The 288,358-nt window shown below is 38.8% G+C and overlaps 2 protein-coding genes across 4 annotated transcripts; one reads left to right on the forward strand and one right to left on the reverse strand.

Annotated features, from left to right (window-relative positions):
* Window positions 1-34,577: 34,577 nt before the first annotated feature.
* SLC39A8 (solute carrier family 39 member 8) lies at window positions 34,578-58,862 on the forward strand. 3 transcript variants are annotated; one of them, XR_015772797.1, is made up of 9 exons: window positions 34,578-34,803; window positions 41,562-41,730; window positions 45,797-45,966; window positions 46,431-46,553; window positions 47,715-47,882; window positions 54,168-54,375; window positions 54,894-55,078; window positions 56,390-56,534; window positions 57,750-57,829. XR_015772797.1 is itself a non-coding variant. In XM_014263268.2 (9 exons), the coding sequence occupies exons 2-9, from the start codon at window positions 36,102-36,104 to the stop codon at window positions 57,894-57,896; spliced, it is 1,182 nt and encodes a 393-aa protein (XP_014118743.1). In that variant the 5' UTR covers window positions 34,720-34,803; window positions 35,137-36,101; the 3' UTR covers window positions 57,897-58,862. The 3 variants fall into 3 exon arrangements, 2 of the variants coding, with proteins under 2 accessions (XP_087913069.1, XP_014118743.1); XM_014263268.2 differs by lacking the exon at window positions 56,390-56,534 and adding an exon at window positions 35,137-36,113 and having other exon boundaries at window positions 34,720-34,803; window positions 57,750-58,862; XM_088056943.1 differs by lacking the exon at window positions 56,390-56,534 and having other exon boundaries at window positions 57,750-58,862.
* A 30,396-nt stretch (window positions 58,863-89,258) lies between these two features.
* Window positions 89,259-226,994, reverse strand: BANK1 (B cell scaffold protein with ankyrin repeats 1). The gene is made up of 16 exons (XM_088056989.1): window positions 226,769-226,994; window positions 207,592-207,990; window positions 199,972-200,037; window positions 184,384-184,532; window positions 183,047-183,185; window positions 180,369-180,511; window positions 173,853-173,976; window positions 165,797-165,993; window positions 113,965-114,061; window positions 112,170-112,466; window positions 109,092-109,400; window positions 99,421-99,489; window positions 98,111-98,295; window positions 96,449-96,512; window positions 91,923-91,972; window positions 89,259-90,033 (listed from the first exon to the last, which is right to left on the reverse strand). Exons 1-15 carry the CDS (start codon window positions 226,992-226,994, stop codon window positions 91,962-91,964), a joined length of 2,475 nt encoding a protein of 824 aa, XP_087913115.1. The 3' UTR covers window positions 89,259-90,033; window positions 91,923-91,961.
* Between the last annotated feature and the right edge of the window lie 61,364 nt (window positions 226,995-288,358).

Genomic DNA, 288,358 nt, shown 5'->3' on the forward strand with positions numbered 1-288,358 from the left:
TGTGCAGTGCAACGACAGAAAGAGCCCTGTGATAGACCAGGGTCTCAGGAGTGGAGAAGGACTTCAATCTGTTTTTTTATTCTACACAAGAAGTAGATGGAGGAAGCAGGGTGTTCTCCTTATTCTAGTTTCTTTCTCAGTTCCCTTTGTGATTTACTGTTTGGAAGCAGAAGCCTGACTGATAGCGGGACAGTCTTTGATTCTTTCTCTCCCCGGTGAAAGAGCACGGTATAGAAACTTTTAAGCTATAAGTAAAGATCCCAGCACCAAAGCTAGGAGTGGTATGACCATGTGATTCTGCTGTTGTTCCCAAGCCCATTGTCTAGGATGTTGTCATGCTTCCGTAGCCTGCCTTGCTTTCATGGCTAAGGAACCCCACACAATGCTTCAAACATTCAGCATGTGAACTGGTACGGGCTCAGGGTCTCTGCCCTGCTGAGACCCGATCTGAAAGTGCATGTGACTTTTCTCACCTGAGGGCAGGGAAATGGAATTGCAAAGTCTTCAAATGTTGCTGTTTACCTAGACGTCCAAATAAGAATATGAGACTACGGTTTAAGCCCTTGGGTGTATTTACAACAGCTCTTCCCAGCTTTAAGCATTGTGCTGCCAACAATTGGCTGCACCCAAGACACTCCCTTTGATAGCATAGTGAGAACTGTGCTGCTCGTGTTCAGATCAACAGCAAACTCTTGTTGACCTACCTGGGTGTAGGGCTGGCGGCTGAGGGAGGATCCCTGCCTTTTCTACAGACTTGGAATGCCTTCTGACAGTGGGCTCACCTGGTTGCAGGTAGTAAGGCATCTGCAAAACTGTAGCATTTTCTTGAAGCAGCATTTAGCTTTGCAACGTGTGTGTTGCTCTGCAAGAAAGTAATATGTGTGTCATGGTGACTTTAGGAGTCCTTTTGGGTAGATCCAGCTGGGTCTGCTGGAATTCTGACAGTGCTCTAGACAGGTTAGAATGATGTTCTTGTGACAAAGGTACTGTTCTTATTCTAAGGATAGGGAACAGAAGCCCAAAGAAATGAAGATTGAAAGGTAGGATGAATTTGAAACACAGAGACTCATTTTCCTCGGAGATTTTAATCACTACATAGATTAATATGTCTGCCCTATCTTGGTTTCTGTGTGCCACACTCAGACAGTTCACTTGGCTCTGAGGCTCACTGTGTCTTGTCCCATCCCATGGGAATACTTGGAGGAGGTGGTAGTGCCATTAGAAGAAAGTCATTTGTCATTGCATGATACTACAGGACCTGCCTGACTAGAAAGGTCAGACACACTGGTATAGTACTTGCTATTTTCAAAACAATTACCTCTGCTGACTTCATTTGCAGATGTGAGTGATTTTCGTACTTCTGTGCTCAGACTTAAGTCAAGCACTTAGAAAATAGGGTACACTGACTACCTGTAAAAGGTCTGGATTATGTGATGTGACAAGGAATTCTAGCACAGAAGAGGAGACCTTACAGCTCATTTGGTCAGGATTAAGGATCTGGTGCTTCTCTTCCAGCAATTACTTGCTTGTTTGTTATAATCCTCCCAATTTCTGCCAGGAAATTAATGAAGGCCCTATAGAAAGCAATCTTTTTAATGTGCAGCTTGTCTCTAGAGTAGCCCTATCCTAACAATTCAGCTTGATACAGGTGCCCTGGAGTAGCAACTTTCACACAGAGGAAAAAAGTTTTTCTAAAATTATAAATGGAAAATAATCTTCTCTTATTAAGAAGTTCCCATTGACGGTTTAGTGGTACTAGAAGAATAGTCAGCCTCATTCATAATATGAAGACAAACTTGTGGTTAGAGCAAAAGTCTCAGAATTAGGTTCTCTATGTTATCTTCGAGTGTAACTTCAGGGAAGAGCAATGTAACCATTTATGTTAAAGGCTGGAGGGAGAGGGAAGAGCTAAAATAAGGGTAATAGCCAGTGAGCAATTCTTATTTAGTATTGCATGTAACCCTTAAGTTATTTCCATTTTGCAAACAAATCTCCAAATCCTGATTTTGCTCACTTGGAAAGCAAAAACTTACTTTGATTCTCCACTAGCACGCAGTAGTGTGATTTTTCTGGTTGCATAAAACACCCATAGTGAATAGCTGTCACAGGTCTGTCTCCTGATCTCCCAATAGTTTCACTAAGCTGTGCCTTTAAGAAGAGCAGCTTTAAAACCTTGAAACAAGTCTTACCTAAACTTGAGCGTGGAAGGAAGAGACAGGGACAGTTTTAATTGAAGAAAAAACAAACTCATCTTTCAAACTTTATCAATGTTTTGTGTGACAAAGTCACATAAGAAGCATCTCTAGCTGAAAGAAAACAGTCTCCCTGAAAATGGAGCTATTGATTTCCTCTCTAGAACGTGCTCTGCTTAAGAACAGCACAAGCTGAAACAAAACTGTTGGGTGGGAAGGTAAATCTGAAAACTGGACTATTGAGCTGTAAACTCTTGATGCCTTTTATCACAATAACCTATATAAAAAGCCTACCCCCACTAGCTTTCATCCAATATAACCTGAAACTGTCAGGTAGTATTGCATCTCAGGCATTTATTAGGTCTTTGATGCCACTGAAAATGAAGAATTCTCCTCCTCTTCACCCTTTTTAGAACAGAAATATTTCTGAAGTCATTGATGATCTCTCCCCACATGTGTATATGAGGAATACACACATTTCCTTACTTGTCATAAAATACTGTAAAATCATGAAATAGTCAAGCAGCACAGCAAAAGAGGATACTGTCGTCTTAAACTCTTGTGAGCCTCCTGGTTTTCTGAGGATTCCTGCAATGTTTCTCAGACTGTGATTCATGTCTTTAACTGAACAGGTCAGAGATTCCAGTAGAGAAGCCTGATCACATGCAGTGCATGCCCAAACCTGTTACAGTTCTTTAACCAGGGGCCAAAACCAACCACAAGCGTTTCTATTTCGTCACCTGACCCCTTAACAGAAAAAACAGCTATTGCATTTTATTATGCTTGTTGTTAAGTTCTTCTAATAGCTATGCAAAGTGCCTCTTTTTCCATGTGTATATCAAAGCTGTATCAACATGAAAAAAAAAAATTTAAAAATCAGTTCTGACTCCTTTCAACTCCTGCAACTTCTGTGCCAGGACTGCTATAAGGGCCTGAACTAGACTCTGTGTAGAAAGAGTGTCATCAACAGAATACTTTGCCAGATTATCACTGGCCATTTCTAGAAAGTAAAGCTCCCATTGATTTTGAGTTTTAATCTTTTTTACTTTGATTTGCATGAAAGCGCTTGAAAGATGCATTAGAGGACTGACACAATGGAAATAAAATTAATGGAATGTAGATAAAAGTAGCATCTCATTAATGGAGACCACACAAAATGTAGTCCTGCCCTGAAACTGGCAGAAGAAATAGGCATACTGTGCTTTTAAGATCAACCTTAAAAAGTATTTGGCAATTTGAACAATCTCCAAAATTTCCAAATTTGGTAATATTCACATTAAGCATTAATTTGTTAGGTAAGTATTTCTGAGCTGTGAACAGCAGCTCTGGAATCTCCAGACTTGCTGAAGTAGATCTGAAAAAACCTAGGCAGCATGTCAGACTTCCTACATCTAAACTTGTTTAACAGAGATCAGAGGGAAAAATTAGAGAGGGAAATTCTGAGTAAGTGGAGTCAGTATCTATCAGTGTCTGTCTTGGACACACAAGAAAGAAGACAAACTTGACACAAAACAAACAAAAAAAATCCCCAGTGGATTTCCACCTAATCCATGGCATTAAACAGACACCTGGGTACAGTACTGTGCCTGTCACTGCATGGAAGTTTTCTATGGAAGAACTAGATGTCCAAGAATTGTGGTACCAGCAGAAGGTCATCGAGCTAAGGAAATTACTATTAAAATAATAGCTTTCTAAACTTTAAGTAGATTGGCACAGAGAGGAAACAGTATGTTTGGGGATATTAGTAAAGGCCTACTGGCACTCAAATCACCTAGTGAAGATCTATCTCATCACCTGGTAGGAGGCTACTTCAGTCATATGACAGAAAGCCTGAAGAGCTCTAAAAGGACTTGAAAATTTAGTGTTCTCTACAAGTAACAGTATGTGGTGTATCAGGAGGACAGTAATAAAAGAAAAATCTGGGGTTTTTTCTTCATTGTATGTGGAATGTCTGACAAGATTAACAACAGGGTGAGTCTGGATAAAGGTTCTTTCCTTTATGAGCTGTGCACCTTTTTTCCTTCTTTTATTTATTTATTTTTTTTTCCTGGAGAACTATAAATGTCAGTTTCTTTTCAGAGGAAAAAGTGTGCTGTGATGAGAAATCTTTTTCAGAGCCATTCTGTTTCTGAAGAATTCATGCACTTTGTGATTCTGTGGGAAGGAATGTGTTTAAGCTCCTGAGGGATTTAGGGCTATGCGCTGTGGAGAGAACACTAAATTGTGAGCCTGGCTCCTAGAAGACAACATCTGTACCCTGTGAGGGGTTTTAGGCTGTGTTTCAACAGGATTCACCAGAAGTGAAGAATGGATGACAAGCACAGCCAGCCTATGTCCAAGGAAATTCTATGCACAGAAAATGAGCACTAAGAGCAGCTGAACTAGTGAGCCTAGAGGATATTTAGTGATAGCAGGAGCAGTGTGAAGCAGGCTGAGGTGATAGTCTGCTTGTCAGGGCAAACAGACTCTCAGAATCTGGAAAAGACTGTAGTAGGAGTTATCTGTAGGATCAAAGGCAGGGGTCTTGTTTCCAGCTATATGGACAGGTTTTTGAGAAATGCTGGAGAGGAACTGATCCTTCTGGTAAAATGGGTTACAGTGGCACAGGGAGGATATGGCAACAAATCTAGACTCTGATGCAGAAAACCAGAAAGCAGAATTTGCATAGGTGATTTTCTGAAATGTGTCTGGTACGATATGTAGTGCTAATCAGATTTGCAGAGCTAGCTTCCACATCCAGCTGAGAAAATGACATCAGGAATGTTTGACGAAAATGATGAAGGAAAGTTTGAAAGGCTTTGGAAGTGGTCATGTGAAAATACAGTGTTGTAGCAAGTGAATGCTGTACAATGCATAAGGATCCCTGTCCTCCAGTTGCTTCAACAGGGGACTTGCCCAAGCCCTTCCTTGCCACAGAAACAAGTATGCCAGAAGCTGACAGATTTTGATGCTTCAATTGGTGTGGGATTAGGACACTATAGGATGTGATCCACCATCCACAAACTGGGCAGTGAATCACAGCTGTACCATTGTACATAATTATAAAGCTTATACTCCTAAAGCCTTACTTTAAGAAGATGAAGGCAACAGAGTTTTCCTTTAAAACTCTTGCAACCAAATTCACCTCATTTCACTGATATGTAAAAAATCAGTATTTTTTTCAAATGGACATAATATTGTTAAGAGACCTAAAATTACTCCATAACTTTAGTTAATTTTTACTTTTTAGTTACTACTTATTATGAGATGCCATAGGCTTATGACAATGCAATTCACTGATTTGACTTGTGTGTAATTTGTTGTACAGTTTCTACAATTTCTACAGGATTCATTACAATTTGGTGCAAACCACTTCATTTATGCCAGTATGGATACACCATTGCTGTTTTATGGCAAGGGCAGGTTATCTTTATTTGCTGCATTGCTTTTTCTTGTGTTTTAATAAAACTAGTTTTAACAGCAAAATGGTCCCCAAAACACTGCCCTCAAGATTAGTTCAAATTCTTAATAAATCGATGGTGTCTTCATAACAGACACTAATACCAAGCCTAACTAACACTTAAAAAGCATCTTCAAATATTTAGACAAGAGCAGAGTATATATGTGTGGGAGAAAGGGAGCCGTTTCACTTGTGTAGGATTAGAGGTTCATTTAGCTGGGCTGCAGCTTTCAACCTTTCTGTGCCTTGACCTCATACTCTGTTTGGCAGGGGAGAACCAACCCAAAAGGTGATTGCAGGGTTATATCTAATAATGTTAGTATTTGGGTTTATTTTATTTATTGTAGAGTTGAGGAACATAAATCAGAGAAAAAAAAAGAAAAAAAAAAAAAAAGAGAGGAGAGTGAGCTATGGACAAATCAATACTGCCTCCAGCCCAAATTCTTATACATTTCACTGAAAAAGGTATGGGAATACATAGAGGTAGAGCAAGGGAAATAGAACACTGTTTGATTGCTCATTTAATGAACAGTAGCTTGTAGTGGGAGCAATAAAAAAAATGGTATCATATAGATAAAGGTAGTTACAGAGTATTTGGATAAAGTACAAGTGTTGGTACAGACTACCTGAATGCTGACATTGTGGCTGTCCCTGATATCACAACCATAATGTTCTCCATAGAGCTACATGTAAAAAAGTGCACCACAACTGTATTAAACTCATTAAGTGAAATATAAAGGATTTCATATAAGTTTAGTTGTGTCTTACTAGCTCCAGCCTTGTGGCAACCGGGCTAAACCTGGGTAACTCAGCAGAGAAACAACCTCCTATTTCTAGTGTCTTTACCACCGATATGGGCTTCTCACTGTCTTTATCCTGCATGTGGAATCACAATCCATTAAAGTGACTCTAAAGGTTTTAAGCTATTTTTTGGGGGTAAAAAAAATGTCTATTTTAGCCCTTGCTACTTGGCAAATATTAAAAAAATTACGAAGTTGATGGTGATTACAAATTACAAAGGTGATTTAAAGGAAAATAGTGCAGTATTGCTTTTAGACATCAAAATAACTATTTTTTTTTGTATAACTATCAAAAATCCAACCATAAGTTATGTCCTGAAAAGATTATAACATATCTCCCTTACTTCCCTCCAACATGCCCTTTTAGACCAGGAACCAGATTTAATTTTTTGGGGGGGTGGGGGGAAGAGTAATCTTTGGAAATGAGCACATTTTTAATCCTAGAATTTTGACAACCAGAGGGGGAATGGGTTTTTTTTGGTATTGATTCTGACTGTCCTCCTACGACCTGTTTCACAAAAATGGAAGGAGGATTGTTTTTTTTTTTTAGCAGCCAGGAAAATAAATAAGTGTCTAGCTACTGCCACCTACAGTCTTACTGAAAAATGGCTTCGAGAGAAATAGCAGCAGTGTTAATTGGGTCTTAAACGTCCACCCAGAGGACATTACGATATAATGCAGAAGATTTAAAGTAGATTTAGGATTCACCTACTATCCCGAAATGTCTTTCTGAAGCAGATCTTAATCAGGTCCTGTTTGCCTAGCCTTCATCGTGTGATAGTTGATTTTTCTTGCAAATACTAATCACAGAATAATTGGATAGTTTGGGTTGGAAGGGGCCTTTACACGTCTAGTCCAAACCTCCTGTAATAAACAGGGACATCTTCAACTAAATCAGGTTGCTCAGAGCCCCAGCCAGCCTGGACTTGAATGCTTCCAGGGATGGAATCCACAATATCCTTGTTCCTATTTCTTTCTATCTCTCTCCCTCATAGTTCTTGTGAAATAAAATCTGGATATGGTCATCATATGGTCTCATTTGCACCTCAATTCAGTCACAGCCATCCCTCCCTAAGCCGACTGGAACACATTCTTTGCCCAGCCTGTCCTCATAGCACAGGTGCTCCAGCCCTCTGAGCGTCTCCATCGCTCTCCTCTGAACTCATTCTAGCAGGTCCACATCCTTCTTATGCTGGGGCCCACAGAATGTACTGCTCCAGGTAGGGTCTGAAAAAATGGACTAGAGGGCCACAATCCCCTCCCTAGACCTGCTGCTCTTTGCTCCTTTCCATGCAGCCCAGCACAGGGCTGGATTTCTGGGCTGGCAGAACAGATTGCCAGCTCACACTGAGCTTCTGCTCCATCCGCACCCCAAGTGCTTCTCCTCAGCCCCTGCCCCACTCAGCTTCCCTCACAGGGGCTCTGGGCACATCAGGTGTGTCAGAGACTGAAATGTTATGGTGATGGCTTAAACATTGCTAGGAAGGAGATTTGCCCATTAAAGCAAAACTGAATAAAGAGGCTGAGACCACCCAAGCCCACCCAAGCGCACCCGTCCTTCACCTGACTACAGCTTTGGGCTGGGACGTGAGCTGCCTAAGGGAACCTGAGATATGATAAAGGTGACACTATTGTTCCATTACCTCTGCTCTAGGGACAAGAAACAAGACTAAGAAAGTGGAGAATCCACAAGAAAAGCCAAACCCAGCAGCTGTCCTTAAAAGCAGCTTGGGCCAGGCTCAGGCTGGGGGAGGCTATTGCCCACAGGCTCATCTGCTGAGGCCATGTTTGCACACACTCCCCCAAAAATCAGGAAGGGAGGAGGAGAGTTCTGCAGCTGTGGTGTAACTTCTGGTCGCAGGCAATGAACATGCATCTTCCCTCACACAAACTGGCTCGGCTGTAAAAATCCCATCCTGGGAACGCCACATCCATGGGACATTCCTATGAGGGGCAGCTGAGGAAGTGCATAATCCATCAGAGACCCCCCAAAACACTCCCCAGACTCATTGCTGAGGCCTTGCAGCACTGCTTGTGATGCAAAGGGCTGCAGCAGATCCAGAGTCTGCTGCAAGGGACTGTGCCAAACTTGCCCCCACCAGGGGAGGTACCTGGGCCTTCCCACCCGGCCCAAGTGTGTATTGACCCACTGAACTCTGTGTGTGCAGGGAACCCTCAGCACCAAGAAGATCTGATGAAGAGCATCCACAGGACATCTTTGGGATCCACAGAGCAGTGAGGTTTTCTACTAAATCTCTCTGTCACTCCTGCTCTCCCCCCACCTCTTTCCTATTTCTTTTTCTCACTCATTTCTTGTTAAATAAAACCCATACTATTGACTTTGGCATATGGTCTCGTTCACACCCTAATTCGGGCAGACATATTTCTGGTAATTTTAATAACTGGATCACAACAAGGGGCCAGAAGCCCACCATTCTGGGGGCTGCTCCATGCCACTTCAGTGGGTTCGGCGGCTGAAGGGTTGCCGGGCGTGGCCCTTTGTGACACAGGCGCGTTGTGTCAGGGTCCAGGTGATGCGGGACACCGTGGTGCCCAGGGCCCCTTGTGACATGGCAGAGCCACACCCTGCAGGGGGTGTAGGGGGTGCAGGGCCCTGCGCTGCCCAGTCCCTGGAGAGCCGCTCACTCAGGCGGACGCAGCTCCCGGGATCCTGCTCTGTGTCGCAGGAGGTCAGGCGCAGAGGAGGACAAGGCAAACCCCCACTCCCAGGCACCCAGCCCCTTGCCCGGCCGGCTGCAAGACCCGGCCCTCAGCGGGCAGTGGCTGGCGGCAGGCGGCGGCTCAGGCCTGCCCCTGTTGGACACTGAGGAGGAGGGGGCCTTTGCCAACATGGAACAAGAGTGGGAATATTACATGGATCAAGAGCTTTCCCAGTGCGGAGACGTTACCAGGCAAGAGCTTTGCCTTTGGGAAGACATGACAGTTCGAGAATTTGACCAACAGCAAGAAGTAGTGACAGTCCAGGAAGTTTCACCACACGGAGGTGTGAGACACCCAGAGTGGCAGCAGCAGGAGGTAGGTGTGAGAGTCCAGTGGGGAGATGGGAAGAAAGTGTGATGGTCCAGGAGCTCTCCCAATGGGATGAAGAGGATGAGACATACCAAGAGCTGTCCCAGTGGGAAGGGGAAGAATATCAGGAACTCTCCTTTGGAAGAAGATGTGCGAGGCCTTCCACACATGCACCAATGGGAAGGAGACAGGAGAGAGACAGAGTTGTCCCAAGTGGGAGACAACAGGGAAAGGAGGTGTGCCAAGGAAAAGACTGTGGTGTTCAAAATCTGGCCCAATGGGAAAAAGACAGCAGTAACCAAAAGCTGTCCCAAAGGGAAGAAAGTGTCAGCAGACCGGGACTGTCCCAATGGGGAGAAAGCATCAGGTATGAGATCTATGAGAAACCCGTGCACCAGAGAAGGATGAGGATGCCCAGACTTCTGCCCAGCAGGGGCCCAGCTCTCCCAGTGGTGTGGGCATCCAGGTGGCAGGAGAGGCAGCCTGTGAGCTGCCCAGCACCTCTCCTGCCCCAGGGAGTCCCACAGAGGACAATCTGGAAGCAGCTGCTGCTGCTGCTCCGGCTGGAGCTGCTGAGAAGGTGGAGAAGACCCTGGAGCCTCTGGCTCCCAAGGTGGAAAAGGCACCAGGTTCTCCTGCCCGCAGTGAGAAGGAGCCATCAGCAGGGACAGAGAGCCCGGTCCCTGCCCCACGCAGCCCCCCAGCCAGGCTCTGCTGGACTTAGTGAGGTGCATCAGCTCTGATGTGGTGTTCAAGGCTGTGCTTAAGGTCCAGGCATTGGCCAGCAGCCAGAGGAACAGGGGGACCTGGAGGAAAGCGTGGCTGCAGAACTGGAAGCAGCAGCTCCAGGACACCCACCTCGGCTCCACACAGCCCCTGCTGCCCTCCCAGCCCCTCACCCAGCCCACTGGGAGCTCAGGTGATCAGTGAGCAGCAGAAGGAGACAGACAGGGGGTCAGTCCTGGCAGAGGAAGAGGGCAAGGAGGGGGCCTTGGCTAGGGAGGTTGAGCTTTCCCAGGGTGACAGTGAAGAAGACCCAGAGCTGTCCAAAGGAGAAATGGGAAAATACCGAGAAGGTGACTTGGTATTTCTTCATTCTTCATAACTTCAGGAGCTGTCCATAGAAGAAGTTGGTAGCCACCATGAGCTGTCTGATTGGGAAGAATACAGTGAGCATGAGCTATCCACTGGAGATGTTGGAAGCTACCAAGAAGTGTCAGATTGGGAAGAGTACATTGGTCAAGAGCTTTCACAAGAGGAAGACTCAGTTGGCCAGAACGTGTCTAAAGAGAATGAGAAGAGACCCTCCGTGGAGTCCAGATGGGGAAGTGATGGTGACCAAGACCTTGAGCAGGACAGCTGGAAACAGAACATTGGGGCCAAGTCCTTGCTGCCAAAGGAGGACAAGCGGGACGAGGTAACTGTCACTGAGCTCTGTGCAGACAAAGACAGACCGGCAGGTTTGGCAGGAAGTGGGTTCTTCATGGCTGTCCCTCGCGAGGCTTGCGTTGAGCATGGGGCATCCAAGCTGCACTTCGTAGGGCCGCTCCTCACCTCGTCTGCCCAAGTGGAAGGCCTGGCCCGCAGAGGACACAGGGCCTCTCCTGCCTTCCAGAAGCAGGTGCCAGAGGCCAGGACACCAAGCCCAGTGCGTGCCCTGCGCAGCTGCCCCAGGCCCTCAGCTCCCCAGGCAGAAGACGAGGTCCTCAGCCAGCAGCAGGAACCCCAGAAGAAACGTCCCTCCCGCTTCATGCAGGCGCTGTGCTGCCTGTTCCACTGGCTCTGCCTGGGGCCACAGCCCGAGGATTAGGGCCCACTGCTGGCACCAGCAAGATGAAGAAGCACTTAAGAAGAAATAGTTATAATAACAAGAAAATGAAGAAAAAATAATAAGAAGAAATAGTAGTAGCAGTAGTAGCAGTATAGGTAATAATTATAAGTAGAGGCATAGGAAGTAGAAGAAGAAGAAATAGTAGTAGTAGTAAATAATTATAATAAAAATATAAATAAAACGATGATGATAATAATATTAATGATGTCATGTTAAAATACACATGCACATGTCTTCTAGAGTCACAGTATAGTTTGGGTTGGGAAGGATCTCAAAAATCATCTAGTTCCATCTGACTCTCTTCTGCTCTCTTTCTCTCTCTCTGAGAATCTGCAGTTTCTCTGGGCATCTTGTTCAGAGTCCCACCACACTCACATTAATGATTTTCTTCCTAATATCCAACCTAAACCTACCCTCTGTCAGTTTAAAGCTGTTCCCCCCACATTACATGGTGAATGAATAGCTTTAATAGACACCAGGTATAAAGAGGAAGGAGTTACTGCTGATGCCACGGAGATGAATGCTGTTGTACAAGTGAGCAGCTGTGTGGTGTGTCCCAAGAAGACTGAGGGTTCCAAAAAGCTGGAAAAAGGATCATGATCAGCTCTGCAGTGGCTGTCCCTGATCTCCCTGACACTGGAGGAGCAAAAGGTTGAAGCAAGAGATGAACCAGAAGTACTCCTAAAAGATAATGAAAAAAAACCCTGCTAAGAGTGGGAATTTAAAACTGTGCTCTTTGTTTGAGTGCCCTGTTACTGCAGTAAAAGGCAGATTTTTTTTCTTCACTTTCTGCTCCATTACCTTCCAGAGGATGACAGCCAGATTTCAAAGGACTTACTCTAAAAAAGGGGCAGAAAATAGCATATCTTTTGGGAAACTCATCTTTATGGACAAGAAGAGAATGAAACCACTCAGACTGTTATCTATTTTCCCCCTCACCCTCATCTTTAACCAGCCAGCATGGTGCAGATGTGTTCAGTGGTGGTGTTTGTATCACCCTGTACTGGAAATAACACGTGATCTTGGACCTGTTCTTCACTGGTTATCAATAGCAAATGTAACTTCTTGCAAAACCTTTTTATTAAACATGTATTTAACCGTCTGAGAGGTTTTTTTCAGGCTTTAGGCTACAGTAATAAATAAATTTAATAGCAATGTATAGAAAGTACAGGCTAGTTTTCTATTAATTATAGGAGCTCCACCTTCAGTTTTTTTAAAAAAAGTTTATTGTCACACTATAGCTTTCATTTAAGTGTCTTAAAGATAGTAATCAATCAAATCCAAATCACATGAACTGATCTTTCAGGCTTGAATTTGTCACTGGGTTTGGCCAATGATTACTTGTATATATATATATTCTTTGCAAAATGAAGAAGGCCTTACACATAATCTGAGCATACAAGTTGGAAATCAAATGTCAGTCAACAGGACAATGTTGCCAGCAGCTGCTGTGGCCATCATCTAAAAACACGTGCTGCTGTTTTGTGACTGACTGTAGACTGAGGAAATTAGAGCCGCTAGAAATATTGGTAGCAAGAGGTGAGGCATGTGTAGCACTGAAATGTCTTGTGGCTCTGCATTTGTCAGGAAGTCAGAAACTTAGAAAATGCTGTGTTAGTTTTGGGGTGCTGCAGGAATGGATTCAACCTATGTCTCTGTCCTCCTTTTACGGCACTGAAATAATCATGGTTGTATAGAGAAACACAAGGAAGATTCTGCAAGGCTAATGTGCTACAGAAAGATTTGGACAGTTCAGCTCCTATCTCTGGGACAGTCTGTGTGATCTGGAGTATGCAGCCCAAGGCCAAAAGAAAAGGGTTTAGACACAGCTTGTGATAGAATTTAATGAGTATGAGACACTTCAATTTCATTGCAGATTTGTTTTTAACCTGTCTGTGCCCAATTATATAATCTGAGATGAAGTTGGTATTTCTCTCCCATGCTGCAGAATTGCCTTTTTTAATTGTGTAAGCTTTTAGTTTAGGGCTGTTTTTCACTAGTATGTGAAGAGACCAGTAGTAGCCCCATCTGAATGGACAGTAAGATAATGCAGAACAATCTGTAGGAGCAGTGATAGTAGCCACACCCAGACAGAGAAGAGAGTTAAGAGCTTTCTGTTCTTTGCTTGAAACATATTTATTTCATTGACAAGGAGTGAAGGGGGAACTAGACTGACATGCTTTTCTTGGAAAGGAAGGCATTACTGTTAAAAACCCATTACAGCTTTTGATGGTGTCTTAAGTGTCTAAGATCTCTTGTGTTTCTATCAATTGACAAATGATTTCTAGAAGAAGATGAAGCCAGGAATGCTTTATGAATTCTTATGTGCCAAATGAAACAAAAGTAATTTCAGGAGGCTGGATTTTGGTGTTTCATACTCTGCATAAGTTAGTGAAGATATTTTATTGCATCAGTTATATCTAAACAAAAAAGTCTTACCCTTGCCATATCACACTGTTTTCTCTGCTGAGATAAAAGTCAAATAGCTTAAAAAAAAGTCACAAAAAGCTTAAATCACAGGTATGTTTTTTTTTAAACATCCAACTGAGCCCTGCTTTTTTTTAATGGTGTCTTCAGCGTTAGAAAGCTTCTGTGAATGGTGGCAAGGCAGAGTGTGACTTGTTCCTGTAGCACTTTCTCAGACCCTGCAGCACTGAAACCTGCACATGGAAATTCCCCATTGTTTCCTTTCCTCTGTAGATCATCACTGTGTCCTTTGAGTGGCAGTAATTCCTGCCAAAATTGACAAATACAGTGTAATTTAATGATTTCATATTTTAACATTTGAAAAGAATCAAATAGAACCAGGCTTTTAATACCACTGCTTTTTATATTCTTCATTAGACATACACTGTAAAGAGATGCAAGCTGCAAAACATGTCTTTATGTTGATTGGTTGAATTCTGATTTCATGTCTGTGAATTTAAGGCATGTTTTTTAATGTGCTTTTTGTGATAGCAGAAAGATGCAATAAAGGGAAAAAAATCTCAGTGTTTGAATGTGATGTGTTTGTATTTGGGTTCAGAATGCAGCCTTGCCATAAACCTGTGAATGACAGACAAGGCATGATGAGTTTTGCTGAATGGGTTCTGAACCTGACCTGCTGTTCCATGGGAACATGGTGTGCTGTGTCTGCTATGAACCCCTTAAGAAGGAAGGAATGGGTCTCTGTTTCAAGTAGAATTGTTCAACACATGGAAATGGCACCTGCCACACCTTCCTTGTTACTGATACAGCAAATATTTCACACTCAGACTCCATTGCCTTTGATTTTAATGTATTATAATTTTAATGAAGGAGGCTCAGAAGAGACCTTATCCTTCTCTACAGCTTCCTGAAAGGAGGTTGTAGCCAGGTGGGCATCAGCCTCTTGTCCCTAATGAGAGGAAATGGCCTCACTCTGTGCCAGAGGAGGTTCAGGCTGGACATCAGGAAGAATTGTTTTCACTGAAAGGGTGGTTAGGCATTGGAACAGACTACCCAGGGAGGTGGTGGAATCACTGTCCCTGGAGGTGTGCTAGAAATCACTAGACATGGCACTTTGTGCAGTAGTCTGGTTGACAAGGTGGTGATTGGTCAAAGGTTGGACTCCATGACTGTGAAGGTTCTTTCCAACCATAATGTCACAGTTGTCTCACTGTGACCCCAAATCCAGTCTGGCCCGGTGAGCATGGCAAAAAAGAGGGATGGGAACGATGGAGTTGCCTGAAAAATAAAACTTTAATGATGGTAAAATAACAAACTGCAGAAACTGCGTGTTCTGGATGCAAGCTCCAAAGACCGAGGGGTGAACTTAGCAACATGTAGGGGTACCTGAGGGACAGGGGTCCAATTGCCAACGCGGACCAGGGACACGACCTTATGTGTGACAGGCCCCGAACCAACTGAGAGCCAGAACCAGCAACGTGGCCTATTATGGAATGATCCCAGTAGCATCCTAATTTCCACCCTTTCAGTATCCCGCCTCCCATGCTCTCAGGTATGCCTTCTGCACAAGCCAGCTGAGCTAAGCTGCTATGCATCCCAGCTGGTTCAGTTCCCCTACCTTAATGCTTCTATGGTTCTGTGATAATAAGTTACCTTTTACAGAGGAGTATACATTAATGCAATTCCCAGATCTACATTATAAAGAGGATTCTACTAAAAAGGAATTTTACTCCTTCGGCCCAGCTGAGTTACTTAGGAAAGAAAGTATGAGGTGTTTCCCCTCTTTTAGTGTACTGCAAAACCTGAATTTGCTGTACACCAGTGAAACTGATGTAGCTTTTCCATGATTAGTCACATTGACCTAAGTCAACTGCAGAATTCATAAAGAGTCTTCTCTCAGTGGCAAAGTTTTATGCAGAAAACTGGGCTAATGTCAGATCCTTGATCACTATTTAATCCACAATTGGCTAGAATACTTAAACCAGGGCAGGGCTGTGGGCTTGTGTTGGGGGGTTCCTGGATTTTCTTCATGTTCATTTTTAGGAGATAAATAACCGAATATAATTACTGTAAGTTTGATACAACAGGAGCTTTTTACTCTTTTAAGAAACTCCAGAAATGTTTGACTAAACTTTACTGTAAACAAGAATCTGCAAGAAGGGACCTTGCATTCATTTAGGAGACTCATGGTAGTCCACACGCTTTTCTTTCTGAGAAATTTTCTTGTATGTTCAGAAAACATGTGACACATAAATCAAATCTTTCTGTCTCAGGAGGGTGATTTTAAAAAAGGTCAAGCGTATGACAAAAGTAGAAATTTACAGCAGGACTTCAGCTCATATCTCATTTATTTTATTTCCTGAATGGGTGAAAGCCAAACACTTGAGGCATTCACTCACCCTCTGCAAGCTTTTACAGTAGTAGGTATTACTTGCAAACAATTCAGTAATGTCACAGTTCCAAGTGAATACTGGGAAATGAGCATGTACTGGCACTAAGTTGTTAGCTGTGTTCTCTCCTTACAAAGGAATGTTAGCAAGTGCTTGGACACAGGGGTCTTCTCTGAACTGCAGTCATCTGAATGTCTCCTAACTGAATGGCTGCAAGTGATAGTATTTCTTAGGAGTGTGTGTCCAATGGAGAAAAAAGACATGTTGTAAGTGCTCCTCTGGTATTGTGGAGTGATACAGGACTTGTGGGAAGTTAGCCCTGGACACAAATAAGGCAAACCAGAAATGGTGCTAATTTATTTTCACAAGCTGTCTGTAAGCTGCAGTAGCTCATATTGCTGTTTTGTGAGCAGCTCAGCACTCTGCATAAGGGTAGGGTGTTTGGGGGCAAGATAAAGAGTTGGGCCAGGGGACTGCTGCTGTTATCGTGCCTCCTTATCAGCCAGAGCCCTCTGTGCCTGCTCACAATTGCTGCCAGTGGCTCTAAACACTGAGACCAGAATCTGGAGTCTGTATGGGATGTCTCAGGCAAGAGTGTGCTGATGTTAGGGGGCATTTTGACATTGCAAGTGCAGCTGTGACTCAAATGTGATTTTTGGGGTGGGGGCTGGCTTGGGTCTGTCCAGCCTTTAGCACAACGGGGTTGTAGTCCGGGGTTTACATTTTGCTATCAGAGGACAGCTTTGAGCAACCTGGTCTAGTTAAAGGTGTTCCCACCCATGGCAGAGGGGTTGGAGTGAGATAAGCTTTAAGGACCCTCCCAACCCAAGCTATTCCGTGCTTCTTTGATGAATTTCTTATATTTGGTATAAAGAAAAAATGTGGGCATGCTGCCATGAGATGTGGACGGGAAAGCCGTTTCAGTCAGTAAAGTGATGGTAAAACAAAAATAGCCTAAGAACATCCTCAGCAGAAATTATAATTATCCAAAGTATTTCCTATCTCCTAAGTATTTTCCTTATTTCCAGCAATACATATATATATATATATAAAGAAATGTCTTTCACCTGAATTTTGCTAAAATCCCCAGCGTCCCAAGTGGTAAAAGCACTTGAGGATATTGCTAGGGTTACTGTAAGGGAGCTTTTGAGTGGTCTCTTCAACACTTAATATATCTTGGAACACATGGTCTTACAACAATTAAAACGTTGATCTTCAACATTGTTTCTAAAGCATTACATCTGACTTTAAGGACAATCAAGGTTTTGGATACTGAATTCTCAGTGTTAGTTACTTGTATAATACTTTCTCTGCAATATCTATTCAAATATCCCAAGCAATAAACTCTGAACCACAGTAATGACCATCAAAGGTTGGTGGGGATTTTTTGATAATGACTGAATTTTAAAACCTGAATATATATCTAAATGAAGCATGTGTTCTGCAGATATCTTTGCTTAATTGGTTTATAAAGTAGGAAGCTTGAAGAGTTTTTAAAATTTGCTAATATAGAAACTGGCTTAGGTGAAGTGATGACCTTCCATGTTTTTAGATAAAGTAATTTCTTGAAAACTGCCTTTTGAACAGAAACCAAGTTATATTGCTTACAGAAAGAAGGAGAAATTAGATACCTATGGCTGATTTGATTAAATTGTACTGTGCTTTGTAGGAAGTAGAAGGTAACACTGCTGCTATAAAAAAAAGAGCAAAAATTCCCAGAGGGTGAAAAAGGTGTTATGAACAAACAATTACAGAAATAGTATTGCTCATAGCAGTGATATTTTCAGAGAATATTGCATAGACTTGGATTTGCTCCCAGTTATGTTTGTAAACATCAGCAAAACTTCAGAAGTTGCTAAATAAAAATTTGCATGTGTTTGTTATTAAGAGCAAAGGTCTTACAGTCCAGTTTTCAATAGTTCTTAAAAATTGCATGTTTTTTTATGCTTCTATTACAAGTACATCAAAGTAATCTTCTAAATTAATTGACTGCATTTTTTTACTACTTATGTTGTGCATTCACAGTCTTTATTTTAAGTTCAAGGTGAACAAAAGAGACCTCTTCTTGCCAAGAACTGTCTATCCAGTTCACATTTCAGAAAACCTTTGATTACATGTCCTGTTGAAGGCCACTGCTGGACAAGACAACTAATTGGGTCATCAAACAGACTCATATTTGAACAGGTCGAACAGTTCTAGTGGAGGAAGCTGTTTTTCTGACATCTTCCTAGACAAACCATTGCTTTCACAACCAGGCATAAATTAGTACTGCTTATACCTTTCAGAGCTTTGAGAAGGAAAATGGGAATGAAGAGACACTGGTCATTCAAATACATGTCTAGGTAAAAATAATGTAATATAGTAGCACAAATTCTTTCCCCATGACCTCAGGTGTTCTTATCTCTGCTAATTGATTGGATTGTGAGGGTTTGCTGTTCTTGAGGGTCTTGTGCTAAAAACATTATTTATGTTTGCATGTCAACCAACAAACTTTAAATACTTTGTGGATTCTCAGTCTAAACATCTGAGCTATCTGATAGCTATTGAATTGTATGTCCCAGCTGGGAAGACACAACAAAATAGTCCAGTTATTTGAGAAAAAAATTTGCTGTTTACTGTTTCAGCTGTTAAAGGAGCCAGCTGTGTGCCTCACAGCACATTAGGTGGCTTTGTTACTGAATTTCCTGTTTATTTTCAAAACGAGATCAGGTTAGCTGCATCTGAAACTTGAAGTAAAAGGCTTGAGGGAGAGTATTGGTGGCAGCAAAGGAGAGATACAGGTCAAGACCTCTCTTACTAATTCTGCTACTTCATGGATGCTGCCTTCTAGGTTTAAATACATGCATTTCTTTCCTTCCACATGTTGAAGACTGGAAAGCTTTCCGGTCCTTCATAGCAGGACTAGAGGAAAATCAGACATTGGGATCCAGTATTTTAAATCTAGGGCACTTGCTTTAGCAGGATGATTTAAGGATCAGTCCTTGAACTGGGAGAGATAGGAAATAAAGAAGCCAGGCCTCTAAGCTTCAGTGACCCTCTTCAGTGAAGCAGTGAAATTGTTTGGAAGGCCTCTTACCAGTAATTGCAGCTGTTTTGTTGACTGCACAAAAGAACTGGTTTGTTCTTTCTGTCCTCTTGAGTTTTTACTGGTACTTAGCAGTTGATCTGATAATATTTACTTTTAAGTAGCCAATCTGTAGTTAAGAGCAATATTGCTTGCAATATCTAGATATTGGGAAGAGGGAAAACAATAAAGTTTTATTGTGTTTGCAGACAAGTCCATTGTGACCCTATGATATAAACTCATGAGCACAGCCTGACCCTTCAGGGCAGGAAGACTGCGCTGAGGTATGAAGAGTATGGATTTCTCTCTCTTGCTGTAAATCTAGAGAAGAAAGATCTGAAACCCAGTTTGGTGATTTGGTCCCTGCTGCCTATTTTCATACATGTTTTGTAGTTAGTTTTCTACTTCGTCAACAGCATGACATACAGAAAAGTACTGTTCCATATGCCTATATAATATATCATTCTAGCTAATTGTCATAATCACTTACAAAAAAGCCTAAAAACATCATTCCCCTCGTCCCTCCACCGGAAAGGTACTGCTCTGCAGCTAAATTTCTACCAAGGTTTAGTTTGAGTGCAGTTCTGTAGTGACAGAATGGCTGATGACAGCATAAGAATGAACTGCTAAATTCTTATGTAAGGCTGCAATGCTATGCTATATACCACTGTAAGTAAGTATCTCTGCTTGAAAATCCAGAAGCCAAATGTCAGGTTCATCTGCTTTAACCTAGAAGGAATGTTTTCTAAACTTAGGCATTCATAAAATGTGTCTGAAAGTTTTTATATTTATGCAACCTTTAAAGTATCTCTGAGTGATTGAGACATAATTGTGTCTTAGGTGAGGCAGTTGTGACTTGGAGCCCACATGCTTAAGTCCTGGCATATCTTTACTGGCTTCTGGAATGGGAAGCATAGCTTAAGGACACCTGAGAAATTGTAGACTGAATCAGCTTGGCTTGTCAGTTTGGTCTCAGTGCCCTCAGTAGGAGGTGGAGGACTGAAGCAGCAGCAGAAGAGAGGAGCTGGTGATGGTATGAATTAGAAACCCTGTTTAAGTTGGAAAAGGATGTAGAAGAGGTGCCAGGAGAAGGAGATGGGCTTAAAAAAAAGGATGTTGGGAACTAGACTTGAGGAACCACATCACACAGCCTAATTTTTCAAGTAAATCCTCACAACAAAACTGAAAAGCCTGATTTATAATGTGGAAATAATTTTCTTGTCCTCCAGATTTGCTGTTTGTGCAGAGAAGGCCACAATAGGGACAGCCAAGTTTTAAGTTGTGCAAATAAATAAAAAAGTTTCAACTTGTCCTTTTAACAGCATGTTTCTTATAAAACATCCAGCACAGTCAGATTATATTACTAAAACAAATATACAGTCAGGAACAAAGCCAGAGGATCAGTTACAGTTCTGGTTTATCAAGAACAACAGTTCTTGTTTCAGAGCAGAGGGAACTGAAATACTCTAGCACTTGGAGACATGGTAATTAATGGCTCCTTAATAAGTACTTGGTGAAAGGCTTATGTACTGGGTGTTCCCTGTAAGTGACTGAAAGACACACTGTTGGTGTGGCAGAAACTCAGATCTCAGAGGTTTGTAGCTGAATTCTTTCATTAGGTCCTTGGTTTCTTAGCCTTTGTACTTCTACTTTAATGCTAGAACTCATGTGCATTCTTAACTTTGTCTGATATGGAATAAAATGGAAATGCAAAGGCCTTGTCTGCCCTGACAGTCCTTGCCCAAGAGGTTTTAGAAGTACATATTTTTTCACTAACACACTGGCATGAGTAGTTCTTTGACACTGTACATTTGCTTTTAGAGTCTGAGTTGGGATGAACTCCTTAAAATGAGTCCTGTAGACTGCACTAAAAATAAACTAATGTTCCACTCACATTTGAAGGCTTTCAGATATTGGATTCTAATGTAACTTTGTAGTATGGTTACTCTCTAATTAAGGATAGCTTCTGTGGGTTAGAAAGTGTGCTGTCTAACCCCAATGAAAATGAGATGTATTAGCTGTTTGCCCAGCAAGTGTTGAGTAACTGTTTTCAGTGTATTTAAAAAAAAGAACCCTTAACTATATCTATTTGGTATCTATACTGTAAAAAAAGAACAACTTTGCCGGAATGTAGTTCATCTTTTCATTGTAAGGATAGATTTCATTAACTTCCATAACAAATTTTAAGTTTCATGAATGAATCCATTGGTGTTTGACAAACTCTGTCTTGAAAATACATCAAATATACATATATGTATACAAATATACATATAAAAGGCCTCCATGATTGCTATAAATCGTGACTTTAATTTTCATAGCTAAGGACAAGTATTTCAAATCCTCTCAGTTTGTCTCTGTTTACCCTGACTTCTTTTACAGTTCTGTCCTCTATGCAGTTCTGTGCCTATAAATTAACTGAAGAGTAACATACTCAGGTTGTACAAGTCATCAAGTCCCGTGTTTATACTATCCTAAACCTCGTGCAGTTTTAACATTTGTGCAAAGTACATGTACAATTTTGAAAGAAAATTATCCATGCTGATCTATATGAATTCTAAGGACAAAATTGTTCTGCTTTGATGAACCTTAGAATTTTCAAGTACCTGCAAATAATCCTGTCAATCAACCTAAGAAATATAAAATGTTTTTCCTGACAGCAGTGTGCCATGTCATTATAATGCCCATTTTATATGGTAAAACTCCACCCAAAAAGACAAAACTGCAGCTTGAGGTAGGATGACAGCATCATGATATTTTTTAAGCAGATTTTTGAATAGACTTTTATGGAGAATCAATCTCTGGTTTAGTAGGTTACATGCATAGGCAATGTAACTGTTTAGTGTAAGGTAAATAAGCAGGAATAGCATCAGTCCAGGGGAAGGTGGTGTGCTAAAAGTAGATGAAGTTGGCTGAGAAGACATAAAGTAAATTCCCATGACCTCTTTTCCTGATTATGGTAACCACACTGCTAATGTGTAATTAAGAACATTAGTTTAGTAAGCTGAGGTACAAAGCAATTTTAATTAACAATCCTTTCTTTCTAAGGTTTAGCTGAGACTTACTAATTGAAGACTGCTCTTGTGCTGATGTTTTGGAAATGTATGATCAGGGAGAAGGAGGGAAAAGGGAAAATAACTTGCCCTTCTGCTCTGTGTGCTGCTTGCAGAGGAATTCTTGGCATTTAACACAATGAATTGAAAACAAGCTCTGTGCAAGTGGAATGTCTTTAGCAGATTTAAGGGAGTCCTACCTGTTGGTATAGAACTAAAGCTGTAGGGTCGCAGTTATTAAACAGTGGAAGCAGAACAGCTCTTGCAATTCCAAAAAAAAGTGGAGGGATGGCATCTGATGTTGGGGGATGGACAGGCTAGACTTCATTTGGAGGAAAAAAGTAGGTATACTGCTTCAAGCCAGATCTGAAGCTGCAGCTAAACCAGACAGCATGTTTTGAGCACCTCAGATAATTTAGTGTGTTATTTGCCAGAAGATGATGAAGAGCTAAGGGACATCCTCTAAATTTTCTGGTAAATATTTGTCTATGCTGAATTTCAAATTATTTTTTCTTGTTGGTGTTCTAGTTTCTGAAAAATTGCCTGCAACTGCTGGCAGTCAGCATGGTTTAGAGCAGTCTTTGGCTGTTCAAGGACAGAAGGGATTTAACACCTTTGTATCCTCTGTATCGTTCCATGCTTTCCATGAGCTTGACTTTCTGACTTGCAGCCAAGTCTTCCTGTCTGATAACTGCCTGCTTGCTGGGAATGCTGCCAAATGCCAGCACCTGTCAGAGCAGGACACACTGCAGGGACACGACCCCCCTCTGTTGATCCACAAGGTGTTGGGATTCAGGGGTGGGGGCAGGCCAAGAGGACAGCTGTGAATCTCCTCCTATTGGCAGGAGCTGAGCCATGTATTCTCTGATACTGTGGGTTTGCTGTATCAGGACTAAAAGGTAAATGCCCTAAAGAAGTAAGTCAGTGATCTAATCATATAGATGAAAATAAAAATGCATTATAGCTGTGAGCCTTTACTGCATGAAAGGAATTTTATTTTGTATAGCTTTAGGATAACCTTAGTTCCCTGCTCAGCAGCACACTTGATTATCCCATCTCCTGTTGAGATTTGTCTCTGAGGTTCTTCTCCATCCTTTTGTCTTCTAACAGCCCTCTGTGACTGCTCTGTTGTCCAGATCCATGCCTGCTTGCTGTCTGTGCATCTGCAAGAAATGATGGAACTAATTTAGGTCTTACACAGCAGCTCTGCTGCTTTGTTATCTAAACAGTTTTATTTCTCCTTACAAACTTCAGAGGAGAGAGTGAGTACCTTATCCTTGTCCAGTCCTTTCCCTGTGAGATAAGCTACAAAATCCTGGCTCTTCATAAGATAGGAAGAGGGTTTTTTTGCTTTAGTAATGCAAAGCCTTAGTTCTGTTCAGTGTTAAACATAGTAGTACTTAGTCAAATTAAAATAATATTAATTCTGAAGTTTCAATTCAAGAATGTGAAATTACTTTAAAACCAAAGCAATTGTTCATTTTTAAGAGTTAAGATGAATAAGTATTTGTGGTAGCTTTCTTATGAAAGTTTATTTTGGACAAATCATTTGTGAATGTTTCAGTTGTTTAACACAATTTTTCTTGAGTGTTGACAGTTGTTTTCACATACTGGAGTATGGGAATGACTTCACAGGAAACATTAAATTATTTATTCCTTGAATCTTGCAGCAGATGAAGATGTTTCTCCTTTGGTATTGCATTATGATCACCCCCTATCAGTTTGTGCTATAGGACCTTATCCTTGCCAGTTATTTCATAAACCAAATCCTATTGCTTCAATAAAAAGACCAAAAGGAAGCTTGTGTATATGTACAGCTTTTGTCTGGCAACATTAAGTCACCATTTAATGTGGGTAATGTTAGGGCAGGTGTCAGTCATTGCATTTTTCCATTATTTTGAAAAAATAAAAACAGGGAAGCAATTTTCAGTTTAGAGTACACTTGCCAGAAAACGCCATAACAAAGTATGGAGAAGGAGCTGGAGACAAGTGACCCAGGAACAGTTGCCTGGGAATGGCCTCTTTAGTGTCCTGTCCTTTGGCTTTTATCAAAGGGGGTGGTGTAAGGCTCGAAGAACCACCTATTGCTCCAACCGCATCTTCCCCCGCCCCTTGTACTCCCAAGACAAGGAGGTTTTGTTCAAATTTCAAACATTCTCATATTACCAAGTCAAGCGAAGGACACAGAGGGGAGAGGTTTGCTTTATAAACAGTAAGAAAATAGTGAGTCTGAGAAGATGGAAGCATTGAGAAGTGTTTGACATAGTCACAATATGTATTGGCTGACACTGTGACAGAACCTCTTCTCCATAAACAAAGGTATGTATTACTTATTTTGCTGATATTATTTTCAGTCAACCAAATGGCTATTTATTGAATTTATGCTGTACATTTAATAAGTAAAAGATAAAGCAAACATTTTTATTCATCACAACAAAAATTTTAAACATTTCAGTAAAAATAACCCCTAGAATGCCATAAAATACTCAGGATGTAGCATGTGTGAAGTTACATGGCACTTGAAAGGTTTAGGCCTTGGAAATTCCTAAAATGTCACATTTCCTTAAGTGTTACTGTGCAAAACCTGTGTGTGTTGTTGGGTCTTGAGTGCTGTAATATGGGATACTTCAGCAATACTGTTCAAAGTGCTAGAAGATAGACCAATACACATAAATGATTTTGTTCTTAATAATGTTCTTTAGACATTGGAGCAGGGTAAGGTGACGCTGAGCTTACTAGGCCTGAGCTGTAATCACCTGCACTGAGCACTGCAGGAATAAATTAGCTGGCTCTGCTTTCTTAAACACTTCAGTGTCTGACAGCTTCTGATGTTATCAGTCTGTGTGAGATGGCTTCAGATTTCTCAAACACTGTGTAGATGGTTAAGTCAGGACTTGGGATCATTATGTTTCTTACTGTCATATGTATGTTGGCAATGACAAAAGCATGAGAAGATTAGAGTGCAGGAGCATATTTGCTATCCTTTATTTTATGTTGGATTCTTCTGCCAAAGTAGTTACAGATTCAGCACTCCTTTCCTGGCCCCTCCCTCTCCCAGTAGTTACTTGATGCTTTCCAAATATTCCCCTCCTATTCCTTCTGGGCTGTACAATAAAAAGATCACATTTAAATGCTCTACCTCAGCTGGTCTTTAGGAGAAAACTTGTCTGACCTCCTGGCAGTTGCCACTTGACCTGATGGCAGATATTTCAGTGACATAGCATAAAATCATTTGCCTGTCCTTTATCTCACAGGTGCTAGTGATTAATGCTTTTCTTATTAAAGAGATCAGCTAAAAATTTGGATCATTTAGGGGCCATTTCTTTCCACAATTAAGTAATGTGTTGCTGGAAATAGAAGTGCTTTTCCCATGTTATTTTGAACCAATGTTTAACTTTGCTTCTTCACTCACAAACAATTACACCATTTCCTTAAATACAGTTACTTTCTGTGCCCTGAGGTATATTTGCTTAAAAAAAAAATCATAAAATGTTGGTAAAATGCTTAACATGCCTCTCAAATTTGAAGTTAACAACTGCTTCTCTTGTTTAGGCATTTAATCCTATACACAGCCTTGCCCCTGTTGAAGTATTTGCAGAAGACCTGCTCTGTAGAGCATCAGGGGGTGATGTGCATTAAGAGTTAAGAGAATGGATTCCATGCACTTGTTTGCATTTAAGTCACTGAATGACACTATTTGTAAATTTGCCAGTCAGGACAAACTAATGCAGTGTTTCTTTCACTCAAAGGTTTGGGGAAGATGAGCTTATAAAATTCAATGATCTTGAGATTCTCAGATGGATGTCACACCTGAGGTGCTTAGTGCTATTAAACTATTGCTTTCCGGCTCTTTAGTGAGGACTGAACTGTGATTATTTACAGGGTGAATCTTTCTTTCCTAAGGGATCATAATTAACCACCAGCAACTATGCTAGGAATCTCAACAACTTGTGGTGTTGAGCACTAGACTGATAATTGCTTACTTATGAAGCTTTCTCACTGGTTGTGGTGTGCTTTTCTGTCCTGTCTGCATTCACACCCAAAAATGAATTCTATATTTCTAGGGCAGTTGCTTAAGGCCATTTTTTCAATTGGTTCTCTTACAGTTATAAGCATTTGCTCACAAAGCTTTTCAGTTCTGCTAAAATAAGAATTACTTTTGAATGACTTTATAATCTGGCCATGTTGACATACTCTGATAACTATAGAAATGGATATAGAGAGGTCACTTCTTAATCTCTACCAACTTATTATCTGTTTCTACAGTCTAGAGTTTAGAAAATTATGTCCACAGTCTAGCTTCACAAGCTCATAAAAAAGGGAATGAGCTGACCTGAATTCTTATGTTTCTTTTCTCATTTTTAGGCTTGCTTGAGGGAACTCCTTTTGTTGGCCAAGCAAATAGAGACTGGGACTCTTAATTTTTGACATAAATCGTGATTCTACTTCATCTGTTTCATCCTCTACTTCATCCTCTGTCCTTTGCCAGGAAGATTCTACTCTGATTTATACTCAGACAGCACAAATGGACACAAATGACTTCTTCTAGTGTATCTACTTTTGAAAGACCTTTCACAGTGTTAATTGTGTAAATCCTCTACAGCATTTAAGGGTTAGGATGTTTAGAATCCAGTGTGGGAATTGAGCTGTAAAGTAATTGAACATTTCTACAGCCAGCTTCCTTAAGTTAGTGTTATTGAACTAGTTCTCTGATTTTATTTTTTGGCAATTTTTTTATGGGACCTGCAGTTGTGAATCTGTAACTTTTTTAATCTGTAACTTATTCAGGGGGTATTCTTTGTCAAATGTTTGTACTGTGTTATCCTTTAGGCAATTTAACACTTTCCACAGTTTTCCACAGCTGGTAGTAAATACACATTGGAAGGTTGTGGTGTTTTTTGGTTTATTTGTAGTTTCTTCCTCACTTTTTAAATTACTTTTTGACGTTTCAAAACTTCCATGTTTGAGTTGTGGTAAACAAAGGTGGTGTCTCTTTAGAGGGTTTTTTTTAGTACTCTGACCTGATGATATGTTAATGTTCATCTTCCAAAATATTCTTCTATTTTTAGCATATTTTTTTAGTCATAGAACATTTTTGTTTCTGTAAACTCACAACTCTTCTAATATCAGTGCTCTGCTATATTCATGACTCCAGCCTTGGCCTTCTGTACACATTGTGTATAAAGACATCACAGCAAAGCTGGCTGTACTCCTGCCTCAGCAGGTTTTAATCGTGTTAAGCCGAAAAGAGAGTGCAAGGTTTTAAAGCCAAAACAGTTGAATATGATAATCTGCTATCACTTACAAATGGTTTTCCTCAACAACTCCCACTCCCAAAAATATCTGAAAGCACATAAACACACACACACACACACACACACACTCACACTGTAAAATCCAACTCCATCACTAAATAAAACTCTTAAAATACTAAATAAAACTCTTAAAATACTAAATAAAACTCTTAAAATGTGTGTGCCATACCAATTTAAAATTACATTAGGAATTCTTATATAAGCAGCAAGTGCTCAAATCTGAAAATTGTCTAGCTAGATGAAACACCTGCTTTACAGGTGCCTATACACAGAATAACTATTCTGTTAACATTTTATAACTTTGTGTACCAATGAAAGAAGGTTCAGACATTTATACTTTATTTTGCTTTTGCTGCTGCAGACAAATCAGTTGAACAGTGAAATGCCACTGTGCACATACACAATACTGCTAAGTCAGAGTGCCAAGGAAATATATGAATTTTGCATATCCTCTCTTACTCTGCTCAATAGTGTAACATATCTTGGAAAACAGGGCACTGTGAGTAGATGAAATAGCTGAAATATTCTACTTGCTAGGAAATTTGTTGGGGACAGAAAGGAAAAACTAGTGAATGAACATTGATGAACAGCTGCTTGCTAGAAGTATTGCTCCCTTCTGCAGGTGAGGGACCCTCACAGAGGGGCTCTTGCCCCTGTAAATTCTACTAAGCTGTAGAACATGCTGTTATGTAAGCTGAATTTATTTATGGATGTATACATACATATACATGTAACCAAACTATGTATTTGTCGGGTGCTTCAGTTCTAGTTGCTGAAGGAAGACATAGTGTTAGGATTACCCTTCTGGTAGGGCTTGTTTCACTCCATGATTTTTAGCACATATGCATCATCTCAGTTAAATCCCTGAAGTCGGATATATCCATGACCTTTGTGAAAGTGTAGAGAACATCAAAACAATAATAGCTCTGTTTTACTGTATTGTGTGAATTTACTTTAAGGGACGAATATTCTGAAAATCCTTGACATACGTAAGTTATTAATAGCTTTCAGATTCCTAAGATAACTTCTGGAAAATTTGCAGATTCCAATTATGATAACACTGAATGCAATGTTCTTTTCTTCTTTCTTTACTAGACCATTCAGAACCCAGGATTGAAGTGCAGAATGTAGCCTAGAGGTGTCCTTGTACCTCTGTCTGAATATGTTAAAGATTTTGCTATAAATTGCTTAGTGGTAGAATATGCTGAACACCTCCCTTATTTGTGTTTATGCATAGTCGTGTTTTGTGAAATGGCACTCCATTGTGATGATGTTGCTGGTCTTGCAGCAGAATGATACTAAATATCTTTGAAGTCGGGTTAACTTTGATTATTTGCAGATACCTGCGGTTAGACAAAAAATACACTCAGGATGGAATTAAAACTGACATGTTTTCTGTGTTTAAGTAATAGCTCCAAAATGACTGAACTAATACTTCATTAAAAGTCATATCTCAAATTTAGATACTTTGTCATTTGTGGGCTATTATTTTTATAGGTTAAAGCACCACAGTTCAGGTATATCCTGAAATAAAACTCAGCATGGTGACAGTACTTAAGAACTCATGCGGGCTTGGCATAGTGTCTGCTAATTAGAACTTCTAAAATGTCGGTGTTAATTGTGTCAAAGAAAAGTGACTGAAGGGCCTGATGCTCTATGCTAGCCACTGCATTCCAAAATAGGAAGGTTTGAGCTGCATTTGTGGTTTTCCTCTGAAGTAAAATGTCTTGTACCTTGCATCATCTTTTCTGCCCTCTCATTTTAGTGTTTATTGAAAACTTAAGTTGGGTTAAATGCACAGCTGCCAGTCCCAGGGACTGGTATAGCACCTATTTTGTAGATGTGCTAAGCATACTGACATGAACTCAGAGCTCTGTGTTCATGTTTTCAGTAAGAATTTTCTATTTTGAGCACATTTAGCAGCTGTATTTCCAAGGGAGGGACTGATGTATTGAAGGCCACTTATCTAGAAAAGTGTCCCAAACAATTGTTTTCCGCCTGGATGCTATGATAGAAGCTGAAAAGACTGCTCTGGGGCCTCCCCAGAAATTCTACTTACTCTTTCATCCTACTGGATTATGAGGGAAAAGCCTAGAGGAGTCCTGTAGCTGGTTTGCTGTCTCACAGGGGTCATCTTGATCCCTGCAAAATCCAGCCTGTGAAAGACAACTCTAGCATGTTATGTCTCAGACATCCTGCTGACACCACTGTGCTTATCTAATTGAACTAATATTGACAAATGGCTGCTTCTCCTTTATTCTGGGGTAACCCTTGTTCTTTAGATACATACAATTCAGTGCAGGTATGTGAATAGAATCTGAGCTTGTAGCTTTCAGTCATGTACCGACCATCCCCTGGGGTCCTCTGGTGGATTTAGAGGTCATCAGCAGGTAAGAGGTCACTTCTCAGTATGTTCCTACAAAACACGTATTGTTTCATCAGTGGTTTTGAGGCTTTCAAGTTGTTAAAGCTAATTTTAGAATAATAGAAAATTTAAATTTAAAAGTGTGTTTGCAAGACTTGGGGAGACTAGGCTGAAATCCTATTAAAATTCACTTTGAATTTTTAAATGTAAAAATTCTTTTCTGTGATGGTACGCTTTAAAATAATATTTGAAAAAGAACTCCGAAATGTTGAACTTCCCTTTTCCTACAAAATGAAGTTTAACTGATAAAAATGTGTAGTGTCTAGTTTGCTTTTTTCCCCAAAAAAATTGCTGAAGACCTGTATTTTTTTCTAGAAGATGACTCTTTGGTAAAGATTATTTGAGCAATGAGAAGCAAAATGAGCAGTGCTCATCTTCATGGTGAATGCTGCTATATTTTTAAGACAGTTTATTATTTCCTGTCTCTCTGCACACCTATCTAGGATGCTTTGAGGCTGGCTCAGCTCTCCAGGCACTATCTCACTTCATACCATTCAAAGATGTAGCCCAACAGCTTCTGGCTTTGGGAATGAGATGCCTGTTTACCAGCTGAAAATTAGAGATGGTCTTGGGCTAAAACTTCAGATTCCAAACACCTTTAAGCTTTGATGGTAGCAAGAGGGTCTAAATAATCTTGACCCTATGCCAGCAAGGTGAGTACAGATAATATTTCTAAAGTGTCAGTGGGGTTTTACAAGCCTAGCTTTCTAATGAGCAGCTATGAACTGAAGATGATTTCATCTGCATATCTCCATTAATGACAATTCTTATCCTTGTGGCTGAAGATCCTTAAATATCTCTATAACTGAAAATCTAAATCGGGAAGAATTTAAGAGAGTTATTTTATTACAGAGGTTTTGTTTTTAAAGATATTTTTGAACAATAATTAGTCCTAAGGAGTAAATGTATTGTGTTTCTCATCAGAAACTGTATTTCAGTTTCACAGGGAGAGCTAATGAACTGGCTAGTGTAGGTTGTAGAACAAGTAATACCTCTTGGTGGTTGAAATCTTGAATGAAGTTAACCTCTTGTGGGATCCAAGACTCTGATGGTAGTGAACAGCACAAAAATGGTACTGATGGTGCAGCCTAAGAAAAGAAGCAGTTTATGATTGATTTACCATACCAATGCCACTATAGCTCTCATACTTCAAGGTCCATATCCTGCCCCAGGCACTTGTAATTTGCTATTAAATTATTTGAATTACAGAGTCATACTATTTTGTGAAAGTTGAGATCCCACTTTTTCCTTTGGAAGTTGTACAGTACAAGGAGTTTTGTGCCTCAAAGTAAAGATCCCTTCTAATTTTCTAGCTTCAGAAACTTTTCTACTATGATCTATAAGGACACTTTTCCAGTGCCAGTCCATGTACCCAAGCTTTCAAATATTAGTCAAGATCTGCAGATTGATGCGATTCAGGCTTTTATATCTTAAGGATTTTAAGCCAAAGTGTTTTTTGTTTGGCTTTGGTGAGAATTTCTGTGAATTTTGAGAATTCACAGAACACTTTGGACTGTGTGTCTAGAGCTCTGATCTCAGAATTCCCTTTCGGTATTTGGAAGAGCATATAACTGAGGAGAACTGCAAGATCCCTGAGCTTGCAATATTGGAGTATCTATCTTAGCATACTGTTCATCTGTAATTAATGACAGTGAGTCTCTGGAAGTTAAAGTATAGTGGCTGTGAGAGTTTGATTCTCTTTGGTCAACTTAAAAATGAACAAATGGAACTGCTGGGAATTCAGCCACCCCAGCAAAGATAATTCTTTAGAGAAAGTATGTGAAAAATGGCTTCAGTCTCATCGACCTGGGTACTTCCCCAAAATATCCATTGCTATATGCTATTTCCTTCAAGGCTGTTTAGTTACAGGATATAAGTTTTTTATCTTATTTATATAGCTAATTCAAACAAGAGTTGAGAGAAAAAAGGTGAAAATCTTAGTACAAAGGATGGGTGTGTCTATTTTACCTGCCAAATGACAGCATTATAATATGATTTCTGTTTTCAAACAGATTTTTTTTTCAGTTGTTTGAAAGACAATAAACAATGTTCTTTTGACTTTGTGGTAAGTAAATAACAAATCATGCTAGCTTTGATGTAATTAGCTACAAAGTTAGTGAATTTCTTAAAAGAAACCCACACCAGAGAGGTTTTGGCCCTGTATAAGACTGGGGAAGCTGATTAATTTGTCATCTTGCCCACTGCCAGACACCATCTGGTGCCCTGGCACTTTGTGGTAGTTTAAGTGTAACAGCAACATTTCACAGGTGTAAGAAAAGCAGGAACAAAACAATAGTGAATCAGGACCGTGAAGTACTGTTGGGCAATACCTGGTTTGCTGTGTACAAACAGATTGTTCTTTCAGTTTTAGAAGGAAAATTTGGCTCTGTTAGTGTTTGCCTAAGATTTATCAGACTTGACATAACAAAGATCAAACTCTCTGGTTAGGTCTGTACATCACAAAAATATACATAAAAGCTGGAGTTATTCTTCAGGTGCTGTGCTTACAGTTTGAAAGGTACACGACCTCTTGTCTTGCTGTTAGTGTGCCCTTCTAGTACTTGCAGGCTTTCTCAGTGACAGATAGTTTCAAAACTTTGAACTTCTTTTAAACTAGAGTAGTATGAATGCATCACTCTGTGAGGAAAAATTTTGGCTGTGTCTCAGAACCAAAGCAGGATTTTCATTCTGTCAGGGATTGCCAACAGAGAATAAATTGTAATGGAATTATCCAGGAATTCCTTTTTCAGCATTATGCAAATATGGGCTTAAGAATGAATGCAAATATGAGTTTAATTGTACTAATTTAAATGATCTTTTATATTTCTGCTAAAAAGGGAAGCCTTAATCAATTTTGAGATTAACTCTTTGGCTTCGCACAACAGAGCACTGACAAATCTTGATGCAACCTGTTTTGATTTATCTGTTCCAGCCAGGTTGCAGTTACTTCCAATTTATCTGTTGGTCATAAGACACTTTTCAAATCTAGATGTTTGAAATTTCAGAAAGAATGCAATAATCAACTGTTACTAGAGCTGCATTTAGAAACAAATACGCTGAAGTAGAAACTGTAGGAGGTGCCAGTTTTGCTACTAACATAGCTGCTGCCCAATGAATGTTGCAATTCCCGTAGCAGCAAGAGAATGTTGTGTTGATTTCCCTGGAAGACAGCCAAGATGCGCATGCAAATAGAGAAGTGGGTAGGGTGGAGCATCTTCAGCCTCTGCTGGTGGTAGAACCAGTACAGATGGGGACACTGGGGACGTTTGGAACAACGCATAGCTGAGTTGTGCCTGGGCTGTTTTAGCTGCCACCAACCAAGCAAGATGGAAGTGTAAAAGTATATCAGTGTTTCTGGCTTTAATTCAGAAACAGTGACAGGCTTTTCAGTATTAGAATTAATATTATTGTCGCTCTCTAGAGTTTCTTCCCCCCTGCCCAGTAGTAGGTTAGGCTGCTAGAACAGCTAGGTTTTTTTGTTTTTGTTTTTGTTTTTCCTAGAGCTAGATGCTTTGTGCATTGTGGCATGGAAATTTTTAATGAAGGATTTATCTAAATCAGTTCTGCTGCTCATGAAGTATCTTTTTAACCATGCGTCCTTCATTGTGCTATTACCCGAACTGCTTGGCACAGCAGTACAAAATTCTGGTTTCAGAAAATTTGGAATCCGGAACTGTGCCTCAGCTCATGTCATTCAGCGTAGTTCCACAGTGATCTAAATGACAATCTTTAAAAACCCCCAAACTCTTTGAAAACATGCTTTCTCTGCCCACTACATGGCTATGTAAGAAATTTTGTAAAAGGCAATTACAGGATGACTTAATAGTACAGATGTTTGCTGAGTTGGGTTACTGTCGTGCAGCATGAGCATTTTTATCTAAACCACTTGAGCAATAGCCCCCAGGAAGACACCTGTGACCAGTCACAGTTTCCTCTGTTTGTTAAAAAGTGTGCATTAAATCACATGCTTTTTTCAGCATTAATCCTGCCCAAAAAGGTAGACTAGACACAAATCCGTGTCTCAGCCTGTGGGAGGGAGGGGGCCTGAGAGAAGCAGGTTGCCTAACTGGCTGCCAACCGAAGGACTCATTCCAAGGTCCAGGAGCCTCGGCTCTGGAGATAGTGTTGGTGAGGTGTGTACGGCGGGGCCGTACCCGTGTGCCTGGCTGGGCCTGGACCTTGGCCTCCGTCATCCCTCCTGCCATCCAGTGGGTCATCCCAGGGCAGCTGGGTGTGGGGCAGGGTGCTGCATGGCAGGTGGGGCAGGCGGGCAAGCTGGGGCTACGTCTGGGAACGGCAGTGACCCTGACGGCTGTGTGACCCTCGGGCCCTGGACCGGGAGTTTTGCATCCTCCCCGTTCGCCCGCGCGTGGGCCGATCTCGGACAGCCCCGCGCCGCCTTCTGTGGCGGCACGGGGCTGCCCTCAGCCCGCGGGCGGCGGGGCTCAGCCGGCGCTGGGCAAGCGGCCCGACGGCGCGGCGGGGCCCGAGCAGCGGCCCCGAGCTCCGCCGGGAGCTCCGCGGCGCTGCCGCGTCCCCACTACGCCCCCCGGGGAGGGGCCGAGCGGGCGGGTCCCGCTCCCGCCCCTCAGGGCCCGTGGGCAGGGGCGAGGGCGGCGCGGCGGGACCGCGCCATCCGCCACACTCGGCGTGTCCCGCCGGGATGGACGGGCAGCTCCCGGGCGCGGGCAACGCGACGAGCTTCGCCGACGATGTGCTGCGCGTCTTCGGGGCTAACCACAGCCTGTCGGCGGGGCAGCTCTCGGAGCTGCTGCAGCGCCTGGGCGCCGCGCCCACCCTGGGCTCGGCGCTGCCGCTCGCCCTCCTGCACCACAACCAGGTACCGGCACCTCGGGGTCTCCGCGGCCCGGCTGGAAACGTCCCGGAGCGAGGGCGCCGGGGCGGCTGGGAAGCTCCCTGGGGTTTTAAATCTCGTCGCCCTCGTGTTTCCTCACGGTGAAGCCGGGAAGGAGAGAGGGAGGAAGGGAGCAAACGCGTGCCGGGGCTCTGGGCTCGGGTGGCGGGCAGAGGTACCGGAGCGCCGGTGAGAGCAGCCTGCGGCACGGGAGAGGCTGCCGTGCCTCAGGGAGCTGCTGCGGCGCGGGCTGCCCCGGGATTGGCCCTCCGTCCTCCTTGCTCGGCTCTTAATCTGTCACTTTTCCCGGTTAAATAGCATCTGTCCAACAGCAAGGAGCGAATGAGAACCAGCTAGTGACTCCCTCCGAGAGCTGAATAAGCACATCTTCAGGACTTGTTAAAATAAGGTTGTCATGAGACAGCAAAAAACTCGAATATACAAACAGATCTGCTTCTGTAAAGAAACTTTTAAAGAAATTTTCACGTCTTTTATCTAAGTTGAGTGCAAGGTGTACACCCGTCGATGAATCTACCAAAAGCCATTTAAACTGATGCTTAATTTACTGACTGGGTATTGTTGGAATATTACTTCTTTCTAAACATTTGTATTCTGTTTCATGTCTCCATAAGGAACTCAGATCTCTTTGCTACTTTTAAAGTCTGTGTGATTTAACTTACCTGGACTGTCCTGGACTGAAATTGTCTCCTTGAAGGGAAATTTTGAGATTGGTGGCGATTTCCATATGCCCAGAAAATCAGAGACACAAAGTTGGTCGCAAAATTGAAAGGAAAGCAGGAATGACTGTTTTATCTGGTTTCATTCCACTTCCTAAGAAACAGAAGAGGAATGGCTCTAGGGACCTTGAGAATTGTGTTTTAATATGGAGTAGTAGCTCTTTTGCCTTTTCTGTGAAGGAGACAAACCTTGAATAAGCTCGCTTTGTTTTAGAAAGGTTTACTTGGCACTTAACTGCCCTGAAATCAACGCAGAATTCAATGTATTCAGAATTCATTTTGCAGGAGTCACCACTTTCAAGTCTCACAAATTGAACACTGTTCCAACTCAGTGTGTTACAAATATAAACAGCCACTCATGCTAAATACAAGTTTGCAGTGTTGAGTATGGCTATGAAAGGCAGCTTTCTTTAAAAGGGCATAGAAATGAGTAGATTCTTCAGTCCTTCAGGTTTTCCATCTACAAAAGCACGTAGCTCTCGTACACAGGCTTTGGCACAGGCTACAGAAGGGAAGAAAAAGTAATGCTCTTTCTTATTACTACAAATGCATGTTCTCGTAAGTAACTCAAAGTTTAACTGAAACAATTTTTTTTTAAAGGCTTGTTCTAATTGTGTTCATGTTGAATAATATCTAGGGTGTCATACTGAAATGTGTCTGCTCTTTTTTGATGAGTTACTTGTATTCTTTCTTAAAATTTGCCTTATGGCTGCTCCATCAGCTGGAACCATTAAAGCAAATGCATTTTGATCCCTCATAGATATCAAGTGTGTCCATGACTTTGGGCAGGTGGTGCATGCAAATGCATATTCACACCAGGTAAATCCTGTGTCACTGTTTTAAACACAGTGAGTCTTACAAGTTGATAATTCAGCATCTGCTGGTTATGAGAGAATTCATGAAGTGGCCTAATACAAGTTTGGGTGTTGGAAGGCATCAGAGGCCTAAGCTTCACTGACTCTTGACAGAGGAAAGTGAATACTTTCTGGAGAGTGATTCAGGTCTTCCTCAAGGTGGCTGAGTCCATTCAGGCTGCCTAAGTGTCTGACTGTAGGAGGGCACAAGGTTTATCTCAGACTTTCAGTTCTTAACTTCTGTGTCCAGAGCTAGTGGGTTGACTTCCAGGCCTTTCTTCGAATCAAGATAACATACCCCTGCACTTCAGAGATTCCCTCATCCCGAGCCTGAAGGAATTTTTAGTGGAGAGCTGATCTGTAAGGGACAGGTGATACAGTACCTAGCAGGAAGGAACAGTCTCTGGAATTTTATCCCTGTATTAGTGTTTAGTTTTAATGTCTCATTCACAACAATTTTGGTAAGTGTATTAATGTTATGAGAAGATCCATAAGAAGCTCATCCATTTTCTTACAGGTTGAAAGTATGGGTGTGTAAGCCAAAACAAAATGGATTGATTTCTGTTTTCCTTTGATACCAGCTTAACTTGAAAATAAAAGAGAGAATAAAAAATTATTTAATTTGTTGGTGATAGTGTTTGAGTGTGTACTTGTGTGGGTGTTTGTGGTAACTTGTGTCCTATGATGTCTGTAAAGATGCTGATTTTTTAATGTAGCAGAAAAAAACCTGGATTTTTTGAGCACCCTTTTGGGATTTTTGGATTGAACTGTCACCAATTTCTTGTGCTTTTGGTCTCTTTTTGCTTTCATCATGCACTTTTAGAATTATTTTTATTTTGAATTTATATTTTCTTTGCTCTTCAATTTTTCTGTTATCATCTTTTCTTAATATTTAAGCTAAGGCTCCTTGTCAGAGAAATTAATGGTAGTTGAACAAATACAAGTACTGATCAGTGCTGTTTTGTCACATTTTACTGTGGAATTGCCACACATTTTAGTCCTACTAATAGGGGTAAAATTAGCAATTTCAGTCTAATAGAGATGATGGATTGTTACTTGCTCTGTATATTACATTATTAGCAAGATGTAAAAAACTATGAAACCATACTTTATTTGTCACTGAATTCATTGCAGTTTGGCAGCCATACATGTGTGTGCCAAAGGACTAAAACATGCTCAAAATTTTTGGTCAAAAAAATACCTGAAAGGTAAATGGGCATTGGAAAGAAGGCTTGTTAACATCACCTCTTTTCATGCTTTGATGTAATTGGTAGGTGCTAAAATCATGCTCCTATTTCCTTCTTTGGCTTTTCTCAATCCATATTTATGCCAGTCTAGATTTTATACCTGAATACTGTGTTTTAATGTAATGCATTTTATTTTTTAAGCAAAAACATTTTGACAAAATTAATTTTTTTTTTAAATTAATATTTGTAATCAGGTATAATTACCTTTCATCTCAGGATGAGCCAAAATCTAGTAAGTTTAGTTGATAGACTAGAACCAGGCTAGTATATTCTTTGATTTGAGGATTTTTTTGGTAGTTTTTCACTAGTTACAACTTGTCCTTTTGAAAGAATGGAGACAGGAGTGACAGAGTGTGGCTTAGGGTCTTGATCCAGCACCACTACCTGATGTTGCCTGGCCAGTGAGATGCTAAATAGGCTTAGTTGTTTTACCTTCCAAGTGCCTTATTTCTACAATATTTTCAGCAAATTTCAGTATTTGTGGACAGTTCTCAGCTCCCAGCATGGACAGCTGCCTTGAACATGTCATGGGGCACACAAGTGCATTTGAGCAGCTTCATCTGACTCTTTCTCATGGACAGCTGCTTATTGAAGGAATCACCACTTGTATCATCCAGTTTTTACCTGTCCTAAGTGACAAAAAGTTGTTACCACATCAGCATTAGATGCTTTCATTTCTTACAAGTAAGTTGAGGAAGGCACAGCTGTATGTCTCTAGTTTGCCTTATCCATTCTCAGACTAAGTTAAAAATAATCTATAAAAAAGGATAAAAAAAAAAGCACTTGTTAAATATGCATTCACTGCATTTATTGTTTGTTGTTGCTACTGTGGGACCCACTGCTCAGCCCTAGGGTGGGCTGGTATTTAATCTGGCAACATCTAGAAACTGCAGTGCAGGATGCCCTTTCAGTATTTCAGTGCTTCATGTGTAGAATGCTACAGATAAAACATGTAAAGCAATGATAAGAACACAGCAGAAGATCACAGAAGGGACTGATGCATTTCAAAGGTGGTTGTTAACCGTAGCATTTTTTGTTAATTTCTCCAGTTAGAAGAATCCCATATTGTTTGATCATTTTTTGGGAGAGTAAAAGTAAGCATTTGCTTGAATTACCTAGTTGATAGTTTAATATTTTCTAAGTCTCATTATTCTGTAACTGTGTAAAATCTACAATTCTAACCCTCCCCAGTTTTGAGGAAAACATTTTAAAAATTGTTTTTTAACAGTTCAGAGATGTTGAGTTATGTTATATATTTTTGGCAATTGTTTACTAAACACTCGATAACAGTCACATTAGAGGAAATCCTCTCACCTTATCACTGTGATTAGGTCTTGCTGCACAGCAGGGGACAGAAATGACTGCAGACCTGGTGAGTCAGGACATCATTTTCAGTCCCCTCTTCCATGAGGCTAAATTTTCTCTGTGATGAGATGGTCCATCAGTCTTACAAAATAAATATCTTATGTTTTTACAGCAGTGTGGCTGTGTTAATGTATTTATTTATCCTGAAAAGATAAATGCAGAGTTTTGCAGTGTGCAAATATGCCTTGCTCCAGTCCAAGGCTTCTAATAGATTCAGTCCTTTAGTTAATCCTTTAATTGTGCTGGTGAACTCATGCAAGCTTGCTTTTGAGCTCTTGGATGTATGTAGGAGTTTACTGAGAGTATGAGGTGACTTAAAACAATGAATCATTTATAAGAATCATTATCCTCTGGGTTTGTCCCTGATCAAAATAATAATAGTAATTAAACAAAATGCTGTTTCTCAATTTTGCATGAAAGAGCTCTTCTCTGGTGGTATTTTCCACTTCCATATTTGTGTGTAGGCAAAGTTACAAGTGTCAGGTTTATTAATTTATGCTGCGTCTGATTTAGTTTCTCTCCATTATCTGTTTTCCTACCTACAACATTGTTTGAATTGTTGTGAATTAATGTTAATACTAATGTATTGGTATTTAAAAATGCTACTACAGTATCCTGTATTTTAGAAATTAAATAGTTAAAGGTGATTTCTTTCAGAGATAGCCATGGCGTAAATTCTCAGCTCTTACTAGCTTGTTTTTCTAACCACAGACATCCAGAAATGGCTTAGTGAGCTGGTAATAAGTACTATAAGGTCTATACTGTAGACCACAACTATCCTCCCTTTGTTTTGCTGTGGGCATATTAGCCATGTATTTTGTATTATTCCAAAACACAGAGTTAACAGTAAAATGATTAGACACATAACCAGTTTAGAAAGCTCCACTGGTTTGTGTATTGTCCTGTTAAAGACTGTATCTTCAGTGATGATTTCTTTATTCACTACTTTTGTGTAGGTTAAATGGAGTAGCATGTTTTAAAGCAAAAAAAACATCTTCTGTTATTAGCTCTATTTTATATGTGGTACTTCTTTGACATTAGAATTGAGATTGAAAGATGAAATTATATGCACTTTGCTTCTTTATATTTGGGTCTTCAGGGTCTCATGGCCTTAACGAAATTTGCACTTAAGTTCAAGCACATGCCTGAGCCCTCCACTAGCTTGTTAAAGAGGAAGGACAGAAACATTCTGGATATAATTTAGCTAAAGTCATTTGAATTGGCCTGCTTGTTCTCTTCCTCCTAGCAAATCAAAGAGAGTCACATTCAGGTGATAAGTGCATTCCTTTCACCTTTTGGACAGTAACAGAAATATTTATTAACAGGAGCAGAGGCAGCTCTGATGAAATATGTGACTTGCAATCGCTCTGGCTTATCTCTAGGAGTTAATTGCCTTATAAATAATAATGTTGAATTATTGGAGACGTGCTGTGGAGTCTGAAGGCTGGCAAAACTGAGAAGAGCAGGGACTGATTATTTGTGTTTATATTGCTAAGGCTTCCAGTGCTCTCTGCCTGCAACCACACTGAGATTTGCAACAGGGAGAGTTATGCTGTAATTGATGTCTCAAATAGATGAAAACATTTGATTTTTTTGGTCTTGAGACTCAACCCTGGTATGTGTTTGTTGTGCACAATAACTGCACAAAACTATTGATTACACCCAGAAAAAGAACACTTTCCCTTATCATTGTAGGAAATAAAGAATGCAAATGAACAGAAAGTGTTAGATGTAAGATTTCAGCAGTTTGAAACATTTCACATAAAAACACTCAATTTTTCTATAGATGTATCTTTTATGATATTTTGTGGTTTGTGTTTTATCTTTTTTCTTGAAAATAACAAATGGAGGAACCAGCCTTTCCTTGCCCCTGGCCTGGTTTAGCACTGCCAAATACATTTATTGTTAACCCATCAGACACTGTTGTGTCCTGAGCTAAAGGCAATGTTAAGATCCCAAGCAGGAGTTTATCTTGTGGTTTTAAAAGACAACATTTGCCCTTAAGAGATACTGCTATAAGATAAATGAAAAATGTTTAGCTTTAGACCATTTTTAAGGAATTAGTCTGGGGAGATAAATAAGAAGCATTGTTGTAAAGCAGAAGTGGTCACTTACATGAATAAGCTGTCGCTGAATTACCAATCATTTTCTGGCATACTCTGTTACTGAGATTTTAACTGTATCTAGTCTGCTATCAAGTTTAATTATTTTGTAATTACATTAGGTTTTAAGTACTTTGAAGCTATTTTTCCAAATATATTGTGAGGTTTAACTGTCCAAGTTCTCAGGGCAAAAGATCTGCAAATGTCTCTTTAAAAAGTGGTTTATTGATTTGTGATTTATCTAACTTAAAGTACTTTGAATCATTTCTGCTTCACATTAAGCAATCACAGTATTTTCATGCACAGTGTACATTGTGTAGACTTCCCTGAAAATGTATTACAGTACTTGAATGTTGTAATTCTTAGATTTCTCACTGTACATCTTATCTTTTGATTTGCATTAATGTATTAAGTTGTCAAAATCCCTTTTGGTTTCAGTGCTTGACTAGTGAAGAAATCTTTTCTTTGCATGGGATACCGAACGACAGTCACATATCAAATTCCAGCTTCTCTACAATATGTCCTGCAGTTTTGCAACAGCTAATTTTTCACCCGTGTGATCATCAGGAGAGCTTTGTGGACACATCTAAACCACATTCTTCGCAAGGTTAGTTACTATTACTTGCATTAATGCTGTGACTGGAGTGAGGTTTCCTTAGAAGAATAGTAAGCATTTATCTATAAATAACAGGGGTGTCTTGTTTGGGAAGATATGGTTCCAAAGTGGGAACATAAACTGCTGTTTTAGGTCAGCAGACTGGCCAAACAAAATTGGTATCTCTTGACAGTGATCTGTTTAAAATGCTGTAAGCAAGGTGAAAGAACTGACTAGAAAGTTATGGAATGTTTTGCCCACTTAGGGAAGAGCCTTTCTGACTTGTTTTGTTTGGATAATGGTTTGTGCCTTGAAGTGTGAGGACTTGTAGTTATAGCTGGTTAGCAGAAGAAAAGATGAGTGTAAAGAAGGGAAATTTGTGCAGGTGATTTTCAGTGGGAAATGAGACCTGGTGGAAGCTGCATATGTAGAGACAGGGTAAGTTAAAATTACATGGGCTGCATTTGAGTGGAATTATTTGCAGGTGGACTGTCAGGTGAACCAGTGACTGGTTTACTGAGGAAAAATACTCATATTATTTCCAAATTCTGACTCCTGCTTTCATGGCATCTTTTGTGATAACCTCTCCACGTGGAGGATTGTTACATGGTTAAGCAGCCTTAATATTCTTTCTTCCTCTTTTCCTCACTATTATTTCTATATTTGTGCACAGAACTGTACCATCCAGTAAAAAGCATTGGACAGGGAATATTCATCTGATTAAAGAAATCACTTGTTGCACTAATAAGGATCAAATATATAATGGCTTATTTATTTGACTCAGTATTCCAAATGAACTTACTGTTCCAAGGGAGTCAGCTGAATTAATGTTAAAAGCTAGGGTGTTGGATTAGTAGTGCCTAATGTCAGTATTCGTAAGAAGAGATACAGAAGTGCTTTTTGTAACTTTTGAAATACTGATTAATACTATAATACTATTAATACTATAATAATAAGGTGATCACCTTTAATAAGAATTAAAGATCATTCCCAAAACTGTGTTTTGCTTTGTCAGTGAAAGATTAGAATTCTAATTGAGTAATCACTGAAACCATGGCACCAAGATTGCTTGTTTCACACAGAGATACATATTACCAAGAAGACCATAAGATCTGCATTGGACAGTAGGATCTGATGTACTCTTTTTTCTATTTTTTTTTTTTTTGTGAGGGTGTGCTGGTTGAGTAGGTTGAACATGGAATCCTTGACCTACAGTTAACCTCCTAAAGTACTTAGACCATCTCTCATGTTTTCCTTCTATCTGTCCAGCTCAGAAGCAATGTCCAGTAGCCAGATAATCAGGGCAGACTTCTCCCTGCCCCTCCCTTGGCCACAGCACAAGAAATCTGCAAGGCCCATGGTTAGGGCACTTTAAACCACTGTGACACATCGTGGTACCTGTTTGAACAGAGATTCCTAGAAAGGCCCCCCAGTGCCCAATGCAGCTGTTGATTTATACACCCCCACCCTATCACAAAGTGAATCTCTATCACAGTGCCATAGAGTCCAGATGTTTTCAATTACTGCCCATGGAGCAAAATCCTCCATGCCTGTTTCCAGCTGTGCCTATGTGAAGTTTCTCCCCAGGGACCCCCACTCTCTTAACAATACACCGTCTTCCAAAATACTAATAGGCAAGATGTGCAGAAGAAACCACTTCAATAAGCTTTAGGAACAGCTACTGAATAAAAAATGAGTGATGCCAAAGCAGAGTAGAAGTTGGAAGGCAAAAAAGATGTTGCATCTTTTTTCCTGGGATTTGTAGAACTCCCACCCAACCTATCTGATCTTGGGGCTCACTCAAGTCCTCCCCTTGCTTCCTTCTCTGAAAGATAATAGGTAGGTGTATAGAGATGCATCAAACGAAACTGCCCAGTGGCATTCCTCATGTGTAAGACAAACACTTTCTGTGCTCTCTGCTTGACTTCTTCAGAAAGGTACTTATGCACTTACTTCCTCCTCATCCTAGGACAATGTTAAGGAAGAGCCTGAGTCTGCCTGTTCTTAAAAGGAGCAGTGCTGAGCAGCAGTGTTCTAAGGAGGGCATCTTACTTGCACTCCTGCAGTTTTATTTTCTGTATTTCTTGCACTGTTTGGTATCTTGGCTGTCTCTTTATTTGGGTTACAGTTTAGAGACAGAAAGAATAATAGTAGATAGCAAAAATTGACTGAGACATCAGTCTTGGGGAGGAATTAGCACTGGGTCTGAGTGCCCTGCTCTGGTACGTAAAGTCAGACTACCCAACTTTCTGAGATGTGTGGACTCATGAAAAAGCTAGTGTGGATGCAGTTCTAATGAATAAAACCATTTTAAGGCAGCATTGCATACATGATACTGTGAAATACAGTCGCTAATGGAGGAACTTTGGCAACATTGGTTGTCTTGGAATTTTTTCAACTCAGTTTAAAATGTACATTTTTGCACAGAACATGGGCAATGTCCATGCACTAAACAAAAAGATTCTTGTACTTCTGCAGTTATTCCAAACTTAGACAGTGTTTTCTGACTCACGATGGCACTGGAAACTCATTTATTATAAATTTGATTTCAAAAATATATTTACAGTCTTAATTGTCATTTAGTTTAATAAAAATAGATCTATGTAGCTTAGTGAATCTACCCATATCTGGTTGTGTGTTTTTCCCCTCTCTCTGTGTAGCTCTCTCAAAACTGGCAAATGAATGTTGTAATTGGCATTGATACATCTACAAATGCTTTGAATGTTTCTAATGCTTTCTGCTCTTGACATAATATAAAATTCATTTTATAAAAACATTGTGGAACTGTATGGAGTAGAGCTGTCCCAGCTGCAGGTGAAGAATCTAGCTCAGTGTGTTTGCCAGTCGTGTTCCAGAAAATAATATCAGACTGTAATCCGATCTGTTAGTTTCTGCTATGCAGAGAGGAATTTATGGTATCTTCCCTATATAAACATACAAACTTACAGTGATGCAACTTTCTGGATTATATGAAACTGTTCTCATCTAGGCAACATTGCATTGGCATTGATTATTTTTTGTGGTTAATTTTTAAAGACAAACCCTCTGTCTGTGTGGATTACTTTGTAGTTCTGTGGCATCACTTGTGGCACCTTTGTAGACCTCTTTAGTACAACTTTTTAAAGTTTTTCTCTGTACTCACAAGGATTTGAGATGTCACTGGGAAAAAAAGTTCTCCATAGAGGCACAACTTTGTAAATGTTTACGAGCAACAGCAACCACACCACACCTCTCCAACCTATAATTCAGGCTCCAGAATAATTGTGGTACAGATTTGTGCAAGTCCTGGTGTGTGAACACTAAATATCTGAGATTATGCTTATGGTGAAGGAAACAAAATTACGCTGAATCCTGTTGCATTTACTGATTCTTAGGAAAGGTTTTTCCCATTACATACATAAGTCACATGACCTTTTTGAACTTAGAACCTATTTTTTTATGTTCATTTCTCTGTTATAATTATGTCAACTATCAGTTAGCTATCACTTCACTTGTTGATAAACAGTGATGGGCAGCATTTTCAGCCAGCAGAATTTCTTTGAATGAAAGGAGGAGGAAGGAGAGTTAGGAACTGAGATATCACCTCAGGGTGATTTGAAGGAGTCATTCTTTATCAGGAAAGATTTTTATATCTAGTATAGGCAAGACAACAGTCTTTTTGTCATGGATTTTCCTAGAAGTAAATGTCATTTGGATCTGCCTCTAGGACCAGTAAGAAACTTTGTCTTTTTTTCTATGCTACAGCTTCTTCAGCTATTTGCCTAAGCCTTAATTTTTACTCTTCATTGATTGTAGAGAGATACATTTTCAGCAGATAGGCCAGCCCATGTATTCTACTTGCGTGGTTTCCAATTTTTAATATGGTTGTCCCAGAAAGTGTTTTCAGATATTTCCTTTCTGCAGATATAGATCTTAACTGCCTATGCATTTTAAGAATTTTATGTTTGTGAGTTTTAATTTCAACCAAGGAATTACTCTTTTACCAGTTCCATGCCAATTTAGCAATTAGAGAAATCACAAGCATACTGAAGTGGGTGTTATACTAATATATTTTGTATTTCTCTTTGTTTATCCACAGTTTGGGGATTTGGGTTCCTGGCTGTGTCTGTCATTAACTTGGCATCACTTCTGGGACTGATTTTAACTCCTCTCTTAAAGAAGTCATATTTCCCCAAGGTTTTAACTTACTTTGTGGGCTTGGCCATTGGTACTCTCTTTTCTAATGCAATTTTCCAGCTCATTCCAGAGGTAAGCAAGGGGAGTAATTATTTGGTTTGAATACTAGTTTCTAAAGTGTATTGATTTTAAAAGCATGATGCAGTGGGGTTCTGTGTGTGGGTTTCAATCTCCAAAGAGTTTTGTGTGGGTTTCAGTGCCATGAGTTATGATCCCTCTCTGAAATGTGTCAGAGCCATCAAGATCTGTCTTGTTCATTGTGAAGGACCAAGGGCTATTCTTCCACTAAACAAAAGGAGAAATCCATTGGATAAAGTTGTAGTGAACTTTTAATAGGCTATACTGTTAACATTTTGTCCAAGTTTAAAAAATGTAATGAGATCAGAATCTTCTACAATTTCTGCTCATGGAAACCCATGGTTGGTATAGAGAAAGTTTTTGTAATAGAGGGATATCTGTGGAGTGTGATGTTTGTTTTTCTGGAAATGTACTAAGATTGCAGAAAAATTTGCATTGCTTTTTTTCTTCACTATTAGGCATTTGGGTTTGACCCAAAAGTAGATAACTACGTTGAGAAAGCTGTTGCTGTGTTTGGTGGATTCTATATTCTCTTCTTTGTGGAAAGGATTCTTAAAGTGATACTAAAGCTCTACAACAAGGTAATGAAACCTATCACTAACTGAATGAGTCTTGCCTTAAAGTACCTGTCATATTTTGTGAGGTACTTGCTAGATGAATAAAATGTGTGTGGGGTTTTCTATTTTAAGTGACAAATTCAGCCTTATTGTGTGTTCTGATATATCTGTTTAAAGCCCATATGAATAGGAAAAGAAATCTCACTTTTTTAAGGGAGTTAAAAGCAGCTCTGGGAATGGAATCCAGATGTGAGTGTGGTCTGCTTTCTTTGGTAAATGCTCCAGTTTCTCTCAGCAACCAAGTAGTTGCTGTGGTAGCTAAACACACCAGAAAATCATGGAAATATGTAACAGGTGGAGAGAATGAAGTCTTCCCATGGAGATCCTCTTTGGGCAGGAGAAAGCAGTGTGACAAGTACACCTTCTTGGTCATCTGCAAAGTACAGGTGCACTGAAGGCCTGACTGACCTTTAGTAACTTCAGCTCTGTGTTTCCCAAGCTCTGGTACACAGGATTGCTTCAGTGAACACTGCAGTTGTCTCCTCTTGCCCAGGGCTCTGCTTTCTACCCCTGTGTCTGAGTACTTGTATTCTGTGTGCTCATTTGAGCAAGGCTTAATTTGTCTCAGAGAAGGGCACCTCAAAATTGTTGGTCCTCCCTGCCTATTACTGCCTTTTACTGGTGAAAGGAAACTGCCCTGTCTTCCTACTCTAACCTCTCTGTTTTCTCCTCCCAAAGTGTTGCTGATACTGAAAATTATGATGATCAACTGTCCCTCATTTGCAATAGCTAGAAATAGAAAAAAATAATTTGTTTTTCTTTATTTATGTAAACAGACAAAGGCTAATAAGCTGTATTTGACAAGCAACCATGAATAACCAGCAAATGTTGATCACTTTTGGTCAGATTGGCTTGGGAGGTTCTACATAAAGGTATAAAAATGAAAAGTTTCCCATGTTTTCTGATGAGCTTAAAGTAAGAGATAAGTTAGGAACTTAGATATGTTTGGAGTTATTAAAAAAAAAAAATGTTCACTGCTGCTCATTTCAGCAATTCACTTGGTGTTGAAAGCAAGACAGCATGAATATGATCTTCCCCCCACCTTTTCCTTTTTATCTTTATTTTCTTACATTGCTATTTTGCTTTTGTTTTAATTAGCTACCTGCTTGTTTATTTGTCACCTAGACTGGCCATAATTACTTTGAAAATGGAGAAGAGAATCATTCTCAGGATAAGACTAACTCACCCAAACCACCATCATCCAGCAATGGGGGAAAGTGTTATGCAAATTCAGCTGTCATAGAGAGCAATGGAAATCTTGGTTTTGACAGCATCAGTGTGGTCTCAGCACAGGTATGAAAATTGTATCAGTTTATTTATTTTATCCTTGCCAATTATATGAGCATATCTGAGGAAAGTTAATATGAATTTTTATTGCTTTTTTCAAGTTTTTATAGGCTTGCAGCTTATCATGTGGTTGAACCCTATGAAAAAATACAGGGTTTTGGGGCAAGCTTGAAAAAGCTGAATGATGCACTCAATTTGTAGCCAACAAAAAAGGCTGTTATATCAGGGTTGGACAGAGAGATGTATCTAATCAGATTTGAATTTGTATTTAATTTGGTTAATTTTGGCTTTGTTATTGTTACTGTTTTGCATAAAGAGTAATAGTGTGTTTTACTGTTGTGGTAATGTTGATCATACAAAATTACCCATATTTTGTTCCTGAATACATAAAGCCGTTAAGTGTGAGAATCTGATTCTTCTGAATCAATGATTAAAGAGAAAAACTAGTACAGTAACTTCCAGGCAGTATATGGTGAGCACTGCTTGTGATAATGCAAGGATACTGTGGAAATCATGGAACTCATATGTTGAGACAGAAGCCACTCTTCCTGATTTAAGTATTATTATCTTTCAGATTTATTCTTTGTGTTTGTTTTCATACTGCAAATACCACTTTCTTCTGTCTGAGAAGAAAATGGAAGTTGAAAGAGAAAGTTTTGTGCTTCTTCAGTATTTTTCCACATGTAGAGAGGAGCAGTACTATGCAGGGAGGAGCAGTACTGTCCCTTATTAAAAAAAATTAAAAGCACATAGAAAAAAATTCAGATGTCTTAAGACAGACTTTTATCATAGTAGAGATTTTTGGTTTGCTGTCCATTTTTATTAGCCAGTAAGTTAGTTGTGGGGAGCAGAGAGGAGCAAGCAGGACAGCAAGCCAGAGGCAGTCGCTAACAACTGGGAGAAAATCTGGGAGTTCTGCATTGACCCTACAGGCATTTTGATGCACAGTTTAAAACACCAAAATTGTACTTGTCCTTACCATAGAAATGTCATGAACTGTGGTGGATACTGTATATCTTAAAAATTAGAAGAAATATACTTAATTGCTAAAATTACATGGGCACCAGGAGGGAATTAGTATTATGAGTGTCCATAAGTTTTATTTTGTAGATGTATAAAACAAGTAAAAGAAGGCTCTGCTCTCTGCAGAGAGAGAAGCAGTGTGGCCAGCAGGACTAGGGAAGTGTTCATTCTCCTGTGGCACTGCTGAGGCTACACCTTGAATCCTTTGCTCAGTTTTGGATCCCTCACTACAAGAAAGACCTTGAGGTGCTGGAGTGTGTTCAAAGTAGGGCAACAAAGCTGATGAAAGAGCTGGAGCATGAACCCTATGAGGAGCAGCTGAGTGAGCTGGGATTGTTTAGGCTGGAGCAAAGAGGCTTGGGGGGACCTTATCACACTCTACAAGTGTCCGAAAGGAGGCTGTAGCCAGGTGGGGGATGGTATCTTCTTTCCAATATTAAGTGACTGAACAAGAAGAAGCAGCCTCAAGTTGTGCCAGGGGAGGTTTAGATTGGATATTAGGAAAAAGTTCTTCAAGGAAAGGGTTGTCAGGCATTGGAACAGATTGCCCAGGGAAGTGGTGGAATCACCATCTCTGGAGGTGTTTAAAAGGTGCACAGATGTGTTGCTTAAGGATATGGATGGTGGACTTGGTAGTGTTAAGTTAATGGTTGGACTCGATGATCTTTGAGGTCCAACCTAATGATTCTGTGATATTGTGTAGCAACAAAAAAACCCATCATTGCTCTTGTCCTCCAGTGAGGTTCAAAGGTTAGGGGAGGGCCAATGTTGCCGAGGTGCTTTGGGGCAGTTAGGGTAATGACAAGAAGGTAGGTATGCATTCAGCTTTACAAGAATGTAGTATTTAAGACAAAAACATTTGGCATAAGCTAATGTGTACCCAAGAGAATTTTAATGTGTCCTCATTATTGACAGCTTGTTAAAGAGGGCAAATACAGAGTAGTCAGAAATCAAAATGAAGGCTTTAAAGAGGAAGTTTGAAGCCTGATTGTGCCAAGATGTAGTAACTGTTTTCAGCCATGGGGATCCAGCTATATTCTCTCCTTTAATGCCAGAAGAGATTGACTGCCAGTGTAAATGTTTAATTAGTCACCTACTTTCTGTTTTCACTTGCAGCAGTAATTGCAACCTTGGAAACCTTTGTGCTGTACCCAGAGTTTGTATCTACTATGCACTGAAATATGGCTTGACAGCAGAAACTTTGAAGGAAAGTTATTTCAGAGACAAATTGCTGAAACATCTGTGTTCTTGAGTGTACATTGTTAGAGTTGTATAACAAAACTTTACAGTGCTTTTATTGATTGCCTTGAGGCAGTGTCAGGATTCCTTCTTGGTTCTGTGGTTTCTTCCAGAGGACATGTCTGGTTCATGTCTGAGGGAATCAGACATGTGTTGGAAACAGCAATAGTAATCTGAGATGTCACAGGATAAAATAAGAGAGTCTCTGTATAATTTCTTAAGTTTGGGAATGAACAAGAGAACATTACTTTTTAAAAATCCCTCTGTGTTTAGAAGAGCATAAATACCAAGGACGTGTTTGGTTTACCATAAACTGTGGAGATACAAATGATGTAGGACTGCACTAATAATTAATAAAAATTAAACCTGATAGTCCAGCTGGGTATTACAGAGCTCCTTAGCTGGCATATCTTTTGATGTCTGCTGAACTACCATGACAAAGTGGAAATAGTCCAGAGGAAACAGACATTGTTAATTTTTTGCTTTGGAATCCTATGTGTTTGTACGGTATTTTGTCAGTAGTCTGCCTTATCTTAAACATGAAGAATGTGTATTACTTGTTCATCTACTTCTACTGGATACATGACCTAGTAAAGTTCAGAATGCAGTTCCAGAAAAGCAATTTCATTGTACTTTATATAATTTAGAGAAGTTGTCAAGACATCATTTAAAATTGATTACACCTAAGTATTATGATACTTCAGAGCTATACAGTAAATGTAAGTGGCAGATAGCCAGACATATATATATATATGTATATGTAAAACAGAAGTGTCTCAGAAACTAATTCATAGTTTATAAACTGCAATTGCTTCTGCATTTTGAAAGTTTGGATCAAGAAATTAATTTTTAGAAGTAAATAAATACTAACACCCTAAATTAATTGCAATTACTTAAAATGTTCTTTTTGGTGGGAAAAATGGGTGAATTATTTAAAATGAAAACTTGCGCATTAGATCAAGCTTCCTTTCCTCAGTGAAGCTAGAAACCTGTGCAAAAAAGGTGATGTGCTTTAGGCAGAAATCAGGATGTCCTACAAAACAATGCTTCCTCCAGCTTGTAGTCAACTTGAAGGATTGTCTCCAGGGAACAGGAAGATGGATGAATTGTTGTAAGAGCTTTGCTAATTGTATTTTGGTTTTCTTATACTTGTGTATTTTGTGTGGCTTGCTTTGTAATATATTATTCTTAGAGTGATGTTCAGCTTGTCTTCATGGATTAAGAGAGAGATCTATTGCTTGTAAGTGATCCTATATCAAACAGAAATAGTACAGATACAAATTGTTAATCTCAAAAAAATGATTGGTGCTGCTTGTGTTAGAGGAAATGTTGAGAGGAAAGCCTTCAAAAACTAAAGGCAAGCATGTAGTACAAATTTAAAACCTATGTGTTTGAGTCAGCAAGGAAGCTCGACTTTTTGATACCATTGCTCATTTTTGCATCCTAGAAGTATAATTTCAGAATTTCCTGTAGGCTAAATAGGAGCCGCTTTGTGGAAGTTTTGGCACTACTCAACCAAGGCTTTATTATCTGTGAGTTCCAGGCAGTGCAATAGGCACCTGACTCAGAAATTCCTGACCTGAACTTTTGTCCTGTCCCAAGGCAGCTCCTACATACAAGAATGTAGTCAGATAAGAGTCCTGTGAGCAAATCACGTGATAGACCTTAGAGCTCTGTCCGTAAAGATTTAATTAATAAGTAAGAATTAATTAATAATTTCATTTCCTTGAAGTTCAAAATTCAGTTTGCCTGGAAGCATTTGCATATGGCGAAACTAAAGCAATTTTCTAAGAACTAAAACATTCTTTTTAACAGCTTAAGAAAATTTCTTGGAATAGTCTTTGCCTTCTCCTAAGGAGAAGGAGGTGTTCCTCTACATCCTTGTACTTCATGAAGTGGAGATGTGTGTGGATAAGAAGAGAGCAGGGGATATTGCCTTCCTTCACTTAAACAGTGACTTTGACAGTGTCTCTCACAACATCCAAATTCAGGAAGTGTGGAATGGATGAGTGGACAGTGAGGTGTACTGAGAGCTGGCTGAATGGCAGATGTCAGTGGGCCAGGATGTAATTGAAGGCCTGTCACTAGTGGTGTCCCCCAAGGTTCAGAACTGGGCTCTGTATTGTTTAACCTATTCATCAAAGACTTGGTGAAGGGGCAGATGCCTCCCAAGCAAGTTCACTGATGACACAAACCTGTGAGGAGTGGCCAATACCCTGCAGTGCTGTGCAGAGCTTCAGAAGGTCCTCGACAGGTTGGAGAGAGGGGCAGAACAGAACCTCCTGGAATCCAGCAAAGGCAGATGCAGCATCCTGCACTGGGAAGGAATAACTCCAGGCACCAGCACAGGCTGGGGGCTGACCTGCTGGAAGCAGCTCTGCAGAGAAAGACCTGGGTGTCCTGGTGGAGAACAAATTGTCCATGAGCCAGCAGTGTGTCCTTGTGGCCAAGAAGGCCATTGGTATCCTGGGGTTCATCAGGAAGATCAGTGCCACAGGTCAGGATGTGATCCTGCCCCTCTGCTCAGCCCTGGAGAGGCACATCTGGAGTGCTGAGCCCAGTTCTGGGCTCCTCAGCACAGGAGGGACATGGAGCTCCTGGAGCAGGTCCAGTGGAGAACACAAGGGCGATGAGGGGACTGGAGCATCTCTTACGAGGAAAGGCTGAGGGAACTGGGCCTGTTCAGCCTCGAGAGAAGACACCAGAGAGGGGAACTCAATGTTTATAAACACCTGGAGGGAGGGTGTCAAGGGGATGGAACCAGGCTCTGCTCAGTGATGCCCAGCAATAGGGCAAGAGGCAACAGGCAGAAACTGATGCACAGAAAGTTCCACCTGAACATGAGGAAGAACTTTACTTTGCAGGTGACTGAGCACTGGAACAGATTGCCCAGAGAGACTGTGGAGTCTTTCTTATTAGAAACATCCAAGAACTGCCTGGATGCTATCCTGTGCCATGTGCTTGAAGAGGGGTGTTGGACCAGATGAGCTACTTTGGTTTCTTCTAACATGAACTAATCTGTGATTCCGTGCTATGTATGTCTGTAGGCACACAGAGGCATGTGTTACTGCTTATATATTCCAGTAAGTACTAGTTAATGGTTTATAAGCAGTTTTATTTTAATGGGGGAAATATTGTAATGCTAGGAAATATTCTGTAAATACAGTGTATGTATACAGAAATTCATCAAATGGATCACCAGGAACTTCTAGGGGGGCTTAATTTGTGCTCCCAGTTAAAATGGCCGTTCCTTTTATGTGTGTTCAGGTTTTTCATTATTTCATGGCACCACATGTATAAATTACTTCCACTTCTGGGAAGAATTGGTGAGATCCCTGGAGTGTATGTGCATTGCAGTTTTATATTAGCCTGTTGATTTTGTGCTCTGAGCCTTTAATTCTGCAGTCAAAATTAGCCACCGCTGTTTTTATTAAACATTCACTTTTTAGAAACTAATTTGAGTAGCTGGACTATCATTGCCCAAAATTAGAAATAAACTTTATGGAGTATCTGGATGTGTCTATACTGTAAATACATTCTACAGTATAGATGCATCGTATGTATCATGTAGATAGAATTCTGTCACTGTGGTAGCTGAGTGTGTCTCTGAGACCATGATGTAGTTCCAGTTGTTTTAAATACAGATGCTGCCAGTCACTGAAATCAGATTCTTCTGACTGTACATGCTTATGTAGAGGTGTCAGAAGAGGCTTGGGGCTGTCTTTATCTGACAGAGACTCCACAGAGACATTCAGACCACTGCAGCCTGAATTTCTTCCTGTCTCAGTGAAGGGCATCCAGGTGACACTTTGCAGTCAGAAGGGTGACTGGGTCCTGCATGTTGCCTTGTTGAAACAGAAAATATTTGGTGCTACTGCTGTGCCATTTGCTTCTTGGACAAAGCAATTTGGTCTCCATATGCAGCAGTGCTTGAGTTTATACTTGGCATTCATTTAAAGACAGAAGCATGATTCATTTGCTTCTTTATTCATTGTTTTGTGTAATTGTTTTATTCTATATTTTTTTCAGGAAGAAGCCACCCAAAGCAGCTTATGCAAGTGTCTTAAGGGGCGCCCACTGTCGAAGATTGGCACCATTGCTTGGATGGTGACACTGAGTGATGCTGTGCATAATTTCATAGATGGCTTGGCTATTGGGGCTTCTTTTACTTTGTCTCTGCTGCAAGGGCTTAGTACCTCCATAGCTATCTTGTGTGAAGAGTTTCCTCATGAACTGGGTAAGGAACTTCATTGCACACATTGTTTCCTGTGGAAATCACTGTTGTAGGTGGTTGTGTTGGCATAAATTTGGCAGAGGGTGAAAGAAAGTTTAGACAAATTAATAGAAAAAATGTCAAAAAGTTACTGAGCACCAAAACACACATCTGGCACAGGAAGTTCCCAACTGCAGGTGGGTGGAAGCTAGGACCATATATTGGACAGGTACTAATTATCCTGTTTATATACGCTGCAGACAGTGTTGTATTAATTAATTTTAAAACCAAAAATCACCATAGGTATTTGTGTGTTCCTGTGCTCTTAGCTCAATCTTGCAATCAGTATTTGTTTAGAGTATCTCAGTTTCCTTAGTATTGAAGGGAAATCCGCATCACGTATTTGAACAAAGAAAAACAACACAGTGTTTACAATGTGTATACAAATAATGTTTTTTCTTCAGACTTACTTTGAAATCAGAAAATAACCACAATATCATTCTCTGAATATAGTTTTCTTTTTGTTGTTGTTGTTGTTTTAGGTGATTTTGTCATCTTGCTTAATGCAGGAATGAGTACTCGGCAGGCTTTGTTTTTCAATTTCCTATCTGCATGTTCTTGTTACATTGGGTTGGCCTTTGGAATATTAGTAGGCAACAACTTTGCTCCTAACATCATCTTTGCTATAGCCGGTGGAATGTTCCTGTACATCTCTCTGGCAGATATGGTGAGATATAATTTCATTTTCAGTTATTTATTTCTCTGCAAAAAAAAATAGACTCCACTAAGTCTCTCCAGTAGAATTTAGTATTTTCTCCTTCTTTTGCCAGTGACTAATAACAATAATATTATTATTAATAAAATATAGTAACTTAAACCCTTAATAGAGGTGCACAGATAGTTACTGTTACCGATAGGTAAGGCTTTATAAAGCCTTACCTACTGGTAACAAGTTATGTTTATTCATGAAACACAAAAGCCTTTCACCTCATCGTGTTATTGAAAAGCAGTTTTAGACAGAGACAAGCCCTTCATTAATTTGGCCTGATTTAATCAAAGAGTAAAAAGTGTATAAACACTTTGTTTCAGCATTTTAAAGTGTCACAATATTTCACCTTATTATTTTAAAAAGTTCATTTTTCTATTTAAACCACATTGTGAAAGAAAAGCAAAAAAAGAAAGGTAAACAGAAGGAAGTTAAATATTAAGTTTTTAGTTGAATGAAAGGTGTTGTGTAACCACAGTGATAATGAAAAACTTGTTTTAAATTCTATCCTGGTTTAAATTAAAGAGTGCCAACCTCATTTTCATGGTTCAGGCAAAAATTTTTGCTGAGTTCTATTCAAAATAGTCTGTTTCTCATTTATTTTTCAACATGTGCTAGAAGATACATGGAAAAAAAAATTGTGCTAAAATCCAGATTGTATTTAGACATTAGGAAAAAAAAAAATCTGGATTCACAGGCACTTAGCAATATTCCATAATTTCCTCTTATGATGATGTTTTGTCTCAAAATGAGAGAGATATTTCAAGAGTTTTAAGTTTCATTATGTTTCATTCAGTGTTGTAACAACAGATGTAACAGGTGCAAAGGTGTTTACATCTGCCGCATGGGAATCCATTTGTGCGCAGAACTGGAAGAGTGAGGCCTGAATCTGAAAAGATTTGAGACCCCAGTTTGGTTCCATGTGCATTTAGGAACTTTCATATATTTATAGTGACAATTTCATTAAATACTATTATATTTTAGGTGATAGTACAGGATTTAATAAGTTGTTATAAATAATATAAGTAGTTTATTTTATAACCTTGCAGTACTTTAATTGCTAATGCTTTTTGCTTACCTTCACTCATATAATGAATAGCAATGTACTGAACTCTGATGTGTAAAATTTGTGGCATAAATTTATAGTGACTCAAGTTTGTTATTAAATCCTTCTAAGTAGGTAACATTCTTTTCTTTGTATATGTTGTTCTGTTCTCTCTGTTCCTCTCTATCTGTCTCTCTCCCTGTACCATCCTCTCTCTCTTTTTATAGGTTTTTGGATTGTATCAGTTACCTATCTGAAATTTTCTTCCCCCTGAAAAGTCTGAAATAGGGTATTGAAGTGCTTTGTACAGAGATCTGGCTTTCCACTTTCTTATGATTTTCACACACTTCTGGTTTCCTTGTCCAAAAGCAGGTAGGATTAACTGGAATTTCATGCCTTCCTCCTTTTCTTTTTGCTGTTCTTTTTTCTTCCAGTATTGGCATAGTCCAACCTCTGCCAGTAGGATCACTGAGTGGGGAGGCTGTGGGCAGGTGGGAATGTACACTGAGGTGTGTGCACAGATGAGCCTCCCTGTATGGCATGAAGTTAATCTGGTTTTGCACTGTTGTGCAAGAGTGTGACAGAGCTCTGTGACGATTTCTGGGAAGCTTTGGGCTCTTCCCACTAACCATAGCCTGTTCTTCAAGAATTGCATTACTTTCAATGACTGTTTTTGTGTTGTGAGATCAAAGAAAGATACAGTTTCTGAGTCACCCAGCCTGAAGGCTTCCTAACTAGGGCTGACATAAACTGTCTTTGTTGTATTCTGGTTATGCTATTCTCAGCAGAACAGGTGACTCCTTTGAGGCTTATTTCTCAAAAGCCACTGTGGTTGACTTTACCTGCAGCAAACATGTACCCTTAATCATTCCATGCAGGGAACTTCATGCCTGTGCTCTTGTGCCATCACCTCCACTGCTCCAGAGGCAGTATCTTTGTTTCTGCAGTTAGTAGCATGCTGATCAGTCACCCTTTGCTCTTGTGTTAACCATTAAGATGTATATTACAGAACGAAGAATCCCATCATGGCACTGTAGTCATATTGCATCTGTTACCACCAATTTCACACCAGTCATCTTCCTCTTCCTTGCTTGACCTGATGAGCCCACCAGACCTTCCACATGTAAAATATTTCTGATAGGTTGTCTGTGTTTTCATCTTTGCTTCGTTTTCCTTCAGGTAAAGCAGAAGAATCCTAATCTTCTGTTTCCCAAACAAGGATTTCTCTTTATAGGAGTGAAGGAAGAAACAAAACATTTAGCAATAAATACAAGGGCAGCTGCTCCTGGCAACACACAGACCAACAACTGGAACCTAGGAGGCTGGTGGAATCAAAAAGGGAAAATTTGCATGAGACACAGCCAGATGAAGCCACTGTAGAGAGGAACAAAACACCATTTCATCTTATCATGCTTGGTGGAGTGGTTTTTCAGGATAATTGGGGTCATATTTTCTTGTGACTGCCTTCACCCTCTGTTAGTTCTAATATTCAGTCTAAAGTAGCAATAGGGTTCAGTTCTTAATGCCTTAAATTAAGCACGCTACCACAAGATGGCAATACTTACTTAAAAATATCCCCTTTTTCAGTTCCCAGAGATGAATGATATGCTGCGGGAGAAAGTGACAGGAAGAAAGACGGATCTTACGTTCTTCCTTATTCAGAATGCTGGTTTACTAACGGGATTCACTGCTATCCTGCTGATTACCTTGTATGCAGGAAATATCGAGCTGTGAAAACAGAATCAGGATTGGAGACATCAAGTAAATTGCAAATGGAAGACACTTGAAATCCATACAGGGACATTGATGTAATCTACTCGGTTTTGAAACGGTGGCAAGGCCCGTCCTGTCCCTCTTGCCCCAAATACAGGAAATTCTTCTTTAGGACTTGCAGTTGAATCAAATAGTAGGAGCTGTCAGCTTCTGTATGATGCCAAAAAAATTATGCTAATATTTGTATTTCTACTTAAAATTATCAGACATATCTGAACTGTCATAGAGGAAGGGTGTTACTTGGCCAGTAGAATTATGCAATACATGCAACTACATGCAACTCCAGACCAACTGAAAGCTGAGGTCTACAAGGAAGATGGGTATTTAAGAGTAAATAATATAGTTTCATACAATTTTTAACCGTGATGAAGGCAAGCAGTTTCAAAACTGGTTAATTTTTATGACTTTTGTTGCAGGATTTGTCTGTGTAACATCTTCATTCCCAACCAAAAAAAGAAAAAAAAAAAATCAAACCATTTCAGAGTAGGTACTAATGAAGCTAAGATTTTTAATTACTAATTAACACTGGAAGGAAAGATACCAGTTCCTGCTTTTGATCTTTTCTTTTTATAAATGCACTAGGGAATTGTTGATTTATTTTGAGAACCACTTTTTTTTAATTAGAGGGAACCTGTGTTAAATTTATGACTGTTTATCAACTCCATAATATTTTAGAAACATTGAGTATTTTTAAAATGTTCAAGTATTATCAGTTTATTCTATGAAAATAATAAAGTTTTATACTTAAGTTTCACATATATCCCCTTTAAAAATCAGTTTTTTAGTCTTACCAAGGAAAATTTAGGGAAAAAAAAAACTTGCTAAAATCGACATTCCAGTATGCTTTCTTCATTGAATTTGAATGATTTCTTTGTGTGCAGTTGGGTGGAATGAAATGATAATAAAATATACAAATTCTTACCACAATCTGTTGTGTGTGAACTTTCTAAAATCATGCTTATATGTATGAGTTCTTCTGAAATAAACAATTCATCTACTCATTACTAATCTGTTGTAAGATGAGCACAAGGAAATTCATAGGAAAATACATTCCATTTCAATCACCACTTTGCTTTGAAGGAAGCGTTATTATTCTCCTGTAAGTTACTTTTTTCATTGATTTTTAAGCAAGTTTTACAACTTCAAAGGAAATGCTGTTTTTTGATGTATTTCATTGCTGTAGGAAGGTACAACTATTTTATTTTTAATTCTTTATTAGAATATTTTTTTCTACCAGGTAAAGTATTTATTTTAATACTTTATTTGAATCTCATCCGTAATTACCCTAGGAAAAAATAAGTTCTTTAAGTGTCTGTTTAATAAAAGCTTTAAGGTAAACTGCACAGGAGTTGTAAATAATACTTTAAAATATGTTATAAGTATTAAAATGTAAATATAGTAGCAAATGATACTTGCTGTATGGAAAAAGCATTTATTAGTCATTTTGTGCCCTGTAAGTTTCTGTGAAGAAGAGTGCACCGTCTTTCCTTTAATTCTTTCATTGTTGATTTCTTGGATATAAGCTGTTTGTAAATGTTACTCTTGTGTATGACAATAATGTGTTATAGTAACTATGAATGTTCATAGACTTCCTAAAATAATATGACCATTCCTAGTTCATCAGATTATTTTAATAATATGCCTGTATGGTACTTTTCACCTTTAAATCCAAAAATTTGCAAAGCAGATTTGCTTTTTGTTAATTTCCTAAAGAGGAAAAACTGAGACAAGCGAATCATTGGAATAACCTACTTTTAGATCACAGAGCTGACCAGAGACGGAACAAAGTCTGATTTTGAGTGTAGTGCTTTAATCACAAAACAAATTGCCATTTCTGCTAGTGGGATATTTAGTACATAAGAAAGCTTTTTGATTTCTGTATGAGCAGGTTTGTTTGTATATCTTGGCTATTATCCTTGTCCAGTACATATAAAATATATCTATTCCAATTCTAGGACTCTCAGTGATGTTCAAGATTTGCAGAGCAGGGCATCGACTTGAATTTCCTTCTCCAGGCTCTGTGGATTAGTAGGTTCCAGCAAATAATTTCATATATACATACACACCAAATGCATATTGTAGTTCTTGACTTTTATTTTACTGTAATATCCCATCCTTTCCAGGAATGCTGTAAGTACCTTAACAGCTCTTACACTTGCTGCACAAGTTATGTGTGTACCATCTGAGAAGAAACTCATCTCCTTGTCTTGCAGTTCAATTCAAAATGCACAAGTGTGTCAAGCTGACAAAGGTTGCTGGAATGAAGACTAGAGAGAAAGCCATAAAACTAGTGGCAGTAAATGTAATGCAGCTGTCAAAGGCAAGGTTACATTCTATTTTGGGGGTTTAATCCATACTACACTTCTTTTGTACTCAATATATTGTCTCTCTCTTTTTTTTTTTTTTTTTCTTCTCCTTATTATGGTGCTTTTGAAGATGATGCAATTTCATGTGTTGTGGTTGATATTATGATCATAATGCTTTGTTGTAATTTAAATACCCTCCACAGTTTTCTGCATCTTCTTCCATTTAAAGGGTAAGTGCTACAGTAAGGTTTGAGGTACAAATAGGAGATACAGAATGTCACAGGAAGTGAACTGCAAGAAAGATAGATGTAGCTTGAATTTATGAATTTAGGCAATAATGTAATTCTCCATAATACAGCTTTAACAGTTGCTCTGAGTGAAAGCACAATTCATAAGATCCAAATTTGATTTACTTTAGAGAAATAATAGTTCCTGACACTGAGGACAAACAATGTAAACGTTCTCCCTTATCTTGACTATCTCCATGGATAGTTGTCAATTTCCTACTGTTTTCTGGCTTTCTTCACCTTTAAACCACAATCAGACCCATGAAGTTGCCAAAATTAGCCTCCTGGTGTTTTGTGGAGTTGGTATTGGCAAAGCCTGAGTTATCAAAATGAAAATAATAATAACTAGTAATCCTGTTCAATAAAAGCATTTAGCTATTATACCAGGTATTTTCTTATGTAGAACAGTAGTGGTATAGACAATCAAAGACAAGAAGAAAATTTATTTATATGCATCTAGCCTTAGTCAGTTGGAGAAACAGCAGCAGTTGTCTCTGGCTGTGCTGGTTCTTGAGAAGATGATGTGCAGCAGGCATTCCTCTAGTGCTGAAGAGTGAAAAAAACAATCTAATTAGAAGAAACATGAAACAAGATTATATGAGTCAAGCAGATTTAGTTAGCTAGAGAATACAAAATGGCTTTAATGGCACTGGCCTAAAGGATTCAGAAACTGCACTAAAATGCGCTTTTCCAGTTCATGGGTGAAAGCTAATGAAGAGCTTGTTTCACAGTAAATACAACAATAAAAAACTGACTGGAGAAAGGTAAATAATTTCCAAGTTGTTTCTGTAAGACAAAGAAAAATTATTGCTATGTCACTGATTTGAAATTTTTTTATGTTCTTGAAATGGCTTGCAAATGAGAACTTATTTTAGAACAATTCTTTTCTCTTTGACAGAACCCTATTTGTATGTGATGCTAAGAAGATTTTGAAATTATTTCTTAGGTTTTCATATACTGAAATTAGTTAGCTCTGGTAAGGTTTATCAGTGTCCCTTTTCCTCACTTATTTTCTATAGCTTCTATTTTACAAGAAGCTCTTGACCATTTAAATAAGCTATTAGTAAGATGCCCTTTTCCTTGAAAAAAATCTTAGTAGTGATTTCAAATAGGTAAGCATTCATTAGAAGTAAGTTATGATGTGATTTTAAAACTCCTTTTAAAAACAGCAGACCCAAGTGCAAAAAAACTCTTCAGTCATGATGAATGGTGATGTATTAAAGAACATATTTCTCTGTGGCAGCAGAGGAATGGTCCTCTTTCAGTAAAGTTTATTAACTTTTCATTTCATTGGTATATTATAGAAATCAAAGACACAGCTTTTATGAATTGGCAAGGAATTAGATGAGGTTTCCTGACCCTTTTTTATTTAAAAAAAAAATAAGTCCATAAAAATTACTCTTTTTCTAATTATTATTTTTATTGCTCTTCCAGTCATAGCTAAGTCTATGATTGCTTGTCTTACCATAAAGAAAAATCATGTAGCAGCTTAAATGAGTGACATCCTTTGATAACAACAAAAGGCCTTGTTCACTGAAGTATTTGTAACAGATTTCTTCTATACTTCAGTAAGAATCAGCAGCATAGAGCTGATTTCTAGGTATGACCATACATACAATATTTTATATTTGAATTGCCTTCTGCCAAGATTGTTTTGTGGACTTAGGAATCTGCATGGTACAGCTGGGCTTGCAGTGTGTATAACTTCTTCCTTGAGGTGTGGAATGGGTTGTTCATGTCACACAGTGAAGGGTTGTGTTGGGAGAGATCTGTACAAGCTCAGATGAACCCTGCAGTGTATGTTCATCCATTGTGTGTGCAGGAAGAAGGACAGCCATGTTAATAAGGCAGTCAATCCTAATAAGAAAGCTCTACTCTGTCACAAAATTGCAGTAGCTGACAAGGTGATGGTGTACTTCTATGAAGTGGTATTAGTATATGTTTGCATGGTGAATTTTAGGCACAGGATCTTCTGTCTTACGTGTGTATTTACAACTACAAACTTGTTCTATCATGAATGTGTTCTTACACCTTTGGAATATAAACTGCCTTAGATCAACATCCTCACTGTTCAGTTTTGCACGTTCATCTTTTTGGCTTTTCTTTTTTCTTTTTTTAAATCGTAGAACGTATAGAATGCAGCTACAAGGTAGTATGAAACAAATCCACAAAACAGTAAAAAAAATGGATGACATAAGGACTTTTTCCCAGTCACTGAAAGTAAAGCTTCTGACTTTTGAAAAGTTAACAATGGTCACAGCAAGCAGAACCTACATTTTACATTTCATCTGAAAAATGATAACCCATGGCACTTAGAACACCGTAATGTAATGCTGGTTCAATGTGCTCTCTACACTTTATATGTCATCAGTTCTTGAAGACTTTTTGATCATTTGCTGCTGGATTACAGCCTCACCTAACCTCCTGTTTCCAACTCTACTTAGCCATGCTAGGGAGAAAGCTCATAAAGTAAAACATAACAGAGAGGTATCAGGCAGATCTCAGCAGTGCACCTTCAGAGCATTTCTTAGCTGTCAACCACTGTCGGTGGGTGTCCAGATATGTCTTGATGCTGTGTTGAGATACCACCCACACAAGTAACATCCTTTCTCCACCCTCTCATCTTCTGTGTCCCCACTTATTTCCTCTGGAAGGAAAGTGGCTTCCTAGCAAGGGTAGATGTGTGACTGTTTGCTTCAGGCAACTGGTGTACTAGGGACTGTGATTTCCTCTCCAGAGCACATTTGCCTTGTCATTCAGACACAAACATAGGTACAAACATAGTTATAGAGCAATAATTGGAGCTGTAACCACATTTGACTGGTAATTACTTGTCCTGTGTGGGTGTGAAGTACCTGCAGAGTTCCCAGCCTGGAGGGTTCAGGAAACATTACTTTTCTGAATTTTCAAAGTGAAACTGCATCCCAGTTTGTGGTTTAGAAGAAACTTGAAAATACTGTTATTGGTAGAAAAATTTGATCCAAAAGTGCACGGTAGAAGGCACTCTGTGAGCTACAATTTCTGCTTTGTCCCCAGCCATATCTACTCCATTTGTCTTCTGAACAACTAAACCTAAGGTTAGTATATCTGTACTAGCAGGTCAGAACAGGATAGCTTGGTTAGATTGCTGGTAGGTGATGGAATGCTGTGTGTAAGGGAGGAAATGTCTTGGTGTTTCTCCCTTTGAACAGGAAGGGGGGAAGGGAGTATATAAAGACATAGCTGATACCAGAAATGCAAGTCAGGGTGATCAAAATTTGAGAGGGCACAATTAGTAATATAATTGCACCACAGTAGTAATAATTATTGTAATTACTTTTATTTACATTAATTGAATTCTACACTAAATGCTGCAATTAGTGTCATGGACACATTGTGATTTGTGGCTTGTGAAGTGAAAGATGGTTCAAACAGAGCTTTCCCCTTGTGTGGTGAACAGTGACTTCCTTTTTAAAGTTAAAAAATGTTGTGGTTTTATACTTTAAACAAAAATAATAGGTTTTTTCAAAAACTCAGTCAAGGATGGGAACATATGGAAGGCAATAGCTCCTCTGGACACTACTCAGTCTTCACTAAGGGCAAAGGAGGGAGGGGTCTGTTCATCTGATCATCTGAGGACTAACTGATCGCTGTATAAACAGGAGTCATGATGTGGCTCCTGGCAATAACAGGCTCAAGCCAGAGTCTGAAAGGTGAAGTCCCCAGCACTGGGTACAAGGATGGGAAGAAGATGAAATATCAATATGGGAAGAGAATGGCACAGCACCTACTGTTGCTGTTGTGAGAGGAATTGAGGAGGAGCTGCTCAGGGACATGGTTTAGTGGTGAACATGGCAGTCTTAGGTGAATGGTTGGAATTGACAATCTTAGAGGTCTTTTCCATCCTAAATGATCCTATGGCTGAAAACTGGAGACTGCCAGCCCTTGAGAAACTAAAAAATGAAGAGAAGGAAAAGCTTGGGCCTGGCAGTGTACTTCTGAGAGGGGGGAAGTACTCCTTAAGGAGAACCAGCTGGAGGATTTGGGGGCAGAAATACTGAGAAGGCAGGGCTGGGTAACGCGAGGAACAGATGAAGTCTTGGGAAAAGAAAAATGGGAAAACTTCTGATGCTTTGCATAGACTGGAAAAGGGCAAGGAGAATAGGTAGGTGACTATAGCTTGTCATGCCTACTGATTTCTGTTAGCCTCACCTGGATTTGAAGCACATGCTATAAAGAATTGAAAGATGGTAGCATAGGAGATCCCCTGTTGTGTGGGAAAGACTTGGGCTTGGGCACAGGAAAGACTTACCGTGTGGGGATATATCAGCAAGGTGAGGTAAGTACGTGTGTCTGTGCTGTAATGTGGGCTGCAGATGGGACCAACACCCTGGCAAAAGAGGCTCCCACTGCTGTGGAGGGCAGCATATGCCAGGCCATGCCCTGTCCCTGGTGGTGTACATGAAGCCATTAGCTGTGGTAATTGACTTCACAACTTCTCTAGCAGGGTTGAGTGAGGCTTTTTGCTTGCAAGGCCGCAAAACAGCCTGCTGTGAAACTTTAAAGGTTTGATGAAGATGCACAATAAATGGATTAAAGAAGCATTCTTTAGGATGCTTATAATAGAACAGATGGTTCCTCCTGGCCTTTACTGGCATCTTACTGCCACTCATGCTTCTGTTTGGCTTAAATGTGACCCAAAGATGGACTTTGCTACCTGAAGGCTTTTGAGAGAACGGAACACCTGAGTTTGAAAAGAAAGTGACTGGAAACAGCATCAATAGAAGACTTTGGAGAGGAGGTTGAACTGCTTTGTAGAACTTTGTGTAGATTTGAGCTGAGGAGGAGGTAAGAAGGTGGTGTTGCTGGAAACTGTGAGGTAGGGTACCTGGAGAGCCTCTGCCACTGTGGTTGGCGTGGAGCTGTGTTGCTCTTGTTTGACTTTTTGAACCTACATTGGGTGCTGCTGCATTTCTGAAATGCTGAGGATAATGGCTAGAGAGCTGTGCTCTAGGGAAGCAGGAGGCAAAGGGACTAGTGGCAGGTTTCTCCAGGGGCAAGTATAGTAGAGTAGTAGCTGCTGCATGTAGTGCTTCTAAAGGAATCCTGAAACAAAGCCTTTATACAACATTGCTCTGAACTGTTGCAAAAAGAGCTGGAAGCTACATCATTGCTGTGGGGTGTAATTTGTGAACACCATAAAAGTTATGGCAGGGGAAGTAGCTGCAGGTCACTTGTATTTCTCCAGGACTCCTCAGCTGTGTATCAGTGTACAGCTGAGTCCAAGATGAGGCTGAGTACATGAAGCCAAGTACGTTGCCCTGCTTGCCACGGTTGGTACCAGAGAGTTGCTCAGCAGAGTATGCAGGATGTAACACAACATGCCTGCCACTGAAGCTGTCTCAGAAGAGGGGTAAATGAAATAGGAGGGTTGCCATGCTTCTCTCTCTGGGCTAATTAAAAGCAATTTGTTTATAGCTTTAATTTTCTATCTTTGTTCTGTTCTGGGGTTTATTATTTTTAAGAGTGCGTGAACTGTGATTTCTGAGAATGGTTAATGAGTTTTTGGTTGTTGTAATTTGAGCATAACAAAATTTTATGATAATGTCATCGGTATGCTTTTATGTGCTTTTGTCCCTTTAGGTGTCCAGACTTCTTTTTTGTTTGTTTGGTTGGTTTGGTTTTGTTTTTGTTTCAAAGCTGCAGAGGATTGATTGGCTGCCAGTGGCAGGATGAAAGGACATCATCTCAAGCTATGCTAGAGGAGGCTTGGGCTGGACATCAGAAGGAATCCCTTCACAGAATGGTTGTTAAAGGTTGGAGTGGAGTGCCCAGAAAGATGGTGGAGTCACCATCCCTGGAGATGCTGAAGAAATGACTGAATGTGGCACTTACTGCTATGGTCTAGTTGACATTGTGGTGACTGGTCAGGAGTTGGACTTGATCATGGAGGTCTTTTCTACCTGGCTGTTTCTGTGAATCTGTCATGAGAGTGATAACCCTTGAGTTCCTGAGTGTTTACTATGGGGAATGAAACCACTGGAGTCTAGTGACATTTTAGGGTGCCTGCCAGCTTAAACTGTTGAATCTCTTTTAGATGTTAGTATATTCGCTCAACTTTAAAGGATATGAATATAATTTCCTGAAGGGAGGTTTAGGAAAAAACTTTTATCACTTCCTCTCTGATCACTGTTGGCTGGGGTGGGGGTGGGGGAAGAGAGCAGCAAATCGCTGAAAGCTAATTAACAAAAAGAATGAATGGTAAAGAAGATACTGTATTTAATATAGGATAAACAAGGACTCTTGATAGCTCTCTGCTTGTGTTTTTGATCTGTAAGCTGAAAATTTCCTAGCACTTCAGGAGTTATATGAGCAAAATTGCAAAATAGGTATATGTTACAGTGGCTGTAATGGAGAAAATAATGTGTAATGTTTAAATTTAATGATTTCAAATGTCTTCTGTTTTCACCTCTGGAAAATAAGACATCAAAGAGGAGTAAGACACTGTGACTTGCTGACACTTTGGATAAAGAAACATTCAGCTTGTTTTGTGGTAATTCTTTAGTGAAAGCCTGGGGAATATAGCACAGAGCTGCCCAAGTTTCCTGGGTCTGCAGCAGCATGTACCTATAACAAGGCTGATTGTATTCATGTGGTAATGCAACCACTATCTGGTTAAATAGGGTATACGTCAATAAAAACTTGGCTACAATCATCCCCAAATCACACTGGTGAGTCCTTGTGATGGTGTGTGATCCCACTTGCACATGTGCTGACTTTCAGACAAAGGTTTGCAAGCTGGGTCTGAGTTCAGGCACTGCTGTGGTTTTGTGTAGAACATTTAAGTCTGTCATCTCCCTTAATTTTCTCTGCCTCCCTGAAATGGCAATGATAGAATAATGGTCCACCTTGTTTATCAGTTTAGAGCATTGCAAACTGTTAATGTTTATAAAACACTTAGAAAATGGATAGCCATCTTGGGTGAGATCAAGTTGCCACTCTGCTATTGCCACAGAACTCAAAGCATGTCAGTGTCAACTTGCCTCAGATCTGCTTTTGAACCTAGGCCTGACAACATTGAGGACAGATCCTGGGGTGGCAATTTGAGACTCATAAGAGTGGCAGCAGACCTACTTGCTAGACAAGTAGTTTTTTTCTTCAAAAAAGACACAGATCAAGCCAAAGTGCTTCAAACCTTGGAGGCAAAACACTGCTTTGCTTCTGTCTTCTCGGCAGGCAAGCTTCAGGGAAGTTTTTCAGGTTATTAAAAAAGAGATAAACTTTTGAGCCCACTGTGTACAGACTTGAGAATGGCAAAACAACATCTGACATGCTGGAAGCCAACAGGAAGAAGAGGGTGAGCAGCGGTAAGAAAAGGTACTGTAAAGGATATTGAGCAGTCTCATAGTTCTGCCCTTCTGTGGTTCTACTAGTTGGTATCAAAACACTGTCTGTTGAAAACCATAAACCTAACTTCTCCCTCAGACAGGAAATTCTTCTCCACAGATATTGCACAGTTCTGAAGGTCAGAACTTAATGTTTGTTAATTTGGTGAATAGTTGTAGCCAGGTCCTGGGTCTTTCCCCCATGAGTAAGATTTAGCATGGCTGACTGCTGCCATTAACATTTATTTGTCTGACAATCTAACTAAAGAGTCTTTGTTCCAGACACTGAGATCCAAGATGACAAGGTGGCATCTATCTAGTCACAAAAGTAAACTGCTTAGCATAGGCTGAATTTTTAAATTATTTTTATTCTTTCAAAGAGATAAAGAACAAAGAACCTCTCGTAACCTGGACAGACAAATGCAGGAGTCCTAACTGACGCTGCAAAATTGGAAAGATGTCCTGTTTATCTAGACCCAAGTCCAGATCGATGATTTGGTTCACATCATGGTCAAGGTAAATGAGCTAATGTTCCTTTTTAACAAGACCATATATTTCACAGCTGAATACAGCCAAGTAAAAATCTCCTTTCATCAAAAATGAACAGACTTGAAGGCTGGGATCAATATAATTCCTGTAAGACTTTTAAGATTACATAGGGTATATCCTTTATGGCACTTTCTCTTTGCTTTCTTGAACACTTCCTTTTCACAGAGTAGATGAGACTTTGGTTGTGCCCTTTCTAGTTAAAGAAAGTTGGAAGCCACTCCAGGAGCAGCTGTTGGTGCCTGCAGACTGGGATAATGGGAGGGAGCCAGGCCCTTGACAGCACAACCTGCCTGTGTGGGCTGCAGGTCAGAACAGCTCCTAAGTACTGAGCCAAGGTACTAAAGGCTAGAGAGGGATTGCAGGTGTGGGGAAGCGATTGCTGAGTCACACAGCAGTGGAAAGGCGGGAACAGTTGAGCTATGGAATAAACCAGAAAGCTCAGATCCCAGCAAAGATGTACGCACTGGAATATTTGTGATAAAAGACATGCACAGGCAGTCTGGACTGAAATAAAGCAGATGACATTAGACCATACTGCTCCCAGCTGAGAACTCAAAGCTGTTTAAAGCCTACAGCAGGCGATTTCAGGGACAGCAAGCTGGAGAAAGAGTTTGGAGTCTGGAAGCTTAAAACAGCTAGATTTGATTGCCAGTTTACTGATGCTTGCTTAGGCTGTTTTCTGGGTAAGGAATGACAACTCCTCTGTCCTGCCTTAGCAGCAGGGTGCAGCTGTGCTTTCCTACAGAAGGGGCTGAGGATAGGTTCAAGCTCAGTGCTATTACATAAGTGCTGTGCTTAAGCCTGAAAAAATAAATACTGCAACCTCTCTTTCTTTTTCCTATTAAAAAATCCTTCCAGAGCTATACTGAACATTTGCAGAATAAATAGGAGCAAAGCAAATTGGAATGGCAAGTCTCTTGCTTGAAGACATAGATACTTTAACTTTACATTCGGATATCCGTCGAATGTCACTTGGCCCTTTGGTAAAATAACTTGGGGGGTTTTGACTATTTATTAGTCTGTTCCTTTTGTGGGAACTGCTTGATCTCAGTGCAAAAAGTGCAAAAGGTTTTGGTTAAGTCAATAGTGCCATTCTTACCCTGTTGACTCTTAAAATTGAATGGCATACTTTTTTTCCTGAAATTCAGATATAAAAACTTCATCCACCTTGGGAATATTTGCATCAGGAAATAGTACTGGAAGAGCTGTGAGTTCTTTGTGCTATCTGAAGCTACCAAAGTTCTTGTTTGTAGTATGGAAAGAGAAACTACTGGAGCATCTAGAAGATTTCTTCTATTTGAGATGTCTTTCCTAAAGCTGCTGCTGGATAGGATCACACACACACAAAAATCAAGGGGTGTTTTTTAAGGCAAGTCCTGACTTAGTGTTCCCTTTGACCTAGTAATAAGAAGGAAAGAAAGGAAATGTAAATTTTGTTTATTTTAGCAAACTTAGAAATAGAACTTTCATTATGGTTTTGAAAAACTTGGATGGATTCTATAAAGGTAAAAATTCCTTACTCATGAGATATCCTCCAGCTCAATAGTATAGGAAATAAAGAACAATATAGGGAATTTATTTTTCCTCCCACAGTTGGCTATTGTGGTTTTCAAGAGGAAGAGAGCTATTACGGACTATGAGTGAAGCCTTTCTGATCTTGCTGACTGATACAACAGCTGCAGAAACTCGTTTCCTAGCCTCAAACTCCATTTTCTTTGCAATTTTCTCATCTTTGTTGCGAACAAAGAGTAACGTTTGTCTGTGTTACAGATCAGTTGCTGCTTTTGTAATAGCTGTAGTGTTTTCATTGCCTTTAGTGCTGCTGGCAACTCAGCTGATGATTTCATGGGAGAATTGCCACTGAAATACCTGGTTCGTGTCTGTAATGTTTGCGCATTTTGGATTCCGTATGAGGTGGTTTTTCTTACAGAAAAGTAACATTGATTATGAAACTGCATAATTATGGGCTGAGGGGAGAGAGAGCTTCTCACTGGGCTTAAATCCACCTTGAGCTCAAAGCAGCTCTGAGGTTTCGTGCAGGATCCTTCCTATAAATACTGCCTGTATTGGAGAAGAGTAGCACTCTCAGTTGCATCACCCCAGTTCTTAGTGAGGTCACAGACAGGAAAAGACATTAATTAGCTTCAAATGTGTGATGAGTTCCTGTTAATACCTTATTGAAAATACTCTTTGGAAATAACTGGCAATGGATTCGTTGTCTTAATTTGCACCACCTTAGTTTTGACAGGGAATTTGCCAGCAATTGAAACAAGAGATGGTGAGATATTTCAGGGAAAATACTTCTGCATTTGGTAGACTGCAGATGTTTCGTGCATCCATGCTGCACAGTTTGTTATGAAGACTTGAGTTTGGTGTTGCTTGTGTATGTTCCCTGGAAACATCTCTGTGTTGTTTCCTTGGAGCATGTATTAGCTGATGAGGGAAAAATGATTGTGTTACAAGTTCTTTTTGCTAAAGAGCTCCCTTCAGTGGAGTCTTATAGGTCCCTGTCTATCTTGTGTGGTCATTTCCATGCTTGTCATGACATAGAAAGGTCTTTGTGCTAGGGTGAAAAGCTTAAAATCTTGCAAATTCGAAGTGGTTTTCTTCCAATTATATGAGAGGTCACAGTTGGAGGCTGAAACAAAGTCAAATCCCTTTGAAGTGCTGAATAAATAGCACCAGCCTTCAAAAGGATGAAATCTGACAATGCCTGAATCTTACTGACATGTAAAAGACACATTGTTAGCTACTGGAGAAAAGGTTGGGTTTGGTGGGGTTTTTTTATAATGTATTTCTGCTCTCATTCTTTTCTCCAGCCCCCATCCTGCCATGACCTGTTTCATATGATAACAAGCAGTTTTACTTTTTTTTGTTTAATTGGAGCCAAATAATTCCATGCAACAGTTTGAAAATTTAAGAGAAATACCTAATTGGACTTTGAGCTCAAGCCTATCAATAAATGAAAAAAGAAAGCTCAAATAAGTAAAGGTACCACTACCAGTGACTATTACTGCTGTGAATAATTTTAAGCTTTTGTGCAACTGCATTTATTCCCCCTATTCTAATTCCTGAAGCATCATGTAGAGTATAGAAATAAAGTCTTCTATATGTCAGGGCGCTACAATAAAGCATGGGGAAATTGAGCAACTAGAAAAAAATGAATTAGGTATGTGTGGGCAAACTTTAATTTTACCTAAAGAATGTAAATTTCTACTTTTTAATTTTGGGTGCAAATACAGCAAATGTGCAATTAAGCCTTCTAGTAGGTCTGTAGGACTGGTTCTGTAATCCTTCCTTGGAACACAATAAATACAAACAGTAATCACAGGTTTAATGAGTGTAATCTATCATAAAATACCTAACAAAACACTATGTGCAGTATTACCTTCTGATTCATGCTTCAAATATTCCAGCTGTATTAAAGGAGCACAGCAATTGCCGAGTACCTACTGAGGCAGGAAGGAGAGAACAGTCTTTTAAATAAGTGAACAGCGTGTATCTGTATGATAAACAAGAAGGTTTATTTGAAATTCATTTTGCTCTCATTGAGGTGAGTGGAAGCATCTTGCTGATTGCAGGTGCTTTCCTTGCTGCTGCACTAAGGCCTAATTTATCTAAAACCTTCTCCAGAGATCACACTGAATATCCAACAGGATATTTAGAAGAGGTTGCCGAATTATGAGCTGCGAGACCCAATATTTGTCTTAACTGCATCTCCATGGGATTCTTATCTCTGTCTTTGTTCTCTTATTCACTTCAGATTTCTCACCTGTGCATTTCCCTTTCAAAAAGCATGTGGAATACCCAGTTTGCATGAAGTCAGGAACTGAAGGGAGAGTTACTGCAGAGCCAGTTATACAGGCTGTAGTTCTACACTGCCATTACCCTAACTCCTTCATGGAACACACCAGGGACCAATCTGAAAACTCCAGGTCTGTGAGTCTTTTGGGGGAAGCTAATGAAACTGGATAACACTGAAATAGATTTAAACTGAAGTTTCTGGCCAGAGTTATTCTAACTCAAAGCTTGCAGACTCGGAGTTGGGAAGCTTTTTCATCCTAAGATTAAATCAAACCTGGCACTGCCTGTGACTTCAGGCAGAACTTGCTGACCTTTAGGTTACCTTAGCTCTGTTACTTAGCTTCTCACACCCTGGAAATGTTAGGAGACATTGTTGCTTGAAAAGCAGATAGTTGAAAAGATAGTGTAAATGTGATTCTCAAGGGATTAACACTTTCTGGTATGATGGATGCAAAAATTTAATTATTTTTCTAGTTTCTTCCTGAGCATACAGAATAGAATGCTAGAGGAGAAGTACTTTGCCTTGGTAGAAATCTGAATTTTGTCTACAAACGTGTTCTGCAGACCTAGTTACTGTGCCTTTTCTATAGGAAATGACACCTAGTTGAAACCCAAGTGCTGGAAGTGCCACAGACTGTCTCTTTGGCTTTCCTGTGGTTTGTGTTGGGTAAATCCACTATGGAATCAACTAAAGGAACTGACTACTGAAAAAGCTTATGAGAATTTCTCTTCAGCTGACTTGCAGTGCAGTGTTGTTTCCAGGTGATCTGCCAGTCTGACATCAGTATTAAATAGAATATCACACCTCATGGACTAACCATCTGATTCATTGTGACAGTTTTTTTCTCTAATGTTTGAAGTTGTAATTAAGGGAGGAACATGTGGGAGAGGGAATAAAAGTCAAGAGATAAAATAAGAAATTGGATTTCAAAGGCAAGGAAAGAACCTAGTAATTTATTACTCTTAAGAGAAATAAGGAACAATTGCTCTTAAAAGCAATACTAACTGTGCAAATGGTTGTATGTCCTGATTAAGTGACCCCAAACCATCTTGATTAATTGTATTTAAATCTGGTGCAGCCTGTACATTTTTTTCATATGCTTGTAGAATTTAAATAGTAAGTGCAAGGAGAGATGCTCATTATGATTTTAATGGATAAAATGGATTTTAATGGGTAAAAACTCCATTTTACGTGCCCCATGTGTGCGATACTAAGCTGAAACTGTAGAAAGGGCTGAGCATATCAGCAGTCTGAGCCTGCACATTCTGCATACTGATCTGAATATTCTTGAGTTGGCCACAATTAGAAGAGATTTTAAAGTAACATCTGTTGAAAGTTAGCTTGTGTTTTGTACTAAGAGGGCATTAGTCACTGCCTGTTATAGACAGATGAATTTTTGGAATAATTTGGCTCACTGAAGAGCAGTGTCAGTGAATTCAGTTTCATTAGACTGAAGGTTAATTAATCTCTGAAAAATTATACTGGTTTATCTGAAAACAGTGGCATTTTCAGTCACAGGTAGATTTTAAACACCAAAGTGAAGCCATTACCTGGAAAAATATAATGGAGCTGTTGAAGACTTTAGTTTACTATCAGTTATGGGTTTACTTTACAGCTGTTAAAATGGAGAAGTTCTGTTGTACAAGTCAGAGTGAAGAAGCGATGGACAGCTTCTGGCAGGCAATTGTCTTCCATCTTTTATGGAAGCTTTACATGAAGGCTGTTGAACAAAGCAATATGGCTTTTTTTTGGCAGCAGTGGCCTCTCTGTGGTTCATATCAGAGACATTTAAACATTTTGGCCAATGCAGGAATGGATTCAGGGGCCACCTTGCTATGTCAGCCTGGCATGACTTAGACCCTGTGGCAATAGGATCTCTTTAAATCCTAACTATGAAGTACCTGTCAATCCACCTCTCCAGTTTCTAAGTGATCTGAACACAATAATTTATCAAGTAGAGCATCTTTCTTGATAAGAAAGTCTGGCATGGGGATTCTGTCCTTGTTAAAAGCCAAATGTAGCTGTCTGTGTCCCATAACTTGTAGTTGGCTGTGTGGGGAGGGCTGGGGAGGAGCATCACCCCAGACTGGCCCATGTTGTTCCCTGGGATGGATGTGGACAGCAGTGAGCAAACCTGCTGAACCTATCCCAGGTGACATGCCACTGGGGAATTGGCTCTTTTCTCACAGTACTGGGGCCATCCATGTGTGTTTAGTTACTTTTTCCAAGCCCTGTCTTCTGCAGGATGGCCATATTTTTGAAAGGATACTAAATGCTGTGGCTCATATTGCTTAGAGCAGATTGTGGAATAAGGCTTATTCCATGACAATCTTGCAGCAGAGTTGTGTAGACAACAGGGTCCCAGTCTGCAGTCTAGTGGGATACTTCTGTTTCTGGTGGCCTTAGTGCAGTAAGCTCCCATGGAAGTGGAGACACTGGAAAAGGGGGCTTCCCACTGTGCCTACTGTTATTTCTTCCAGCTGTTTCCTACTCTTTTCTGGTGGCTTCTGTTGTCACTAGTGCAGACAGGCTTGGAAAACCATAAAGGGAGAGAAGGGAAAATTTGTTTGCTCAAGAACTCAACATTGTTCTTAAATGCCTTGGAGCTACTAAGAGCAGTAGGATTTAATATGATTGAAGACCATTCATTCCAACTTCCTATTCATCCGGGGTGCCTAGCAGGCAGGGAGAAGGCACATTCTTTGAGACCTGTGCTTGTACTATCATGTGGTCTCCTCCAAATTCAGACTAGTCTAGATCTCTGAAACAAAACCAGAAAATTTCCTGCCTCTGAGAGAGTGGCTCTGCAACAACTTTTGATTTACAGCACGTTGGCTGTTGCTCGGTAATTATTCTGTGTGGGTTTTACTGCTTGGCAAATGAAAGATCACTTGTTCCTCAGCTGCTGCTGGGTAAGAGCTGGCATAGATCAAGTGCCATGGCTTTGGCTGAGGGTCTGAGAATCTAAAAGAGGGATAGCTTGCACTCTGGTTTGCAGGCTGTAATCTTGAACAATATTCAGGCATATTCATACAGTATGGGCATTTTTCTGTTTTACAGACAGGGATTTTTATATTGAATAAAATTTATTCTTCCAACATGGAGATTTTGACATTTCTCCTTATGGGACATGAGGTGTGCTGGATTTTAAACCTGATGTGATCTTCCTCCTTACTGTGAGGTGAAAGAAAATAAGACAGCTAATAGTAAAATTAAATACATACTGAAAATGGACTTAAGCCTCTAACTAATGAAACTTGTAATATATTGTGAGAGGTTGCAGCTACATTTGCAGACACAGTCTGTGTTCTGGTTAATGTAAATAAATGCAGTGCTCTCATGTTACCTTTCCCTGAAGGCAGCTGTGTGACTACAGAGATAGCACTTCCCTTCTCCCTTGTAAACTGCTCTGAGCACTGCCAGTCACGACCTGGAAGTGCAGCTCTGTTTCGTGGAGTCTGATCCCAGCAATAACCTTGCATGGTATAAATGACTGGTTTTTATTGAGCACTAACGTCACTTGCTTAGGTAAAAAAGCAACCTGTAAACCAGATAAAATCAGGTGGGACCACGTCCTTACGCTTGTCCCTATGCTGAAATAGATAATTACCTACGTAATTAGGCAGATGCCTCCAACTTGCCATCCTCATTTAAAGAAATAAAAGAGACAGCAATACCTTCCTGTTCATATGCAACAGTAAAATTAAACAGCCACATTTTTATGCCTGTCTGCACAGCTACAAATGAGTATACCAAGTGTAAGGTGGGAACAATTGGTATTAAGACTCCAGTTTAACACTTCCATGTGTGCACTGGCTGGTGCTTGACAGACTCTTTTAAAAAAGAAATGTATGTTTGCAATATTCCGTTGCTGTAACATAGGAATAACAAATGTAACATCAGGTTGGAAATGAAAAAGCGGAGCTTGCAGGTATGCCAAGACTAATCTAGTTGGAAAAGTTCAATGAAAGAAACAAAAAATGAAGAGTTTGGGGATGGGATACTTAAATATTTTTACATTAAAGGAAATGGTACTAGCAGAGTGGCACTTTTGTGTATATATTGCATAATTAATAAAAAAAACTCCCCTTGTCAAAGGGTGCTAATATGGGTATGGATCACATCAACTCTTACTGAAAGCACTTTTACACAAGCAGTGCAGCATTTTTGTGCACAAGCAGCTAGATTCTCTACTTTAAAGAGGGTAGGTTTTACTAATCTGTCTTAACTTCCTGTTGAGGATTTTGTTGGCCTCTTGGCAAAGCAGGCATGATTTGGAGGTGTACAGTAAAACAGTTAGTTTCTTCAATGCCTCCCTATTGCAATAAATTACACAAACCAGGTGCTATCCTATGTGCAATGGATTATTTAGAAGATCAGCCAACTTCTTGTGTATGTATCTTTAAGCATGATCATTAAATACTCCAAATCATAGTAAAGCTCTAAAAGCAGTTGAAAGGGAGGAAAATGACAGTTTTTTTAAAATAAAGAACAGATATTTGGAGCTGTCTTTTTTCCTTGAGGTGAAAACAATACAATATTTCCTTCTGTTTTAGTGGAGGAAGAGGGATCTAGATGAAGCACTTCAAAACAAAAAGAACATCTGTCAACCACAACTACAGATTTTTTTTACCCTGCAGTAAATATTCCTTTTCCAGACTTGTGTAGCTCCAAGGGAGATGTGGCATGAGTACAGCCTCACGAGGTCTTACAGTGCTGGAGAACAGGTAGGAAGGGCTGAGTGTGAGTGTGTTGCTCAATAGATGCATGAAGTCAGAAGAAACAAAAGCCTCAATGCTTAACCAGTACTCCTTGTAACTTGTAATTAATTAATTTACTTTACTGCAATAATTTTCTGTTTTCTTCTGGGGCATGGCCCATAAAATTAAATGGCAAAGAAACTCCAACGTAGGCATATTCTGAACAATAAAGCATCCAGTGTAATGGGCAGGTAGCCTTGCAAATCGGCACTTATTTTGAATGGGATCTGCTCGTGCTGTTCTGCTAAACCTTTTCTTTGGCTTCCCTCGAGTCGCTTTGGTTATTGTTGAGAGATGAGTAGCTGATCCATTCTTTCCAAAGAGTGGAGCAGGGCATCCTGGAGCCCTCTGTGAATCACTGCCACCGCAGTGCTGGTTTCCTTTTGCTGATTCAGCAGGGGCAGGCGGAGAGCTTAAACTCCTGCTATTTTCAAGATGCCTCTCCCAGCACTGATACCTGGTAACAAAGCCACCTGCTATTCCTGACCTTCCAGTGGATTTCAAAACAGTATCTGAATGTTTTCATTTGGTACCAAGGCTTGTAGTGCTCATTTGTTCCTTTCTTTCATTCTTCCTTCCTTTTTTTTCTAGTTTTACTTTAATCTACAAATGCTGTTTCCCTTATCTTTAAGAAATTGGGCTGAAACATCATGTACATCATAAATAATCCCATGCCTGAATTTAAACAAGATTTGGAATTCCTTTCTTATAGCTGTTTTCTTGTATACATCTGGTTCCAGACTAAAGGAGAGCAGAGTACAGCAGCCCCTGTTACTGACATTAGTGGCTTTTTCCTACTGATAGCTGGAGATTAGCATTCTGTGAGGTGGGGTGAATAACCATAGGCTGATCCCATGGTTGCTCTTAAGAACAGACTGGAATAGAAGAATTGTGATACAAATAGGTATAAACATTCATTAGAGATTAATTTTTTTCCCCCATGACCAGTGGCTGAGGCATGTCCAGGGTTATGTTTATGAATGTGCAGTTCCTACTATGTATGCATGTCAAATATGCTTTCAAATTGATGAATTCCTGGAATCAGCTGTATTTTTAGCAGCACTTGCAGTGACTAATTTATACGTATTTGCTTTCCATCAAGCTTGCCTTTTCGGTTCATTCTTCTGTATTTTGAAGTTATGGGTGATAGGCATGTCAAGTTAATACTTTCTGTATCTTTAGATTTATTCTGGTGTTATTGTTTCTTACTTGACTTTCTGATTTTAAGGGTAGCAAACCCTTCCCAGTCTTTCACAACTGCCCATCATGCAAATCATTTGCACATGAAAGACATGGAAAAGAACAACAGATTTTTAAGACTCTGTATGTGGAGGTGGTTTCAACCATGTTGTCCAAATAGGAAACAACTATTTGTTTTTTTTATAAATAACAGTGTGCTTTCAGCTTTATCCTCCATCATTTTCTTACTTCAGTGTAAGTTTTTTGTTGATGTTTTAGCAAGAATTACAGATTCAGCAGACCCTCTCAATGATATACTTAAAATGATTGCCAAGTATTTCTTCCAAGTTACTCATCCAAGCTCCTGGAGAATGCATGATTTACTCATACTGGAAACAAAAATGCACCTGATTTCAGAAGTGAACTCAGCCTGGCATTTTTTTGCCTTGTCACCTCAGCCCTGGAGCTTGTCAGGATCTTTCTTCCAGGCTTTCTGTGTGCCTTGGTTTATCAACATGTCACAGCTCAGCGCTGGTCAGAAGTTAGATGAGCTTGTTTGGTCTCTGGAATTAGCACTCCTAGGCTGCCCCAAACAGCCTAGACAGCTGTGCCCATGTTTATGGGCTGAGGAGTTAAATGTGTGTTAGCCACACTCTCTGCAGGTGGGACCTGGACAGGCGGGCGACTCTTCATTTAACCTTCGAGGCAGGCATTACGAGCACTTTGTACAAGAGCTGTAACTGAAGGGGCTCTCCATCCCAAGCCTGACAAGAAGCTGAAGCTATGCTGCAATGCCAATTAAGAAGTGGGCTGTTAGCAAGAATGCCATTGATCAAAACCAATTTGCCAAAATTACAGAAGAATGTTGAGCAGATATATTATCTGGATGAATACTGAGACTAACAAAGAATGTATCAGCTGAAATGTTAATCATAAATTATGCTTTCACATCTAGTGTTGGGACTGACAAGTGCAGTTATATCTGCTGAGTTAAGCCTTCTCTATTTCTTTATGATTTAAGTATTTTGGGGGCTTTAGTTTACTGCCCTTAAGACTGGGAGAACTGCATCATCCATTGTTTGCTCCCACTGTTGACGCACTCCACTTCCTCATACATTAGTGCTTTAAAACTCCCAAACTATCAAACTCCCTCCTCTCCTCTCAAACTCCTGCCTCAGCCTTGCATATGTCTGAATTATCCTGATACAGCATGACTTTCAAAAGCACCGGCTCCTCTGATGAGGTAAGGCTCTGCTGGTTTTACTAAAATGCAGTTGTGTAAATGTAGGGGGGAGAAAGCAAAGGGTGCCTCTGACAAAATGATTTTTTATAAAATAATTTGCTAGCACAGCTGCTGATGTTTCTCTGTTAATTCACATTTTGCAGTGAGCACAATGAGAAGCTGTTTCATCTAATGCAAGGTACTAATTTAAAGCCCTCTCTCCTTAGGTTGTGGACATTTGAAAAAAAATTAATTTACAGGGATCCTCTAGAGGCTACTGCATCCCAAAGTATCTTATGAAATTCCAGTTTAAAAATTATGAACAATCTAGGTTAATGTTTCTTTGTTTGCCCATAGAGATTAACACCAGGCTGAGTTGCTACAACATGTTAATCACTGGCAAGGGTAGTTTCAAAATGAATGGCTTTTAAGCCTCATTTATTTAAATATCCTAAACCATCTGAAGAGTGCTCTCCTCATTACTAACTTCCCATGCTGCTTCTCAGAAACACCTTATATTTGCTAGAAGGCAGTGAAAAATTCAACTCCAGGAGGCTTGCAGTGGATGTGGGTAATATGAAGCACTTGAACAATGCTCTCAGACACGTGGTGTGACTCTTGGGGATGGTGCTGTGCAGGGTCAGGAGCAGGACTTGATGATCCTTGTGGGTCCCTTCCAACTCAGCTTATTCTGTGATCTTTGCAACACAGCCAGCTGATAAGCTGAAAAGGCGCCACACATTTAAGCAACTAGTAAACAATTAAAGGTAGAATAATCACAAAATGAAGATTTTAGCTTTTGGTTCAAGCTTTCAGGTATTCTCTGTCCTTGGCAAGACATCTAGCATAAGCTGTAATGCTCTGAAGTCTTAGCCTTGCAGATACAGGTTTTCTATTTGAGCAGCTCTGAAGTGCCTGTTCAAAAACTTAAAGTAGCTGCTTACTAAAGAGACCTGAGAGGCCTGGATTTCCAAATGACTGTAGGCCTGATGATGGTCAGCTTCTCAGTTCTGAGCTTGTAGTTGTTGCATCCCTGATTCCATACCAGTGGGTGTTTAGTCCTCCCTGCAGTACTGCCAGAGCTCAGTGCCTTAGAGGGTCTGAACTGCTGCTAGGCTGCCAAAGTGCTCCAGGTAGAGGGCAGACAATGGGCTTCAAGTGCAGTGCTTGCACTGGGGGCCCTGAGCTTACCATTCTCAGCCCTTGTGAGAGCACTGCTCCTGGGGACAAAATCTCCCGAGGCGTTCTACACATGCACCTGTGGCAGTGTGCTGGCAGCCACACTGACTGTGCCCCCCGTGGAAAAAAATCCAGGTGGCATCTTGCAGTCCCAGAATAGACTTAAGTTACTTGCAGTAGCTGCTGTGCTCAGATAACACATCCTGCTGCCCAAATCTCAGCTGGGGCTTGAACAACAACATCATCCTTCTCTTCCCTCCTCATTTCTTTAAAAGAGAGTAAATGTTGCAATATAGTCCTAGTAGGTGGTCACCATATTTGAAATTGGCATACTTATTTAATGCTCTGTCTAATTTAGAAACTTGGTTTCTTTCATTTGGGGTTGAAAGCCTTCATTTGATCATTATTTTTCCATTCTTTGCATATCATGTTGCTATACAATCTTTTGTGCTCACTGCTGGTTATCTAGCTGGGTTGTAACCCATCCCCTCTGCTACTCTGAGACATAATGATTCATCAGAAACCCATATCTACTGAGAAAATCGAATAGATTTAAAATGGCACTTTCAATCTGTCGCAGCAATGAGGGCTATTACGCTCTGGTTGCTGGAGAATTTAATGTAGTGTGTGTCACTGCAATCAGCTGAACACATCAGCTGATAAGATTGTGGGTTTCATCCTGAAGAGATTGTGAACTGTCAAATAATGAAGATAAAGTACAGGAATTATGCCGTTCCTGCTATTATGCTCCTTGTCTGTGCCCCATCATGTCTTTCCTTTGCTACTGCATACATCATGTTGTGCTGGTAATGCTCAGGTTCATCAGGAGGGTCTCTGAGAACTTGAAATACTCCTTGCAGGACCGTTTTTGTAGCTCACTGCTGGCTGGGCTGGATTCTTTGCTGTGTGAGGCACAACTGCACTGTACCCTGAGGAAAAAGGGGAAAAATGCTGCTAGAAAACCACGAGACAGAAAAGACCGGGCCTGATGTGACAGTGGGTGTCACAGTTCTAATGGTGTCTGTAGAAAACGAATAGTTTCTCTCCTAAATTTTTGTTGTATTGAACTTCTTCAGTAATGACTCTTTATTAGGATGTGAGGCATCCCATGACTGATTAGAATTTGAAGCATCATGTGACTGGGGCATCTCTTATGAGGAAAGGCTGAGGGAGCTGGGCTTGTTCAGCCTGGAGAACAGAAGACAGAGGGGATCTTCTCAATGCATACAAATATCTCAAGGATGGGTTTCAAGAGGGTGGGAAAATAATGTTTTCAGTAGTGTGCAGTGACAAGAATGAGCAGGGTTACCTCCAGCTGCAGGACTGTAACAGGGAGAGGCCTTTTTCATGGTTATTAAGGCTGAGCTCTTCAAGTTCGGGCTCTTATATTTCAGCTGCCTTCAGTTCCTTTGAAAACACCACTTTCCATGTTTGATGGTTACCAGTGCTGTCTCTGGATCTAAAATCAGCGACAATTTGATCTTTTAAATAGTCTCCTGGGGGCTGCTTCAGTAGCTTTGCAAGAGTGAGCTTGAAGGCTGGCATATTACTTGTGTGCTACAATTCTGGGACAGTCCATCTTGAGGCCTTTCAGTGCTTTCTGCTTCTCTTGCTCTGTCAGCACTGGAACACAGCAGCCGTTCCTGTAACTGAGAATGTGTGTGTGCAGCTGGGCTGTCAGCAAGGAATAGATGTGGGCGAGTGGCTGAGGGAGCATGAATGAATGATTGAACAGAGGCAAATGCAACAAAAGATGTGGTTGGAAAGAGAAGGCTTGGAATCAGCTCACCCGCCGCTTTAAAATATGTTCTTTACAATGAGGTATACAAGCAAGAAGAGGATGGAGGGGTCTTTACTCCCCCAGATGCTGGAATCCAATGTGGTTTTGTCTTGGATGTATTCTATGCTCCCTTTAGGCATGGGAAAAATGCCCTGGTTGCCAGTGCTCTTAAAAAGTTAGATTTCCTGAATAAATACACTGCAGCTTCTGTGGTGAGTGTGGGGAGTCTTGCTTAACTTAATGCTCCATGGAAAGCTGCTAGATAAGGAGAGCTTGGCTGTGTGAGACTGAGCAAGCAACTGACTATGAGATTTTCTGATATCCTAGAACCCAGTGTTTAGCAAAAGTGTTTAGCAAATAGATTAGGTCAGTGAAGCAAAACAGACATGTTTCATTAGTCTGTTCAGTTTGATGCTATCTGAGACTTATTCATGGGGAGAAAAAAAGTCTTTCCCACCATTGAGCTGGTTTCTCTCTGGGCTGTGTTGTGGTTTGGTTGTAGCTGGCTTGCAGAAGTTAAAGGAAGAATAAAAAAGGAAATATCTGTGTGACCACAGAAGGGTTGGCTGGCATGCCACGGGGAAAAAGCATGTCCTTTTTGGCCTTCTGGGAAGTAAACAAAGCAGAAGGGAGACGTAAGAAGTGTGTGGGTGGATACCTCTCAGCTTTTCTTCCTCAAGCCATATAGAAGCTGAGATGGGAGGGGATGGAGGGAGGGCGGTGTGCTAGGCTCAGCTGCTCCTGCAGATGCAGTAAATGCTTGAGTGAGGTTGAGCAGGAGAGAAACAAACATTATGATTGTGTGACTTCCTTTGAACTAGGGGGCTTACATGCTTTCCTGTAGTGCATAACTTGTTCCAGCCCTATCTAATCTCATTCTCTTTGATTTGGGTTTATGTTAATTTGGTATTCTGAGGAAAATGGTGCGATATCTCAAATGCCTTCTCTCAGCTGCCTGTTAAAACAGGTATCTTGAGCTCTTCATTGGGGGTTACTCTGTAACCTTAGAGTTAAAAACCTCCAAAATGAAAGGAACCATTCTCCTCCCGGTGGTAAAACAGTTTCTTTTCACCCTGTTGCTGGTGTCCCAGAATAAGCCCACATTCTTGCATGTGCGATTTGAGTCATGGGCTTCCTCAGGAACACTACTACAATTTTTTCCAACATTTTGCTGAAACATGCAGGAGCTGTTTAAATTAGTTTGGAGAAGTAGAACTTACTACAACAGTACAGAATTTGTTTGAACTTTGCTTTGACTTTGGTTGGACAATGATCAGAGAGGCTTGCAGGTTAAATTTCTGCTTTTCTTCAGCAGTATCATAAAAACTTTAAATTATGAGTTTTACAAGGCAAAATTGTGTTTTTCAGCACTGGGCTATAGGAAGTAATTCTGTTTCAAGCACTAGCAGAAGTGTAGCTTTCTCACAGACTCTTTTGGGAAGCTGACCCATGCTCTGGGGAGCTGATTTTGTTAGTATCCTGATCTCAGCTTAATTTTGCAAGCAGTTTGTTTTTCTACTCTGAAATGCCTCCAGAGTGCAGTTTTGTTTATCTTGCAAGGCATACAATTAGGCACAAATCTGACATCTAATATGTAAAACTGGTAAAAGAAATAAGAACTGTGTTCAGATCACCAGTCAGAAATAAAATGCAGGAGCTGGTTAACGACACTTGAGCAAAACAAACAAACCCATAAAAATTGAGGAAACACATACTGTGTGATGGCAGTTGTGTTCAGTGTTCAAGCTCACGTAGCAGGAAATATTAACAAAAAGTATCCAGAAAATAAATAATCCTGCTGAGAAGTGTTATAATGTATCTTTCCCTGAGACTTCTTTTACAGTGTGCTCACATCTTGTAAAGATCTATTTTAGCTAGGCAGGAGAAAATAAGAAATGATGTGACAATGCTCAAAAGGCAATGAAGTTATCAGAGCACAGGAATACTGCCACTCCTTTCTTTCTCTGGTTTCTGGAATTACCACAGGTGTCTGATACTGAGAGATAAAAATACCTTAGTCTTTTCCCACAGGAGTTAGGGTGATTTTAGTCTCTTAATAAACAAAGATGAGCCAGGTATGGTATAAAGGCAACTTAAAACAAATTTGATGGATTAAGGAGAATCCTCTGTAGAACTGAGTAGAATTTTCTCACTTGTTTTGGTCTCATCACTTTTTGGACACTCTTCCTTTCCAGAGCACTTGTATCACCGTTGGGCCTGATCCATAAAGTGAGACTGAAACTCTTGAACAGGAAGGAAGTGCACTGCAACTTCCTTCCTGCAACAATAAAATATTCACTGCAGTTTATGGTACTTATGTGCCATTTGTGTAATAATACCAATCCCAAAGTTTTTCATGTGTTAGGGCTTTTTTTTTTTTTTTTTTTTTTAGCGAGGAAGCTTGCTTCAAAGGTAATTGATCTGTAGAGAGAGCATCAGGAAGTTCATTTGTACCTTCCTGTGGTTATAGATTCACTGAATCCACCCTAAAATAGAAAACTAAAGTAAGTTCTTAACTGCATTGTCTTTGATGGAGTTTTTAACTTAAATGAAGCTTCCTTCTTGCGCTAAAGGTGCAATTAACCTCTTGCCTAATCCTTTCCCACTCTCCATCTCCTTTGTGTCTCTCCATACTTCCTTGTGTGCTGTGAACTAGAACTATGACTTGGGAGAATGGCAGCTGATGTGGGCTCTGTTCGGTGATTGGCAGCTGCTGGCATTTTCTTGTCAAGGATTTGATGTCCAGGTTTTTGTCTAGACTTTGATGCCTAGTCAGATACCAGATTTGGGTGGAAAAGGACAGATAGACCTACTAACGGTAAATTGAGAGGGATGAGGTCATCTGCCATATGTTCTGTTACTTACTGCTACCCTGTGGTGCCTGACTTGTGTTCTGAGCGTGACTGAAATCTAAGCTGTATATAATTTATAGATTTTATAATATTATAATTTATATAATTTATATTATGTCTGTGGGACCCTCATCTCCAGTCTGAGGCCATGTGGGTGTTCCTGTGATGTAATAAACAGCAATGGCATGTGCCAGCCCATGCCTTGCAGGTAGAACTGCTTATGACAACCTCAAAAACTACAATAAAATATAACAAGTCTTCTTTGTGATCTCCATTTAAGTTTGGGGTTTTTTTCTTTATAAATATCTTTGTATGTCAAGACTTCTGAAAACAGCACTTAATCTAGCAGAAGAAGGTATTGCAAGCACCAGAGAAGGGACTGAATTACCCAAATCCATGCTAGGAAAAAGTTCTTCAGATAGTTATTAGACCTGTGTGTCTTGCCTTGAAATGCACTGGATCCAGATTTACTTTCTGAAGAGTTGCTGTAACTCAACCAAGCCTCACAGGTTAGTGCCCTGAGGTGAAATATTTTGGCCTGTCTTCTGCCAGGACTGATACTACAGATTCATAATGAAGTATTTCAGCATTAAAACTGATGAACTTTAATGCTGACTGATTAAAAATGCTGCTTTTTGTGTTTCTTTTTTTAACCAGACTAGGTACATTCTCTGTATAGGTAGCAACAGTAAACTTTTTCTGGTGAGCATTTTAGTACTGCATGTCACTTGCATCTGCAAACAATTGCAACTTGTGTGTGTATTTTTCATGATGTTGGACAGCCTTAATGGATTCTTCACCTCTGTGGAACTCCTACTGTCTGTGTGTATGGAGGGTCCTTGCAGAAGCAAGCTGGGACCTCAGTACTTTATTCCTGGTTGTCTTGTTCTTTTTTTCCTGTAAAAAGAAGCTGATCCAAGCCTTTGAAATTATTGTTGAGAATTGACAGTGCCGTTGGTATAGGTCTTATTTCTTGTACTGGGAGTCTGGCATAAACTGACTGCTACTTCCCTGGGACCACTTTCTGCCTCCATAAATCTTTTCCCTGCTCTCTTGATGCAGTTCTTAATTTCAGCTACTGCATCCCAGTGTGTCTGGAGTAGCTGAGTAGGTCCCTCCACCTTGCTTGTTGATGGCTTGTCTTGGGGCCTATTTCTGGAATGACTCACTTCAGCATTACTGAATTATGACTCTCAAGTTTGTCAGGAAGAAAGTTGGTTACCATAAATGAAGGGGATGAGCAGTCAGTCTACGTGGTTCTGCCTCCTCTTTGTGATTCACACCCCCTCGAGCATTGCCAGGACAACTCTTGTCATTTTGCTCCTGCTCTTATCACAGTAAATGTTTCCTATGAAGACTGAAATCTATCTTCATCACATTTACATTCCTGCACGGATTATAACGTCTTTAATAAAATTAAGGTAGGACTTGACATTTATTCTCAGTCTGCTGTGTATTACACTGGTGTTGAAATGCCATGAGTATTTTTTCATAGGGTGAACATCCAGCTAGGCCATGACACCCCCTCATGGTTGACAGGTGAGTTACCTCAGCAAAAAGTGGACAATCTTTGAGTGCTGCTGACTCACTGAAACCTCTCCTGTAATGAGGCTCCTGGCAGATCAAACTTGCTGATAATGGCAGTCACCATAAATCTCTCAGCATTGTTTTTCTTTCTCTTGGATGTCATGGTGTTAAAAGTATTTATTTTTCAATGAGTTATTGGTCCAAGTTTCATAGGATATGTATTGCCAGCTGGAAGTGTGGAGTGGTGTTATTGCTACTGAATCCCCTAGCTTACAATGAAACTAATATTTTAGCTAATATTTTAGAGTGCCTACAACCAGGATCTTGCTTCATTTAGGCTCTCAGGCTCCTGTGATTTACTTAATCATTCGTGCACTGCCTAAGAGGCACTTGCTGATGTTCCCTGTTAGTGAAGCATGTTAGTTAGCAAAACTTCAGGACTTCATGCTGGAATGTTTTTTTAGGAACATGTCTGAAGTTCAGTGGCACACCTTGAGGAAATGTATGGAAATCCTGCAGTAGAAAACAGACTGTGAATACTGAACATGAGAGGGGTGGGGAACAGATGCTATTTTTTTTTTTTTTCCACAGAAGTATGATGATTTTACTTGTAGCTTGAGCGTAATTAACTACACTGGGATTAAGAAATTCCCTTTGGAGAAGGAAAAAAAAAAAGGCATCCATCCCTTCATTTCTCCTCTGGGGCCTTGGCTGGCTGCCTCAAAGTATGGGTGGGTGGGAATTCTGTGTGTGTAAACAAAACCCAAATGAACAAAAGTCCCATTTTCAACTTGTTGCTTAGCCATTGTGGAATTTAATACCATAAAAGTTGCACTGTTATGGATTACACACAGTTTTCCAGGAAGATTTTGTAGATTGGCAAAAATTGATCTGATTTTGTGGGGTGTATTTTATTTGGTTTTGGATTTTGATGTTCTACATTATAATATCAAGAGTCAGAGGAGACTAGAGTGATGAACAAACCAAATCTGTGGTGTAGCAGAAGTAGTTCTTCATTAAAGTGACACTGCATCTCTTCCCTAGTGCTATCTTGCATCCTTTCGAGACTGTTCTGCACTCTGTAATAGAGCTAAAAATACTCTTGCTTTTTGTAAAACAGGGCTGCCCAAACCTGTAACGCTGGTGCTGCTGTACTTGGAATGTCTAGAGCAGCAGAATGATGGAGGATGAAGCAACAGAAGCAGAGAAGAGGAGTTGCTTTGTTATGGGTAATCCTAAACTCTCCTGGCTGGAGACTGTGGAGTGTCACATTAAAGATTCACATAGAGCACACTTCTGTTTCCTGAGGGGAGCTACCCTCAGGCTTCTGCTTTGTGTGCTTGGCAGTGTTGCTGTGTTGTTACACTCTATTTTTCCCTAGGAAAAACCATACTGTTTCCTTGATGTAACTGTCTGTGCTTTATTGTTGCAATTTTCCAGTTTTGTAGTTTGTTACCATTGACCACAACTCTCTGCATTGCCCTGGAGTTCAGGAGCCACTGGGGCACAGCCTCTCGCTTGGCAGCATGGAGAGCATCCAGATCTCACCTGGAGGTTTGGGAGGACTGACCCCCTCCCAGGAAAGATCCCTTCAACTCCTCTGCTACAAAAACAAAAAACAAATGGCAGAAAAGACAGCAGGTACCAACATGAAGAACCTTTTAATTTTTTTGTATTCTTTTTCCATCTATATGTCAACTCCTCAGGAATGCTTGCCAGAGGATACACTGACTAGCTAGGTTTGTAAGAATATAAATATTATTGAGGGGAGAAAGAAGGCCCTCTTAAGAGGGAAATAACAGCTTATATTCATTTAGATTTGCATATAATTCTCCCCACTCCCATTTCCATGTAGCCAGGTAAGATTTAAAACATCCCAGCTTCTCTCCTATAAAACCTGACAATCTTGTGGCCCTCAGCTCACTGACTGTATTTCCAGCTCTGGATTACATTACACATTTCAGGGCTTTTGCTGTGGTTCAAATAGCTTTATATGGTACACTAAGCTATGTTGCCACACTAATACAGCAGCCACTGAATATTTATGACTTAATAGCAATACATCTGCAGTGTTTGTTGAGAGATTCTAACAAAAATGCAGGTTTCCCCCAGAGAATAAATAATTTACTGAAAATGTTTAATCAACCCATTTAAAATAGAAAACAGATTTTTAATTAGTCTAAATCTATATACTTTCAAGATCCTGTCATTTTTATTAAATCCCAACAGTGGCCTTTTGGCTTATTTTTTATTTCTAATAGTTCACTTGGCAAAAAAATTTATTGCGATTGGAAAAATAATGAACCTTGAGGGCTTGAACTTTAAATCCACTCCCCTCTTCCAAATTTGGGTGTCACTTTAACACTTGGTCAAAGAGAAAAACATATCTACACCAAGGAGATTTTTTTTCCCCTTGTTTTTGTATATGAAATAGGGCAAGTCATCTTGCATTCTCTTGTATCATCAAATGCTCAGTTAAATTTTGTAGAATAGTACTATAGGAATGAAGACCATTATACCCATTAACCATATTTATTACTTGACTGTGCTGTGTTAATACAGTAGAAAGTAATTTGGTTTAGTTCTGGTTATAATTTACCTTAGTCAACTTACTAAACAAAACACAATTTCCTTGTAAACCAAATTCTCAGAATCACTTTAATGCATTAGTAGATAATTAGTACTTGTTTACACAGTTTGGCTTAAAAAATCAGCTTTAATGTGACTGCAATTACTTAAACTGGTGATGAAATACAATTATTCCTCGGACCATTTTTATACAGATGATTTTTTATACAGAGTGAATATAAAAATGTTTCAACAAAAAGTAAAGGCTAAATTTTATTTACTTTCACTTAATAATCTTCATAACCTTTTACAATCTTCTTCTTTTGTGCATAAAATCTACTTTTAAACAACTTATCAAGCACAATGGAAAAACTGAAATGACTTGAAAAATTATTAACCAAATCAGGCAATACATCTTCATATAAATTGTCAGCTGTCATCTTGGAAAAAGTAAAGAAAGAGTGTAAAACTTGGTAATGACTTTACAGGAAACATTATTAATTTGCTTTAGTGATACTGGTCTTCTTCCAGAGCTGGTCCTGGTGACAGAATCCAAGGCACTGGAAGTGCAGCAATAATCCCGTGGCAGTGTCACAGCAGGATGGGCTGGAGCCTGAGGCTGCCAAGGCACAGCTGGAACATGTGTGGGATGCCAAGCAGAGGAAACTGATGTGCAGCTGGCTGGAGAGCCACCCTGCAGGTAATGCTGAGAAATGCTACCTGTTATGAAATGGATGGGGCAGGTTTGTTTAGAATAAGATCAAACTGTATTTATTGAAATGAGTATGAGAGAATCAAAATCATTCTGTTTGTTCAGGTCCCCCAGCTGAATATCAATTCCCTTATCCTCTTCCCACCTTCTGTAAGCAAAATGGGATTCTGAGCTAAGTTAGCCAAGAACTTTGCACTGGAGTGGAAAACAATTTTTGTGAGAGTCAAAACATGAGCAATACAAAGGCAGGTCTTGAATGTTTATCTGAAATTTTTTGAAACACTCAAAAATTTCCCTGAAATTAGTCTTTTTAAAAAAAGTGGTTTCTTTGAACCAATCTGAAGACAGAAAACAGCAGAAAAACTATGGAGAGGCCATACTTTGCAGAGGTGGAGAACCTTGCAGTTTTATGTGGATAATTCACAAACAGAATTTATTGAATATTCTTGATAAATTATGTTTGCAAGTTCTCCCACATCTAATTCAACTCTCTCCCACATCATTACTTTCTTAAAGTGACAGAAATCACCTGTACTGATCCCAGGGGTAATTCCCCCTCTCCCCTTGCATGATTCATCTCACTTTAGCAATCTGGAATTTATAAGCATCTCTGATATTACCCAGTTTTTTGTAATAGTTTTCTCCAGCCTCAGAGCTTTTAAAATTCAAAGCTTTTTTACTCATTTAGTGTAGGTGACTTCATCTCCACTCAAGGAGACAGCTCTGTTAGGAATGCCCATGTAGGAGGTTAAGCTGCCTCTTGAAGAAGGAGCAATAGGTTTTCATTTTTGGCTCAGGTCATAAGACTATTTTTTTTCTTTTTTTTTTGTTGTTGTTGTTGTTATGAGAACTTTTGAAGAGGGGAGATGTGAACAAGTGATTCAGAGGATAAGCAGCAGCAGAGGAGGTACCTATTATTTTGTGGTGTGGACACTGCACTCCAGTGAGCAGTGGCTCCAGAAATGAGACATGGACACACATTTCTTGCAAGGAACAACTTCCCTCTCCTTTACATGAGAGTAGGGTGGTAGAAGAGACCCTGCTGAAGTTAATCCATTTTCTGGTCCAAAGAAACAACAACAGTACCACACTGCACTCCCCTCACTTGGAAAAGTTGGAGAGGCAAATTGAATCACAGTAACTTAACTAACAAAGCCTTTAAAATTACAGTTGTCTTCAGGAATAAATTGCATCAATTTGCTACTGTGAACAATATTACTTCATAATATTAATAATATTGCATAATAATAACATTAATGCTATAACAATATCTTAATATAGTAGTAATATAATGAGATATCAATGGAAACACACAGGTAGCAGATAGTAATAATTAAGCTCCCCAGCTATTACAGAGGTCATTAGATGCCCCCAACCCCAAAAAAACTCACTAGCACAACCATTGGAAAATTCTGCTGTTTATGGAAACAGTATCACCACCTCTAAGCTTCCCAACACTTAAAAGACCATTGGTCTTGTGTTTAATCTGGACTCATCACTTTATCTATAGCTTTCAACTTTATTCAATAAGTTTGATACTGCTTGTGAAATCAGGATGTAGGACTGGACTCTGATACAGCTTTTAGGTGCATACCCTGCCTTAGTGACAATAACTGGCAGGAACTCTGTTCAGCTGCACCCACAAGTGAGCTCAGTGCCTCACTGCTCACTAATTTGCCCTGCACTACACAAAAATAGGTTGATAGCTGATAAAAAGCTTTAGTACAAACCAGACTGTGTGATGATAATGGTTTATCTTCTGAAATCAAGCCTATGTCTGAGATGCACCTCCATCCTTCTGTTACACAAATGCACTCTGATGGAAAGTACCTCCACAAGTGTCTGTTTCCATGACAAACATTTGTGTGTGCATGTGCATCCATATAGCTGGTCTTACCTTGGGTAATTAGGCATCTGTTCCTTGTCTCTTGGGCTCCTAGGTGTAGACTAAAAAGAAAAAGATGCAATCAATAATAATTTAAATAAGTAGGTTAGGCTTGTGCAAAATATCTTTTGAAATTGAATAATTCAGAGAACACATTCCTACAGTGAGTCACTTTTTATGTTCTTCACTTCAAATATGAAGACAACACATGTCCCTGGGAGCAGGGGAGCAAGAGACACAGAAATAAGCAGTTGTTGTGTGGGAGAATGACATGAGGTGGATTTTATACAATTCTTACTTCCAACAGCAAGACTAGTCTCTCTTGCTGGCAATTAGGGGAGGTGAGAGATACATGGATATTCATTGTCTTGGTGAACTACTGTCAGCAGTGGGACTGTGAGCTTGCCTCATGATGACATGACTTGGTGACAAATAGGCAGGAAAGTGATTTTTGTTATTTTCTAGATTTAAACTTTGAGCATCATGAAGCTCAAGAAATTTGAAATAAGTCAGGCTAAAGATGTTCCTTTATAACTCCAATGCACTACCAACAAGTACTTTCAAGACTAGAAGTCCTGACTGAAATACTGTTGAAGCCATGAAGGAAAAAAACAGCTTCTCTATGACTTCCTCACTGTCCAAACATACAAAAGCTTGTATGTGCTTCAGGATCCCATGTTATTTCAACTTTGCTAAGTTGACTAAAGAAGTTTCAGTGCCTGTGAATCCAAATGCCAAAATTAGGGTCTGTCTTTGTTCATCTCCCTGTTGACCTACAAGAGACAACAGAAACTGGTGGTTGTGCTCAAAATAAGGGGGTGCTTTTTCAGTTTTCAGGGAACTCTACTTAGACACAACCTGCAAGCTGGAGAGGCATCAACTGATGAATAAGCAATCTGTTAGCAACTTGGATGAAAAAAAAGGCACTGATGAGGGCTGGGGAATGAAGCCAGACATTTTGGATAGCAAATGTAATCAATAACCTGCCAGTTTGTGGAATGTGCATAGTGCTCTTCTGGGTGTTTTTTGGATGAAGATGGGAAAGAGATTTGGTCTTTGGCAGCAAGCTGGGCATGTACAAATTTGGAAATCAAAATGTGGAAGAAGAAATTCTATGGAGGATGCCTTTACTGCAGTGGATTAGCTGACTACTTACAGGTCAGCAGGTCAGTATCAAAATGTCTGCAACAACAGCTAGTAAAGTTGCCCTTCTTCATTGGAAGGCCATTTCCAGTGTCAGTACCTACTGATTTAACAGCTAAGGAAGAAATGCATGTGGTTGAGTAGCCTGTGGAAAAAGCTTTGACCTCCACAGCAGGCCACTTGCCAGTCTTGCCAGGGAGGCCAAGACAGAACAGATGCAAAGACTGAATTGCTCATTTCCCATGGGTTTATTTGTCATTGGAGGACTACTAAAACATGTAATATTTTTTTTTCCCAAGACCTACCTTCAACCATTATAGAAGTTGCTGGCATTGAAATAATAACAGTTGTAGTAACACCACCACCAATAATAATAAATCAAGCTTAACACTTGCTTAATGCAGTATTTGTCTCCTGAAGTCCAGCTGAGTTATAGATTGTCCTCTGGGGTTTCTGTCTTGCTCATTACCTAGCAATGAAGCAGGGACACTTAATACTCAGCTCTTGATGCTATGGCAAGCCTGGAGAACAGAGCATCAGTCATTCCCAGTTTTGATGAGGAACTTGGCACTTCCCTCCCTGGCAGGCTGAAGGTCCCACAGAGATTGGCTATGGGGGGACAGTTAACTAAAAGCAACTCAAACTGTCTTATGTAGTTTCTGCAAGCTTGTGCATATTTTTAGGGGTTGATGACTAAATCTGTGGGATGTGACAAACAAGGTGCTGTAATGTAACTGCAATAGTAGGCAGATTTTGAAATTCCATGTTCAGAAACAGCCAAATAAGATTCTTATAATTCAAATGCCCAGTGATGTAGGTAGGCATCACAGAGTTTCTTAAATATTCCCATGTGCTAGGAAGTAAGGATGTGGGATGCACGTGAAAGCTATCTTGTTTTTTAAGACTTTAAAGGAAGCTTGTCTAGTAATCCTTGCAAATGTTGTTTCAGCTGCTGTCATTTGTTCTATCAGTGGACATGCACAAACCCAAGACTCTCCAGCCTTACCTAAGCTAAAGAGCATTGCTCAAAGATAAAGTTTCCCATGGGCAATAGGCTACTTTAGTTCAGTTGTTTGGTGGTGCACCCCGAAAAATCTGGGCTACTCAGATGTAAAAGTGGAACTTCTGTCCACAAATCTTCTATATAATTCCCTGAAATTTTATTTAAGGTATTTGTTTTTGTTGATTTTTTTCTGTTGGCTAAGAGCTTGAAAAAAAGAAAAGGTTACTATCAATGTCCACATGTCAGACCAGTATTGAGTTAAAGCATTGTCCCTGCCTGTACGTTCTACAAATGAATGTTCTACAGGCCTAGGCATTATCCAGTTGTTCTTAAAACAGGGTTTTGTAGGTATTTAACTCCAAGAGTGGCAGAACCTTTTGCTTTGCAGTTGATTTTTTTTAGGGCATTATTCAGTTCTATACTAAACTGTTACAAAATGAGGCATGAACTTTGAGATAGCATCAAATGTTATAATGGAAGACTGAAGTAAGTGCCAGTCTCATTAATAACATCATTACAGTGGAAGCAAGATCAAACTTATCAAGAAACTAAAAATTATGTTCCATACTAATTTCTAGGAGATATTTTCCTTTCTCATTAAAATAAAATCAAATTCCTTTTCTAACAGACTTCAGATGTGATCTCTTTAAATCCTCAATCAAGACTTCAAAAACTCTACGAAAAAGACTATCCAAATCCTGATTTCAAGCATGGAGTCTAGAGAGGGAGTCCCCATGTTTTTAAAGGTACAGCAGGGAGAGTCTGTACATACATGTAAGAAGTAGAATTCTTTGAATAAATCTGAGGACTGCTGACATTCACACATACCACTTTGCTAAATAGAATGTGAAACAAAACGTCTCTCAAATGAATGCTCTCTGGTCTGCTCCCCATAGGAACTTCATAGGAGAAGAGAAAGTGATTATCATTTTTGTTTCAGGCAATTTATGTCTGGACCTAGAGATCCTCCTTCTGCAATCCTTGATTACTCTTGCCATTGATATGCCTTCAGTTCTAGAGGAAGTCCTGTTTTTTCAAGCATTGAAGGATTTGATTTCTGTTGTTTGACAGAGATCATGATGATTCTTCCCACTGTATTTCTGCAGTGCAAAGCTGCTGATTTATATTCATCGCAGGATATATGACAGTGTACCAGAGGGCAGTGAGGTTAGGATCAGAAGGGAATGTAGCAATCATTATCTGAGTCACTGGATAATTTCACAAAATTAACAATTCTGGTGTTGATACTCAGTTTCTGCTGGTATGATTCGATAGTGAACTCTGGAAAAGGAGGACAGCTACAGTGGCAGGACTGCTGCTGTGGCCTTAAAATTAAACCCTACAGACAAACACTTTCCAAGAGTCACCCTCCTGTTCTCATGAGTTGCAGGAATCCCAAGCCCTCAGGCTCTGAGCACTTTGTGAAGGCTTTTGCTCAGGACACTGCCCCCCTACCAGCCACAGAGAATATTAAAGCTGAAAGATCTGGACCGCAACGCTGCTACCAGTCCAGCAGGAATTTCCCTTAATTAATTACAGTACCTCACAAGTTCACACGAATACAATGCTGTCAAAGAGAATAATGAAAGCAGTAGTGTGCATTTTCTCCCTTGCAGTAAGGAAATGAGGCATTTAGGTGGTAATTTTGAATAGAGATATACAAATGGTACAAAATCCAATGTGAAAAAACCATCAATTTTCCTTTCAGCATTTGTACTGAAGTTCACAGAAATCAAAGGCCTAAAACCAATACCAACTAATAGATTATTTTGTAAGAAGAAGAGAAAATCATTTGCAGGAAAAGCAGGTGCTTTATATTATTGTGGATGACATTCAATCAGAATGAGTTATAGAACATTCTGAGTTGGAAGGCACCTGCAATCATCATAGAGTCCAGTTCCTGGCCCTGCATGGGAAAACCCCAAAATTCCCCTTTTTACCCCCAAAAGGGAAAAAAGCATCTTAAATCACCAATGGTTCAGTTTTAAATTATGACCACAATACTCACAAAAACTGCTGTAGCAGTATAAAGTTCATCAAGAATTTGAAAACTGATGGCTGATTTACAAATAAAATATTGAAGTCATCAAGCAAATTATTCTAAAGAAACCATCTACCCAAATTCTGATGATGCAGTAGGAAACAGGCTACAGAAAAGCTGAGCCACAGAAACTGAGTAAATTTTCTGCCCCATTAACTCGCAGTGAGTTCATCTTTGGGATGAAATCTTGACATTGCTGAAGCTTGATTATGCTAAAATAAATGTGGTCAGATACAAAAAATGTTCATTACAAATTCAATGCCCAATCCAAAAGGGTTTGGATCAGACCTCTGCACTATACTTATAGTTCAAGGCTACAGAGTCCTTAAAGGCAGAAAAAGTTCAACTTACCATTCAGGTTTTCATTTTCTTGTCTGTTTCTGACAGTGGTGTCTCTAAGGTGATGTACTTTTTCCTTTAAGTAAAAAAACAAGCATAAAACCTGCAGCAGCACTCAGTAATGGAAGTTTACTGTAGAAATAGTAAGACACTATAAAAAGCTGAATTCTTTAGCATTCTGAATACCAAGCATCACTTACATGGAAAATAATTTTAAAAGACTGAAAAATGTTTATGATGCTAATTCTAGCATTTTTACCTAAGACTTGTGGAGTTATCCCTGCCAGCAGTAACTTAGAATTATCCTGGCATTATAGTACAGAGGCTTTTGTGTTCTTTTCTGTTTGTTTGGGGTTTTTTATTTTTATTTTTTAAATTTTTTTTGAAAAGCGATTTCTCCTCAAAAATCCAAGTGAAGGACAAAAAACTGCAGTGACAACATGAAGTCAGTTCATCATATTTATAGAGGAGTAAAAAGAAAAGACTTTTCCATGGAACAAAACCAAAGAAAAGTCACACATGCAATACAGGGCAAAAACCACCTCTACAAAGTAGCTTTTTCCTGAAGCATGGAAAACAGGCCAAGTAAATCTCCCTTGAAATAAGGGCATCTTAGAATTCACAAAAAAAATATAAAATTAGTTATAACTTGGTGCTGCTATCATGGCACGGATTAGCTACGATCTCCCTCCACAAGAAATGCCTCTGACTGAGAGCCATACCAGCAATTCATCCACATGCTTGGCTGCAGATGGATTTGGAAGGTCGCATTCTAGTGCTGTGCTGCTGGTGCCCAGCTTGGGAAATGGCCCCCCTAAACTGTTCCAGGCCCTTGCACTTTTGCTTCTAAGTGTTCCACTGTGATGACAAAGCTCAGACTTTCAAGCAGATGCAAATACAAAGAGCACTCTCCTTGCTGGCAGCAAGCTCTTCCACTTTTCCAAAGCAGAAGACTAGCTTTGCTTTTCCTCTTTCTACTAATGACCTAAAGGACAACAAGAAATTATTTTTGTTTATGCATGACCTCATATAAAATGAGGGCATAACCTCTTCCTCCATGTGTCATCTTAGAAAATTAACAAACCTTAGCACTTAACAAACCTGCTCTCCATGACTTGCAGCTTTAATGCAGTTCTTTCAGCGACTTAGTGTGTGGGCTTCTGTAAATCTTGTTTTTGTGCACCTCAATTTACTCCATACTTTGAATACAAAGGAGCTGTAGAGCATTGCCAATAATTGTGGATTTACTAAGTATATTCAACCCTTTCAGACAGGCATAAAGCCTGATGTAAGTTATTATATTTTAATAGATAGAATACACATATATTTGATATAGAAATGTTTCTCTTAGTTGACACTGCTCAACAGCATAGCTGGTTTGGCAACATAAGGTTTGTGGTTTCATGAAAGATGCACAACAGTTTAAAACACAAGTCTTAGAAGACCGGCATATTTAACTCTGGATTTTAACCAAACTCAGAAAACCTCTCAAACAGCAGTGGAAATGGGTATCTAGAAGATTCAGAACCATAGCCAGCAAGCTCCTTGGGAGCTGATTTGCATACAAATCACAATTATTATTTTTGACCTCATATGCAGGTGCCAAAACACAAGAACTTGCTTTTAGAACATCTGATCAAGATTCCTATCAGGGAACAAATTACAAACTCATACCTGTTGAGTGGATGGCAGTCTCTGCTTTTTGTTCTGCCACTCTTTAAATCTGTCAAGGGCTTCATCCACAGAAATTGCCCCTTTTTTCACCTGTTCCTGCAAGTGGATGAGTTCTTCCTGTTCAGGAGGGATCTTGTGTACAACAGTGCTGTAAGTTACTGTCTCAGTGTGGCTTCTGTGCGCTTCTACAACAAAATGTACAAAGTGAGAAATGCAGCAAATCAGTGAGGATTCTACCATTAATCTTTGGCAGCAGAGCAGCATCCCAAATATTTTCTTCATTACTACTTCCCTGGTCCACGGATTCTCCATTAGTGTTGGTTCATAAAAGAATTTTCTTCTAGCACTAGTTACAGTACCGACATTTTAAAGAAAATGGTTGCTATTCAAAACATCCACAGTGCCTCTTTGTCCCTTTCTTCTTCAATCTCATACATATCTCAAAAGTCGTGGATGAAATTTGGTCATGAAGCATCTTGAAATTTCACAAGATTGCCTTTCTCCAAGGAAGGAAATACATTATTAAATACATTGCAGCAACAAGAAAACACTGCAGCCCAGTGTTCCTGGAGATTATGATACATTGCACAGCTGAAGGAAGATGTTCATTGTCAGATTCACAGCTTGGTCCAGGGAGGAGGTGTAGCTTCTCCCCAGGATACTGATGCTGGAATGGCTGATCCAGAACACATGAGCAGTCATGGAAGAAGGGTTGTGAGCCCTCTATGAGGCTGTTGCACCTGTTTGACTGCAGGGGGAGTGTGGCCAGGCTAAAAGTTCAGACTATCAATATGATTTGGGTCAGTTTTTCTGTTACATCATGCACCACTATCTTCATTTCAAGCAAGGAAGGATTGTTCAAAGGTGTACCATTGATGGAATTTACAGTAGCAACATTGTTAGGTGCTACAACTCAAATAACAACTAGACTGCCACAAGTAATTAATTTTACATGCATCTTGGGGTACCCAGGAGAGAACTGTTGCTCCCCCCACTTCTGTCTTTCCATTACTGCTGGAATTACTGCACAGCTGAGCCCTCCTGTCCTTCCTTTTCTTGCCTTTAGGCACAATCATGAAGGGAAACAATAGAGTGTAAAGTACCTCTGACTCTACAAATGTTTCCTACAAGGCTATAACTTTTAGTCTTCTTTCTTTAATCTGATCTCTCAATGCTGCAATACCATTAAGGATATAAATTATAGGTGGCAAAACAGATGCTAAATCACCCAAAATCAAGTCACAGCAAAACTTTACTAGTCCTACTGAAAAAATATCAAGGCAATTAAAGAGCTAAATTAAACTCTGTACCAGGATTCTTGGCCTCGCAGTATGTCCTGCTGGTGTCACTGGTCGCTCGACAGGCCTTTTGCTGAAACACTGCAACAAAATTAAGAATATAAGGAAGTTGAAAAATGGCAATAAAAACCATCACATATTCTCAAAGAAGGAAGGAGACTCATAAAAGCAGGCTGGAATACATTTTTTGTTCTAGTCTAGGAGTATTTTTCAACCCACTTGTCAGTCTAATGTTAATTACTTGAAAAACTGTTCTGTTGCACAGAATGGCAGGATTACCGATGTTAGAGAAACCATTACAAGAAACTTTGAAGAAAATTAAAAGGATTTATCACACAAGTATATTACTTGTCTAGAAGAAACAGCAGGATCTCAGAGGTTTTCGCATGGTACAGACACTGTAACCTGTTCCTTATTTTATGGGGAAAGCTAAGGCAGAAAACCCCGCAATATTACTAGGTGGGAATAGCGACAGTGCTGAAGAAAGTGTGTGTGTATATTTGTGTCTACTTTACTCAAGCACCAGAAACAGCAAAGCACAACCCCTCTGTTAGAGTAGCCCATCATTCCCACTCCTGTGAAGTGCCCAGACTACAGCCAGCCTCGATACACCCTGAAATGCTGCACTCAAACTTTTGCTGGCAGCGTATGTAACACCCAGAAGATGGGAATTGCTCAGTTTCTGACTTAGTCTGTGTGGCAGTAGCTTTCTCTCAAGTCTCAGTTCTGATTTTCACTAAACAAACTGATAATCTAAAGCCTAGAATAATTCCTGCCAATTAAGTAATTCTCTGTCATCACTGCAATGCAGCAAATGTGCCAGTTCAATAGAGCAAATATCTTCCTGGGGACCAAGGCCCAGGCCAAGGCAGTTCTGCTCAAGCAGCAGAGCAGGCACGCTCTCTGTTAACTCTGCTAATTTTAACTTTTTAAATACTTTTCTCTCTAATTATCAAGGAACCCTACTAAGTATGGTTGCAGTGTTTTCTTCTTTTATTCTCCTTTCAGAGATGAAATTAAAGTAATGAGAGCACAGAGGTAATGCAGGCAGCTTGAATTTTACTGCATAAGGAGAAGGGACATATTCAACAATGTGCCTGATTGGAAAGCACTTTAATTGATAGGCTTTGAAATTTCTGCTGAGTTTTGCAGTGTTGGAGTAATCAGAAATGGAATTACTCCTCCAGTGAAAAGTAAAATTGTTAAAACCACTTTATGTGCCGCATCTTGCTGAAATGATTTTAGTTGGCAGCAAGTATTCAGTGTGGGTGAGGTCAGTGAAAACAAACGCCTGTTTCTGGAATGCCTGGAAAGGCAGGAACACTATTCTGTAAAACCACCATAGGTTTAGGGAGAACTCTGGCAATTCAGCCTTTCATTCCCACATTCCAATTACCTATCAACTACTTGAACACATCAGTGAAATAAAAGAAACAGGTAGTCTTGCACAGGGATATATTCCATTATTTTTTTCTTATGGAAGATAAAGTAAATATTCCTTCAGTAAAGCAATATTAATATAGCAATTTTTTAGAGTGTCAGAATGTCACAATCCTTCAAGTAAAGATACACATTTTTTAATGTATTTTTTCATTTCATTACATTTTTTTCTGGGCCTCTCTGGCACAGATAATCTGATTGAAATATTCCAGTACTTCTGTCATACTTACTGTGCACCCTTCAATAACATCTGTGTTATCAGAAAGAAAATCCTTTTGGATTTTAAATCATGTTGTGACTGGCTAAAATATCCATAGATATTCATAGGTCAAAATCTACATATTAAATGTCTTGACCCTATATATGCCATTTAATTTTTGTCTACAACAGACTTCTTTTGCAGTTTCTCAGAATTCAAGGAGGATGAGAGAACTAATAAGTAATTGCATTTCATTCCCTCTTCAGCTGCTACAGGATACAGATGAAGTTCTTCACAAGCCCTAAATACATTTTTATGTCTCAGGCACTAAGAACTCTCTGCAGGAATGTAATGTAATCTCAATATTCTTCCAGCAAAGCGAACTCTGAGAGAATGAAACTACTGCAATATTTTCCAATAGGACATGAAACAAGAAAACAACATTTAAAAAGTGGGACAAAACACAAATTTTGTGGCAAATATGCAGAACTCTGGGAAAATCCCTAACATAAGCCTTGGAAAGTGAGTGGGATCCAAGGAACTCTGAATTGGCTGTTTTATCTCAGACTAACTAAAGATGTTGTTTTAGGCTGTCTGCACGTGCAGGTAAATAATGCTATGAGGCTTGAAATTTGGTTAATATTTTCATGGTTAGCGCCACAAAAGGGTTAGAAACATTTGAAATCTAAGTCTTTTGTGTACAATTCTGAACTAAGATAGAATATTTTACAGTAACTAACTGCTAGAAACTGTGATGAGTATAAAGGGCCTAGAAAAAGAGAACGAAAGTTTTTACAATAGCTGCAGGTTGACAAAAAGAACAGGAATTTGATTTTCAGAATTAAATTCTAACACAAAGGTGTAATGTTAAGGAGTCACAGATGCACTATGACATTTCAAAAATTGCTTAGTGATACAATTAAGAAACACAGGAAATCAAAACATGGGAAGAGTTCTTCATGGGAGAGAAGAACTCATATCAGCTAAGAGGCTATGATCAACAAAGATATGGTTTCTAATTTATATTTTATTTTACTCATCTAAACTATGAGGAATGTTGCCTGATTTGTTGAATTGGCAACATTACCTCTAAAAATTAAACAACTGTGCACTAGTGATTTGAACAAAGCTAGACTGATGAACCTACCCTCTGAAAGAATATATGAGCTAATACATACTTACTTGACACTTTCAGTAGCACAAACACAAAGGAGAAAAGACACAGTGATTAAAAAAAACCCATCAATAAATACCACAATTTTGAATTCAGCTTGCTTAGGAAACTCAAGATGCATTTATTCATCAGCTTCATTGAGCTGATGTTCCAAACAAAATTATCTATGACTGTTTTCCTTAGGAAACATTCAAAATTAAAATACAGGAAAACAAAATCTTTATATGAACACATGGCTAAGTGATAATTCAAATTAATTAGTACACTAGGGTTGCACTTAGTAACACAACTCAGTTGCAAATTACAGTGGGTTTGCAAGCTGCCTCCTTGTTCTTAGTAGGTTTTTGCTTCATTCATTTTAGAATCGTCATGTAATTAATTTGTGATTAATGGAAGAATGGAGGAGGAGGGGTGAATTGCTGGTTAGGATATGTTGCAGAAAGACTCCTGCCTTTGCCCGTTCAATTTTTTCCACATTATTTAATCATTTCACCATTTAAACTGTGCATTCATAGTACCTAGGCAAATAAAACCTCCAAGCTCTTTCTTCTGGTAGGGATTGGATTGTAAATTAGATGTAGCGCAGCAAGAGATGACAAATACACAGAGAATACTAAAGAAGGAATATAGTAGAATGATGCTTTATTATTCAGGAGAGGAGAACTCTGCAGATGTTTGTTCACATCTTTTTAGAGCTCATTTTCCTTTTGCTTTGTTTGCTAACACACTGAACATCCCTCAGCATGAGGACTGGAGAGAGGTCATCAATGCAATGGTAGCCAGTAAGTTTTGTAAGAGATTATTAATGACTACTCCCAAAATTTATACAAAATATTTCACACATTCAAAATGAAAACAAAAAATTCCAGTGACTCATAACATGAAATCAACTAAGGAAATGGGACCTCGTGAACAGACATTTTTCTTTTCATAGGGCAAGGCAGCTGGGCATGGATTAAAAGCATATTGTCATGGCTCATTAATCTGATCTAGGTAGGTCCAGGCATTCTGGAGAAGGGATGGCTGTGAGGTGCAAGGTAACAAAGGCTCAAATCCCAGAAGCTGTCCTGTGAGGGTAGCATTGGTGTCTGGGTACACCTACACCATGGCAAGGGAAAGGGAAAAAGACTGAGCAGTTATAAGTGCATCAGTGTAGGAAAATGAGTGACCACATCTACACTGGCACAGGAATTCTGATCAGGCCTAAATGGGCAGCCTGACACTCAAGGTGTTTTTGAGAACACACAACAGTCATTTCATCAGAATAAAGACTAGGGGATGGCAAATGCACCTGCAGAAATACCAACCTGCCATGTTGCTCCCTTACATTGCCAGGGCTTTTCAGTGACAGCATCACAGCCACTCATCCCAACTTACACAGGCTATTGCCAGCCTCTACCTTCCACAGCTATTTGGTTGACTGAGAACGAACCACTAGGTCTTCTCAGACCAAAAGCAAAATTATTTTAAAAGGAATTGTGGAGTAATGACGTGAAAATATTAACCCAAAAATAAACATATGCTCACCAGCAATTCCCTTCACAATTTGCAGCGAGATTCTGAGTCTGACAAATAAAAGCTCAAATCTGCTAGAATCCCAGCAACTTTGGTCACAGAGGGACTTCAGGAGAATCTACAGAGATGGCTCCCCTACACTGAAGCAAGATAATAAAAATAATACCAGAACCCCCTTCTTACAGAAGGGCTAAAGCGTGAGTGAGGAGGGGTGGCACCAGTGGTTAGTTGAAGGTGCTGCTCAGAGGGTGGTGTCAATCTACTGTGTACCACAGTACCACAGACAATGAAAACAACTCTCACACCTCTGCTCTTGTCAGAGTTTTAACTCAGTGGATTGTGAAAGCTGGAAGGACTAGTGACATACTCAAGAATATTTGCTCCAGCATGTAAAACCTGAATATACTTCTTTAGTCCCATTTTTCTTGAGTAGAGAAAAGCAAAAAGAGAAGGACATGTTTTTACTTCAAATATACTATGTGGAACAATTTGGTTTGCAACCAGGCAGCATCCCATAAATATTTTCTCTCTGTGCACCTTACTTAGTACTTGCTTCAATCTACCAGAATTCAGATAGTGAAAAATTTGATTGAATGAAGACAGTGGGTGAAGCTGGTATACCACTCCCAACCAGGTCTGTAAAAACGGTCTAACTGCCAGCCAAACAGTGCTTCCTAGTATTTAATTCATGGAAAAACATCCTTAAGTTAGAAATGCATAAGGAAATTCATCTGCAGTGCAGTACTTTATACTCACTGTAGGAGAGTACTACAAAATCTCTCTGTGGGACATTAATGTTTTGCAATTTGCATGGCCTCTGAGGCTTCACTTTGGAAACCTCTGCTTTAGAGCATTTAAACAATCAGCATAATAAGAATTACTGACTCAGGATGTGATCACTGTATTTCCCAGTAATCAGCCTGATAAGTTTCCAAGACACTAACGGTTCTGCTCTGGAGTTTATTTATTCATTTCAGTGGGTTTATGCTGTCTATTCTGTTTGTGAGATATTCTGCTTCCCTAAAAATATCCACTGGATGCTACTTCTTCTGCATACCCTGTGATTTTGATGAGCAATGAGAATGTTATTCTCCACTGGAACAGTAACTGGAAAATATATTTTTCCACTTCTAATTTTTAACCCTAGGATGAAGTCCCACAGACAGCTATCTTTAAATAGCAAAATGTTTTCAATGCACAGAAGGGAAATACGTTACTTCAGGGATTTGTGAGAGGTTTGCAAAGGAATAAAAGCTATAGCACAGGAAATTTATGCTGTTGTGGGGCAGGTATCCTTGCTGCAGAGAAACCATTTCATACTAGTGGTCTGTGATGAGAGGTAAATGATTAAACAAGGACAGTAATATAATCCTTAACCCTGAGGGAGTCCTAGTAGGTCAGGCTTCAGAAATGGCAGGGGCACTGCAGAAACTCATGCGTCTGTCCCCCAGCTACACTGAGGATTTTGGTTTCCAGCTCAATCATACTTGGTATCAATAGGGAACATTAAAATAGCACTCTAAACTGAAAACACACCACCTTCAGATGTTTATTTAACAGTTGTTTTGGCAGCAGACAATTGAACAAAACACTGAAATAACCTTCAGAGGAGTACTAAGCACCTAAGGAATGGTAAGGGAGCACAGTAAGAGTGCACACCATCTGGACAACGAGCTACTTGGCACCAGTTTGCAGCTCCATTAGTTGATGAGTCTTTCACACACAAGATAAAATTCTTGCAGTGGTCTAAATTAAAGAACAAATGTACTCTTTGTCAATAATGCAGTCTGTTTACCAGTGTTCAATACAGCAGTTTGAATGTTCATTAAAATTTGGAAGTATAATAAATGAAACAGAGCAAAAGCGATTAGAACACTTATGTTTTAAATCTTTCAACTCCCCCATGTTTCCCAGAATTTATGTGTCAGCAAATTCAAGGCAGATGATCAAACTGTAAATTGTGGTAGTTTCAGTTATGACAGCTTGCATCACTGAGTGTTTACTGCCTAGGTTTTGAAGTGTAGATCTTGCTCTGAAAGTGACTCTTGTCAAGTCCCATGTTTGCTTTCTATAGATCAACAGTTTCCCTATCCTGTTCTGCAGAACACCAAGTGGGGTAATCTACAGGGAGCAGGCTTTCTGCCCAGTGTAAACTTCATATTCCATGTTTATTACAAAAAAAAATAAAGCTGTTTATTACAAAGAAAACTATTTGCTTACTTTCTTCTTTGTTGCTATTCTCATGGAAGCAGCATCACTTTTGTTTAAAGGAGAAGATACTCTTTTGTAATGTCATGGCCTTCATTCAATGTGTGGTGAAAGCACCCATGGAAATTCAGCCATTTGATTTGTCCAGATGGATATAAAGTCACCTGAATGCAATCCAGGAGGCAAAAGGCATTTCTGCTCTGCAATGGTTACTTCCACCCCTAAATAAATGAGCCCCTCTCCAGGTACATAAATTGAAAGAAAAAAAATCCTCCTCTTGCATCTCTGCATGGCACTATCACACCAGTCTCTGCAATCCTTGGGACATGAAGCTTTTCATGAACTCCCAAAGTACATGGGGATCCATTTGTGAGCAAATGTGTAGCCTTAAAACATCCTCACTCTGTGCATCATACTCCATTCTGTTTTTCCACAGGACTTGTGTCTTACTGAATGCCAGAAGGGAGCAGTTCTGAAGATCAACCTGAACTGTGCAGTGAACACAATCTGCTTCTTACAGGGAAATTAAATAATTTGTCTTATAAATTAAAAGGTGTTTAGAAAATAGAAAGTGAATACAGAGGAGGGAAGGATGGCTCAGTTAAGTAACTAAAAGTTGCTCTGCAGGACAGGATTTATCTTTCCAACAAAGCCCAGGCCAAAGGTCAGACAAGTCATTTAAGGCAGCAATCCGACTTGTAATGCCTGACATCAGAGTACTGACTAGACACAGTAAGGATTTAATTTGAAGTTCTGAGAGCTCATAGTGGCCACTGAAATCAATGGTGTCTCTGCTTTGAATGAGCAGTGTTATGTAATGCTGCCCACCTCAAGAATCTTAGTTACTACATACTGGGCATCCCAAAATTCAGTGGATGCAGAATCAAAGGGTTTATAACAGGAGGGTCTGAAACAACACATGGAGTCTAGGAGCAGGCATGAACTATACGTTAAAGAAAATGAGAATTAAAAATACTGAAGTATTTTTATGCTCACCCACTTTAAACACAGATGACATGAAAGAAAATATCTGAGAAAAATAGCTGCATATGGCTACCTACTTAATACTGTATTGTAATGTTCCTGGCAGGGAGAAAGGGTAAAACTACCTCAATTCTAGCTTTTTGATTATTTGACTTTGCAATATCTGCAACACTCTTTTTAATATAATAGATGAAAGCAAACCCCAAAACCATCATTCATTTATTTGCTGGATGAAAAATGTGTATATGCATAACTAGAGTTATTTTACTACTATAGAGTTACATTATTTTACACTGCTTAAATTATAAAGGAAGGGCTGCAGGCACATGCAGATTTTAATGGTGGATTGGAATGAAGTTTCCTGGTTCATACAGATGAAATAATCTTTTTTTTTTAATTTTATTTTTTTTATCAAATATAAGCAGTTCTAAAATAATAAATTGGAAATTGGGATATTGCTGGACTGGAGAGGAAATTATTTTAACCAGCGTGGAGGAAACAGATTGTCAATCCAAGTAGCAAGAAAAAAATCTTTCAGATGAAGATATATCCCTTCTGTCTAAAATTTCACTAGTTATCTCAGGAATCCCTGGACAAAAATAAGATATTCTAGGTCTGGAACCAGCAGGATAGGCAGCAAAACAGAGACCTGAGTGGTCAGCTGAAGCTTTCTTGAAGTGCTTCCGTTTTTCCTCATGTATTGTGTAAGCAAAGGAACACAAGCCAAAGGCTGATTTCACAGAACCACTGGAAAATGATTTGTCTACCAAATGAAAGCCAAGGTAAAAAACTTGTGTGTGTACAAATGGATATGTACACATACGGATATGGATATGTGGTTCACATGGTGAACCACAGCCCCTTCAGTGCAGTTCCTCTGATAGCATCTGCCTCAGCCAATAAACAAAGCAGAAACACTCCAGTGCAATATATGACAGTAAAAGCAATCTCCCAAATAAAGCATCTCCACTAAGGGTTTCCAAGTCACTGGCCTGTCTATGATGATGGTGGACCAAGATTTGAGACACTGCTCTAGCAACCTCAGTAAAAGCAGCTGTTTCATGCCTTCTGTAGCTGTAACAGGCCCCCTGTACTCATCCATTCTTGGATTACACTATAATGATTCATACTTAAACCTCCTGAATATGCTGAAAAAAGAGCAACTAAATGATGAATGCATTAGGCCATGCATTCTGGCCCTAACCTGGAGTTACACAGCCCAGAGGAAGAGACCTAGCTAGGAAGAATAAAAGAAACCACTGACTGGGACAGGCATGAAAGAGGAGGTGCTACTCTGTATTTGGTAGGATGTTTTGGGTAGCATTAATTCTGTTTTAGTGTAAAACATGGACAGCATGAAGTAAGCAATCCAATGGTGTCCTTTGACAATATATTTTTTACCACGTATTCTTAGGAATTGGCAGGCTTCTGTAGGAGAAGCTGGAGATGCAGGCAGGATGGATTTTGGGACTTAAAAAGAGATCTCTGCAGCATATTCACTGAATTACTTTTGTTACTTTCAAATTTGGTTTCAGTCTGAATGGGATTACAAAGATATCTGAAATCCCTTCTGGTCTTGTATTTCCATGAAATTGCTCAAAAAGGTTTCCCAGTTTTCATGGAAGTGGTAAAAGGACATAATTTTTCCTTCAAGAAATATAATGATCCTACCTAGAAATGCCCAGTTCTAGCATCTCAAATTGGAGAAAAGATATTTGAAAGAGAAATCCTCACATAGGCATTTCTCCCATAAAAGAGAGTTATTCTCATCAGAAAAAAAAAAAAATGAGAGAGAGATTTCAGTGTTAAGTAAAACCATTTTGATAAAGAAACTGGAAAGAAAGGCAATTCAAACAGCACATTCTACATTGCATTGCTGTAACATATGCACTCACAGTTAGCCCAATGATTCTTCATTTTCTATCATATTGTCATAATTTTTTAAAAGCTAAATAAAAACTGTGATACTATCTCTGATGCAAACTGAAAATTATTCAGAGATGTTCTCAGCTCATTTGAAGGGTGAGAATAGGTTGATTGAAACAAACAACGTGTTGGTTTGAAGGCAGCTGAACAGGGAGTTTAGAAAATGTTACTGCTCAAAGAGACCAAGAGAAGAGTCTACAGGCTCCCAGAAAATATTTACATGGCAGCAGCACCAACCTTGAACTATGTAGGGAGTGTTGTCCTCTCTGAGCAGTGAACACACGGGCCGAGGTGCAGGGGCTGGAGGCCTGTTCATGATAAAGGACCTGCAGTGCTTCCTTTTCTCCTCCTGCTGCTCCTCCTGCCCCAGGATGAGGTCGTACACACATTCATCCAGTGCCACACAAGTGTAGGGGTGCTCCTCCTCGCTGTCCTCCTCGCAGGTACCTTGGTCTTCTCTGCAGCATGCAGTTATGAGTCCATCACCCTGTTCTCTTTTACTCCTGTCCATCACAAAATTCCTCTCTGAAAAAGGAAGGAATTGTGCTGCATGTACAGGGTAAAGAAAGGAGATTATGACTTATAGCTTTAGAGTTTCCTAAAGTAGCTCAGAGACCTCATTTCACTTCTAAATTAAAGCACTCTCATTTTCAGAGGCTTCTGATCATCTAACTCAGTAAGAGAGGGTGCCCCAAAGGAATAATTCCAACTTCAAGGCCCCCTCATGATTTCACATCAGATCATCAAATGCAGATACTTAGCTATTGGCCACAAAATAAATGGATTTATTTGCAGAAATACTGAGTGACCCAGTTGCTCTCATGAGAGTTATACCACCGTGTAAGTCATGGTAACTAACATGTAACTCATGGTTAAGTAAGTGGTACCTGCGGCCCTTGGCATTCTGGAAAGTCAAGATGTTTGTTACCTGTTGCAAAAATGACTTTAGAACTGAAACTTAGTTTAGGAAATGTTGGATTTTGTGTTTCCTACCTCTTCAATATCCCACTGGGTTTTGAGGTCTTTACAGATCTACTGCTGGCCAAGGTGAAAAAGAAATTGAAGAACTCCTTTTCAATGCAGGTAAAATATAGGAGCTCTTACAATCTGTGCTAAAACTATTTAACCCTCCCCCCCTCCAAAACCTTCCACATCTCTCTGTGTTCCCTATACTTCATATATTTCACAGTACAGCTACTCAGAACTTGCTTTTCCCTAGTTTTTGCCTTTTACAGCATTAAAATTTTCCTAATACCTGGGTTTGTTTTGATTTGCCTTAAAACATCCACAAACTGGTAAGAGTTAGAAGCTGTCACTGAGGCTGGTCTTCCCATAAATGTTCATAAATTCCTTGGCATGGTTACCCATCTTTCCTGCAAAAACAGCAGACCTGCCTGGAATTCTTGTACTGACTCATGTTTCCCTTGTGCTGTAATTTACTGCCTGTACGTATGTGTATCTGCTAAGCTCAGCTGTGGTCACTAGTGGTGTTCTCAATGCTTTGGCTGCTATTTAAAGAATTACCTGTTTATGTGTTCAGAGGAGCTAAACAACCTTTGTAAGTGGGATATATTTGTTAATGGGATGTATTAATAATAGTATGTACTATTAACATCCATTCTGGCTAAGATACATGTTTTAAAACCACAAGTGGTGTTAATACACCTGCCATATATAATATGAATAATATTTTGTTTCTAGATCACTATATACTTTCTCTGTAGGACATTCTTTCTTTCAACTTCCACAGGGGCACTCTCAGGCCACTGCCAAACATGAAGAAGAGAGGACTTGACTTCAAGGTACTCCTCAACAACTCCTAAAGCAAGCAGCTGGCTAAAAAATATGTAGCAGTAAGTCATTACAGTTCCTCTTTGAAAGGAAGCATCATCTTCATCTAGAGAAATTCTGATACCTCATTCCTCAGTGATGAAACCACAGCTCAAAACAGAATAATTCAGCGCACATTTTAAATGAACTATCCCCACAGGAGCATTTTTAGATGAACTCTGCTATACCCACACAGGAGTTGGCACAGGACACCAGGAAACTTTCTCTGCTGGTACCCACATGCAGACAGAGAGCATTTGGCAGAGAGGGTGACATTACTGTGGTGATGTAGCCATATAAGAACTATTCCAAGACAGGCATTTATAACAAACCTACTCCAACAAATCCTGTGTGCCAAAACGGATCCCTCATTTATAGATACATATAGATGCAGTTGAGTGTTTTGTGGGAAGCAAAACATACCCTTAATGTAAATTTTATTCTGCCCCTTTTTCTCTTAGACTTCACTTATGACTTTCTACCTATAGCCATTGCTTTCCTGCAAAGCAGAATACAGGATAAAATCCTACCGATAGCAAGCCATTTCTGCCTAATTATGTGAATATCAGAGTGCTTGGTGAATGTAATTTAAGATTTTAATAGGTTACACCATGTTTGAAAACAGAGTTAACAGTAATAAGCTGTAGAGATACTGAGAAGCAATTTGTGTGCACACTTATCAGCAGTGTCTATAAGATATAAGAAAGGTTTATTTTCCCCCTATGCAACTATTTAAAATTGGTATTTAAGCTTGAATTATTTTGCATACTTGTTTTTCCCAATAAATAAAATTGGTGATCATCCCTCCTGAAATAGATGCAATAGTACTTTGAGTTTCTTATCACTTTAACAAAACCACAACACAAAATTTAATTTTTTACTCTGGGGAGGATGTATTAAAAAAAGGAAAAAAAGGCAAAGCATTTGTCAGAATTTCTGTCTTTCTTTTCAATCTGCAATATAACTTTTTACTTCTAAGTACCTACAAAATTGACTAAAATGAAGAAAGATACTGTTACTTCTTTCTGCATGGTCACTTTCTAACAATTCTATTAATTTTAATGTGAAACTTCAAGCTGTATATTAAATCACCATAGCATTTAATATTTTAAAATGGTAATAATAATGAAGTCAACTTGACAAAAAATACAGGCTTCATCTTTGTTTCAAGCCTCTCTTGCAAATCCAGTGCACCATGCACTATTTGGCAGCTCTTTGAGATAGGTGGAGTGAGGAAAAGCTGAACCCAGCAGCCCATACCACCAGTATTTACCTGATAAACCTGGTCATGAGTATTTTGATGCAGCAAAGGCCACATGCAGATGCTTGTTTTGCAGAGTTAGGCCCTCATATGCACAAGCATGCATATGTGATGGGCTGTCCTGTCCAGCTACTGCCAGAAGTGACCAAACCAATCTCTACAGCAGCACATTGTCTGTCTTGCACATGTTTGTATCTGGGGTTATTTTCCTCCCAAGATCTTACCTTGTAACGAATTATGCAGATTGTCCCGTCTTTGGATGCCAGGCAGATTTCGAGGGGGAGGAGGGGGTGGCCTCTTGCAGAAAAAGCAATCTCTCCTGCTCTCTTTGAGCTCATCCCCTACATTGGCATACAAACTGCCAGGACTGTTGTGAATGCTGTATGAATCCTCCTCCTCTTCATTTTCATATTCTGTCTCCTCTCTGCTGTCTTTTAGGTCATTCTTCTTTTCCTCATCCACCTTGACTTCTTGTTGGCGTTTCGATCCAACTGCATATTGATCTCTTGAGTTCTGCTTGGCTTTTAATATTAAAGAAAACATTATTTCATTTAAAAATTGTCATCTGGAAGCATTTCTTGTTTCAAGGATTCCTTCAGAAGCAACACAATGGCTAATAAAACTTTTATGAATTGATACAGAAGGAAAGCTGTCAAATTCTTACCATCAGTGAAGAGCATTTTAAATATTTACTAAATCAACAGTGGAAGTTTTCATTGTGTCTTGCTACTCTGATACACACCATTTTCATGTGTGCAATGTTAAACTTTTCTAGAGCAGCTGTCAGAATGAAATCACACACGTTTTCCTTGCCTCCAGAATTTCTATTACCTGACTTTCAAAGCAGCACAGTGCAACACTTGGCAAAATAAAGCCGTAGCTCACACATCTGTGTTACTGCTTTTTGTACAAGGGGATTTGGGTGCTAATTTGAATCTCTCTAAAATGAAATAAACACTGTCCATGGGAGACATGACTGTAGACTTGTGGAAACAGAGCTCTTCTGTCTCTAGTGACCCACAGACCTAGAACAAAGTGGAGGAATATGAAAGTGTACGTTTTAATCACTATGTACTGCATCAACATTTTAGTAGTCAATCTCAGTAAAGTAACAGAGTAAACTACACAATCTGCCAGCAGACTTTACTGAGCCCTTGAGGTAGTTTTCCATTCTGAGCTATAATTTGGTGATGCCTGCTTTTCACCACTGATTCAAATGGGAGGTTAGGGCATTTACCTGGCTAACATGGTTCAATTCATACTCTTTTCCCAGGTGTTCACCCTGAGTTGTTCCCATATACAATGTGACAGAGACAGTGAAAATTTTAGCAGAGCAAACCTGTTGTTTCACAGCGTCTATAATCTACCTCTATGTGCGACCAGTTTGAACTTAGCAAGGAAGAAATGTCCTTTTCATATGTATGAGAGAAAAATATAAAATTTTCAACAAGATAAAAAGAGGATTAAACTTAGTCTCATAGATCCATGATACTGTAAGATATATGCGAATATATGCCATTGGTAAATGTAAACAAGCAACATTGCAGTTTTCAAGGGGAATGTATATAACCACACAGATCATCAGCAGGCTTGTCACCAATTTATGCTTGAAAGTAGGAACATCAAGCTGCAAAATGTCAACTATCTATGCCTCCATGCAGGACTTGACTGCACCTGTAGGCTGTGCCTCCCCTTTTATGAAAGTTCTTCTCTGAGAACTTGGGGAATTCAGCAGTTTCCTAGGTTCAGAACAGAGATCACAAATTTCCAGAGTTTAAAAGGAGGGGTGATTGCACTGAGATATCTTGTACTGAGCAAGAACTTTATTATCCCAACTGAATCCCTCAATTGCCTTCTCCTTTTAGGACATCTACCCTCCCTGGAAGTTGCAGTAACACATGGAAATTGAAAGTGTTAGAGTAACTTACCCTCTCTGCCCATGAACTCATTCATTTGATACAGCATATGGTACATTCATTTGACCCCCTACCAACAAAGCTGTCTAACAGCATGACTTACCCACGGCTGGTGGAGTTTCTGAGCCTAACATAAGATCAAAAGTGTTGCTGTGTTCCACTTCCTCCTTGCAATTAGTGAAATCACTTGCTGCACAATTCTAGAAAGAAAAACAAAGGAGAATACTTGTTTTAGTAGGATCTTCACGTTTTGCTGTTGATATAATATACAACATTCTGCTAGGAGGAAAGTAAAGACAGGAACATCATGCATTTGCAGCTATGTAGTGGTAAACACACTGCAGGCAAAAGGACCATGCATCTCTGGATACAGTGAAAGGACACAATGTTCTGACACAAAACACCAAGTTTGCACAGGAAGGATTTAAGTTCATTGACCTTTCTCTTTCCCCTAGCACTTTGCTGGGCTGTCCAGACAGTTCCCAGCTCTGCTCCCAACTGTGAAGCACTCAAAGATTACGAGAAAGATGAGTAACAGCAAAACATCAAGTCCATAGGGCATGACTGAGGAGCTCAAGGGTGCAAGAAATCTCTGGGGAGTTCATTACAAACAGTGGCTTGTTCCAAAAGTCAAGTGTGTGCTGAGAAACCAGAAATGGGCATGAAAAGCATGTTTAGAGTTCTACCTCAGTGACCAAATGTGGCAGAGTGGTGTTTTATTCCTCTAGAATGCTGTTATGTTCACACAGTACTATGCAAAATTAGCCCAAGGAGGTTCAGAACAATCAGTTCTCTAAAACATTATCAGTGTATTTTCTCAAGCTGAAGAGGTACAAACTTCTGCTCACCAGTGAAAAGCAAGCCTGTAACACAGCTACTGACAGTTCTGCTGTCTAGAATATAGAACACACATTTATTAATTGCCGATTTTCAGAAACAACTGTAATTTCAAAAAAGTGACAGTTTTTTTAGAGAATCCCATCAGGACTGTGATTCTCATGTAAGTGCGATACGAAACTACCCTCTATAGACAAAATGGAGCCCTCAATAATTAATCAGTACTTTTGAATCACAAAATGTTAACTCCAGGGGCTTGGATATGCCAGCCCCAAAGCAGGTAGGGAAACAGCATGGTCCATATATCCTCCAGACTGCAAGATTAATTACAAGTAGAATAGTGGACAGAAGTCAAGAGGAAGAACTGATAGGCAATTACACCCTTCTGCATGGTACAGAACATGATTCTCAGGAGCTCATGCTGGACTCTCAAGGAGTTTGTTCCAGGTATCCTTCTGTCTCCTGGCACCCACAGCCACTGCCCAGGGATAGAGTGCTCCCTGCATGAAAGAGGAAAATATTTTGAGAAATAGCAGGAAGAATACCTTCTTCCTTGCTGCTGTTTTACACAGCCATCTCCTGAACACCAATCTGAAGACATTGCAGCCACCAGACTGTGCAACAGGTGCCTCCCTGGCTCTCTTTGCTGCTTTACAAACACACCTGGATCTCTACACATCTCCAACATCAGAGGATTCATCTCCACCTCCTGTGCCCATATAATGTGCACATCAGAGAGAGAATCTTGTTTTTCTTGAGCTCCCCTATTATTTATATAGTTCCTTTATGCTTCACAGGAACAGGATACATCTCTCAAAAGCCCCAAAGTTAGGGCTTTTCAGAATATTTATTTTCAAAATATTTAGGCCTGCATGTGCTAAATGTAAGTGTACATTGTGGGAGTAAAAAAGTACTTTGATATGTTTCCTGTGAAGAGAAGACGTGTGTAGAAGAAATCAAGCAAGGAGAGATCTAGATATATTAAATTCTCCTGCTATGACACTGGAGTACACCCAGGAAATTCTTTCAAGGTGAAATTTGAATGTTTCAGAAGACTGAAGGTCAGCTGTCCTGCTAGTTTATAGCTGCTCCACTGATAATGCTGAGACATAGGGAATTCAGGATGCAATTCAGAAGTTTAGCCCCTGACTACACATTTTAAGTCTCCTGGACCTGTGAGACACAGAAAGGCTGAAGAGGTGTAAACAGTCTTTAACTAAATATATTTACACTAGAAAACAATTCTGTATAATGAATAAATTATTGGCAGAAGTCTCCTCTGACACTGGGCATGTTGACACCATGCAGCTGAAAATAGTGCAATGTCTCCAAAGGCAGCGGAAAGTGTTCCTATTTAAGAATGCAAAGCAACGTAACTAAATTGGAATAATGCCATGACTCAGCTTGCAAACCTTGCCATGGTGCCCTGAACGAATGCCCATTGTTTTTTAAGTGTCTTTTACATGGTTTGGTCATGAAATTTGAGTGTAGTAGCACAGCTGAACTTCCAAGTTGTTTGAGCCTGTTTGGCTGAAAATGGGTCTTTGGCTTATTCTAGAGATCTATTATGGATGTCAAGCCACCTTTCAAAGGAAGAACTAGCTTAACTGGAAACCAGCACCACCAAAAAAAAAAAAAAAATTATTGCTCTCAGCATGAAACTGCACACAAAAGACTATGGGAGAGGGTTTTGAATGTTTGAAACTTGTTTATGAGTTAGCAAAATAATTTCCTTACCTCAGGATGCAACAGGAATGCTGGCGTGCATTGAAAGTTCTCTGAGAGACTGAAATTGTTTCAAGTCCTAAGATTAAATGCCACCTCTCAACATCAAAATGTAGATACCTAATTTTCTTTCATTTATCTATTTTAACTGTCTTGATTAACTGACTTTCAAAAAGGTAAAGTTTTTTAATAGCTTCAAAGCTGTTCCTCTGATACAAAGCCTGAAGTGATTTATCTTAGCACTTTACTCAGGAATTCATTAGGAAAAGTATTATAACCTGTCATGTTGTTCATGGAGGTCTCTGGGCCTTCAAGGAGAAAAGTGTAGTTGTTGGTTGCTATAAAGATGTTTCTGTATGATTGTATCAGTCTTGAAGGCAAAAAAGTTTAGAGAATTAAAGTCTTTGCTAAAAGCTTTTGGTATAAAGTACTGAATTTATTAATTATTTAATGATTTCAGATTCCAACAATAACCATCTTGTCAGCATTTTTTACAATGCTTTTCTGAAGAGCCATCTTTGTAAGGCACGTTTTTGAAAGATTTTCTCCTTGTTAAACTGAGACAGAGTCATCCACCCTGACAAGGGCTGACAGCATTGAAATTAGGTAAATTTACCTTATTGTATAGTGGGGAATGAAACATTAAAGAATTCAGATGAATCTAACCCAACAGTAGTGTTGTATCAAGTTACGGCAAGAGCGAGAAGCATCTGGACATCACCACTTCATTTATAAACAGTTACATGTAAATATATCAATCACAGCTCACATTAGCTTTATGTATGAGATATAAATGGATATATCTAAAATATATCCATACCTTGTATTTCTAGAAACAAAGTAAGAACTCCTGATTTGTGTAGGGCAATTTGATCTTCTTCTGGATTCTACGGCATTTCCAGCTGCTTGTTGGACAGAATTCAGGTTTGCAAGTAGACATCCCAAAAATACCCTCCAGTCACACTAAGGCCTGTTCTTCCAAGGCTGAGACAAATCTGGTTGCCTGATTTGTTTATAACATGTCACCACAACATTCCTTCTTATCCCACTCCCAACATTCAAAGTTTGCAGTTCTGCCAAGAGATGCGTTGCTCATTTGTCTGTCTCCCACTACTCTGTAGCTCAGCATTTCAGAGCAGAGGACAACTATGGCATGGCTGTCTTACAGGCACAGTTTTAAGCATCCTCTTCTGACTATCAAGCAACAAGATAACATTGTCTATTACTGCCAGTCACCCGGAGTTGAACCTGTGTTGATCACCAGGAAACACCAATTTCTACCACGTGACTTTCTTGAGATGCACCAATCTGACAGATTCCAGCAGCTGCCCTCTCCCTCTGCTGATCTGGAGCCCTGATCCTCCTGGGATTTTGAGAAACAAGTGGACAAATGCTGGTTAAGGCTACCACAGTCTATATGGGCTTGCTAGAAAAGCTGCAAGAGCAAGCAGAGCCCAGATCCAAGTACAGCAGTGCTTTTAAAAGTATCTGATACCAACTAAGCGGGTATGTGGATGTCTATGTCTTTGGAGTCAGGGTATCCTAAAGAAAATAAGTATTTTCTCTAAATATCATTAGAGAAGGAAACCAAGAGGAGATGGTCTCATTTGCACTTTTTCTTTCAGCACCTTTTGTTTCTTTTTTTCTCTCCAGTGCACATCTCAGGCAGTCCTTTCTGAAAAGTAAAATCAACAGCTTTGAAAACCTAGAAGCTGATGTGAACTGCAAACACTTCAAAATTTCATGTAACTGTATTAAGAGTGTGCCCACTCATAAATCATTACACTGGTTCATGGACTTGGAAGGAATTTGAAAAAAAATTTCTATTATTTAAATTGCTAATAAGGTACTGAATAGTACAAAAACCAGGATAACACTAATTAATAAGCCTTTCCATTTTCACAATGAATAGTTGAAAAAGACCCTTATAAAAACATTTCTAATTATCTTATTATCTTGTTAGCTCCATTTCATTTTGTGCCTTGATCCTTCTATTCTTAAGTGTCTATTCTACAATTCTATCTTGACATTAGTAACTTGATACTGCTTCTACTTAGTGTGGACTTCATTCTCCTACTTGGGGTTGTTCTCTTGCTACTCTTTCAACCTTTCCTTCCTACTGAGGTAAGTGTGCACTTGGATATGCTTTTTTAAAAAAAATATGCTGCTATTATGCTGTTATTTTTCATTCCTGTCATAGAAACTAGATACAATAACAGATCACTCTTACCAAGGTTACCCTGTCTGGACAACTTCAATGATTTCCTCTTTGTTTACACAGAAAAGAGCCCTCTAGCAGTTTCCTTCACTTAAAATGTCAAAATCTTATAAATGCATTGAAAAACTTGTTGGATAATGTCTCCTGCTGTATTCCTTTCCAGGCAGATGCTGGTGACCTGGACCTCAGCAAAAGCCTATGTGCTGGTACACAAACACACTGAAAATGTCCTCCCACCAGGAGTGAATTTAAGCACAGAAGAAAACAGGATGTAAACAGGGAAAGTAATTTCAGGACCTCAAGACGGAAGAAATTGTTTTCCTTGGCTGCATGTTTCCTCCATTTCTTTGTCATAGGCATACCAGATTTTCTTTCTAATGTTCTTGCTTTCAGAGAAACTGGACTGAAACACAGCAGTTGGATTTTTTTTCCCCAGCCCCAGGTGGTTTCTTGTAGCACTCTGACCTGCCAGCACTGTCTGCTTAGACTCTTGGTGCAGCAACTGAAGCAAAAGGGATATATTTACATTTGGCATTCATCTTCACAGTTTTTGCTCCTTTTCTCTCACCCTCACTGTGGTGTAGCCTACACTGTGCCCATTATCACTGCCCTGCCAGAGCTTTCCAGAATGAAAAGGTGAGAACTAGTGTACTGTAGGAAATATTTTCCATTTGCACTCTCAGTTCTTCATGAAATGCAAGCAGGCAATTTGGCAAACACTCTTCTTTCATTCAGTTCCAACTGCATCCCTGAGCCTAGTGACCAGCTATTCAGGTTATAAAATTTTTTCTAACTCTCAAGTCTGCATTAATTACTAATATTCACATATTCTACAATGTAAAATATTCATCAAAGTACTGGAAGTGTTTAAGTATTTATGACTCGTTTTTCCCAGGGTCCTGTATGAGCACCTGGAGAAATGACTGAAAAAGTGAGCTTCATAAAATTGATGGCATGCATGAAGACAGCTCCAACATTGTTGTTCATTAGCTTTATTAATGTCAATCACCTTTACTACCCTATTAGCTTGCTTGATAACTCAGGCTTGCAAAAACCATGAGAGAACCCTACAGCATAAGGGCAATGAAACATTCAATACAGTGTTATAATCCAAGAAAAAAAACAACCTGGTTGTAAAGACAGGCAAGTGGGAGGAACAGTGGTGGAAGGAAGCTTTCCTGCACATGTTCTGCAATAAAATACTGAAACACACAGCGGTTTAAAGCAGTGTGGGCTGCACAGCCCAGGGGCTGAATCCAGCCCTTGAAACACTTGAACTCGCCTTCCTGGCCTAAGCAAGACTTGTCCTAGAAAAAGCCAAGAACAGCATATATTAGCCTTCCAGCCAAAACTGCTGCTGCTGTCTGCTTGCTGCCCATGTGTCAGAGCAAGCTGATGTGGAAGGCAGTCTGCTCTCTCAGGAAGCACAGCTGAGCCAGCCCTGTGATTCCACCCTGCTGTCCTGCTGGGCCCTCAGCTTTGCTCTGTTTCACCACAGGTGAGTGAACAGAGCCTCAGCCCCACACACCTCGCACTCGTGCACATCTCAGGCTGTGCCCAGGAGCTGCACGTGCGGCAGCACTGCTGAGCCAGAGAGACCAGTGCATCCACCTCCCAGAAATGAATTAGAAGACCCTTCCCTGCTCTGCTTGTTTACAGGAAAAGTGTAAGGGCATTAGAAATCCCTGTGACTTTTCTCACTGATGCCTTTCAATGTTATGTTTCCCACAATTTCCCTTCAGTTTACTGTGTCTGATTGAGGTCTTGTGTTATCAATGCCAGATGTCCGAACTCACGGTGTCACTAACATCCATTAGCCAGCTGGGCAAGAGGCAACTGACTTACAACTGTGTGTGCCACACAAGTTAGACCACAAAAAGAACAGGTATTTGACATCAGTAACTGTTTTTGAATAAAGCTGCTAATTCTAGGAACAAAAGGCAATGACTTATCTCTTACTCAGAATGACTTCTCAGAGTAGCAAGAAATCATAATTTATTGCAAATCCCTTATGCCTTCCTCACACAGCTGCTTACACCATGTGGCTTTTTATTAGATGTCTGGACATAATAAACACAGCAGTGTTGTTGAGTCTTAAATATATATGACCCCTATCCCCTTTTGCCTTTAACATACATCCACTAGGTCTTTAACTCTCAACAGTTTTAAGTGTTCAAGGTCAGGATGGAGAGGGCTTTAAGCAACATAATCTAGTGGAAAATGTTCCTGTCCATGGCAGATGGGGTGGACTAGATGATTTTTAAAATTCTCCGATTCTACCTGAGCAGGACACAAGATTTTTGAATCCTTCAAAGGCACTTCCCTGCTGTGCAAAACTGCAGCATTATGATTCCCAGATTTATTTTTTGGGGCCATAGGCATATGCATAACTGCTTCAATTATCTGTATGGGTTTCAGTTTAACCCAACACTTTCTACTATTTTTAATGTTAATTCAAATCAGGACTATCATATGATCTGGTGGACAAGCATACTTACGTGCTAATTACATTAATCCTAACAAATTAGAACATAAAAACCACAAATAAGGTACAAAACTAAGCAAGAACACAGAATGACAGTAAAAATAATACTATGACATTCACAGTAATTTGTAAGATTCTCTCTGCATAAAATTTGTCAGAAGTCTCAACTGCTGCCATGTTTCCTGCAATGCTGAAAGATAACAAAATGCTAGAGTTCCCATTCCAATATGCTAAAGGTACATAAAATGTACATTAACTACTGAAGATAGATTACATAGAAAAAATTAGAAATAAAATGCTCCACTGCCAAAATCTAATGATGTTGCGATCAGTCTGGAGCAAATGTATGACTGAAACAAATGATTTGTACTATATTAAGAAATGAAACAAATTAAAACATCAATGAAACCCAGCTTTAGGCCGGGAGATTTTAATAACAGCAAAAAGGAATTGTTTAACTTGAAATCATCTATTGTAGTCTTAATTTCCTTCTGGGCTCCCTTATTAAACTATTTTATTTGCATGTCTGCTTTAACTTCATTACAAGCAGATCTACTGCACTGGCATATCAGCCAGCGTCCCTAAATTGATCCCCACTTGCAACATTATTTTGTGCAATTTCACACTTACTTTGTATGCTTGTCTATGAAATCATAGCACACTTTCTGCAACTTTTTTGACTCCTGCTTTTCACTGAGTTTCTGGGGAAAAAAAAAGCCAAAAAGAAAAGCCCTCTCTTTGTAGGAAGACACCCAGGGGGAAACAAATATACAAAAAAGACCCAGAGTAAGTAAAGGCTTCGTGTGTTGATAACTGTTCACTTATACAGCCTTCATGACTGTGGCTGTGAGAGAGAAACATTTACTGCAAGAGAAGCAAAAGGAGACTTCTAATCACAAAACTAAATTTACTAGTATATACAAAAAAAAAAAAAGCTTTTTAAAATCAAATTGCTGCAGTCTCCATTTGAAGAATTTGTGCTCGTTTTCCCTCTTCTGTGCATTTATGCTGTTCTCTAATCTAGCTACTAAGTATCAAGGGATTTTTCTTCTGAACATTCAAAAATAAAATTTCTCCTCAGACTCATTTTAGCTCATTTCTCCTTTAATGACAATTCTTGTTACTTCACTTTTCACACACCCACACAATTTTTTGAAAGACTTTCAAAAAGTACTGACTCCTCTGAACAAAATATCCACTGCTGTTTGACAGGCAGTGTAATCATTGCAAACTCCACAAAAGCACCCCATCTCTCACAGAGGTTAATTTTTCAGTCTAGCAGGGTAAGAATTTTTTCTTGCATTTCTGATTTTTTTTTCCTGACAAAGAAATAAGCATTCCCTAGAGAGCTTCTCTTTCACTTGATGACTGTGATTACATTGTTTGAACTCTCAGTGTAGTTACTAAATTACTGCTCCCTTAGCAGATCCAGGGAGAGCAGAGAGAGAATCACAGAATCATTTAGGTTGGAAAAGACCTCCAAGATCATCAAGTCTAACCACAAAGCTAACCCTGGTAAGTCCCACTAGGCCCTGTCCCTAAGAGCTGTGGCAGCTTGCAGGACCAAAGCCTGAACCAGCTCCACTCCTTTGCCAAGCCAGCACCTGCTGACCTTCTGTCTGTAGAACTTCACAGTTATTAATTTTCCCTCCACTTAATTTCTTTAATGCTTGGGAGATTTTGCTTTACATTTGCTGAAATCAGTTCATTAAACCAGTAATTTCAAGCAGCAATTTTCTGCTGGTGAGCACTGCCTGTGGAACCAGCAGTAGTACTGATACACTCTCAGCTGCAGGAACATTCAGAAATGCTCAGGTCCCTGGAATTGGAAGAGAAGGTTGAAGATTAATTAAGTGACTGACTGACAGGTAATACAGCAGATTTTTACATCTCATACCTGTTTACTTCTGCTTTTGTGTCTCTTAGATGGCACATAGAAAAGCTCTTTATTTAAAAATCCAAAACAAGAAAAAGTCATTGGCTCTGAAAACCTCTTTGAAACTCTAAGCAAATTATATAAGCAGGTAGGAATTTTGCCTTTGTAAAGCATAATTATGTTTTAGATGACTACAGTATTATCCAGGAGTATGAAATGTTTCAAGTACTGCAGAGTAAGGACAGCTAGACAGAAACACACCCGAAAGTGTAATGAGCAAGAAGAAGAGCAACACTTGTGGAAACCTCAAGATTAGCACAACAGAACAGCTAATGCTTAAGTAAGAAGAGTAAAAAAATGGCATTTAGCAAGGTTTTGGGCTCCTGAAAGAATCAGTGACTATCCAGAAGAAAAAGAAGAGGATGCAGAAGGCACTGAGTAAATGCATTGAATGCGGTCACAGCCCAGGCAACTTTCAGCTCCTTTTCATGTAATGAGAAAAAACATGATCTGGACGAGTAAAGGAACATTCAGTACTGTTTGTTTCAAAGCTCTGCGCTCCAGATTACTGACAAGGATGTTATGGGCCAGACACTAAGATAGTTGCATGGATGCTCCTGGCAGAACATTTATGATTTATCACTGGTCTCAGGGTCTCCAGCATCAACACATTATTCGTCATCTTCTACCCTGTGTTCTATGTATACACTGCAGAGTGCTACCCTAACATAAAAACAGCTGCTGTATTTTGCATGAGAACTACATTTTAGATGCTGAGTCACAGTATTGTCATTTGAACTCAAGTAACAGAAATTTCTAAGTTCTCTGATGACTTTGGAGATTCTACTCTTCTGTCCTGAATCTTGGTTAACACAGAATTTTTTCTTCTTTTACAGACACTAGCAGGAGTTTTTCTCTATCTAGGCAACTTTTAAAAACATATTGAATTAAAGGGGAGTAGGATAAAGTGTCTAAATCTGTGAAATACCATGGTATTTCTAGAATATGTTCCACATACATGTGTTAACAATAGTAAGAGTTTTCAGATACGAGTTTTTATATTCAGGTTCTTAAAATCTTCGCATTCCTAAATGATAGCTAAGCTAAAGAATGACAAAAGCAGTTGAAATAGCAGTTATTACCTGTACTGCATTCAACTGTGTCTATTAAAAACATAGATCATAGACAAAACCAACAAAAATTATCTAGTGAAGCACTTCTCTGAGAAAACACTGCTACAGCATGTGGTAATATCAGGCATTTTATAATAAACAAAAGCAGGAAAAATGTAAGAGGCAAATGTAAGAAGCATAAAAAAAAGTAAACCTTTTCCCCTCTGAAACAGGTATCATGTAAATTACACCCCTAGTCAATCAGATAAATAAATAGCCTCTGCAGAATTTAGTCTTCAAATCCAAGTAAGATCCTTCTCTTATTTTTGCTTGACTCTAAATGGATCTAAACACAGTGCACGTATTCGCTTTCAGATTCAACTGTTATAAATTTGCCATTAGTACTCTGGCCATTCTGCATTATTCATTCAGTTCAGGTACATCTTGCAATTTATGAACTGAAAGATGGTGATACTGTAGTAAAAGAAAGAAAATGAGATGACAGGTTCTGTCTGAGAGTTTATCTCCTTTTTTTCTAAAATAGAGATTATAATTTTTTCATTCTTTAAGCAAGTTCCAGGACTTACCAACAGCTGGCAAACTACTTTGAGAACTCTGGACATCAATTTAAGTGAAAGCTCTTCTCTCTCTTCCAAAAAGAATCTATGTATTTGGTCAGTGGCCTCTACACTACTGTGCTCAGACATGAATGATTTGCTGATTTCACATATTTCAATAATAGCTGCTTTTTTATTAGCTGTATATTTACTACTTTCAAATTGTATCTGTTGTCTCAGAAATACACCCTGTATTTATAGAAAACAGCTAAAAGAGACAGAAATTAAATCTAATTTGGCTCCATTTTGCATACACCATACAAGCAACATGAAGCTCATCTTCCTGGGTTCCTACAAGCCCTCTGACAATCCAGACCCTGAAACAGGAAAGTAACAGTAGAAAAAAATAATGCCAAGCTTCTTTTAAAAAGTCTAACAGAAGTACTTGCAACTGAGCAAAATAAAATTATTTTCAATTATCTTATATAATATAAAGTCATCTTGTGTTTCACCTGAATATTTCCACTGTAGAATCACAGAATAGACGGGGTTGAAAGAGACCTTAAATATTATCCCTCCTTGCTGTGGGCAGGGACTCCTGCTAGACCAGATTACTCAGAGCCCCATCCAACCTGCCCTGAACACTTCGATGGGTAGCACATCCACAGCTTCTCTGGGCAGCCTGTTCCAGTACCTCACCACCCTCACAGTAAAGGGTTTGCTCCTAACATCTAATCTCATCCTATCCTATTTCAGTTTGAAGCATTCCCTCTTGTCCTGTCCCTAGACGCTCTTGTAAAAAGGCTCTCTATCTTTCTTGTAGGCTCCCTTCAGGCACTGGAAGGCCACAATTAGGTCAATCCAAGGCCTTCTCTTTTCCAGTCTGAACAATTCCAGTTCCCAAGTCTTTCCTCATAGGAGAGGTGCTCCATTTCTCTAACCATCTTGTTGGCTATGAAGAGAAACTACTGAAGTTTGAGCAAACGATTATACAACATGAAACGTGAGTTAACAGAAGATGCTACTGAAATAAATAGAGGTTTGTTTGTTTTAATTTTATATGGTATTTCTCTCTGAAATGCTCCCATATCTTAAGGAAAACACCTAGCTATTTTAGCTTTGTTTGCTTACTGAACAGTAACAAACTACAAGTGAGCAGTCACATGTTCTTTCTGAGGGCAGATCTATGGGATTTGTACCTGGGATCACACACACTTGTGAAACGTGCTGTGGTATGGGGTCTCTGCCCCTAGACAAGAACAGTCTACTTGACCTATGGGGTTACCTTCCCTCCATCTTCACCACATCCTGATTTCAGTTGTAACTGCTTTCCATGTAATCTTCCAAAGCAGATAGATTAATATATTCAGCATTGTATCCTCTCAGAATTTTACATGAGCAAATATGGGTTGAACAACACAATGCACTGAGTATGTGCTATATATCAAAAAAATCTGTCTCACCTGAGGAAAGGCTAAACAAATTTTGTTTAAAAATTTGTTTTGCATAAATCTGAAAGAAATATATTCCCTGACTGATGACTCAAATACAATTAGTGACTGCTTGAAGAAGGTAAATGAGTACCTGCTAAAAGCTATAAAAACCACTTTTGATGGTATGACATGCATTGACACCTACTTCTGCTTCAAGAGAGACAAAGACAAATAACTATGTAATTTCTGATCTATGTAATTTCTGTTCAAAAAAGTGAGTAACAGCTTTTCTTCTCAGTTTAGGGTGGGGGGAGCCAATCAAACTGGAGTAATCAGCCTGCTTCTATGCTAATAACATCAGTATTGGGAAATGCTTAGCAGGCACAGCTCACTAAAACTGTATTTGACAGTCATTTTAATGGCAGCTGATACAAGATTATAATGTATACACAAATACTGATCTCAGATACTAGCTTTTCAGTGAGCACCTCCAGTTCTCAAACCCAGAAAGTAGGAGCAAATGACAAAAAGAGCCAATGTGGAAAAAGACTAAAGCATGAGAGAAAAAGGGCAAAGCAACCTGCATCTGACACTCATTGTGGGGTTTCCTACAGCATCATGTCCTTATTTACTACCAGCAAAGTTAGTCTGCTGCAATTACCTACTCAGTCCACTACGAGTTTCTTATCCACAGACAGGATACAGAAGCAGTTACTGAGGTTTTTCATTTACAGCCGTGGGCCAAGCTTTGCTTTATGCAGACACACCTGCTGCATTAGAGTAAAATGAGATGCTGATGAACCTGAGATGTAATACATGAGTGGACTGGGGCTTTTTTCCTGCTCCCATTTCTCTTTCAGACACCTTGGAGCCATACTATTAATAATACCCCACAACATAACAGAGAAGCAAGTTAAGCAATCTGAGGTATTAGAGTTACTAAACAATTAAGCAATTGGATTCTACCTTTTCACTTTCATTTTTGAAGAGAATTTCTGTATTTTTCCTAATAGGCATACAGCAAATTTTAACTAACTCATTCCCCTTCCTCTTCTCTGCCCCCAGCACCACACAGAAAGTAGCTATCGAGTGTAAAGACTGGGTAACTTTACAAGAACTCAGGAGCTGAAAGGACCCAAGCACAAGATGGAAGAAGAGTAGCAGCCAGTTACAGGAGTCTCATTTTATTCTTTCCCCTGAGGCCTCTGCCAGTCATGCGGTGCACACTTTGCTGCATGTGCATGCTGGGCAACATTTTTGGGGCAGATCCACATATGTATTAAATGTAGTGTAGGAAGAATAATCTAAATATCTATACAATTCACCTGTAAATATGGGTCTGTGGAGGGAAAAAAGCTACAAATGAACTACTGCTATCAACTATCACTTGAAGGTCACTTGTCACAAATGAGCACCTGTTAAATGTGGTTACACTGGCAAGTGGGAATAAAAAAAATAAAAAATATGGAGATGGCACTGTATTTATTACCTGTTGCCCATAGCACTCTGGTATTGTTTTTCAATGTCTTGCCTTATCTTTTTGTTTCGCTGTTAGAGTGTAAATTCCCTTTTGTGGAAATTTAATAAGGCATCTAAACTCTGTCATGCAATTCCTGTGATGGGTAAATATTGGATATTCATGTTTCACTGAACAAACTCACAGTATGTGTAACTTTGTGCAGCAGCGTGTGATGCTGAGGATGTTTAAAAAATGGATTTATTGTGGATTTATTTTAAAATAATCTCTAATGCTGAAGAGATGTTATTGCCACAGCAGGCAATTGTGGAACATTAAGAGGACTTTGCTGATTAAGGAGGAAGGAGTGAACAGTGTGAATAGGAAATCTTAAAATTCAATATGTTTTGAAATTCATAAGCTTTAGTGAAACTATAAAGAAGAGACAATACTACTGCAGGGGAATTACTGCTTAAAGAATATGAAAACCAGCAAGATCCAAGTGTATTTCATATTGGGATTTCTATTCCTGATTAAAATGCTTGAAAGATTTGTATTCTGAGTGCTGGTTGAATTGTTGCATTCATGAGTGCTGAGGAACCCAAGAATAAAAAAAAAATAGTAATTTTTTTTGCTTTGTTTTGAGACCCAAGAGGCAAGAGAGATACAAAAGACCAATTGTCTTGTTTTAAGAAACTGGTTAAAAATACCTAAACATTTCTGAAAAAAAAAGGAAGTCACATCAGAGATTAATATGAAACTTGCAATTTCCAGGCTGACTCTACTTCAGCAGCAAGGCAGTCTGGACAGATTGACAGAAAAGAGAGGTACAGACTGAGAGATAAACAAGGACCTTGGGGCCTGAGCCATGAATTCATTGACTTGCTGCACTGTGGAGCACGAGGCCCTGGCTACTCCTGCTGAACTAGTGAGCAGCAAACCCCACCCAGGAAGAGAAATTATCAATACAGAAGGTTTGGGGCTTTGACTTTGGGTCATGCCTGCAGTTCAGTGTTCCATGCGCAGTTTGTTGAAACTTCTTACCCTGGGGTTGTTGAGACTGTTGCGCTTGTGTTTCTTGTACTTTAAGAGAGTTTAGGTTAATAAAGGAAAACAAGCTCACAAGATCTGAGCACACCCCAGTTGATTTAATAATTTCTTCACTATCAATTCAAATGGGATGCCTTCCCTTCAGCACAGCAGGTTCTGCAGTCATACAAGTGCTTTGTTTGACTGATGCAATGGAAATACCAAAAGAATAAGCTAAATTTTGACACTTCACTAAAAGCCATTTCACAAATGATGACAGTGATTTGGCACATCTGGAAGAAAGGAGAAAAGCACCGACATACAAGCACATTCTCTTGCTTGGGAAGTTCTTCCTGAGATCCGTACATGACTCATAACCTGCCAGCATACTGCGAAAAGCAAATCATAGAAAGGGACTCTATAGCCCAAGGGACACACACTTCACATCATTTTCTCTTCCTATTAGGGAAGGCAAAGTTGAAAAAAATAATAAAATAATACCTCTCTCTCCTGCACAGTTTTGGAAACAATGGAGTCCTCTGTGACCCAGGTTTGTCTGTGATGTGAGTGAACAGAAGAGGCAATAAAATGTTTAAGAGAAGGATGAGGGAACAGATGAACACATGCTACCAAACTCTGTCTACCAACAAATGATTCAACATAAGAGACTGAACCAAGGCTTTTATACTTCAGCAGTCTTCCACTGTAGAAACTCAGGATGGTTGTTTACTGACTCAAAATCTTAATAGATGAATGACAGCCTTATTTCTGTGACAAAGCATTGATGTTTCTAGGGAGAGGAAGTTTTACTACTTAATACTGCTTTTACATAGTAGTATACCAAGGAAAATGCCAAAGTTAACACAGAAGTCTCATCTAAGATGGAAAAGAAAGCTACCTGAAGAGATTATTTAAGGAATATGATGGTGTTCTTCATCACAACCCATGTCTTCACATTGAAATAGCAACTATGACTCTTCAGCCTGATTTAGTGAAATACACGATCAATACAGAATATCCTTTACCAGCCCAGCAGATTTTAAGGCAATGTCTTATCTAGCCAGAACAGAGAAAGTGGCCAGAGAAATTCTTCATGTAAATCTTTTGTTTCAGAAAGCATCTAGCAAGGGTGCCAGTCTCTCAAAGACATTATGTTTTTCATTATAGTTTTCTGTCAAATTAATCTGTGTGACTATAGATATCACAATCTGAAATACTGTGCACACTCCAAAATAACATACAGAACATAGTAATACACAGTAATTACAGAAGTTCATCTGCATCATCACATTTTGTGGAATGCCTGAATCACAAAAAAGTATTTGTGGGGTGTATATGAATAAGCTTTCACTGAATTAAAAGGTTAAAATATTTCAATAAACCTAATTCTGTTCTATATTCAGTAGTAAAGCTGTCACTGCTATCACCTGTGGCAATGTTTTAAGCACAGGAGTCAATACGCAACAGGCATTTTCAAAAAAGAAAAAAAAAAAAAAGGAAAGAAGAAAAGAAAAAACCAGAAAATGGAAAAATAAGAAAAAAGAAAATGAGAGAAAAAAAGAAAATAAATAAAAAATCCCAAACCAGTGGAAGATGTACCAGAAAAATAAATAGCCACCAAAACCACAGAAAATGAAACAGAGTGACAAAGAGGAGAGCCACTAAAAAGAGAAAGCAATTTATAAAGCAAGAAAAAGTAACATTCAAACCAAGCTATGTTGCTTTTCAACATAATAGTCAGAATATTATGCCTCCTCTTCAGGCAGTCTTAAGAGAAGATAACCCTCAAACCTCAAATCTGGCAAGTTAGATTGTTCATGTTCTTCATATGAAAAGAGAGCTTTTTTTGTACACATATGGGATATTTATGACACCACTTGTGGCATCCGTGGCTGAAGGTAAATGGTTCCTGTGTTACAAGCAGCGCTTTGAAAATATAGTAATTCCTTAAACATCAGTGGAACAGCACAGCCATCTCCAGTCCTTTGCACTTAGCAGATCAAGCTGAAGACAAGCTTTTTATTTCTTTTGTGGGGTTTAAAAAGAAAAAAGACATCAAGAGTATCTGGAGATAGCTGCTGTGACCCTTGGGAAAGAATTGGAAACACCAGAAATGAGAAAATCCTGTGGGAGCTCTAGTGAGCAGTAGAGGAGCCATCCTGATGGACTGAGTTTGATGCAGAAGAACCATCATGTGCACACAAAATAAAAGGTAGCAGCATCCTCAACCAGCAAAAAGAGCAGTGATATAAACACAGGGAAGCAACTTCCTACAAATAAAGAGAAGTACACAAGCCATTCCTCAACACCCACTGAAGAAAACAAGTTTTGCACAGAGAACTGATGCCATTTTTATCTCCTGTTAACCACAAACATCATCACACTTAAACTTCCTCTTCCTTAACCAAGAATTAGCACTGGAAAATTGCTTCAGTGCTGAAGAAAAGCATGCTATTATCTACTCAGACTCACAATATAGACACCATCTCCCTGCATTGTTATTATTGCAGATACATAAAAACCAGTTCTGGTAAATACATAGAAAACTTTTTTCTTGTTTTTTTTTTCTCCTATCATATTTTAAGATGATTTTAAAAAAGGCTGAAGCTGAAAGGTGTGGTATTGAAAAGCTCCACAACTTAATATCCAAAAGAAGAATCAATTCTCTTCCTTTTCTGAAAACTAGAGTTCTTCTTAGCTGTCTATACAGGGTGCTATATGGTCTCAATTATATCCTATGCCAGATACCTCTTTGCTTTGGTGTTCCCTGATGTTTAGGCTGCGAGGGCTGTAGGAGCAAGACAGGCTCCTGAGACCCTCTAATTCCTTAGGCATTAATTTGTCATGAGCTCCAACCTTGTGCATAATGGACAATTTAAAGTTCATACAATCTCTAATTTTTTTGAGGTGTCTAAACTCTTTACCTAATGAAGTAACATAAAAAAAATACAAATATCTGTGAAACAACAGATGCTCGCATGCCCTACTGCACTCCAAATTCCTTGCCGTATTTCAGCATTCCTTGGGGCTAGGTCAGAGGTCCAACACACAGCTTTTCTAGACAAAAGGGCACCAGTTTCCCCTTTTTAAGGCAATCTGTTCCCTTCTCTTCTCCAACCCTCGCTACTTCAACCACTTATGTTTTATAACCCCCTCCTCCTCACCTGGGGACTCTTCCATCAGCCTCCTTAGGTCAGCCAAGTCCCACCAGCTGATCTGTTGCTAAGTTACTACTCCTCTGTGTTTCAGACTCAAAAAATGATCTGTCTGGGGCAACAGCCAACTTTTTGTAAAATATCACTCTAAATATGTGTTCGCTGTAGTTAAAATGACCTGTTATTTTTGCTCTCTGGCATTGCAGATACTTTCCCTCTTCTCCACAGTAGATTTTATAACAATACAGGAACAAAAGACCACCAAGAAAGAAACCAAGCTCCATGTACACAGACCTGCTGTAGACTCTGCTCCCAGCACTGAAGTCCCATGCTGCACAACAAACGAACCCAGAGCCCATCCTCTCCCTCCCATTTTAATAGCATGAGACAAACCTGGAGAACGTGCTCAGAGGTGGTGCTTTTGCTCTACATGAAGCTAATTGTGCCAGCCGTATTTTGCTGTAGCAAATGGATGGACTTGTGTGTATGGACTTGTTCTGCTGTTTCCATCAGAATTCAAATCCATTACAATTTGACCTTCTTACGCAGCATCTTCCAAAGTTCCCAGATCTTATTATTTTTTTCCCCCAAAATCTGCAGCTACAGCCTGATTCTTATTTCCCAGTGATTAGTTGTAAGCCCCACTAATTCCTATATCTCCCCATAATTATTCTTGAGTCCCTGAGCATCCACAAGTGGAGAATCGAGAAATTAACAGAAAATGAGACAATATTTTCCTCTTCCTTGATTCCTTCAGGCAAAACCTGTCTACAACAGATTTGATGAGCACTAGACTCCTGTCTCAGTCTTTGTTAGAGAGGCTGTTAGTGTTTCCAGACTGCAACAAAATGTTTCTCAAACTTTTCCCTATGTCCAACCGTAAATTTTACAACTGCAATACAAAATGCTGTGCTGCTTTTGTTTTGGATTCCCCCCTTTTTTTCTTGCTTTGGATGGCAAGAACACTGGCTGTCAGTTTACCTTGCAGATACACACCCAACACCCATTCCTCACAAACCTGTTACATTCTTTTCTTTAACCACAGAGAAATTTCTACCCTTTTTTTTTCCAACTAAGCACATGGAATAACTTACAAAACAAAGGCAGAAGGCTGATTGTTAAAGATCTGCAGCAAAAATCTTACTTCTTCCCTGTCTACCAAATAATTTAATAGGGGTTTTTCAAATGTGTTCAGCAGGAATTTGATGTTATTCCACAAAATCAGGAGATTAATTTAGTAGACACTTTAGGAGAAAATATTATCAGGCCCTTTAAAAAAATGACAGTTTTAAAGGAATAGAAAATTAATTTAGCAGTAAGCTGAATGATACTAAGTGCAAGGTTCAAAAATGAGTATCTTTACTGCAGAAACTATTTCCAACAGCCTCAATTGCAACAGACAGTATTATATTCTTGTATTTTACAATGCAAGTATTTGCAAGATAAAAGACTACTGACAGTGAACAAAGGCATGAAAACTCTGGTCTCAGCAGGGTTAAAAGTGTTAACAGTGTTAAAAACAATCTAGCTGATAGAGATACACAAAAGCAACCTAAAATAGCTAAAATTGATGGAAGGCCACAGAATGAACTTGCATGTGAAATTGTTTCAAGATTGTTGATGCAGAGGCCATTTTTTTCTGGAAAACAGTTTTTGTCATCTGTCTAAACAACTTCCAGTGACCAGAGAGGGGACTGACCAGCAAACATGATTGCTCCCTTCCCACATGTACATCTGCATTTCCCACCAAGAGGACTTCCAGAGAGCCTGCCAGGGAATCCAGACTGAGACACACCCTGCAGGGTATCTGCCCTGTAATGTAAAATTCAGCCTTTATGTATTTTTCAGATGCTGTCTCACAAGAAACTCTTCTTCTGGAAGCCATGCATTTGTCACTAATGTCTCCACAATCACAGAAGGGAATGAGGTCTGCAGGTTGATTGGAAAACCATTTATTACCCAGAGGCAGAGGGCCATGAGGCTTGGATGCACTATGTACATCCAAGCACACCACCACTGCCATCAGCAGGAGCTGTGTGCCAGGTGGGAATATAGGTCATGGCCAGGATTTTTTCCTTATTATTGGTGTTAGGATTCTTCAAGATTACCAACAAGGTGATGACATTAAAAAGGATAGTAGAGTGCAGCAAAGTGTGTGTGATTTATGAGCTTATAGTGAGTGCAAAGTTTGCTCTCCTTCTGAAAACAAATTCCTTTTTGTATTTATATTGCGGCATTCAACACATTGCATTGTCTCTGTTCTCCCTGTGCTTCCACCTCTCAAAATTCTACCTCAGTGTGCACTGAGAAACAATAATGAAATTGCAATAAAGCATTAAAAAAAAGAGGAAGAACAATAATTTTAAAAAAGCTATCCAGGTTTTCACTGAGAAGAGATAAAAGTTCCACAAGGGACCTTATTATTGTTATCAATTCTTATGCTGAAAGCTAGAAGTTAACACTGTAAGGAGTGATACTATACAAACCTAAAATAGAAAGCTCTCTCTAAGCAACAATTATAGCTTAAATGTTGAATGTTTGTGACTGTGCACACAACCCTTGGCTGTGTTATATTCTGTGGGGCAGATCCTTGGAGTCCTGAAATCAATTTATGTCATCAGAGGAGCTGCCTTATGAGAGTCTGACACTTTTTATTAAACTGAGAATACCAGTGCACTTACTTAGTTCCGTACCTCTTGACTAGAAGTCCAATTATTATTCAGGGGATTTAATGGACTATACTCATAGCTACTAGTATTGTTCAGAGTGTTATTATAACTGTTTTGAGACTGAGATACATAATACAACTTTTACAAGTGATTGCATGACCCACTGTCCCAATGCATCCCTATTTTCTTGTCTGATTATATTAACTGCCTAATGCACGCACACACACTGCTAATTCTGACCCCAGTGGAATGATATTCACATTGCCAGTAAGATTTTTTTTTGTTCCCTGTGAAAAATGCATTTTTATCTCAAATTACTCTATATTAGGGGAAAACACATAAGGAGAAACAAATGCAATGACTCTATGAAAGATTGGTGTGTGTATCTTCTTGGGGCAACCAGTCTCAGAGCTGCAGTCAAACACCTGCCTTGTGTTTAGTTTCATAGGTTTTGATCAATTGAAGTTGCTTCAAAGCTCTGTTCACATTCTCTTCTGATATCAGATTATCTTTGCATTCAGCCTTCGTTTTGAGCTATCACACACTCAGAGTCCCCTTGTACCAAAATATCAATTCAGTGTACTGGGAAGAAAAGTTCAAGCAAGAGAATAGCAAGTCTCTCTTTTTCTCAATATCCAAAGAAACTGCAAATATTTTCTGATTTTCTTGGTAAAGCTGTCTCTACCAAGCTCTTGCTTTGTCTGCAATCAAGGCCATTTAAAACTTCAAAATCAATGTGAAGCAGCCACAGACATGCATGAAGTGTCACTCCTGCACAGAAACATCTAAACCAGCTCACTGAAAGCTCATACAGCACCGTCAAAACCACAGCAAACATGCTCTCCTGTCCAGCTGGTGACTGGATATGGGAGATTAACACAGCATTCCCAAAGCCTGCAAACAGAGCATGAGGTTTGCCTCAATTGCCCAAAATTAAACTTCCTCATTTTCTTAAAAACACTACAGAGCAGTGAACCTTCTCTCCCCCCAACTCCAGCCTGAAGAGTAGTAAGATCCAGGCAAGAGTAGATAGACATGAGACATTGAATCCTAAAGGGAACAGTTTGGGGACTGTTAGAGGAAGAAGTGGGAATTAAAAGCCACTCTCTCATTTTGAGGTCGAGATGAAATTGTAGCTCCCGGGGTGACTTTCTGTAGAATAACCTGGTTACCTCTGTGCCTACTTTAATGTGCAAGGGAACCCATATTTTCCACTTCTCTCATGGATTGAAGCATTTTCTATTCAGCACAGCTCAATCCAATTCAGCTTTGCCAAAGCAAACAGCTGAAGAAAAATGCAAAGCTTAAGAGGTGCATGTATGTGTGAAGCACACATACAACCTCACATCCTATTTTGCAGAAACAAAGCGTAGACCTGTCCTGCACTATTTCACCACCAGCTCTTTACAGCAAAACACTCAGGCTCTGAACAAAGCCCCTTTGTTAAATAACAATCCAACAGGTAGAGGACCCTCATTTCATGCTTTCTCCATTAAAATGCAAATCTCTGCCTTGACACAATGACACTCAAAATGGGGTCCTGTACAAGTAATGCTGCACTGCAGAGCTTGTGTCGTCTACTGATAATGACTACTTTTGCAACCCTTTAATTGCTTTCATTGTTTACAACTTTGTGGACACATTTTCTTCAGGAGTGAACAATTTTTAATATAGTCTTAACAAGAAAGACATACTATAAGATGTGATTAAGTTTTCTGATCTGAAACAATAAATTCCATGATAAATTAACAGAAACAATAAAACAAGTAGCAAAAAAAGATTAATAGGATTCTAGCCAATAGGCTCTTCTAATCTGGGGATCTGACAGTTCCATAAAAATAGCAGACGAGGAGAAATAATAGCAAAGTTAAAATCATAACATTGGTAATATCTTATAAACCATGTATTTCAAAAGAGTATGTTGCAAGTGAAACTTTGCACCAAAATTTATTGACTAAAAAAATGACTAAAAAGTTATCTTTCACTTCTTCTTTTACATATGGAAATCAGAAAAGCCTCAGATCTTAAAGCACACAGCAAACTGGCCCAGCTAGAGAATTCACACAGTTGCCTGAATAAGAAGAAACTTTAACTACAGGAGACCAATGGTTGAAGACACAGTACTTTATGAAAATCCACAGCTAGCACTCATTTCTGGATGCCTATCAAAGAATATTGCTGCAAATACTGAACTGATAACTCACAAGAAGCATAATTCTGCTCTGCTCTTTGAAATTTTAATGCTGTTAAGTGTATGCTTCTTTTTATGAAGGTAAAACCATACAGGAAAATTCTGCTGTTAGAGCAGCAGAAACAAAGAATATTAGTGAGTCTGAACCCACTTTCCTTTTCTATCCAACAAGTCAGTGAAGGGTCAGTGTCAGAAGAGGTTTGATATAAGCTCCAGTTGCAAGTCCTTTTTGTGACAGCCTGTTGTAGTGCCCATGCGCTGCCTTGTTAGACCCCTGTATACTAACCACTTTTACACTATTACTACTCACCAAATCATCTGGCAAACAAGGGCAAACAAACTGTATTAGAACATTTAATTCCATTAGAAAACCGAAATGAACAGACTGGTTCAAACCAGTTCCAACAGGACATTAGCATCTCTGATACCCTCTGTATCAACTATTTTTTAGCTCGAGAGATCTCTTTTTTCCCTCTACTTATTAACCCACCATGACTTTCTGTTCCAAGTACTAACCCAACTTTCCACTGACCTAAGGGACACACTTTTGAACTATGAGCATTCACAACACACTGTGGGAATAATTTTCAGAAGTACAAAACCTGCTCTGTGCAAAAAAATATTTCTAACTCTGCTCTTGCTGGTTTCACCCAGTGCTCCCTAGCTCCTGCAGCAGGGAGATGCTGATGGAGGGATGTCTACCTGCCCACTCCCTGCCCCTCAACACACCTCTATCCCACTCCTACAAATGCATTGCTGAAAACCACTACTTATGTAAAGCAAATTCTTCCAAAAGCATGCATTCTGACAAAATTGCACCAGCATTGCCCCAAGACTGATAAAGAAATCCTAGTTTTACCTACACTCATTGTTTTTACTGTGATTAAAAATTAATTGAAAGACCTGGCTCAGTCCTCATGTAATAATATCTCCTTTTCCAAAATAAACGATAAACTCTTGAGCTGACACAAATATCCTGCCCTGAGAGATGTGACTTTCCTAAGTAAATTGCACCAATCAGTAAAAAGATCCATAGCAATACCACTATATGCTAAAACCTCTTCTCGACAGTATTGTCAAGCTCTTGACAGAACTGTATTTTATTCATGTGAACTTCAAAAAAAGCAATAAAAATCCTTCTGGCTGTTTCTGAATTATAAAATATAAAAATGCAAACAACATTCTTCAGTTCTAGTCACATTAAAAATTCCTGCTCAAGAGATGTAATAAATTATTTTCCTGAGACCTGGATTATAAAGCAACTTTTTCTAAGTCATAAAATCATGGAATAACTTTTATCAGCATGACAGTCTTTCATCAATAAAATTCACCTAACTGAAAACTTTCTCATCATACAGAGCAGCAAATCTACCACCATGTTATGCTACACACTCCTTAGAAAACTCTACTTTTTATTTCAATAGGGTAATGCAGGGTAATATAAACAAAGCACAAAATTATCTTGGTTGTTTTTCCCCCTTAAGTCATACTTGGAACCTATATCTTAGTATTTCCATTGTAGTAGTGAATAGGGCAAATAATAATTTCAGTGTTTCTCTACAAATAGTGTGTTAGTCTGTCCTTGCTTTTATTGTCAAGAAAAACTTGTGTCTTGAACTCACTTACGTTGTTTCAGCCTAACTCTCAGTTGATTTACAGAGCAGCAATTTCACTGCAGACCAAAGAGTTGTAATGAAATCAAAACCAGTCCTTAATGATTCACATCACTGAGCTGTCATTCAGGATCAGTTTCTGCTTCTTCACCCTCGAACACCCAGAAAATGCAGCAAACTCTCTAGACACAATTTTCATCCCCAAATTTGAACGAAATAAGCCAGGAATATTGTCACCACAATTGCCATTATTGTGTGTAAGGGTCAATGGACTTCCATAAATTCCACTCTGAAAAGTTAGGAGTTCCTTTTAAGGTAAAACATCTAATTGGTTCTGATTTCACTTTTATTGGCAGCCTAACAGTTAAAAAGAATACAAAGGTTACAGTTCAGCTATAGGGATGAAATTGGGGTAAGTTTTTAAAAATCACTCTCATTCAAAGAACTAAAATATTCAAGTCCCATCAAAAACACTTATAATTTTTAGAGTCATAGATGCTTTTGCAAGTCCACACCATGCAGCTAGACAGAAGCCTATGAATTTTGCATGCTTTGCTTTCAATTTCAGCAATGAACTGCAATGAATCTGGGACAGAGACTTTGCTGAATCAGGTCTCCTCATTTTGCAGGAACAAATACTTTTGGAGCTGCCATTAAGCAAGGTACCATAACTTCATTTAAAGGGACACAATTTCTTTTGTTCCAGATAACACAGAAAGCTATGAAACATTAGCATGCCCAACTGCTTCCTGCATCAAATCCAGGTTTTTAGAGTGAGACATCAAAACATGACTGCCAGTCAAAAGGTTGCAAATGAGCCCAGTGGAAGCTGGCAATCCTGTTTTCATTTTCTCATAGCACTGTCCAGACTTTGTGATATCAGCCCCAGCAAATACCTGCCACAGTGAGATCTGCTGTTACCCTGAGACAATGCCAGTGAGCTCCGTTATTAAAAAACACTGTGAGCAATGCAGCTGTGTTTTGATGTTAGTATGTCCCCAGCTCATTTTTATGCTGAAGTACACAAAACACTATTAAATATCATTCCACTAGAATAGAGCACTGCATTAGTTTAGCATTTTGTTGGGAAATCACACCCGGTGAGAATACATTTACTGCAGTTTGGTCCTGGAGGGCATAAAAATCAGCAAATGGATTTTAGAGCTAGGAGCTCCCTGAATCAAGAAAATCAAAATCCCAGGTCTTTGTCATGCTTCAATGAAGTGAAGCACTGGGATATACAGTGAACTCAGAAATCATCATAAGAGAGTCAAGAATGAGCACTGTGAGGAGAGAAATGAATAAATGGGCTTTCAGAGCCAGTCCCCATTCAGAGCAGACATGTTGTTGTTAATCTGACAACTACTTTTGTCCTTGCAACTGAAAAAATGAATGCATGGCTTTCCATTAATTAGGTTGGAGTGTTTTTTCAGGAAAAGGGTGTAACAAAAAAAATCTTTTAATTGCATGGCTTGAAAGTGGTGATGATTCTGAATGTTAATTCCAAATTATTACACATTATAGTCTCTTAGCCTTTCCCACTGTATTATTTCCCAATACAGCAAATCTATAAAGTAACTGTGTAAGAATTTGGAGCAAATTATTCTAAACTTTCCAGTTTCACAATTTTCTCATAGGCTTTACAATCTAAGGAAAGAAATACCATTTCAGGCTGACAACATACACAGCCACTGTGATCACAACACCTGACAGATCTGACCATCTGAATTAATCTTTGGCCTGGAAATGTCAATATTTGACTCTTCTCTAGTTTTTCTTTTAGTCACATGGGTCACATGGGAGATCACTTCAGAAGCATTACAATTGCAAAGCTGTTCTGACATCAACTTAGCCTTTAATCATGGTAACTTAAGACTTAGATTTTGAAGCTGCACCTATTTTGAGCCACTTTGCTGGAAGGACCTCAGTGGTACAATCTTTTGTGAAAATAATTGGGCAAAATAAGTATTGTTGTAAATATGGACAGGAACTGAATGGAAAATGGGTGTGAGATAAGCAGTCTTGAGCTGATGTAATGTTCAGAGGGCAAGGAAGTAGAAGAGGAAAAATGAGCTGCACCTGTGCATTTTTTTGGCTCTTATTTTGTGTATGGGTTTTCTGTTTTATGAATACTTCATTTTCATCACCCATTTACAGGCAACACTGCTTACTTCAGAGCTTGAAGAAGCAGAAGGGCTTGATCCCCACCTAAGATACTTATTTCACAGACACCCTAAGTGCAAAATCAGTTCTAGTCACACCATCCTTCTACTGCATTTTGTTTTGACCACTCAGATCAAATAAACAGCTCAAAATACTATTTTGAATCACCACTGAAGAGGCTCAACATTTGAGCCTAAATTTTGCTTCACTGAAAACTTTCAAGGTTCATACTGCTGGAGTTATCCTAGGGAGACACTGTATAGACCTATTTCCCATTTTATGGGATATCTGAAGATCAAATTCCCTTTGAAATAAACGTAGATAAGGAACCATATACAAGTAAGTGTCTTATTACTTCTTAGTAAATAACAGTAGCAATGAACATAAACTAGAATGTACTTTTCCCTATAGGTCACAAAAGAGAAAAAAAAGACACCTCAGAAAAAGGTGATATTTCAGTATAGCTCCTTTAAATGTATTCTATATTCTATTTTGTCTGTTACATTGTACATTAAATACATTTGATTTGAGCTTTCCTTAATGCGATTATATTGACTAGGGGGTGAGGGAAGCAGTAAGAATTGCCCTGTTTTGTATGTGTGCATCTTGGTCCCAGGAAAGGCATGTGACCTGTTTATTGTACATGACTACATGATTCATACTAAATCCAAATGGATTTAGTTGTGGTGTCTGCTCCTAAAGGTAAGATTAATTACACCAATACCAAGTCTGTAACGTAACCTCCCCCAGAACTGGCCTCAAACAACAGGAAACAGAGACAGCTGGAATGAGGCGTGAACTTTCCGCTGTCTGGTATAGTCAAACTCCAAGCAAAGCTTTTTCCTCATTCACATGGAACAACTTGTGTGCTGAGTAAAAGGGCATGAGCTCACATGGGCAGTCATCCCTGGAGCACAATCCCAAAGGTCTCTGCTCTGCACTTAGCATTTCTTCCTACAAAGGCTGCAGGAACCAAACACCTTCGCAAGGCAATGGTAGTTAAATTCCTTTCCACCAAATGCTAAACCTTTCATCATAGTCAGTTGCAAATGGACTGCTAAACCTAAGACCAGGTTTTTGCTTTTATAGCATTGGTGAAACTTGCATGAAAAAGATTATGCTCATGCATTTTTTCAGGATTACCAAACCATCTACGTAAACTATTGCAAATGATCAGAAAAAACCCTTTGTACTGACATCCTGACGACACTTTGGAAATACACATAATACAACAATAAAAGTGGCTACCATTCGTTACGTATTTCCAGCTGAAAACAATAAAATTCCAGAAATACATATTCAGTGGTAGTACATTACAATAACATGACTAAAACAAATTTCTTATACTATATTCTTGCTATGCTACCTTTGCATATACCTGAGTTATTGCATAGCTCAACTGTTCAAATTTCTTTTTCTAAACTCACGTCTTAAATGTAGTAGCATTAAGCAATAAGAATGTGAGATGCAAGTCATCTCTGCATGTAAAAGTGCTAATAGTGGTAGGTGTTTTTCCCTGTTTCCTCATCTCCGCATTTTATAAAATGAGAAAACATTTCTCACACCATCAAGGCAAGCAGGGCATGGCACATGAACTTTCCTCTGTCACTACTGCTTAGATGTGCTGCAGCACTCCTCCAAGCAGCCAAGCACAAAGAGGCTTGTCAAAACAGTGACGACATCTTCATACCTGGCTTCTAGGATTTACTTTGATGTAGAAAACTATCACTCTGCATGCCTTGAACGAATTAATTCACAACACTGACACTTCATGTGTATTAAAAAGGTAGGTGCAATTATAATTTTTGGATAGGTCAGCATTGTTTTGCTAATTTATACCTTCTTTGCACAAGATCTAAAGATGATTTTTATTTTTTAATCTGTTTTTCTGGTGTCAATCCAAAATGGACTTGCTTTTCTTCTAAATATTGTACAGTAGAATTGCTTGTCAAGTATGTATAAAGCATGTAAGCTGTATTTTTTAAAAAAGTATTCTCTTTTTTTCAGACTGTAACACCACAAGGCATTTACCATTCTGCACAATAATAACCAGAAACAATTCTGATAAAATCCACTATATAATCTTTGGAACATGTCATTAAGACATTTGTTTGAACTTCTCAAGGCTTTATTCTTCTGTCTTTCAGATTCCAAGTAAGCCACAAAGCTGCAGTTTGCAAGCACCTGACAGGGGAAACTAGCTCCACTGAAAACTAAGCAAGTATTTGGTGCTTATGTGAAAGGAGGATGTTGAATACCTCAGTCTTGCATACTTAAATCTTAAGTCTCACCTAAAATATTTTGGTAGCCTAAGGGCTTGTAACAATTCAAATAAACACCAGAAAAGATAATACTAGCTCACACTGAGCAGAACAAATGCAGGGTTGTGTTCATAACACACTCAGGGGTATCAAAACAGGTTGGTTGTTTTCCACACAGCCTTCAATAAGATTCTACAAACTTTCAGCTTAGAAGACCTGTCACTCCTCAATAACATGCAAAGGTAAAAACCTAAATAAAGAAGCTCCTCTATCAATGGAGAAATACCTCAAATTTACCACTACTTGTCCTATCTATCAGAGAGCTGTAGAACAGTCAGAGTGCTTGTCAAGTATGCTCACCTGCCACATCAACACTGAGAGCTTTCAAAAGACTACAAAGACAAGTAACAGCCACAATATTCAAAATATATAACTATCAAGAAGCATTGCATTCACAGATCACTCACTGCTACCTAATGTACACAGGCCAAATCTATAAACATTAGGAAATCCAGCCAAATGGATGTGTGGTGTCTGCAATGTTCTTGAATCAGTCCTTGACATAGACTATGGGAAAAGACCCAAAGTGTTCTGTGAATGGTTAAATTCTAAAGTTATGGTCAATCTGTTGAATTATGCCTAGAAGCTCTCTATTTTGTATTTTTGGACAAAGCTCACAGAAGAAATATAAAAAAGAACAATGCAGACAAATGACAAGTGGTGAACTTATATTATGAATATTCATACTTTTTTTTCTATATTTTTACAACCTATATCTTGTTCTTATCTAGTATATTAGTAATTGTCATCCAAGACAAGAAACAGGATATAGGGGAGCAAAGGTCCAAGCTTAAAAGCCAAATCTCTACTCTTCTGATATGAATGTATTCTTCTACAAACTAGTGATCTACTCTTTCAACTTTTTCTTCTTTTCATATCTTACCTTTAAGAAAACAGTAGAGTTCCAGTATTTGGGGTCCACTGGGCTTGCCAAAGTTGTTAACAGTCAATTTCATACTTTTACTCTTAGCAGTTTGCCAGTTCAGCTGATGTAAAAAAGAAAAAAGGGGACTAAAGACAGAATGGGAAACTTAAAAAATTAAATTAACGTAACCAAACCCTAATTTGTATATAGAACTGTGACATATTGAGATTTCAATGGTCAGTGAACATGAACTGGAGGCATTATCATTTTCTGGCAACCAGCTTATTGTTCCGTGTTTCTGCATAAAAATCAGTGTCCACAAGCCTTCCAAACATATGGAAGAGAAAATAATACTCAAGCCTGGTATTTAATTCCCAATGGTATCTAAGTGAAATGTATTACCCTGAAATCTAACTAATGACCTTCTGATTTGGAGAATATTACTTTCAATATGTTAAAGCACACTAGTGTAACTGATATAAGGTTTGCCAGATGCAATAAAATTCTGCAATCATCATATCATCATTTTGTGAAGCAGAAAGTAGTTTTGGGTTATTCTGAAAGACAAAAGATAACACTAGCAAGCTGCATTCACTCCCTTGGCCAAATGCAAAAGTTTTTAAACATGTTTAAAATGTTGTTCTCTTACCCAATTTATCAATTGATGCTTTAAATTCTCTTAAGTCTACTACTCTTTGACAGATGGCAGTTCAGTGTTGTTTTTTCTTTATGTACTAGCTGGAGGTAATGTGAGACTGTTTATTCAGTTGCTTTATAACACCAAGTAAACTCTGAACAGCAACTACTTTGGTGTCTTAATCTAATTACATCCATCCAGACATGAATGGGAACAGACAAGCACACAAGTGCCTTTCAGGTGAAGAGTTTCACTTGGAGTTCTTCAGTGAAGAACCCTTGTAATGAAATTTAACCAAGTCATTATTGGAATAATTAATGGGGATCATCTGTCCAAACAACTCTCTAGCTAAGTCATCTGAGTATGGTCTTAGAGGAGAAGCACGTTCCTCTGAGCATGCTAGTCCATCCACATTTTGACACCATTGATTTTTTCTTTTATATCATTGCATAATTAGCAATAATGCTGTGCTTGGATGAATCACACTCTTCTGGCATGTGTATTGATACTGAATGTATCAAAACTTCTTCCCAGTTACTTCTCCCCACCCATAAACTGCATTAAACCTTTCACTTTCTCTTTTTGTTTAGTAAACAAAACCATAGAGGCTAAGTTCCATGTATTTGTATTTATCCCTACTTCTTTAATAATCCTCCCCAATCATTTTTAGGCAGAAGCGAGTGTGCAACTGTGGACCATCTCTAAGTAAATAAAGACTCCAAAGCCTCTTAGAGTACAGAAATTTCAGAAAGGTACAGAGATTCACTGTTAAGCAAATCAAAACAGGAGAAAAGTCCTTTTCAGGCTGAACAGTAAGAATCTCAATGAAATGAGTAGAAAATAAACCATAATGTTAACATATATTACTGCAAATCCCTCATCATGAACAAGAACTCTAGAGCCTTACATGCCATCACACGCTAGAAACATTTTTCTGCTCTTGAATCCATGAGTCCATACAGGGTGATTTCTTCAGTTCAGTGCTGCCTCCTGTCTTTCCCTACAATTCTTCTATATGATTGCATTTTCCCTCTCAGTCAAGTTATTAGGCAAACAGTGTTCTGAAAAGCTGCTCTATATATACAATCTTATATTAATAAAAATTAATGACAGCATCCCAATATAGCATTGCTTCTAATCTCTTTAAGTGTTTTCATGGTTCCGTGATGAAAGAGTTGTAGACTTTTTTTTTAACATTTAAAAAACATCCAGTGCATGTCTCATAGAGACAGTAAATGATCAGTTGAGGCGGTTTTATTTGTTTCTTTAGCTGTGTGAGAGAAACTGTACGGATTTTTCTCTCTATTCTGACTGTAAACTGGAAGTCAGAAGTCTATCACCAAAAAGATCATGCTTTGGCCCTTTCATTGAGATGTTCAACAAAGACATCAAGTAACTGAACTGGTGACAGCATTCTGTAGAAGTAATACAAAGAACAAAAGCTAAATTAAATTCTAGCTGCCACCTTTCTTCTGACCTGAATAGCTAATCTAGACAGATGGCACTGCAGGTAGAAACCATTTAGCTTCATACCACAAACACAAATTTCTACATAAATCTACTTAACATGAAGTAAATCACTGAGGAATTTATTCTTTGTACAAAAGCAATCCTTTTCCTTCTAGTTTAATTAGGCAGGGAAATTAAATACTGTGCAAAGCAGGCAATTACTCCCCTACAGTAGTGTAAAAGGATGTCATGAACACAGAACAGCTTAAGCCCTTGGGTAATGGACAGGCAACCTCTATTAAAAGTAAGGAGTTGGTTAGCATCTCAAAAAGCAGAAATAGCTCCCACATTTGCTGGACTACATCCTCCTGGTGATATACATGTTATTCTAGTATCATTTGTCCACCCCCATCTCTGCTGCTGTCAGCACCGATGATGAGTGCCCAGCACCGTGCTGTACTGCTTAGCTAGAACAGAGATTTGAGCTGCTGCTGTCCATCATCTTTTCCCTCTCCACCTACAAACTCAAAAGCGAAGGAAAGAAACTCCCTGCCAGCATCCATTTTCAGACTTCAGAGGAATGAAATTTGAAAATATCCAAAGCAGCTATGGTGATTCTTTCTGCCCTGCCTTTTGTCTTCTGTATCTTCCAGCTTCTGAGGATTTTCTTTCTGGCACAGCTGGGAGTTACTCAGTCCTCTATGGGACTCAGAAGGTGAGAAAGGGAATAAATACACTATGTCATAAAACCCCATGTGACAGATGCACTTGAAACCTTAACCAAGCCAGCAACATTTTGGTAAAGGCCTGAGCTGTAGCCAGGCCAAGAACTCCTCTAGTTTCAATCTCTTCTCTGAGAACACATAAAAGAGTGACACTGCGACCATCAATACACAGGAGCTTGGAACACTGACCATGCATGTAACACAAGAATAGGAGGTGACTTTTCCAAGAACCATTTATCAAGGAGCACAGGAAGCTGTGTGTTACAAGGAGTCTCATGCACACCTTTCCCATTGCATGCAATCCTGACTGCAAGGCAATGAGTTTATCCCAAATGAGCTGTCCTTGGGCTCTCCCTGCTAGGCAGCCATGGCTGCATGGTGATGATGTCCTCTTGAACTGGGACACCTCTCTAATTTGTTCCTAGGGACAGAGACCTTTTACCTGTGGCAGATTAGTGCTAAGTGACCAATATCATACATAACCTTGTAGTATAGTAACTTTTATTTGTGCCTTGGTAGTTTTGAATCACTGTTCAAATGATTGTGCTGTGCAGTAAAAGTCAACCTTGCCATTGAGCTGCACTCCTATGACATTATATTAAAACCACTTTTGCTAATACCTCTGACTGTGATGCTTTCAGCAATTTAAATCACCCCTATGCAACACCTCAATCCTCTCATTCTACCTGCAGGCCTTATGGAAAGTACTGCTCTAGCACAGGTATTCCTGTAAGACACAATTGAAACTGGAGGAAGTACATTGCCTTAATCCTGGAGGCCATACGAGTTCCAGAGCTGAAAGGTCAGCACATCAGCATTAGTACAAGATGAATAAACAATGCAGGGTACTTATATCATGAACTCTGTCTCTTCTGAACTTCAAATATGTACCCAGGTTTTACAGTCCTACCAAAAAAACCCCTCCACAGCATAACCATTAAGTTACTGCCTTATGTGAACGTTGTCTGTGATTTATATCCACGGGGTGAGGTCTCCTCCTCCACATCGGGGTACATTGCATTTATTTCCCAGAAAATCACATTGTCTGTAAACTGGAAGATTGCCTGTACACTCTTCAAGATCCTCAATGCATTGTCCAAACTGAGTAGCCCACAAACCCATGGCCAGAGGACTCGTATGTAATCCTCTGCCTTAGTGTTTCCTCCAAAGTTCAGGAGAACCATGCTGTAGCCTAAAGGTTGTGTGGCTTTGAACGACATTGTATCTGATTCCAAACACTGGAGAATATCTAACTTCTCATCCCTACACTCCTGAGTCTAATGCCATTAAAGCAGGCTTTTTGCAGGAAACAGATTCTCTAGTCTTATCTTTTGGTATTCTTGTAGCAAAGGGGAGTAAAGTGGGGTGCAACTCATCTCTCTCAGCTCCGTGTATGGCTACTTACACTACTGTAACCAATACAGAGCAAACATGACACAAGCTGGCCCACTCTGCCATGTATACAGAATATTTGTGATAAAACCCTAGATATATCTGTATGAGCAGGTCCAGTTTAATGAGATGAGACATGAATAAAGAGGATAAGATTCTGGCTGCACCCCAATACTCTGTTATATAAGCATTAGAATTATGAAAATTTTCTTTTCATACTGCGACTTCTGCAGAGGTTAGAGGAAACTGTGTCACTATTCAGAACACTTCTGACTCAGGTCAGGAAATTCTCCATCTCCAAATGAGAAATAACTCCAGCTAGTGTTGAAAGATTCTGCAAAATCCTTTTTCTTCTAAAAATTGGAGAAATGTGATAATTCCTCTTCTTTACTAAAATATCAAAAAGAAGAATTCAGAAAATGGCAACCTTTTAGCCTGTCAGATGGAGTGAAAAGCACTGTATTACTGGCATTGGTTCTACAATTAGGATCAAGTTAATCAATACTTGAGTCACAAAAAGCAGACAATTCTTTTCAGTAAGTGATAACAAAATAAAAATTAAAATAATTATAAGTGGCTTGAACAAAGTTCAGTGAAATCAGCACTAAGGCTGAAAGGTAAAATGACAATACCTTCTGCTCTGAAAAGTTGTAATATTAATTTTCCCCGATTTTCCTATTATTTAAAAAATATATGGGTAGGGGAAGGCAAATCCTTGTTGGTAAAAAACAACAGATGTATTCTGCCATCTATCAAATCAAATTAAATCTATGCTCTGTAATTCAGCCATGAGTACTGAGTTTCTGTCATACACATCTCTCAAACAAGCATACTTTAGACATTCTGACAAAACCATTTCTCACATACATAAGCCATCTGAACATATTTGGACCAGTTCAGAATGTGCTGCTAGAACTGAAATCACCAGTATGGTAAAATCTGGAAACACCTGCTTAGAAAACACCATCAAATCCTGTGAAATCAGATTCTTCCTCAGTGGTATTTTAACAGTCAGCATCAGATATTTTTTAGCTGAAGCTATCTTCAAAATCACAGCTAATACAGCAATTTAAGAATGTATAAGCACATGGAGAATCTTAAATAAGGAAACCAGGCCCTAATCAGTAAGAGTATTTAAAAAAAAATGCCAAATAACTTAAAAATTAGAACACCCTCATGTTCTCTGAGAGCTCTCTTATTCCTTACAAGTTCACCATCATCTTTGCATTGGCTTTACTGAAGCCCTGCATTGTTTTGCTCACAGTTTATGACAAATAAATAAATCGGGAAAAAGCCCCAGTGAATAAATATGCAACACCTGGGAGTGAAGTTGCTCAACTAACAATTATTAAAGCATCTAGAGAATGTTTTGTTAAATATTGTTACACAGCAGAGAGAAGCGATAGGGCTTTTTAGAGAAGACACTCCTTACCAGCTTGTTTGCCTTGGATGTAATCTCTCATATGGGTGTAAATGAGAGTCACTACTAAAATCTCCATAACAAATAATGCTGGTGACTCCATAATGAGATATTTCACTCTCTGAAAGCCTTACTCTGCTTACATCAAGTCCTAGCTATTTCTGGTGTTCCAGCATTTTCTGAAAAGTTTCACAGAAAAGAAAAAAGGAAAAAACACAAAACACTTCATGAACAGTAAAATTTTTTATACCTAAATACTGATTTTCTATTTTCAGAAATATAGCTGTAGCAGGTTTGTATGTCTAACATTTCAGCTCCCTTAAAAAGTACTTTATAAAGAGGAAGTTTGCTACTAGTACATAGGCCCTTCTGGAAAAACTAAAACTAATTCTTCATAACTGAGAAATCGGTAAAATTTTCTAATGGTAGGCAGATCTCCTACATACAATAGGCTAAAGACAGACTAACTCCAGGAGTAAGGGAAATGAAACTAAAGGAAATATCCAAGGGATTAATTTGATGAATAATAAAGCATAAGGATAATACATTATCACCATCACTAATGTTGGAGCATATTACCAATGATTTGGCATAATATGGTGCTAATGTTAATTAAAATTACTGTGGGTTCAGAACTAAAACCCAGTAATTCTGACTGTTCGGCTAAAACCCAATAATTTGAATTTAAATTCACATCTGCCACGCTTCTTTTCTCTCAGCCTCCTCAATTCTGAACCATTAAGTGATGTAGCTATTTCCCCAAGCAACTGAATCAGCGACAGCTAGTATGTATTCTTCTTATCATCAGATTCTGCAGAACCTCCTGTGTGATTTAGTTCCATTTCTAGTGCCAAGAGCCTTAATAATCTCACATGAAAAGTATGACTCATCTTGGTTCGTGAAATTAGTAACCCAGAACAGACTGGGGAATCCCAACCCCCAAATATGGATTAGCAAGCATCAGATTAGCAAATTCAGACAGGCACTGGTCTCTAGACTGGATTAAAAATACACATATTAGCATGCAAAAATGGAGCCAGAAGCAATCTTCTGCATGAGTCCCAGCAGTTACGATACTAACAGATTCCATGATATTACTCTGAAATCTTCAGTAAATGTGTAGTAGTCTAAATTTCCAAACTGCTGCAGTATAAAAAAAATCACAAATTCAGTTCTACAATTTATCAGCATCAAAAGAGGGTGGTAAAAGTTCTGCTGGCCTACCCACAGGCAGTCTTAAATTTCTCTCAATTTTTGAATGCTGGCCCTTTCCTGTGATCCCAGACAAGAAAGGTCTTCTGAGCATACAATACAACATAATGGAACCTGGTCTGGACAGCTGGGCCCAGATCTATAGGAAACCGTTCCTCCCTCACACTGAAGCAGGAAAAGAACAGGGAGACTCCTCTCTCGATTGCTCCATTGGTAGGAGACGTGGCAGGTCCACTATATCAGAAATTAGAACCATAATGCTCCTTGAAGTCAAAACCCCTTTCTCATCCTGCATCACCAGAGAGGGGCTCCTGCATCAGTTACAAATCTTGAACTCCTACTGCAAGAATCCCTGCCAAACTTAATTTGTCTGTTTAGTATGAAATGTATAAATGATACAGCAACAGTTACTGAAACAGCTGTGACTGAATCATCAGCTACAGTAAACACCATTTAGAAAGCCCCTATCAAAACATCTTGATAATACCGCAAGATTTGGGAACTGCAAACACAGAAATAGACTTGCACAATCTGCTGCTCTCTGGATCCTTCAAAACCATCCTGAGAAAGAGGAGAGGTGGGGCAAAGCAGAAAAAGTGGCAGGGAAAGCAATTCCTTTCCTTTGCCTTACTTTTCCCTGCATAGACAACTAGTTGTAGAATGGAGATTGGAGAGCGATAACCTCTTCTCAAATTCCTCATATGCAATCTGACCTCTCAAAAACCCCTGCCTTCTCACGGCTCACTTGACAACACACCAGCCACTTCTTCTCCAGTTTTGAGAAAAAATAGCCTACAGTTTCTTATGAAAACAAGTGGCAAGGTAACATGTGCAAATCAATTCTGGACATGACTCAGAAGCCAAAAAAAGTGCAAACTTTTCTCTACTGACTATGTTTTTATTGGTCACAGCGGTACAAAAACAAAGGAGGAGCCCTGTCATACTGTTTCCACCAGATGCAAAATATAGCTTCCAGGACTAATTTTGTTCAGCAGTGCTTCCTTCTGATATTTTTATATAGATTGCCACTGTTTTTCATCACCTAGATCTAGCTATTCTTTGTTTTTAGATAAATACATAGGAAATTAGAGAATATATAATGAATCATCTAATTATAAACAGATAACACAGCTCAGTTGTCACTGAAGTTGCTCTGTTCCTATAATAAAGTTGTGAATTTTGTGACTGTACACTTAACATAATTAATCTAAAAATGTTTTCAAACTATCACTGTAATACACAGTGAAATTCATAGAATGAGAATTCTGTAGGTCCTTAAACCACTTACATGTCCACAGACTTTGTGGCAGGGAAAATCACAAAGAGAAACTGTGCCAGGCAAAACACACCAAAACAAACACAAAAGTCTATCTAGACTTCTTAAGCTTCGAAATAAATTTTACTTCTGCAAAAACAGTTTTTACTTCCTCAGCCCTTCACACTTAGAAGTTTGAAACATTTCATTTATCTGAGCCCACCTGCATTGGTATCCTTTCTGAATATATTTGATCTGCAAACAGAGGCTTACATAAGTAACTTTAGCTATATTCATTTCTAGCTGTCCATCTCCAGTCTACTACTAGATTTACAGCAGGACTAAGATTTGGAAACATCTAAGAAATACTGGTTGTTAAACAATGTCTTCCTGTCTGCCAGCCTTTAATACTGCATATTTGCCTAAAGTGCATAGAATTAATTTTGTATGTTGTCATGTAAGTGCTCAGGTTTTTTTAAAGGACATGTACAGGGTATACACATACAGACAAAGGAACACTTTGCACTGCCAGCTACAACATGCCAGAGATAATTTCTTGAGAATATTATGTTTATTTAGCTAAGTGAGGATATGAAGATACAGAAGTTTAATCACAAGATCTGTATGTAGAACAGTTGCTGTTTGCTGTTTAGAGAATAAGGTATTTTACTCAGAAGATCAGTGTGATCAAAAAAGTGCATCTACAACAGGAAACAAAAATTTCTGGTAAAAAGGCTACTTTTCCCATGAACTCACAAGAAAGACACACTTGAATTTTAATTCTGAATTTAGCAGTCATGTCTCCTTTGCTATGAAGCTGATTAATCTTTCCAGTAATTTTCTTGAAAAATACATTGATTCGCTCGGAGAACACATTCAGTTGCAAAATTTTTGACAACATCCACACTAGCATACAAAACCAGAACAAAATGCTCTTATCCCTCTTTGTCCATCACTGTTAACTGCAGAACCCCTCCTTGTTTTTTTTCTCTCTCCCCTTTTCTTTTTCAATGAAACTAGGCTAGTTTCATTGTTTTCCCAGAGCACTGTCTGCTTTTCTTTCCATAGACAGACAGACACATTATATGTCATACAAACAGATTCCATCTCTTCAGAAATAATGCTCTAACTTGCATTACCCTCCAATTAGGTAACTGCCTAGGTCAAATACCCTGTGTTCAAAAAACTATCAGGGTCTCTGTGACATGAACATCAAATCTCTGGCTGCCTTGATAATCCTCAAAGTGTGGCAAACAGGCAGAAATATAGTTCTTGGAGCAGATCACAGAAAATGTCAGGCTAAGCTATGCTCCAGCCAATGCTCAAGCCATTTCTTCTTTTCCTCTTTTTGTGTGTTAATAAACAATATACGCAGTATCAGACAGGGTAACTCATCATTTCAAAAGAGCAGATTTACTGCCTTTTTTCCAGACCTGGAAGCTATTTCAGGGGTAGTTTCTAAGGGTATTATCATTTAGATGTACTGTGAACCCCACTGAGGGCATTAAGTGGAGGTTACAAAGGGGAAGAGAGAGATAAGCCGGGACCCATATCTCAAGTTAAAAGAGACTCTTCTGATGTAAAGGTGTAAAACATTTCTCTGTGTGGAATAAGAACATACAAGGTTGAACAACAGCTCTGTCGTGTTCCAATTCCACCAGTCAGCACTACTAAGTCAGAGAAAATTAACAGTAGAATAAAATAGCTTTACATGTTAACATATCTACATGTCATGCATAATCAATACAGCAGCATCTTATACAAACACCATCATTTTATTAGGACACATAATTTAGTTAGCAATAACCAAAAAACTCATATGCACAAAAGATCTATGCATACATACAACGAAAGTTCCAGACTTCTACTCCCTTTATTTTTCTCAAGTCCTAGAACACACCATCCCATTACTTCTGTGTAGAAAATAAAATCTAACAGCCCCAAAGGTGTTCATCCTTTTCTTAATAATACTTTTAATTCTTAGTAATACTCCAATCAAGAGAAAAATGAACATAATTTTGACTAAGGCAAGGAGTGACAAAGAAGAAATGACAGTGAAAGCACCACAAATTTATTGAGGGCTTGAAAGTATGGAACAAAGTTATAGTAAAATGCAGCAGTTGCAAATAAATTGATAAACTGAATAGATATTTCAAATAATTTTTAAAAATTTACAATGAAAATAGCAACTAGGTCTAACAAAAAATAACTCAGTTACTTTGATAACTTTGTATTCAGCTGGGGGTTTGATTCTTTATCTACTAAGTCTCCTTGGACAGAATCATCTACTTGCTCAGCCCAAAGAACATAAGCTCACAGGCAAACTGTAGCACTGTCATTTGCCAAAATGATAAAGGAATTGAGTAGATGCTCACAAATCCATCACTGTCCCATTAACAGATAAAGTATCAGCAATATTGGTGGGAAAGATAAAACAAACAAAATGACCAATTACTAACCTAAATTTTATATACAAAACTTCTGTGAAATAGAATTGGTTGATTGTATAGAAATCAGTGAATATTGGATTTCTGCAATGATTCCTCCTCCCGTGGGTCCTGGCACAGCCCATGGATTAGTGTCACATCTACATTTTGCCTTATGCTCAGCACTGTACTATATACTTTGCAAATAATCTTAGGACTCTGAACTAATCATTCCCTCCCTTTGTTTGTTTGTTTTTACTTACTCCAGCCCTTGTCATATAAAAGGGTTAGGGAAAGAAGTTTTTTCTAAAGATGGCTAGAAGAACTTTTCTGAAGGAGATTTTCTCCTTTTCAAAGTTTTAGTGGCATACATTGAACCTGTGATAGTTCAGAGGTCTAATACTCCATTTGCTGAGTAGTCTCAAAGACTGAATAGGTCTCCCACACTGCAAAGCACAGTGCAAAACTAAGCTGAAACAGAGGCTGGTTTAAAGATGCCTGACACATTAACAATTTTTTTTTACCAACTTCCAATGCGCAAAGTTCAAGTAATTATAAAAAGACAAAAGGGGACTGATAAAAAACAAAACGTTCTTCAAGAGTCACTCTGAGGAAAAATTTAGCTTTTTCACATAACTGGGCTCTCAACAAAATATCACGTTACCCAGAATTATATCTATTAAAGACTTCTCCCAGAACATAAAGACTTTTCCTGGACAATATTTAGGTCCCTTCCATTTCAAATTAACCAACCTCACTCAGCCATAATGTCCAATCATCGTGTACAGACTGAAAAACGGTAAGAGGATCCACCAACACAAAAGAGACACAGAATTTTGTATTCCTGCAAATGCTATTCAAAAGCTGCATATCACTATTATTATTTTGAGTATTGTTGGTATTGGGTTTTTTTCGGTAGAATAAGGTTCTTATGGATGATGTTAAAATAAATACTATCCTTGTGTTAATGGGAAAAACCTACAATGGAACTGCATCTCACTCCTAATCCACAGTGTATCAAAAAAGGTGATTATAATGAAAAACAGATATAGAGAATATGACTTTTTATTGAGGCAGGTATGTTACATCCTCATGGTTCTGCTCTGTTTCAGAGATTGGCTGAGATAGGAGTAACAGAGAGCCAGATCCAGACTCAGAGGCTTAAAAATACACAGGAGACACTTCTCTGACATTCGCTCCTCTCAGTAGCTATAGACAGCAAAATTGTGGAATAACACATGTTAAATTTATGATTCAAATAATTTGTCTATATCTTTCTTCTATGCCCAGACATAATATATGATTTTAATGGGTCAGGGGCAACAATTTTGTTCAATTTCTGAACTTAGATTTCCAGTCATTTCTGCAGACCATTAAAGGTGTCAGGAACAGAGAGTGTCTAATCTGTCTAATTTGTACATTTACCAAATAAACTTCTAACTTTAATCTTAAAATATTAGTATGCTCTGAGAGCATGCAATATTTAAAAGAGATGGGAGCTGGGGTAAAAATTAAGTGTACAGTTCATCAATTAACCATTAATGTACAGGATGACAAACACAGGCAGATTTTTGTAATGTGAGATAATTCTAGTTGCAATTCATAATATCACATTTTAATGCACAAAGTTTCATGTATCTGAGCTCTAGGAAAGATCACCATGTACTTTTACATATAAACTACACTGATACATGAATATTATATCCAAAGCAGCACTCAAAGGATAACACGAAGAACATCTTTAGAATTACAGTGTTTTTCTAAAAACAGAATTGCAAATGTTATGAGCCAAAGACTAGAATAACTTTGTTAAATCACACTATTGACGCCAATTTAGATATAGGAATGTTCATATAATATTTCCTCTCAATGGTGAGATCAAAAATTGAAGACATCAATAACCATGAAAATATTTACTCTCCAGCTCACTCAGGGGCCATTCTAAACCACATTTCTATCCTCTATACTGTCATGTTATGAGCTTGGTATAGTACCAATAGAATCAATAACATTGATAAGACCATTACAACAATCTGTGTACTAATCTAACACAAAGCTTCCTCCAATCAGAAAAATCTGTGGATTAATCTACAGTTACTATCTAAACAAATAAGCAGTATTCAATTAACATTTCAATGTTAACTGAACTGTAATGAACACAATGCAGTTCCAATGTACTCTATATGCAAACTTGCTTCTTTGTTGTTTTATTTACTAAAAACCTAGTAGGAAATACAATCTTCCTTTCTGCATTACAATGGTGCATTTAATATGCAAAAAAAGAAAGAGAAAAGAAAAAGAAAGAGAAGTTAAAAATAAAAGCCCTAGTCTTTAATTAATAAACTAAATAAATGATATGAACAGTTGTCACTGATCATGACTGCTTTCAAAATTGAAATTATATGTTCTGGATTTTCCAGAATAATGTTTTTATCTTGTTCTGTATGTGCATGATTAACTCAGCCGTGCACCTGGGTCTGTCTTGTTTAACTGTTATGAAGAGAAGAAAGAATTATATAAAATTCACCAGCTTTTACAGTTAAAACTTCATTGATTGTGTCGTCAGTGATGACAGGTGTCCCTGGGACACAGTGACCAGAACTGACTGCAGATCTATATACCTGTACTAGATTTTGTCACCTTTAAACCTCTTTTCCTTGCAACACAAGACTATAATTAATTTGGAAGGCACCTTGCAGTAATATAAATTCTCCATGGAAACTTTTGTTCAATCCTTTGACCCATTTATGTAAGACAGTAAAGGCTATTAACTGGCAGCATTTTTTTAAAAATGCATCTAATTAAAAAGGATCTTTGAAGGTTTGATTGAGTGATCCAATTAGGAGTCAAACTTACTCTGTTACTTCCATGGTGGCACAGATCCTCATTTCTGTTTTCCTCAGTAGCCCAAGGGGGACTTGCTAGTGTCTTCCATATGGCAGGAGCCATCTCTGCCTACTTTTATTCTGGAGATTCTTAGAAAATTGTATTTATTAACAGCAGATGAACTCAGTTGGAAGGAATTCAGAAGGCCCCAGGTGGCCAACTCCAGGTCCTAAGCAGTTCTCTAATATTTCAAGGATGGCTCCCAGGTCATGTCCCAAGGCTATACAGGAACAGCAAAATGATCTGAAATTTTTGGAGCAAGTAAAATCGTGCCAACATGGCTCTGAAGGTTGGCAGCATCAGAGAGTGCTAAGATCCACTTATGTGCCCCACATTCACAGTGAGAGATGTGGGGAGCCTTTAACAACTGCCCAAGAACAGCTCCCAAATCTCTGATGTGTGAAGATGAAGATTGTGGCATGTGGCTTGTGGGGTTGAGGAGGTCTGCCCATGTCTGCTACATACGCAGCATAAATTTCAACTACAGTGATTGTGATGGTTATTTAACGCATATTATAAAGCAATCTATTAGCAGTTATGTTGGTTTTCTGCCCATAAAAGCAGACATCTTTACGTCAACTTCTGCATGTTCTCTTGAGTTTGGTAGAGTGTGAGAAGTCAGAAAATATTTTTAAGTTCTCATCAAATGAAGAAATGAAAATAATTATTACTAGACACCCTATAGTTCTGGCAATGAAATACTAAATCATTGTAAAACATATGAGGACAGGAAGAATTGAAAGCAAAATAAAGAGTGTACCTTCTGTTCAGGGTCCTCAGAGTTAAAAATTGAGACTTTGGAGGGCTGTGTCACATGGAACTAACACTATGCAGGGCAGAAATGGATTTTCTTAAGTAGTTTCCACATAATGGGCTTGGTAGTTTGAGAAATGCCTTTCCCTAATGGTCATCCTATTGATGTAGTGCCCAAAGACAATTCTTCTAATTAAGCAATAAATTAGAGCTGTAGCAAAGCCTGGTAACTCACTATTAGATCTGTGCAGAGCACTGAAACTTCAGATTTCTAAGAACTCAGCAAACCTCTTACCTAACTTTACTCATTAATTCTTGCTTCTCCACCTGGTTTTTCTTAGGGCTCTTAGACCAAAACACTTCCCTCAGACCTCACAATATCACTCAAAATAGAAGTAGTTTTGGCTCGCAGATTATAATTACAACAATAGTTTTATCAGCTCCTTACCTCTCCCACTCTTCCTTCATTTTCCTTCATTTTGAGCTTTATTACTGGTTTGTTTTTTTTTTCTCTGTGGTGGTCTTTTTTTTTTATTTGTATTTTTTTTTAAATTCTGGTTTTTTTACCTTCTGAGGGGCTGGAGAAAAGCACTGCTGATGCACTATCTTTTGCTGTGCTCAACAACTTGTAAGATATGACAATGTTTGATTCCTCACAGATCACTGGGAGGCAACCAAAGGGCATGTTCCAGGTAATCAGGCTGGCAGCACATGCTACATGAAGGTAAACCAGCTTCTTGACAGCCATGCACATACCTTCAAATTCAACTGACAGAGGCAAGACCTAAAACTTGCTTTTAGATTTTCCATTGAAATGCCCCAGTAATCATTCCTTCTGCAGTAAACTGGCTAGCAGATAATTTTATAAAACTTCACTTTTTTCTTTGCATTGTAAGGGCTTCTGAGATGTCTGTATTTAAGGAAGAAGACCTCTACACTTAATAATACACTTAGTGATAACATCAGTATAGGAAAGTTGACTGAAAGGTGAAAGGAACATTTGTTAAAATGGGAAACTGTGGGGTATTCTCTCCTTGGGAATATTTCTTGCTTTACTTCCTGCAACTGGTTTGTAATTTGGGTAGAAGATTTATGCCCTCACAATGAAAACACACTACATAGTGACTAGAAGTTCTCAACATCCACAAAAATCTCTAGCCTTCTACAAGTTTCCTATGTGTCTAGCTTCAGCAGTTTCTAAACAAGCTGAATAGAAAAATGACACTTTATACTCAACAGTATTTCATGTCCTATTTGGACACTTGCCATGACAGAGGCTAGACAGAAGCAGCTCATTTTCTAACACATCTGAGCTGGTGCAGAGTCTTTATCTACTTCGACTTATTCATATCCACATGTATTTGTAGACAGAGAGGCCAGATTTGATGTAGGCATGCCATTGATTTCTACAACAGCTTAATGTGGTCACTAATTTCCTCTCTCCTATAAATTATTGCATTTGCATTTTTCATTAACATAAACAGCTTAGCCAAATGTTTCTTTAAATGTTCAAACAAATTCAGAGCTTAATAATGCAGGTAAATTATAAGAATGGTTCTTTTCAGCCTACAGAGTACTTCTGAAAAACGGGACACTCTCCATCCCACCTTCCCAAGTGGTCCCTTAGCCATGTATATTTGCTGATGTCACACCAACAAACAATCAGAAAAACCTGTATTTTAGCTTTTACAATCCTAAATACATTTAAGAACTGAGGTATCATCATGTAATCCTTTTTCCTTTTTCCATTTTCCTTCCTTCTAATTCACAAGCATTTTGCTTGAAATTCCATTAGTATTAAGGTTTCCATTAAAAATTGTAAAAGCTTTTACAAGTAGTGAATTGCAAAAAACTGACTTCCACTGTGTCACTGCTACAGTTGCAGAATATCAAAAGATGAGATAAAATACCCATCAATTCTTTGGAAGAAACATTCTCATTCATTCTAAATTACACAGAAAATGCAATAGGCATTTTGTACAAAAGTAAGGTTTCCAAATCTGCAGTTCCACTTATCGTTCTTTTTGTAAGAGGGCTGCACTCAATTGCATAGTTATTGACAGGTGATGTAATCACAGTTAAGTTTGAGGTTCTAGCTGGAATAAAAGTCAATACAGAAACTTAAAAAATGTGTGTAGTAGTGTTACAGCTGGTTTTTCAAAATGAAAAATCTAGCCTTTCCTCCTCGATGCCAAAATTTTCTGTGCTCAGTCTGTACCTTATCTCTCCAATAAAGCATAAATTGCCTGACCTCAAAAGGCAGTATATGCCAGCAAGTTTTTATTACAGGGAGTACATCCCTCTGAGAACACATGCAAAAGAGGGAAATCTTGTCACCTAGTAAAATAAATTCCCCAAACCAAATATTAAACATAAAACGCCAAGACCTGATCATAGGAAGCCTCTCTTGAAGAATTTTATTTGTGAATATCCACTCACTAAAGAGTATCAAAGAATACAGTCAGTCACTTATTCATTTCAGCTAGGTAACTTCCAGTGTACCAAAAATGCATGTAAGTGACTTCTGGGCACTTAAATATTGTGGCAAGAATTAAATCCCAGCAGACTTCACCAAGGACTCACTGGTGGATTAGAAGGAATTTAAGAAACCAGATTAATCCTCTCTCTGTCACATAGTCTACCTGATATTTGAATGCAAAGATTTATGGGCCAGTGCAATACTGTAATAGCATTTCAAGTAATAAAAGAAATATTGACAACAATCAGATTAATTTAAGATTCGTCATCTTTCTACACGTGATCCTTCCCCCAGCAGAGAATTAATAGCTCAGGGAGATGTTGCAAACAGATGTAAAAATCTGTTTCTTGCTGAGGAGCTCTGCCACATTATATAGCTTTTTACAGAGACACATAGCTAAAAACAAATGGAAGAATGATACTTCTGGGTTCAGAAAGCACTGATCCCTGATGAGCTTCTAGAACTCCCTAGCAAATTATAAGAATCCTTGTTGAAGGGATTCCTGCAGTCTAAAGATTTCCTGACATTTGGCAATAGTAGCTACAAAGCCAAGTAAGATTCTTTTCATATAAAGCAACTGAGACAAAAAGTACGCTCAATATCCACAATACCCTGGTTTTGTAAACCATTTTCTATTTCATCAAGCTGAAGGTGCTTCAAGAGAGTCTGCATTCTGGTTCAACATGCACTTCAAAGTAAGAGATGAAAGGGGAGAGGTATACAATGATGAATTACTTCTCAACCTACATTTCTGCCCTTCCTTTAAGTTTGCTATGATTTATAGAAATACAGTTTGGCATTTCAGGAAGAAAAATTTCTTTCCTCCCTCCCTTGCTATCTAAAACATACATCATCCATAAAACAGGCTCTGAGTGAAAATTACGACCAGCTGTAAGAGTGTGTTTCTCTCTGCTACCGAGGGAATTTCTAGCAGCAGTGAGCTCAGTAACTGAGGATCTAGACTTTACAGGATGCACCTCAGAAGAGTTAGAGCTGCTGTAACTCTCCCTACTGGAAAGAAAACAAGCTGCTTCTGAACAGCCATGCAGGGCAATCTCAACCTACACTATTCTAAAGGAATTTCCAGTAGTATGTACAGAATTAAATACCTATTATATTTTCAATAGGTGCCTAAGGGATGCCTCAAGCAGGCAGACAGAAAATTAATTTAAACAAAAAATCCAGACAGAGCTTTGCTAGTGACAGAGGAAGAAGATTATTCTATAAGCCTCCTGTTTTGCTGCAGATTGTTACAGACCTGGCGACAGGGCAGGTTAAAAAAAGGTCAATTAACCTGCCTTTTCTGCCTTAGAATTCTGGTAACCAATTCTGAAATGTCAGAAGGTATTTTAAAAACAAAAACTAATTTGTGCTGTCTCAAATGTGTGGTGACAACATGAAATGATATCTCAATTTTTATATTTAAATAACATTTATGCCACCCCTAGGAGTCTGCTTTAAAGGCTGAAGCCAGCAATCAGAAAGTATTTGCATTAACCAACCAATAAAACACTTTCTGAATTGTGGTTTTTTTAGAACCTGTGATGTATACCACAGTGGTACACAGTAATCGTCCTGGCAATGACACATTCAGCTACACAGCTCTTATTAAAAGAAAGGAAAAATTAGAAACCCAAAGTGCTGGAACAAAGAATTACACCTATGCCAAAGCACAAATGGCTAAACAGGCTACCAGTGTGACCTCCAATTTTGAATGGTCAGATCACAAATCGAACATACTTCCCTCCTTACTCACCTAGATGAGAGATTTCTAAGCGTTATTTGTAAAGTCTTCCTTTGTGTGCTGGATAAGAACATAATTTCAGTGATTTCTTTATAATCTGGAGGTAGAATTATTACACAGACTTAGGAAGCCTCAGCTGGTGGCAGGAAGAACAAGCTTGTGTCAAAGCAGCTTTCAGAGACGGAGCATATGCAGAGGACAAACATCTGAAATAGAGCCCTGATATCCCAGAAAACTACTGCCACTTAACAAGGTCCTACCTCTCTCAGTACTGGAACACCTGACTGCAGATATGTTTTGACCTGTGGCTAATGGAAAGTATTTCCTATTGGCATTTGAGCCATCAGCTGGATCAACTGGGCCTCAAAGGCTTAAACACAAGGACTGCTGCCTGTATTCCTACTGAATGTCTCTTACTAGTTTGAAATAGATGCAATTTGGCCTATAAGCAATTGTGGAAAACATTCAAATACTTGAAGGTATAGAGGAATAAAAATCAAAAGACTAACGATTCAGGATATTATTGCAGAATGTTAAGTGATGTCCCTCTTTTATGCTACAGAAGAAGGATTACTTTATCTAAACTATAATGAAACATGCAGAAATTAGAAATGAATGCCCATTGAGTTGGCTTTGTGCTAAAACACAAAAAAATACAACTTGCTTAAAAAACTGCTGGCACATTTGAAACGAGTTTCATTATAATCCCCACTGAAGACTCTTTAGACACAGTTTCACCAATTTAGTACCTTTAATACAAGTCATTCAAGTACTGTAGTGTTCGATCACCAGAGCAGACATTTTCAAGGAGGGTTTGAAATGCAGGAATTCTGACAGACAAGGCAGACACTACCATGGTGGAAGCACAGATATATACAGGATCCTAATGGGGGTGAGGTTTTACCATTTAACAACTCTGCTCTGCACTTAACACTAGTACTAAGAGCAGAAAAATCTCTTCTGCCTGTGTTCATAGAGCTGAGGAGCATGCCTTGTTATGTGGGATCCTTCCCTTGTGCTTTGCTTTGACACATCAGGAGATCAGCTCCCAGCACAGCCACCAGGCACTCCAGATCTGTCTTCTGTGGCTGTAACACTCCCCACATCGACACTGCCAGTGTCCAGTTGCAGAAAGAAGTTTTCCCTTTAAACAAAGACAGGGTACTTGTGCCATTCAGATGACTCTGCCAGCCAACTCCCATGGCTCACCTTTGCCAACAGAGCCCTGAGCACCTTTTCATTAAGCCTGCTGGACAGGGAAGCTGGAGGGCCTTACCAACAAAGCAGCAGCAACTAAAAGCCCTGAGCTCTGATCTGCTCAGCAGAGACCAAAAAGAGCTGTGCAGCCCTGCACAGCCCACAGGGCTCGAAGGTAGAAATAGTAGCTGAGTTGTTAGCACTTCAACTTTTGATGCTCTCTCTCTCTAATCATCTCAGGGAATTCTTACTCCCCTAAGAATTCTCCAGCTCAAAATGACACTTTTGTGTTTATTTTGGTTTTTCTGCAGCAAGTGAAAGACATTTTGCAGGATTTTGGAAAAATCAAATGTATGTTTTAAAGCATACATTTTTCTGGAACCCTACTGCTCTTTAAGATAGAAGCAATGATTTACTATGTGTATTTTGGGGCCATTTCTTAAAGGAACAACCAAATACAATAAACACTTTTAAAACAGTGAGAGGTATGCCAAATGCAAAAGTACTTCTATTGTAATAATAAGTAATGTCAACACTACAGCTGTAATGGGAAGTTCCAGGAACATGGTTAAACTAAATTCTTCTTGGCTCAGAGCCATACAAATATTTCTTTTCCACATTCCCATCAATTACAGAGGTACAGTAAGTGTTTTTGTGCTTAAGAGCACTATTAGAGGGGACACAAATAAGTCATTTTTCTTGCAGTGGTTGAAGCTAACATTTCTATAAGATCATATTACACATTTGGCAGACTTGAGGCAAGCTAGATTTTTACTTGTGTTGCATTAGTAAGCCACACCATTTGAATCACCTGAAAACAGGTAGTACAACTGCATGTCCTATCCAAACTACATACATTTACAGTGTCCATGAGTAGTTTTCACTTCAGTATTGGTACAAGTATTCATGCTTGGGAAAGCAGAGAACAATTATTGTTAATTTTTTACATGCAATAACAATAGCAGGTTTGTACCATGAGATAATTTTTAATCAAAAATTACATTGTAGAGCTCAGTTGCCATTTTAAATACACGTTTTAGACTGACAAATTTATACTTAGACTTTATTAGGACAAGAATGTGATTAATAAAGAAAAGCCAACCAGAGGTATGCACATACTTTTTAGAGTGAAATAAATCACCCTCACAAGCACTGCCTCCCATCACTGACAAAGTCTATTAAAGTGTGAAAAGACTGTAGAATTGCAATGTCCTCTGTGTGTCAGCTTAGTCTGCCTGTACCGTTAATGCTTGTCTTCCCTTGAAGAAGCCCCAAACCAGATAAAAACATGATTACCCATTTTCTGAAGCTTCCAGTTCCACGTGGAGTACATGACAAAGACACAACAGGAATTGAGTGTCTACAATGCTAGTGTAAAAAATGAATGTCTTATGGAATTAATCATTATCATTAAACATGAAAAATTATCAATGGAAACCATGTTTCCAAATTGGTTTTTCATCCATGTTTCAACCCTTCAGCTCATATGACCATCTTAGAAAACAAATCAAGGTACTTCACCAAGAGTTAAGTATCACCTTATATTTTGCCTGTTCTTACCAATCCTTTACATACAACTTTACTGGGAATATCTGACCATACAAAGACAGCACCTAGCCAGATACATAGATGAGGGAGGTTAGGGAATACAGTTTCATTCTCTTCAAGCCAAACTGGTAAAAAAAGAACTGAAAAGCCTGACCTTACACATCAGACTACAACTGGCAGGAGATTTCTGATCAGTGCAAGGATGACTGTGGGGCAGCTACAGCAGTTAAAAAATCTTAAATGTGCAATTACTAACATGGTGATCCAGGAAGACAGCATAGTTTTATGGACAGTTTCATGCTGGATGGTAAAAATTAACATATTTTCTCGAGTTAAATTTGATCTCAATTGCAGTATCAAAAACTGTAGAATTATCATAACTGTATGTATTACTGTACATGTATTTTTGTAAGCACTAAAAGAGCTGAAATAGGTTAAAGCTCTCAAATGTCACTGTAGTACATTGCTTTTTTACTAGAATTCTGTTAGGTTTTATTTGCAATAATTTTCATGGTAGAACTATGCAGACACCCTTATTTTACTATTACATTTCATGTGGAAAGGCAACTATTGCACCAAACCCCTCCTGCATAGCCAGCTGAAGAAATATTTACTCAATCTAAAGGTGATAAAATTTACCCTTCCTTCAGAGTGGCTTGAACAACCAAGGCATGAAAACAACTCTTATTTGAATGGTGAAGAACGGCAGTGCTGAGAGAGTTCATAGTCCCTTTTAAAGTGACCTTTAAAGAAGTCTTTATTTCTTACTCTAGACAGCTGGTCTAGACTACCTACGATATAACCATTGTTTGGGTGCTGAAAGCACCAATCTAACAAGGCCACATTAGGTACTTCTGGCTCACTGTTCCCCTTTCCATTACATGGCTAAAATTCGAGCAGTGCAAAAGCTCTGATCTTCACCATCAGTGCACAAAGAAAGTGGCTGTACCCCATTTTGACCCCTCTTTCTGAGACAGGAATACAAAAGTATTTTCAGACATAAGGACTGCGGCATATTAGTCACTACAAGAAGTGACACTATGGGATCTCAGCAGTACATCTTAGCTCCCTAGTTGTAGATGACATAAGGAAAGCACATGGACTTACTGACAATTCTTTGATTAATTTTCTTAATTCCTTGTGCCCATGCTTCTTCGCAATACTTTCTGGATCATCTCCATATTTATTGGTTATTTTGCAAGCCTGTGTGGCCTCAGGGCAGCAGAGTAGACATGTTGCAAGCTTCTTCAAACCAAATCTGGCTGCACAGTGAAGCAGGGTAGGAAATTCTTCCAAATGGCTATCTGTATAATGGAAACAAAGTCTTAAGAAACAGAAGTTCTGCTTTTATAGAACACCTCTTATAAATGTCTTTTGAATATTAGTGCTGTGGAATCACAGTTATCAACCCCTAGTATTGAACTAAGACCCGAAGAATTATTTTTTCAATTAACAGTTTTACAGTGCCTACATGTATAATCAATAAAAGAGCATTTGCTATAACTGAGAAATCTCATTTTTATCCTGACAGAGGAATTTTAAAGCACTTCAGTTCTATTGAGAAATAAACTTTCTTGCAAAGGGCAGAAAATTCTACATCCAAGACATGCTTTTGCTTAGAATATCTTCTATTGGGGCATTTTTACAGATTTATGATACTATATTTTGATATTAAAAATAATTTCTGAAAATTCACAGGACTACCAGACAGTTGGAAAAATTTGATTACCCCTGTAATGACAAATCAGAGAATTTAAAGATCAAAAGTTTTTAGGGTTTATCTGAAATAACATTATATTAATTTCTAACCAAAACCATTTTTACATTGGAGAACTGGGACATTCAATTTATCATTTCAGTATCTTCCTGTATTTAAACTCTATGAGTGACCACAAGTTACATACAACAACAACCAAACAGGCAACAATAAAGAAAAACAGTTCAAACATAAAAAATGCTTCTCTCTGCATTCATACTCTACTTTCTGATTACTTGTGGCTTGCTGTGCATAATGGTCTATAAATTAGCATGCAGTGAATCTCTTCTCCAAGCATGCATCCAGCTTGCCCCAGGCGCCATCAACTTTTGCACCCTGAGGGTCCTTCCTACCCTGAGCATGAAGGAATCTCCTCCCTAGTTTGCTTTGAGCCTGGCTTCTGCTAGGGTTTAACTCACAGTTCCTAATTCATCTTATTCTCCATCATTGCCTGTCCTCTATGCAATTCCAGTCATTTACTCATTCCCATAATTTCTTTCTTGAAGAGCTCCAGTCTAGCTAATTGGGGCCTATAGAGAACCAACTCCACCACACATACTGCTCTCTCCTCAACCTTTTCCAGCTTTAGTGTAACTATTTTGAGATGACAGGAGAAGAGCAGCACAAGATACTCAACTTTGGGGTGAGCCATGTGATTCATGCATTGCTACAATTATGTACTGTTTTGTTCTCAATTCCTTTGCTAATAATGCCTAGTGTTTCATTAGCTTTTTGATCTGCTGCCTAGCAACAAGTTGATGTTATCATGGAACTGCATGGTCTTATTCCTCAGCCCTAATAGCCTGCTCAAATCCTCTCATTTTGGATGACACCATAGGACTGATTTCTTTCACTTACGCCACTTTGGTTTTACCTGTAATGAATATAATCTGATATTTTACTGCATAATCACTAATCCTCTCATTCCCCACCCCCCATTAGCCTTTTTCCTTACTACCCCAAACACTTCATATCACTAGCAAAAGAAGATTTTTCCCAATTACCTGCCTCGTGGTTTTGGTCAGTTATTCATCCATACCTAGTCAGTTATTGACTTAACTAGGTTCATTGACTCTTTAATAAAACCTACAAGAAACTCATAAAGTCGGATTTCACATTGCAGAAGACTTATTTTATTAACACTTCTATTAGTTTGTCCTGCAGAGATAGCATCTTAACCTGCTTCTAGGTCACACGGTTGCCTGAGAAACTGGTTTTGACATCAACTCCTGGTTTGGCCACACCTCCTAGTACTAAAAAAATGAAATATTGCATTGTTAGAAATCCAGATATTTCACTTTAAAATTTCCTCAGAGCCCTTAAAGAATGCTAGCTAGTCCAGGTAATTTTTTTGTGTTCAATCTGCCTGTTTTTGCAATAACTTCACGATCCCTTCAACACCAGTCTATTTTCACATGTCTCCCATCCAGGACTACAGCTTAAGAATTTACACAGTTTCTTATATCTTTCTTGAGTTTTATTTTATATACCTGTCATCAGTTGTCCTACAGGTCAGCCAGCACATTTTCAGCCCACAGTGTGCTGGAAGAAATTATGACTCCTTTTGGAAAGCTCTTAGCTGCCAGTCTTTAAAAAACTTTCTAATTTTTACATTCTTCTGAATAGTGAAAGTTGGCTCAGCAGTGGTGAATTTGTGTACCCTGCCTGCCCACCCTTTTTGCTCCAGCAGAATCATAATATGGGAGAGAGCAAAATCTCATCTCACCATTAAATATAAAGAACAAGCAGTTCTTAGAATAAGCATAGCTAAGTACTAACTGAGAAAAAATGTTAAGACTGTTTTGAGTGTATTTTGGACAAAGAATATTCCAGCACTATCCCACTCCAATATTATTTTGACAGGAGGTATTTGAGTGGGCTACAATTTGATCAAAAGTCCCATTAACAACCCTAAACTGATTTTTAAACAAATTTTGTGTTGCCTAACTTTTCTTTCCACCAGGCAAAGAAAAATCTAATCAAAAAACCATAAATATGCGTACTTCACCTGTGTAAATCAAGACACTTGTTTTAGAAGCCTTGGCAGATTGAACTTCCATCAACAAGAGTATGGGTTGTAGTTTATATTCCCTTGTATTTTCAGTGTGCTTTAAAATCTTTTGGGCTCCAATAAGAAATCTTAAAACTGCATAGCACCTAAGATTTTTTGAGACAAGTAGATGCTACACAACTGTCATTTGAAGAACTATCATTTTTAGCCCAGAGTATATGCATTCAACTTGTTATTTCTGACTTGTTTTTCCTAAATGTAGGAAAAAACAGGATTCTCTTAAAGCTCAAACCTGAGCTAATATATAAAAAAGCTTCCACAAATCCTCCAACTGCTTTTCTTAATACTTGTAGGTTTTGCTATTTTTTTTTGACGTTCAGCAATGCAGTAGGCATTGAGCAGTAATTGTAAAGAAGAGTAAACTTTATGAACTTTACTCAATAGTTTGCACCAGAAGATCAAATAAATAGAGTCACTAAAAAGAGCCTTAACATGATATTAATAACATACTCCAAATTAATTTTCACTCATACTAATGAAACCCAAAAAAAAAAAAATGGTTACTAATCTGAAAGGCAATCAAGTCTATATTACCAATGGACTGGATGCTATGATTTCTTCAGCAACAGAAAAAGAGTAGGTGGTATTCATAAGCCTACTCTAGGTAAGCCTATACCTGCCTAGAATGCATTTCTACACTCTTAAAGTAACACAAAACAGAGGTATTCCAAAACCACTTCAGCTGTTTTTTCTGGTCACCACTCAACTCCTCCCTAGCTGAGTTTGATATTCAGGCAGGACTCCTACACTTACATACTTCAAACATTACAGGGAACTACATCATTATCAAATGAAATATCTCAGCCAGCCATAGAGGATGGTAAAAATAAATAAATTAATAAATCAATTTCCTAAAACAAACATTTTTTTTCTATTGCTGCTTGTAGTAAGCAGAAAAAAAAAAGGTGGTTGTCAGGCAGGAAACTTCAAAAGCAGCATTGGTGGTATAGTGAGATCTTCTACATAAAACTCAAAGAGGAAATGAGTGGTTCAAACCGACACTTTTAGTCTCTTCTACTCATGAACCTGAAGCCTGGTGGCATCAAGTTGTGACACAAAGCAAAAAGTCATGATGAGGACCCACAGATGACTGAGCTTCACTAACTTAAGATAGTTTTCAATACTCTGATTTTCAGGCAGTCAACCAGCAGCACCCTGCACTCACACAAAGGACACAATCTTTAAGGGCCAAACTTTTCCAGACTTGCTGATAAATCCTCCCCCAAAGCATTGAACTACTTGAGGCCATCTCAGTACAGCTGTTGTCGTGGTAAATGCTATACTGACAGTGGAGATGGCTGCTGTTTTTTCAGCAACCTCAGCAACATTTCAGTGACCATTTCTGTATGCAGCTGTGGTACCAGTAGTCACCCTCTGCTAATAATAATTAGCTAGTAACATAAGCTAATAGCTTTACCTCACATGCAGTGAAGGGGGAAAGAAGTTCTTAGGCTTGGCTTCTCAGAAATTTCTCCCCAAAATCCATAGTAATTATGAAATACAGTAAGGTTAACAACCTCAAAAGAGATTATTGAAATCTCCTGGTCTTTGTTTTTTGCCCTCATTCTGAAAAGAGACACCACTAACTGTTTGAATCTCTCCCAAGTCACTAGGAAAAGGTGAAGAACTTCTCTCTTTCCGCCACGTTCTACAGCAGAAATTGATGATGACTATGGGTACCGCTGTCAAAATAACAGGTAAGAAAAGTCCACTACAAGATTCATGTTTGTTTTTTAAATTATAACTGTTCTTTAATTGCCAATTCTTAAAACTGAGTTGAGCTCTTAAGACAAACTAGATGTTCTGCTGTAAAGAAAATTCCTCATACCGTGTTTAACCGCTTTAACTAGTTTTGTATTATACAGAGTAGGAAGCGGCTGTAATTATTTGAAAGCCCACATGCTTCAGGAAGAAAACACCATTCTTGAACTTGCAAGTTTGTCACACTGAATTGGTGAAAATTGTTGGAAATTTTGCCTGCTGTTAAACTGGAACAACTGGTACACTTCAGCTAACTATACAGAACTGAGCAAAAGTAGTAGTTACAAGGGTAAAGCAACGAGCAGCTTTTACTCAACATCAGCCCTTTAATGGAGAATGTTAAAAGAGTAAAGCTGTGGCTGTTTGGCTAAGAGCACTAAGAACTGGTTAGCTGATGCTCACAAGCTGGAAGGAAAGGTTAAAGGGAAAGTTCTCAAGTGGCACATTTTTAAGTGCTTTAAGGTGGCTTCTTCAACTTTCAGCTTACATTGAGGCCAGTGCTTGCTTTTAATTAAAGTTCTATTTGACATACACAAGGTTAAGAGGGAATTGCTGGGGGGTTTTTTTGTACGTTTTGCCCTGTCATAATCCTTTCTCTTCTCCGCAGAGAATTCTGAAAAACCTCAGCTATAAAACAGAGCATAAAATCTAATATTACTGTATCGTAGCATTGTCTTAGCCTGCGGGAATTTTCATAAAATTGCAGTAAGGAAACAGAGCAGCCTACAGTGCTATTTCTGCACATCTTGTAAGACATCCTTCTTTTATTTCCCAAATTATTGAAACAGGACATGGCTGTTTTCCTTAGCAATTTAAAGAGAACCTAAGATGACGTCTACAGTGTTAATACCAGTACATTCTCCCTCCCCCCATTATTCTGCTAAAAGCTAAAATCCCAGACTCTATTTCTTCTTTTGGGATAGGTGTTTCTTGGAAAAAAGAATTACAGAAATCAGAATAGGATTTGCTATGTTGCTAGCAGTTTTAGGTGACAAAAAGCACTGTTTTCTACAAAGCAAGTTCAGGACTTTTCATAAGCATCAGTAGTTGAGTTTAATTAGAGATATAGTAATAGATAACTTGTAAAAAATGAAAATTAATTAATAGTGGAAAATGAAACTGGTTTTCTTCAAGTAAATTGCTATTTCTTGGACAGAAAACAATGCAACAAAAATTCCCAAATCTGAGGATTCTGAGAATCAGGGCTTTCCAAGAAGAATCATATTTCTTAAGAAATATTTTGAAATAGGAGTTTGGATTTGTCAGTATGCTTTGAACTGAATTCTATTACAAGAATATAAAGAAATAATTTGCATACAATATACCCTGAAATAAATTCAGTATGGAATGTACAATATTTAGACAGCATTTCCACCTTTAGTTACATTTTTCCACAAGGGATTACACCACCCCTAAAAATCCCAGACAAGTCTTGGCTCTGTCTCCAGTTAATGCTGTTCGTTAAATATAATATTTTCCAGTGGTTTCTATTCAGCCTGCATTTAGCTTGCTCATCTGTATCAGAATTAATCTTCTGCACCCTTGCCACCTGTCTTGACTATACCAGCCTAGACACTGAGTACTCACAAGTACTGCATTATCATACTAAAATAATGTTGAACAGTCATTTTGGGGATAGGAATGGCTCCTTAAAAGTTATGTAAGCAAACATGCATCTCATGATAGTTTTGATCTAAACCACTGTCTATATAGGAAAGCATACTGCATTATTTCATTATATTACATACCTTTTGTATTTACTTTTACATGCCCAAATTTTTAATTACACAGCTTCACGCTTTGTGAGAAGTCAAACCATGCAATTCATTAGTTATCCAATCAATTAACTAATCATAAGTTCTTCATTCTTGGTTCATTTTGAGGTCATACTGAGATCTTTCAAGTGCAGCAATTTATTAGCTGTACCCTGATGTGCAAGGATGTTCAAATAAAGCATCCATGTAGAACAACAGAGAGAAAGGTTTCTCTTCCCCATGCCTCATGCTGAAAGCCTGTGCTCCTCTCATTCACTGCTGGACATGTCTAGTGGCAGTTTGGGATGCTTCTGTGGGAGTCAAAGACACAGGTTTATATACCTTTCAGGCAGAAGAGGGATAAGAGTCTAAGACTTCCATATTCTGAGTGCTTCCAGCACTACAAACACATCCTTCTTTCATGAAGAATCTGGGCATCTAACTTTGCACCTTTGTTTTGGGCAATACATCAAACCAGTTCATTTTAAGGTCACTATTGGCTCAAGCAGTCAACTTGCTCTTGAAACACACAGGCTTTTTTTGGGGCCATAGCAGGTTGGTTAGCATTGTTCTCAATATTCAAAAACATCACCAGATCTAATAGTTATTAGAGAAGTGAAACATCTTTTTCTCATCAACTAGCATTTCACACTGGGAAAGACTCTTGAATCTGTGTTACCCTGCAGTCTTGCATAGGAAAATTGCAAGGACAGGTGCCTCATTTATTTGCTTCCACTAACTTTGACATTTAAGCTCATTTTTACATTACAAGTTAAATCATGTTTATATAATACAGAGGAGTGAATTGCATCAACAGAGAAAAGGAGAGGAAACATGATGACGATTCCAGTAGTGCTACATTCAAAACTTGTTTGCATTTGGTTATGAGCAGTGGGTTTACTGATTGTACAGAGCTTATTTCTTTCTCAAAACCATAGTCCAGCTACACAAAACAGAAGTCAAATGGCATCCTGAACACATCTTTCTCAAGTATTTTATAAGGAGAACACATTATCTTGAGTATTGCTTTTCCCCAAAAGTTTCTTAAACTGAGGTTTAATCCACATTTGAAATAACATCATAATGATGTTTTCAAAACACAAGCTAAATAACCACACTCTTGGTTTATTGCAAACCAGTCTGAATCCCAAATAAGTGGTTAATGAATTCAACCAGGGCCCTCCATTTTGTACTAACAGCAGCTTCTGTTGATGCATGACTGAGCTGTGCATGTAATGTATCTACCTTATAGAGAAATCCTATTTTAACTCACTGGGATGCCTTCTTTTAAAAATTAAAAATAACGAAATTATCTTTTGGCCAGAAGTAATGAAAGCCATTAAGTGCATAGGTAGTAAAAGTGACTGGAGAAGTTTAGTGCTGTTCTAAGATCAAAAGCCGTCCATTCTCTTCAGATACAGAAAAGTTTCAGATTTTCCCCATACTTGGAAAAAATGAAATTTAAACTGAATTGCAGAAGAGCAAATAGTAAAAAGCATATAATGTATAGGCATCTCCACATCTTATTCCCCATTTTCTCTGTAAGTATAAATTTTCTCAGCTGTAAAACTGCCAATTTGCAGTTAATCCAAAGCTGATCAAAAATCCAGAGAAGTATACATACAAAGTATTGAATCACAAAGTGATGATTTACAGAATTCTTTCTCCCATTTTTTCTGCTTATGTTGTCTTTATTTGTGGATTTGTGGATTCTTACATTTCACTAGAGGCTTTCAATACTTAAGGATTGTCTTATTAACATTTATATGTAATAACCATAGCATCAGTAATAAAAATCAATACATAGAACAAGTGACTCACTAGCTTGGTGATGGTGCTCTTCTTCACTTTGGAATGGGCTGAATTCATAAGCAGATATTTTGCTTTTCAGTAATGAAGTCAGAACATTGTCTACCTTCTCTACAGAAGAAAATTTCAATGCCTGCTTAAAGACAAAAGAGAAAAAATACTAGTGTATTTGCTGCATATATATTTTTAACTTTATCCTCAGAGTGCTGGTGAATCAAATTACTCAAAGCAGTATTATGGCAAACTCTCAGTAAGAGCAGCACAGTTTTTGAAAACTATAGAGGAGATATTTTAATACAAAGAATCATGACAACATGATCCAACTGTACATAAACATGCATTATAACATATGAAGTTCATCCATAACTTAAAAACTTCTGGGTGAAGTGTAAGGACAGGAAGAGCTATGTTTTACTACAGCAGTAATTCAGGGTGAGTTTAAGGATTATAGTAGCTCTCTGTTACCCAAAACTTTTACATTAAGATTGTGGACTTTTCCAGGTAGGAAACAGCTTCAGTTTCATCAGCCAAGACACGACATTGTTGACAGAACAAGAAACTGATAACAAGCAGATAGATCAGCTTCCTACTAAACACAAAGTCTTTAGACAAGGGAAATCTGCACTGACTGCCAGGAGATTTTTGAGTGTCTCTTTCTGGACAGATGGTTGAGATCTACACCTAACAACTTTAAAGGTAGCCATAATTAAGTATCTCTTTGCCTGGCCTGACAAGAGCAACCTGACTACAGAGATTTGAAGAGTAAGGGTATTTTACAACAAGTACTACAGCTCTAGTCTAGTCTGTGCTACACTGGGCACCAAAAGGAGCTCAGCCACAGCAGAGAACTCAGGGACAGTTGTTTTACTCTGCTCAGGGTAGCCCTGTGTTAAAGTTTGCCTTCCCACAGCTGGACTGTGGCTGGTCAAGACAACTCTGGGATAACTAAAATGGAACATCTTCAGACATGCTCAGCATATGAATTTAGAAAGTCTATGACTGACATGCTGAGGAGAAAATGACAGGGGGATGTACTAACGAAACATGAAGTTTAATTCCCAAGATTGCTAAAATGGAATTAGAAAAGTTAGTATGACATGATCAGAAAACACTGAATGCAGAGGCACGATATAATTTTCATCCAACTCCTACCAATACAAGAGACATTTATGCAGGTAGGAAGCTAACAATATGATTACTTATTTTTCCAATAATTAACCCTGAACCTTCCAATATTAAGATATGCAAAATCCATTGCATTTCTTTTCATAATTCACTCCCTTTCTGTGCTGTCACACTACATTCTCAGTATTTTTTATTCAATAATTATGAATATATGTCATAACCTTCAAAATCCAAAGCATTAAGCATTAAGAAAATACTCCACCTAGGAAAAAATATCTTTCAGGCTTGTTCTAGAATAACAATCTGAGTACAAGACTACTATGTAAATTCAGAAAGCATATGCAAAACCTCCCAAAATATCTATAAACCTCCAAACTATTAACATGTATAACAACACTACATTTATAAGTTATTAAGAGGAATAATATCAAAATTCAGTTAGGAAACCATACTATTCTCGCTCATTCCAAAGACATCTTCTTAGATATGTTATCATTACACTATATTAACAGAGTTCAATCTAGAGCAGGAAAAAAAACAAGTAACAACACAGGAACTAGCTCAGTTAAGTGTATATGGCAGATCCCGTGTCACGAGGAAAGAGGCTCAAAACCATTGGTACTCACTGAAGCAACTGTGTAGTAGATACAAATTTAAATGGAATAAAACAGTCCTTCACAACCTAAGATGGAACAAGTTCTTGAATAGAAAAAAGCTTCAGAAACTTGTAGCAAAATTTCTCGTACATCAACAGGCCTTCCCTCCAATGACCAGCCTGTCCATTTCTATGAATTACAAGTCAAGAACAATGCACTTCTTATACAAAGTTATCAGTGCAATCTGCTTCATGTTTTCCACTTCAACTTTTTGTTTTTCCTCTTACTCTTGGGATGTAAAATCTGAAGGCTTAAGCAATGATTTAATAAGCTATGCTGTTAACTAAACCATAATGGGGAGCTTTGTTGTACTACTCTACAGCAAAGATACAAAAGGAAAAAAAGATTAGTTAATTTAAAAGAAAAAATTTAATTTTAAAAAAAAAGGGCATCTATGTCTTTTATCTCACCTACAGGAGGGCCTGTTTCAGCACTTATGTGAAGACAACAGCTAAAACAGAACTAGGAATAGGGCCACTCTGCACTATCTAGTTCCATACCATAAAGGGCACCTCCCCAAGAAACAAGTTGGTTTAAAGACTTCCACTTTACTGCCCATTCTTGCCCCAGAGCACTCACAGACTCAAAGTCTGCTGTGTATATGTATTTTAACATACCCTACACAGAACTCTATAGGCCCAAGAAATCTCACCAACATTACAAACCTGAAGTTCCTAAGGAAGCTTCACAAAAGCAAACAGAAGCAGAACTGTATTTAAAGTTGAACTTAAAATTAAGCACCCTGCAAGAGATCTCTGAGCCACTTAGGAAATTGAGAAAGCCACCTAAGCAATAATGCTAGTTTCCCCCAATGTCCTTACAGCCCCTCAGAACTAAGCTAGTGACTTTGTAGACAATTTTTTCCCATACTCTGTGGAGCACAGTCAACTATTCTCTACTCCCATGCTGGGAGTCCTTCCACAAGTCTTACTGCTAGTCCCAGTACCACCTCCTCAGCTGTAGGCACTATCTCTATTCCCTCTCCCCTTTCCAGAGCAACAGGACACAGCTGTGAACAGAAAAGCCCCAGGTGCTGACCATCACACCTGGGCTTCCAAAGACATCCTTGAGAAAGGAGACCACCAAGCACAAATTTTGCTACTTTTGTCAATGAGATTACCTACGTTCTTTAATAACTGCTAACCAAGCCCTGAAAATGTGTGCCACTGAAACACAGCATCCACAGCCAGTAAATTAACATATTCCACGCTGGCTTTGGCAGTACTAACAAGGTTACATTTACATAAAGATGAACTTCTCCATTAGTTCTTACATATCAGACACTACTTTATATGCACTTCCATATCAGGATTGATTCTGCCAAAGAGAATGGGCCAGGTTTAAAATCAGTCAGGCATTTCTAACAGTTTTAGCCAGTGATAGAATATGGACAGCTTTCATACCTAGAGGAAAAGAAAGAAGCATTTTAAAATAACAGCTGTCGATGTTGCTGAGAGGATTGAAATATTAAATACAGTTTCAAATGAAGTATCTCTGGGGATCAGGCAGAGATGCATACAAAATATTACCACATAAGTCATATAGCTATTTTACAAGTTTTCATAGAGAAGGCAGCAGTTTATTTTCATGATTTTTTTTCCAATATCAACTGTAACTGGAATCCTGTTTAATGACTATGATAAAAACATCATTGAAGATATCAAGTATCTCAGAATCATAGGAGTATTATTCAACTGAAGTTTGTCATAAAGACTTCCTCAATCTCTTTAGATATTCTAAGTCACTCAAGCTAACATGAACTTGACAGTTTCAGTAATAAGAATATGACCTTAGCTTCAATTTTTTTTTCTCCTTTATTTTGAAACCTAATAAATCTATGCCAGGAAAGCCCAACACTAAATAATTGAATCAATATTTCCATTTGGTAGAAAAACTCTGAGAGAAAAATCAATACAGCATGTAAATCCAGCAGAATGCTGAAATTAGTTGGTGTAAAGAAAAAACATGAAATATGAAAAAGTTTAATTATGAATTATAAAAACCTTAAAATCAGTCTATACATTAGGTTACTGTAAGAACAAAAACTCCCTAAGAGAATTTCTTGAATGCAGAATTATGTGAGAGAGCCAGAAATCATGACCTTTATCCAACTTTCACCTTCCTTTATCCTCATAGCAAATCCATTCAGCATAATGGTTCAGTTATTATGATCACAACTCTTCCTACTTTAATATTTCAGTTTTTTTTCTTTCAAAACTCATGCAAAGAAACTTATTTAATTTTATTTATTTATTCAACTAAATTTTAAATACTTTTTTAGTTGTTTAAATTGTCTTGCTGATGTTGGTAAATGCTTTTTAAATTCAGAAAAATTTGGAACAGAAAATTACAATCTATCAGATGTAGCAAAGAATTTCATCCAGACCCATTACTTGTAAAATCTTAGATTATGCTTAATTTAAACCTTAGCTAATGCAAACCTTCAGTTGCTCTCAAAAAACAGATCCATAAATGCAGTGATACCATATTTTGATAGTATCCCACTAAGATCCACTAATTCATCTGACCATCACTAAAAGGAATGGATAGCTGCAATCCTATTTGTTGGGTTTTGTCTATCTCTTTGGCTTTATTGGGGGACAAAGTGGAACATATCAAAGGAGCTGGAAGGGTTGGCAAGACAATACAGAATATAATGTAAGCATTTTACCAAAGCACTGTGTCTTTGGTATGAACTAATGCAGCCATTTGCTTTCATCAAAGAATTTTAATAAGGAGATACTTCTCAGATTGTAAGTATTTGTGAAAATCTTGAACTTTCTCTTGAATCACAGAGTGATATTGCTTTGATAATAATTGCTGTAAGATTTTCCTATTTTCTATCAGTTTTGTTTTCCATTGTGTTTGATTGTTACTTTGCATAGATAAATGACTGTTGCCCCAGGACACTTTTGCAAACAAGTTGATAGTCTCAAAGGTTTTAATTATCCTGGTTAAATAGAAGTTACTACTACTGCTGCTACTTGATGGGAATTCTAATTAGTATCAAGTCTGTTTTGCTTTTCCTTTTGTGAACATATTTTAAAGATTAAGTTAAATTATGTTCTGTAAATTGCATCTTTATGATGTAGCTTGTTAACATTAAATCAGGAGCTCATTTAAAAAGTTTGCAGAAAAATTTTCGCTACCCAGGTAGTTAGTGTACCTCACTCTGAGGCCCAGCAGGTACCATTAAATGAGACAAATCTTCCAACACGTACGTAAACTTACAGAAGAATTACCATTGGTATACTTTACCACAGAGTAGCCATGACATTGTGTGGACTGTAGAGCTTACCCAATTAAAAACATTTTTTCGACATTAGTTTTTCAGTTACCAAAACAACAAAAATAATAGCATATAGCATTTTCACCTCATTTAAACCCTTGCTTATTATTCAGAGGAGTAAAGGTGAGGAAATGTTAAACATACTTCATAGCCATAACACTACAGCTGTATTTCCTGGTGTGCACTACTGCTCTGCACAGAATTATTTTTGTATTTGAATATGATTTGAATTGCATGTGCTTTAATAAATATTAGCCATGCTGGTTAAATGAAGGGTCAAACTCCTGAACAATACAAATAACTCTCCAGTGGAAATATCTTGTGTGTTGTAGGTATCTAGATTACCATGTTAATGATAAATTTTTAAATCATTATGGTAAACTTCTTATGCATAGAGGTTTAAATGAAACTTGTTAGAGGCTTACTTAGACATACTTCAAAATACAGACTAAAAAATGATGGATACCATAAAGAATTTAAGAACACATTTGCTTTTTGAGTTGCACTATTTTTTTTGTGCAACAGCCTGTTTTCCTCCCTAGAATAGAAGTAACTTGTACTTGGAAGGAATCTAGCCTCATCCTTAATAGAAAACTAATAATGCAATAAATCATATTTTATTAATCCTTTTGTTATGAGTGTAATGCCTTAGGTGGAGGATAAGGTATATTTGTCACAGGCAAATGAGATTGTCTGCACTGGAAACACAATCTATTATTTTTGTTCTGGCTTTGCAATTGCAATATAGACATTGTGGAAGGTCTTCTTGGGCTACCCACCATTCAACAAATGATACTTGAGATTCTGTCCTACCTTAATATAGGCTTCTTTTCCTGATATTTCTTATGTGCCACTGGAAAAGAACAGGCTGCAGAGCACTGCAGTCTGCTGTGCTGATCTGAAACACAGTTCAAAACCTGATTTTTTCTAAATATATGCAAAGAATCTGCATGGCAACCAGCAAATCACATGAATGATAATTCAGCAGCTGTAAATGGACTCTACATGAGCAGCAACTTACAGCTTCCCCTACAAGCTATGCCAGAAAAAATTGGTTTGATGGTGGATGAATAACAACCCTCCAAATACAATGTGGTTTAAGATTAATGCTTCTATTGGTTTCAGAAATACAAAAAAATAACACTTTAAATGAGAGAGACTTCAGTAATATTTGTTCTTATTTTCAGCCTCTGGAGTGCAGCATGTTGCTCACTGGGCATATACAGCACAAAGGATGTTTACATCATTCTCTAAACAAAACAAGAAAATGGAAAATTTGTTTTCTCTTGCCTGACTTGCTTACAACTAGACATCTCAGAGGCAGGCCTCTTAATCCTGAGCTTACTACTGAGCCATTACAAAATTACTGTGCAATCAAAAGATTGCATACCATCTCTTAGTTCATTTAGGCACTTACATTCTATTTTTCTTTAATTAAAATTTGAGAAGTCAACTTACCTGACAAGTGAAAGCTATTGGGTCGGCCACTTTCTTTAAAATGGGTTCAATTTCCTCTAGTGCAGTATAGTATTCAATCTGTGCTGTCGTCTTAATGACTCCCCCAGAGTAGACATTTACATATACAGGGCCAGCAGGAAAATCTTATAAAACACAAATCAAAACACCAGCTGAAGATATTTTACAGTCCCAAAACAGAGATCTTGGGGTATGAGTAAAAGAACAGAGAATAACACAGAAAAAACATAGAGTTGATGAACTGACTGGATTTGCATTTCACAGATGATTCAGTGTAGTCAGTTTTTTTATTCAGGTCTTTCAGTCTTTCACAAAGCTGACAAAAGAAAATGTGTATCTTTAAATCTGTATAATGCAAACCTATTGTATTGCTTCACATTAGAAAGGAGATGAAAACAGAATGCTTAAAATTTTCAAATGCCCTTTGATAGACTGATGACCTACAATCAGTGCCCTTATGCCTACATGTTAAGGAAAAGTTCATTTATCACAAATAGTGCAATCACTATTAATCTTAAAAACTTTTTCTTTATTGCAGTCAAGGTTTTCAAAATTGTATTTGGGCTAGGCTGCAGAAATTGCAGTATAATTAATTCATTCTGGTTGTTTACCTCATAAAAGCCAAGGAGAGAGGCACTTGTAGTCTGTTATTTGACTCCCTCTGTGCATGCAGCAGAAAGCCTGCTTTATGAGCACATTTCCCAACCCATTAGTGTTTGTTGTGCCAGGCATTCTGCTGGACCATACTAGCAGAGTCTTCTTGAAACACTGACTCTGCACAAAAAACAGTGAAAAAGGGACAATTCTGAAAATGGAGAACAGGAATAGGGACAGGGAAACTAGACTAAAAGTACATCACATTAAATCACTTAAATAGAAACTGCCCAAATGTGGGTTAAAAAAAAGTAAAAAACAAAACAACAAAACGCAGCATTTCTTCTATAACATCAGATCAGCTGGACCTAAAACAGGATACTTCCAAATTTCCACTTTTCCAGATTTTAAACAGGATAAACATCAAACACAAACGATATAAGAAACAGAATTAAACTTGCCTACAGCTCTCTGCCAATATTTTTGTATTTCATTTACTTTTCATATTTTATTTCTTCATCTACTACAGAAACCTTTTTGCGATCAACAGTGTTCCGACAAAAAAAAAAAAATTTTGGAAGAATCTTTTGAGACCTATGCATGAAGAGTGCAGCTTTTGTTCTCTGAAATCCAGTTACAAATGTAACTTCCTTGTTTGTTATGTACTTTCTAGTCAGGTTTCTAAAAGCAAGCTCTCTGCACCATCACAATGATAAAGAACTCTCAGCCCATACATCGCCATCATCTTAGGACAGTGTTCAGGATGAAAATCACAGAATAAATTAGGTTGGAAAAGACTACCAAGGTCATTGAGTTCAACTTCTGACTGACCACCAACCTGCCAAAAAGACCATGTCACACGTGCCACATGCAGTCATTTCTTGAACACCTCCAGGGATGTGACTCCTCTACCTCCCTGGGCAACCTGTTTCAATGTTTAACAAACGTTTCTGTGCAGAAATTCCTCCTGACGTCCAACCTGAACCTCTTCTGGCACAGCTTGAGGCCATGTCCTCTTGCCCTGTCACTGGTTGCCTGGGAGAAGAGATCAAATCCCACCTGGCACAGCCTACATTCAAGTGGGTTATAGAGAGTGATTATGCTTTTCTCCAGGCTGAACAATGCCAGCTCCCTCAGCCACTCCTCATGTGAGTTACTCTCTAGGCCGTTCCCCAGCTCCATTGTCCTTCTCGCACACAATCCAGCACTTCAGTGTCTTTCTTAAAGTGTGGGGCCCAGAACTGGACACAGCACTTGACTGGTGCAGTCTCACCAGTGCCGAGTCATAGAAATCATCAGGTCAAAAAATCACCAAAACATAGCTCCAAGAAGTCACAGTGGAAAACTGTAAACTATGTGTATGTACTTCCTCCTAAGGTTATATTGCAATTATTTTATAATAAAATATGATGGAAGTTCTTCTGGGAATTCTCAGCATGCAGCCCAATAGCAAACTATACTCTGAACACATAGGTGAGGAATGTTATAATTTTTAACCCACATCAAGAATGGGTATAGGTGCGCTCCTTAAATCTGCACAGATCTTCTAAGAGAAACTGTTAAATAGTTTAAACTGTTATCAACTAGTTATGGATGGAGCAATAGAAAAAATCATTAGGAACTAGGAAAGATGAGTGATACAGAGAAATGGCATGAATGTGAACAGAGAAAATAAATTATTACCTGCATCAGAAAGAATTATGGAGAGGAGAATAACTAGATTTACTGCATTAAATACAATATGAGACATTTAGTAACAGAGTAATAAGAAAAGAATATTAGGTTTGCATTTTACGGCAGTAATTTTGACGAATGTTAATCTGTAACTAATCAATGACATTTTTAAGCCTGCCACCTGCCATTTAACCACAGAAAACCAATCTAATAGAACCTAGGTTCCTATAAAACACAAGGCCTTCCTTCTCTGCATTATTAAAAGTGATGTGTGCAAAACTCATGTACAGGAAACATCCACAAAATAGCAGAAAGGGAAACTACTTATCAGAAAAAGTGAAGGAAGGTGAAACTTTTTAGTTTTTCCTAAAGATAAAGATTATTTTTCTTACTTAGGGCTTTCACATATTTGACATTCTGGTTCCAAGAGGCTGTCTGTGTTCTAATTCGTTGATTATCTGTTATGAATTCAATTTCTAGAGTTTCTTCATCTATTTCCTCTTTCAAGAGAATGAATATTTCACCAGGGTTCTACAAAATTAAAATATGTTCCCATTAGTCCTTCAGAAAATTATATTGGAAATGTAACACTATATTGAAAGTGTATTGAAAGAACTTTTCTTTATCAACAGCTTCATACAAAAAAATGGTACTAACAAAATATTACAGTATCTCACTGTTTCCTTTAGTATTTTACTTACATGAAAGATACAAGTACTGTAGGATTTTAAATTCCACTTACATAGGGATATTTTAAAAGAGTATTTTAAATGCATATGTAGGTGAATTGTTACATTTTCTAAGGCCCTTCTACTTTATAGTCTAGAAGAACAACATCCATCCTAATAAGAATAACCTAATATACTTTAGAGTCAGCCTCTTACAGTAAGGTGACAGTGGACAGAAGCAGCATATGATGTGAGACAATAGCTCTTTACTACCTCCTGAACCAGAGGCAAAATCACTCCCTTAGAACTGTACTGATCTCAACAATGAAATAATGTTATTATTAATATTACTTAATGTTATTACTAATATTACTTATTATTAAGTCATCTTTAAAAGACAGAAAACAAACAAAATCTGTGACATTGTGTGTGCACTGCAACCTCCATACTTGACCATGGCCACTCACATACAAAATGAAATGCAGTGCTAAATTGTGAAATAAACTTATGTTTTGCATAAACTTCCTCTGTTTATGCTGTCACATATTTCTCACAGCCACTCTGATTAAAAGCACATATGAACATTTACGTCCACTGCATATGCATGCAGATACGTACACATAAATATTTCTGATTTAATTTAAACTCAAACTAGGTCTGTGCTCACACAAGCCCTGTGTAATTCATGGTATGGGCATGTATGCATCTATACATATACCCATCCTGGATTCTTGCCAAGACAAATACCACATCTCTCAAGAAGTGCCTGATTGCTTGCTCCCTCTGAAGTCTAAGGTCCACAGGACCATAATACTTCAACTCGAGATGCTAAATAACTCTAATAGAGCTGTCTCCAAACTACATTACTTGCAAATCTTTGACTGTAGTGTGGATGCAACACAAAGGCAAACTGAATCCCACTGCAGTCTTGATGCACTCTCATTTTGGTCCCTTGGCAATTTTGGAAACAAATAACAGATATAGTATAAATGAGACTGCAGCAGGAGGAGGAGAAGAAAAATTACTGTTATCCTAAAGATTTTATCATCTAGAAGTCTTACCTCACATGATACTCTTCTCGGAAGCACCAATATTGACTGCTTGTTACTTTCTAATCTTTCAGAAAGTGCCTCTGTTTTAAAAGTGAAGTTTGTTTCTTCTGATGCTCCTGTGATACCTGACAAGTTAATATCAGAGATAGTCTGGTGATCTGAAATAAATAATGTGAAATAAGAACACTGTTAATAATCCTAAACCAACAAGACATGGCAATGATGTGGTTTCCAATGTATTACTCGTGTGGCATTTGGAGTCACATTAAGGACAGCACATAAAAGCCTGGCAAAATTCCCTTAATGTAAATGTGATGAGATGTCCTCCTTTGACAAAGAGTTTCCTTCTGAAGTTTTGATATTGCAGCCTTGATTTACGTGAACACTCTCCACATATGCTTTGTCTTCCTAAAAAAAAAGGGGCAGAGCCTTTGGACTGAAATAATTGTGAACAGCACAGTCAGGGAGATCAGGCAGTTCTGTCATCTCAGAATTTTCATATGCTAGGATAAAACACAATTTTACCACTCTTCCCATCTTTATAAACAAGGAGATGCTATATGGTTACAACACCAACCCACCTGTCTACAGGAAGAGTTTACACGAGGGCAGTGATACCTGTAACATGGTACTATGACAGTAGGCACAGATTTCTTTGACACAGATTCCATGCTCTTTGCCTGCCTTAATGGACAAAAGGATGGATGGAAGACATACATTTTTAAAATAGGATAATCTGAGTTTGGAAATGCTATGCCATTTACACAGGTAGCTTGCAATCAGTTTCTTTTCTGTTTTGCTGTACCAAAAAAGGCCCAAGAGCCTTCAGCGAATATAGTGAATCCTTCACCACATTGTAGAATTTTAATCATGAAAAAGAACTGAGAACTGCATCTGCAGGGCTCTGACTATGCCCGTGTTTTAGCAAAGGTATTCTTTACCTGCGGTGTCTCAGTTGTATCATTACTCCTTCTTTCCAGACACTCTATTACCCTGTGTGAAACACTCCCACCACCCATCTCAAAGGACTGCAGCAGCTCTTCATCATGGAGGATTAGTCAGTACACTGCAGTCACCTAGTTACGTTACTGATATCATTTCACGCTGTTCAGAGTTAAAAAATCTTGACTGGCTGATGAGACAATATCCTGAGAGACACCCATGCTATCTTGTATTACTGTAAATGATGAAAGACTCACAGTCAATTACATTCAAGGATACAAAGAACTTCTGAGGTACATATTTTCCTCTTAAATGGATATAGAATATTAAAATAAATTAGTGATGGGCAGAATGCAGAACAGTAGCAATTTGGCATTGCTCAAAGAAATACCACAGCCATTTTGCATTTCTTTGAAAAGGTGCCCAAGTGACTGAGGTACACAAACCATAACAGTGCTCCTTAGTGGCACGGAAACCTTTCCAGTCAGTGTCAGTACTGGAAATCTACAATTAGTTTTCTCACTTCTTGCTTGCCTTTATTTCTTCCATATGCACCAGTTCATCTGATACATGTTTCCTTGCTTTACTAATCTTGCCTTTCTTAAGGCATAGATTTAATAAAGTACCACGATAATAAATGTGTCTGCTAAATGAAGTTATGCCATGGCATCTACTGTAGAATCTTTTTGATTCAGGGATATGCTTTAATAGGGAAGGGAAGGGAAGGTGCGGGAAGGGAAGGTGCGGGAAGGGAAGGTGCGGGAAGGGAAGGTGCGGGAAGGGAAGGTGCGGGAAGGGAAGGTGCGGGAAGGGAAGGGAAGGGAAGGGAAGGGAAGGGAAGGGAAGGGAAGGGAAGGGAAGGGAAGGGAAGGGAAGGGAAGGGAAGGGAAGGGAAGGGAAGGGAAAGGGAAGGGAAGGGAAGGGAAGGAAGGGAAGGGAAGGGAAGGGAAGGGAAGGGAAGGGAAGGGAAGGGAAGGGAAGGGAAGGGAAGGGAAGGGAAGGGAAGGGAAGGGAAGGGAAGGGAAGGGAAGGGAAGGGAAGGGAAGGGAAGGGAAGGGAAGGGAAGGGAAGGGAAGGGAAGGGAAGGTGCGGGAAGGGAAGGTGCGGGAAGGGAAGGTGCGGGAAGGTGCGGGAAGGTGCGGGAAGGTGCGGGAAGGTGCGGGAAGGTGCGGGAAGGGAAGGGAAGGGAAGGTGCGGGAAGGGAAGGGAAGGTGCGGGAAGGGAAGGTGCGGGAAGGGAAGGGAAGGTGCGGGAAGGGAAGGGAAGGGAAGGGAAGGGAAGGGAAGGGAAGGGAAGGGAAGGGAAGGGAAGGGAAGGGAAGGGAAGGGAAGGGAAGGGAAGGGAAGGGAAGGGAAGGGAAGGGAAGGGAAGGGAAGGGAAGGGGAAGGGGAGGGAAGGGAAGGGAAGGGAAGGTGCGGGAAGGTGCGGGAAGGTGCGGGAAGGTGCGGGAAGGTGCGGGAAGGTGCGGGAAGGGAAGGGAAGGGAAGGGAAGGGAAGGGAAGGGAAGGGAAGGGAAGGGAAGGGAAGGGAAGGGAAGGGAAGGGAAGGGAAGGGAAGGGAAGGGAAGGGAAGGGAAGGGAAGGGAAGGGAAGGGAAGGGGAGGGAAGGTGCGGGAAGGGAAGGTGCGGGAAGGTGCGGGAAGGTGCGGGGAGGTGCGGGAAGGTGCGAGATAGTGCGGGACACGAAGGTGCGGGAAAGTGCGGGAAGGTGCGGGAAGGTGCGAGGAGGTGAGGGGAGGAGCGGGGAGGTGCGGGAAGGGAAGGGAAGGGAAGGGAAGGGAAGGGAAGGGAAGGGAAGGGAAGGGAAGGGAAGGGAAGGGAAGGGAAGGGAAGGGAAGGGAAGGGAAGGGAAGGTGCGGAAAGGGAAGGGAAGGGAAGGGAAGGGAAGGGAAGGGAAGGGAAGGGAAGGTGCGGGAAGGGAAGGGGAGGGAAGGGGAGGGAAGGGAAGGGAAGGGAAGGGACGGGAAGGGAAGGGAAGGGAAGGGAAGGGAAGGGAAGGGAAGGTGCGGGAAGGGAAGGTGCGGGAAGGGAAGGGAAGGGAAGGGAAGGTGCGGGAAGGGAAGGGAAGGGAAGGGAAGGGAAGGGAAGGGAAGGGAAGGGAAGGGAAGGGAAGGGAAGGTGCGGGAAGGGAAGGGAAGGGAAGGGAAGGGAAGGTGCGGGAAGGGAAGGTGCGGGAAGGGAAGGCGCGGGAAGGGAAGGGAAGGGAAGGGAAGGGAAGGAAGGGAAGGGAAGGGAAGGGAAGGGAAGGGAAGGGAAGGGAAGGGAAGGGAAGGGAAGGGAAGGGAAGGGAAGGGAAGGGAAGGGAAGGGAAGGGAAGGGAAGGGAAGGGAAGGGAAGGGAAGGGAAGGGAAGGGAAGGGAAGGGAAGGGAAGGGAAGGGAAGGGAAGGGAAGGGAAGGGAAGGGAAGGGAAGGTGCGGGAAGGGAAGGGAAGGGAAGGGAAGGGAAGGTGCGGGAAGGGAAGGTGCGGGAAGGGAAGGTGCGGGAAGGGAAGGTGCGGGAAGGTGCGGGAAGGGAAGGTGCGGGAAGGTGCGGGAAGGGAAGGGAAGGGAAGGGAAGGGAAGGGAAGGGAAGGGAAGGGAAGGGAAGGGAAGGGAAGGGAAGGGAAGGGAAGGGAAGGGAAGGGAAGGGAAGGGAAGGGAAGGGAAGGGAAGGGAAGGGAAGGGAAGGGGAAGGGAAGGGAAGGGAAGGGAAGGGAAGGGAAGGGAAGGAGGGAAGGGAAGGGAAGGGAAGGTGCGGGAGGGGAAGGTGGGGGAAGGGAAGGGAAGGGAAGGGAAGGGAAGGGAAGGGAAGGGAAGGGAAGGGAAGGGAAGGGAAGGGAAGGGAAGGGAAGGGAAGGGAAGGGGAAGGGAAGGGAAGGGAAGGGAAGGGAAGGGAAGGGAAGGGAAGGGAAGGGAAGGGAAGGAAGGAAGGGAAGGGAAGGGAAGGGAAGGGAAGGTGCGGGAAGGGAAGGGAAGGTGCGGGAAGGGAAGGGAAGGGAAGGTGCGGGAAGGGAAGGGAAGGTGCGGGAAGGGAAGGGAAGGTGCGGGAAGGGAAGGGAAGGTGCGGGAAGGGAAGGGAAGGGAAGGGAAGGGAAGGTGCGGGAAGGGAAGGTGCGGGAAGGGAAGGGAAGGTGCGGGAAGGTGCGGGAAGGTGCGGGAAGGGAAGGGAAGGGAAGGGAAGGGAAGGGAAGGGAAGGGAAGGGAAGGGAAGGGAAGGGAAGGGAAGGGAAGGGAAGGGAAGGGAAGGGAAGGGAGGGAAGGGGTAGGGAGGGGAGGGAAGGGAAGGGGAGGGGAAGGGAAGGGAAGGGAAGGGAAGGGAAGGGAAGGGAAGGGAAGGGAAGGGAAGGGAAGGGAAGGGAAGGTGCGGGAAGGGAAGGTGCGGGAAGGGAAGGTGCGGGAAGGGAAGGTGCGGGAAGGGAAGGTGCGGGAAGGGAAGGGAAGGTGCGGGAAGGGAAGGTGCGGGAAGGGAAGGTGCGGGAAGGGAAGGGAAGGGAAGGGAAGGGAAGGGAAGGGAAGGGAAGGGAAGGGAAGGGAAGGGAAGGGAAGGGAAGGGAAGGGAAGGGAAGGGAAGGGAAGGGAAGGGAAGGGAAGGGAAGGGAAGGGAAGGGAAGGGAAGGGAAGGGAAGGGAAGGGAAGGGAAGGTGCGGGAAGGGAAGGGAAGGGAAGGGAAGGGAAGGGAAGGTGCGGGAAGGGAAGGGAAGGTGCGGGAAGGGAAGGGAAGGTGCGGGAAGGGAAGGTGCGGGAAGGGAAGGTGCGGGAAGGGAAGGTGCGGGAAGGGAAGGTGCGGGAAGGGAAGGTGCGGGAAGGGAAGGTGCGGGAAGGGAAGGGAAGGGAAGGGAAGGGAAGGGAAGGGAAGGGAAGGGAAGGGAAGGGAAGGTGCGGGAAGGGAAGGGAAGGGAAGGGAAGGGAAGGGAAGGGAAGGGAAGGGAAGGGAAGGGAAGGGAAGGGAAGGGAAGGGAAGGGAAGGGAAGGGAAGGGAAGGGAAGGGAAGGGAAGGGAAGGGAAGGTGCGGGAAGGGAAGGTGCGGGAAGGGAAGGTGCGGGAAGGGAAGGGAAGGGAAGGTGCGGGAAGGGAAGGGAAGGGAAGGGAAGGTGCGGGAAGGTGCGGGAAGGGAAGGTGCGGGAAGGGAAGGTGCGGGAAGGGAAGGTGCGGGAAGGGAAGGGAAGGTGCGGGAAGGGAAGGGAAGGTGCGGGAAGGGAAGGGAAGGTGCGGGAAGGGAAGGTGCGGGAAGGGAAGGTGCGGGAAGGGAAGGTGCGGGAAGGGAAGGGAAGGGAAGGGAAGGGAAGGGAAGGGAAGGGAAGGGAAGGGAAGGGAAGGGAAGGGAAGGGAAGGGAAGGGAAGGGAAGGGAAGGGAAGGAAGGGAAGGGAAGGGGAGGGAAGGGAAGGGAAGGGAAGGGAAGGGAAGGGAAGGGAAGGGAAGGGAAGGGAAGGGAAGGGAAGGGAAGGGAAGGGAAGGGAAGGGAAGGGAAGGGAAGGGAAGGGAAGGGAAGGTGTGGGAAGGGAAGGTGCGGGAAGGGAAGGTGCGGGAAGGGAAGGTGCGGGAAGGGAAGGTGCGGGAAGGGAAGGGAAGGTGCGGGAAGGTGCGGGAAGGTGCGGGAAGGTGCGGGAAGGGAAGGGAAGGGAAGGGAAGGGAAGGGAAGGGAAGGGAAGGGAAGGGAAGGGAAGGGAAGGGAAGGGAAGGGAAGGGAAGGGAAGGGAAGGGAAGGGAAGGGAAGGGAAGGGGAAGGGAAGGGAAGGGAAGGGAAGGGAAGGGAAGGGAAGGGAAGGGAAGGGAAGGGAAGGGAAGGGAAGGGAAGGGAAGGGAAGGGAAGGGAAGGGAAGGGAAGGGAAGGGAAGGGAAGGGAAGGGAAGGGAAGGGAAGGGAAGGGAAGGGAAGGGAAGGGAAGGGAAGGTGCGGGAAGGGAAGGGAAGGTGCGGGAAGGGAAGGGAAGGTGCGGGAAGGGAAGGGAAGGGAAGGGAAGGGAAGGGAAGGGAAGGGAAATATCCATGGTTCCTTCAGAAGCTGAAGTTTCCTTGAACACCTAATCTAAGTTAAGAAGGTTCGATGACCATCACTAGCTAGTAAAATCTGCCCATCCTACTCCTGTTTATATCATCATGCCTTTAAGGCAAAATAATTCTGAATTAAACCTGTGAATTCAGGGTAGATTGTTAAAATTACTGAACCTACATGTAGATGTACTTTACTAAAGTAGCATGAATTCCATTTGCTTTAATTTACTTTAAAAATTAAATAGGCTGCACTGAAAAAGGCTATTCTGTTTCTGAATGAGAACCCCCACTGTCCAATGCACTTTAATCCAGCTCAGAATATAAGCACAATAATTTCTTTAATTATCCCTGCGAAGACTACACTTTATTTAGCACTGCTCTTCAGAAAAATGAAGACCTTAACTCTTGCTGAGGAAAACAGTTATGATCCTTTTACAGAAGGCATTACAGTACCTAAACAGGACCTACAAGAAACATGGAGAGGGAATTCTTACAAGGGCATGTAGGGATGGGACAAGGAGGAATGTCTTCAAACACAAAGAAGGTGGATTTAGATTAGATATATTAGGAAGAAAGGCCTTACAGTGAGAGTGGTGAGACACCAGAATAGGTTGCCCAGAGCAGTTGTAGATGTCCCATAACTGACTACAGTAGGCTGGCCAGGTTGGATGAGCTTTGGGCAACCTGGTCTGGTGAAAGGAGTCAATGCTTATGGCCAGGGGATTGGAACTAGATGATCTTGAAGGTCCTGTTTAACCCAAACCTTTCTAAGATTCTGTGATTATGTATGCCCAGAGCACATATTTTGGGATTGTATTCACATTTTAAGTTACTCATAAATCTTACACTTAAACACAGAATTCACTTCAGAAGATAACTCATATGAGGTACGTGCTGCTTCTGAATTTTTTTCCTGCCACTTTAGGCAAAGGAGTCTCACAGAGAAAAGAAACATTCTGTTATCAGATTGACAAAATGAAAGAAACGAATAACAAATCTGGAAGGCACTGGATTCTCAGATGTCAGCCATCTGTCAGTGATTGTTCTTCAAGGATCATGTAGATGCACTCTAATCTATGTAAAGTTCATGACAACTTTATTTCTACAGTCTGCACTCTACTTATCAAAGATTATTTTCTTCACCTTTTAATGCCAATAATTCATCTACTGAGAACATTAATCCTATTGCTAAAAAGTTGGTTTAAATTAGGATATTTTCTTCCCATTAATAATTGCATTTTAATATTTTTTATTGTGCCTAGTGACATCTAAATGCACTATCAGAACTTCAGCCCAGTCACTACTGTGATAGCACAGCTATTGCAATAGTAGACAATTAAGAAATGTGGCTCTTACATCAAAGACTAGGATATTTAAGAGGACTAGGGTTACCCTGCTGACTTGAAAGTGGCTATAAATTTATTAGCTAAAAACCATCAAGCAAGACTACTTCACTAAATTTAAAGTCTACCTGACAATCAATGAACCAAGTACAACAGCCCAAGAACCACAGGGTTCATATTATCGTTACAGTGCAGTCACCAAATTTTGGAGACATCATCTCCAGCACTCAAATTCTAACAAGCAATTGTACACGATCCGTCCTAAAATGTGGAACATGAAACAACCACATGAAATGTTGTTTGTCAGTGCTGAACAAGCAATACATCAGAGATTAAGCAAGCCTTGGCTTATTGGCATTAACTGAAACAAAGTAGATCATAAAGGTATTAATATCACAATAATGAGACTGTAGTAAGACAAATGGAGCAATGATAGACAATATTTGTTTTATGTAGGCAGAAGATGTTGCCAGATGTTCAAGTCTTTTGAACATTTAAATTTTGGACATCTTCATTGTTTGTCCTCTTTAGACTCTTGGTTTTAAACTGAAAGCAATGGCTAAGGAGCTCCACCAATTCCTGAGGCTTTCAGAAAAATTCAGAATTTACAACTGCGGGTGAAGATTATCTTAAAAGAAACATAAAAGGAACATCATTATTATGCTGGACTATGTAAGAGAGAGGATTTATTAAAGGATATTTGTTGCTTGGTGAATGTGTTCTTTTAATGCTTTATATAATGGTGACCTATTCCTGAGGTTTTTAAAATGTAACAGTAACAATTAAAATAATTAATGAATAAAACCGGACCCTTTCTTGTAGGATCAAAGTATAAGAAATTATTAACTATATCAAATGATGCATAGACAACACTATGAGACAGAAGCTAAAAAGAAAGGAAAAGTCTATGATAATCTTCCCTAGGGTAATCAGGGCAGTACTACAGGGAATTATCATCTGTTATAGAGGGTAATGTTTAATTTCCATCAGGTTACTTTTGTTGGCTTACTTTTGACAAATATCTGCTGCTGATGGCCACATTGAAAGGACTGATCTTAAATTTACGTTCATTTTAAATACTAAAATATAACACACATTTAATGTAATTTCACTGGGGACAGAGCTGATGTTTTCAATTTCACTTCAGTGTTCTCTCCTAATTCATGTAAATTCAATACATCAGCTTGGTATATTTTACATAAGACCCTTTGGAACACATTATTGCTTTCAATTTAACATTTTGAACTAAATTCATGACATGACTTTGAAATTGTATTCCTTTACATAGACTGAGAAATCTTCATACCCCGTCTCAAATCTCTTGTGTATTCAACAACTAATGCTTCACCACAGCTTCTAAGCAACTCTCCTGCCATATTCAACTTTCCCCCTCACCCCAAATTCTAACCTTTCAAATACACTCTTTAGTTATCCTTACTGCAGCCTACATGAGAATTAGAAGTGTTCTCTATCTTTGATTACTTGGTAGTTGCTACATGTTCTGAGTCAACAAAGTATGTGACAGATTTAGGGCATTAAAAATAGAAGAAAACAAACTTATGAAAGATTTATGTGTTTTCTAAGGCTACCCATGAAATGAATCTCTCAGTCAAAAATTAGGCTGGTTTTACAAAAGCAAAATGCCTGCTAGCTTTACAAATTTCAGGTCTTCCTCAAGTTTTGGTAAAGCAATGCCAGCTGAAGAACTGAAACTGTGGTAAAAAGAGGTCCTCAATTAGCCCTAGAGCACACATCATACAAGAGGATGACAAATACAGGTAAATCAAGTTAGGCCGATAATGAGGAATGGGAGGGTAATTTAGCACATGTGGCCACCTTGCCACCTGAAATAAAAGTCAGGGTGTTCCAGTGTCAAAGATTAAAATAAAGAGAATTACAGCAGATCCTTTAAGTGCAGGAGGCATCCTGTGTAGTATGGGAGGCCCAGTCGCCAGCACAACGTGACAAAAAGGCAGAGGTGGTGCCACTGGGTTCTGTGATGTATAACTGAAAAGGTTCCCATGTATAAGTGACTTCCTTGCAACTCAGAAGCCTGAAGTCAAACAGTTCTGTGAGTGCCCAGCAGAAATATGGATTTTAAAAGAACCATGCAGAAAAAAATGAAATAACCTCTTGTGGGAAAAAAAAAAAAACAGGAAAAAAAGAAAATACATGCACATCGTGTTCTTCTTGCAATCTACCATAAGTTTATCATAGACACTTATGAAAGATAATCTTGTTAAAGTGTTGGTATCTGCAAATGCTGTATGAGCTCAGCAGAGAGTGCATCAGAGTGGGATTGAAAGGGAGCTTCTAATTGCACAAATTGCTGTATAAATTACCTGAGCAAGGCTGTGAGAAACAGGGAAGCAGAAAACATCCACCACACTGTGCTTCCTTCAATGGGACTGTGTTCCTTGCATGAATGTGGGATTTACTCATTTTTACCATAAGCACTCTGTAAGATATTATTTCAAAGCAGATCCCCTTTTCTGCTCTGCTGAAGTTTTCTTTTACAAGGGTGAGAGAAGGCTTAGGAATGAAAAGGTTTCCAAAAATCACTGAAAATTATTAATACATACTCAAACACAAAAACATCTGACTTCAGTCTTAATTTCTTTCATTTGTTTTCTATGATGAATAAATTCCAAACCAAGAAGAAACATATTTATTAATGAACAGGCTTTAAATCATACTTCTCTATATGTTGAACCAACCATCTTTTGCAGATACACTGACATTATTTTTGTTTTTCTCAAAAGCATTCTCAGCCCCAGTTTCTCCTGCATGGTTGAGTACTTCTGTCAAAAACAGTAGCTTTCTGTAAGTTGGCCTATTTTGCCCACGTCTCCAAAATATTTCTATTACTTTATTTGTGGTGTACAACTTTTCTTGCAAATAAGCATCAAACTGACAGTTCCTTTAAAAGCTATCAAGAACAGTTTTTCCTTTTCTGAATATTATATATAAGTTGCTGTTTATGTCATCTTAGCAACTAATGGTGCTGTAGTTTTCATAAATGTCTATTTCTATCCCATAACAGCAATCCCTGAAACCCCCCACATCTATTATTTTCTGAGTTACTAACACATGCAAGCAAAGATTGATTTGCTGTGAAGATACATGTTCTCCTGTTCTTTTATTATCAGGTATGTTTTTGTACACAACAATTTATCACCCTGATATAACTGTAGCCTCATGGAGTCATCATGAATGCAACTAAATAGAATATGAAAGTCTTATTATATGTAGCCTTTTGGATCTGATAGTAAAAACAAAAGATCCTGCCTTCAAATAATTCCCCAAACTGCAAAAGACTACTTACCATGAGTTTATCAATAATCTTTAAAAAATAATTTGCATGAAAATGTAGGCATTTTTTTCATATATACTTTCATATGATTGTAACTCTATATTCAGAGGCAATAATTTAATATAATAAAGTTATAACAATTAACTAGTTCTAACTGGTCTGTGATTTGGAAGAAATATTTGATTTTGTCAGTCCTTTAGCTGGGATGAATATATTTAGATGCTTTTTGGGACTGATTTTATCTTCTACGGCATATCAGTTCATGCTTTTATTTTTTTCTGCAATGAAATCTGTGACTTTCAGCTTTACCAGCAGTACTAGGAACATTACTACTCTGATGAGTTTGGCACACAGCAAGACTGTCCCAGAAAGTTTCTATTAGGCATACTGATCAGTTTGGAAATAACAACTACCTGCCTGAGGTCATTTAGGTGCTGAGCAGAGCGGCTGTTGGAGACCAAGCCTGTTATTTCCAGTTTCTGGATTCTGTATACTTCTCCAGGGAGAAGCAAACTAAAGTCTGCCCCTCTGTGTGTACCAGAAGTTCTCAGTTATTGAAGCCTAATGTTTTATTAAAGAGTCCTTCCATCCACTTCAGAGTTACTGGAGTTCTACCACAGTAAGAACACTTGGGTGATTTTGTTCCATTTCTCTGTGCTATCAGCATACACACCTCTCACCTCTGTTTCAGTGAAGGATTATAGAGCACTAAACATTGCCCAAAATGAGATGCGCTGCTGCAACTGAGAGAGGCTATCCTCCTGCTACAGACTCAAAGTACTACTGAGGGCAAAAGGACTGATAGCAGAGGCATTCAGGGTTGTAAAACCTCCAAAATTTGTTAATCTGATAAAATGCTCCTGCAAATTCCTTACTATTGCAAAGGGGCCAGCTACAGCTCCCTAGGGGCACCTTTATCTCTAAACTCCAATTCAAGCCTCTCATAGCTGGCCTGGCTCAAACTGCACACTGTACTTGGACACAAAAGTGGAACACTGCTACATTTAGAAACACACATATATAAAAGGACACAGATAGAGAGGAGTCTGAGAATCAAAACATACTTCAGGGAGGCACAACATTCAAGCTGAAAAGGGGTTCAGGTTTTAACAGGAATCACCCTCAAGGAATGAGGAAATTCCTCAAGGACTGAGTAGCCAAATTTTCCCCTCTTAGCCATGTTTGAAGCTATTCTGTTTATGAAGACTATTCTTTAGAGCCATGAAAAAAGGACATGGATGGAAGGTCATGAAGTTTAACATAACTAAAGGACTTTAACTGCATTGGGAGAGGCTGGGGGGAAAGACACTGGTAGCAGGCATCCTCAGCCTTCACTCTGCTCAGACATATCATTAATAATATCAAAATGTGTACTGACACAAGACAATATACTCCATGTTAGAGCATCCCATAAATCAATCTGATAACAGAAACTAGCTTGGACTACAGCAGGTCATTTACCAAAGAGGGTGTCTTAGTCTCAGGATGACAGCAGAGCTTCAGTAACTGCACAGAGCTCTTATCAATGTCTGAATTAAATTTATGATGCTGTTCTTGATCTGTACAGCTCTAAATTACATGGGATTTGTCTAAGAGACCACATGTCTCCTGTGCCATGCTGCCACAGCTGCTGTCAGCAGAAAGACTCACGCCAGACATGTTTGGTATTAAAGAAGGGGGAAAAAAGTGAGTTGTCAGCAGGACTGACTCACTGGGGACAGGCTGCTTGGCAATTTACTCCCACCTTTAGTTTGAAATATCTAAAATCTATTGACCCTTAAAGTGGGCTAAAAGGTACACTGCTTTCTTGGGAACACAACCATGAGTGATATTTTTAGACACATCTGAAAACCATGTTTGTTTTCTAACTCCTGATTAACCCTTTTGTTAGAGATATAAATCAGATGGTAATCTGAGGTCTTCATCTTTTAAGACAATGTCCTTTAATCCAACAGAATAGACACATCTTCTTAAAGCGAGACTTTAGATAGCATTATAGGAAAAGAATAGCATAGCATAGGTACTTTTAGAGCTCTTTATCTACAGAGGGGATGACATTTATTTTGTTAAAAAATGCTGGCCTTTCTTCAGTTTAGCTTGGTAAAGGATACAAATATACATGTATGCAAATACATCTTACCTTGATGAGACCTCTGAGCAGGACCAAAATATGTCTGCTGTTAAACTTAATAGACAACTATTACCCTTTAAAATCATCTTTTGTGCTGCACTTTCTCACCCCTAATTACTTCAGTTAATTAATGCTAGGATTCAAGCTTTAGTGGCAAATGTTAAAAAAGACAAAGCTGTTTCACAGAAGGGGAGGAGCCATTTCAGAAACTGAGTATCACCTAATGGGTACCTAAATCTGAGTTAAGCTGTATTTTGCAGTTCCACAATAATGCATTCATATTTTATTGTAGTGACAAGGCTGTATACCCAGATTCTAGTACAATTGCTTCATTTTTCTACCTTAGTACAAATTAGAAATAATGATTCTTTGGGGAAAGAGAAATTCTTCTGAGGAACCACAAGGGATATTCTCAAATTGCGGCTCTGTAGTAATTATAACAAGTCTTTTCTTCTTACACAGAAACCAAAAATAAAGAAAACACATAACAACATTTGTGAGCATCTGAAGAATTGATTTATTATGTTATCACCTATAGCACCGAGTCCTCATATATTCATATTATGGTCATTAGCATTCCACAACTAGATCTTTTCCCTCACTCAGCAGCAAATCAATTGTTTTCACATCTGCTTGTAACTCATATTTCCCCAAAGGATTTCAGTGATCATATTGTTTTTCCATTTTCCAATGTACTGCCTGACCTTTTCCCTCAAGGTCTTGCACAATTCACTTTAGTCAATCACTTGTTATTGATTGTTAGCACTTGCTCATTCCCTGTCTATTTTTTGCTTTAATGAATATAGGGGTATTTTTTTAGTGATCTTATTTTTAATATATCCTGTCATCCATTCACTGTTCTTTGCACCCTTTTTGCTTTAGATTTCTTATTTAGATATATACTTCAGTTCAACTTTCATTCCAGTTAAATTCCAAGCTAAAATTCCATCTTCTTTCAGTTTATCCTTTCTTTTGTACAATGCTTGTATATACAAAACAAACTTGAGCTTTCAGCAAGCCACTATCCACTTTAGACCTCAGCTAAAGTGCCATTCTTTTGGGAATTTACAGGGCTCTGACAAAAACTCTTTCTTGGTTTATAATTTCTCCCGAAACTTCTGTTCTGTGTCTTTCAGACAATTTAGCACTGCATACACTTGCTTCTTATTGGAAAGAAGCAGAGAGAAGAGACAGTCCCGGGAAACACTTTTTCACAATTCTTCCAAAGTCAGACCCTGTCTGTTTACCTGAAGATTCCCCTACATTCTGGAGGGCATAAATACTGGCTATTTCGCAGCTACCATCCTATATTTCTTGGCTTTGTAAAGACTGAGGCACTGAATCTAGGAAATTCCTATCGTTCCACTTCTTGGGCTACTTTCCCCTCCAAAGCTCTGCAGTGGTATCAGGTAACTGTTCCCTGTTGCATCAGTACAGAAGGAATGTTGACCATGCATTTCCTTACACTTGTTTGGGCATCAGCCATAACCTCAAATACAGGATACCATTACTGACAATGCCTCATTTCTAACTGGCTCTTTCATTCATCACAACAATGGATGATCTCTTTGGTCCTCTTAGCAATAACTAGACATCATTAACCAGCAAAGGCCACAGACAATCAGTGCTTTCAGGATGACTGCCAAAAGCTGACTGAGAAGGTCTGTTCAGGAAACTGCTGCAAAGATTTCAAGGGAAACTTCTGCTTTTAATGCAAGTCTTTGCTGCAAAATCCCCTAATCACTTTATTTCAATATCAACCATTTAGTTGGCAGTAAATTTGGACTTAAAGCTGCTCTTCAAGCAGCCATAAGAAAACAAAAGAAGCTTGGAGGACCTTCTCCTCAGTCTTTTCTTTTATTGGGATCTGTTTTTTCTAACCATTCCTAATTTACTGTCTCAAGTTCTGGAAGTAGCAGTGATGAATGAGAGAAATGGTGGTGTCAACTTATTTGGCACCTGGATGATGAGACAGAAAGCCTTCTTTATACCAACACACTTCTTCAGTGCACTGACCCATGGCACATTCAACATGGGACCAAAAGAGACATCCATAGAAACCTTGACAAGAGGTCTCTAGGGATAAACTAGTGCAGCTTTACAGCAGCTTTCTGCCTGAGATCACACCATTACATCCAAGATGCCAAGAGGCTTACAAAGAGACCCTTATCAGAATATGGATAGGGGTTGAATAGGAAAGAGAGCCACTAACCTCAAGAGTCCAGCAGCACAGAACTTCTATGCCAGGAATTCTGGAGGAACTTACTCATCCCTTTCCATTGGTAAGCATGCTGGTGCTATTAAGCCAATTTGCAGCAGTGTCAACCCAGAAATAAAGTTCTCTAAGTAAGAACTGAGGACAGGAGACATGCTATGTAGCTCTTCACTAAAAGCAGGTTAAGATTTTGCAAATCTGTAATTCCTGCTAGAACTTTTTATAAACTTTCAAAGCTACAGATAAACCAAAATGGCAAATGTCAACAGGACCTGAAGCTATGATGCAGATCTTCTCCCAGCCACTGGCTGTCAGTGAATGATGCTGTAAATGTGATGTGAGTAGGACTGATGTAAATGAAATTTAAAATCAGCTCTTTCTTACAAGTGAAACTCATGCTGGGAACAGGAAAGGAAAGGTCTTCATGTCTTCCTTTTTCTCTACACTGAAATCACAGTAAAAACCCTGTTGTATCTCCTCCCCTTTTCACACTCCTCACAAGATTGTGTGGGTATTGATGTGGGGGTGGATGTCTGAGAACAAGGCATGTTCCTCTACACAATTATATGCTATGGTAGGAACGGTTTATTGCCTTTCATGTCTAATGAGATGTAAGAGAACAAATCTAATTTTCTGAAAAGTACTGGTTTTATTCTGTGAAATGCAAGGGGAATTCAACTCACCATCTACAAGAACTGGTTCATAGATGTAAGACACAGGGTCTCCAGGATTTTCATCCCATGGTTTATCTGGGAAAAAAGAAGAAAGAAGATAATATCATCACACTGATTTCCATTTCTTTTTTTGGATGAAAATCTATATATATTTTGAATGTAAGATAAAGTTAATTATAGCTATTATTCTGCAGATAGAAAAAAAATAAATCATAGAACAAATCCAAGGGCTAATACAGAGGAACAAGCCTAGAGAGATCTTTAGATTCAACTGCATTTATCCCTTTTCAGTAAATGTCCCTTTGACTGATTTTTTTTTTCAGTTTACCAGAGCTGGTGAGAAATGTGCACTTGAGGAAGAAATTTCCCTGAAAGTCAATACAGCAAACAATGGGAGAGCAGCTGGGAATAAGGAAAGAGAATAGAATCATGTGCAGTGAAGTGATAATCTGAAATGGATGCAGACATTGCAGTTTGGAACACAAGACAAATATTCAGTGCTCTGTTTGATAATACAATAGATCTGGTTATGGACAGTATCATAGCATCATAGAGTGGTTTGAGTTGGAAAGGACCCTGAAGACATCTAGCTCCAACTCCTTAGCCACGGGCAGAGACACCTTCCACTAGACCAGATTGCTCAAACCCCATCCAACCTGGCCTTGAACACTTTCAGGGATGAGGCATCCACAGCTTCTTGGAGCAATCCATTCCAGTGCCTCACCACCCTCATTGTAAGGAATTTCTTCTTTACGTCAAACTTAAACCTACCCTCCTCCAGTTCAAAGCCATTCCACCTTGTCCTATTCCTGGAACCTTCTATACTCTGGGCTGAACAAAACTTGCTCTTTCAGCCTCTCTGCAGGAGAGGTGCTCCAGTACTCTTAGCATCTTCATGGACTCCTCTGGACTTGCTCAAACAGGTACATGGGTTTCATATGTTGGGAGCTTGCAGAGTTGAATGCAGCACTGCAGGTGGGGTCTCACCAGGGCAGAACAGAGGGGCAGAATCCTCTCCCTGGCCCTGCTGCCCACGCTGTTCTGGATGCAGCCCAGGATGTGCCTGTCTTTCTGTGCTGTAAGAACATGTGTTTATCTTCTCATCACCCAACACCTCTGTCCTTAGGGCTGAGTTCAATACATTCTCCACCCAGACTGTGTTTGTATTTGGGATTGCCCCTATATGTGCAGGACCTTTCACTTGGCCTTACTGGCCTTCATGAGGTTTGTGTGGGCTGACTTCTCAAGCCTGTCAAGGTCCCTCCAAATGGCATCCTTTCCCTCCAGCGCATCAACTGCACCACACAGTCTGGTGTCAGCAGCAAATTTGCTAAGAGTGCACTCAATGCCACCAAAAATGATGTTAAACAGCATGCAACACACAATCACTGAATGGGTCTGGTCGGAAGGGACAACTCAGGAAGGGCTCATCTGGTCCAAACCTCCCTGCTCAAGCAGGGCCATCCGGAAACACATGGCACAGGATTGCATCCAGACAGCTCCAGTGAGGGAGACTCCACAGCCCCTCTGGAAATCTGTTCCAGTGTTCAGTTACCTATGTAGTGAAGAAGTTCTTCCTCACATTTAGGTGGAACATCAGTTTCTGCTCATTGCCTCTTGTCCTGTTCTTGGCATCACTGAGCCTGCCTCCATCCCCTTGACACACTCCCTTCAGATATTGATAGACACTGGTGTTGTCCCTTCTCAGTCATCTCCTCTCAAGGCCCAACTCCCTCAGCCTGTGCCACGTAAGACACTGTATTAACATTTTCAGGACCAAGTTTTGGGCTCACAGCCTTTTAAGTAAGTACGCAGGGGTGCTACCAAGAGAAAATCTGATTCTATTTTTTTACTATGAACTTCAAAAGGTGTTATACTTCATTTTTTCAGGCATAATTTCTTTAGTCTGGACTGCAAAACAACACTTATTTTATTCCATTTCTGAGAAGATGGCACTAATCTAACAGAAGTAACGTTATGGTGAAATTGCAAATAGCAATTTTGCTATAACAACAGTTGTGTGCAAAAAAGTATACAAGGGGTATCTTTACAGAGATCTTCTCTAGATGCCTTCCCATGATAACTTTTCAGTAATTGTGACTGGTAACCACAGTGCAAGACTCAATCAGACTCAGTAATATATTACATGAAGGACATATAAGACTACAGATCCACACAGCCATTTTACAGCATTGCATGGAAAAATACTTGCTGGGAGTCTTAAATTATTTGTCAGCTTTAGAAACTGTCTCACAACTGCAATTAAATACTGACTGATGACTGAGCCATAAACAGTACATAAATTTGGATGATGTCCATTTCAAACCTTGAAAGAGCAGACTGAAAATGATAAATCCATTAATTTATTTTTAAAATAAAAAAATATGAACTAAATAAACAGAAGTAAAATTGCAGTATATTAAGTTAGTACATGCTGTTGCACTAACGCTTATGTTCTAGTCATCTGACTTTTATTATTAACTAAACTTTTAATGAGTGTCATAAATACTGCTAAAAATGCTAAAAGAATTCTAAAAAACTGCTAAAAATCTTTAAGATGCCAGTGCACTCACTTTTCTGGGTGCAATAATTTTTCATCCATTTACTGTCAAAAATAAGAGGAAAAAAACATCACATACATGACACACACTTAAGAATCTAAGGGTACAGGTTACAATGACTAGCTACACATATTAGAACATGAGCTGTTAAGAACCTAACAAAACTCACAAATAAATCCTAACAAGTAAAGTCTTTCCTGAATTTTGCAGAAAAAAAGGAGAACAAATAGCAGAGAAGTCAAACAGTTTAAGTGACAGGGGATGGTAGTCTCAGCATCTCAACTGGGGTTGCCACCTCCAGACAATAACTTCAGTTTCTCTTCTGCTTTGAAATAGCCAGGATCTCATGTCAGATGAAAGAAGTTAGTGACACAAACCAGTATTTTGTTGGCAGTCATTACCAACCCCCGTCACTGCACTGGCATCCCTTCTGTGTGGAATGGAGAAACACAGCATCTCAGGAAGATGTAATACTCTGGTAATTTTAGCAGTCCCTGCAGGGCAGTTCAAAGACTCATTGGCAGGGCAAAATGGAAATAAGAGCTATACTGCAGCACACACCAACTAACAAAATGTCCCTTCTGCTCTTGTGCTTATGATAGAGTCTCACAGATTATTTTGTTTTAAAAAAAAAAAAACATAATTGGAATTTGAGGTACTCTGGAATTAGCAGATGACATCACTACCTTAAAACACCAACAGTGGTATGCACTGTTTGAATGTAAATACTTTGGGGAAGGAGCAAACAGAGGCACAACCATGTGGTCTCTTTTATTGAAACCTCTCCTGGCAGTGACTGAGGCCAGAACCACCCACCTACTTTCCTCTATTTACTCAGTCTTGCATGTTCAGGGGAGAAATCTTCACAACCAAGACTTAGGTCACGGTCACAGACACACACACACACGCACACACACAATTTAGTATTCACAAACAAAAAAGACCAAAAATTCTAGTCATTTTCTTTCTTCTTCATCTTTGTTTTTTTTAGCACTCTAGCTTAATTTTCACATAGACTCCAAGTCAGTGTCAAAATTTAGGTGAATCACTTGGCCACTGAAGCCAACAATAAAGTTCCCACTTAAATTAGCTCATCCACACAAGTCCTGCTCACAGACTAAGGAAATCCATTGGCATTTATTACTTGTATTTTAGTGTCAGTGTGAAGAGGATTTTACAGGAGAACAAGCAATGCAGTGGAGTCAAAATGTGAAATATTACTTCAGTATTCAATGTTATACCAAATTACAATAAAAGGGAAGAAATAGATATCATGAAAGTTATGGCAAAAATATAATTATTTCTTTCTCTTTCCTGTGGTCTGCACAATGGAAATTACCCCCTCAGTATTTCAATTGGTATGAAGATCTGCATGAGTTAAGCCTTATTTTAACTCACAGCCTGCTTTTTCCACATTTACTTATTAGAGAAAAACACCCTATGCTAGTATCTCATTTGTCCATATCTATATCCTACTACTAGTTGCAAAAGTAGTTTTCTTAACATTACTCTTCTTAGTCATTAAAATTGAGTGCAGATACATGGAATACCTTTCAGTTTAGTAAACAATCAAAAATTAATGGCACATTGCTGTCTCAGGTAAAAGTTACAAATTTGTTCTGAAAATCTTTCCTGGGCTGTCAAAGACTCTGGGTAACATTTTCTACTTGGGTTATGTTACTTCATGTCTCTCTCACTTTTTAATACAATAGCAGGTAATGAATGGATACATGTAGATTTGATGAGTGGTACTCAACTATAAAAGTTTGTACAAGTAAATTCTCTTCATACTTTGGATGAAGTAAGAAAAAAAGGGATATTGCTGCTTGGGGAAATGGCTGCAAGTGGAAGTGACAAGAGTTGCTTTTGCTGAGCTTTAAAAAATGAAACCTAATAAAACTGCAAGCAGACTAATAGATACTTATGACTCCTGTGCTGTACCAAGAATTCCCACCAAAAGTCTAATAAAAGTGTCAGTGCACTTCAGAAACAGTGTCACAGAAAATTATTTGTATTAGATAAGACCTGCTCTCTTTTTGTGCCATTAATACGGAGGGCAACTACAGGAGAAATTGAGGACATTTAAGAATCTAAGCTAACTACCTACAGATGCAAATATCTATCCACAAATCCTTTACATAAACACATGCTTTCCTGAATTTGAAGCCTTTCAGGATTAAACAGAAAAACCCCAGTTATGTTTAGTACCCCAGGATACTGAATTAATACATTGAAAATATGCCAATTTAATATAAAGAAAATGTACACAGTTCAGCAGACCAAGAAACAAGTAGTAGAAAGAAACAGGAGAAGGGAAAGACAGATGCAAGCAAAACATATCTCCTGATTCTACTTGCAACAGGGTTGGGAAAGGCTGATAAAGAAAAGTCAGAATTCTAGAGTCTCACTGGGCCATCTTAGATGTTAACATAGAATAATAAAACTTCTGAGTGTTCTCCTCCTTCTCTGGGGGTTATCTTTTTCATGGCAATACGTACAGGACCTATAAAATTCAAAACCAACTTGGAATCTGAATGTGGCATTTTCAAACAGTGACATACTTTACAAACAAATCCCGCAAAAGGAATCTTTTGACAGCAGTAAAAATACTTGTGTTCCTCTTCATGCAGAAGATGAATATTATAAAGTCTGTCAGCATTATGGAAATATATGTTAGAAAGGTCACTCTCCATGTCTTAGTTCTCCCTTTACTCCTCCTAGAACATGTTCAAACAGGTATGACAAACCATTCAGATTTTGTGTTTGAACCACATTGCAGACAAACAAGTTCTCTGCTGAGTACAAACCCCCCTGCATCTTCTATTTTATTGAGTTTTACTCAATATTTTAATTAGTTTTGGTTTTGGCTAGAATTTTTGGCATATATACTACTTTAGAGCCAGAAGGAAGTTTTAACAGATAAATCCCTGTCTGTTCCAAGAAGATGAGACCAGCACCATAGGTGAAATAATTGTGGAGGTATATAAAACAAGACTTATTTTGCACTTTTTCCATTGCAGGTTGTAGGGATAGAGCAAAGAGAATAGCACCTAGGAGAGAAGAGCCTGCTAAGAACTTACCTTGCCTATGAGTTTTCCTGAGTATGGGGAAATCTGTAGTGGAAGGCACCTATGCTATACCACTGTTAACATTCTCCAAGAGAATGTTAAACTGTGAGATAACAACCTGATTAAGCATCCATCTTCAGCTGTTCTAACTGCCTGCAGGCCACTCCTGAGCCCAGGCATCCATTAATCCTGGGATCTCGATGGCCCATTGTCCTAAGGGATTAACAGAATTTAGCTGGAGTGGAAGGCATGTGGTAGGGCCATCATAATTAACACACATTATTAAGTTTTTAGACTAGTAGAGTGACAGTTCTTGTCAATACTGAGGAGACAAGAAGATACAATGGTTGAAAGAATAAGTTAAGAGTATTGAACAATTTAGCAGGAAAAAAAAAGGAAGTGAAAGCCACGAAGACGGTACACAAAAGTGTTTTCATCACTATCTCTAAAAGGGTCAAGAATATAAGGGTCTAGGGATGAGCACTGAAAACAAAAGGGATTGAAAACAATGATCCATATGAAGATAAATCGGAAATGTGTGTTTGGTCCTGATGAAAGGCAAAAAAATGTGCTCCAAGGGAAAAATAATCCTTGTATATACTAAACAACCTCTTAGCAAATGATTTTAAATACAAGGCGAAAATCTTCTTTCCCAAATGTGCAATCTGTCAAAATCCCTGTTATCACAAAGGCTAAAAGCTTAACAGACTTAAAAGACTATTATATATACAGACACCATTATCTTTAAGCAAAGGTAAATAGTGACAAACAATGCACATCTTCATTCCTCAGAGTTTAAATCAGCACTCAGATGAAAGCAAATCTCTTAGTTGGAGCACTGTCACTGTGCAACAGAGAGCAGATCAGAGGTCTCATATCAAGCACTGATCTAAGCAGGCCTGGCTGATGGCCAGGGCACACCACAAAAAAGGGCCAGAGCAGTTCTAAGCTGCAAGTGTGAAGGAGGGCTTAGCCCTGAAGCACCAGGCATCATCACCACTTCCAGACCTGGATCTAACTCAGTCCACCGAACTTGTCTGATCCTGGCCACAGTCTATGCATCCCAAGTAAAGATGTACACAGTGAGACTGAGGCCTTCAACAGCTGTTCATTAATTCAGCTTTCTCTTCATCTCTGAAGTTGCTGATATTGGTCACTGTCAAAGTAGAGATCATAAGAACCCCTACTGAACATCTGGCATTACACATAAGTCCCAAGGGCACAGGCAATTAAGTATTCTTGTGAATGCATTGACATAAGCAAACAACTTTCCTGTGTCTTCTAGGAAACTTTAATGTTGCAGAAAGGTTTACAATTTCCCGTGCATGCATCAACTGATAGAATCTAAGCACAGTTACTTCCTATATACATACACACAGAGAACATAGACCCACTGTTTTCATCCCATTAAAAAACTGCCAAGAAGCTTCAGTCTGAAGCTACATATTGGATACAGACAGAAATGGCAAACATTACCTTCTGAAACCAAAACAGACAACTGTAATGAGCCCAAATCATCAAGTCTGAGATATGTACTGACAAAAAGGTTATTCAGTACTGAAGAAAAGATGGCTGGGGAGAAGAGTCTAAAATGTTCTTTTGAAAACGCTGATCTCATAGATAGATTAGCAGACTGTGTGTATACATTTTCTGAGCAGGTTTTAAAGCCCTATAGTATACTTAAGCTTACCTGCTTAAGCACAAGGCAGCAGGGACATCCAGCTAGGTCACTCATTCAGATGGGGTCGCACTACCCCAGTGTTCAAAAGAATATTCTTGGTTACTCATGTGCATCCAGCACTAGGTTAAGCTCTGAGTAAAAATCCTGAACTGCAGGATGTCTTCCTCAAGCACAAGCTCCCATTCCAATAAAATGGCACCTTGCATGTAACAAAGACAGAAGCACAATATTCTGCTTGGTAGACAAAATCTTGCCTTAATAGCAAGTGCTGAGAAGAGGTAAGAGACCTAAGGAGTACAAACAAGCAGTAGTATATTACCTGGTTGAATAATTTCTTTAACAACAGAAATATATTCCTCAGGTTTCTGATCAGTAGAAATCTCTTTGCTGCCACCAGCTAAGGTCAGTATCTCATAAAGAATCTCTGAATTCTCCACTCCACAAAGCAGAATTACCACATTATCCGGAGGTTTTAGAACTTGTTCCAGAAAATAACTTCTCTTTTGATTCAGGCAGTTAAGAAGTCCACATGAGAGTATCAGGAGTTTACACTTATAAGAGGGTAAACAGAGTAGCTCCTGGTGCTTGAAAGATGAATTCTCTAGATCGCAGAGTAAGATTCCTTCTTTGTTCACTATGAGTCCAAAAAGAGATTTTAAATACAGAGCCCACTCTTCTGCTTCTTGTTCATATATCACAAGGATATCCTTTGTATTTTCTAAAGAAAACATAAAAAAAAAATTAAAATGTGTTTTAAATCCATTACAAATATCAGAAGACAGATGGTTTGTTTCCCACCCCTAGTAAAAATTTGAGGTGCTGAAGAAATTACCTTCAGCAGAAATCAGCTCATCACCTTGAAATGACAACTATCTCCTTATTTCTAAGACAAAGATAAAAAGATTGTCCACAGAAATACTGGAAAAATAGCTCAGGATATTATGTTTAAAATAACTAATATTTCAAAATATATAAATATTGAAACTGCAGTGTAGGAAGCAGAGTGCATTCACACAATTCTGCTCACTCCTAGAGTCTTGACAAATGGGTGATAGTATTAAAAACTGAACACAGCTTTTAATGACAGAAGTAAAGACTATATATTTGGATGCATGAACATGATCAGACTTGATTAGAAAATTAATTGGTATGTTTAGGATATTTTTTCAGCATGGTGTTAGGATAGTAATTCATGATCTTTCTTTACTGTCCTTATTCTAAGAAAATTGCTTGAGACCTGACAAAAATAAACATAGAACTCTATTTTTTTAGTTCTCTTTCCCTTTCAGATGTAAAACATGATGCTAGCAAGAAAACTAATACTCTTCCACAGCGTTACTAAGGTGACAGTTCGAGACAGAGGCAACAGGCACAAGCTTAAACACAAGAGGCTGCCTTGTGCATTGGGAAATGCATTTTTTTTTAGTGTGAGCACTGGAACAGGTTGCCTGGAGAGGGTGTGGAATCTGTCTCCTTGGAGCTACTCAAAAGGTGTTGGATATGGTCCTGACTCTAGATGTACAAGAGAGCTCCCAGATATCCCATCTAACCTCAGTCATTTTGTGGTTGTGTGAAACCATTAAAAACTGTGATTTGATGAGCAACTCAGTAACAACATACATCAAACCAGGGTAGCTTAATAGTCCCAGAGTGGTTCACAATCACAGCCCTGTGGAACAACAATATGAGGCTGAGGAACAGCCACAGCTTCTGCACTTCACCTCTACCTGTAGTTCACGGTGTCTGCCTGCTGGTCAGGGTCAGGCACCCTGACTGACACTTGCCTGTAGCTCACCACAGCTCCTTAGAGTGACTAAGCTGCACTGTGAGGATCAGGAGACATGGAAACAGGGGGCGTACACAGAGTTAGAATGTTTTCGGGGCACACAAAGGATGTAGGCAGTGGGATGCACTGTACAGTTGTAGCTAAGGAGAATAAAAAACTTGTCAAGGATCCCACATAAGTCCACATATAAAAGAAGAAATGGAACCTATATCTCTAGTCCAGGATTAATGCTTAAAATATTTGTCTTCCCTTCCTTTTAGAAGAAATTCTTTCTACACTTTGTTCATCCATTCTTTACTCTGGAGATACTTGAAACAAAGTTTACCCAGAAAAAGCTGATTGATTGTAGAATAGGGACACTATCGTTTAGTGAACTTGAGTTCACTATATGTTCACAAACTGCTTGGAGGACAGGTGCCATCTTTTCAAGATTTGTGAATGCTCACCCTCTCACAAAGTTTTCTGTCACAGGAAAACATAAAAGGTCATGCTCAACATGGTAGCAGGTGACAATATTTCAAGTTAACTAACTCTTACCAGTACATTAGAGCAGGGAATTATTTGTCAAAATGTATTTGGAGAAGTGATTACTGTACTTCCCATGGTAAAAATAATCTGAAAAATACCCGTTTCTGATGAAATTCTGAAGGTTAATAGTAAAAGAAATAGCAGTGTATTTCTCATTTAACTCAGAGCAAAATTGTTTGGTTTATGATGCTGGGATAAAAAAAATCCAATTGCTGAAATGTCATTTTCAGAATCTCATCTGATCTTCCATAACATTCAGACAGACATGCACAAAGTAGAAAGAAAAGCTATTAATTGCTGCACAGTTTCAAAAGAAGAAACTGTATTAACAGTGCTGTAAAGCCAGAATCTCTTTCAGTCTGACCACACAGTTTCATATCACAGAAAATGGAACAAGCATGTACCTTCTATTTTCAGTCCTTACTTGTGGGGACTGACAGTGGTCAAATAAGAAATTTTTAGGCTTCAGGCACTAGCTCAAGCCTGTGGGAAAGTCAAATACACAGCTCTCTCACTCTGGTCTGAGAAATCATAAGGAGGAATCCAAACAGTCCGTAGAGAAGGAAAACAACCTTTGCGGGTGTTGTTTGTCCCCTTGCTGTTTACCTGTAAGAAACGGTCAAGGGTGTTGTTCCTAACAGTCCGATGATGGTGATGTGTTGGTTTCATGGCCAATGAGAGTTTTACCTTTTTGGACCTTCTCAGATTTGTCTTTAAAAGAAGATCTGGAAGAATAAAACTTGCTCTCTTTTGCAACTAAGGCTGGAGAGTCTGTGTCATCACAGTTCCTAATACAGTGCGACACCTATTAACTAAAAGTACTGTAGTGGTTCTTTAAAAATATGGATATAAAGACAATACTTACACCATAAGGAAAATTTTAGAATTAATTCTTTACACTTTGTTGGAATTTACTTAGTTCTAACTTCTAGCTGTAATATTATTTTATATTTTTCTGCAATCCTAAAGGAGCATCTATTCTTCTGCTCTCAGAAATCTGTCCCCTAAGGTCTTAAAGATGGGAATCTAAAAAGATTCCCATGAAGTAACTCTTTGCCTTGCCTTCATTACAGTTTGTAAACTGGGATTAATAATCCTCCTGCTACAATGAAGACATTATGGAACTCCTCCTAATTTTTTTTCTGCACTTTTGTGAACCCTCCTGCCTTTTCAAAATACTTTCTGAGAAAACCAGAACTGCACACAGGGTAAGGGTTCCTTATACAGTGCATGGGAAGAGAAAAATAACCTTGGGTATGCACATGGGCTCATAAAAAAAGAATTTCACATTCATTCACCCCTGCTCAAATGGAAAGTCCGAGGCCTGAGCACTCAAGAAACACTAAAGATAAAAGTGAGAAACATGCATTGAAAGGATAAAAGAAGACATAAAGTAATTCCACTTCCATACGGAATATCTGCACCAATCTGAAGCTTTGATCTTAGCTAAGCAGGAATGAGAAAGGGGTTTTATGATGTTTATTGAAGGCTCAACTGCATTTCTTCTTAACTCTATTGATTTTTATATATGAGAAAGAAAGCTTTATTTGTATAAGAAAGGGGAGTGAAATATATCTAACACCACACTTGATGGAATAAAGGCTCTGCAACACCGTCTCATAAAGCTCTAATGCAATATAGTTCCCCTATTTAATTTGTCTTTTCTATGTACAGAGGGAAGAGTCATGCTGTTGAGCAAGGGTTTTCATACTGCAGTTTGGTGCAATGTTTATTGAAGGAAGCAGCAAGTGCTATCAAGTTACCTATGGGGAACGAAATGTGGGTATGTTATGATTTATAAGCTTGCATTTTTTTTTTCCTGACATTGATCTGCCTTCTATACCAAGAGATAACTTCAGTTATAAGCAGGAATGTAAGGCTCACATTTTACGTTCCCCAAATTGTATTAAAAGGTGAAATATCACTATTTTGAAATGCTTGCCTTGAAATTTGAATTGAAATTTGGAGTCAAAGTTTACCCTACAAATAGCTACAATGTCCCCTATCAAAAATCTACTCTATATACTAGTAGCTTTTTCCTGTCATACAGTGTTTTTGCCTTCAGAAATTCTACTAAGATGCATATGCAGGCAGCTTACTTGAAAATTAAAGCCCAACAAAACTCTGCCTTCAGAAAAGTATTATTTTAACCTGAAACATTAAAAAGATCAAGTCTTGCTCTAATGCAGCACTACCCAGTACTGAATATACAGCAACAACGCTCAACTTTTCAGCCAGAGTTTTTACCCCTTCATTATTTTCATCTCCTAGTGAATAATTCTTTGAATTAACAGCACTTGAAATATAATGTAAGTTGAGATTAATTTTGTTCCCTTGAAAGTTAATGTAATAGAAACTATCATATCCTGACAAAATTAAGCTGTGCTTCATCTGCTCCTACTTGGAAACTGACTCAAAGGTAGAAATAAAATGTATTATTAGTTCAGCAACGAGAAACAGTAAGAGAATTTATGCAGTCATCCATAACCTGAAAGGGGCTCTTCTGACAAGCAAAACTCTTCTCTAGCTACTGGTGTATGGTTGACCAAGAAAGGATATCTCAGCCCAAGAAAGCACACCTCATGTCAACTGAAGGGCTCTTTGAAAAAATCTGCTAGATCCTATGAGACTACTGTGACCAAGGAATCAAGAACATGTGTATATAAGGCAAAAGAACATGTCTTTTATGGCAGGAATTATAAGACATAGTAGGGGAAGAGGGGAAAAAAAAAAGCAAGTGTATCAGAGAGTTAGAGTAAACCTCAAGAACTCTGCAATGCACCAAACACACCAGGATGGCAAAGAAAACAAATTGAAAATTGGGTTCTAGTAGCTGCTCTTTAACTGATTCTCAGTTTAAGAACCTTGCAATCTTGTGAAAGATAATTTCTGAGTGCTTAGAAAAGATTAAGAAGCACATGGTAACACTCATCTTTGAGAAAAACACTGCACAGGTGTCAGCTCATCCTCTATCTTTTTTAAGGCCTTTTAGGTTTGTAAGAGTTTGTAAAGGTTTGTAGGTGAAATGCTTTACTTCTAGACATCTTTGGCCTGCATTTTACCACAGTTGTTTCCAAAAATTCAGCACTAACATACTGCATTTGACTTAAATAAGGCTGATTACAATTAGGATAGGGTTTAAAAATTGGGTCTACAGTCCCACTACCTTAAGATGTTTTGGTGAAAAAAAAGTCAGGCTTGAACATCAACTTTTACCTAAATTTTAATGGAAACATGGATCACCATATTTCTCAGGGTTGTCCAGAGCCTTTTCCAGTTAGGGTACTGGAGCCTAACAATGGAATTCCCTGCTGTTCACTCAGCCACCCAGGAACTCGTATAACCACATACCAAGCCTGCCACAGTCAGCCCTAATAAAAATGTAATGCAAGTCTGTTTACAATCCTCAATCCCATCAGCCTTCAATACCTGTGTGAAGAAAACACCCTCTCAAACTACTCTCCACCACTGTGTTGAGAAAGGACAGGATCAACTGCTAGACAAAACACAAAATGTGTCCCTTTTATTTCTTCACAGACATCCACACTTGGGGAATGGAGGGTTGGTTGCTTTTTTAAAAATATCAAATCTTAAAAGGAAAGACATTTGGGAAAGAAATGTATGAACTCTGACAGTATGCAATGAACTACTGTCTATCAGCAAAAAATTTGTTAAAATAAGAACAATAGTTAAATATCTCAAAAGAGAAGTGGAAAGGCACAGAAGTTCTTGCTTACTTTCTCATAATATATTGATGAAAAATTTGGGCAACATAAGTGATATGGAATAACATCCATTGCATCTTTAATTCTTCTGTGAATAGCAGATTACACTCTCCAGGATTACCATACCTTTTCATGGTAAAACCTTACACAAAAAGAAGCAGTATTTTTTTTTTCCAGGCAAGCAGTGCCAGGATAGAGCTATTTAAGACTTTACAAGTTGACTGCACTCCCCCTACTTCACCCTATAGGATGAAACTATGGATATAATTAAGAGTCATAACACAATGAAAAAAAAAGACATGGGAAATGGAAGCATAAAATAACTCAGAATCCCCTTTTTGCTCAGAGATTTTCAAAACTTTTCTTCTAATTTCAAAAAGATTCATTTCCATCAGGGCTGTATGTAGGAAAATAATGACAAGCATATATACTAGTTCAAATGAGACTAGAATCTAAAGATTTTTAGTCTCTTGGCCCCTTGGCAATCTTTTGACAAAGATTCAGCCATTCATCTCTTCTCACTGCTTGCCCTGATCACTAAGAGTGATATGATAAAAACTGGAAAAAGTTTCACTAACACTTCAACAACCCCTGAAATCTAACATTTGGAAACAGAGTGAGAACATTTAATTCAGCACTAAGAAATGGTCTTACCATAGCAAACTGCCCCTCACCCATCCAGAAGGAATTGATTTTCCCAGTCAGCACACCTCACACACATCCAGTAAATTTGTCTCAAAATGCAGCTCCAGCTCTTGGTTGCTGGAATTCTGCAAGGCAAATCCCCTAAGCAAGCCAAAATGCATTCAACATGGGAAGGACAGCAGAAAGCACTTTAGAACTACTTGCAGATAATGGAAAATGTTTTCAAGGCAGTTCATGTTGCTTCTCTGAGGTGTTCCAGTAAGGGAAGTGAAAAGTATAAAAGCCACTTGCAAACTTTAGAAATCACAAAGTAGCGAAATTGCTCCAGGGCTGTGGTACACCTGTTTCAATTAAAACAGTTATCCTAAAACACAGGGCATCCCTGCCCTCACTGTATCAACCAGCAATGGCACTTCTACTCTCAAATGCCTATTTAACTAGCATGTAATAAGAACATTTTCATAATTTATGTACCTTCTGTTGGTAATTGCTAAATTTTATGTGAAAACAAATACTTGCTCTATCTGTGTAAAATAAAGCCTCACGTCTTCTTCCTTCTTACTAAGCTTAGTGAGATCTGGAATGGGCAAAATTAGGTTCTACAGAGAGGAACAAGTTTTGTACAAATGGCATCAGTTTACACTTGATCTAGTTGGTTTTCCCTGTAAAGAAATTCCATTGATCTTCCCCTACAGTAACAATGGGAACATGGAACCAAATAAATTCCTGGGGTGTATTTCCACAGCATTGACCTGGCACAGGTAGACCAGAAAGATACCTGACTATCAAACATGACAAAGCTAACATTATTCCCAAAAAGCTGTTTCTCATTAAGAAATATGTCCTCATTTCCTGGTTTAGGCCTCTGTCTCTGGTCTGTTCCATGAATCCTTACAGCTGAATACCTACTGATGGACAGATGCTTTCATTTTTAATGAACAAGGCTAAACACAAACATGGGGTATAGAGGTCAAAACTCATTTCTCTCTTAAAGTAGACCTTGTCCTTTATCACAATTGCAGTGACGCAAAATTTTCTGTCATTATAGCCACTTCCTTGAGAGCAAATCACACCTTCAGTAGATTTTAGTGCAAAACACCCAGGTAATTCAGAAATTATTTAGACATGAACAAATCATGAAGAGAAAAATATACTATAATGACAGCATGAAGAGCTGGAGTAATACACTACTTTTTTATGACTGCTGTGGAACAAGTCTTTAAGGTCACATGAAAACCTGAACAAGTCTTTAAAGTCTGTAAAACTAAAATCTGTATCAAGTTTGCATTAACAGATGCTATTGCTACCAGAAACAACAGCCACCTGAAGATTTCCCTTACACTAGCATTATAACTATGGTTTTACAACCATGAAATATAAAAAAATAAATAAATTTCGAAATGTACTGTTAGGGGAGACCAAAGCATTCTCTTCTTCATTTGATTTTTTTTTTAATTGCCAGTGTTTCCCTTATCAGGATCTCTTTAGATGTTCCCATCCTGACTTAGTGCAGGCAATTTTGGATTTATGATCACATTTAAATCCTACTCACTTAAATTCAAAGTTATTTTGCCCTCTCTTGCTTATTTCCTCTGTCCCCTTTGATTCCATTGTTACTTCAATTTCTCACAAATTCTTAACTGTAATTTCTTCAAAATAAGAAACAAATAATGGAATGCATGTTCTCCAGATATTATTTAGGGGAAACATTCCCATGAAATTCAATACATTTACCTCTATCACAAGAGAAGATATCTCAGAAAATAGCATTTAGCCAACAAAACAAAAACCACTGATCTTGCAAGAAATAACATTTTGGATAACTTGCTGTGATTCCAACAGCTATGGTCTGGTAAGGTCACACTGTAGCAACTGATTTACAAAACAAGAAGTGTCTTACACATTACATAGTCTAATTTGTGTGCCAGGGAATTGATAGACACTGATCATCAGGCAATGTTTATCAATAAATAGCACCACTTATTGCAATTTATGCTCAAAGATTTCTGTGTTCCCTGCATTTGTAGTGTGATCAAATACACTGAATTAACCATAGATGACATCCCAGCAATTCCTTAATTACAGATTATTGAATTAACCATAGATGACATCCCAACAATTCCTTAATTACAGATTACTACTGACACTAGAAATCTGTAGAAATCTGGCTGAACTCTCTCAGAGCAGTCATAGAATGGTTTGGGTTGGGAGGGACCCTTTAAGACCATCTAATTTCTAGTCCCTGCCATGGGCAGAGACACCTTCCACTAGACCATGTTGTTCAGAGGCCCATCCAACACGGCTCTGAATGTTTATGAATGTTTTATGGGGCATCAACAGCTTCTCTGGCAAGCTGTTCCAGTGTATCATCCGTACTTCTTGGGTTTCTAAACCTACTTCTTTGCCACAAGTCAGCAGAGTACTGAAGGAGGGCTTCTGAGATGCCACAAATTAGATGGTTTGATCTTCTCCTGCTTTTGCAGTCTGACTTTAAATCCATTTTTTAACGCATCTCATTTACTTGAGCATTCATCCAGAAATTTAAGTAAATTTGAGAAGCTGTTTTTGTTTGATGTATAGCATGTTCAAGTTATGAGGCTATAGAAGAAATTGTCCTCCAGTTTCAGCTCATTTCTCTCCTCCCTTTCTGACAAACATGACAGTCACTAAAAACACCCAAACAATAACAACAGAACAACCCAAATCTCTGATCAGTGTTGGACAACCACTTTATATTTTTGTTTTGACCTTTTTAACAGCATTCATGCTAATGCTGGACACAGAAGGAAGTAAATGAAGTAGAAAATCATTACATAAATGTGCAGCTTCATAAAATAAGCAATGACAGAGCTAACAGTGAATTAGAAACCAAACTAAATAAAACACTCAGGAACAACTTCAGTGGAAGGCTGACTTCTCTATATTAAACCCAGCTCTGCTTCCTCCCAACTGCCTTAAGACAAAGATTCTACAGACTAGATATTTAAGAACCTATTTTTATTTCTGTCCATCAGATAATGAAAACAGCTTAGTTAAATGAATTCCAACCTGCCTTCACAAATTCAACCACAGCCCTGCAAAATCGACTGTGATGCCCAAATACTGCTACAGCTTGCATGAAATTCAAATGACATTTTTCCAATAAGAATATCTCCTCAGTATAAGTTTAACACATGTAATTATCATCCCTCCTTGCAAAATAAATTCACAAATTATTACTGGTCCTAAAATAAGAACAAATTTGAGTTAGCTGGGTGACAATTTTGGGTCCTCCTCTAGTGGGGAGACCTTGCAGAAAGATTTTGTTTACCTGCTACTGCTTTAGACCACAAGGATGCCTCCTGGAAATAAACCAATTCTATATGTTGAGGTTCTTGTAAACAGATTTACCATGTGATAAATACATACCTGCCATACATTGCTCTTGCTGCAGTATAGCCTCACTGTGGGATAGAAACAGGAAAAGTATGTCTACACAATTATGTACACTGGAAGAAAAGTATCTCACCAGTCCTTTCACCTTTTCAAGCACACTATCATTCATTTCTAGCTAGAAAGGTACAGAAAAGAAAATGAAAACAAATCTCACCTGAACCGTTTTTGAGACCAAATTAAACCTTATGTCACTACAATCAGAGCACCTGTGTAGTTCAAACACAGTAAAATTCAGAAGCTTGAGGTAGACAGGCCAGGACCGAAGTATTATGAGGCATCCTGATTTTTACATCAAGTCCCTTGTTGTTTGACCAGATCTGTATAACTAAATTTTTACTTTCCTCTTGAACATTCAGAAAAAGAAAAATCTTAAAATAGAACGCCAGGCTGATGCTGTCATAGGTCTATTACCATCATCATTGTACTTGTATTTTATCAGTGTCTAATGTAAGACTCCTCAGGATCCCATAGTTTAACATGCTGCTGAGTGCCAGCTGCTAAACAATAACTACTCGCACATTTGGTAAAGGTACGGAACACAATGTGCAGTTTTAATTTTCCTCTTCTGGAGTTTATTCTGCCCATGCCCCATTTTCCATTTACTGCAGATTAATGTTATAACTGCACAAACACCTCAAATCTTTAGAATCATACCTCATGTGCACTGCCTGTGAAAGCCATAGGACCAGACTGAAGCAAGTCTAAAATAAAGTCTCTTTAGCATATCCTGCATGTGTCTCAGGCGCTACTGCTGCACTCTGCACATCCTGTTTAGTAAAGAACACTACTTACCAACACGGAAATAACCTTGCAGCATTAGGAAACTGAGTCCTTAGAGTGCTCCCTGACCACATCCACTCAGTGCTAGAGTACACTAACATGAGCATGAAGCTGAGCTCCCACTCTCTCGAGCACACTTGTGCCAAAGCAGGTGCCTCAAGAGACACTTTCGAACATAGCCACTTTTACTGAATCTATAGCTGGTACAGATTGCAGTGCCATATGCTCCTGTAGTGTTTAATGCACTTACAAGTACCTGGCCTGGCTAACTAGGACCACAACAAAGTGAAACATTTCTTAAATTAAATGCTTATTATGATATCAAAATTTAGTGATCCATATTTTAGCAATATACCAAGAAGAGAAATAACCACAAACAAAACATGTTCAAGAGTCAATCTCAAAAATTGACAGTCCTTATACCTCTTGAGAGACTTTTGATTCTGATCTTTCAGTAAGAAATAAAAACCTATGAAAGTAGAGGAACTTAAGTTTGGAAACACTCCTCTGAAGACTTCTACTACTTTAATAAAGACTTAGATGCTGAACTACCATTTATTCAATACTGGAATTTTTTTTTGTTACAAAAGAGTGAAAACTTTTTCACTTATTAAGCAAAACCTTGTTTAGGGGAGAGCATGTATATTTGGCAATTCAAATGTTGCAATGCTCATCTGTGGCATAATTGTGAGAGAAATAAAATAGTGTAATTGACTTTTATAATATTTTAAGTTAATGTTCAACACTTGATTTCTGATAAAAAGGACTAGCTTTTCATAAAAGTCTCAAAGTGTTACATCCAATGAATGAGTTGTCACAGTTTGAAAGGATAGTTCTGCCTTTTAACTATGTTATTTAAGGCATGGTTGTGTTCAAAATGAATTATATTCATTATTATACATGCCATTCTAAATGAGCATGGACTTAATATAATGTGGGAGTACAAAAACTATGGTATACATTATATATATGCAAGCTAAGATATAGAAACATGTCTTGCCATTTTAATTAATTCTATAAGCATCAGTTTTGAAATACAGGCTGTAAGTTTGCCAATGAAACATAGCTGTTTTTAAACTCTCTTAGAAAAACAACTGACAATAGCTTGGCAAGAACACTAGGAGAAAATTAAAATGAAACTGTCCTGAATGTACGCTTTAAGCAGAAAATTATTCTGTTTCCAAACTGCTAAATGTAGGATCTGGCCTAAACTTCCACTGAAAATACATTTTTCCCAATTCAATCATTACAGACTATTTCATTCAAGGCCAAGTTAGATTTGGCCTCCTCTAAAATAGCTAATCTTGAAAAGGGAAAAGAATTGATAAGGGAAAGAAACAAATTTTCAAGTTTTAATGATAAGATTACTGTGTTACAAAACCAGAATGCATGTATAAGAACCTTAAAGTTTTGATTAAAAACACTGGGAAAATTTCCTTTGCTAGTGCACAGCAACAAGACTTCATTGATTAAATAGAGTTATTCTGAGACACACTAGGCTGGGGAATTAGCTTTCCATGTTTACAGGTAGGAGTCTACAGTAACCAGAGACTCAGTGAAATATCTACAAATAGACATCCCAGGGGGGTGGAGGAAAAAAGGTATATTGAGTTTTGTGCATTTTTATTAGATTTTCCAGATACTACGGAACATCCTTTCCAAGTAAGACCGCTTCTATTATTTTATTAAATCTTTATAAAGTTTTCTCATAATATCTGCCTACCTTTAAAAAACACTGTTTAAAAGACTCACATGAATTTGAAATGCAAATTACCTTTAGATACTTAAAGTAAAATTAAGCTGCTAGAGTTTACTTTTTGGATGGAGCTAGAATCATTTACACACTCATAAAGATGTTGGGATCTACCTGACTTACTTGAAGGCCTTGCTTTTGTCAGGAAAATCCACAAATGCCAGAATTTTATGTCCAAAAAGGTGACAGAGGAGTCCTGCAACTTCATTTGAATAAACAAATAAAGGGAAAGATTCCAGTGGGGCACAGGCCCACGAGGTTTTCCCTCTCAAGGTTTTAGAGGGCACAGCCTCCTTTTATCCTAAACTCCCAGCCACACCTTACCCCCTTTCCTTCCCCACTGACTGAGGCACTGGGAAGGTACAGCCTTCCCAAACCACATACCTCATATTCCCCCCTTGAACCTACTATTTCACCCCAAAGTTCAGTAGTTCAGGCTTGTGCAGCCCCTCTTCTGTTTCAGGAGCCAAGCTCTCTGGGCTCTGCAACAAACCTGCTGCCCAGAGTTGGTGGAGACATTAACACTCATTTCAATGACATTAACACCCACACCTTCACCCATCAAATTGTTTATAGAGACATGAGCTTCCCTCCCAATCCCTCCTGTTCTTATTTCTCAATTTGTCTTTACAAACCCTTATTATTATTAACTTAACCTTTTCTAACAACCAGGAGCACTTGAAACAGCCCATCCTGACTTTTCCACATCTGGTCCCTGCACCAGGAGTGGCAAGTAAATACAGGGAATAAAGTGGACAATGACAGTTCATATTAGTCCACTGGAGCTCCTGGGTTAAAAAATCCCCCAAAGTAATGAATACTATTACACAGAGAAAAAGTATAAAACAACTTGGGGAACACAAGCCAACTTCCTGTTCATGTCTCATTGTCCCTGGCCTCTCCCAACCCTGTAGAATGTGTTTGAAGGGAATGGGCAAAGGCAGCTATTACGATAAAACACACACACATTCACCAATAGTGTTTGAATAAAATGTACCTGCTCATCTTTCCCACTTAACAAAAGAACATTTGAACAATTGTTCCCCCTTTGGCATGAAATTCAAATCAGATAGAGAAGTTCCCGTGTCTACTAGGAAGCACGTTTCTCAGTTCAGCAAGGGCTCCAGTGTGGTGAGCCCCCAGCACAACAGCAGATCCTGACATGCTCCACAATCCATTTCTAATCTTCTTTTTTATGAATGACTCATTGATCTCTTCCCAATTGCTGTTCTGTTGGCTGCCCCCTTCCCTTTGGTCCTGGGGTGCTGCCTGCACGTTTTGCCATCAGGGGTTGTCAAACCTGAGCCATTATCCTTGCTTGTACCTTTACTTTTCCTTCATCCCTTCTTTCATATCTTTTATGTACCTGAGATGCTTTTCTAACCAATTCCTGGAAGGGCTCACCAAGCCACCTCTCCAGCCCCTGCTCTTTCTGCATGGGCTCTTACCTTCCCTCACTTTGAATGGAGACTATAACTCATAAGGATTGTTTATTTCAGTTCCCTCAAACATAACACAATTGAAAAATAATGATCAAATAGTAATTTTTCAGAGGACTTTTTTTTTCCCCTCTTGAAATGCTACTCTATACTGAATTTACAATGGGAACAAGTTGTTCTAGCAGACACGGTCTGCTTGTACAACATGAGATACACTGGCCACGTTCTTGGGAGTTTTTATACATCATCTCAAGCACACTCCTGGCCAGCACTACACACTGCAGTCACAACTGAATTACAGGAATTACTGCAAACATTGCAAAACAATCTTAGTAACAAAATTCCTTAGGAAAATCACTTTATCTTGAAGTGTTTTATATGAATAGTGCATATTTACTAGTTTCCAACAATATTTAATATTTTTAAAGGGAACCTAATCAAACTCAGAAGATACCTGTTTTTCCTGCTGTTAATACAGTTCTGTTAATTAAATAAATTTATTTCTGACCATGCATATAATAATTTAACAAAAAGGAGGTGTCCAAGTCTTTTCAATCACAAATTTTAATAAATCAGAGGAACATGACACTTGTGGCTTCTGATTAAAGCACTGCTTGTTTTCATTTAGTGCTCACTAGATATTAGCATTAAACTGCTTTGAAGCCTGTACTGTATTTAGCCTTTCATTTTTACAGAGAACACAGCACTGCTTAGCATGAAGGCTTTTATTTTCAGTCTCCAAATGACTAAAAATTGTCCGTGTTCAATTCATTCCAGGCATACCATAATTTTTTCCTTTCAGCTATTTAAACCGTAAATATTTCACAAATAAATTAAAATTATGAAAAACAGAAGGGTACACTATATGAAAATATATTTAGCATATATTACCTTATTTCTTAAAAGTTTAATTCATAGATGTCATTCTATTCATTGTTCCATTTTCCCAAAGCTTCTAGAATTTTTTATATTTTCCACTAGAAAATAAATAAATAATTTTTAAAAATCAAATAATTCTATTTCAATTGTACCTCTAATCTGATATTAAAAACAAACAGAGAGACAAACGCCACTTTTTACTGACTAGAGTAAACAAACTTGAAATATTTATTCTTCATGACTTAACGCTCGCTCTTTTTAGTAGAGACAACTAAACAACTCAAAAAAATTAATATTTCATTTTGGGGTTGGGTTTTGGTTTTTTATTTTTAATTGGAAGCGAGTATAACAATAAATAGTGAGTGAAAATACCATTACTTCATTATATTTTGACAGGAAAATACCTTGCTTTGTTTGAGAGACACAACACATGCATGCCCCCAATGCTGAGAAATGTAGAGGATAAAGCACATTTAGGTATGAACTGAATGTGACAGGATCTCAATCAGGTTTGGGGACAGGGGGTTGCTTATCTTTTAGTCTGACATTATTTTTTGTAAGGAAACTCTTTCATGCATGTCTACAGTAAGGGATCTAGGACCAGGTGTTTGCTCTTAGACCTTGCTGCCCTATTCAGTTGCACTTTAACTTGGTATCGGGGCAAAACTCTGACAACCAGGAAAGCCTTTCTTCTGATGTTGGTTTCCTCAGAAAGGAAACCCAAGGATGCAGGGCTGGACAGAAGCTGTGGTACACTCCAGCAGAAAGACCAGACACAGCCATACATTTTTTCAGCTATGAAAACCTGCAAGATTAAGCAACTCACTTGAAGTAAGTTTACAATAGGTACAGAGAAAAAACTACGAAACTGGACATTGCATTTCAGCTTCATGGTCTTACATGAATTCTCTACTTCTTACACAGAAGCAACAGCAGTGAACCTTAGCCACAGACTGCGGCTATTTATAAACACCTGTGTAAAGTTTCAAGTCCTTTCCATCTGTTAAGCATGTGATCTGAATGCAAATAGGTGCTTTCCAAACTCATCTGTACCTCTGCTTGAACTGTCTCAATGTCAACATGTGTAAAATGCTTCTTATCTAACTGTACACTAAAGCTCACAGAAACATTGAAAAACAAAGTAATGATTGGGATGGTAAGACCAATTTGCTTTAACTGTCAGGCCTGTGATAGCATAAATTATACACTTTGGATTCATACAAAGCCTTGCTTTTTTACAATGCAGGGAGCCAATAAACACTAAATGAACATCAATATCATTACATGAAATAGATTCCAGTTTAAAAGTTAAATCTTGGTATTCATGACTCCCTATCTTCACAGTGGTTTCAAAAACATATTTTCAATACCATTCTGAAATTATTACTTTTGTTCACATTTAATAAAACAGGATTTTTTAAAATCACAGTTCACATTGCAGTAGTCAGATTTTGATTTATTAAAAAGGTCAGGACAACTTTATTTTTTTAACGATAGTCAGAAATGACTGGACCTCCCTTGGGTATATAATTATATCACAATCTATTGCTGCTGAATGCATTGGGTCACTTAAGCTTGTTAGAGGAAATAAAACATTCTTTATTACCTACAAGCAAATAAAGGAGTATATAAACTAATCAAATCCTGAAAGACCAGCTTCAAGAGATATACAGACAGGGAAAGAATCACACTGTGGGTCTTGTGTCCCTGGGCACAAATGTTCTTCTTTTAGGAAACTGAGATTGCTGCTTGCTTTCACCTTTTTCACTATACCAGTGATAAAATTTTTCAAATGTGGGTGGTCAATTGCTTCTATGCAAACTTGAGTAGCTGTTGCTTGCAAGAGAAGGGAGATGGGAGAGGATCAACATAAGGAACAAAGCTTGTTAGGATCAACTTTTGAATCTGAATGAGCATCCCAACACTTCTAAGGCAAATGATAGCTTTGAGGTACTTCAGTTCTGGCTTCTTTGATACTCAAATTACTAATACATTATTAATAATATTAATATTACTCAATTATTAATATTGAATATGAATATTAATATTTGTATTATGATGTTATTATTGAATCTGCTTCAAAACACCACTAGACCTCTTGGATTTTGACTCAAATCATTGTCTGAGAACTCTTCTTTCCCTCAAGTGAAGGAGCTAAAAAATTATTGACTACTAAAAATTAAGCACTCCCTAATTTTTGAGAAAAACAAAAATGAAATATTACTTGAGTCCATTCACTACCTAGATTCCCTCCCTGAACACCACTTACGTAAACATTGATCCAGAAACAGTTGAAGACACAGAAATGTACACTGTGTAAACAAAGGGCACACAAGGAAAGATCTCAAGGAAGATAATTACATTCCCGAGTGTGGAGAGGAGTGATGACACCAACAGGGCATAGCAATGAAGTTATCCTGACAGTGTCTCCTGTCTCAAATGAAGGCAGATGTCATCAAAGATCAGGCATTACAGATGTTTTATCTCTACTAGCTACAGCAGCTTTATTGGAATTTGTGAAAAGTTCATCTAGGTTAGGGTCTTCTACAGAGTCCTGGCAAGTAACAAGCCTGTCTCTCCCACCAAGCAGCCCAAACAGCTTTCAGATTTGAGCTAGACTAGGCCTTGGGTAATCCTCCTGAGGCAACCTCAGTACCTCACAGATGTTGTTCCATCAGGAGAAAACAGTCCTCTATGCACCTCTATACATATCAGACCTCTTTTTATAAAAGAAATGCTGTGACAAACCTGCAAGGGAGAGGCTTGTGTGTGGAGGTCACAGGTGGATGAGGCTTAGGCAGAGCAATATGTGTGAAAATGACAGAGACAAACAGTGCCAGAGTAGAAGGCCATTGCATCCTCTGCTGGCTGAGCCTACTGTTACTTGTTCGCCTGCCAATGTGTGGAACCGGCTGGGAGCAGCTGGGAAAGCAGCCATCCCTCTTTGCTGTTCTTACATGTTTGCTCAGCAATTACTCTAGCTATTTCACATGCATACTCAGGATTTGACTGCCTTTATTCACCAAGATCCAGACTCTAAACTATATGCCTCCAGGTCAGTTGTATCCTATCATTGATACAGAATGATCACTGAGTGTACTTCTGTGATTACAAGAGTAGTGCCCTGCCGACTGTTCACATCCACAAATACCAGTTTGCCTAATAATTGGTATAGCATATGCATATTTGGAAATGCTATTAAATGTAGTTTTGCTCATATATGCCACTTTCTTCTTTAAAGAAGCTTGCAATACTGAAAGTTTGGTCTAGATAGAAAACAACCAGTAAAATAACCACACCCATTTCACCACCAGCCCTAGGTAGAAAGCAAAGCAGTTCTGAGTTTTGATGTTTTATCTCCACCTAATTTATTATAAAACAGCTGGAAAAGTCACTTTGCCTTTCTTCCCTGATGTTTTTATCTATATAATGAGAATAGGTAAAGATGGCTTGCAAGGCTCATGTCATTACAAAGCTGCACTTGATAACTAATAGCTAATGTGGTTACTCTGTTATAAAATGATACAAAATATAAAATACTTGGTAAAAAGCCTGTCTTGACACCCAAAGCAGTCATTTAAAATGATGAATCAGAACAGAAAAACAAAGCACTGAGTCACTTTTGCAGGCTTAGGCCCTCAGACTTCTCTTCTTGATTCCTCATTCAGAAAATGAGGATAAAATATTGTCCCACCTAATAAAAGAATCAAAGATAAAGCTGAGCTCCCCACAAGCAAGTCAGTCAAACCTCTGGTATCTGGCTACATGTCTTCATTTCCTTTTAACTGAGTGCCCAGCTTGGCAGTCACTGGCTTGATTTAAGTGTTGCTGAGCCTTGCAATGACACATGAAGAAAATGGGAGCAGTAAATAGACAGTATTTCTGTGAATAAGGGAACACGACTGGGAAGAATGTGCACAGGGACATGGAGTCACAGGATTCTGGTTCAGATTAAGGGCTGCCTCTGATTTACATGAGGCCTTCATAAGTAATTTTAACTTTTCATCAAATTTTTCCACCAGTCAATGGTATAATGTGTTCCAGCACTACCAAGGGAGCAGCAGAATACACACTAAACAGTTTTGAGGCACCCAGATATTGCAATAAACACCAATAAAAGCATAAACAAATAGCTAATATTCCTGTGCAAAATCTAGCACAGCTTTGCTGTGCACTACAGGCTGGATCCCATATGGAAAGCTGAGAGACAGCAAGAGGATGATCAATTTTTAATTAATGTCACAACATATGATTAGCCAATTAAGACTATCCCAGAGAGGATACACATGTAGGACCGAATTAACATTGCTCGTACAACTTTTATTCTTTAATTTCCTAACTTTTTGGTGCTACATCTCCTCTCCTTCAGCAAAGCTACTCTGGCACTGCGAGACCGTAAGAGATGCATCAGACACCGCTTGCACTTGAGGGCTCCTTTCAAGGGCAGGGTCTCCTCTCCCCAGCACCGCACCGGGACACGACACCGTGTGGGACCCCCCGGCCCTCGCAACCCGCCCCGCACCGACCTGTCGGGCTCATGGCTCCGCTGCCTGCGCTGTCCTGGCCACCAAAGTCCCGGCCCGAGGGCTCTGTCCCGTCCCAGGGGCTCTGTCCCGTCCCAGGGGCCTGTCGGGCCCGAGGGCGGCGGGGCGGAAGCGCGAGGCCCTCCCCGGCTGCTGAGGCCTCGGGGCTCCGCTGCCCCCTGGGTCCCACCCATTTCCTCCCCTGAACACACACCCGCGCAGCCGGCATCGCCCCGTCACCAGCGGTAAGAGCCCTCTGCTGTCGAGCTGGTCTGGGGAGAAAACGAGTGGGCAATCCAACCTTTCCAGCTGTCTAAGAGTGTTGGGGTTTGGTTTTCTCTCACGCTCATCCCGTGGAGAAAAGCCCCTCACTGACGGAAGGCACCTGGGAGGTATCCCCCAGCGGTCAAGTGTTCTGGTGTGGTATGATTAGCCACCTCCACCATGTTGTGCCATGTATTTATTTTTTGGAGGGGTGCAGAGTGAAACAAAAACTAAAAAAAAATTCAAAACGAGACACTGCAAACACTTCAGCTCACTGCTGCTCTGGCCACCAAATTTAGTCAGGAGACATCAATCAAGGTGGCATTTCCAAGTTCAAAATAAGGGCCAGACCCACCACAAGGAGTTTCCCCATTAAACAGGATTACTCAAAAACTGAAAAAACCTTCTGAAATAAGTTTTCAAAGAAAGCAAACCTTTGCAATCAACTTTGTGCATAGATGTGTGCTTCTGCCCACCCAAACTCCCGTATTCACCTCCTGTACCTGAATTTTACTGCGCTGGGGCTGATTTTAGTGAAACATGGCGAAGGTTTTTAAGATTTCAAAAGTGAATTTGCTAAGTATCTATTTCAGGAATACACGTGTCCAAAATAAAGAGACTGCTTGGACTGAAGGAAAGGCTGCAGAATGAATTCAAGCAGTATTAGAGGAAGAAAAAATCACATAGAAGAAGTCTTTATAGACGTTTTAGCGTGACAAAACCTTCACAGTTTGCAATCAGCTGCAAACCACAAATTGCAGGAGGCTGGACTTCAGTCAGGGAACTACCTCTGTAAAGATTTTGCACACTGTGGGGACCAAGTCCAGCTGAATTACATGGAAAACTGAACCTTCTCAGCTCATCCTGTTTCTATCATTACACAGGTAGACACATTATTATTATTATTATTATTATTATTATTATTATTACTACTACTACTACTACTACTAATAATAATAATAATAATAATAATAATGTTTCAGGGGTTATTTTCAGTCACTTCTGCTAATGTGTGGGTGGGTTTGGTAAATTTCTGACTTGGTCTGGCCTACCACACAGAGGAAACACAGCTACACAGACACTGGGAAAATCTGGACTAGATCCAGTCATGTCAGTGTACATGTGCATCAGGAAGAGAGCCTGGAATGCCTCCCGTTGTTCCTTGCTGCCCATTTTTTACCTTTGGATTTTATTCAAGTGATGGGTATCTGGGCAATACCTCATTCTAGTACTGTATTTTTGGGCGCAAGGGATGCAGCACTACAGTGTCAATAGTCTTGAGCTGTGAGCAGGATAAACACGAATGAGATATCTCATAATGGAGGATGCAATATGTCAAAGATAAAGCATTTAGAAATACTGAATCTGACTATTTTTCCATGGCAATGATAATTGCTGCTTCCTAAAAGATGGGTTAGGTAACGTCATTGGATGCAGTTGGAATGATTGAATGTTCTGAACTGTGTGGATCTTCACTGTGGAAATAGGAATTCATAAAAAGAAAAACAGTCATTAAATACAAATGTATTTAAATATTTAAGTAACTAAAATGGAACTTGAAACTCTCGTTCCAGTAAAAACAAAACAAAATTAGGGAGTTGCCCTGGGTGTCAGGATGAGGGATAAAATGTGTTGTGACAGCCCAATTGTTTACATTTTGAGAGCCAGCACTGTGGAAATGAGTCCTAAAAGGATGAACATGATTTGCTGTACTCAGATTTTAAGCCAAATAACAGGCAGGCTTCTACTAGTCATAGAAAGAAAATCCTTCAGTGGGATCCTAAAGCAAGAGGCCCTGCTTTACATGGAGGCCTTGCTGAGGCCTCTCTCAGTGCACATGGTGTGCCCGGAGACCTGCAGTGGCCAGGGCAAAACCTGTGTTCTCCTCTGGTGGCCAAGGTGCTACATGTGGGGTGATCCATGTAAGGCTGTAAGGAGACCATCTGGGACAGATTACTGAGGAGATGGAGACAGAAGGTAGTGCAGGAGTTGTTTTGTCAGATCCCAGTTTAAGGGAGGAAAGGACTAGGTGAGGATCATGGCAGTCTTAAAGGACTGCTTGGTGTGGTGCAAGTAGTTCATCTTGGTGGGTGCACTTTCACCTCTCCCTGAGTCTGCTGGGTCTGTGCTTTTAGTTGTACCCAACTGAGCCTTTGCTACTGAGCTTAACTAGTTTACTCTTGAACACAGATTTTTCCTGAGCTGTGGTGCTGCCATCACAACTTTTGAGACAGTGATACTGGCCTGCCCAGTGAGAACAACCACAGGAATGGTGAGCACTCTGCTGGTCTCTGACTGTTTGCAGCTCAAGACAGTGGTAGGTATACCAAAGCCTAAAACCAGCAGAATTATTTCTACAAGCAAACATCTCAATTCTCTAACTGCAGGGTTATTTCCATCAATTTATACTGCTTTTACCAGCCCAGTCATGAACATTTTCTCTGCTGTAATGTCTGCATATACTAGATATTACTGCCAGTGTCAGTAGACTCCTACTCACAAATTAAGTTTGCTGTGGGGTCTGTCAGAGGTCTTCTCTACAAGTCCAGCAGAAAAATTAGGTTTCCCCAGTTCTTCAGCTTCCTAATGATTGCACTTTATATATATCATAAAGCCACAGAATTTATAATTCATGCTGGAGGTGTAAGAACACTCACTGTTTCTAGGCGAGGAAAAACTGCTTAAATTATTAAGCAACCTTGGCGCGTGTCATGAAGTAGTGCTGTGTTAGAGGGAAAAGAAACAAAAAGTCCATGTTAAATCATGAAAAACTTGTCTTGGGAATGACATCAGTGTTGTGTTTGTCTGTCTGTCCTTGGTATGAATTTCAAGCTTCAATTTTAATACATTTACTTGAAATATAAGCTTACTTTCAAACATCCTAGATTTGGGGACACTAATTTAGGGACAACTATACTTCTTCAATGCTTTTTAGCATTGGATTTTCGCTGATCTTGTCAAAACTTTCTAATACTGCTTTTGTTTTTCCCTTTGTGAACATTTTTCTATTGTTGGAATACTGGCTTTTCCTTATATAATTAATATCCAATACATTTCCAATATAATTTCCTACACATCTTACATATTTGTTTTCCACGGATCTGCTAAAATTTGAAAAGCCTTCTTTCTGTTAAAGAGCTTGAAATGGTTTTGAAAGCTTTATTCACTGTTCATGACTAACTTAATTTTACTTTTAGGTTTCATTGTAAAATCCTCTGACAATACTGCTAGGTTATACTACAATACAGATAATATTGCTATAATCACTAACACAGTCAGTTGGAAATATTGCATGTCAGATAATATTGTTAGTTTCTGTATTTGAGCAGGAGTTTGCATGTATTTTAGATTCATGCAGTGTAGTAATTTTAGTTTTTCTGCACATGCACACAGATCCTGCATTTTGATATTTGATGTTACTGCAAGAATTAACATGAAGTTAGCTGAGTGTCCAGTCTTCTTGCCTAGTGGAAAAAAGGAAAAATTAAGTACATGATATATATTTAAACACTGGTTAAATCTTATGAAGATATAGAAAAGAATAGAGTGTTACTCAGCTTGTATGATAGCTTTAAAGAAAGCAAGAAATTTGTGTTTGAGGCCTTAATTTTGTTATTTAAGTTCATGTGCACTAAAATAAAAATAAAGCAGATCTAGAACAGAACATGATTCTTAGAGAAAATGTCACTGTACACAGTTACAATCTCAGTTAAGAAAAAAATGGAGTGAGACAAATCTAATAGCTTTTTTCTTATGATTAAATTTCATTATGATTAAATTGGTTAATGACACAGATGAAGCATAAGAGAATATAAAATAGGTGGCCTGGAATATAAAAACACTGCCAGTATGTCTTGAAAATTATTTATGTCATTCTTTAATTTCATTCTTGTATGTATGAAAAAAAGCTGTTTCTTTCCCTAGCATCTTCAGTGGTCACAACAGCATTAGGTAGTTTTGAAAGAACTTTAGATACATTATATACGTGTGGGGTTTTTTAAAAGCCCTTTACAGGTATAACAGAGAGCAGAAATAAATTCTTCTCCCCATCTATGGAATATAATTTCATGTCCAATTAACTGTTACTGTGATTTTAAGCTTTGGAATGCATGTATAGGTCACATTAATCTGCAAGATTTTGCTTAATAAAAATCTATGTATTGAGGTTGCCTCATTTAAGCCTTCAGCGGTAATAAACTGAATTAATTATGTTGTGGTTAGAAACCAGTTCAAATGCTGTTTACAACATAAGAAAGTCAATGCTCCAATATAATGCTATATAGCAAGATGCTTTTACACGATTAGAAAGGTAATACCTGATGTGTCTTGTACGTCTTACAGTAATTGTTGGCAAATATGAATTTTTAACGTCTGCCATCAGGGTTGCTTTATACTTCTATTTGAAAATGTGTATTGAAGAACTACACCACTAATAAATAACTTGATGCAGTACCCAGCAGGATGTTAGAAAAATGTAGATTGAATTGATTAAGTAGACAGCAGAGTGGTTTATGGATTATAAGTAGAGCTTGGTCGTAAATTAACCGATGGCCTGTCTTGCCACATGCAGCCAGCAAACAAAGGAATGACCAGGAAGACAATAAATATTTCTTGAGGCCAGTTCAGACCCCCAATAGTAGTGTGTTTTTCCACTCCACTGGAAGCATCACTGGATTCATAAGTACTGGATTTGTTAGATCTATATTATTCACTGTTTTAGGGCTGTATTCTTGGCTAGTCAGGCTTATTGCTCTTCACTCTCATTGAGGTCCATGGACATACCTTCCTATGCATTACCCTTTCTTCTTCTTTTCTCATATTGTAATTTTTTTTCAAGTTAGTAAAAGATTTGCCAGGATTCCTAGCAAAGTAGTGACTGCTTGAGCCACAACAGAGTAATGCTTGTCTCATCTCTAAAATTAATTGCTAAGAGTCGTCTGGAAGACAGAGGAAGGCAAGGTTTGAATTGCATTCTTGAAAAATAGCAAGTGGCAAACAGCGAAGGACTAAGTTAAGATGACTTAATGGGATGGTAGCAACATGTGGAGATCTAAAACCAATGAGGTATTGACTTTGATGTCTGGGAATGCAAAGAAAAATATCCAATAATGAAACCAAAGCAAAGGTGATATATAGTTCCTGACCAGTAGTCAGCACTCGCCTCTTATTGATCATCTGTGACTGAGAGACTAAGGTGACCTATTTTTCTTCCCAGTAGTGATACAACATTATGCAGTCCTGACATTCTATTTGTGGAGAACTATTTGTTACTTTTCAAAGTGTAATTATTGTAATGTAATGGTTTGTTAAAACAATGCTGATTTACAGCCTCTGACTGTTAGTTCAGTAATGCTCATACCTTTAACCATTGACTATAGAATTAATTTAGTCCAGATTATAGTCATTATTCTTCAAGTAAGAAATTAATTTTCAGAGGCAACTGAAACAGTATGGAAAAAAAAATAACATGTCTATCAAGAAATATTTTCTAATAGCACAGAGTTTAAGTACTTTTTGGTAGTTTTCAAAGACAACTTGTCATGTGGCAAATGAATGATAAAGAACCTTTCACTGAAAGGATCTTACTCACTTTTTAATTGGAGTTACTCAAAAACAGGTTGTAGAAAACACTTTAAAATGAACAGCTCAGTCTTGATAGAAGAGACAAAATAGACCACGTGACCTAGGAGAACTTTGCTGAAATTGCAATCTAATTTTCCAGTATTTCTCTTTTCAATTAATGAGAAAATCCAACAGTTCCTATTGCAGAAGCAGTTTCAGCATATATTGCATTGCCATTTGCAATGCAAAAAAAAAAGCAGTTAACTACTTGCTAAAATATAGTTATTTTTCATATTTGCCATATTTGCTAGAGAGCTTGAGGTTTCCCAGGCCTTTTTAAAAGATACTTTTTAGAATGGCTGATAAATGTGATAAAGTAGATTTTTGTTTTCTCTGCTTCTTTTTTCCTTCTCCTGACTTTAAAAATCTGAAGAAACTGGAGCCAGTCCTTAAAACAAGAAATGGAACAAAGTCATGAGACAATTCAAACAGGAAACTGAGGTTACTGAGCCAGACTTAAAAGATCAGATTTTCTTGTAAGAAAACCTGAAACTGGGGAAGGATTTGAGAGGAGGAATGATGCTAATGAACATATGCAGAATGGTTCTTTAAAACATTAGAACAGAAACACTTGCGAAGAAGAAATAGGGGCATAGCTGACATCTATCCCCAAAGTTCACTCAGTCCAGACTCTGCAGAGCACTTTGCTGATGATGCTGTCGATAGAAACATCAGAATTCATTCAGAGTCATGACACTGAATCATATGGATAGAGGCTGAGTTTAGGAGCTTTTGGAGAGGATTGTTCTTGAAATGTGGTCACTGGCCCAGATTTTGCTGGCAAATCTGGCTGGCAGTGTTGATTCCCTACTCCCTTCTCTTAAAGAAATCACTTCTGTGGGTGGTTTCTCACCCTTTTCCCCAAATGTCAGTCAATGTGAAACTACCACATTCTGTCTGTCTGTCTGTACTGCTGCAGTACATGTGTGTGTGTCCTGTACAAATGGCCAACTAAGAAGTGTCAGTATCAGGGACTGAATGGGAGCTTCAGACAAAGCTTTTGGCTAAAAGATTGTAGAGGTGTAATTTATTATTTAGTATTTTTCTATATTTATTATTTATTTATTATTTATTTATTGTTTATTCATTATTTATTTATTTATTTATTTATTATTAAGGCCTTTATATGGTTTATATATATATATATATATATATATATATAGCTTATATTATCCATCAGGATTAATGATGACAAACCAGGTATTCAATGTGAATAAATCAAGCAATTATTTTGATTGTTAAAGATAATGATTTCATACAAATGAAGAGAATAAAGGTAAAATTGCAAAATAGTGAAAAGCAAAAGGACAGAAGGTCAAAAGAACAAAAGGCTGTAATCAGAATTATTAACTGCGCAATAAAACTAACATAGTTCACTTTTTACTTAATATTATCAGAGGTAGCTTATCAAGTAGAGATTTTGATGTTACTGACCCATACTAATGACTGTGGGCAAATCTCTTTGCTCAGCCTCAAAAGTTAGCCTTGAGGGGTGGCCCCATCCAAGAGAAGGATCATCACACACCTTAGGGAGGAATGCAAGAAACCCCCACTGTGTAAAAGTGTGGCTGGCCTTTTACAGTATAAAGTGATTGACTGTCAGTCATACACATCTTTAGATTACGTGTTGCTGTGCCTTCTCAGCAAAAGATGTTTTGTTGCTGGAAGAGCTGTTACCAGGTCTTTGGTTTCTTCTGCTCAACACTTGTGACTCTCATTTCCTTCTCAGTGCCTGCACATCCCTGCTGCTGTTTGCCTCAGTCAGGAAGTACCTTTCTTGGAATTGTGATGTTTGTGATTTGAGATAGTTTATTTTCAAGCTGGTATCAGGACTCTTCAACACGCAACCAGCAGGCCCTCCTTGCTCAATCCATTATTGTTAAATAGTAATTAATAATCATTATCTACTTAGTTCCTGCACAATTCAGCAGCCAAACTACATGTAGCTAATAGGCTACATGTATTTTAAAATTGAGCTGTACTGTCTTCAATCCAAATCATGTATTCTGGATGTTTAATGGTGCTCTGCAGCCATTCAGACTTGCTTTTTCACATTTTCCTGCTGCCAAAATGACTTACACTGCCTGTAAGCTGTGGAGTAGTGAAAAAAAGTGTGTGTTCCCATACCAGTGGAGGCCATTATACCCGCCTTAAATCCATCAATAGCTCTGGCAGTTTATGTGGCACAAGTGACTGGAAATGGACTGTCCCTTCTGGCATGTTTTTACTTTAAGAAAGAAGCAATGTCATCTCAAGGTTACATTGTCTTACAGATGGTGACATTTTGAGTCACAGTGGGATTCTTCCTGGCCAGTTGTAATTTCTTCCTTCTCATCTTCAAAGTGTTCTTTTAAGTGTTGGGATTTCCCTGGCCTGGTTGGACAGGGCTTTGAACAATCTGGTCTACAGGAAGGTGTCCCTGCCCCCAGCATAGAACAATATGATCTTTAAGGGCTCTTTCAACCCAAACCATTCTATGACTTCATAGAGGAATGTGAAGTGTATGAATCTCAAGGACTTGTGTTTCTTTTCTAGATTGTTTGCTTGTAGGTCACGCTGAACTATTTTGTTTTGTTTTGTCCAAAATAATATTGGTCTAAGGCAATAAAGTTCAGATTTTAACTTTAAATCCATGTTTTAAAAAATGTAATTTTATACCTCCTTTCTGTGTGGGTTGATACTCCTTTTCTCACTTAGCTGAAAGCTGTCTTTGGAATTCTGATCTCCTATCTCACAGTCTCACTACATACAAATCATTACATGTCCAGACACATCACAAATATTAATTGGTTTATCATCAAATTGCCCTTATGATATTGGAAAATATTTCTTATTTCAGTCACTCTGATTCTCTGTTGAGGCTGGATTATTTTCAGTACTTCTGAGTGGAAAAAAGCAAACAGTTTTTAGGAGTTTAGAACATGGAAGAGGGGCAGGTCTGAAAAACATAGTTGTACTTTTGTTGGTGCTACATCCACCCTGGTGGAGCTGCAGCAAAGCAATTGTAAATATGAGTCATTTCCCTCTGTCAAGGAAAGAAAAAGTCCAGATGGTCTGTCAGACTGCTGGAACTTCCAGCCTCCCAGAAATGACTTCTCCAGCACCTGAAGCAGGAGGGAGGGCTCACTGGATCCTTCTGGCATCTTGTCTACATTGCTTTGCACATTAAAGTGCAAAGACTGAGGTGTCTGAGACTGGCTTTCTTTGCACCATGTACCCTGATATCACTATTTTAGGCTTTGTGGCTTGATAGAGAGAGGGAGAAAATGCAGGATTTTTTAGCTTTGCAGCTTGCTAGAGATAGGGGGAAAACTAAGCATTGAAAGCAACTTTTAAGACTTGCACGTTTGGCATATACAGTATGCATTTTTTATTTTTCCTTTTTGAAGTGCCCGTAAAGTAGGTGGGTACTTGGAAAATAGGACAGCATGATGAGAATGACTGTTAATATTCAACATGCTTTATATGCAATAGCTTTGCATATATTTGTATTTTAAAAATTACTTTTTTGGCCATCTATTTTATAGAACTCTTGTGGTATACTAACATAATCAGTTTTTCTTAACTCCAGCTTGGAAACCCTTTATTGTTAAATAATATCCTTCCATTTTGATAAACTTATTTTTCTTACATTTTCTGTCCCTCTATGTACTCTATGGATAAATTACCACTTATCCAAGAAGTGGCCTGATCATTTCTAAAAGCCCAATAGAAGAGAGGGAGAGATGCTAAGTGAGTAATGCTTTTGCACCTTTAGCCTCTTGTAGCAAAAAGACCCAGTGGAACCTGGCATTTTTGAGAGCTAAAAAGCTCTGTGTAGCACTGTTCCATTTTGGAGGGTACATAGTAACATCTTACACTTTTTATTGGAAAATAAAAGCGAGATAATTTTCTGTCTGAATATATAATGTATGAATGACTGCTTTTGAGACACTGATACATAAATTATAGATAGCCTTTCAGATTCTGCACTATGTATTATTAATTAAAAACTGAAGATCTTCATCTACACCCTGATATCTAGGCCACTGGAGAACATATTTTGGTGTTGGGGACTATATAACCCAGGCAGAATGCAATAAAATGCTGCCATTTTGTTGTTTATGCATTTGGTAGCATTTTGGTACACAAAATGGCCAGAACCTTCTGCTATTAGAGTGGACAGCAGGTGTTGTGCCTTATGAAGAGGAGGCGTGAACAAGAATGAAGGTGGTGTTTTATTTTCCTTTGCACACACAAAAAATTATATGAAGAAATATTTGTTTCATGCTTAGCCTAAATTATGTAATTTCCCACATGACACAGCTTGCACTAGGAAATCTGTCTTTCTGTTCTTTATTCTGTTTTCCCATCCCTCTCTTTGCAATAGATTGTAATGTTATTTGATGCGTGTTCTAGTTGCCTGTTAGAGTAATTCTGAATTACAGGTTTAGAGGGCAGCTGATGAAAATGCTCAGAATTGCCTGATATTCTTAATAGCTAAGCTTCTAAAATAAAATCAAAGAGATACATAACAAAGCACATAATCACAGCAGGCCATAGTTAGCATAAATTCCTTTTAAGTTAAAGTGGAAACAGCCTATCTTAGACTGTTGATATGTTGGCTAGTGATGGTAGACCCACACTGAAGAGTGAACATGGAGAATGTTCATTGCTTGTTTCTTTAATCTGAGGATGTGCTAGAGACTTGAATTTGAGCAAATAGCCTTTGTTGTGTAAGGCAAACTTGAATTAAAACTAGTATCTGGCATATGCCTACAATCACAAATTTAACAGCAATCAGAATATGTCTGCCCAATTCCATACTTTATTTTTTAACCAGTTCTACATGGAGAACTACAGATGGTTTCGTGTTTGTTTACATTCTGTGAATCAGTTGTAACTGCTACTGTAATACATGTTCATGTAGCTTTTCATTTTTACTGACAGAACGCTTCATGCTGGGACTGTTGCACAGCTGGGCTATAAATCTCATACAAAAGTCAGGCAATACAAATGAAGATAAATGCAAGACACAAACTCCTGACCAGAATGAGAGCTTTATTCATCCTATAGCTTATGTACTGGGAACAGAGAAATCATTCTCTGACGAACAGACCAGCTTTAGAACATGTACAGATCTGAGATGTTTATTGTCTCACACACCAGGTCTTGTACTTCCTTAAGCAAAATTTCCAAAGATACAGGGAAATTATCACATCAAGATTCAACTTCCTGATGTGCATACATGATAAGTTAGAATAAAAATTGATGTCTAATTATTACTTACCTCAGGCAGCAAGAATAACAACCATTTATTTTCTTTTAGTGATAAGAAGGTAAAATAGGTGCCATCTGGTGATGAGCCAAATTATTTTCCCCCCACTGAATATTCCTGTGCTTGGAAGTAGCTGCCTTGTTAACGCCTTCCTTAAATGCAGACAGCTTGTTTATGAATCAGAGCTCAGCTACCAAACAGCCCTCATGTTAATATTTGAATGAGCTCTTTTCTGATGAATAATCTCCCTGCATTTCATTGCTGACTAAATGAAAATGGAAGGAAGGAGCTGGGGGTGAAAACTTGTGCGATTTTCTTGGACTGTAGTGGGGTAGCTGCTGGGATTTATAGGTTTCTTAGCTTCATTTTCCTCAGAGAAGGAGCTGATTCAGCACTGTGTGTTGTGGTTTATGCTGTTGGCAGGCTACCCTTGCAGTCAGCACAATCAGAACAATGTGGTCACCCTGTAATGCTGCTTGGACGGACTTTTAACTTTGACCCACAACAGACCCACATTTGATTGTTTTTCAGGAGGACCCCAACCAGGCAAAGCCTGAAGGATTTCCAAAGCTTCCAAAGATGAAGCACCACAGTTGTCTCCATCCCACGCTACTCTTCTCCCCTCTGCCTTCTTTACTCCTTCTTAACTGCTGCCTCCTTCTGATGTCTTTTAGAGAAACTGGTAAGTCATGGCTGCCAGTGTTGACATACCCCGATCATGGCAGGGCGTTGCTGTGTGCGGGTCAGAGCAAGCTGTGGTGCACCAGGGCATAAATGTATGACCAGCTCAGGGAAGAGGGCAGGGGCTGTGTTCGAGTGAAAAAAGATGTGGCACTGTAGGGCAAAGGAAACATCTGAGCTTTTTCTGTTTCTAGATTCTGGGAAGCCCATGTTGCCAGAAGATGTCCTTGTCATACCCTGTGAGTAACCTTCAGAGGCACAATGATTCACAGCTACCCCTCTGAGTCATAGGTCAGCAAAGTGACTTTCATTACATACTTCTCATGCAGCTTCTAGCTAGAGTAGCGTCAAGGTCAAAAATTATGCAGACCTGAAAACTAATGGAAACAAATCTGAAGTTACAGTACTTAGAAATAAGAACTTTGGAAATGACATTGAATCCGGGATACTGAACTTAGGACAAGACTTTAGATCTAGACAATGGATGGTATTGGTCAATCCTATTTCAAAATTCTGATGTTAACTACTGTCAGAGACAATGTTCTGGACTGGATGTACAAAAGTCAAATACAGGCTTATGGTACCTTTCCCTCTTGCTTTTCTGTGCTTCAGGAGACAATAGACGTCCATTTTCCTCCCTCATCAGTAATACATCTCACCTTCTGTTGGGATTTTAAGAGAGATGGGACCACTGGGAGACATCTTAAAGCATGATTTATTATTCTTCTACAGTCTCATGAAGGTGTGAGGACATCTTCACTGTACTCACCAGGTGGTCGTGGTCAGTGGTCACAAGACCACAGGTTACAAAGTCTTTTAAAAGTTAATTAGCCATAAACTACTGCCACAAAAGAATGTTTCTACTTTCACACCAATAGTTAATTATTTTGGCTTCTATGTCTTTGCCGCAATGCGGACTTTCTTAACCAATCATATAATGACACACAAAACTATTTGCTACATTTTAAAACTTCTTATTGCCTTTATAACTACTTCTATATCTTAACTTTAAAACCTTAAAACTTTCCACTACCTAGCTTAATGTTTTTCTGTCTAAACAACAAACTGTCATTCTTGTCCATGGCTTCTAAATCCTTATGGATTTAAAGGCAGAAGCCTTTTCCAAGGTCTCAGGTCAAACCCTGTATTCATTTCTGTGTTTGGAATTCCCACCTTCTTTTATCAGCTCCTACATACACGAGTGTATACAGATATGTATAATCTTTTAGTGAAGCCATATTTCTCACCCACCCATCCTATAAGTAATTTATGCTATTATCTGTCACATGTGCGGTTTTATGGCGCATGTGCAGATACAAAATCAAACGACTCAGGCAACGCTGACTTTCCTGTCATATTCCCTTGCTCCAGAATAAATTGTGCTGGTCTTTCTTTTAGCATGGAGCAGTTCTGTTAGCCTTGCCTTTTAAATATACTGTTTTAAAACAGTTTTTTTGGAAGAAACTATTATGGCAGCAGGATGCTGAATGGTGTGTGGGCTGTGTGAAAGTGGCTCAGGGATGTGAAACTCCCGCATCATGGCTCGTAGAGATTATTGGACACCAAGTAAGTAATGCAATAAAAGCTACACAATGAAAACAGTCAGTTGCTGACATTTATGATAGAGAAAAATAACAATTGTTCCTCTGAGCCCTTTCACCCGTTATGCTTGTGCAGAATGTGGAAGATGAGACACAGTGCTCGGCAACTGTATGCAATATTGTGTATTGGAAATCCTCAAAGCCAGGATTTTATCATCAGAATTAGAATTATGGTGCATACTGAGGAGCCATTTAGTCATATGTTTTTTGGCTGTGGTTGTGGCCAGTGCTGTTTTAAGAGAAAGAATAGTAATTATTGTTGAGGTAGACAGTGTAGGTGGAAGCTATGGTACAATGTCTTTTTCCTGGTGTTTGACTGAAGCAACTAGAAATTAAAGATTTAGCTTAAAAAGCTAGGCAACAGTAAACTTAAAAACAATGGCATACTTGTATTCCAGACAGCTGTTCTTTCTGGAATTTTGCTTTATTAATCATTCATTTCTCTACTTTCTCTTTTCTGTACTTTCTCTTTTCTCTACTTTTGAAACCTATGTGGTTAACCTAGTCCACTGAAATACGTATTCAGAAGGATGAAAAATTAAATGTCAGAATATAAAAATGTATGTTTATGTAGGTATGTATTAAAAAAAAAATGCTTACCCACATGCATGTATACATATACATATATTTATTTATATACACTTTTAAAAAACATTTTTGAAACAATTGTGTAGGATAAATGGTGTTTATAGAATAATAGTTTTAGTGGCAGACAATTATTATACTTTAATTGCTATGCTGTTCGTGAATATCTTAGTGTATTTCTTGCGATGTAAACTCACATCACACCACATATCTTATCTATTTTGTATCTGAACCACTCATGTTTGGACAATACCTGGAAAGTGTTGTAGACCCTTGTAACAGATTATTTTTCTCCTATATCTTTGATTAAATAGAATCAAGGCTCAAAACTGAAATACATTAGAGGTGTTTTGGTGTTTGAATTGAGCCCTTTTAAGTAGCTTTATGTATTTATTTTGTTTCACATATATTGTCAACACCATACAGATAGATTTATGTATATCTGTGGATGCTACATAGATGTGCTGTGTATATATATGCACACAGGATGTTTGGTTACACAAAATGATTTTGTGGACCACTTCTGTTTATCCTCTAAAAACTGAAGAGGAAAATAATTTTGGGTTAGGCAGTTAGAATTAAACATATGGTAGACAATTATGTTTAAGTAGAGATCTAAAAATTAGAAAATATGAATGCTATAAATATTTGCCATATTTTTAAATCAATAGGCATAGCACTCCTTCCTACATCCAAAGCTGTTACTTTGTATTTGGAAAGAAAAGTGATACCTTTATGAAGCACACACATGCATCTCCTTTGCTGAGTTAGCTCCTTACTCAGTGAAGATCATATTCTGCCCCCTTTTCATTTCAGTTAAACTGTAGGGGAAAATCCTTTCTTTTTTAAGTACAGCAGGTAGTTCTCATTTTTAGTATGTGGTAATAGGTCCCAGCAAGTGTTTCTATCAACAAAGCATTTCATCTAAGTCAGACATTCTTGTATCAATATTAAAAATACATGCAAATACAATTTGATATCAAAACATACCAGTACACTGAAATACTTAGGTCACAAGTGGTGTGAAAGCTTAAACTTGAAAACTCTCTCAGACTCAGAGAGTTCCAAACTCCAACCTGAGTCCTGAGTGACCAGTACAATTTGTAATATGCAACTAGTGAAAGTCTTGGGAGATAAGCTGATCATTTAAACATGGTAGGAAACAAAAATTTTAAATTTAAGCTTAAGGCTGTTATTGCCATTTTTTCCTGTTTGTAATTTTCTGCTCTTTATTTATTTTATTTTTTTAAATATTTAAATATTATTTTTTAAAATATTTTAAATAAATATAATTTTTATTTTTTATTTTCTTTTATTTAAATAGGTTGGTGGCTGTAGCAAGGCAGGCAGGCACAGAGCATCACTTATGTTGTATGTTAGGTGGGACACAGTGACACAACATTTCAGTGTTTTAGTGCAAGGGAGAGAACAGAAGGACCCTGTAAAATACACTAAATGTGCAAAGAAGCAACACCTGGGTGAAGAGATATGAACATCTCACTGTAAAGTGGACATGATGTTAGATCTCAAACAGACAGGCTTGTGTTCACATGGCTCGGGGCCCTTAAAATACCTCCTTTACTGCCTTCTAAGTTCTTTTATTACTTGGGTTAGGGAAGCAAGAACTGAAGATACCACTGACTTGTCTGAGTCAAGCCTTTTGAGCTGAGCCATATAAGGTCTTTCAATGCAGCAACTTAAATGCTCAGCAAAAAGCATTCTGTTTTCTGCAAAGTGTTTTAGTAAAGTGACCTCTTGAAATGTCCAACAGAAGAATCAGATGGAAAAAAATATAATAAATCCTCTGTGTGGTGTTTGCCACCCCTCAGAGTCTCTGAGTCCTGGATTGCTTTGGATAAAACATGTCAGTACAGCACTACCACCTCCAACAATGAAAAATGGAAATAATCAGAAAATCAAACAGGGTGGAGAGGAAGCCCACAACTTGTGCCTGGACCAGAAGAATCACACAAAACTCAAAGTACACAAGACCTGTTTGAGTCTTTCTAATTCCTTTTTTCTCCAATCCTGGATGCTCTTAGTGGTAAGTCAGAACTGCACCATGCAAAAGCTTCAGTTTCTTGAGAAGTGAAAACTGTGATTCTCCTGGATTTTACGGACTGTAATATTTGACCCATAAAAAAGATTATTGAATACTGTGAATGTTTTCCAGCAATTAAACTGAGGTTGTTCTAGTCATGACACAAGGGATGTTCTGTGGTCAAGATGGGACATGGTTGGACCATTTTTTAAAAATTGAAGCTTCTTAGCTCTCATTCTGCCAGTCTTTGATGTTGTAGCTGGTGGGAAATGGAAGAATTATGTTTGAAATTATAGTTTCCCAACAGATTGAAACTTTTAATTTGAAAACTGGCCCAATCATAATGATTATTTCTTCAGAGGGGGAGAGGCCTTTTAACTTTTTACAGCCTGTAGCAATTTTTCCAGTTATCTGGGGCATTTATAGCATAGGATGACATTGGGAAAGATACATAAAGGTCTTGAGGACTTACAGAGTAAGCAAACACATTTTATGGCAGCCTAGGAGTAGCTGGAGTCAAGGGTGAGTGAGGATACTTGACTGTAGGATAGCTCTTTTGTTCCCACTAATTGTCAGACTCAAGGCATTCATCTTTTGACTTTTTCCATACATCCAACAGTTACTGGGATGAGAAGCACTCATAGCCTGGATGCAGGCCCCTAATGAGCTTAGCTGCCCTCTGGCATGCAGGGAGGGAATACATGGCCATCTATTCATCCTGCTCTGTCACAGTCAGTAAGAATGGTTGTATGGGCTGTCCAGTCACAACTCAAGAAGGCTACAGGCCTCTCTCATCAGGTGTTAGAGGCCACCAGTATTTTCACTGGTGGGTGTTGTGTCATAGGTTGAATTTAAGATGCCGACATCTCACATCCACATTGTCCTCTTTGTTTCCTCTTTTCCCACTGCACATAGTTTCCAGTCAGTGGCCTTCTGCCGTCATTTCCCTTCCATCCTTCATCTCTTGCCCCCTTTTGTCACTTCCCTTTTGATGTTTCTTCATTCCCGTGTTCTGCAGGAAAATACACAGTTACCATCATAATAACCATCAATACTATTAGAGAGATGTTTCTTTGATCTTTTTCCAATAAAGTCATCACAGGAAATTTCTAATTTGTTCCGAAAGAGCGCTTCATAAATCTTACCACTTTCATAAACATCAATCTGGCATTTCACAAGGCTGCTTGAAAAGAAATTACTTAATGCTACGCTTATTCTTAAATTACTAATTTAGAATGCTATGACTGTAAATGCAAGGTATTCAAAGGACAAATCTTCTTCAAAAAAGAAGATCCACTGATCAGTGAATGGTGGAAGTTGAGAATGTATTATTAAGCTGTGTTCAGTTTTCTTATTTTTAAAATAATTTAAAGTACTTTTTTATTTCATAAAGACATTTTTGAAGCAATATCAAATATTTGGAGAATTACAAGTATAGAATCTCTTTTTTATTCATTCTACCCATAGTGTGCCTATAAAAAGTGAGAGAATTTATTTTCTGAATTCTCTGCAAGTGAAAGCAGATTAGGCCCTATACAGATAGAATAGAAAGAGAAATGTGATGGAATTAGAACTATAAATTATTCTTTTCCTGTTTTATATTTTATATAATATATATATGTATGTTTATATATATTTTATATATACAAATTTTATATAAAGTTGAAATAGTTACTTGTCTATTATTTCCTTTTCTGTGTGATTACTGCAACTATTTTCACTGCCTTCATTCACTTTGAACAGCTTCCTATCTTTTCCACATGGAAGCAGAAAAATAATGCCCCACGAAGCCTGTGAAAGGTTTCAGTGGAACCTGGGAAAACTTCAGCTGTCCCATTCAGGATCTACTGAAACAACTCAGCCGGTTCTCCTTTGTCGCTCTCCCTGTTCCTGTGCAGTTTGTGAAGTCGTGCAGGCTCCCTCTGGTGGCCCACGGCCACTGGCCAGGCGAGAAATCGCGTCTGCAACAGGGAGGTAGAACACAGGAATTTGATAAAGCAAGTGGTTCCTAGATTTGGCTTTTTTTATTTGTGGGGGCTGTCGTTAACAAGCGAAATTTATATAAGCATATAAATACAAAAAATATTGCATATAATTGAACATAAATATAATAAATATAAATATGTTGTGGTAGTCTAACAGTCTCTAAGTGAAGACTTTTATTTTATTTAAAAATGTTTTGGTATCTTAGTTGTAACCCAGCAAACCAAGCATGGTTACTTCCTTCCAAAGTTTGCAAGACCAATAAAGTTCATTTTAGCTGTTTTTATCATCAGGCACTTACATGAGGGCTGAAAAGGTAACAACCATCTTCCTACTGATTTACATTTACATTGCTAGCGCTGTCCACATTTCTTTTACATCTCCAATTATGCTTTGCAGAGTTGGAAAGTTTAATGAGTTTAGTCATTTAGATTCCATATCAGCACATTTGAGTGTTTGTCCTTTGCTTTGAATGGTGGCTGTGTGGACCACACACAACCCTTTTTCTTCTTTCCTGTTTGGGGTAGACTGTGAGTGGGATCCAGGATGAGCCCTCATTTGTTCAGTTTGCAGTACAGATAAGACATGATTAATAAAGCAGGGCATGGCAATATTGACCAGAATAAAGCTCTCAGAGCATCTTGAATGCTTTCATTTCTACAGGACATTGTTCTAACATTTTGTTCTTTGTACATTTTTCTTGTGTTATGTAAGTTTTAACAGCAGAGTTCAAAGTCTGAATCTAAATTATGAACCACTTCTTGGTGTTTTTAGCCTAATTCAGTGCCTATTAACATCAGTGGTCCTCATCAAAAGTAAATCATTCTCTTATAAAACATATTCAAAACAGAAAAGAACACCTCCATTCATGTTTTTAGAACTACAAAATATCTTACTATTTTTCCTACAGTGATTTACTTTTACTCTTCGTATCTAGTAGTGTAAAAGTCAATGTTTCAGACCCTCTACCATAGTAGAGTGTATCAGCAGACATTTTGTTAATAACTATAAATGCTGTATTGGCAATCGTAACAGAAAGGAAATTCAGTCTTAAGACCAAGAAGTACATGTCATTCCAAAAAAATATGTCAGGAGTCCAAGGTACAAGAAAAGCAATTTAACCTAGTGAAAGGTATTTTGTAGTGGGTTTTTTATTGCTAGTTTTTTAATTTCCCTAAAAATGATGATGTTAGTCCATGTCCTACTAAGCACAGACTGGTGCTGCATTTCCTGTAGCTGGCACAGCCAGTGGAACAAGTCTGTAGCAGAGCACTTCTGGGAGAGGATGCTTAGCCTGCCCGGGGTGGGAAATGAGGGGAGCAGACTCAAGGGCATGACAGAACTGTCAGGAGACACCTGCACTCAGGCACTGCAAACCACACTTGGGCACTGCACTGGCTACAGCTCTTTCAGAGCAGCACAAAATGTATGACTTTTGCCCATATTCAGTGGAATTCACCCCAGTGGTTGCCTGCCAATCAGGATCAGCAACCCTGAGCCTGCAAGTTGGCACAGCACTTCATGGAGTGACTGTGCTTTTGTGAGTGTGAGGACAACTCATCTATCTTTGCCATTATAACCATCCTTTCCTCCTGTCACTGTCATCTAGAAAAGCAAAAGCAAATGAACAGACAAACAAATACAAAACCCCCTCACCAAAGCAAACAGCAATTGCCTCTTCTCACAATTATGTTGTATAGGGCATCCACTGTAAATTGGTTACTTTGTATCACAGGTGATCTGAAAGCACATTTTACTTTGGTGTACGCTGGCATGACTTGAGAGAGCTCATTGGTGAAATGACAGCAAAATTTTGACTGTGGTGAATCCACCAGGTATGAATAGACTATAAACCAGACTGAACAGTCCTGAGGTTTTCGTGAAACGTTCTCTAGAAGAAATTCTAGGGGGGAAATAACAAAAATGAAAGAGTATATATGACATTTTGAGTCTACATGCTGCAGTGTCTCTGTAATGTGTCTAGGTTTGTTTTATGAGAATTTTGCTTTGCTCCTAAACTCTATTTTTAAAGAAGCACAAAGAATCATAAAAATAAACCTAGAACTATAGTGTTTTCTAAATTCTTGATTAATACTTAAGCATGGGCAATAATTCCGATGTACAAGGATGAATTCTGAGCATTGCCAAAGCTTTTAGTGTATGTTACAAGAAAAATCTTGTTTTCTAAGCATGTTAGATCTCTGGTTGGTTCCTGGACTATTTTGAAAAAATGAATGTATGAAGCCATTAAGTCCCAATGAGTTTAAAATAAAGGTAAATATTTCATCTCCTCCTTTCATTAAAACAAAGGAGACAGCAGCTTTTTGTGGCAAAGGATCATCTTCCATGGTGTCCATCAACGTGCTTCTATACTCACATGAAATCTGATCTGCATGTCTAAATAATTCAGATGATTTCCACCAATTTCAGCAGCTTCGGGACAGGTCCCAAACCTCCTGGTTAAAACTTACTTTTTCACAATAATGGAGTTCTCCTGGCACTTAAAAGTCTGCTGGGATTAGTTAAATCTAACATATTTACTTCTATATTCAAAATGTTCAAAGAAACAGAGTGAACTCCAGAAAACCATCAGCCAGGGCCCACCTGAGCTTTTGTTTTTAACTCCTAGGTCCACAAAAAATCTCATAAAGTAATGAGCTGACTTGCCATAACCTGTAAGAATCTGAATATGGTCTACAGATCTTAATCAATTCAAAAAGGAACATTTCCAATACATCTTAAAGTCTCTTCCACATGCTGGCAGAGGAAGAGAAATCTCTTTGAAGGACTATATCTAATTCATACTTTTGTGAGGGTTTATGAGGCTGAATGCTATCAGTTCCAGCTCTGCTAGGTGCAGTAACTTAATTTACTACTTTTGCAACACAAATCAAATTCAAATCAGAGTCCTGGTAGAGTGGGCATATCTTCTTTGATAATCTAATATAAAAGTAATTTTCAGTGGAGATTAAAAAAACCCAAAACTATATGTGATTTATACAGAAGGAAAACTCTTATCTATACTATGTTGAAACCTTTCTTAAGAAAACCCTGTGTGTGGCTGTAGTTCTTCATTCTGTGAACAGAGATGTATAAAGAAGAAAGCAGGGGAAGTCACATCAAAACTGCCAGGAACAGCAGGAGGACTGAGACAATTTTTAAGCTAGTTTCATACACTCACTTCTTTTTTAATTGCTTTGATCTTTTCAAAAGTCCATGTTATGCACTGAAAATCTGGAAGACAAAGCACTCTTAGCATGAATTTATCAGCTGTAGGAGAACTGATCAGCACTGGTGTGTGTGTATGTGTATACTTTATTAACAGAAGACCATGAAAAGGTGAAAGTAAATATGCTTCTATTAGAAAGTTAGAATTTTAGTTTTATGCTGCATTATGAAAAATTATTTTCCTGACTGTAATGTTGTGATTGGCTAGGAATGTGTTTTTTTTATGAGATAGAAGAACAGGGACAAGAAGGGGATATAAATGCTAGTGTGTGCTGCTCCTATAGTATTTTCCCAGCAGCATAGCAGCACCAGTTGGTTGCTATAACTGGCACAGGGAGAAGCACTTCTGATTCCTGCATGGCCTCTGGAGTGGCATGGGAAAGAGAACGCTTGGTTAAGCAGCAGGCTGAGAGTATTTCTGAGACTTGCTGTGTGGCAGCTCCAGACTTACATGATGTACCAAAAATAATTGCTGTCAGAGTGTTTTACTGCTTGTTTGCTTTGCCCTCTACTATATCCTTGACTGAATTAACATTGTATGACAGGAAGGAAAAGGTGCCGCCTAACAGGTAGAGCACTGTTTATTAAAGGGAAAGGAGAGGCAGACGTGGGTTCTTGTCCTTCTACCCAGAATTCTGTATTGTGTCATGAAGGTTTAATAGGAAACTGCAGAATGGGGCATTTGAGTGGGGTCTGGGCCTGTAACTGCTGCAGGATTGTGTTTGTTCCGTAGTCTCTTTCTCCTGCTGTATTTTGAAGATGAGAGGCCATGCAGAAAGCAGTCAGCTATAAATAGTGTAGTGATCAGCTCATTCTTAGGAGAGGGGAGCATCTGACAAGCTTTCCAGGTGTTCAAGAATGTAGGAGACCACCACCAAATTTCCAACACAAAATGGGACCAAGGTGTGAGGGAAGGCTGAAAAAGTATATACCATGTATTTTATGAATGATGTGCCCTAAAAGTGTATTATTTTAAGCAATTTACCTGCAGTAATGCTAATTAAAGACAGAAATTTGAGCAGAAATATCAGAATATCAGAAATAATTTGCCAGGATTTGTGGTGGTAGCCTTACAGTGCACAACTTACAGAAATGCATAATTATGATCAAAAACCTTTTTCTGCACTGCACAGGTCTGAAGGCATTCTTACATCACCTGAAAAAGCATTGCTTTCAAATGCCAAGCACTGACTGAAAGAATATAACCATTCAACATATTTTTAGGTCATTGTAGGGACCTATAAATCACAGCAGATAGGTCATGTGGAATTCTTGCTGGAATCACAACCTTTCCACTTCATATAAATCCTCCAACCACATGGTTCCTGGCCAAAATCAGAGAACACATGAGCCAGGCTTAACAAGCAAAAGTTATGAGGTATCCTATTTCTTTCTTTAGGGAATAAATGAATAAGCCAAGAAAACAACTCAGCAGGTCGCAGGAGAGCAGAACCTGGAGGAGTTACCACCTGTCAGCAGATATCTTGGCTCACAGCTAGAAATTGTAGTGTATGTGCAAGATCAGCATTTGGTAAGTTAGCCAGAAGACCACCTCATTCTCTGTCAGCAGTTGGATCACTGATTTAGCACGAGTAATTTATCAAGAGTACTTTAAGAAAACACTTAGAGGAGCATTAGATCAGGAGAGAAAAAAGAAAAAAAAACAAGGTAAAATGGAGGTGTTGTGTAGCTTTTAGGCAAGATGCTAAGAGGGTGTTATCCTGCCCTTGCAGGTCTATGGAGCATGCCCACCTTGCAGGCCAAATAAATTGCACAGAGAATTATCCCACAGGGAGCAGATGGTTTCCTCCAGAGAACAAATGAGAAGATAAGGACAAAACAGAGTTTCTAAAGAGGTACAAAAGAATTCTCTAATGAAGAAATAAAACCAAAGATCTGACATTTCATGTGGAAGTATAAATCTTTAGGACTGCTCACAGCTTATGCAATAGACAGCAACATGAGCTAGCAAGAAAAATAAGCCTTTTTGTAAAAAGGATGCCTTCCTGGATGCGCTCAACCACCTCATGAATCTGGGAGCACTAAGAGGAAATATTGCCAACTAGTATTGCTGAGGCCTCCCATGTGCAAGGAAGGGGTTTGTAAGCCTGAGTATCTAAGTGCTGTCTTGCAGTGGCAGCTTTTTCTTATCTCTTCTCCATGGGCTCATGCTGGGAATGTTTTAGAGAAGGGAATGAGGTGTTTTATTGGCTTGAGTTTTTGGAATGCTTTAGAGGTTTTTGCTGTGGAATCCAAGCCCTGGCAAAGAGTTCTGTGTCAAGCTATGCTGAAGAGGTGATGATGCAAAGTGGAATGTGGACTGTACAGAAGGCTGGGGAGAAGTGCCCTTTTCCTGCAAGATGAAGTATGGGAGAGTACCACCCCTGCCTCAGTGAGACACGGAATGAAAGTCTTTAGCCCCCATGGCTGTCACAAAGGTGTTCCTACAAGTCTCCCAAGCACATAAATGAAGAACAGCCTCTAAGGAAGGCACAACTTTGTGAAAGGCTGTGACAGGTTATCGCAGAATAATCACATTCACTACAGTTAGACATTAAGTATAATTCTTGGTCAGAATTAGTGATTACAATTCCAGGTTTGTGAAGATAATTAAAACTGCAGCCTAGCTAGGTCTTGGTTGCTTTGTTTTCTTGCTCTGTTTGGCAAAATGAAATTTGCAAGATTAATTTGCCTCAAACATGCTAAATGTGCTTTGTTTTTTTGCACAGCTGGGAAGTTCCTGAATGGCTGAAGGCACTGAGCCCTCACTGCAGCACACACAAAATGTAAAGAGACAGCTGGGTAACAGGCAGCCCATTAGGCCTTGTTGCTGTGTTCTCTCCATGCACTGCAGTCATCCTAAGTACAAACCTTTGATAATGTTAGAGGGGCCAACATACAGTGCACAATTTCATTTTGGAAGGAACAGAAAGGAATCGTTCCTGATATATAACTTTAAATATCCTGGTTAATTTTTCAGAAAAAGCAGTAAGACTAATAAGTAAGACTAAATTGAACTAGAACAGACTTTTTTTTTCTTTGTTCCTTTATTAAAGCACAATTAAAAAGCATCCTTTCTGCAAATGAGTAAAATTATATTGTAATTTACATTCATTATTAAGCTCATGCCAACTGGTATAACAACAAACTTCATAAAGTAGTCCTTTTGGAATTGTGTCACTGTTTTAATTACCAAACTCATCATGCATTTTGGTCATTTGTGTCTGTATTATATATCAGGAAAAATGGGCTTCATCTGAAATTGCATAACTGGTGATTGTTATCTATAATTATTTGTAGTGAAAACAACTAGTGGGCAGTTCCAGTCTGTTATTACTGTAAATCAAATTATTTCAGCTTGCACTCCTCTTGTTCTTGATCTCTGTATTTGGGATGAAATTTTGGTGTGCTTTTTTTCCAGAATAATTTCCAAAATATATGTTTGGGGCAGGGCATGAAATGATAATCCAACTATTTATAATAACAAAGAAGTAATGGTGTTAAACCTAACAGTGAAATTCATGAGAATGAATTGCAGTTTGCAAAAATCAGGACAACAATTCTTAAGCATGTTTTCAGAAGTCTTCATTCACTTCTACATGATTATAAATGCACTGTATTCTGATGTTGTGATGTTTTCTGACAGAAGGTCTTAAAATCTGCAATATTAGGAAGATTTAGGAAGATCTGTGGGCTTCAACAACTTAGTAACAGCAGCTGTTGTAAATAAACACAGTAGTGCTTAGGTAGTGTAAAAGAGTAAGAATTAAGTTGAAATATATACCTCAATTCTATTATAATACAAAGATACAATTTAAATTTATGGGAAGATACATTTTAGTTCATGAAGTAAGGAGCACAAAACAGATCTGCGATCCTGCAGTGGATTCACTCAAGCCAAACAATGTTGCAGACATAAGCATTTGGAACTTTCCAGAGGTGTGATAGCTTCTTGAAAGCTTGAACCTGACCTATTTTGTTCACTGCAATTTAAAACACTTGAGACTGCAGAGGCTAGATGAAAGGTTAGTGTTTTTCAAATGATAACATTCCAGAGCTGCTGAGACCAGCAGTAAAAGGTAGATCTTTAAGATAGGGCCTGTCAGGCTGCAAGAAGTTTCTTAGGGAGATAATTTCCATTTTTGTCTGTCAAATTGCTTCTGCTGCTTCTGCTTCCCTCACTCAGCTCACCAGCTCCTGCAGGTACACGGACTTTTCTGGTGTAACATCTAAAACAAACTCCACACCTTGCCCCTCCTGAAGCAAACTTGTATGAATGTAGGAACACATAGCATTAGTCTGTGTATGTTTGCTTTATGTCTGTGTTTAAAAGTAAGTGTAGAGATGAAATGGCAGACAGAAAATAGGCATTTTAACCAGTACAACCTGTAAGGAAAAAGCAGGTTCCTTGGAGGTGCAAGACAAGGAAACTAACATTAATGCTATGAATGCTTCCAGGCAAAGTGACCATGGTTGGTTTGTTTGTTTGCTTGCTTCTTTTATTGGACCTAAAGGGTTATTGAGGTGCTGGATACAGAGAGAAGATGTTTTCCTCAGCAGTTATGCCTGCAGAGAAAGGTTTGGGCTTATTCTCTTGCATGTTTTACAGCATATAATCAAATTATATCACTGGTAGAAAACAGATACCAAGCCTAGTTATCTCCAGGGGGGATCCTGTTGGCTTTAGAAGATGTGGTTGTTCTGGAGGCATAAAACAAAATTCTTATTGGAGGCTTAGCTCAGGTTGGTGCAAGCTGATAGTCTGAGCCAAAGAGTGTGATCTGGGAGGCAAAATTTTCCATTTCTTTAAACTTCAGAGAGCACAACCTTTGGTGCTCGAAACAGCCCAGTGCTGCCTACCAAGAGCCATGCTCAGGGTTTCAGGGGAAGGAAATACAAAGGCCTAATGCATTACTTTTTCTACAGCAGTATAAGTCAGTATTTTGTTGTAATTAAGAAAAATGTCTGACAGGAGCACTGTGATACAATCTGGGAGATAGTAATCCTAAAGCATTTTTATTTCAATTTATATATTTGGGTAAACTGAAATATTGAATATTCATCCAAAAAGAGAGAGAATTTGGAATTATTTAAATAAGGGATTTATTACCTACACTTAGTTTTTATTCATCTCAGCTACTGATTTAATAGCTCAGTCAGAATTCTCTAACTTTAAAGATTTAGTGAATTTATGGATTAAAATATTAAACTAGAATGAAACAATCTACACACTTTGTAATTGCAAATTGTCTGAGGGCAGGCTATTGCAAAAAGATTGGAGGTTTCTTTTGCTGCTTCACTCCTCAGGTGAGAAGTTGTGTTTTCAAAGTTTGTGACTTCGGATACACAGGATTGGTAGGGAGCTATTAGTAATAGTGAATAAAACTATATTCTATCTGCTAAGCTAGCTCTTTCAAACACAGTACCGATCAATATACTTTTAATTCCTAGTCTGGGGCATTGATTATATGATTATACTATCACAGCATTAAACTATGAAACCTCAGTAACTCATGCCACATCCAGAAGATGGATTATGTATCATTAAGCAGATTCCCTGGCATGTTGATCTGGCTTTCTGGTTTCCAGTGTGCTCAAACACAATGAAAACTAAAACCTTAGTACTGATCTTTTAAACAAATCACCATCAAACTCCACAACAACAACAACAAACAAACACCCCAAAACCCCCAAAAACTGCCCAGGGTGTCCCAAGTTGCCACGAGATGAAGAGAGAAGAAACCCATTGATGGAGTGAAGTGGGAGTGTGTGTTTCAGGGTGTTTTCTGAAAAAGATATGTCAGCCTTCTGTAATGCCCTCTGGGCAAATATTTGGCCTCTGTAAGAATCTTTGGTTGTTGTAAGAACCTTTGGTTGTTGTAAGAATCGGTTGTAAAGAAAAGAGAGGAAAAAGAATTCTTCTGAAAAACATTCTAGTTCAGCCACATTTTCATCAGTGAAAAAGTAAAGAACACCTATATGGTCCACCTAATTTGTTCTGAATTCAACAAATCCAGTTTGCCATCACAGATAACCAGTTCAAATACCTCAAGTTTAGGTAATTCATCTGTGTGCAGGTATGAAACCAAGGCATCTTGTGCATTTTATATGTTTGGATGGATGCTCACTATGTCACAAACCCGGCAAGGTTCTATGCTTTTCTGGACTGATTGCTAGAAGCTGTAGGAGAGGAATGGATATCCAGATACATCTAATGAGTATCTTTATACTGATCCTTAAACTTTGCTCTAGTGTTTGAGAAACTTGACTAAATTAACCAAATTGATGAACACAGAAGCTCTTTCCTTCTAGTGCATGCAAACCAAAAGCACCTGGGAAATACTGGATCTCTTTGGGAAATGCACTCTGCTCCTCTTCCTTTGGAAAACATTTTCTGATCTGCATAATCAACAAGACATTAGGGCAGAAAGAAATAGTGGGATTAAGTTCACTGGTATCCAGTGGTATCAGCTGTCTTCCATCATTCAATGAAGTCAGAATTATCCTCTTTAAAATATCAAGGTACAGTTAACCCTTGTCATAGTCTCCCTTGTGTCAAAGCAAATCAAAGGCCTTTGACAGGACAGAGATCTAATTCAAAAATGTAAGTCTGTACCAAGGAGTAAAATACCCAGTAAAATTGACATCTATGAATTTGTGTTTAATTGCTGCTTAATTGCCTTTTGTTTTGTTTTTTGTTTGTTTGTTTTTTTAATAGACAGCTCTATCTCTTGTAAACCTTTACAGTATAGGAAGGAAGGAAGTATTAAGGAAAGGGTATTTTATATTTTCTCTTCCACCCCCGCCTTTCCATTAATTACACATTAAGTGTCATCCTTTGCACTTGCTGTTTCTGTTTGTCATAGACTGAATGTGATTATTGACATTTTAGGGCTCTGAATCTCAAACCATGGGTTTTGTTACTTATGTAGTGCAGTTAATATCTAGATGGGAGATTTTCAGTTCTGTTGTTGATGTTTTAACAGGGTTAGTCATGTATGCATGACTGAATCCATCTCCTTTCAGGTTAAATGCAACTAATATCACATCAAGGAACAGATTAACATCCCTAGTAGGGGGAAAAATGTAGAATTCAGCTCTTTAATAGAATTACACTGGAAATTCAAGATAATCCCTTTCATCAAGTTACATTTGAACAGATCTTTTTCTCCAGATCAGTGGATGAGTTCTTTATAAGAGCTGCATATTTACTTGTCCCATTTAAAAAGACTAATTTTAACAATGTGTGTATTTATGCTTCACTGGCCTACTAAACATGATTATCTTGCAGTTCAGTGACTTTTAGATGTGCATTACTGTAAGACACTTAATGGTAGAATTGGTTCAGTGAACTCTCAGTCCTTTATAAAACTTGGATACATGTCCTAATAACTTCCCCAAAATCAGCCTTACATCACACAAATCAAGGAAAGGTCAAGCAGTGGATACCTGGAATGGGTATTAAGTGCATCCATGGTGTTCTGCAAGAATAACTGAGAGAAATTTATCCATCTATAGGTAATGTCTGTGGCCCAATATATGATGGAATAGCCATTTTTTGTTTGTGATGATGCCCTAGTCTTTCTACATGCTTTGCTAGCTGCTAGTTTCTGTAGTCTAAAAAGAGCTATAAGGTGCATACTGCTGTGTATGCCTTATATAGACCATATCTATATTTGACATTGTCTAAATTGCTTCTGGAAGCATCTCTGGCACTGTGTTAACACCTTCAACGTCCCTCAAAATGCTTTGGAGAGCACAAGTTACTAAAATTAAAATCCATGCTGGGTTAATTTTAGTTAATCATCTGTAGAGATGAGAAAGATCCAGGGTTAAAAACATCCTTTTTCACTTCTTATTGTTTTTACTATAGACTTAATATTTTAATGTTCTCATTGACCTGACAGGAAGATTGTGAAAATGTTCTGCTTCAAAAGAAGTCCAGTCTTCCCCATCAGCTTATGGATGAGTTCAGAGAGTAGGGGAAAGACAGTCCCTGTATTTTTCTCATTCTTCTTTATGTTTTTTCATGGACCTATTTACTAAACTGCTTTAATCTGTGTAACATATACAGTCTAATGTGAAATGTCAAGATTCAACTGCAGTTGCAAGAGTTAGCAATATCTTCTAGTATTCAAGACATAAAATAGGGTTTATTTTTTTATGACTTTCCCAAGCCATGCTGATGGCAGAAGTTAGTATATTTACAATTAAGTAGATACTGAGAAGAATTGAAAGACTAAATAGCCGCAGTTTTGAATAGTCCCTTGGAATTTCTGCAAAGAGGTAAAGACTCCTTCTTTCTTGTACAATATTAATCTTTGAGCCTAACCTATTCTTCCTCTTAAATTTTCTAATGCTGTTGTGCAGAGCTGACATGTCAAGCCTTAGGAGTTTACCCTTGTTCCACATCTTTATCAACAACTCAGTCTCTATCCAGGTACGTTTACTTGTGTTATATTGTCTTTTCAATTTTCATCCCCATCTTGAGGAAGAAGATAAAGATATGGTAGTGGGTTCCTTCCTTTATATTCTGAATTTATTTTTGCAGTCATCATACGGGATAGACAGTCTTACTTGGAAACCAAAAAGAAAAGGAAGGCAAAGTTTCTTTGAACTATTTATCAAAGTTAGTAATAGTCATAATAAAGTAAAGCAGGTGTTTAAACTTAACTGAAAGTCTGTGAGTTTATAAAATCATGAAATAGTAAATATATTTAAGCATCAAAACCTTAAGCAACAAGCACAATTACCTGTCTACTCTTTATTCACGAAGTGCATACCAGATAAATTCCCTTACAATTTTAGGGGAAAAAAAATCTATGGAAATGTCATTATTTTCTTTTAATAAATTTACAACATGAGAAAGGCTCTAATATTAATAATTTAAGTATTTTCTGTCTGTAGAACTGTTCAAAATTCTGCTTGGTTTCTCTCCTGAACTTAAAATATTTTTCACGTCTTTTAGCTCACACACTATCTCAATTCCTACCGATCCCTAAACCATACTCTTTGTTTTTTCAAATTTATAAAAAGAACTGTAGTTTTATGGATATATAGATATATTTACCTGGGTATCAATCCTGGGTGTCATTTTTATTCCTTGCTCATTGGCTCTTTTGTCTTTAATTTGTCACAGTTTCTTCCATGATTTCTCCTAAAACTGGATGTTTGACATGATCACCAGGACCTTGGGAGCTCTCTCCCTTCTTGTTTCTGAAAGATTAAGAGGGAGGAATAATCAATCAAATATAGGGCTTAAAGTTCATAAGCAAAGCTGTTCAGTAGCAAAAGCCTGATCCCTTGTACCAGCTAGCAGCCTTGAAGAGTGGTGGAGCAGTCAGGTACACGCCAAGTGGAGGGTGTCAGGCTCTTTCCAGAGCTATGTGGCTCTGCAGAGTAGTAAGTGAAGACTGTTGTTCCTGTCTCTCCTCTGTGCCCTCTACAGTAGTTAATTACCCACTACTTTTAGATCTGGCACTGAAAGCTGAAGCAGTGCTTCAATATCAGGTTTAAGTCTTGTTTGGTTTTCACAGGGGTGTGATAACCTGTACAGAGGTTGTTTCCTGGGTGTTTGGATTTTTTTCTCTGACAATCAATAGAGGTCTGAAGGAATGTGTTGTTGAATCTAGCATTACTTCTGCACATCAGGAAGCGAAATACAATTGGAGACCTCATGATTGTGCTGCATGAAGCATGCAGGTGACACCCTTGCAGGTTTCAGAACAATTGTAAAAAATACAGTCACATACTCCTCATTCATTTTCTTATCCACAGACCAACTCAGAAAACAGTCTCCTTCAGAGAGCACCAACTGGTCTAGTCAAATCAAGAGATCACCTCTTGGGAATTTAGGCTAAGAGATTCTCTCTGTTCAGATTCTTTGGCAACACAAACATAAACTTCCCCAATAGACAAATTAAGAATTATTGGAATAAATGGCTTATAGTTGAGGTAACATTTCTTAAGATGTTTAGAGGGGAAATGAAAGCATAAATTAGTCATATTGCCAGTAAAGTTATTCCCTGTCACAGCCTTTCCATTTCTCCTCTAAACCACTAATGAACACTCTAGCTGTAGAAGAAGCACAAACATTGTGCTCCCTAGTTTGTGCTTTTGGCAGTTCATAATATGTCAGTGTCTACACTGTCAAATTCTGCTTCAGATCAGTTGGCCACAGATCTGGCACTAAGACAAATATGTTTAAATTGCACACAGTCCAAAGAAGTGGGGAAGTCTCTGCAGGTTTAGGTATGAATACAGCCCTTTCTTCTGTCAGGTGTTTTGAAATTAGAAGTTTTCACTAAAATTACTGGTATAATCCCTGCTACAAATAGTCTCTGTTTCCTCTCTGTACTGGTAAGGTGCTGCTCCCAGTGTATAAACAAACAGTGATTCATTAGCACAATGACACAGAACAACAGATGACCTTGCATATGAATAGGTTATTCTTCTACTTCAGTTACCACAATGAATCATTTCCCTCTTGTGCTCCTCCTTCCCTTCTACTTGAGTACATTTCTTATTATTCAGAATTCTCATCTTGAAAGATCAGTTGTCCCTGGAGGTCAAGAGGGGAAGGATCCTCACTCAAACAGAGCGCAGAGGAACACAACTCTGCTGAGTCATCAGGAAGCCTCCTGGTTTTTCAGGCAGTTCTCTGGTTATCAGTGCTATATTTACTGTTTTACATTGGACCATACTTTCCTCTCAACACTTTGTGTCCTCCTGACACAAGGTATGTTTCACAAGTGAAAGCATAAGTTGTCCACCAAAATTCTTTTTTCTTCTGTGGAGGTCTCATTGACTACTGGAGACTGAGTGAATGTAAATTTAACATCAAGATTGTCCACTGGAAAATCCATTAGAATGAGTGTATTTTGTCAGTATTTAGAAAGCAGTTAGCACGTTTCAGTTTTCTTATTCTCCACCCCACCTGAACACAGGGAAGCCTTGTTCTGAACTTTCTATCCCCACAAGCCCTTATGTTTCTTAAAATACCTCTATATGAAGATTTCCTGAAGGGCTTCCAGAAACTGGTACTTAGTAGTATCTGGATAATTTTTCTGGAACTTTTTTGCTTAGGTAAATATTAAAAACAATCTCACATCTATATAGTGATTTGGCACCTGGCCATTTGTCCCTGCTGCATATCAGTGGTAGTCAGCTGAGCTGGCTGACTTTTACATACAAAAACATCCTGTTCTAGCTGAAGCTGCTGGTGAAAAGACTTCTGAAAAGTCTGTTGGTGAAAGCTGGCAATTGCAATAATCCTGTTCCTAGAAGTACAATGGCTGATATTAATAATGGCTTTGTAGGGCCAAGCACTCCCTTTGGCAAGGGGATATAAGCATTGTGCCACCCAGATGGATGAAGCATGAATTTACATACCTGGCCTGTTTAAATAATGCTGAGGTTTGAGGTGAGAAGAGTGGAGAATCACTGTCATTCTTCAAATGCTTAGTGACTTGCTGCAAAAGAAGGACAATATTTCAGAATCCATGCTGGATAAGACAAAAGTAACAGGCTTAAGTTATAGTAAGTAAGGCTTAGACACTAGGAGAAAAAGTGTTTTCCTAAAAATTTTCCAAAAGATAAGGATGAATTAATCATAGGAACCCAAGGGTATGTCAAGCCCATGGGACCTGAAGAAATGCTAAGCCACTATTCAACTTACTAGAGAAGTTGTGTCAGTCTGGTGAAGTTCCCACCAGTTGGAAAAGGGGAAACATAACCCCCATTTTGAATAAGGGAAAAAAGAAAGGCCTGGGGAACTACAGGCCAGTCAATCTCACCTGGTGCCTAGAAAGATAAGGGACCAAATCCTTCTGGAATCTGTGCTAAGACACATGGAAAACAAGGAGGTGATTGGTGACAGCCAACATGATTTCATTAAAGGCAAATCAAAGTAGTACCTCAGAGGCAAAGATCTTTCCTTACTTTCCATATACAAGTTACAAGCTGCAATAGTAATGGGCAAAGAGAAAGTTGTCATCTCTGCTTCTGCCAAGGACTTCCTTCAAGTGCTCCACTCATCCTCATTAATATTTTTTCATTTATGTTTATTTAATATTGATTATTCTGATACTGCAATTACAAGTCTGTAGACCCTGAGAAGAATGAAGTGCATCTGAAATGAAATACACAACTGTCATATTTTAATTTCTGGTAATTAGTATTATAATGATTTGTTGTAACTGTGGCTATCTAGCTATTAAAAATGTATTTACTGTCTATAATGCAAAAATTAGAAGGAAAAAGTAGTTCTTATCTAAGTATCATAAATGAGGTAAAGGATATAGATTTATGTTGTACATATTGAAAACATTTTTCCAGAGTACCAGGATATCGTTCTAAGCAGTTTAAACATGTGGCTACATAAATCAATTACATTCTTCTGAGAAACAGTTGGATGAAGCAATTTTTTATTTTTGAACCTCATGTGCAGCCATTCCAAGAAAAAGAGTGTATTTAAATCAATTACAGGATTAATCTGAAGAGAAGCCCATTAATAATCTGAGAAGAACCGACTAAACAAATACTACTTTGATTGCCAGCATCAAGTTCAAATTCACTTTTCAATTACTTCGTCATCATTTAAAGGTTTCTATGATCATATGGAGAGCTCTAGGCAGCTGCAGAACCTGACATGTGTGACAGAGTTAGACCAGTGGGTGGACTCAGTCACAGTAATTTTTTTTTCTGGTGATATATATAGTGTCCTAAAGCATCACAGCTTAAAGTCAACAGATCCTTAAGAGACAAATTCTAATGGGTTCAGGTAAACAGACAAGAAAGCAGACACTGCGTCCAAACAACATCTCAGAATGATCAATAAAAGTCAGCCTTTGACCCTGCTATTCATTTGTCTCTTTTTCTTATGAGAGAGATTAATGTAAGAAGTTACAGACTGGACTGAAAGTATTGACACCCCTCTGTTTTTTTCTTTAAGGTCACATGCACAGGTATCTGAAGGAAGAACAAATTAATTTAAAATCGGGTATGACAAAAGTCCTGAAGATGAAGCTAGGAAAATAATTGAGGAATATAATGTGAAATTATGAAAAGAGCACAGAAATATCCCAAATTCTGATTTGACTTGCACCCCAGAAAAGCCAAATCGTTTAGTGAAACAGGCATGGCACGTTTGTCCCCAGAAGTAAAGTTTATTTCAGTTCAGTAAAACATGTTTAAAGTATTATTTAAGTATTCAAGAAAAAATAGGAAATTGTTCTGGGTTTTTTTTCCTTTTTTCTTAAGCAGTCATTTTGTTCTGTGTAGAAAAGGAGTACCTTCAAAAGAGAAGCATGCTGTAACAAGCAGAGAGTCAATTTAAAAATCAACCTGAGTCATACCTTCAGTTTTAGTAGGGTCCTGATTTAAAGTAATTTGACACTTGCCATGTTTTTAGATCAAATATTTATATTAAATGGTATGAGATGCAAAAGAAGATTGTCCAAATATGTGTCAACCAGATCTGCTACATTTTGGAGGTTTTGCAGTGCTCACCCAACTCTGTTTACAGATAAGGAACATTTGCCATGTGTATTCCTTAAAGTCAACTTGTCCAATATTGAGACTCTCCCTCTGGTTTTCAAATATTCTGCATTTCCTCCAACTTCTGTGACCCACTCAATCAAACAGATGTTTTTATCCCTTTTGTACTTCCACTTGAATTGGTCTTTTTTTTGTAGATTAAATATTCACCAAGGAACCTGACTCCCGTCAGATGAGGAGTTCATTACTTGCAGGCTGAGCAGAGTAGGCAAACTCCAAATGCTGATCATGGTACAGGTAAACTGAAAAACTTCAGGAGACATGCATGATTAGGTAAGTGACAAGGGGAGAGGTTGCTGGGATAGAAAAAGGGCATGATTAAGCAATGGACAGCAGATCCATCCTGTTTCTCCCATGGTGGAATGCAAGACACTACAACTCAGAAGAGGTTCATGTAGAATATTTGGCCACAGAGAGTGTTTCTGGCTTTACCAAAACTCTAGGTAGTTAATTCCTGAAGATTATTCTGCATACCAAATGTTAATGTAAGAACATGAAATGCATGGGGGGTTGGGGTTGGCCGGGGGAAGAGAAGCACATTATTGTGATAAAAGTATTGGGAAAATCTGAAGTAGGTAAATATAGAATCAGTGCTGCAGTGGAATTATAGGTGCCATTCTAGGATGATGAACAGTTACCCGGGCTGCTGCTTAAGCTCAGAAAAACTAGAAGAAACTTGCACTGTGTTTGTCACATCCAAGAGATCAAAGTGTATGCTTGGATATAATCCAATCAGCAATAAAATCATTACAATTCTTTTTCTAGCAAATCCAGTCAATATGTCGATCATACAGATTAACACTCCTACGACAGCAGATGACAAAGATGCAGTTGATGAATTCTATTAACAGCTTGAAGAGACATTAATTAAAAATGAAGCAAAGCTATCACCCTTGCAAGTGAGGACCTAACTGTGGAAGTTTGGCTGTCAGATGTTTGGTTTGCCAAAAGAAATGGGAAATGACTACTTATTGTTGTTTTTAGAATGAAGGGGCATCTGGTTGAACTTCCTTGCCTTCATGTTCATTCCCTCTTCATTTAACAACTAAGCTGAATGTCCAAGATATTTGTATAGATGGCTATGGCACAATGAGTAAGAGCCAGGCAATGCTGAAGGATGAATATGCAACAAGCAAAGAACATCCTGAGTCCAAAGATAAGTTTTTGGCTTCTAGGATGTCAAAATATGGATATTCAGCAGCCCATTGCTTCTTGTCCAGACACAGAAAAATCTATGTGATGTCTGTCCAAAAGAGGTTGGTTGCATTGGCATGAAGGAGCAGTCAGTTAACCCAAATGGGCTATGAAATAAAACTGCCAAGTACAAGCTACCAGTAGACACATCCTGGTAAATCAGGACTGTGCTCTGAACATCTGTGAACAGCAGCAAGCAACCATTTCATAAGGCAGCATGTGAATAGTAACATATGCTGCCCAGACTTTTTCAAAATGTATAGAGGATTTTCTTTGAGACAAGCTCTGAAAGAATTTGCGAACTGAAAAGGAAAGTCATGTCCCACTCCTATCCCACCCCAGGAAACAAGTCAGATGGGTCAATGAGATGACAAGGCAAGCTGCAGTCCTAGATAATCAGCAGCATATGCTGGAGTTAGTGGAAACCCATGAGTGGAAACCACATTACGGATATTAATGTGGGAGGGAATGAAATATCTCTATACTGACCAAAGGAGCAGATGCAAGCAAACTTTGCCTAGTGATCAACTGCAGAAGAAATAGATAAGGCTCAGTTATTTGGAAACTTTTATATCCAACCACAAAGGTGTTCAAAAGGAAATGGAGGCAGAATTTCAATTCAGCTGTATCTTCTCACAGAAAAAAGCGTAAGAAATCTTAGAAACATTTATTAAAGTACAAGGTTCAACTGGTGCAAATAGGAATGGCTGAGGGAGCTGGGATTGTTTAGCCTGGAGAAAAGGGGGCTCAGGGGGGATCTCATTGCTCTGTACAACAACCCAAAAGGAGGTTGCAGCCAGGTGGGGTCAGTCTCTTCTGCTTTATCTCAAGTGAAAGGATGAGAAGAAATAGTCTTATTGCATCAGAGGAGGTTCATATTAGATACTAGAATTTTTTTTCACTGAAAGAGTGGTTAGGGATTGGAATAAGTTTCCCAGGGAGGTGGTGGAGTCACCATCTTAGGAAGTTTTAAGAGATGTGTAGATGTGGCACTTGGGGATATGGGTTAGAGGAAATTATGTGGGTGCTGGGTTGATGGTTGGGCAAATGATCTTGAAGCTCTCTTCCAAAAAAACTTATTTTTAAGTCCAAGAGAGTGAAGGGAAAAAAGCAGATAAATGCTTATTCTTCACCTAATTTTCTTCCCATTGTACATGGATCAATACCTTGATAGCTTAGCCTGTGTTCCAGGTCTATCTTCTAAAACATCAGCAAAAGCACTGCCACAAGCACTGACTTCACATAATTTATATAGATCTTACTCCAAATTACTTAAGCTGACACTAGAAGGAAGTATTAATGTCATCAGATGCAATATCCACCTTTTGGCAAATGTCCTCCCTGAGAATATCAGGTTAGTTATGTGCTACATGACTCTAATGGAGTAGTACTGGGAGGCAAACAGTAGTTAGCCTTAACATGGATAAATCTCTTGTACTTTTAGATCTCTGAAATCCAGTTATTATTTTCTTTTTACCTCACTGCTTTTGCAACCATTTTATATTGCCCAGTTGTATTTTTTATGAGCCATACCTACAGTAATTAAAAAAAAAAAACCCAGACAAACAAAACAACTAGTTAAAAAAACCCCTAGTTTTGCTTTTGATGGAAAATCTAAATAGATTGAAATACAGCACATCTCTGAGCTCTGCTGCTTTTATATCCAAACTTTGAGCTACAGTCAATGAGTTTATCATGCTCATTACATTTTTTGTCTACTGCCATGCATTCCATTTCCTACAGACTTTATTAAATACTACACATAAGTTCAAGAAACCATAAAGATATCTGAACTCACAGATTCAATAGGATAAACTGGCTCTTATAGTGCTTTTTTCCCTGCACACCCTCCCCATCAAAGTAAAACCCCCAAACCACCTATTCTGTTTCTGAGTTCTGCAGGATCTTCATCTGCCATTTCTTTTATGCATTTAATTGTGCTCTTTTCCTTCTTTTGATGCACAGAGAGATCAAATTAAACTGAGCAGTATGTAGTCAAGGCAGTGTTGGTCTTTGTTCTATTTGTTTCATCTGAAGCTGATCCCATATTCACAGAATCACAGAAAATTTACTCAGAATATTTGGAAGGGACCCACAAGGATCATCAAATATAATCCTCAAGTGAATGGCCCATATAGGGATAGAACCCATCACCTTGGCACTATTAGCACCCTTTTCTAACCAACTGAGCCCATCTCAGGGCTGATGCTCATTGCTTATGGTTCAATTTAGGTAATTAATTTTTTTAAAATATCAAACTATTTTCATGCTGTGAGAAAGGAATCTGTAGATCAGAATTCTCCCTCCCAGTCCTTGTTTTCTACATCCTAAATTGCAGGTTTCATGCTGAGTTACAGAAATAGCTGGAGAAGGCTTCATGGTCTCCAGAATGTAATGCAGGATACTAATTCTCTGCTCCTTCCTCTTCCATTTATGATTTTTCAGTCTTTGAAATACAATGCAGTAGTCATTTTGATGCTATTCAGACTCCTCTCTTGTGTGTTTTATAGGTGAGAAAACCACCACCAACTGCTTTTTCTGGATTTATTCTTGAAAAATTAAAACAGCATAATACCACAAAAGGGAAAAAAAGACAATATTTGATGAGCAGATCAAATGCACAAAATGATAATTTGGGATTTTTCCAAAGGACATTTTCCTTTACCCAGACATGCTTTTTCTCCTTGTTGCTGTCATGATTGATTAGTGAAGCACCAAACAATCCATGTAATTATTCACCAACTGCAGACCATCTGGAGCTAGGAATTTGCAGTCTCTTTCTAGAAATGTATCTGCACTGGGTTTGCTGCACGCTTTTGAGCCTAGTACTTAATCACTACATGTGGGAGGTGTTAACTAGGGAATTGCCTTTCCAGTCTAACTACATTATCATTTATATTGTGCTGTAAATGTCTGTAATATTTAAAATCCTTTTCAAAGGGTTAGAAGTGCAACACACATAACAGCTTATACCCCAAAGAGCATCGAGTTGAAGTGCACAAGTGGATCCCACAAAATAAAAGGCAAATGATGGGGGAAGAGTGGCTGCAAGAGAGGTAAAGGAACAGATGTCAGAATTTTTTTTGGAGGAGGAGGTGAGTGAGGAGGAGGGAAGTTGTTCCCATGTGAAAGATGATCTAAAATGGGGAGTGGGCGAAGGAAATGATTTGGAGTTTCTTACAAGTATGTCTACTGTCCTATCAAGAAGTGTTTGCGCTTTTGAAAGGATGGCTAAATTTGACAGGAAAAATAAACCTTTTAAACATACTAGCGTAAAAAGAAATGTAAAACTGTTGCCTATTGCACGGTTTAGACATCCTATGCACTACAAAATAGCTGTCATCAAAATAATGCATGTCTAACAACCAGAAACTTGTAAACTCAACCTGAACTGTATCTCTCATCCTTCAGAGACCAGGAAAAACAACACAGCCTTAAGAAAGACCTGAAGGTCAACAATTTGAACAGCAAGGTAAATATTCTGGCTTTGTGAAGATTAGGCAGGAAGGAGGGAGGCTTGTTCCTCCACTGGGAATACCATTGTGAGCACCAGACTCTGGCCCTTTACAGTTAAACCAGTGACTGCCCACGTTTTTCACTGTGGTGCTTCACATATGCCCAGTCATGACTGGGAATGCCACACCTTAGCAATATGGTCTTTTTGGCTGAGACTTTAGAAACAGCTCTGTCATTATTGTTGAAGCTATAAATATATGTTCAGAAGGAAACATTAAATGTGAAAGGACATCTATGTCTGGGATAATGTCCCAGTTTTCCAGGGGGAAACATCCACCCTGCTTCATGCATTAATATGCTTCTTCAGAGCTGGTTTCTGCAGCTCTTATATATAGTGGGGCTATTGTCTATATGGTCTAAGTATTTTGTTAGTATCTTAGTACAATATCTGTTCCTCCTTCCAAGACCCAACAACAACTTTATTTTACGAAGAGGGGATATGGGGGAGGTTTGTTGCATATGCAGTTTGCCTCCAAATGCATGCCACAATGCAAACGTATGGGCTGCATCTCTTTATGCTAATCAACATCATAAAGCCATGGCCTGGGCTCTGGCAGAGTTTTAACTATATATCTAAGGTCTCCTCCTATAATCTGTCCTTGCTACTCAAGAAAAACGGACCTTGTCTTAGTGCTGAGCCATGCTGTGTCATTGTCTGGGGGAGCACCGGTTCCTCCGGACCAAATTCAAACCAGACCGTGCTAACAATCCAACAAGATAAATGGTAATGTGCTAAAATTCATTCCCTGTTTAGACACTTGGTCCACTGGAATAGGCATAACAATAGCATATATCCAATTCATAACCATTTTTAGGCAGCACATAATGATAAGGAAGCCTCCCTAACACCCCTTTTTCCTGGTTTCTTACAAACTGTACCTAAGGAATAGGAGCCACCAAGCAGGCTGGAATAATCTATCTCCTATTGGGATGTCAGCTACTCCCCATATTTTGCCCCACTCGTTGTGTCTGGTTCTGTCATTCATTCACCATGATGCACTTTAATCTTATCCTTAAATAATTTTCCATCCCTTCCCAGCTTGGAGCTTCTTGAGTTTTTTCTCAACAATTTCCATCCCATATAAAAATAATTTAAAATAGTCATTAATATTAGTCTCAGATCCCTGTGGAATCAGTCTTGATGCTGGGCCACAGTTAATGAGCAGATTTTTGTAACTAGTTGCATATGGCAAATGAAGGGGCAGGCAAATTAGGTGAGGAATGATTCTTTCTACTAATCCTTTAATTAAGAAAAGGTGAGAACCAGTAAATATCACCAAAGTTGTCGTATAAGTCTTAGCAATATTTTACATTCTATCACACTTATTCTGTCTCTCTGAGCAGGCAGCTGCTAGACTTAACTACAGTAAGATAATGTCAGAAAACAGAAGCAAAATATTTTGATCTGGGGACTGCAGAGCTGTGGGTGGTGTTAACTGTGGCCTCCTTGTAGATCAGAGACAAACCAGGAAGAACTTCTAGAAGAGTGAGAAGCTAAACTATACTGTTACCAAATTAATGTGCTTTTCTTGCTTAAGTCACTGCAAGGTTCATCATAGTCTCCAGTGGAGTCAGAATTTCCTCTCCAATACTTAAAATTCTACCAGGTTAACAGAAAAAGACACAAAAAATTACTTGCTGTTCATTTTTGGAGACTAGATATATTTATATGTGTAGTTGGTGTACTCCACTTAGCCACATCCCAGCTCCATGTTGTGGAATACTCAACATTCTTTAACTTTTCCACGCTTAGGTGCCTTGATTTCTACTAGCTGGGAACCTTGGCATATGTAATGGATAGAAATCCTGGTCTGTGCTGAGCTTGTCTCTAGTCTGGGTGATCACAGGATAACTGAGAACATCACGGTGCATATCCACACATCACTTCAGATGCAGCCCAAGAAAGTCTCTGTCTTCAGAATGAAAGAGGTAGGTACCAACAGATGGACAAGTCTATTTACTTCCAGTCAAAGTTCAGTCTTTTTACCTGGAGATACTGCTGTTTCATTAAATAATGCTCATTGTGTAATGCTACTTAACACAGTATGAAAGTGCTTTAACCGGGCTGGAGGGTGAACAGTAGAATGACCTGCATTAGAAGGACAGTGGAAATCATTTGGTATTACCTTGTCTGATTCAGTCTATTCTTCCTATGTAATTTTTATTACTTTTTTGTTAAATTAACACAGGTCCAGCATGAAAAGGAAAGAGGGGAAAGAGAAGGAGAAACAATTGGCCTGTCAGGTAAGAGGAATCCCACCTCTATTACCCCTCCAGGATGTTTCTTCCCAAATACATTTAGTAGTCCCATATGCCAAGGAAACATATGACTCTTGGGGCTATATCTGGGCTGAGTATTTGCCAAGTTGGAAAAAGAAAAGGGGATTTTATAATCAGGTCTACCAAAATCCATGTTTTAGAGGAAAACTTCATCACAAGCAAATTAGGTGGTAAGGCAAAAATGCCTTCATGTTTTCCAGAAGCACCCTACATAGCCCTTAAAGCAAGTAAGTCCTGTAGTTTGGTGTTACTCATTCCTAAAGGAGAATTTTTCTTCCTAGCACCCAGGAGTGACCTCAGGAAGAAGGGAGAATTTGTAATCTGACCCGTAGTCAGTAGCTCTGTACTGCACCTTTTGCATACCTAGTGAGTGACATGGCCACTTTGTCACCTTGGCAAGCTGTGATGAGGCTGTATGGCCACTGACATTTTGTCTGTCCAGTCTCTTGAAGGACTCTGTATCTGTGCCATGCTGATCCATACACATGAGAGATGATTTCATGAGTAAGGGACAAGAAAGACAGGCAAAGATTTTTAAAATTGGGATGTTTTCCTGCTTCCATCTAAACTAAGACTAGTTATCAAATTAATTCATAAACACCATCAGCCACTGACAGTTATTTGCTGCTTCCAGATTAAACAGAATTCAGATCAGTCATCAAGAGGCAAAGGGTCTCTCACTCACTAGCAACCCTGGGAGCCATCAGTTTCCCAAAAGCACCAGGTTTTATAGGAATGTCAGGAAGTATGCAGTAGTCATGGTGTAGTGTATGCTTGAAATATTAATGAATTTTCTAGCTCAAATGTAATTGACTTACTGTAATTAAACAGCAGAAGACTTCTTTAAGATGCATTCCTAGAGAAAGTTAAATACTGTTTCTGTTACATGTCATTCTTCAAAGACAGCATCTGAAATAGGTATCTGAAGTGTAGCATTTGAACAGTGTTTCATTTACCCCAGACTTCACTGTAGCAGCCTTCCCTGAATTTAATAAATCTGCATCAGAATGAGCACTGTCCAGAGTCATCTGAGTCAATGAAAAGCAATTTAATTCACTGTATGGAGAGGCACAAGGTGTGTCTCTCTCCTCCTGCCCCCAAAGTAGATTAAATGAAAAGCTTTCTTAGGCATTGAATGAATGCTTTCAGGATTGTGTATCATACTCTGATCTCTATAAAATCTTGTGTAAATGTGTATATTTGGGTCACTGTGTATTTGTTCAACGATGGAAAGGTGAGCTGAACATAAATTAATACACTGCTCTTACCATACAGAAAGACAACTATTTAATTCACTGAAATGGAATAAAAATAAAAGGAGCAAAATAGCTGAAGTGCAAGTAGTATAAATACGATGGCTGTGATAATCTATGCATATGTGGTTTTATTCTTTGCAGCTCAATAACACCTTCAATGTCACTTATACAGGGCAAGCACTAGGAAATCGTGCCACTATTGGGCTCTTCGGTGACATGGCAAAGTGAAATATCCTGGGCTGGTGTAAATACATGAGACATGTTATTTAACATGGCAGTAATACTATTTCTGATGACTGTACATTAATGAAGACCATGAAGAGTGGGCCTGTTGCTCACCATCCAGCCACAAGTTGGTGTTCTTAGCAGAGGTCACCAACAGACACCATCCTTCACTGCAGGTACAGAAGCTGTGTGCTTGTAACAATGTTTTCATCTTCTTTGAGCTACAGAAATTGTAGTAGGTTGTAAATTGCGCTTTTTTTTTCATGTTGGTATTTGATGTCATCTGTTATGCCTATTTCATATATTCTGGTTTTCATGTTAAGGTTTCTGATAGCAGTTTGCATCTTCTTGAAGCGTAGATGTTACAATCATATGTCTGAGTGTAGAGGCCAGCATTTGTTATTATCTGATTTGGCCTGTACATGTTAACATTTACCAACAAAACTGAAATACATAGGATGGAGCACTAAGTGGTTTAGTTCTTCTGGCCTAGAGGGCAACTCTACTTCATTTTTTTGTTACCAAGGCAACAGTTTAGCTTCAGGCAACATCTCGTGAAGTTACTGTACATGCTCATAGGAGATTAAGCTTCTTCAGAAAATCAAACTATGACACCATGTGATTAGTTTTAAGAATGAATTAATGTAAGAATTGCAAAGCTAAACATAATCTCTGTAACACTAAGTTTACTTCTGTCTCTAATAAACTAAGTTCACATTTGAGAGACAAATTAAAAACCAACAAGCTTAACTTCTCTGGCAGTAGAAAAGAGGTCAGGAGGAAAGTGAGATTTATTCAAACAGATGTCCATATTTCTTATATTTCTTATAAGTAGGTTTATAGGGACAATATATCACATTTGTATTCAGTATTTGTTCATCAGAAACTATCTCACAATTCAGAGTACATAATTCCAGGTATTGTTAACATCTGTACATGCTATAAACAACTAATGTATAGTTAAATGATACCTTCTGCTGTTAGAAATTTTTATGGATCAAGTTTGATTAGCTATTTTGGAAGATATACAAGGTTTATGCATCAGATATGGCTGCCCTGCTCCAATCTGCTGTGAAATCCATGGCTAGAAAATGGAAAAAATATTTGCCATGTGCTGGGAATAGGTGAATTATTTAAATAAGAAATAATGAGCTGGAATATTGCACTGTGCATGTGCATGAAAAAGATAGCAGTACTTATCTGTGGAAAGAACTCCCAGCAGCTATTTACTGATTAAATTGGTTTGTGAGTCAGTCAGAACTTTTATTGCTAGCATGCCATACAGCTACAGTGCTTGGGAATCTCTATAACTTTTTGTTTGTTTTATTTGTGAAGATGAACTTCCAAACCAGTCCTGTGTGTGCTGTGCAGGACTTGAGCAATGTTTGGGCAATGTATGGGCAGCCCTTAGGGGAGGCTGAGGACTGGGCAGGGCACAAGAGTGTTGGTGTTCTGTAGTGCGGTTGTGTGGGGCTGGTTGCTGTGCAGTGTGGAAGGAGCCACATCCTTTTGCAGCAACAAAACTCCAGGCAGTGTGCTGGTGGGGACCCTGAGCTCCTGCTTTCTTTTGCATACTTCTGCCTGCATATTCCATGGGAAAAGGATCTTTGTGACTTATCTTTTTCATATGTTATTTCAGATAGAGCTAAAGCAAAGTTAGCAGGAAGAACCTTGCAGTATATATGTGCATATATACACACAAACATACATATAATATTTTCTTTTAGACATTCTGTATTGAGCTACTCTTTCCTAGAACTAGAATTCAGTTTAATGTCTAACATCCTCTCTTACTTAGCCCCATGTCTTCTGTGATGAAAGAGCAAATTCTTTCAGAGACAAGAAGCATTCCCATCAATAAAACAATTGGGACAACTTTCAGCAGACACGATTTTTACCCTGGCTTTCTAGCCACCAGAAAAAAAACAAAACAGAAAGACAACTCTGTGTCATCCCCATCATCACCTTTGCACCTTTTTTCCCATCCAGTTTTATTTAAGATACCTAAGTGGAACTTTGTAGGAGTGGGTAGACAAATATAATAAAACATAATAGCACAGAGACAACAGGGACAGATGATGGAGAGCGTGGGCTGACTGTTCATTCTCCCTTTTGTCTTTGTGAGAAAATCTTTAACAGTATCTGAATAGCAAGAAAGTATTAAGAAAGTTCAACAGCAAAAGAGAGGCAGTCAACATTTGAAAATAAACTTGAAATTTATAATTATGTTGAACCAGCTTAATATGTCTCAATGTACATATGCATCCTGGGAGAACTACCAAATTACATTTGGAATCCCTCTCAGCCTGGCCTCTACAAAAGGATTTAAACCTTGAATAATTCACCCCTCCTCCACATCAGAGTCTGTAGTAGTATTTTCATTATAATATTTATATGAGAACGTACATGAGCAGATCCACTGCTCTTGTCACCTGGGATTTCCCATGCAGGACCTTCTTCAGTCAATTCAACTTCCAAATATATTTTGTGACTCAAAATATTTCAGTATGAGAAGCCTATCCTTATCTGATTTGTTCTCCCTTCTGGTCAAAGAACAGCTCCAGGAGAGATATTCATTGAAGATTCTTTGCACCAAGTACTCTCTCCATTCCATCACACACAACTCTGTGGACCACACTAGGCAAAAATGTTTTTTCAGATGCTTTTAGCTGTCCTTCCAGCCTTTCCTTCTTGGAATGGAGTTTAAGCCTCACCTAAGTACTACATGAAGTCTCAGATACTCTTAGTGTGCTGTGATAAACAGAAAGTTTATTTCTGAAATGAATTCAAGATTCTTAGGTTTGACTCTACTAAAAATTCTCATAGTCACTGAATCCTACAGAATTTTAACAGGAAGCATAATTTATTATGCCCCTTTTTCCTCTAAGAAACACGACTACAGCAGAGATCATCACACATTTGCCTGTGATTTCTTCTGGTTTTACCCCACAGTAACTAGATTAGAAGAATTTGTCTCCCTTGTTAGATCCATATCTGTGGCAAAATCTCTTGTTGCAGATAAAACCTCTCTGAGGATATTAACCAATGATTCAATTAACCTTCCTCTGAAAAGTTTGTTGGTAGCATATGCAATTAACCTATCACATCTAAATTAGGATTTCTCTTCATCCTATTCTACTTTTGACTTCTAACGAGTCAAAAGTTACTCTCTTAAGATAACTTTATGGATTCTATGGTAATAATAAAATATTAGAATATCTATCTGTCCTCTTTTGAGTAAACATATATTTCACCTTCCTCTTATGATAAATCCTTTGCTAAAGAAGATAATGCTTTAAATCCAGTAGAAGAAAAGAGGATGGCTTCAAAGAGGAGTTTTTGGTTGCTTACTCTCTCTTGATTCCCAGACCATGGACAATATGTGTATGTCATATAGAATGTACTTGTACCTCATTTTTAAAATCAAGGGGAATGATCTTCCTTGTTTAATTCTTTAAGTATATGTTCTTCTTTATATCTGATAATATATCTGGTAGGTTTTTTTGTGGAAATTGTTGGAGTTTCTTTCCTCCAAGAATTAAAATTCGTCATGATATTAAGCAAGAGTCTTGTTTTTATCATCATTGTCTGGTTCAGAATTGAATCAGGTCTGAGAAGTCCTGCTTAATGATGAAAAGAATGTTGAATTTTGGACATGAAGATTTTAGTAATTTCAGTTGCTACTGATTTGTATGCAGAGACAAGACTACTAAAGAAATTAAAATTTGACATTTATCTCCTCATATAAATTGAATGATTTATTCTTTAAATCAAAGTAACCTACTTTGGTTACTTTGAAAGCCTTTCTTCATTCTTTCCCAGCATCTGATTAAGGTACATTTTTCTTTAGCAAAGAATTTTATGTTCAGTGAGTTCAAGTTTGCTCAGTCCTGACCTTAGAAACTCATTTCTGCCTAGAAAGTTATATTTCTGAAAATAAAGGTTGACTGCCAGTAGAAACCATGGGTAAATCTTAACAGATGGCAGTACATGCTGGAATTATATGAAATTCCTGCACAGGAGTGTACATACAACTTATTATGCACAGTTGTTGGGATCTGTGCAACTGAGTATGAATATATAGTGTGTGGGATTAGTTCTGCATAGAAAAAAGAGCTTGTGTGGACTGACATGGTGACACAATTGCATGTGGTTTTCACATGTGCCTGAACCTTGGAAAAAATTCCACAGAGCTTGCGAGGCAATCCAAGGAGTGTAAGTGTACAGTGTTTCCTGCCATGGCCTTGTGATATGTTTCTGAGATGGTTCATGTGCTCATATCCATGAGCTGAGCCTGTTTCAAAGGTATTTTATACTGAGATGTACAGATGGACAGAAGCATCTGTGGAGAATTTGGTCAACAAAAGAGCAAGTAAAGAGCTATAGGTTCTTGATAAGGTATCTGTCTTTTTTAAGGAATTTGACTTGTTCTGCTCTGCTAGGGTTCTATTATGTTCTGTGTCCCCAAGACAAGGTTCAGGTAGTATAAAATTACCTTATGTTCCCTCTGAAAATATTCTTTTACAAGAACTCTGCTACCTGATTCATCGCCAAGAACCTACTCTACCAGATATTGTGGCAGCTGGACCAGAAGGACAGTGTCTTGCTCACTTTATTTCCTTGGAAATTATTTCTGTCTGGCTAGGGAAAGAGCTGGATGTGACTTGCTGTGGTAAAATATAATCAATCTTGAACTCCAGAGGAAGCTTGAGTAGATTTTCAGAAGCTTAGGTGGATCAAATCAGCACATCCAAGCATTCAAAACTTTTCTGTTTTGTGAAATATGAGGGAACACTCAATACAGAAAAACAGATATTAGCTGAAAATACCTAAGAGAAAAAAAAGGTTTAAAGTGTTTAAACAACCTCTCTGCAAACTAAATAGTTGCTGGCTAGCATAAAAGAGTTAATTACAGCTCACTTTTCAGTAAGTAAGGACTTACTAATACCTGCAGGTGTCCAGTAGATTCTTTTATATCAGCTAGCCATAAGGGGTAACGTGATCCTCCACTGTATCCTTTTGAGTGGAAGTAGATGCATTTTGTAAGGTAATAGAGAAGATTAATAACTACATCTTCATTGAAAAGAAAATGAACACCACACAGAAAAGCCTTTCAACTCTTTGCAAGTTCAATCTGGGCTCCAGCAGGGCTCTAATCTGCCTTTTAACTCAAACTGAAACACTCAAATTGGAGCTGCTTTGTATGTTTGGATCATTGCTATACAGCTGAGCTTCAGCCCCGTCCCGTTGGAAATCTCCATGCCCTGTTGGTCTCTGCCTGCTGTATCCTCACTGTCGGATATGGCAATCAGCCTTGGCAGCTCTCAGTAAAAGCCAGCTACCAGCTGTTTCCTGTGACAGAATGAAGCCAGTGCTCACTGCTGATGCTTTCTTTAGGGCTTTAATGCCTTTTGTCAAGAGTTTTCTTTTTATTAAGAAGACTACTACAGCACTGCACATACAAAATTCAAATAGCTTTAAGTAAGGAAGAGACTTCAAATGTTTGGTATCTTGGTGTCAAAATGAGGACAGCAATGACAAGTGCATTCAAAAGCTATTCTGAGGTAATGCTTTTGCTGTTCTAATTGTGAGCCCATTAAATCATTTGCAGAGGACTGCATTCCCTCTGCTATATCCTGACACTTTTGGAGAAAGAAGGAGTTGAATGAAAAAACCTTTCTCCCCCACCAGAGAGAAAAACCATATCTTTTGCTGAGATACTTCTTTCTCTTGTAGATGTTCCTGACCACAAGGAACACTTCTTGACTCTCAGATGTCCAATGTCCTTAGAAAACAGGCTAACAGCACTAACCAAAATACTGCCAGTACATTTTGATTTGAAGATATATTCAGATACAGCATTGCTAAATTGGACTATAAACTCACTTTGAGAACCTTCTATCAGCAAATGGCCTGATACAATAATCATGGAACTAAAAGCTATAAAAAGTAATTTTATCAGTCATTAAGCAGTTCTAGGGAGGCAGCACATAGCAAAAACCTCAGTAATGCTAGGATAGCCATCCTACATAACAGTGTAGAAATTACTAAATTTCCTCTTTATGAAAAGCACAAACTGAAACACAAAAAGAGAGGTGCTCTTCTACATCAGGAGTCTGTTTTCCTTTTGCATTGTCTTTTTGGCCTGTGTTCACATTATACTGTCAATTATCTTGTCTTATATGTAAAGTATCTATGAAGTGCAGATGCTTGCAGAAACACTTCTTAAAATTCAGGATTTTATTTAATTAATGAGATAGACTTACACATGCTAATGCTGTGTGCATATCCACAGCCATTGGGAAACACTTCAATAAAAGTGGGACCTATGATCAATACCCCAGATATGTTGTCATTATTGACCTAAATGAATAAAATCAAAAATCTTCAGACAAATCTACAGCAATTCTCCCTTTTCTTGAATGTTGCAACACCATCTAAAGGCAGGAAACCTATGAGATACCAGGACCTGATTCACGGAAGGCATCTAAACAAAGAATCATACAGAGGTCTAGTTGACTCTTCAGAGTATGTAACATTCTGTAGATTACAACATTATAAGCTGTCACAGAGATTCCAGCTCATCTTCTCTCCAAAACACTTCTCTCCAGCTCCTTCAAAAACTACCAGCCATGGAGAATTCACTACAGCTGTTGACAATTTGTTCCAGTGCTTAGTTATCATCACCTGCAGAAATACAACTTTATTCCCCATCTAGACCAGTCCATCTGCCCCTTTTCTCCTGTTACACTCATGTCTACTAATCCAAATGGCCTTTTACTTCTCATGTTATTACTCACAGAGAGGGGTTAAATTGCTTCTTAACCTTTTCCACTGTAAGCTAAATAAACCAAGCTTTTAGTTCTTCACTGATGCAGGATATTTTGTAATCCTTTAAAAATTCTCATGGCTCTTCTCTAAATTATTTTGCATCATTTGCATTATCCTCCTTAAATTGTCAGTATCACAACTGGAAATAGTCAGCCTGTAACTGCAGCAGGAATGCCAAATGAAGGGGTTATACAAGCTTTCTGCTCCTACTAGTTTCTCCTCATTATCTACCCATTCTGTTTCATATATTGATACTTTTTGACAAAGGGAAGTTAGAAATCTTCTATCTATCCTGAAAGTTCTCTATGAGCCTGAACCATTTCTACTCAGTGCTGTGCTCTTTGCTCATAAAACGAGTGAGGGAGTCACAGGCTTTTGCAAATGCAAGCCAGCCACCAACACAGAAGATCCCACTTTGGGCATGTTTTAAAGAAAGAGTTGTTTTAGGGTCTGATGTTTCATCTTTTCCTTTACCTATTAAAAAGCCTGATGACAAATATGTGTTAGATTCCCAAGGATATGGTCTCAACATCAAGCAATGAATTGCAATAATATGAAAGGTCAAACTTGAAAGCAGACAGTGAAGAACACATGCTGTAGCTGTGTTCATCCCATCATGCAGGGGGCAGCTGGCCAGGTGTGCCAGAGATGAACATTCCTTGTTCCTCCTGTGTAGGGATCATGCTTCTGGATGCGTCATGTGGCTGTGTGGGGTGGCCTTTCAGTCCCAGCTGTGCCCATCCCTCAAGATACTGAGTCACACATCCATTCCTGCAGATGCATCTCGTATGCACAAGCCAGTATGCAGGCCAGTAATGCTAACGCAAAGTCGATAGCTGTTAACAGGTAAACCTGGCATATTTAGAGCCAGTTAGGATAACAAACCCATAATGTGCACCACTGCATTCTGATAATCTTGGAGATGGGCTGTGTGATTACCCCCATGTACCAGTCTGTTTCAAATCGTGCTGATACTTTGAGAATTCTGAGTTTTGGAGACATTCTCAGGGCTGGAGCACAGCCTGTGGTTTGAAAGGAGGTAGTGGGAAAGCAAACAAAGATAGAATAAAGTAGATTTTTGGTTCAGTTGGTGGGTTTATTTTCGTTTGTTGGTTGATTCACCCTTTTTTTTTTTGGAGCCCTTTGCCTTAGTTACTTTTTTACACCTCCTACAGTGTGGCATCTTCACAAACATAAGACAAATTGTGAAGTATAATACAGCAAAATTATGAAGCATGTGACATCAGACAAGATATACAAATGAAAAACACTGAAATTACTAATTTTGTAGCTCATACACACTTATGTCAGCAAGGGATATATGAGTCTATGTTTGTGTGTGTGGTTTTAAACAAGTTCCAGAATCTTACTCTTAACTTTGCTTCTATTGTTTTCTGTAGAGGCATTCTAGCTTTGGTAATACTTGGGAAATGTTAACCTTGTGTTATTTGGGAAATAGCCACAAAATTAATCTGATGCATCTAGAGTATAAATAGGAAGTCCAGTACTCTACTGCACTTAAACTAGGCTGAGGTGATGATCTAAGAAAAAGAGTTCAAAAATACCATGGAGATGTAATAGGACATTTAATCTCTACAACAAAGTGTCTAACACTAGGTTTGGAGCATGAGGTTGAAACGAATACCAAGAGGACAGGTTGAGTTTCCTAAGTGGATAATATTCAGGAGTTTAAATTAATTCAAATAAACTGATCAGGTGAGAAATAATTAAAAAGAGAAAAATATATAGATCATAATTATGGAGGGTTATGGCTGTATACACCATTTAGAAGTTTCCATTTCTCTTTCTAATAGGGAGGGAGGCAATGGGTAAAACTGGTAAAAGAATTTCTAGAATGAAGCCCTTTGGAGAGGAAGAGAGATGCAAAAAGCAGTTCTTTAGCCTTTATCACAGAAACTGGAAAAAAATCTGGGAAAATGTTGTTGTAAATAACCTGAAAGCTCCAGAGTAAATTGTATTTCCCATGGACTTAGGGATTTTAGAATTTCATTTCATCCTTTCATTGGTCACCCCATGAGCATTATGGTTTCTACTTTCCATATGATAACATTCTCACCACATCCAAGAGATTTAAATGATGAGTTTACTCTTGACTTTTGCAAAGATGGTCTTTGAGAAAATATTTTAAAAAGCCAATGTAGCTGTCATTTTTCAATTAATGAGAGAAATGATTATATGATAGAGGCACATGCAGAGGAAGTATGAGTAGCAACCATCCTCCTTTTATATGTCCAGTTTGTCATTCTGATGCCAGATGTCTTTTAAGAAAGATGTTCATTAACACTGAATCTCATTCTCCTTTTCCACATTCACAGCAAAACCAGTGTGCTTACATTTTTCTTCTTGCATATGTGAGCTGAATGTGCCTTTGAATGAGCATTACTGAGCTAGTGCATAATCTTTGTGAACTCTTGCTGTAAATACAGACAGGCTTTTAACTTCTACATTGTAAAGGAAACCTGAGTGTAATTTTAGGAGAAGTTTCATCAGGTGAGTTCTGCCCGCACAGAGCAGAAGGCAGCTCTGCATAGGTCAGTGTGGGCAAAAGCCAAAGCAGGTACTGCTGCTGCTGCTGCTGCAGAAATCTTGAGGTGATTCACAAGCACAAGATTGGATTCAATCTGTCATGGAAGCTCACCCCATTCCCCGTCTATGGAGGAGGGCTCCTCTAACCTTGCCATGAAGAAGTCATGCTGGGTTTACCGTAGAGAACTCTACTGTCAGCCTTTTAAAGAAGTCTGAGAAAAATGCAGACAGTGGGAGTAAGGATAAGGAGACTGAGAAGAGAATTCCAGAAGCATACTCCACATATAATTGGTTTTGGCTTTTCAGAAAGTGTTAGAAAATGAATGAACTTGAACAGAAACTGTTAGAAAATGAGTGAATTTCCACAGAAAACTGTCAGCATAAATAAAACCCATTAGCACTGCTAATGTAGATGCCTTATTGTCAGCCTCAGCAAGAGGGACTGATGGCAAACTTTCAGTCTTAGTCTGACCATGGTTCTTCCACAGATGTCTGTGCAGCTGGTGTTGTGCCCACCAGATGAACGTCATTCTCCAGTACTTTCAAACCAACCTCTCCTAAAAACTCTATGTTTAGCTCTAAAAATTACATGGAGTTAAATACAACCAAATTCCAGCACTGTACAAAGTATATGCTCTTAGAGATATAACCCAAACTTTTATACATGTATATAAAGTTTGGTTTTAATTTGCTATAAGTTTAAGGAAGTTGATCTGGTCTGGTTTGTTACGTTATTTTAGTAAACAAATGCAAAATGTTTATTTAACTTAGAGCAGCTCTAAAACTTGCCTACTGTAACCCATAATCCTCTGATATTTATAGACAAATGCTTGTAGCCCAGACACCATGAATGCAACAGATTCTACATAGCCTTCTGTGGTTTCTTAGCATAAAAATAATCTAGGACTAAACAAACAGTAAGGGAAAAAAAAAAAAAAAATAAAACCCAAAACCACAGAACAGAACTATTTCTACAACTAGAAGAATTGTGTCATGTTGTTAAAAAAAGTTCATGATTTCATTTTTGTCATATGGAACTTTTCTTAGCAAGGATCATCTAACACTACTACTAGAACTAACATGCCATCTTGCCTGTATGGTATCAAAGTACTCCTGTGCAGCTAAGTACAGCTGCTTCTCACAGAGATTCACAAAAAAATACCAAGTGGGTCCTTTATCCAGCTTACATTTTTTAAAGGCTGGACTTGCTCACTTGAATAACAAGAACAATATCTAGCAAAATAGGATAAAAATCTGAAAAAACACTCTCCCTGCCAAGAGTCCCAAAAATTTGGAGGTGCCATCAATAACTCTGTCATCACTGAAATGTATCAACAACTCAGAATATGAAAACACACATCTTACACATTTCTATTCATTAGTCTTCAATGCCCTGTTATGTATTTTCCCTTTCTTATTTCCTCTTCCCCCATCACTCCTCCTTGCCTCTCCCCTTCCCCTGCTTTGCAGCTCTCAGAAACAGTCCAGTCATCATAACACATACCTTTTTTTTTATTTCCTTTTCCCAAAACCTGCATTTCACCTACAAGTCTTTTGCATCTGTGTAGCTGTATAATAAACTGGCAGTCTCAATTTTTATTTATGAAAATGAAGTCATGTTTCTGCTCATTACGGTTGTAAAAATATATAAACCTCAAAGGTTTTAGGTCCAAAACAAATATTAAGAAAACCCTCCAAAGTTCAAGAATTGTCATTTTTTTAAGCCAACTTTTGTATGTCAGGCACCTTTTACTCATGTTTTCAATGTTCATATTTAGAAGTACTACAATCAGGAAAATTAAAGGTTATCAGAGGAACAACTTCTAAAAAAAATTGAATGCATGGCTGTATCAATGCTGAGACCTGGGAAGGTTTCCCCTATAAGTTTCTGTTTGGAAATCTCCAACCTCCAGAAAACACAGAAAAAAACCCCACAGATTAGGAAACAGAAGGCACTCTATGCAGAAAAAAAATTGTCTTCTAGTCTAATAAAACTATTTTTGTGCATTTAAAAGCAACTGAAAATGTAGATTAGCACATACTAATACAAAAGAAAATACAGTAAAGACATGCTCTAAAGAGGGAGTGGAAGGTTTTCCATTGAAAATAGAGAGTATGAGCAACTTTATCAAATATGTTGAACTGAGGATTTGTTCTATTACTGTCTCATCATGGCCTATCAGCATAGCACAATATCCATCTATAAAAAACCTCACTTATACTGCTATTGTGTGTCGCCCTGAGAATCAGACCTTTCGATATTGTTTTCATAATTTCTAGACACTTTCCCAGGAAAGTAACTATAAACATAGGTGTTTACACATTCCATTAAAGATATGCCTTTTGGTGGATGTCTCTCATGACCAGTGTGGTTGGGAAGGTGGTAACCTGACTATCCAATCCCTGGCTGTTGTTGAAAACCTATAAATACTGAAAGAACAAATAAACCGTCTTCTTCTTTCATCTCACTTCGAGCTGCATCTGTGTGAATCATTTCGTGTCCGACAGTGACAATTGTGTATTGCCTATTTATGTTGAAATTTCCCTAGAATAGTCACACAGTTTTTCTGCTTCACTGTTCAAACCATGCATGGTTTAATCTTTCAGTAACATTCAGAGGAAACACACATTTTCAGCATAAAATTGGCCTAATGCACCTCTTACATGCATGGAAGAAAAATCTACTTAGAGACTTCAGGCCTATCATATAAAATACAGTGAAACACTTTTATTTCTATGAAAATACATGGGAATGCAAGGTGTATATAAGGTGTATATAAGGCATAAAGGTGTATATAAGAAATATCCTACACAGTGTGATCCAGTGTTTTTATGGACACATAGTCATGATAGACTTAGCAAAGTCCAGCAACAGCTGATTAAGCTGCCACTTCTTTACTAGTCTCAGGCATCTCAAAGAACTGTAAGGTACTTCACAAGCTGCTGAATTTCAAAAACCTAATGAAATGTACTTGCTCCATCAATACAAGAGACAGTAAGTGCTCATTCACAGGCACACCCTTATTCCAAGACTTACAATGCTGTGCACAATGTCAAAAGGCTTTAATTTTGATTCCCCTGGCACAATTATTTTTTTCCTCATTATTAACCAACTGGGTATTTAGACATTTACCCTGATTTGTTCTGGCACAGAACCAGATTCAGCACAGATTTGATTGAAAAATTACTCCCCTAGTTACCCATCTGGACTACAACACTGTAAACTACCATAAAAATATGGATCAATACTAAACTCAAGTCCATTCTGATGTCCATCCTGATGACACAATGCATTGATTGAGCAGAAAACATTGACAAAATAAAGCAATTAGTTTAAATCTTGAAATAAAATTTCCAGTGTTTTTCTTCTCATCACTCTCAACAACTCACTTGTGTGTGTTTTCTGTGGAAAAGTGTCACATTCTTCTAAGTATTTAGGTGCTAAGCCTATTATGAAAAAATGCAGTGGGGCTCTTTCCCTGGGGCTCTCTCTATCTGTAACCAAGCATTTACACATAAAACATTAGAAACCCAGGTAAAACAACTTCTAGTACCCATATTTCAAGAATGTCTGACTGAAAATGTACTGCTGTAAGTCTGATCTGCAGAACCAATGTTCCACTCTTGTCAGGTCAACGTTTGCTTTACTAATTACTGTTTTCAACAAAAATGTTCACATCAAAATCTTAGAATGGTCTTAGGAAGTAGAACAGGAATTCCAGTGTACTCTGAAATACTGGCAAGGCAGGAAAATGCCATTAGAAGTGCTCCTAGGTTTATGCAATGTATTAAATTTGAAAGAATATACAAATAAATCGTAGTTTGTTTCTTATGAAATTACTTGTTAATAAAGTACAGAATCATGTCATTTTTTATGTACCTTTTTTTCAGCTGATCATGAAATCTGAGTCTATAGCATTGCAAGAAATTGCCCCAAAGGATTTAACATTTTTTATAAAACAATGGGAAAAACAAAAAAAACCCAAGAAGATGCCTTATGTTACACTGTTATTCAGCACTTGTTTATAGTACCACCTCAGTATCTCTTAAGATTTGACCACATACTTTCAATTCTGCTAGCACTGCCTGTCTCTGGCTGTGTTGGAGCAGGGCAGCTTCCATGGCACACCTTGCAGCCCTGCCTCTGTCACCAAGCTCCTTCTTTGGGCCCCTGCCTGCCAACTGCACGTAGGTTTGCTCTGCAGGGAGTCAGAGTGCAAAGGGCTGGGAAGAGGATGTGAGTCTGAACACACACTCCTTGCCCTTGTGCGCCTGGAGGCCAGGAAGTACTCTGGTTCCAATAGGAGTGTGGGAGATTTTAGTCTATTTATACAAAGGCTGACATTTCTGGGACAAAGTAGCATCAAATTAGGAAGAGCAAGGGGGCAGAGATGCTAAGAATCAGGGACTGAGCGAAGTTCCAAAACTTAGTTAAGAAATGACAATTATTATCTCCTATTACTGAGGACAATTATTATCTCCTATTACTGAGAGATTATAATGGCCTGAAGACAAAGATTTAACAAGTGTCCATGTACAACTTTCCTTGCTGGGATGATGGTTTTGCTGCATAGATCTTGCTGGCTGTAGTAGGAGTTAGGCAACTCTGGGACATGGAGCTTTTTGCAGCAGTATTTTACAATCTCTATTGAAATATGTATAGAAATATAAACTACTATTGCTTTAGTTATATAAATTTGGTGTTAAAATTTAGCAGTCATCCTTCTCCTAAATGAAATGGCTGACTGCTCTTTGAGGCCTGCAGACCATGAGACAGACCAGTGCGTTCAGATGCTTTGCAAGAAGAATTCCTTGACCACAGATTCTTCTCTAATTACTGCCCTGCTGTAAAATTAGATCGTGCACACCTGGCTCACACATGAATCGTACAATCTTCTTTGACTTCTCTAGGCCTTGATGAAAAGATAGACATATTGCTATCCCATATCTAAAGGACTAATGAAGTTATTTAGGGAGTGTTATGCAAGTTATGATTTACCTGGAAGATAGCACAGAAGTATCAGCTTATTTTGCAAGGAGCAGGGTAGGGCAGGAGCCTGGCTTACATTTACAAACATTATCTCTATTCTGTTGGAAATTTTCTTTCAGTTGGAAATATATTGACGTGACATGGGAAAAAAGGGGAAAACCAACCTCATTAACAGTTGTGGCATGGTTGCCTTTATTATGAAAAAGAGGTGACTAAGGGAGGTATGACACAGGCCTATAAAATGATAGATGGTTCAGAGAAAGAATGTAGGCAGTGATTACTCACTATTTCTTACAGTGTAAGGCTTCTTCAACACTCATGCTATGATGTGACTTCAAAATAAACAAAAAGGAGAGAGTTGTGCATGCAACACAGTGTTAATTCATGCAGCCAGCTAATCCATGGCATTATGAAGACAAGGAACTAAGAATGCCAAAGACTGGAATTTCTGTGGGAGACAGGTCAGTCAGTGGCTATTGAAAGGTATTTCTAGGTGCAGTTTTCAGCTTGGGAAGGTGGTTATGCATTTGGTTAGGAAGGTGGTTGAATATTGGAAGGAATTGCTGTTCATCTCATATTTCTTCTGTAGATAAATGCTAATGGCCACTGGCAAAGAGTGAATAGTGGAGCAGCCTTTATGTACCTTTTCCCCAAACTTTGTTGTTTTCCATAATGTAAGCTGTTCACAACAGTAAAAAAACTTTTAATTTTTCATGGCATTTTCTTGGCTTTTACCATCTGATAGGACTCTTATTCATGCCAGCACCTGGATTCTCATTTTGCCTATGCACTGGCATTTGTGATGAGCTTGAGGGACTGACCTGTCAAAGTCACTCTTTCTGTAAGCAACAGTCAGATACCTGTAGTTCTAAAGGAAGCCTTCTCATAAATTGAGACCTGTATGAGGAAACCTGATTCAGATTTCAAATGCTCCCATAAACTGGGATTAAATACCAAATTTTCTGTGGACATCATGATAAAGTTATGCTATAAACTGGAGTAGTTTTGTCATCAATCTTCTAATCCAGAAAGGACTTCAGAATTCCTTCCTGTGAAGGTGAACCACTAGGAATGGATACATTTTCTAGTGCCACAACAATGTTGTTAGAGTGGATAGTATATTTTTTCGCCACTTCTAAGGTCAAGTTCATTTGCTGCTTAGCGAACTCTTTAAAAGTGAACTGAAGTAGGTATTTAAGGTATTTAATTACTTGGCAGTAGGTAGTATTAGGTAGTGGGCTTTAGAATGAGCAATGGTAGAAAAACTGAAGAGAAATATTTTTTTCATTTGTAGGGCTTCTGCTTCCTGCTCCTTAATTTACGTACAGAAAATGAAATGTTAACCAACTATGAAAATGTATGCTAGAAGCTAAATATTGGGTGCAGGGTGTACAGAAGATATTTAAGTAATTACTTCCTGGAAGGCCAGTTTTTTAGTAAGTATACATGCTTAAATGTGAAAGTTAATTCCTCAGCATTGTACATTTTAATGCATGGTGACCTTCCTTGAAACTCCCAAAGCAGCTCTAGATAACTTTTTTAGGTACACATTTCCCCAGCTTCAAGATTCAACATGGACCCAGAAAATGATAAATATATGTACTTACATCCATTATTCATGGCCATTAAACATTAAATAATACAAGTGACTATTAACTCCTTTGTTGCCCAATTTATATACCCTGTATATAAGAGATTTTGTGTATACAAAGTTTTTAATGTATTTCTGTCACCACTGTATTTCTTCAAGTTTAAGGCTTATATTTCCAGATTTCAACAACATGCCCATGAACAGACCAGTGGAATTCTGTCTGATACTGTGCCTGAGAGTCTGAAGATACATTATATTAGAAATCCATGGGAGAAAATCAATGTTATGATTGGGAACTATACACTATAGATTAATTAAGGCCAAAGGCAAGGGATTAAACCCAGCACAATTGTTAATTCAGTTTGATTGCAAACACAGTTGTGAGCAAACTTCTTTGAGACTGTTCAAAGTTGAAAGTCCTGTTGGACAGCATTGACAAGGCTTTTTGTCCACCAGAATTTCAGAGCATCTCTGTCTCTCTATGAAACAAGATACTGTGATGCTGCAGTCGTGAAAAACTGCCAGTGTTCCCAGTGCTGCTCTGATGTGGAATGGCATGCCATTTGTGTGGTAATTTTCTCCAGATTGGCAATTACATTTTGGATTTATAAATCCCTAGCCTTATATAATGGTAAATCATTGTTATCAGTGCACACATCCCCTATGAGGTAACCTTTCCCTGCTGGACTGAGAATTCTACATTATTACTTGTCTGTATGACTTCTTATGGTAACTAGAAGAACAGTTCTAAGTAAGTAGTACAAAAAGTGACAGAGGGATTGATTTGGTTCTTCCTTGGACAGTTACCAACACAATCCCCCCTGCATCCTGCACAGAATGTCCTGCTGTCATCCTGCCTCATTGCTCAGATGTGGCAAAACTACTTGCAGCATTTAACCCAATGACCAGTAACATCTTTAATTAATGCAGCAAAATGTTGAGGTTAGAAGCTTGGTTTTTTTTTAAAAAAATTAAAACCAAAAAAAAAGTTGAAGACTTTTTCCAACTTCAGTCCATTTGAAGCAGTGCTCAGCTGGCAGGGCGGCCAGACCCACTAGAGTAAGGGAAAACACATATGGTGTGAGCATGAATGTTCTGATAAAGCAAATAAAATCCCAGCTGCAAACACATGGCAAACCCTTCATTACCGACCTGATCATCTTCATTTCATGGAAAACACCAACTGCTACAAATCTAGTTAATGATTGTTATGGCCAATTAAAGTGCACAAAGTCATCTATTGTTATAATTCAACGCAACTAGGAGCAACTCTGTGTATGTAACGTTTCCAATGTCTCACTGAAAATGAAGCATCTCAAAGCAAGTGCTGTTCCTCTGATGCTTGAAATGCAGCTTTCCAGAACTACGTTCTCTGCTGAATGTTTTTGATAATGGTGGAAAAACAATCTTTGATTTTAAGAACTTTATCAGCACATCCCTGTGCAATTTTAGTGCATTGCTCATACTCCATATAAAGTAGAAGCATTTCTATCTTTACACATCTCACACCTACTGTAATTCCAAAATATCTTCCAATTTGCAGAGCTTCTGTAAAAATTACTCTCTGCATAGTCTTTTCCGGGTCAAGCAGTTCTTTTAAAATAATTAATTAGCTCTGTTTTGGCTAAACAATTATTCATGACAGAGTCTCTGTTTCCCTCTGCTTTTTTTCATTAATTGCAATGCTTACCCAGATAGTCCCACTAAAAACTATGGTTTGCTTGGGAATCACTCGCCTTTACTGTGCTTTTATATTTGTTACCAGTGCTAGTCACCTCAATTATTATGGGACGTTTTTTATTTTCTGATTATGTAGTTGACATTTTTTATGCAAGGCTTTCACAAATGAGTTCTGCTGTGGGAGATGGGGATATAATTATGTTGCTGAAACTATGGGGAGGCTAATGGGGACAAGCATTTAATTAGCAACTAGAAGCAGTTTGAATACTTCAAAATAAGAAAGTTTTACATTGCTTACTTCAAACAAAATACATTGTTTTGTTAAAAATGCATTATCAAATTGAGGATTAGACTTGTGCTTTTATGAGGAGGTTGAGATTGTCAGTCACACATGTGACACATGCAGGCACATAATCACAGCATTACTGTGTTGCTCAGTGATGTCTGAGGACAACACAGAGTACTGAACAAATTTTACCTGCAGCGCAGAAGGGGCCAGAAACCACTGTCAGCTTAATTGAGTGCATAAAACCAGGAATTCTTGAATATATGGGAAAGGAACAGCATAAATAAAATGTTATTTCCTAGGAGAGAAAGTGGAATATATCAAACAAACTTTGAGTGAGAATGAAACAATCATACTGTGGAATCTCCCAGGAAAAGA

Source organism: Pseudopodoces humilis, chromosome 6 (assembly GCF_049639895.1).
Source record: "Pseudopodoces humilis isolate 2021_Gansu_Grassland_sample_001 chromosome 6, ASM4963989v1, whole genome shotgun sequence".
Taxonomy (NCBI): domain Eukaryota; kingdom Metazoa; phylum Chordata; class Aves; order Passeriformes; family Paridae; genus Pseudopodoces; species Pseudopodoces humilis.

Excerpts from the sequence above, each read along its gene's own strand:
- SLC39A8 (XM_088056943.1), top strand. The coding sequence starts at position 34,627 with ATGGACGGGCAGCTCCCGGGCGCGGGCAACGCGACGAGCTTCGCCGAC. Across the intron at positions 45,967-46,430 it reads TTTTCCAGCTCATTCCAGAG|GCATTTGGGTTTGACCCAAA; the intron begins GTAAGCAAGGGG and ends CTTCACTATTAG. Across the intron at positions 47,883-54,167 it reads TCAGTGTGGTCTCAGCACAG|GAAGAAGCCACCCAAAGCAG; the intron begins GTATGAAAATTG and ends TATTTTTTTCAG.
- BANK1 (XM_088056989.1), bottom strand. The coding sequence starts at position 226,994 with ATGCCGGCTGCGCGGGTGTGTGTTCAGGGGAGGAAATGGGTGGGACCC. Across the intron at positions 200,038-207,591 it reads TAAAGAAATTATTCAACCAG|ATAAACCATGGGATGAAAAT; the intron begins GTAATATACTAC and ends CTTTTTTCCCAG. Across the intron at positions 114,062-165,796 it reads AATTAATCAAAGAATTGTCA|AATTGTGCAGCAAGTGATTT; the intron begins GTAAGTCCATGT and ends TTTTCTTTCTAG.